At 44.1% G+C, this 239,045-nt stretch overlaps 6 protein-coding genes, 1 long non-coding RNA gene and 1 pseudogene across 14 annotated transcripts; 4 read left to right on the forward strand and 4 right to left on the reverse strand.

The window, feature by feature from the left end:
- Window positions 1-1,393: 1,393 nt before the first annotated feature.
- On the reverse strand, window positions 1,394-12,007 carry LOC132536788 (uncharacterized). 3 transcript variants are annotated; one of them, XR_009548321.1, is made up of 4 exons: window positions 11,889-12,007; window positions 11,520-11,590; window positions 2,423-2,533; window positions 1,394-1,942 (listed from the first exon to the last, which is right to left on the reverse strand). It is a non-coding gene; the product is annotated as an uncharacterized LOC132536788 (long non-coding RNA). The 3 variants fall into 3 exon arrangements; XR_009548319.1 differs by lacking the exons at window positions 11,520-11,590; window positions 11,889-12,007 and adding an exon at window positions 8,148-8,668; XR_009548320.1 differs by lacking the exons at window positions 11,520-11,590; window positions 11,889-12,007 and adding an exon at window positions 5,251-5,385.
- Window positions 12,008-12,127: 120 nt separating this feature from the next.
- PDCD5 (programmed cell death 5) lies at window positions 12,128-19,688 on the forward strand. Its single transcript, XM_060185663.1, has 6 exons — window positions 12,128-12,304; window positions 14,030-14,067; window positions 16,458-16,519; window positions 17,753-17,844; window positions 18,776-18,847; window positions 19,496-19,688. The coding sequence occupies exons 1-6, from the start codon at window positions 12,239-12,241 to the stop codon at window positions 19,541-19,543; spliced, it is 378 nt and encodes a 125-aa protein (XP_060041646.1). The 5' UTR covers window positions 12,128-12,238; the 3' UTR covers window positions 19,544-19,688.
- Window positions 19,689-23,512: 3,824 nt separating this feature from the next.
- On the reverse strand, window positions 23,513-88,307 carry ANKRD27 (ankyrin repeat domain 27). 4 transcript variants are annotated; one of them, XM_060185665.1, is made up of 30 exons: window positions 88,199-88,299; window positions 86,998-87,091; window positions 78,748-78,879; window positions 74,338-74,448; window positions 70,837-70,993; window positions 69,185-69,339; window positions 67,099-67,158; window positions 66,957-67,010; window positions 66,793-66,858; window positions 66,624-66,700; window positions 63,726-63,847; window positions 61,882-61,960; window positions 61,245-61,377; window positions 60,070-60,162; window positions 57,431-57,558; window positions 55,735-55,817; window positions 53,281-53,396; window positions 52,214-52,306; window positions 49,910-50,101; window positions 45,167-45,223; window positions 44,947-45,066; window positions 42,222-42,266; window positions 38,216-38,332; window positions 36,497-36,694; window positions 34,037-34,156; window positions 33,358-33,519; window positions 31,502-31,649; window positions 27,670-27,748; window positions 27,410-27,479; window positions 23,513-24,830 (listed from the first exon to the last, which is right to left on the reverse strand). In XM_060185665.1, exons 2-30 carry the CDS (start codon window positions 87,061-87,063, stop codon window positions 24,726-24,728), a joined length of 3,138 nt encoding a protein of 1,045 aa, XP_060041648.1. In that variant the 5' UTR covers window positions 87,064-87,091; window positions 88,199-88,299; the 3' UTR covers window positions 23,513-24,725. The 4 variants fall into 4 exon arrangements, with proteins under 4 accessions (XP_060041648.1, XP_060041647.1, XP_007539524.1 ...); XM_060185664.1 differs by having other exon boundaries at window positions 23,513-24,834; XM_007539462.3 differs by lacking the exon at window positions 86,998-87,091 and having other exon boundaries at window positions 23,513-24,834; window positions 88,199-88,307.
- Window positions 88,308-88,567: 260 nt separating this feature from the next.
- On the forward strand, window positions 88,568-97,523 carry RGS9BP (regulator of G protein signaling 9 binding protein). The gene is made up of 2 exons (XM_007539463.3): window positions 88,568-90,374; window positions 97,308-97,523. Exon 1 carries the CDS (start codon window positions 89,403-89,405, stop codon window positions 90,114-90,116), a length of 714 nt encoding a protein of 237 aa, XP_007539525.1. The 5' UTR covers window positions 88,568-89,402; the 3' UTR covers window positions 90,117-90,374; window positions 97,308-97,523.
- An 8,190-nt stretch (window positions 97,524-105,713) lies between these two features.
- On the forward strand, window positions 105,714-114,930 carry NUDT19 (nudix hydrolase 19). Of its 2 annotated transcripts, none has more exons than XM_060185669.1 (3): window positions 105,714-106,932; window positions 111,641-111,782; window positions 113,735-114,930. In XM_060185669.1, the coding sequence occupies exons 1-3, from the start codon at window positions 106,249-106,251 to the stop codon at window positions 113,938-113,940; spliced, it is 1,032 nt and encodes a 343-aa protein (XP_060041652.1). In that variant the 5' UTR covers window positions 105,714-106,248; the 3' UTR covers window positions 113,941-114,930. The 2 variants fall into 2 exon arrangements, with proteins under 2 accessions (XP_060041652.1, XP_060041651.1); XM_060185668.1 differs by having other exon boundaries at window positions 105,721-106,932; window positions 111,575-111,782.
- Window positions 114,931-115,503: 573 nt separating this feature from the next.
- TDRD12 (tudor domain containing 12) lies at window positions 115,504-196,939 on the forward strand. Of its 2 annotated transcripts, XM_007539503.2 has the most exons (33): window positions 115,506-115,721; window positions 124,826-124,984; window positions 127,321-127,457; window positions 128,211-128,330; window positions 131,836-131,891; window positions 133,353-133,438; window positions 139,495-139,684; window positions 140,441-140,533; window positions 143,593-143,690; window positions 144,135-144,211; window positions 151,325-151,405; window positions 153,366-153,426; window positions 154,053-154,160; window positions 156,469-156,654; window positions 161,996-162,152; window positions 163,034-163,161; window positions 167,224-167,415; window positions 167,645-167,773; window positions 169,340-169,457; window positions 171,182-171,321; window positions 171,420-171,640; window positions 174,603-174,702; window positions 176,970-177,157; window positions 179,294-179,504; window positions 181,939-182,031; window positions 185,800-185,972; window positions 190,248-190,357; window positions 191,278-191,397; window positions 193,387-193,447; window positions 193,532-193,645; window positions 193,735-193,888; window positions 193,971-194,037; window positions 194,751-196,939. In XM_007539503.2, exons 1-33 carry the CDS (start codon window positions 115,698-115,700, stop codon window positions 194,840-194,842), a joined length of 4,044 nt encoding a protein of 1,347 aa, XP_007539565.2. In that variant the 5' UTR covers window positions 115,506-115,697; the 3' UTR covers window positions 194,843-196,939. The 2 variants fall into 2 exon arrangements, with proteins under 2 accessions (XP_060041653.1, XP_007539565.2); XM_060185670.1 differs by lacking the exons at window positions 169,340-169,457; window positions 171,420-171,640; window positions 174,603-174,702; ... (9 more) ...; window positions 193,971-194,037; window positions 194,751-196,939 and having other exon boundaries at window positions 115,504-115,721; window positions 171,182-171,246.
- Window positions 151,828-151,944, reverse strand: LOC132537381 (small nucleolar RNA SNORA44; annotated as a pseudogene).
- Window positions 196,940-199,341: 2,402 nt separating the features above from the next.
- Window positions 199,342-229,919, reverse strand: SLC7A9 (solute carrier family 7 member 9). Its single transcript, XM_060185675.1, has 14 exons — window positions 229,598-229,919; window positions 228,102-228,186; window positions 226,854-226,966; window positions 221,268-221,415; window positions 219,520-219,762; window positions 217,738-217,863; window positions 216,537-216,636; window positions 214,567-214,611; window positions 213,459-213,582; window positions 210,670-210,773; window positions 206,265-206,361; window positions 205,255-205,404; window positions 202,700-202,874; window positions 199,342-199,537 (listed from the first exon to the last, which is right to left on the reverse strand). The coding sequence occupies exons 3-14, from the start codon at window positions 226,938-226,940 to the stop codon at window positions 199,473-199,475; spliced, it is 1,464 nt and encodes a 487-aa protein (XP_060041658.1). The 5' UTR covers window positions 226,941-226,966; window positions 228,102-228,186; window positions 229,598-229,919; the 3' UTR covers window positions 199,342-199,472.
- Window positions 229,920-239,045: the final 9,126 nt, after the last annotated feature.

The raw sequence follows: 239,045 nt of genomic DNA on the forward strand, positions 1-239,045 counted from the left end.
ATTTATTTACTTATTTTCCTTTTTGTTGCCCTTGTTTTTTTTTTGTTGTTGTTGTAGCTATTGTTGTTGTTATTGATGTCGCCATTGTTGGATAGGACAGAGAGAAATGGAGAGAGGAGGGGAAGACAGAGAAGGGGAGAGAAAAACAGACACCTGCTGACCTGCTTCACCGCCTGTGAAGCCACTTCCCTGCAGGAGTCCAACAACAAGGACAAAGCCTCCAGGAGCAGTGGATTCATAGTGCAGACACCAAGCCCCAGCAATAACCCTGGAGGAAAAAAAAAAAAAAGGGAAATCTTTTTGCATAACCATTTTGCTGTCTCCCCAGCCTGTTATCATCTTTTTTATAAATTTGTTAAAATAGAGAGAAATTGAGAGTGGAGGGGAAGAGATAGATAGAGAGAGAGAGAGAGAGAGCGCTATGTTACTATTTCACATGTGAAACTCACCCCCGTCACAGAAGGAGGCTGGGGTCTTGAACCTGAGGTCAACTCACTATGTTCTGTGTGGTTGTTTTCTTTTTTTTTTTTTTTCATCTTTATTTATTTATTGGATAGAAACAGCCAGAAATTGAGAGGGAAGGTGGTGATAGAGAGGGAGAAAGACAGAGAGACATCTGCGGCACTGCTTCACCACTCACAGAGCTTTCTCCCTGCAGGTGGGGACCAGGGGTTCAAACCCAGGTCCTTGTACCTTGTAACATGTGCACTCATCCAGGTGCACTGCTACCTGGCCCCTGTTTTGTTTTGTTTTTAGCAAGTTAAATTTTCCTCCAGCCAATTGCATGTCATAATAGTAGCTCAATGAGAGACTGACTTCTATGACATTACTGATCAACTACAGGTATCATGGTATCAGATATACACCGCTATCAAACAACTTATTACTGTAAAACCTTTAAATGTGTGAGATACCAATGTACAATTCAACATGTGGCATAAACAGGTCTGAAGCCCAAACTCACAGTGGCTTTCTCTGAGTGACTTCAGGCATCTTCTGGTGCCATCAGAATGCATGAATTTAGGGGCCAGGTGGTGGCGCGCCTGGTTGAGCGCATGTATTACAATGCACAAGGACCCAGGTTTGAGCCCCCAGCCCCCACCTGCAGGGGGAAAGCTTTACGAGTGGTGAAGCAGGGCTGCAGGTGTCTCTCTATTTCTCTCCCTCTCTATCACCTCCCTCCCTCTTGATTTCTGGCTGTCTCTATCCAATAAATAAATAAAATAATAATAATAATAATAATAATAATAATGCATGAATTTAAAGTGCCAGGGATGCACAATGGAGATTGAAGCTTTATCTTTTTTTAATTTTTAAAAAAATATTTATTTATTTATTTCCCCTTTTGTTGCCCTTGTTGTTTAACATTGTGGTTATTATTGTTGTTTGTTATTGATGTTGGATAGGACAGAGAGAAATGGAGAGAGGAGAAGAAGACAGAGAAGGGGAGAGAAAGACAGACACCTGCAGACCTGCTTCACCACTTGTGAAGCGACTCCCCTGTAGGTGGGGAGCCAGGGGCTCGAACTGGGATCCTTAGCTGGTCCTTGCGCTTTGCACCATGTGCGCTTAACCTGCTGCACAACTGCCCGACTCCCTGAAGCTTTATCTTTAAGGACATACTGTGTGGCAGATACACACATACACACAAAAAAAAAAAAGAAAGAAAGAAAGAAAGGAAGGAAGGAAGGAAGGAAGGAAGGAAGGAAGGAAGGAAGGAAGGAGGAAAGAAGGAGACAAGGAAGAAAATAATAGTGTTTTCTGCTTTGTATTATGAGAAACTCACTTCTTTTCGATAGAGTGTGGGCTCCCTCTGCTGCTGGCAGGAGACACCAGGATTCCAGGCACTCAGGGCATCTTGAGGACTTAAGCAGAGCAGGTGCTTGCCCTGGCAGAAGGATGAGGCTGAGTGTTGTAGAGAAACCTGGCTCTGCTAATGCCGCTGCAAGGAACAAAAAGTAAAAGTACTAAGAACACACAAAGGAAATATAAGTGGTGCCGAAGCGGGTCAGAGAAGTGATGCTGAGAGGCAGCCCACACAGAGCAGCTCTTTTTCTTCTCTCTCCTTCTTCCCCACAGTCACTGCCAGAAGCTTCTCTGGCTGGGCTTCAGACTCCTGCCAAAAGGTTTGTTGTTGCCTCTGTTGCCACCAAGGTTATTTCTGGAGCTTTATGCGGGCACTACAAGTCTAGCACTCCAGCTGGTCAATCCCAGTGCTCTGGTCTTTATCTCTCTCTCTCTCTCTCTCTCTCTCTCCTCTCTCATTAAAATAAGTAAAAATTTACAACAACAATGAAGAAAAAGGGCGACAAAAAAGAGAAAAATAAATAAATATTAAAAAATAATAATAAGTAAAAATCACTTTTAAAAAAAGGAATGGAGGAGGTTCAGGGATGGAAGATGGGGGGGGGGGGTCACATACCTTGATCTTTACAACTGCAAACACAGTCAGAATGGGCTGGAAGACAGCTCACATGGTAGGGCTTGCCGTGCACAGGGTCCAGGTCTGAGCGTCCACACCACAGAGGAAGCACTGTGGCAGAGAGTGGAAGAGAGAAACATGTTTTTTTTTAAAAGTAAAAAGGGGGGAGTCGGCCTGTAGCACAGCAGGTTAAGCACACATGGCGTGAAGCAGGACCGGCATAAGGATCCCGGTTCAAACCCCTGACTCCCCCACCTGCAGGGGTGTCACTTCATAAGCGGTGAAGCAGGTCTGCAGGTGTCTATTTTTCTCTCTCCCTCTCTGTCTTCCCCTCCTCTCTCGGTTTCTCTCTGTCCTATCCAACAACAATGACATCAATAACAACAACTATAATAATTAAAAGTGCAACAAAAGGGAAAACAATAGCCTCCAGGAACAGTGGATTCTTGGTGCAGGCACCAAATCTCAGCAATAACCCTGGAGGCAAAAGAAAAAAGCAAAAAGGGTCTAGGTGAGTCCAAAATGGGCCAGGCAATAAGGAAAGAAAAACAGGCTGACCACATCCAGAAGAGAAACAATTACAGAAGCCAGAATTCCTACCTTCTGCAGCCCCAAAAAATCTGGATCCATACTCCCAGGAGTATGATAGGAGGAAGAAGGAAAGAGGGCTCTGAACTCCAGCTCCACCAGCACCAGAAAATGAGACGGACATATGGAGACAGTAATGTTGTCATGAGTGGCTTGGAGAGGAAGACACGATTGGATGATGAAGAAGAAGGGGGCAATTATGTATAAATGTAGACAGATAGCTGTAGAATGATGGTTGCCCCATGTCTACAACCTTAGGGGAACTGTGGTGGCTTGCAGTGGGGAGACTGAAGATTCAGAACGCTGGTGGTAGAAATGGAGTGGACTAACACCCCTGTTGACATGTAATTTTGTAAATCAATATTAAATCACTAATAAAACTTTCAAAAGAAGAAGGGGAAAAAAAAAGAGCCAGGAAGGTAGGATGCATGCTTCACATGAGTGAGGTCCCAGTACTACATTAAAAAAAATGAGACTGGGGCAGGGGTAGATAGCATAATGGTTACGCAAATAGACTCTCATGCCTGAGGCTCCAAAGTCCCAGGTTCAATCCCCTGTACCACCATAAACCAGAGCTGAGCAGTGCTCTGGTAAAAAAAAAAAAAAAAAAAGACTGGTTAAAGTCACAATTTACATTATTGATTACAGAGTATTTTCTTTTTGTAGGACTCAATGTCAAAATATTTGGAGATAAGTTGGCTATATATTTTGGATCTTTTCTTTTCACTGAAAGCCACATAATTCACTTTCTGTTTTTTTATGTTTTATTTTGTGTGTGTGTGTGTGTGTGTGCCTTTTTCCTTTACAAGTGGTGACGTAGAGCTGCAGGGGTCTCTCTCTCTATTCCCCCCACCCCTCTCAATTTCTCTGTCTCTATCCAATAATAAATAATTAAGATAAAAAGAAACTCTTTTAAAAATGCTTTTGTGTGCTTATTAAATAGTTGATTAAAAAAATGACACTGGCAAGATAGCCTAGCTGGCAGAGCATCTGCTTTGCATATTGGGGCTCCTGGTTTGATCCCCAAAGTCACATGTTCTGAAGTGGTGCTGTGGTGTCTTTATCTCTCATAAAGATCTTTCTTTGGTTCATACTCCCAGAGGGATAAAGAACATGGAAATTTCCTATGGAGAATAGAGGATATGAAACTCTGGTGGTGGGAACTGTATGGAATTATACCCTTCTTATCCTACAATCTTATCAGTCATTATTAAATCACTAATAAAAATTTTAAAACAAACAAAAACTAAAACTCTTGGGAAGGCAAATAGATCACTGGGATAATAGTTCATATTTACTTGGCCATGTGTTCAAATCTGGTCCCCAACATGTAGGAAGAAGTTTTGGTGCTATGGCGTCTTTCCCTCTCTTTCTCTGTTTCTGTCTGAAAAAGCCAGCCTGAAACAGTGGAGCCTGAGAATGACCAAAACAAAAACAAAACAAACAAAAAAAAAACACAAACAAACAAAAAACAACTTTAAACTTTATACTCATTCCACAAGTCTCTAGTCCATCCTCAGCCTCTGGAAATCTCCCTTCTACTTTCTGTCTATAAGATAAAACTGGACCGCTCTCGTATATTGGTTACCATGACAAATTATGCAGTTTGGGTGACTCAAGCAACAGAAATTAATTTTCTCACAGTCCTTACAAGTCCAAGACTAAAGTGTTGGCAGGTTTGCTTTCTCCTGAGATCTTGTCCTTGCCATGTAAATGCAGTCTTCCCACTAATTCTGACACAGTTTTTCTCTGTGTGCATACATGCCTGCGTCTCTTATAAGAACACTTGTCACAACCAGGACCTCCGCTCCTAAGATGCCATTTAAACTTAATTATCTCTTTTGAAAGATTCCTAAGTTCGATCATATTAAAGAGATGATGTGGATTTGGGGGACACACACAAAATTTATCCCATAACATCGAAGTACCTCAGTAAGTGGAATTATACAGTACTTGTCTTTTGAGAACTGGCTTGTAGCACTTAGCAGAATGTTCTCAAAGTTCACCCATGCAGTACCATGCATCAACATCCACTTCCATTTCAAGTACAAATAGATTCTGTTATATGTATATACCACGTTTTACTTATTCATTCATTAAGCAATGGACACTTCAACTGCTTCCATCTATTGGCTATTGGATGTGAGGGCGATCTGGCTGCGACATCTGTCACCCCATTGATTGCCAGGGATGATTCGGCTGATCTGGCTGGCTAGGCTGATAACCCCTTCCTCCCTCACCGCTCCATGTGCGTCCCTCCTGAAGCTGCACTCTCAGTCGAACAGGTCGGACTTCCCCGAATAGAGACGGACTGGTGGAGGGTACAGGAGTAGCTGCGCTCCCCTGCTGGGACTTCCAAACAATCTCTCAAGGTCCATCTGTTGGCTATTGTGACTAAAGCTGCTATGAACATAGATCTGAAAATATCTCGTCCACATCCTGCTTTCAGTTCTCTTTGGGTATGTGCCAAGAAATGAACTATTAGATCAAATGGTACTTCTAGGCTTAAATGTTTTTTTCCGGGGAGTCTGGCAGTAGCGCAGCGGGTTAAGTGCATGTGGTGCAAAAGCACAAGGACCAGCGTAAGGTTCCAGCCCCGACTCCCCAACTGTAGGGGGGTCGCTTCACAGGCGGTGAAGCAGGTCTGCAGGTTTCTATCTTTCTCTTCCCCTCTCTACATTTCTCTCTGTCCTATCCAAGAACGCCAACATCAATAACAACAATAATAACTACAACAATAAAACAACAAGGGCAACAAAAGGGAATAAACAAATGTAATATTTTTAAATAAATAAATAAATATTTTTAAAAAATAGTCCTGGAGACTATTAAAATAAAAATTTTTTTCCCAGAACTCCCATACTGTTGTCCATAGCAGCAGAACCATTTAAGATTCCCAATATGTTTTGAATCCTCCACACCCTTGTCAATATTCTTTTTTTTTTTTTTTCAATAGGACCCATCCTAATGACTATGAGTTAATGGGAGTTGGGCAGTAGCGCAGCGGGTTAAGCGCACATGGTGCAAAGCGCAAGGACCGGCATAAGGATGCAGGTTTGAGCTCCCCACCAGCAGGGGAGTCACTCCACAAGCGGTGAAGCAGGTCTGCAGGTGTCTATCTTTCTCTCCCCCTCTCTGTCTTCCCCTCCTCTCTCCATTTCTCTCTGTCCTATCTAACAACGACGACAACAATAATAACTACAACAATAAAACAAGGGCAACAAAAGGAAATAAAATTTTTTTTTAAATGGGGGGGAAGGATACAACAAAGAAAACCTTAGACTATTCCAAACACAAGTCACTGAGCTAGAGTGAAATAGGAAAACCAGGGAATGAAAGGGGGAAGCATTGGAGGCGGGGGGGTTCCACTCCTGAATTCCTATAGGCTAAGAGGGGAAAACCTCCCCCCGCCCCCCCAACCTCATTTATGGCCGACTTCCATGTCCACACTCCCGTCCACATTCTAGCTCCTCTTTGACTGTTCTCGCCTGTGCCCTAGTTTAAAGTTCCCGCTGCTTTTGCGTCTGTCCAATCCACTTGTACTATGAGTACTGAATGGCCGCACCCCACCCCCCAAAGCCAATAAATAGCCTGAGCTGCCCAACGGATTCCTTCAAACTCTGATACAAACTGGCCAGGCGTAAGAAAGTGAATAGTGGAGCAGCCGAGGAGATGATTCTGAGATAATATACAGAATTTGGATGAATGAGGTCCCAGATTCAATCCCTGACACCACATATGTCAGAGCAATGCTCTGGACCTCTTGTTCTTTAAGAAAAAAAAAGAAAGAAAAGAAAAAAGATTTATTTTCTTTTATAGAATAGAGAGAAATTGTGAGGGAGGAAGGAGGATAGAGAGGAAGAGACACAGAGAGATACCTGCAACATTGCTTCACCACTTGTGATGCTTTCCCCCAACAACAACGACAGCAATAACAACACTAACAAGGAAGATAAACAACAAGGGCAACAACAGGGAAACACAGCCTCCAGGAGCAGTAGATTCGTAGTGTAGTAACTGAGCCCCAGCAATAACCCTGGAGGCAAAAAAAAAAAAAAACAAATGTAAGAAATAAGTCTGCAGAAACAGAAGAAACATAGGATCTTGGTGCCTACACTACGAATCCACTGCTCCTGGGGGCTATTTTTTACCTTTTGTTGCCCTTGTTGTTATTGTTGTTATTGCTGTTATTGCTGTTGTTGCTGTTGGACAGAGAGAAATTGAGAGAGGACGTGGTCCGGGAGGTGGCACAGGGGATAAATTACTGGGCTCTCGAGCATGAGGTCCTGAGTTCAATCCCCAGCAGCACATGTACCAGAGTGCTGTCTGGTTCTTTCTCTCTCCTCCTGTCTTCCTCATAAATAAATAAAATATTAAAAAATAAATAAATATCATTTAAAAAAGAAATCGAGAGAGATGGGGAAGACAAGAGAGAGGAAGAGAAAGACACTTGCAGACCTGCTTCACCTCTTTTTTTTTTTTTGCCTTCAGGGTTATGAATCCACTGCTCCTAGAGACCATTTTTTCCCCTTTTGTTGCCCTTGTTTTTTCATCATTCTTGTGGTTATTATTATTGTTTTTGTTGCTGTTGCTGTCTTTGGATAGGACAGAATGAAATGGAGAGAGGAGGGGAAGACAGAGGGGGGAGAGAAACACAGACACCTGCAGACCTGCTTCATCGCCTGGGAAGCGACTCCCCTGCACGTGGGGAGCCAGGAGCTCGAACTGGGATCCTTACGCTGGTTCTTCACGCCACGTGCGCTTAACCCTTTGCGCTACTGCCCGACTCCCCCTGCTTCACCTCTTATGAAGCGACCCCCTTGCAGGAGGGGAGCCGAGGGCTCAAACCCGGATCCTTAGGCAGGTCAGTGTGCTTTGCGCCATTTTGCACCATGTGCGCTTAACCCGCTGTACTACCGGGAGGAAAAAAAAAAGCCACAAAAAGGAAAAATATGAGGATAACATAAGAGAGGAACAACATCAAGACATATATGTCCTCATCACAGAGATTCTAGCAAAAGGGCTATCAGAGCCATTATATAAAGAAATGACAGCCAAGGGACCAGGCAATGGCACACTTGATTGAGTGCACACCTTACCATGTGCAAGAACCCAGGGTTGAGTTCCTACTCCTCACCTGCATAGGAGAGGCTTCATAAGCGGTGAAGTAGATCTTCAGGTGTCTGTCCATCTGTCTCTCTCCTCTGCCCTCTCAGTTTCTCTCTGTCCTATGAAATGAAACATAAAGTAGAAAAAAAATGTAAAAAAAGGCTGCTGGGAACAGTGGATTTGTAGTGCCAGCATTGAACCCCATCAATAACCCATGTGGCAGTACAAAAAAAAAAATCTGAAAAAAAAATCACTTCCAAAATAAGGAAGGAGTCAGGCGGTAGCACAGTGGGTTAAACGCACGTGGCACAAAGCGCAAGGACCAGCATAAGGATCCCAGTTTGAGCCCCCAGCTCCCCACCTGCAGGGGCGTCGAAGGTGAAGCAGGTCTGCAGGTGTCTCTCTTTCTCTCCCCCTCTCTGCTTCCCCTCCTCTCTCCATTTCTCTCTGTCCTATCCAACAACAACAACATCAATAAGAACAACAATAATAACTACAACAACAACAACAACAACAACAACAACAAACCAAAGGAAGGAAGGAAACAGATATCCAAATGCAGGGAACTCCGAACTCCAAACAAGACAGACCCAGACTGACGCACGCCAAGACACATCATAATGAAAATGGGGCAAATTAAAAATAGAGAATCTAATAAGGATGGCAGAGGACCTAGTGGGGGTTGTATTGTTATATGGGAAACCGGGAAATGTTCTGCATGTACAAACTATTGTATTTACTGTCAAATGTAAAACATTAACTCCCCAATAAAGAAATTTTTAAAAATAGGGAATCTTACTCCTATAAGACCCCAGGAATATTTCTCAGCAGGTAACTTAAAAGTAAAAGTGGAATTATGTGATATACTTTTTTTTCTTTTTTTTCTTTTTCTTTTTTTTTTTTTTTTTTGTGTGTGATATATTTAAAGTGCTAGAAGGAAAGGCCTCCAACCAACTCCAATCCAGCTAACCTATCATTCAGAATTGAAGGAGCAATAAAGATTTCACAAGCTACAGTTACAGGAATTCATCTCCACTAAACTGGCCCTTTCAGAAGTACTAAAGGGAATTCTATAGAGTGAAAAGAAACCACACTTTGAAGCAGCAAGATACCAAAAACATAAAATGTGTTTGTGAATAAAAATGGAGATGATTAGAATGATCTCAAGATTACCTTGTTTTCGGTTGAAGATAGGCTACAAAGAACTCTCTACCTCATAGTAACCTCAAAACAAAAATACTTAGAAGAAACAAATAAGAAGAGGAAAACAGAACCCAAACATTACATAAAAGGTAACTATGAAAGTGTAAGAGAATAAGAAGACAAAAAGTGGTCTAGGAGGTGGCGCAGTGGCTAAAGCACTAGACTCTCAAGCATGAGGTCCTGAGTTCAATCCCTGGTGCACATGTACCAGAGTGATGTCTGGTTCTTTCTCTCTCTCTTCTATCTTTCTCATTAATAAAATAAATAAGATATTTTTTTAAAAAAAGACAAAAACAATGATAAACTGCAAAAAACAAAGAGCAAAGGGAAAATGAATATAACAAAAATTTCCCTAAATGTCAAGGGACTGTGGTCACCAATCAAAAGGCAGAGGGACAGAAAAAGTTTTTAAAAATCCATTGGGGAGCCTGGGTAGTGGTGCATCTGGTTGAGCATGCAGATTACCAAACACAAGGATCCAGGTTGGAGTCCCCGTACCCCACCTGCAGGGGAGAAGCTGCATGAGCAGTGAAGTAGGTCTGCAGGTGTCTATCTTTCTTTCTCCCTCTCTATCCCACCCCTCCCCTCTCAATTTCTCTCTGTTCTATCTAATAAAAATAGAAAGAAAGGAGAGAAAATAAAAACAAACATATGGCTGTCAGGAGCAGTGGATTCATAGCACCGGCACCCAGCCCCAATAATAACCCCGGTGACAAATAAAAAAATTAATGAATTAAATTGGATCTAGGGTCCAAGAGATAGTTCATCAGATACAGTGCCTACATCACCATGTTAGTGACACAATTTCAAGCCCTGGCAACCACAAAGGAGGTATTACAGCACAGAGGAAGCTTCAGTCTTGTGGTATCTCCCCTACCCACTCCCATCTCTTCTATTAGCAGGCAAAAGTGGCCTTGGAGTGTTGAAATTTCACATGCCTTCAATTGTCTGTTGTCGTCAGAAAGCTAATTTATGTAAAGGCTATTATAAGGTAATTAAGGTATCAATCCATCAAGAAGACATACCACTCGTTAATGGATACATACAGCAGATGAAAGAGCATCAAAATACGTGAAGTCACTACTAACTGATACTGAGAGACACTGAGATTTCAACAGCCCGTATACATCAATGGACATAGTAACCAGACAGAAAATCAACACAGAAACAACAGCCTTAGTTCCTGAAGTCTTAGGATCTTGAAAACCAATGTTAAACCAACTATGAAAATATTATTGGGGCGGGGGAAGGTTGTGCATGTTCCCTATCTGGTGATTTCTTTCTCTGGCTCTAAAACAGAAATTTGTTTGTTATATTTTGTCAGGGAATGGAAGACAGTGTGTGCCTTACCATGGGTAAGTTCCCAGAATCAAGTTTCAGGGACCACACAGACACATCACAGGGAGCTCCATGAATGGTAGAGTTGTCCTGTGCTGTCTCTCCTTCTCTGAAATAAAAAAAAAAAAGTCAGCCTGGAAGTAGTGGAATGCAAATGCATGGGAGTCCAGGGCAGATAAACCAAACAAACAGCACATGGGTGGCCAGGCATAGGGCATGGCTTGCCTGCTTCTGCTCCCAGGTTTCAAGCCAGGTACTTCATATGCGAGAGTAGTGTCCAGGTCTGTCTGTCTGTCTGTTTGTCTCTCTTTCTCAAAATTAAACAAATTTTTTTAGTGGGGGAGATGAGGAAGAGCCTTGGAGAGAACTCACCGAGTAGAGTGCCACTTTATCATGTAGAAGTACCCAGTTAGCACTCCTGGCCAACACATGGGAGCACATTGCAAAAAGGGAATCTTCGTGAGGGGTAGAGTGGTGCTGTCGTATCTCCTCTCTCTGTATTTCTCATCTTCTGTTTGGAGGTGGGGGTAGAGTTGGTGGAATGGCAAAAGAAAAAAAAAAAGTGGAGGTTGAGGTGGGATATGATTCAGCTGATAAGAATGCTTCCCATTCATACAGGAGTACCTGGGCTCCAGCTCCCAGTCACCACATATGAACATCATGCAAATGGGATGATTCACTGAGCAGCAGAGCGGGTTTATGAGGGAAAGAGAGAAGGAGGAGACAAGAGATAGCGCGGTGTGTGTGTGTGTGTGTGTGTGTGTGTGTAAGAGAGAGAGAGAGACAGAGGAGAGACAGACAGACAGAGACAAAGTAGTGCTGGCATATGCAGAACCAAGGAGCAAATCCAGGACCTCACCGCAGGCAGTCCTGTGCTCAATCTCGGCTTCTCAGTGACCAGGGGATCCCAAGTATCCTTTTCCTTTTTCCCTGTTAAGAAACCCGTTTTTTTAAAATATTTATTTTATTTATTTATTCCCTTTTGTTGCCCTTGTTGTCTTATTGTTGTAGTTATTATTGTTGTTGTCGTCGTTGTTGGATAGGACAGAGAGAAATGGAGAGAGGAGGGGAAGACAGAGAGGGGGAGAGAAAGACACCTGCAGACCTGCTTCACCGCCTGTGAAGCGTACTCCCCTGCAGGTGGGAAGCCGGGGTTCGAACCGGGATCCTTATGCCGGTCCTTGTGCTTTGCGCCACCGGCGCTTAACCTGCTGCGCTACAGCCCGACTCCCCAAGAAGCCCGTTTTGTAGTGAACAAATCTGTATCTGGGAGCAACTTTACGAGTTCTGCAACCACTGGCAACAATCCCTATCACATTCCCATCACCAGGCTCCCCCCAGCGCTTGGGCGCTCAACCTCAGAGAACAGCCCCGCCCCTCGCCCAATCACAGTCTCGGACTTCTCTCAGCGTCCTGGCTACCGCGAGCAGCGTCGCTCGGGGCTGGATTGGCGATGCCTGGGCGCTGCGGGCGCCTGCGCAGTCGGGAGGGTCGCGCTCACGGCGAGGGGACACCGGAGACCTCTGGAGCGCGTCGGAGCGGGGGCTGGGCACCCGCTGGGCTGCGCACGGCGGCGCCATGGCGGAGGAGGAGCTGGAGGCGCTGAGGAAGCAGAGGATGGCCGAGCTGCAGGCCAAGCACGGGGTGAGCGCGCTGGCCGGGCGCGGCCCTCGCCGAACATGGAGGGCGCGGGCGGCGGCGGAGGCCGGGCTGGCCCGGCGGGACCCAGCAACCGCGGCGCCCGAGTGGCCGCTCCTGCCGGCGGCCGCGCCCCCAGCTCAGCGGCGGGCGGCCCTGGGGCGGCTCCGGAGGCCGCCCACCCGCCTGGGCCCCGCCTGGGCCGCGCTGGCTGCAAGCGGGGAGCTCAGCCCCGGGGCTCCGCCTGGGGGACCCGGCCGGTGACTCCCGAGTCGGCCGGTGCCGGGTGGGCGGCGAGGAGTGGTCGCTGCACCTGTCCGCGCAGGGCGGGGAGCTGCGTGTCGTAGTGCCGGGCGGGGGTCCCCGTCCTGCAAGCACTTGCTCCGGAAGTCATGCCGACCCGGGGCTAAGTGATTTCAGGCTGCAGGAGCTGCCCCCTCCTCCCTTCTCCACGGTGGTCTGCGATCGGTGTTTAGGGGCTGGGGAGACAGCTCATGGTTCTGCAAAAGACTTGCTGTGTGAGGATCCCAGCCCCAAGGTTCAATCCCCAGCACCGTCATAAGGCAGAGCTGAGCGAGTGCACTGGTGGTCTCTCTCGGTAAAACAAAATCAATAATAATAATGACCATTCTGGGGGGGGGGGCAGGCGGTAGCGCAGCGGGTTAAGCGCACGTGGCGCAAAGCGCAAGGACAGGCTTAAGGATCCCGGTTCGAGCCCCTGGCTCCCCACCTGCAGGGGAGTCGCTTCACAGGTGGTGAAGCAGGTCTGCAGGTGTCTGTCTTTACTCCTCTCTGTCTTCCCCTCGTCTCTACATTTCTCTCTGTCCTGTCCAACAACAACCACATCGACAATAACTGTAATAATAACTACAACAATAAAACAACAAGGGCCACAAAAGGGAATAAATGTTAAAAAAAAAATTTAAAGAGGAATCCGGCGGTAGCGCAGCTAGTTAAGTGCGCGAAGCACAAGGACTGGCGTAATGATCCCGGTTCGAGCTCCTGGCTCCCCACCTGCAGGGGAGTCGCTTCACAGGCGGTGAAGCAGGTCTGCAGGTGTCTGTCTACCTTTCTCTCCCCCTCTGTCTTCCCCTCCTCTCTCCATTTCTCTTTGTCCTATCCAACAACTAACGACATCGATAATAACTACAATAATAAAACAACAAGGGCAACAAAAGGAAATAAATATTTAAAAATTTAAAAAAGGGAGTCCGGTGGTAGTGCAGCAGGTTAAGTGCCCGCAGCGCAAGGACCGGCATAAGGATTCTGGTTCAAGCCCCCGGCTCCCTACCTGCAGGGTTGTCGCTTCACAAGCGGTGAGATAGGTCTGCAAGTGTCTTTCTCTCCCCCCCTTCCTTTCCACTATTAATTTCTCTCTGTCCTGTCCAGCAACAACAGTAAAAATAATGATGACAAGAGTAACAAAAAAAGGGGGGATGGCCTCCAGGAGCAGTAGATTCCTAGTGCACTGACCCCCAGCGATAACCTTGGATGTAAAATTTTTAAAAAGTAAAAAATAAATAAATAAACCATTCTGTTAGATCATAGCTTGAGGAAACGACCAAAATAGGTTATACAGTAAGTGGAAAGTGACCCAGCAACTTAGTTGAGCCTCTCTACCACTGCAGGAGCCTACTAGGTATCTGAAACGCAGTTCATGTTTTGTTTTCCCAAAATGAGTTCACTGAAAATTGTTAAACAAAAAAAAATTTTTTTTCTTCTTTCTTTCAGGAACCCGGAGATGCAGCACAACAGGAAGCAAAGCACAGGTATGGGTTGGAGCTCTCAAGTTTTTGAAGGGTGATTTTACCAAATTGTTCTTTCAAAGTTAGATGATTTAATATGTGGCCGTTTTCATATTTTTTTTTGTATGTATTTAACCGATTTTCCATGAATCACTAGAATGTCTTTGTTACTCAGTTATTAAACATGTGAAGCCACACAATACTGTAGTTACTGGTTGAGTGTTTCTCTGCCGTTAAACTGATTACCTTAAGATGAGCATAATAGGATGCTTTTCAAGGGTGTTTTGAGGATGACATGGTACATTGCTTCCAAGTCTAGTTAAGTGCTCAGTAAATAGCAAATGTTAGGTGACTCTTGATCCCACTTTTACCCCAGCACATGCCTGAACACTTCACACATAGTAGACTTGCTTAAGAAAATTGGACGACCCCCATTGTGTTACCTTTTTTCCTAATCAAGAGAAAACTTACCACCTTACCAATTCGGGTGTACGATTCAGTCATGTTAACTGTGTTCTCAGTGTGCAGCAGATTCCTAGAACTTTTATGTACCTTGAAGCCATCTCTATTGAACCACTCCTCATCTTCATCCCCACCGCCGTCATATTACTGTTGATATGTAACAGCATTCATTCAGGAGATAGCTTTCTGAACACCTGCTTCTGAGCCAGGTATTATGCCACATCTATCAACTAGGTAAAGCAGAAAAAAGTTCTCACCCTTATTTAAGTTTTCCTTTGTGGGAGTATTTAAAAAATTTCAGTGACTCTCCCAGTGTACATATTTTCATATTTTAACCTGTCTGCAGTTGGGCTGTATATCTCATATTTGAACACTCTTGTCCTGAATTCTTCCAGAATGGATTTACCTTTGCATTTGCCATCACTTGAGTATATTTGCCTGTGACCTCTTAAAATTGTTTGCTAGAGGGTAGAGGGTAGATAGCATAATGGTTATTACCATAAGCCAGAGCTGAACAGTGCTCTGGTTATTAAAAAAAAAAAAAAAAAATTGTTGAGTTCTGCCTTCCTTTTACGTGGGTCATGTGAATCCAGACAGCAAAACTTGGAGATTAAAACTTAACGTTTGAGTTTTGAGGAACTTTTATCTTGCTCCATCAAGGGCTAAGGCTGATGTGCATGTGCTGCTTCCTTTTGCTGTCGCTCTGTGGTAGCTGTATTTTTGTTTACCTTAGACTGTGAGTGTTGCTTCTTGGTGCCACCATGGTGCATCTTATACTCGATGACATCTTCAATTCAGTGAAATAACAGTGGCCGCAGTTCATCAGAAGGTTAAAGTACTGAGGAATGATAAGGAAACTATAGAAGTAGACTTCAGATCACATCCTGTATGCACCAGGACTCTTTAGAAGGTGTGAGCTCCGGAGTCGGGGTAGCGCAGCAGGTTAAGTGCATGAGGTGCGAAGCGCAGGGACCGGCTCTAGGACCCCGGTTCGAGCCCCTGGCTCCCCCACCTGCAGGGGAGTCACTTCACAAGCAATGAAGCAGATCTGCAGGTGTTTGTCTTTCTCTTCCCCTCTCTGTCTTCCCCGCCTCTCTCCATTTCTCTCTATCCTATCCAACAACAACCACATCATTAACAACAGTAATAACTACAACACGATAAAAAAGGGGGGGCGAGCTCAGCCAGCCCCAATTCTTACTCTGATTCTAGGCAATAATTACTTGCTTCTCTGTGTTGTGTATGAAGTTCCTTGAATGATTTCATATGAAAAAGTTTGAGACCATTGTCCTGTGAAGATGTATTAGTACCTCCCTAGACAGGTAGATCTCCCTGCAGAGATAACTGCAGAATTACAATTTATCTTCCCCGTCCCATATGAAAAATAAAATGAAGAGCCTTGAAATAATGGGGCCTGGCTTTAGCTTAGCAGTGGTTACCTGCGTCCGTAAGCATCCACCCTTGTTCTCAGCTTCTTTATCCTTCAAAGGATACATGACAACACACAGTTTTAGTATCAAATACCATGTTTGATAGTTTTTAAGGTTGTCTTTTAACTACTTATTTTTTTATTATTTATGAAAAGAGAAATTGAGAGCAGAGAGAGAGGGAGAAACCTGCAGCATTGCTCACCTGGTATGTCAGCTGGTGTGGCCAGCCCCAGTACTTAAAAGTGGTGGCTGAAACGCCTACCTCTAGTTGTGAAAATAGTGTGACTTTTTAGCCTCGTGGGTTTATACCTAGCAATCATAAAATACAGCTAGATTTTGAGGGCAAGAATGTACTTTTCTACTTTACTGTTTACTTGTTGCTACCCACAAGCTACCTAGCATTGAGCATCCGTATCTGTAATAGGCTTCCATTGAGAGAAGTGTGTTGAGATACATTTGTGTATGATCAGTAGGTATGTTGACAGCTTAATTCTAATTTTCCTTGGCCTGTTTTTATTGTAGGGAAGCAGAAATGAGAAACAGTATCTTAGCCCAAGTACTGGATCAGTCAGCCCGGGCCCGGTGTAAGCATCTTCAGTTTCCTTTTAATTATCATAAAGTAGGCTTGAATGGGGGTAGGTGGAGGCACACCTGGTTAAGCACACACATTGCCATGTGCAAAGACCGAGGTTGGAGCCCCCGATCCCCACCTACGGGAGACGCTTCTCCAGTGGTGAAGCAAGTACTACAGGTGTCTTTCTGTCTCTCTCCCTATCTCCACGATCCCTCTCAATTTCTCTGTCCTATCAAAAAATCAAGAACAAAAAGAAACAGTGGTCACCAAAAATGGTGGGTTTGTTGTGAGGGTACCAAGCCCCATCAATAACCGTGGTGGCAGTTAAAAAGAAAAAGAAAGGGAGTCGGGCGGGTACAAACCACAAGGACCGGCAAAAAGATCCCGGTTCGAGCCCCCCGGGTCCTCACCTGCAGGGGAGTCGCTTCACAAGTATTGAAGCAGGTCTTTAGGTGTCTTTGTCTTCCCCTTCTCTCTCCATTTCTCTCTGTCCTATCCAACAACATCAAAACAACAACAATAATAACTACAACAATATAACAACAAGGGCAACAAAAGGGAATAAAATATTTTTAAGAAGTCTAATAATAAAATATTAAAAAGGCCTGATGTAGTGGAATAAAGCTATCTGCATTTAAAACTTGCTTTTTCTAAATATTACTTGAAATACAAATTATTTGTGAACAGTTGATATTTATAAACCTAAAAAAAATGGTCTAAAACCATATTGAAAGTGCCAACTTCACCAAGATGATGTCCAAGTAAGTGCATATTAGTATGACTTGTAGGAAGCAACTTTTCTACCAAGTCACACATTAGGGGGAAAAAAGTTTTAGAGCCAGTTGAACTGAGCTAGTTAGTATCTTCTGTCTTATAAAGTCCAGTTTTGAAGAGACAACAGTCGTAAATGGGTCACAGTTATGTATGAATAGTAGTAAGTTGATTGCCAGAGGGAGTGTTTTTTTTCTCTCTTTTTTTTTTTTTTAGCATGAGGCTTAGAATCTATTTAATCTTGGCTCAACCACCAAATCTGAGTGGCCTGAAACCAACATGGCTAAATTGCAAGTTTTCTCATTTTTTTTAAGAGGACTAATAATGATACCATCAGCCATACCTACCTTGCTATTCTTTATACATTAAAAAAAAGTCCATGAAGTGCTTTGGATATGTTGGTGCATAGTTTCAAGGTTTAATATGTGTGTGTTTAGTTTTGATGAGTTTTGTATATATTTTCTCTTTTTAGTAAGTAACTTAGCACTTGTAAAGCCTGAGAAAACTAAGGCAGTAGAGAATTACCTTATACAGATGGCAAGATACGGACAACTAAGTGGGAAGGTAAGTTTGCACTGTCCTGTGGCAATTTTACCTGTTGTTCTTTTGTCCAAAAAACATCTTCAGAAGGTTCATTTCATTATCTTTTGGTTACAGAATTTTTGTTGACTAGTTCTGTAAAGCAGTTTTCCTTGAACAGAGAGAAACAGTTGTATTTTTAGCTACTCCACAAATCCTAAAAATAAATAAATAACTTAATTATTTTCCTAAACCATCTGTCTTTCTTTGATATTTCAGTGCAACTGTGTCTGTGATCCAGTGTTTCTTAGGGTCAGATAACTTAAATTTTTTTCTATATTGGCAACAGGTTTTTTTTTTTTTAATACCAATTAAAATACTATCTGTGAAGGAAGAAGTCAAATTTTGTTTTACAAATGAGGAGTAGTAGATGAAGTCCTCTGGTCACTACTGTATGTTGTTATAATGCCATAATGGACATAACCTGGCAAGCCTGCCCTTCCTTCAACATCCAGGGACCCAGGGGAGCACCACCTGCACTGGGATGCCATCTGCTGCCATCACAGCCTGCAGGAACCTGTCCTGCCTTGAACCCCTTTTACAAAAGAACTTTTGTGTGGAAGAGAGGACTTGTATCACTTTTGAGTGACTTGCCACCTGTATTTAAGCTTTACATGAGCAGAGGGGTGTAACTATCCTTGGCACTTAGGAGGAGGATAGCTGGTTGTCTCTACTAGTGAGATAAAGGTGTTCATCCTGCAAGCTGACTGATGGATACTTCCCTTCCAGAGGACTAGCAGGAGACATTTTATTTCTAACTTAAGACTTGTACCTATAATGAGTTGTTTCAACATCCTGTCCCACCTCTTTCCCCATCTTGATCTCTAGCCCACATCTAAAAAAAAAAAGATTGTCTGCTGAGCTAAATTATTTCTTTAAAAAAAAAAAAAAAACTTTTTCTTTCTGGTTATCCTAGGTATCAGAACAAGGTTTAATAGAAATCCTTGAAAAAGTAAGCCAACAAACAGAAAAGAAAACAACAGTTAAAGTAAGTTTTCCCAAATGTACACAGAAAAGGAAAAAAGTGTTTTAAATAATGTGTTAAGTATATAGTTACAGTTTGAAAAAATGTTTCGGCCTATAGACATTTTCATTTTGTAATGCGGATGTTTAGAAAGAGAGCCTGCATATGGTGAGAGATGAAAATTTTAAGGCTCTTCTGTCATCGTTCCTCCTACGCTTAGATTTACAACATTAGGTTGGAGGGCTGGGGCAGTGACACACCAGGTTAAGTGCACATAGTACGAAGTGCAGGGACCCAGGGACGGGTGCAAGGATCTGGGTTCAAACCCCCAGCTCCCCACCTGTGGGGGCGGGGGGGGGGGGTCGCTTCACAAGCAGTGGAGCAGGTCTGTGCGTGTCTTTCTCCTTACCCCCTCTTAGTCCCCCATTTTCCCCCTCCTCTCTCAATTTCTCTGTCTAAAACAAACAAACAAAAAATGGCCTCCAGGAGCAGTGGAATCGTAGTACAGGCACTGAACCCAGCAATAACCCTGGAGTCTAAATAAATAAACATTAGGTTATTTTAAAGACAGACAAATGTCTTGGTAAAGTAGGTAGAAATTTTTCTTCCAGAAAAATCTAAGTTATGCTTTACTAAACATGTTATGACACTCATTTAATTTTTCCCCCCTAGTTCAACAGAAGAAAAGTAATGGACTCTGATGATGACGACGATTATTGAATTTAAAATATTTAGAGACTGGAACTTAACGGAACAGTTTAGAACAGACTCATATTTGGCAGATGTTACGAACCAGCTGAATGTTTACTTTTGTTTATTGTCTATATGCCTATAAAAAATAAAGTTGTTATGCAAAGTAAAACAATTTGGGCAAAGTTATTTTAGTACTATAGCTGAATGAACAGTAGGGTCTACATTTTTAATTCTCTCCCTTTCCTACCATATTTTTTTTAAAAAAAAAGATTTATATTTTTACTTATGATCAAGCAGGAAGGTAGAGAACACCAGATCATCATTTTGATACATCCAGTATCTGAGGCTGAGCTCTGAACTTCATTCTAGTAAGTTTAGAAATTGTGCCACCTCCTGGGTTGCTACCAAGTTTTTAAACTTATTTCTCAGTATATGATAAAAACACGTGTAGGGGGAGTCGGGCTGTAGCGCAGCGGGTTAAGCGCAGGTGGCGCAAAGCACAAGGACCGGCATAAGGATCCCGGTTTGAACCCCGGCTCCCCACCTGCAGGGGAATCGCTTCACAGGCAGTGAAGTAGGTCTGCAGGTGTCTTATCTTTCCTCCTCTCTGTCTTCCCCTCCTCTCTCCATTTCTTTCTGTCCTATCCAACAACGACAACAACAATAATAACTACTACAACAATAAAACAACAAGGGCAACAAAAGGGAATAAATAAAATATTTTTAAAAAGTGTAGGAAATCGAAAAGAATATATTCTTTATAATCATGATGCTAGTACCAGGAAAATGGCTTTAGCAGAAATAGAAATCGCTCACAATATTATTACCAGGCACCATTATTATTACCATTATTATTACCAGGCTCAAGTTCCTGCTCACCAGCCATGGGGAACGCTTCATAAGCACTGAAGCAGACCTGCAGGTGTCTTCCTTCCTATCTCTCTCCCTTCTCAATTTCTCTGTTCTATCAAATAAAATAGAAAAAAAATAATAAAAGTGGCACTGGGAGTGGTGGATTCATAATGCCTGCACCAAGGCGCACCAAGCCCTAGCGATAACCTTAGTGGGGAAGGAAAAAATAGCTAGTAGACGATAGGAATTAAATCCCAGGGTAGATAAGCTAAATCTACTTTAATACTTAATATCGTGTATTTCTACAACATAAGTTCTGCAAACCTCTAAGCTATTTTTCTTCCTACAGATCTCAGCTCTGACTTATGCTGGTGCCAGGGACTGGAATTAGGAGCTCAAGCCTCAGGAATGAAAATCTTTGCGAATTGACACTATGCTAGCTCCTTGGCCATAGACAGTATTTGAATTTAGTGTGATTCCAAGCTTTGATTTTATTTGTAATGTTTTTTTCAAAGGCATGGAGACTAAATTACATATCAAATACTACTTCTACCCAAACTAACTTTTATAAGAAGAATGATAACTGGAAGTCAGGCAGTAGCGCAGTGGGTTAAGTGCATAAGGATCCCGGCTTGAGCCCCCAGCTCCCCACCTGCAGGGGGGTCACTTCCCAGGCAGTGAAGCAGGTCTGCAGGTTGTCTACCTTTCTCTCCTGTCTCCATTTCTCTGTCTTCCCCTCCTCTCTCCATTTCTCTCTGTCCTATCTAACAACGACAAGAACAGCAAAAGGGAAAATAAATATAAAAAAATACATTAAAAAATAAAAAATTACTGTTAATCATTAAAATCCAGCTGAGATGGTTCCAGTTAAGTGTCTGGTAGAAATGTTCTGGAATTCATGATAAAGTTACAGCTAATTTAAGGCAAGTATCTCAGTAATGTGCTTTTAGCTCCTATTAGTAGTTTGAAAAATTTGCTCATAAATTGAAATCATACACTCAAATTCCAACTGAGGTGTTTGATGTCTAATTCTTTAGAAGGCCTGTGAGGTCCTGCCCTGGAGAAAGTTCATTAACATTTAAGGAGATGAGAACTGCTAAAATAGCTCATCTGGGAGGACCCTCCAGCTTTGCCACACATGGCAACCCAGGTGGAATTTTTGCTTTAGTTACCATCTAAATAAACCTCAGCAAGTTTTGTAACATGCTTTTTCTAGCGCTGTAGATGCCAATCTAATGGCAACTACTGAGGTAGATATATTTTATAAAGTTGCTGGCCCCCAAAGACACTTGGGAATGGACCTTCTGTATACAAGTATAGAACAAAGAGGCGGGGTTCACTTTGTCCTGGGTGTTGGGCGTGCTAAATTTTAAGCTTTCTCAATTGACTGCAGTACTGTGGATTCAAAATAGAGTTACACAAAATAGAAATTTGGGGATTAATAATTTCTCAGTTTCTATGTTTTATATGGAAAAGCAACGGAAGGAAAACAGTTTTTGTTGTTTTAAATACAGTAATCACTTTAGGTGGCACTTTTTTTTTTTTTTAAGCATTTATTCCTGAGAAAGAAAGGAGGAGAGAGAAAGAACCAGATATCACTCTGGTACATATGCTGCCAGGGACTGAACTAAGGACCCCATGCTTGAGAACCCAATGCTTTATCCACTGTGCCACCTCCCGGACCACTAGGTGGCACATTCTTACTAAGAATGATTCAAGAAGAAACCCTTCTCCCACTGTATTGGTATCTCTAAATGAAAGGCACAAGAGTCTGGAAATTACCAATTCAAGGCCTGATTGGCATTACCCAACAGGCCTTATGTCAGCTCAAATATCTCAAACCAGTTAGCCCCCCTATTTCTCTGACCCTATCTCTTCATTTGAGAATTCTGTCAGCCAGGACAACTTTAAAAGGGTATACTTGAAAGCTTTCAAAAGTCTTTTGTCATCTTAAAAGTAGGTGATGTCACGCAAAGCACAAGGACCGGCAGAAGGATCCCAGTTCGAGCCCCCGGCAGGTCTGCAGGTATCTATCTTCTCTCCTCATCTCTGTCTTCCCTTCCTCTCTCCATTTCCCTCTGTCCTATCCAGCAATGACATCAATAACAACAACAATAAAACAACAAGGGCAACAAAAGGGAAAAAATATTAAAAAAAAAAAAAAAGGTGATGTCAATTATATGTGTTTATGTGTTAGATATGGCTGTGCTGATAAACTATTTATAGAGACTGCTGTGTGTATGTGTGTGGTCTTTCATAGCTCTGGGCCAACTCTGTCAAATAGAAAGAGGGAGGGGCCCGATGGTGGCGCACCTGGTGAAGCACACACATTACCATGCGAAGAGACCCAGGTTCAAGCCCTCAGTCTCCACCTGCAGGGGGGAAGCTTCAAAAATGGTGAAGCAGTGCTGCAGGCGTCTATTTCTCTTTGTCTCCCTTTTCCCTTTCAATCTGTCTCTATCCAACAAAAATAGTATTTAAAAAATGAAGAAAGGGGTAGACACTACAGCACTAAAGCTTCCACCACCACCCCACCACCCCCGCCATATGTGCCCTCCTAGCTAAGTTATCTTGCTGGCCCTATAGGCTATTTTCTTTTTCCTTTCTTTAAGATTGAGAGAGATGGGATAACCAGAGCATCACTCTAAAACACGTGATGCTGGGGATCAAACTGGGGACCTCATGTTCCCATGTCCAACCCGCCAGCCACTAAGCCACTTTGAGGCCACATGGTTATTTTCTTATTTAGGATGGTATAAGACCGTAGTAACTTCAATCAGTGGAGTTCTTTTGTTTAAAAGTGAAGAGTAATAAGAAAACAAATGATAATTAAATTCACAAAGCAGCAGTGCTTATCCTTCCTGTTACGGCTAGGAAGTTGTAGTATATTTATTCATGCTTTGATTATATAATATAGCATTGTTGAGGCCTCTGGCACTGTGCTTACTGGATTGTCTGCCATAGTCAGGTCAATGAACAGAGATCTCTGACCGGTGCAGTTTGCACTCCCACCTCTATAACTTGAAACATAAAATGTAAAGAAAGATCTTTTTTCACCCATGAAGCATGTTTATGGCAGAGATGCTGAGAAATACATTGATCTCCATAGCAAAAATTGAACTAAAAAAGCATACCATGACACACTCAAGAATCATAAAGTTTACTGTTTCTTTCCCATCATTTGGCACATATCCAAGGCACATTAGAAAATTAGAAATCATAAATTACTTTGTAGAAAAATAATCAGCCCCTCCCTTCTATACATACACAAGTATTTCCAAGAACATGCGCAAAACCATTTCCCCCATTACAAAGTTATTGGAAAATGTACTCAGGACAAAACCATGTTTGCAGCTCTAGACCAATTAATAACATAAAAAAATAACTGTAATCTGTAGAAATTTATAAAAAGGAATAAATGGTCATACATTCTAACTCAAAAGTTAACTGTGACCTGGTTTGTGCTGTAAGTTTTGGAGTCAAGAGACGAAGAAAAGACATGCCAAATCAACTCTAGTTTAGTGACCAGCCATCAGTGGCGACAGTGAAGCTTCCTAAACAAAATGGGGTGTGTCAGAGACACTGCTGTGGGTACACGTGTGCGGTGACATAACTACTTTGTTCGAGGAAAAATCACCTCAACTTGTCCTACATACGTGGTGTAGAGCAGACCTAGTATGTCCTCCAAAATGAAAACGGCATTTTAGGCTGCTTTGGGTCCAAGTGTTGCTTTACAAAGGAACATTTTCCAGGCCCTATTTTCTTCATTCCAATGTGGCACTTCTGCCTGGCATCAACGGTGCCATGACATCTAAATCACTTCTCTTCAGCTTCTACCAGGTGGGAGAATTCCTTCATTTTGCTCATTTATGCCCATCACAGAGGTTTAGCACCATTCAGTAAGAGGTGAGAATCTGGTGATGAAACCTCACTATATAACCAACAAAACCCAATACTTAAAAAAAGGAATGTACGACCTGGCCTTAGGATCTGGACCACTGGAATTCTGGTCCATTCCTTTTCAAGCTTGTGTATTCACTTTATAGAGGAAAGAGAGGGTGATATTTTTGTTGCTGCCTCCTTCCCCTTGGCCACAGAAAAATTTCAGGAACTTTCTGCTGTTCTCAGTTGTTTGAAAATAATATTTAGTTCTAAGCTGTGTTCATGCTTGGTTTCTTGTTGCTGAAGGTTCACTTCTTGACAGCATGTGTCACAATTCCTTATTACTGTTAAGATTGGGCAGTACTAGCCTCTTGGGGGATGGTTAGGTTACCCGTAGTCTCTGGGCTCTTGGGAACGATTGCATCATTGATGGTGTTCCTGCGGACCACTCGTCTGTTTTGGGGAACAGTTTGTTTCAGCTCAGGCCTCTTGGGTGGATCACCATCGCCTTGGTCAGCAGTCTGAGGTCTGTTCTGGTCTGGCAGGTGCTCCTGTTCTCCTCGGGCACCTCTCTGTACTTCTGACTAAAGAAAAAGTACAACTCAGAGTTCACGTTTGCACTGTACTTTAAGCAACCACCATCCCGACAACTCTCTACGCTTCCGTACTGTGTCATGCTCTCCAGACGTGTCATGACAGGTGTGAGGCCCAAGGTAAATGTATCCTGTGCTTTCACACTTACTCTTTATAGTTCTGGAAGCCCAGGGGATAGGTCAGTACAGCATATGACTTGCTGTGCGTGAGGCCCTGCGTCCAAGCACCTTGGACAGCACCTAAGGGAACTCCATGAACAGTGGAGCAGTGCTGTGGTATCTCCCTCAAAGAAAAAAGAATGGGAGCTGGCGGGCGAGGCCACCTGGGAGGGCACTTGCTTTGCCATGCACACAGCCTAGGCTTGAGCCTCCAGTATACCACACCAGAGAACTATGAGTAATAGGAGAAGCTCTGGTACTGCGATCCTCTCACCCACCCCTCCAACTCCTGCCTCTCGATTTTAAAAACTTGCCTTGGAGACATCCATCTCCAGCAGCAACTAAAAGAATGACAATAAGTGCACTGCGGAGATGGACCAGCAAGAAGGCCAAGCAGTTGCACACCTAGTTGAGTGCACACATTACAGTGCATAAGGACCCAGGTTCAAGCCCCTGGTCCCCACCTGTAGGGAGGAAGCTTCATGAGTGGTGATGCAGGGCTGCGGGTGTTTCTCTATCTTCCTATCCCCTCTCAATTTCTCTCCATCTCTAACCAATAATAAATAAAAGATTAAAAAAAAAAAAAAAGAAAGATGGATCAGCAATGGTGTCACGTGTCAGGCCCTGAGATTGTTCTCAGTGTAGCTTTTTATTTATTTGTTACAATTCTAAAAATGTTTATGTTGGACAGAGACTGAGAAATTGAGAGGAGGGGGGAGAGACTGATACCTGCATCACTGCTTCAACTCCTATGAAGCTTCCCCTTAGAGATGGGGGCGGGGATAAACCCCAGGTCCTAGTGCACTTGTATCATGCCTTTCTTTTATTTATTTAGGTTTTTATTTATTTATTCCCTTCTGTTGCCCTTGTTTTGTTGTTGTAGTTATTGTGGTTGTTATTGTTGTCGTTGTTGAATAGGACAGAGAGAAATGGAAAGAGGAGGGGAAGACAGAGGGGGAGAGAAAGACACCTGTGGACCTGCTTTACCACCTGTGAAGCGACTCCCCTGCAGGTGGGGAGTCAGGGGCTGGAACGGAGATCCTTATGCTGGTCCTTGCCTTTTTATTGGGTGTGCCACGACCCAGCCCCTAATTCTTTTTTTTTTTAATTTATTTATTAATGAGAAAGATAGGAGAGAGAGAAAGAACCAGACATCACTCTAGTATATGTGCTGCCGGGGAGCAAACTTGGGACCTCATGCTTGAGAGTCTACTACTTAATCTACTGTGCCACCTCCTGGACCACCCAAACCCTAATTCTTACAACTGTGTACTCTTAATAGTTCCTATTTTACAACTTCAGGAAGCAGGTTCAGCAACGTTTAAGCAATCTGCTTAAGGTCCCAGAGCTAGCATTTAACTGAACCTAGGCAGAAACCAGTTTGTAAGTTTCCCACCCAACAGTTAACAAAGCCCTGAAAGATTTAAGTTTAAAGTCAAAATTAGCTGGGAACTAGGAGATGGCTCACCCAGTAAAGTACATACTGGGTTCAAGCCCTCAAGCATCATGTGGGAGCACCATGCAAAGGGGAAGCTTCATAAGCTGTGCAGTAGTGCTGTGCTGTCTTTCTAGCTCTGCTTTTGTCCCTCTATGGGGGGGCGGATACCACTAGGAGTGGTGAGATTTTTGCAGGCTTGAACAAGCCCCAGTGAAGCCTTGACAGCAAAAGGGGGAAAAGATCAGTATTACGAATGTTAATAAAAGCAGTTTTGGAGCAGAGGAGATAGCATGATGGTTATGCAAAGAGATTCTCATGCCTGAGGCTCCAAAGTTCCAGGTTCAATACCCCGCACCACTATAAGCCAGAGCTGAGCAGTGCTCTCGTTTAAAAAAATACACACATACACACACACACACACACACACACACACACACACACACACACACAACTACAGTCTTGACTGTGCCACTGAAACTCATTCTGTTAAGTACTACAGTGAAGGAATACTGAGATGAGAAATGCATTTACCATGGATTTATTCTGAAATAGATTTCTAAAAAATATGACTAGGTGGCAGTGGCGCAGTGGGTTAAAAGCACATGTGGCGCAAAGCACAGGGACCGGCGTAAAGATCCCGCCCGGTTTGAGCCCCCGGCTGCCCACCTGCAGGGGAGTCGCTTCATAGGCGGTGAAGCAGTTCTGCAGGTGTCTGTCTTTCTCTCCCCCTCTTTGTCTTCCCCTCCTCTCTCCATTTCTCTCTGTCCTATCTAACAATGAACAACATCAACAATGGCAATAATAATAATAACCACAATGAGGCTACAACAACAAGGGCAACAAAAGGGGGGAAAATGGCATCCAGGAGCGGTGGATTCATGGTGCAAGGCACCAAGCCCAGCAATAACCCTGGAGGCAAAAAAAAAAAAAAAAAAAAAAGACTAGGTAAGGAAATGTTTAATAACTCACCTGCAAAGAATCTTCAGTTAAATTGGGAACACTTCTTTCTCTTGCCATAACCTCCCTTGAAGTCCTTCCCCTGAAACCCAAGGTGTAAATTTAAGATGCTTATTTTGATTAACCATGAAGTAGCAGTATCTGATGAGTATGGGTCTGTCTACACCATTCAAGGCTCACAGGTCCAGTTTTAATTGCCAGTATATATATATAGTCATAACTGTGCATGCACACCAAAAAAAAAAAAAAAACCAATGGAATTTTATACTTACTTAAATGGATTGACTGGGCGGACAAAGTAAAACTGTCTTGTAAAAGGTTCATCTGGTAGATCATACATTTTTGAGTTCCCTGTAGGTAAAGGGATAAACATCTGAAAACTTCCAAAATTATTTAAGAAGTGTTTTTAAAAATCATAGTACAGATGCAGTCCATCATTTTTCTTAGCTGTAATAAAACTCAGAAAATTAAGTATTGTGGCCCAGGAGGTGGAGCAGTGGATAAAGCACTGGACTCTCAAGCAGAGGTCCTGAGTTCAATCCCCGGCAGCACACGTACCAGAGTGATGACTGGTTCTTTTCCTCTCTCCTTTCTCATTAATAAAATATTTTTTTTTAAAAATTAAGTATTGGATTTTCTTTTTTTTTAAAGATTTTTTAAAATTTATTTGTTCCTATTTGTTGCCCTTGTTGTTTTATTGTTGTAGTTATTATTGTTGTTATTGTTGGATAGGACAGAGAGAAATGGAGAGACGAGGGGAAGACAGAGAAGGGGAGAGAAAGATAGACACCTGAAGACCTGCTTTACCACTTGTGAAGTGACCCCCTGCAGGTAGGGAGCCGGGGGCTCGAACCAGGGTTCCTTACGCTGGTCCTTGTGCTTTGCGCCATGTGTGCTTAACCCGCTGCACCACCGCTGACTCCCTTAAGTATTTGATTTTCTTAACAATACAGTAGTAGGTATCTACTACTATATGAACCCGTGAGACAGACAAATCCTTAATCCACTGGTACCCCACACAGCCAGTGATGGTGCATCAGGTCGAAGACTATGAAGTGGTTTTGTCTGGTCGAAGACTATAAAGTGTTTTACCAGAGCACTGCTCAGCTCTGACTTATGATGGTGCTGGGGACTGAACCTGGGAATTCAGAGCCTCGGGCATGAAAAAGTCTTTTGCAGAACCATTATGCTATCTCCTGAGCCCTGATTACAGAGATTTATGACTCTTTTTTTTTTTTTCTTTCACTGCTTTGCAAAGAGGTAATTTTCAAAAGTAGAATAAAAAAGGGCCCAGCTGCTATTGTAATTACTATCAATCTTAATACATACATATATATATATGTACACACACACACACACACACATATCTATGTATACACACACACACACACACATATATGTATATATATACATTATATATAACCAGGAGATAGTTCACCTGGCAGAGCACATTCCTTCCCCTGCTTAAGGCCCTGGAGTCAAGGGTGAGCACTACAGAGGAGCACCAGAGCAGCTCCATGGATGTGAATGGTGCTGTGCTACTTTTCTTCTCTCTGCCTCTCCCTCTCCTTCTCTAGATAAATACTTTTTTTTTTCCTTCTGGTTTTATCATTGAGGCCCCATACCTTATATGATTCTACTACTGGCCCACCTTCCTTCTTTTTCTTTTTAAAATTTTTTTTATTATATTTATTTATTCTCCCTTTTGCTGCCCTTGTTGTTTTACTGTTGTTGTAGTTAGTGTTGTTATTGATGTCATTGTTGTTGGATAGGACAGAGAGAAATGGAGAGAGGAGGGGAAGACAGAGAGGGGCAGAGAAAGATAGACACCTGCAGACTTGCTTCACCGCCTATGAAACAACTGCCCTGCAGGTGGGGAGCCGGGGCTCGAACCGGGATACTTATGCCGGTCCTTGTGCTTTACACCACCTGTGCTTAACCCGCTGCACTACTGCCCAACTCCTTTCTTTCTTTCTTTCTTTTTTTTTCCACAAGAGCACTGCTCAGCTCTGGCTTAAGGTGGTGCAAGGGGATTGAACCTGGGACTTTGGAACCTCAGCCATGAGAGTCTGCTTGTATGACTATTATATCATCTACCCCTGCCCCCCCCCCTTTGTTAAGATAGAGAATGAAAGACAGAGGGAGAGATGCCATGGCATCATTCTACTGCGCTAGCGGCTTCCTCTACACATGTGCTCCCATGTAGTGGCTGGGGACTCAAACCTCAGTCCTTATGCATGGATAGCAAGCTGTGTGCCCTACCAAGTGAACCATCTCTCCATCAAAAACAAGCGTTTACCCGGCTCCCCACCTGCAGGGGGAGTCACTTCACAAGTGGTGAAGCAGGTCTGCAGGTGTCTATCTTTCTCTCCCCCTCTCTGTCTTCCCCTGCTGTCTCCATTTCTCTCTGTCCTATCCAACAACGATGACAATAACAACAACAATAATAATTACAACAATAAGGGCAGCAAAAGGAAATGAATAAATAAATAAATAAATTTTTTTTTTAAAAAAAAACAAGCATTTAAAAAATTAAAAATTGGGAGTCGGACACATCGGGGTAAGCACAAGTTGAGCAAATCACAAGGGTTGACTTAAGGATCCCAGTTCGAGCCCCCGGCTCCCCACCTGCAGGAGAATCGTTTCACAGGCGGTGAAGCAGGTCTGCAGGTGTCTATCTTTCTCTCCCCCTCTGTCCTCCCCTCCTCTCTTCATTTCTCTCTGTCCTATCCAACAAAGATGACATCAATAACAACAACTATTAAAAAAAAAGAGCAACAACAGAGAAATAAATATTTTAAAAAAATAAAAATCATCTTTAAAAAACATTAATAACTATCTTTAAAGGTAGCATTTATCCCAGATGTCGAGGAAATAACTTGTAAGAATCCTGGCAGGAGTCAGGCAGTAGTGCAGCGGGTTAAGCATAGGTGGCGCAATGTACAAGCACCAGCATAAGGATCCCAGTTCAAGCCCCCGGCTCTCCACCTGCAGTGGGATCGCTTCACAAGTGGTGAAGCAGGTCTGCAAGAGTCTATCTTTCTCTGCCCCTCTGTCTTCCCCTCCTCTCTCCATTTCTCTCTGTCCTAGCCAACAACAATGACAGCAACAACAACTACAACAATAAAACAACAAGGGCAACAAAAGGGAATAAATATTTAAAAAAAAAAAAAAAAAAAGTCCTAGCTTTGGAAACTGAGATCTGAAGGAACTACCAGAGGCAGTTCCTCCTCCTTCTGTTGCTGTCTGCAGGCCTGACCCTGAGGTAATACAGAGCATCTTCATCTACTTCCTTAGGAAGCAGCCTCATATTCCTAGTAACTAGTATCAGGAAAAACTGCTAGGGGCTATATACACCTATTGTAAGTGTGAAACCTCACCCCTGAAATCTGAATGGTACTGTAAACTCACATTAAATAAATTAAAAAAGTAAAACCATCTTTGGAAACTAACAACAACAACAAAAAAGCTGGTAGGGATCAAGAAATAACTCAGAAATCCGGTGTATACATTACCTACCATGTGTGAAACTCTAGACTCAATCCCTGGCACCACAAGGAAACAGCATGGCCAGTGTCAAGAGAACTCTATGATGGTAGAGTGGTACTGTGGTAGTCTCAATCCATCCATACATCTCTCTGCCTCCCCAAACCTGGTACATTAGGATGTAACACACATTTCCTTGGTTCCCATATCACAACCGTCAGTCATGATTACCATTATATCTTCACATTAAAATTTTTGTGTTTTTAATGCTTCAATTTTTTTATTTTTATTTTTTTAATGTTTATTTATTTTAAATATTTATTCCCTTTTGTTGCCCTTGTTTTATTGTTGTAGTTATTATTGTTGTTATTGATGTCATCATTGTTAGATAAGACAGAGAGAAATGGAGAGAGGAGGGGAAGACAGAGAGGGGGGATCTGCTTCACCGGGGGCTCGAACTGGGATCCTTAGGCCGGTCTTTGCGCCATGCGCCACCTGTGCTTAACCCACTACGCTACCGCCCAACTCCCCACATTGAAAATTTAATGAACAACAGCAAATATCTGAACTTCCAAGTAAAGCCAAGTAGACCACTAGAGAAACAAGAGAAGTTCTTACATTTTTTCCTGATCTTAACAGTAACATACTCCCTGTGGTCTGCTTCGTCGGCATCAGCATTAGCATCAGCATCAGCATCAGCATCAGCATCATCTAACGTAGCCACACAGCTTGGTACCACCTGAAGTAATTCCATTATTTTTGAGTTCTATAATTTGAAAAGAAAGAAACAGATATATACACAACAGTTGCTATTTTTGGTATTCATTCTTAGCAGCTTGCCTCCTGTTTTATGTACATGGGTATGCACTGTTGTTTTTTTTTTAATTCCCTTTTGTTGTTCTTGTCGTTTTATTGTTGTAGTTATTATTGATGTTGTTGCCATTGGATAGGACAGAGAGAAATGGAGAGAGGAGGAGAAGACAGAGGGGGGAGAGAAAGATAGACCTGCAGACCTGCTTCACCGCCTGTGAAGTGACTCCCCTGCAGGTGAGGACCCAGGGGCTCGAACCAGGATCCTTACACCAGTCCTTGCACTTTGCGCCACCTGCGTTTAACCCGCTGCACTACTGCCCGACTCCCATTGTTTGTTTTTAACCTACATGCCAATATTGTTATGGCTGGGCAGAAGCAGATAGACAAACCTTTTTTGAGTAGTTACAGGCTTATTACTGTAACAGAAAATTAGATTGGGATGGGGGGGAGAAAACTAGATTAAAGGCTGGAGGAATAGCATAATGTTTCTGCAAAAGACTTTCATGCCTGAGGTTCCAAGGTTCCAGGTTCAAACCCCTGCACCATGATCAGCCAGAGTTGAGCAGTGCTCTGGCCTCTCTGTATCATTTCTGTTGTGTCATTAAAATAGTTTTCTTTAAGATAGATTAAGTTTTCAGCATAAAAAGAAATGAACTACCTTCCCCCTAGGGGAAAAGGACTTCTTCTATGTCAAGTATCCTCAGGCTGGTAATTTACTTATTATTTTTTTAAATTTTTATCAAGCAGTGCTCAACTTTGACTTATGGTGGTACTAGAGACTGAACCTGTGACCCTACAGTACCTCTGGCATCAAAGTCTTTTGCAGAACCATTATGCTATTTCCCTGAGACTAGTAAAATGATCATCACAGTTCTTATACAACTTAAGGTTTTGTTTTTTTTTAATTCCCTTCTGTTGCCCCTGGTGTTTTTTTAATTGTTGTAGTTATTGATGATGTTGTTTTTGGATAGGAAGGAGAAATGGAGAGAGGAGGGGAAGACAGAGAGGGGGAGAGAAAGATAGACACTTGCAGACCTGCTTCACTGCTTGTGAAGCAACTTCCCTGCAGGTGGGGAGCCGGTGGCTCGAACCCAGATCCTTATGCTTTGCGCCATGTGCGCTACTGCCCGACCCCCTCGAGGAAATTTTTATTTTTTTATTTTTATTTTTATTTTTTTTGAAAAAAATTTTTTTTTTCGTTTTTTCTTTTTTTTTTTAATTTATTATTTTTTTTATTTAAGAAAGGATTAATTAACAAAACCATAGGGTAGGAGGGGTACAACTCCACACAATTCCCACCGCCCAATTCGAGGAAGTTTTTAAACCACTAATGGAACAAACCTTTCCTACTGGGCTAAGACATGAGCAACATGCCTGGTGGAGGGAGGTAGCCCCAGCACATTGTCTCAACTGACGACTTTCCTGTGAGTTCCTGGCTGCTCGGCAGGGTGTCAGAGCAGGATGTGTGCAGTGACTTGGGGTACACCTCAGCTCAGACTGATTGCCGATCCCCGAGCAGGTGACCAAGAACCAGTACTTAACCACGTTGGGAAGCTTCCGAATAAGACAAAGATCTGGTTATAGTGCTATTACTGATCTGGGTTAAACGCAAGCCATCTTAGGGAGCTGGTCCACTTCAGGAAGGTCCCTTGCCTGCTCACCTGGTCAGCACAGTCTATAGCTGTGCGCTGCCTCTTGTTCAGGACCTGAACTGACGCTCCATGAAGCAGAAGCAGCTCCACCACAAAGACGTGCTTTGCTATCACAGCTTCATGCAGGGCCGTGTTGCCCTTGTTGTTAAAAGCATTAATGGAGGCCCCATGCTAGAAAGAGAAATGGTACAGTCAACAGGAGAGTAGGGGGCCAGTCGATTGCATGTTACAATGCACAAGGACCTGGATTCAAGCCCAATGGGGGTTTGGGGAGCAGGAAGCTTCACGAGTGATGAAACAGGGCTACAGGTGTCTATTCCCTTACCCTCTCAATTTCTCTCTATCCAATAAATAGTTAACAATTGTTTTTTTTTAAAGGAAAGTGGGGGGTGCAGGTGGTGGCGCACCTGGTTGAGTGCACATGTTACGGTGCGCAAGGACCCACTTTTGAGTTCCCAGTCCCCACCTGCAGGGGGAAAGCTTCACGAGTGGTAAAGCAGGGCTGCAGGTGTCTCTCTGTCTCTCTTCCTCTCTATCCCTTCCCCCTTCCCTCTTGATTTCTGGCTGTCTCTATCAAATAAATAAAAATAATTAAAAAAAATTTTTTTTAAAAAAAGGAAAACTAAAAGTGGCTAACGCGAACTCTAGATGACAAGCATCACCAGCACCTGCTCGCTGCGGTCCTCACCTGTAGCAACAGCGCAGCGACCTCATGGTGGCCGTGAGAACAGGCGTAAATGAGGGGTGTGTTTCCACTCAGGTCCTTCTTACTGGGTTTTGCATGAGAATCTAAAAGATGCTTCACCACCTAGCCCAGGACAGAGAAAAACTTTCAACTTTGCATAGAGAAATCCTCTTAATCTACTCGTGCAGAGCTGACACCATTAGTCATGTTTACAGATGAGAAAAACAACGCTTGAAACATTATGCTTGGGGGAGCGGGTGGCAGGTGGTGGCGTACCTGGCTGAACACACACATTACAGTGCATAAGGACCCAGGTTCCCACCTGCAGGGGATAAGCTCCAAAAGTGGTAAAGCAGGGAGTCAGGCAGTAGTGCAGCGGGTTAACTGCACATGGCGCAAAGCACAAGGACTGGTTAGGATCCCGGTTCAAGCCCCTGGCTACCCACCTGCAGGGGAGTCAATTCACAGGTGGTGAGGCAGGTCTGCAGGTATCTCTCTGTCTCTCTTCCTCTCTATCTCTGCCTTCTCTCTCAATTTCTCTCTGTCTCTATCCAATAACAAATAAATAAACATTTTTTTAAAAAAGTGGTGAAGCAGAGCTGCAGGTGTCTGTCTCTTTGCCTCGCTTTCTCGCCCATCACCTCTCAATCTCTGTCTCTACCCAATAATTAATTAATTAATTAAAAAGAAAGAAAGAGGGGCCAGGCAGTGGTTCACCTGGTGAAACACACACACACTACAGTGTGCAAGGACCCAGATTCAAGCCCCTGGTCCCCACCTGCAGGAGGAAAGCTTCACAAGTGGTGAAGTAGACCTGCAGGTATCCCTCTGTCTCTCTCCCTGTCTTTTTCCCCCATCCCCTTACAATTTCTCTCTGTCTTTATCCAATAATAAATAAATAATTTTTTTTTTAAAAAAAGGAAAGACTATGCTGGGTGTCACAAAGAGCAAGGGAATATCTGGTTCCTGTCTTTAGAAAAACTTACAGTAGAAGTAATAATGGGGCCAGGTGGTGGCACACCCAGTTAAATTCATATATTACTATGTGTAAAGAGCCAGGCTGAAGACCCTGCTCCCCACCTGCAAAGGAAGCTTCATGAGTAGTGAAGCAGATCTGCAGGTGACTCACCTTCCCTCTATATTTCTATCTGCCCTCCCTCGCTAAATTTCTACTTTTCCTACCCCCCAAAAAAGGAAAAAAATGGCCACTAGGAGCAGTGGATTCATCATGCAGGCAGCAAGCCCCTGGTGGTGGTAATAGTAATAATAGTAATAATAGGAAGAAGAAGAAAGAAGAAGAAGAAGAGAGAAGAAGGAGGAGGAGGAAGGAGAATTAGTAACAGATAATAAGAGTTAGGTGGATGATATTTAAAAAAGAGAGAATTTCCAAAATGCCAATCATTTCACAATTACTTCTTTAACCTCTTCTTTTGTATGTTTATTTATTTATTTTCCCTTTTGTTGCCCTTGTTGTAGTTGTTGTTGTTGCTATTGATGTCACTGTTGTTAGGACAGAGAGAAATGGAGAGAGGAGGGGAAGACAGAGAGGGGGAGAGAAAGATAAGACGCCTGCAGACCTGCTTCACCACCTGTGAAGCAACTCCCCTGCAGGTGGGGAGCTGGGGGCTTGAACTGGGATCCTTACGCCGGTCCTTATGCTTTGCGCCATGTGCACTTAACCCACTGCGCTATCACTTGACTCCCTTAAATCTCTCCTATACAGCCCTAACTCTATAAAGTACTCAATTTTTAGCCACAAGCCAAGGGTTGCAGAGGTATTAAGGTGGGTTGGAGCTGAGGAGACAACATAATGGTTATGCAAAAACTCTCATGCCTGAGACTCTGAGGACCCAGGTTCAATTCCAGCACCATCATAAGCCAAAGCTGAGCAGTGTTCTGGTCTCTATCTATCTTTTTCTCTGTACCCCTCTCTCATTTAAAAAAAAAAAAAAAAAAAGTGGTCAGATGTGGTGGTCTCAATGACATGCGCCCAAATTCCAGTGACAGTTTCTGCTAGGGTCAGAATAACAATAATCAGCTCTGTGTCCCCAAATAAAGGACATACTGGGAGTAGGGGCTGGTCCCACCCTCAGAAGCATGAAAGTACTATTCCCTTTTGCTGCGTGGTCTTTCCATGAGCACCGCAGACTCTTAGAACTGAGGGGAAGGAAATGAAGCCAATCTCTGAGGCAGCCAAGTAAAGCACTTACGCCAAGTGAGGGTCTCTCTTTTTAAAAAAAAATTTTTTTTTTCTTTCTTTAAATTTATTAATGAGAAAGGAGGAGACAGAGAAAGAACCAGACATCACTCTGGTACATGTGCTGCCGGGGAATGAACTCAGGAACTCATGCTTGAGAGTCCAGTGATTTATCCACAGTGCCACCTCCCGGATAACCCAAGTGAGGTTCTAACTGAAAGAACCCTGTACCCTCACTCTACCCAAGAGGCACACACAGCCCATACCTGAAAATGGCCTTTCTGGCAAGCCAGGTGGAGTGGGACAGCTCGGTTTGTGTTTCTGGCACCAGGGTTGGCACCATGCTGCAGGAGGAGGGGGATGAGGTCTGTCCGTCCATGCAGGGCAGCAACATGCAGTGGTGTGGAGCCATCCTGGTTGGTCACGTTCACACCAAGCCCACTGGTGGGAATCTTTGACAGTTTCTGGTAAGTGCAAAGATGGAAAGAGAAATGCCGTTAATACCTGAGAAGTTACCCCACCCCAGGGCACCTGTGCAAAATCTGGGCTCATAGCGGGATCTAGAACCAGGATGCCCACAGGTAAATCCCAACTACATGACAAAGGTGTGATGGGGGGGGCAAGTAGTGGCACACCTGGTTAAGTGCATATGTTACAGTGTGCAAGGAAACGGGTTCAAGCTCCTGGTCCCTGGCTACAGGGGGAAAGCTTCAAAAGTGGTGAAACAGGGCTGCAGGTATCTCAGTCTCTCTCCCTTCTCTATCACACCCTTTCCTCTTGATTTCTAGTTGTCTCTATCCAATAAATAAATAAAGATTTTTAAAAAAAGAAAAAATAGTTCTCACAGAGTCCTTCAAGCAGAGATGTAAAGAAAACACAGGATTAGGGAGTCTGGAGGTAGCGCTGCGGGTTAAGAAAACACAAGATTAACAGTTTTTTAAAAAGGGGGAAGGGGAGTAGCACACTGGGTTAAGCACAGATGGGGCAAAGCACAAGGACCATCACAAAGATCCTGGTTTGAGCCCCTAGCTCCCCACCTACAGGGGAGTCACTTCACAAGCTGTGAAGCAGGTCTACAGGTGTCTGTCTTTCTCTCCCCCTGTCTTCCCCTCCTCTCTCAATTTCTCTCTGTTCTAGCCAACAACAGCTATAACAACAACAAGGGCAACAAATGGATTCATAGCGCAGGCACTGAGCCCCAGAGATAACCCTGGAAGCAAAAAAAAAAAAATTATATTTACTTATTTATTCCCTTTTGTTGCCCTTGTTTTATTGTTGTAGTTATTGTTGTTGTTGCTATTGATGTTGTTGTTGGACAGGACAGAGAGAAATGGAGAGAGGAGAGGAGGGGAAAACAGAAGGGGGGGAGAAAGACACCTGCAGACCTTACCTTCACCGCTTGTGAAGCGATTCCCCTACAGGTGGGCAGCCAGGGGCTCGAACCGGGATCCTTTTGCCGGTCCTTGCGCTTTGCGCCATGTGCGCTTAACCCTCTGCGCTACCGCCTGACTCCCAAAAAAAATTTTTTTTAAAGACTAAGAAGAGAAAATCTTGGGAAGGGATAGATAGCATAATGGTTATACAAACAAACAAACATATGGACAGAAGAAATAAGAACAATCAGTAATTAAAAGGCACCAAATAGTGGCCTGGGAAGAGTCACAGTGGAGAAAGTGTTAGACTCTAAGCATGAAGCCTAGAGTTCAATTCCCAGCATCGCCCGTGCCAGAGTAATACTCCACTCTTCTCTTGCTTCTTTTTTCCCTTTCACTAATCAATAAGTGGATATGTCTTTCACAAAAGAAAAGGAGGGGGCATGATTGCAGCAGCTAGGACCTCGGGATTGTGAGCCACCTCCATCATGCTTCAGGGACCACGTATCACAAGACGCTCAGGATTTAACAGGCTGATAAACAAACAACTCTCCAAGAGGGTAAAGAAGGATTTGCTCCCCCCGCCTCCCCAACAGATGCAGAGAGCCAAACCTTTTGAGCAGGAGCACATTTGGGGCACTGGCACAAGGGGTGACAAAACTCCACTGTGCTGACAGCATCCTCCGATTCATCCAGGTCCTCCTCTGTCCACTCCAGCAGGTAGCGCACCTGGAGGTAGGCAGTCGGGAGGGAAAGGAACCTGAGACTCAACTGTATCCTCTCTGTAAGTTACATTTACTTATTTATTTGCACACCAGGGCTTTGTGCTTGCACAATTCCGCCATTCCCAGTGACTTTAAAAAAAAGAGAGAGAGAGAGAAGAGGGGAGGAAGAAGAGGAGGAGGAGGAGAAGGAGAGCATCTTTTGACATGATGCTCCCATGTACTGCTGGGGCCTTAACCCCGGTCCCCAGGCATGGCAAAGTGTGCACTCTGTCGGGAAATTGTAAGGATGTGTTTGAGCTTGGTAGGGCTTGACCTGAGGAGCGCTTAAATTGTTTAAACAGCCTTATATCATACTAAAAAGGCCTTCCAGAACTATAAAGATATTTAAACCAATTCTAATCATCCAGTTATCAATTATAGTAAACTTCTAACTTGGTACAAGATTTTTCTTCACAAGTAAATGATTACAGCTATGTCAAGCCTTCACATAAAGAACCAACTGATCATACGGAATCCCTGAAACCATCTGGACCCCTGCCCTCTGACATCTCCCACAAGATGGCATGACTACAATGCCCCCTGAAACCCATGATGTACTGGAGAGGGGCTATGGTGTCTATTCTCTAAATGGAAAAAAAAAAAAAAAAGCTAGCTAATGCCCTCAAGGAGTAACTGAGGGTTCCAGGGTTCCCTTTGTGCCTCACACTTCTCCCATCAGGGCCCATCCACAGCAGACCCCTCCTCTTGTGAGAATACCAAAGGCCTGGAGCCAGATACTCAGGGGCTCACCTAATAGGACAGCTGGTCAGCTGGAAGGCAGCTCTTCTTGATGAGTAGAGACCGGCAAGTGGGGTGGGAGGCCCCAGGCAGGGCGTCAAACACATCTGTTGACTGTGTACGTAAGTTTGGGTGGTGGCCCGGGGCACCAGGAATTTTGTCTCTACTCATCTCCTTCCAAGAGGCCTGCGCCCACTCACTCACCCACAAGAGAAGGAAGGGCAGCTGAGAGACTCCCAGAAGGTGGATAAAGCACTGGCCTCAGGCATGAGGTCCTGAGGTTGATCCCCAGTGTTGCATGTGTTAGACTGATACTCTGGTTCGTGTTCTCTCTCCCTCTCCCCCCACCTTCCATAAATAAATCTCCTGAAAATAAAAATGGGGGAGCAGCTGTGTGGTGTCACAGGGATTGTCAGTCTCTCGACAGAGACTCTGTCCTGGCTCACACCACAGCTCTGAGGCCAAAGAAGCCTACTGAAAGGACACTGGATTCTCCGGGGGCTGGTCTGTGAGAAGAGCCACACAACCCTGGCCGACTCTGGCCAGACTGCCCACAGAGTAAGTAGCCTGCACTAGATGAATGGACAGCGAGTAGCCCCCTTGGGCAAAGGTAAATCCACTGATAACTACCTTCCATCCTTATTCTTCCAGAGGCTGCTGTAATTCTTCCAGAGCCTGGTTGTTTCTGTCTACCACCGCCAGCTCAGTCACTGGCAAAAAGCATTTTTGATATACACAGTTCTCAGGGTAGGCAGTGGTGCACCTGGGTGAGTGCATAGTACCATGCGCTAAGTACCCAGGTTCAAGCTCCCAGTCCCCACCTGCAGGGAGGAAAGCTTCATGAGAGGTGAAGCAGTGCTGCAGGTCCCTCCCTCTGCCACCCCCCTCTCCCCTTTTCCCTCACTCCCTTTTTTCTTGATTTCTCTCTATCCAATAAATAGTAGATAAAATACACAGTACTTTGAAGTTCTCTTGTAATACAGTTTGCTGTGAGTTCCTAAGCTAATAAGGATCTGATTGATGCCTTTAAAAAAAATTTTTTTTAAATATTTATTTTATTTATTTATTCCCTTTTGTTGCCCTTGTTGTTTTATTGTTGTAGTTATTATTGTTGTTGTCGTTGTTGGATAGGACAGAGAGAAATGGAGAGAGGAGGGGAAGACAGAGAGGAGGAGAGAAAGATAGACACCTGCAGACCTGCTTCACCACCTGTGAAGTGACTCCCCTGCAGGTGGGGAGCCAGGGTTTGAACCGGGATCCTTATGCCGGTCCTTGTGCTTTGCGCCACCTGCGCTTAACCCACTGCGCTACAGCCCGACTCCCAAAAAAATTTTTTTTTAATATTTATTTATTTTCCCTTTTGTTGCCCCCCTTTTTTTATTGTTGTAGTTACTATTGTTGTCGTCGTTGTTGGATAGGACAAAGAGAAATGGAGGAGGGGGAAGACAGGGGGAGAAAGAGAGACACCTGCAGACCTGCTTCACTGCTTGTGAAATGACGCCCCTGCAGGTGGGGAGCAGGGGGCTCCAACTGGGATCCTTACATTGGTCCTTGTGCTTCACGCCATGTGTGCTTAACCCGCTATGCTACTGCCCGACTCCCGACGCCTCCTTTCACCCAAAAAAACTAGCATATTCCTTTCAGGAAGTCAAAGCCAGGCCACGCTAACAGCCTGTGGACTGCTGATGAAGGCCATCTCCACTCTCCAGTTCTCTCACTGTAGATGTCCCCCGTCACCCAGAAGTGAGGGTCAGGACAGATGTCAGCCAACTAGACACATATCTTCTCCAGGTGCCACCTGAGAGCAGCTAGCTCTCCCCCCTCTGAGTACCTTGTCCTCCCCTGCTTATCCCAACACTTCCTTGGTCTCCGAGCAGCAGATCTCAGTCACCTGGCCCAAGATCTTCTGCCAGGCCACATTATCTCTGGTCCCTATCTCACTTCCACAGCCTCCTCCAGGTCCCTCAGCCCTGTCCTTTCACCTCAGTCTCAGCGAATCTACATTGTGTGCCTCATGACATGAGTTGGTCTTTGTCTGGATGCTGGGGCTTTGCTGCTGTGTCATTTCACAGCATCTGTCAGATTCTCCTCCTGCCCTCAATTTTAATCTTAGAGACAGAGTGAGATATATATATATAATTTCACAGCACCTGTCAGATTCTCCTCCTGCCCTCAATTTTAATCTTAGAGACAGAGTGATATATATATATATATATATATATATATATATATATATATATATATATGGAGAGAGAGATATTACAGCACCAGTTCCACTGTCTGTGAAGCAGCCATATAGGGTGCTTCCATGTAGTGTCTGGAAGCTCAGACCTGGTTCCTCTCACATGCTAAAATGTGTGCTTACCTGGTGAACTATGTCCCAGCCCCTGGGCTGACCTTCCTGCCCAACCTCATACCCTCCTGGAAGGTGAATGATGAGTGGCCAGGCCCACTCTTGAGTAGGGGTGTCCACATGCCTCATGACTTATCACAGACATGTAACATCACTAGTCGGGTTATTAATTGCACCCCTTCTGCAGGAAAGGGAACAGAAAATCCCTGCAGCTCCTGACTGAAGTGGAGACAAGAAGCACAGGTACAGGCTGGTGGCTGGTGGCTGACCCAGGAGAGCACACTTTACCATGTTTGAGGTAACCTGGGTTCAAGCCCTGAGCTACCACATAGGAGGACCCACAGGTCTATCTTCACAAAAGATAGAGGAGTGCTGTTGTATCTCTTTGCCTCTGTCTCTCTCTCCCTCTCCTTCTCTAGCCTGCTGTCTCTCAAGCTCTGTCTAGAGGGAAAGAAAAAAAAAAAGACTGCTAAGAACGGTAGAGTTGTCCAGACACAGTCCTAACGATAACCCTAGTGATAAAAACGGAAAAGAGGGTAGAGGGTAGATAGCATAATGGTTATGCAAACAGACTCTCATGCCTGAGGCTTTGAAGTCCCAGGTTCAATCCCCCGCACCACCATAAACCAGAGCTGAACAGTGCTCTGGTAAAGTTAATTAATTAATTAAAAATAATAATAATAAAAAACAGAAAAGAAACACCGGCAGAGTTGTTTTCACCTCAGAACCAATGTCCTTGACAAATGCACTTCTAGAAACTCACCATTTCTAGATCTCCATCGGCAACAGCTCTTAAAAGCTTTTCTACCTTAATACAGGGAAAGAGAATGTCAGAACATGATCTCAACAACAGAGATAATTTTTAAACAGTATTCCTTATGCATGTACAAACTATTGTATTCACTGTCAACTGTAGAACATTAATGCCCCAATAAAGAAATCTTAAAAAAGTATTCTGAAAACTTGGCAGTTTTCATTTGTCTCTTGATTTGTGGAGGGTTGGTTTATTTGTCTGCTTTTAAATCACTCAGTACATTTCACACGTATTCCCTAAAACTAGTCTGCTAGCACTTCTGAGGAGAGTGGTAGGGTACGCTGAGCTCATTACCACTTGTGTATAAGATGATATTGTCATTTATGTGGCAAGGTGAGGCAATGGACACCGTGAAGCACAAGTACTTGCAAGAGCCAGTCACCCTTTAGAATTAGATCAGATAGGGAGTCGGGGTAGTGCAGCGGGTTAAGCACATGTGGCACAAAGCACAAGGACCGGCATAAGGATCCCGGTTCGAGCCCCCGGCTCCCCACCTGCAGGGGAGTCGCTTCACAGGCGGTGAAGCAGGTCTGCAGGTGTCTGTCTTTCTCTCCCCCCTCTCCATTTCTCTCTATCCTATCCAATAACAACAACAACAATAATAACTACAACAACAATAAAAAGACATCAAGGACAACAAAAGGGGAAAGTTAAAAAAATAAAAAAAGAATTAGATCAGATTAGATTCATCGTCCAATAGCTGCTCCCAAGAATGTTGCCAGGTCTGGGCAGATTTTGCTGTGGGTCTCCTCAATTTCTAAGCTCACTGGGCCTGCCAAATGCAGGTCACAGCCCGGAGTGACAGGTAGGAGGGTGGGGGTCTGGGTACAGTCACTGAGCATCCCTTATCCACAGGGTCCCAGCAAAGGGACTGTGTACATTCATGCAATGGTCTGCTCTTCAGACAGAATGGACAGATATTAGGAACCCTCCATGATAAGCCAAACTGGGGGTGGGGGTGGGTGGGGTGGTGGCAGTGTAGCACGTGTTGAGGCCAGATTCTAAGTCAGAATTTACAAAATACTTGGCCGACAAAATAGCTCACTTGGATAGTGCGCTGCTTTGCCGTGTATGTGTGACCCAGACCATGATCCAGTGGTGCTTCTCACTCACTCTCTGACTTTTTGTATCTGTCTCTACTATCTGAAAAAGTCTTCCAAGAGCAGTGAAGTCTCGTTATCATGGAGTGATAATGAAAACAAACAACAAAAATACAATGTGTGAGTACACAGTGTCTATACAAATTTTGCAAGTTGTCAGGAAAAACACTCTTAATGTTATCAGGACGTGCTGATGGAGTAGGCAGGCAGAGAAGCTCATTGAAAAGTCATGACGTACTTTTCTAGTTTTGCCTCCAGGGTTATTGCCGGGGCTTGATGCTACACTTCAAATCCACTGTTCCTGCGGCCATTTTATCAATTTTTATTGGACAGGACAAAGAGAAATTGAGAGAGGAGGGGGAAAATAGATGGGGGGGAGAAAGATAAGAGACTTGCAGACCTGCTTCACTGCTTGTAAAGCAACTTCTCTGCAGGTGGGGAGCTGGGGGGCTAGACCCGGGATCATTGGGCAGGTCCTTGCGCTTCATACTTATGTGTACTTAATCCAGTGCACCACCACGCAGCCCACCTAGTTTTGTTTGTTTGTTTGTTTGTTTGTTTCCATGCAAAAATGCTCTACAGGGCGTCAGGTGGTGGTGCATCTGGTTAAGTGCATATGTTACCATGTGTAAGGACACAGGTTCAAGCCCTTGCTCCCCACCTGCAAGGGGAAAGCTTCATGAGTGGTGAAGCAAGTCTGCAGATACCTATCACCCTCTCTGTCTCCTCCTCCCCTCTCAGTTTCTCTGTCCTATCAACTAAAAGAAAAGAAAGGGGGGAAAAAAAGGCAACTAGGAGCAGTAGATTTATAGTGAAGTGATCCCAGCAATAATAAATCTTGGTGGCAATAAAAGATAAACAATTTAATTTTTAAAATACATTATGACTTTTCCAATAACCTAATACTTTGCAAAAATGGCCTTATGCCAGACTTCATTCTGTTTTGCTTAGCCTCTCTCTCTCCCTGTCCCTCCCTTCCCCTCATAAAGCAGAATGGAGAGCAAATGACAAAGGCAAGAAGGGTTAGAACCACTTGGGTCTCTCCAGGGCATGGCCACAGCCACAACAGACCATGACCCTCTAACTAGCCACCAGAAATTGGGGACACCCAGTCCTCATCTCCTCATCTCTGTCCTCCCATCTGGGGGACAGGGTCTCACCTCTCTCTCTCTCTCTCTTTTTTTATTTTTTTTAATTTTTAATTTTTTTATATTTATTTATTTTCCCTTTTGTTGCCCTTGTTTTTTATTGTTGTTGTAGTTATTGATGTTGTTGCTGTTAGATAGGACAGAGAGAAATGAAGAGAGGAGGGGAAAACAGAAGGGGAGAGAAAGATAGACACCTGAAGACCTGCTTCACTGCCTATGAAGCGACTACCCTGCAGGCTAGGAGCCTGGGGCTCGAACCAGGGTCCTTACACCCACGCGCTACCGCTTGACTCCCTACCACTCTTTATCAGAGCAATGCTCAGCTCTCGCTTATGGTGGGAGGGAGGTTGAACCTAAGACTTTGGAACCTTAGGCATAAGTTTCATTGCCTAATAATTAGGTTATCTACCCCCACCTGGGTCTCACCTCTCTGTAGTCCTTCTTGGGCTCCTCTTGTCTGGAGCTGGCCGACATGGAGGAGAAGCTGGAATTGGAGGAAGCCTGACTGATGGAATCTGCTGAGCACTGAGGGGGCTGCAGAGAGACCTGCAGCAAGGCATCCGCCCCAAGAAGAGAAAGGTGAGGACCAGAAAGAAGCCCAGGGCCCTTCAGAGAGTCAACAATGGGTGCAGCACTGCTCACTCACCTCGGAAGACTTCTTCCTCTTTTCTGACAGGTGGCAGGCTTCCATTACAGACAGAATCTGGGACAAAGGGGATGTAAAAAAGTACTGAGCAAGGTGCCTGGCAAAGCATCCTCACCCATCTTCCCCTGCTCCCTGCAAATCTCCTCAGCAGCTCACACAGCACAGCCAAACCGCTGGGGAAGCAAAGACCAGGAGGGAACTCAGAGCAGGAGGAAACCTTCCTCAGACCACACGGGTTAGGTGCAGCCTTCCTTCCCCAATCCACTTCTGGTGTCTGAGAGGGGAGTTAAGCTGGTGTTACCCAGGAACAGGCACAGAGAACAGGAGAAGCCCAGGCACAGAAGAGCCTCAAAGGCTACTTCGAGCATCTCTAGACTGTTTATTTTTATTTTATTTTATTTTATTTTATTTTATTTTGTCTCCGGGGTTATTGCTGGGGCTCAGTGCCTGCACTATAAATCCATGGCTCCTAGAGGCTTTTGTTGCCCCTGTTGTTTATTATTATTGTTGTTACTGTTGCTGTTGTTGGATAGGACAGAGAGAAATGGAGAGAGGAGGGGAAGACAGAGGGGGAGAGAAAGATAGACATCCGCAGACCTGCTTCACCACTTGTGAATCGAGCCCCCTGCAGGTAGGGAGCTGGGGATTCAAACCAGGATCCTTGTGTCAGTCCTTGCGCTTCGCGCCATGTGCTCTTACCCCGCTGTGCTACCACTCGGCCCCCTGGACTTTTTTTCTATAGTCATCAAGTGTGGTCTCTCCACTGACACCCACAGGCCTCTGAGCAGAAGATGCTCAGAGCTGACCCCAGAAGGCCATCAGTTCTGTTCCTTCAGGGAATCTCCCTCTAGAGATCTGGTAGAACTGACAACAGCCAAGGAGCCCTCAACTCCCCCATGGGCATCTTGGATCAAGGACAGCATTGCCTAGTTCCAGAAGTCTGGTTGCTTCCAAATGCTGAGACCGCAGCCCCACCAAGAAAAACTGAGTCAGAAACACCAGAAGCCAGAGCTGAGCAGTGTTCTGGTCAAAACGAAAATAAATAAATAAATTAATTAATTAATTAACTACTACTGTTGCAAAGTGGTTCTTATCACACAAACAAAACACAAAGAGGGCAGGAGGAAACTTTTGGAAGTGATGAGTATGTTTATGACAGACTGTGACAGTCTCAGGGGTGTGTACTCATCTCCACACTCATCGAATTGCACAAGATGAACGTGCAGTCTAAGAGGGCCAGCGAGACAGATCACCTAGGAGGGTGTCTGTTTTGCCAGACACATGAGCCAGCTAAGAGCCCCGCCCCCACTGGACTGGGGGGAAGCTTTGGTATTATGATGTTTTTCTCTTTGTCTCTCTTTGTCCCTATCTGAACAAAGTCAGCACACAACACAACGATTGCCACCTCAACATGCTTCACTTCAGACTGTGTCCAGAGACTTCACGTGTGGAATGACAACCCTTCAGCTTCATTACTCGGGTGAGACCTTTCCTTTCATAGTATACTCTAATTCCATCTCAGGTGGTTCACTTTCTAACAAAGTCCCAAAACCTAGATATACACCAGTTTCTGTGAGAGAGAGCATATGTTCACACGTATCCATAAACTAGTGCAAAATATATACCTGAAAGCAGAAGTACACTAGAGTTTGCAGTGAGTACCTCCCTAACACTTCCTCTCCACTATTCCAAGCTTTGGGTCCATGATTGCTCAACAATTTGTTTGACTTCGCATGTTAACTCTCTTTTCAGTCACCAGGTTCCAGATGTCATCAGGATGCCGGCCAGGCTTCCCTAGACTGAAGACCCCACCAATGTGTCCTGGAGCTCCGCTTCCCCAGAGACCCACCATACTAGGGAAAGAGAGAGGCAGACTGGGAGTATGGACCGACCAGTCAACGCCCATGTTCAGCGGGGAAGCAATTACAGAAGCCAGACCTTCCACCTTCTACAACCCACAATGACCCTGGGTCCATACTCCCAGAGGGATAGAGAATGGGAAAGCTATCAGGGGAGGGGGTGGGATATGGAGATTGGGTGGTGGGAATTGTGTGGAATTGTACCCCTACTACCCTATGGTTTTGTTAATTAATCCTTTCTTAAATAAAAAAAAATTTTTTAAAAATTTTTTTAAAAAGAGTAAACAAACATCTTTCTCAAAAAAAAAAAAAAAAGCACAGAGTGGTGAAGCCGCAGCAACAACTACAAACCATGTGCAGCCTTTTGTACAGCAATTTTGCTGAAATAAAGTGGTTTATGAATATCAACAGAGGATGGGGAGTTAGCATAATGGTTATACAAACAGACTCTCAAAAAAAAAAAAAAAAAAAAACAGACTCTCATGCCTGAGGCCCCAAAGTCCCAGGTTCAATCCCAGCACCACCATAAGCCAAGCCAGACACTCATTCTCTTTCTCTTTTTTTTTTTTTTTTTTGCCTCCAGAATTATCGCCAGGGGCTTAGTGACTGCACTGCGAATCTACTGCTCCTGGAGGCCATTTATTCCCATTTTGTTGCCCTTGTTGTTGTCATTATTGCCACTGATGTTGTTGCTGGATAGGACAAAGAGAAATCAAGAGAGGAGGGGAGACAGAGGGGGAGAAAAAGAGAGATACCTGCAAACCTGCTTCACCGTTTGCGAAGCGACCACCCTACAGGTGGGGAGCCAGGGGCTCAAACTGGGATCCTTACGCTGGTCCTTGCATTTCATGTCATGTGCACTTAACCTGTTGTGCTATCACCCGGACCCCTCTTTCTGTCTCTTTCCATCTGTCTCTATCTGAAATTTTTTAAAAAATCAAAAGACTAGAAGCAGTGGACTCAAGTGTACATGAGGTACACACACACCCCTCCTTTTTTTTTAATCATTATTTTATTTCTTCATCTTAGATAGAAACAGAGAAGACAGAGTAGAGAGAATGAAAGAGACCACAGCACTAAATCTTCCTTCAGTGCATACGGGCTGGGCTTAATTTTTTTTTAAATAAAAGTTTTTTTTTTCTTTTTTTAAATTTTTATTTATAAAATGGAAATATTGGCAAGACTATAGGATAAGAGGGGTACTACAATTCCACACAATTCCCACCACCAGAACTCCGTATCCCATCCCCTCCCCGATAACTTTCCTATTCTTTAACCCTCTGGGAGTATGGACCCAGGGTCATTATGAGGTCCAGAAGGTGGAAGGTCTGGCTTCTATAATTGCTTCCCTGCTGAACATAGGCATTGGCAAGTCGATCCATACTCCCAGCCTGTCTCTCTGTTTCCCTAGAGGGGCAGTTAGTGTGAGAGAGCGAGATTGAGGAATTGGAAAGAACCAGAGTATCACTGTGGTATATGAGTAGCCAAGGACTGAACTCAGGATCTCATGCTTGAGAGTCCAACACTTTATCCACTGCACCACCTGGGGGCAGGGGGTGTCCTACCTTGAACCTGGGTCTTGCACATGGCAAAGCAGCACACTATCCAAGTGACAAATAACATTATAAACATTAACAAATAATAAAATAAGCATAAGAAGGTAGGGGAGGGGAGGAGTAGAAGGGAGGGGAAGAGAGGCAAGAGGAGGAATGGAACCCATGACATTCATAACTGTCCACATCAGAATACAGTTTTTAGGGGCTGAGGATGAAGTGACAGGAAGACAGAACCTCAGGCCATACTGTGTCCATGGTCTGTTCCCTGTCCTGTCTGACTCTGTTCCATTTGCTCATAAGCAAGTAGCACTCAAAGGGCTTGGGTGAACTCTGCCAGGAGTACCTCTTGGCACAACAGTGTGTGAAATTGCTAGTAAATCTGAAAATCGCATCAGTAAAGTAAAGCTCATTAATTGTCGGGCATTAAGCCAGCTCCCCCTGTTCCATCCTGCATTGCTGATACTATGGCCTATTTACATAATCATTGTTTTGCCTGAAAGATCCCCACCCATCCCATTGATGTATCTTCTTTCTACCTCGAGACCCACCCTGCCTGCAAGGTAATATTAATCCCACTGGTTAAAACCCTCGCAACAGTTGCTAAGGTTGCGTCTACCTTCCCAGAGTGCTTTGCCTTTCTTTACCCACTTTCCTAGCCATTTCCGTTTCTAACTTGCCACTTGCGGTTTTATCCTATAAAAGCATCGGTTCCCTGATCAATAGATCCTTCTGCATTACCACGCTGCCACGAGATCCTGAGTCCAGAGAGCACGTGCCTGAGGAAGAGGCAGCCCCAAACTAGCCCGGCAATTAATAGCCTGGTCTCAAATGTAGCAGAGAGGCTGCAGGCAAGTTCCATCCTCAGGCATTAATGCAGACTGTCCAGAACACCCAAAGGCGAATGAATGGACATTGCTTGTTTTGTTTTTTCTTTCTCAGATTTTTTTTTTTTCCTCCAGGGTTATTGCTGGGGCTCCGTGCCTGCACTACAAATCTACTGCTCCTGGATACCATTTATTCCCAATTTGTTGACCTTGTTTTTGTCATTATTGGTATTGTTGCCATTGGTGTTGTTGTTGGACAGGACAGAGAGAAATGGAGAGGAGAAAAGACAGAGAGGGAGAGATAAAGACACCTGCAGACCTGCTTCACTGCTTGTGAACTGGACCCCCCGCCCCCACAGGTGGGGAGCCGGGGGCTTGAACCTGAATCCTTACACCAGTCCTTACACTTCCTGCCATGAGCACTTAACCCTCTGTGCTACTGCCCGACCCACCACTGATTATTTTAAACGCTACAGGGTTCCTCCAAAATGAAAAACCGGCTACCTTTGAGTTCAACGCACAGTTGAGTGGTGTTTCTTTCAGTCGGTTCTGGACTTCTGTGGATGCTCCGTTTTGTAGCAAGGTCTCTATGATACCTTGGTAGCCCCATCGTGCAGCTATGTGCAAGGGGGTGTCTCCTTTCTCATTGCCAATATCTAGTCTGCAGGCATCGTAGTAGACCAAAGCCTTCACACACTGCAAAGACATTGGACAAATCCCACTATGAGTTTCCATACCAAACCTGGGGCGTGCTCTTACACTCCACAGCCTCAGCACACATCTACAATCAATCATGGCTCCATTCCGAGCAAATGTGCAGTAACTGAGTCAGAAATTCCAGGGCTGCAGGTTACCTAGCCAGGACATAGCATTCTTTTCGACAGAACCCAAGTGTCAACCAATAAGAGAAGGCTGAAGAAAATGCTGCTGGGAGGGGGTCAGGCGGGAGCACAGTGGGTTAAGCACACATAGCACCAAGCGCCAGGACCGGCATTAAAGATCCCGGTTCGAGCCCCCAGCTCCCCACCTGCAGGGAAGTCACATCACAGGTGGTGAAGCAGGTCTGTGGGTGTCTATCTTTCTCTCCCCCTCTCTCTCCAGTTCTCTCTGTCCTCTCCAACAACAATGATAGAACTAACAACAGTAATAATAACAACAATAAACAAGTGCAACAAAAAGGAAAAAATGGCCTCAGGAGCAGTGGATTCATACTGCAGGCACCAAGTGCCAGCTACAACCCTGGAGGCAAAAAAAAAAAAAAAAAAAAACGTAGGCTTGGGGCCAGCTGGTGGCATACCTGATTGAGTACACATATTACAAGGACCTGGGCTCGAGCCCCCAGTCCCCACCTGCAGGGGGAAAGCTTTGCGAGCAGTGAAGCAGTGTTGCAAGTATTTCTCTGCCTCTCCCTCTCTTATTTCCTCTACCCCTCTCAATTTCTATCTGTCTCTACTCAATAAATGAAGATTATACATATGTATATATAGGCCATGGGAGCCGGATGGCAGCACACCTGATTGAGCACACAGGTTACAATATGCAAGGACCCAGGTTCGAGCCCCCAGTCCCCGCCTAAAAGGGGAAAGCTTTGCAAGTGGTAAAGCAGGGCTGCAGGTGCCTTTCCATCTATCTCCCTCTCTAGCAGCCCCCTCTTTGTCGATTTCTCGCTTTCTCTATCCAATAAATAAGTAAAGATCATAAAAAATTTATATAAATATATATGGGCGTGATACTGTTTTGTGTAACATCTCAACTCGACTTCTGGATAAATCCACCTACTTATATACAAATCTCCTATTACTGTGGAGAGAACTGGGAGAAAGAGTGGTAGGAAAAAGGGAACACACAGTCAACATTATATGAAAATAGCAAGGATGCCTGTTATTACTGAAGAAATGTAAAATATAAAAACTTTTAATCAGGGGCTGGGTGGTGGCATACACATTACCATGGGCAAGGACCCAGGTTCGAGCCTCTACTCCCTGCAGGTATCTAGCGTTTTCTTTCCCTTCCTATCTCCCCCTTGCCTCTCAATTTCTCTCTGTCCTATCAAATAAAACATAAAGAAACCAAGTTGGGGGGGAGTTGGCTGTTAGGAGTGGCCATTAAAAAAAAAAAAAAACCTGTACATCCAGTAAGCAAATGGTAGTGACCTGAAAATGAATTAATTTCAGGATAAGACAATGAACAACTGAGTTTTAGACTTTTGTTGTTTCGATGGAGCTCTGTGGTAAAGTTTAAAAAATTTTTTTTTAATATTTGAGTGGTCTGGGAGGTGACATAGTGGATAAAGCACTGGACTCTCAAGCATGAGGTCTTGAGTTCGATCCCTGGCAGCACATGTACCAGAGTGATATCTGGTTCTTTCTCTCTCTTCCTATCTTTCTCATGAATGAATAAATAAATTTAAAAAAAAAATGAGTGTGTACACACCTGCAAGTCAACATCTAAAAAAAAAAAAACAACAAAAAATATTTATTTGACAGAGATAAATAAACTGAGAGGGGAGACGGAGACAGAGAGACACCTGCAGCCCTGCTTCACCACTTGTGAAGCTGCCCCCCTTGCAGGTGAGGGGACCAGGGGCTTGAACCCAGGTCCTCTGCGCTGTAATGTGAGTGCATAATTTAACCAGGTGGGCCACCGCCTGTCCAGTTTTTTAAATCTAAAACACCACACACCAAGTATAAGTATTTCAGTAATTGTCAACATCAGTGCCACAGTACACTAGCTGGAAATTTCATATCTCTCCACGCGTGCGTGAGAAAAGATGCAAGAGTGGCTCCCAGGACAGAAAGCCGCACTTACGTCTTCGTGTCCATAGGTGCAGGCCAGGTGCAAGGGGGTGTTGCCATTGTTGTCGGGGACCTCGGGGTCTGCTTTGTAGTGCAGTAGCAGCAGCTTGCAAAGAGAGGAGAGAGCGGATGAATACCCAGACCACCACAAGAATGGGCACAGGCTTCCACTGGAAATAGGGCCTGGAATCTCACATGGGGAAGTTACCGGCTGAATCCATTTTCAGTCTTATTTACGGTTATGATAAGTAAAATAATATCACCTCATCTACACTGACAAAAAGTTCAAAGGGGGCTGGGTGGTGACACCCAGTTAAGCACACGTTTGAGGACCTGAGTTCAAACTCCCGTTCCCCCATCTGCAGGGTGGAAGTTTCACAAGCCGTGAAGCAGGTCTGCAGATGTCTATCTCTCCCCCTCTCTCTTCCCTCTCAATTTCTCTCTGTCCTGTCCAATAAAAAGAGAGAGGGCGAAAAAATGGCTGGCAGGAGGAGTGGATTTGTAGTGCCAGCACCTGTGATAATCCTCGTGGCAAAAAAAAAAAAAAAGAGTTCCAGGGAGTCAGGCGGTAGCACAGCGGGTTAAGCGCACATGGCGCAAAGCGCAAGGACCGGCATAAGGATCCCGGTTCAAGCCCCCGGCTCCCCACCTGCAGGGGAGTCGCTTCACAGGCGGTGAAGCAGGTCTGCAGGTGTCTCTCTTTCTCTCCCCCTCTGTCTTCCCCTCCTCTTTCCATTTCTCTCAGTCCTATCCATCAACGACAACATCAACAACAATAACTACAACAACAATAAAAAAAAAACAAGGGCAACAAAAAGAAAATAAATAAATAAAAAGAGTTCCAAGGTTAAAAAACCTACACATCCCTTGCCCCTCACCCAAATGATGGCGATATTTCAAACAGAGACCGGACATTCCATCCAGGGGACAGGGCACCCACAGAGAGGGTACTCCAGACTCCCATCCCTCCTGTGCCATAGCGGGGACAGCGTGGAACACAGTGTATTAACCCCACACAACTGTGTGGTCTAAGCATGGAGCTCAGCCAAATGCCCCCACGGGGGTGGTCCTGCTTCTCACCGTCACATTCTGAAAGCCTTTCTGACATGCCAGGTGAAGTGGAGTTGACCCATGATAGTCCATAGCGTTCACCACAGCGCCTTTGGAGACCAGGAGGTCAATGAGGGAGGCCTGCCCTACAGAACAGAAGGACTTTACAATGGAGAAGGAGCGAGGAGGTGCCTCCCAAACCTATTCTAGCCTCCTGTTCTCTGGTATGACACTGGGACTGGTGGTGGTGGGGTTTCTGTCTGTCACAGAAGTCCCTGAGCTAGTATCAAGTCTAACTCTGCAGACTGAGAACACTATGGGGTGGCCATTATATGCCCAGTCTAGTTCATGTCTCAGCAAGCAAAGGGAGTGGGTGAGAGTCTGAGCGGGCTCCTCCCCGACCACAGATGAGTCCACAGTCACCCATTTATAAGGTGGACTATTGCACAACTAGTAACAAAAAAAATACAAGGATAAAAGTATTCATAGGGAGGGACCAGTAGTGGCTCACCTAGTAGAGTTTACATGCTACTATGCACAAGGATCCAGGTTCAAGCCCCAGCCCACCACATGGGAAAAGTGCATGGTGTAGTGGTGATGAAGCGTTTCCCGTTCTTTCTCTGTTTCTACCTCTCTATCTCTGTCTTTCATCCTTTATTGAAAAAGGAAAAGGAAAAAAGGGAGGGGGTCAGATAGCGCACCCAGTTAAGTGCGCAAGAACCTGGGTTCAAGCTCCCACTTCCCTTGTGCTTTGTGCCATGTGCGCTTAACCCGCTGCACTACTGCCCGGCCCCTAAGCTCCCACTTCCCATGTGTAGGAGGGAAAGCTTCATGTGTGTTGAAGTGGGGCTACAGGTGTCTCTCTGTGTCTTTCTCTATCTCCCCCTCCCTTCTCAATTTCTCTGTCTCTATCCAGTAGTAAATAAAATTAAAAAGAAAACAGTATGATTTCACACTATCAGGCATGGCAGACTCATGGATACAGAAGTGTGATCTCACGTTGGTGGGATAGCGGTGAGCATAGCTGCCTTCCAGAAGTATGATCTCTGGGAGGGCCAGTGAGATAGCTCACCTGGATAGTGTGTCTGCTTTGCTATGCCTGTAAAAAAGGATCAAGCATGAAGCCACTACACTAAGAGAAGTTTCAGTGCAGTGCTGTCCTTCTCTCTCTACTCATGTCTCTCTCCCTACCTAAACAAACAAAAAAAAAAAGTTAGCTCAGAGCGGTAAAGCCCAGTGAGATGATGAAAAAAGAAAATGATTTCTGGGAGACAGAAAGATGGCAAGTGTTACTAGGGAAGTTCTTGTTTTCTAGTTTGAATGTGTACTTTAAAAGACAGTAAGGCTTTGGGGCCCAGGCGGCTAGCCCACACATTATCATGCACAAGGACCTGGGTTCAAGCCCCCAGTCCCCACTTGTGGGGGGGGGGGAAGCTTTGCAAGTGGGCTGCAGATGTCTCATTCTCTCTCCCTCTCAGTATGCCCTCTCCCTCTTGATTTTTCTTTGTCTCTACCCAATAAATGAATTGACAGTAGGACTATTTTTTAAAAGTAGGACTATCAGAACTCAGTTCTGCACAAGAAGCCAGAGCTAAACAATGTTCTGGTAAAGGGAAGGGGGGTGGGAAGAAGAGAAAAGAAAAGAAAAGAAAAGAAAAGAAAAGAAAAGGAAAGGAAAGGAAAGGAAAGGAAAGGAAAGGAAAGGAAAGGAAAGGAAAGGAAAGGAAAGGAAAGGAAAGGAAAGAAAAGCAGTGCACTATCCAATTGAGCAATGTTTGGTGTCTTACACCAAAGCGAAGGACACGAGAGGAGAGAAAGGGATAGGATAGAGGGGGCTCTGGGCTCCTGGTATATAGTCTCAGTGGAGAAGGACCCACGTTGGGGGAGATGTCTTACAACCATCTGTCATGGGGAGATAAGAGGCTGGAACTATGCATCAACAACTATTTTGTGGGGGGGAATTTAAAAAATATATTTATTTATTTATTCCCTTTGGTTGCCCTTGTGCTATTGTTGTAGCTATTATTGTTGTTGTTACTGATGTCGTCATAGTCGTTGTTGAATAGGACAGGGAGAAATGGAGAGAGGAGGGGAAGACAGAGAAGGGAAGAGAAAGATAGACACCTGCAGACCTGCTTCACTGCTTGTGAAGCAACCCCCCTGCAGGTGGGGAGCCGGGGGCTGGAATCAAGATCCTTATGCTGGTCCTTGTGCTTTGCGCCACCTGTGCTTAGCCCACGGCGCTACCGCCCATCTCCTGTGGGAGGAAGTTTTTTTTCCAAAGGACCCAATTCTAAGACCATTCTCGCAGCTTAGATTCATGCTTTTCCTTGCTGGACCACCAGCCCCTGACAATGTGAGGGGTTTGCATGTTGAGGGCTCTTCTCCGGCAAAGCCCTTTCCACCACCCCACTCAGCTAGGTAACTGCCTGTGTGCAGTCTCTTTGCCTTGACAACCCACGAAGCCAGCCTGAGTTGACATACCACAGAGGGCAGCCACATGGAGCGGTGTATGACCCCTGTCATCTCTGGAGAATGGAGTGACAACTGAGGGGTCATTTAGTCTCCTGGAAAGAGAGAAAAAAGAGAGATAAGGATATTCCCCCAGGAAAGGCATGGTCACACCTCTCCCGAACCAGGCTGGCCATATGGGGTCCTGAGACTAGAAGACAGATCTCAGGGGTGACCCGAGCTGTGTCTCATCCTCTGTGTGTGGAGAAGATCCCATCCCTTCTCTGTTGCCCACTGGGTAACTAGATGTAGTACCCTGTCCTGCTGTACTTCCTATTCCTCTAGGCCTTGATGCCCAGCAAAACAGCCTGACAAAGATAAAGAGAGTCCCAATAAGGTTACTAGGCAAAGGTGAAATTTCCTCTTTCTGAGACTGGGGCTGCCAGCCTCCTGGGTTGGAGCCCAGAATATTCAAAACATCTTTTTTTAAATTGCCACCAGGGGCTCGGTGCCTATATGGCAAATCTACTACTCCTGGCAGCCATTCTACCCCACCTCCTTTTTTTTTTTATAATTTGTTAAGAAAGATAAAATTTGAGAGAGAAAAGGTGAGAAGAGAGGAAGAGAGAAAGAGAGACACCTGGGGGGGCAGGCAGTGGTGCACTCAGTTAAGAGCATATAGTATTAAGGGGGGGGGGGCAGGCGGTAGCGCAGTGGGTTAAGTGCACATCATGTAAAGTGCAAGTACCAGCATAAGGATCCTGGTTCGAGCCCCTGGATCCCCACCTGCAGGGGTGTCGCTTCACAAGCGGTGAAGCAGGTCTGCAGGTATCTTTCTCTTCCCTTCTCTGTCTTCCCCTCCTCTCTCCATTTGTCTCTGTCCTATCCAACAATAATGACAGCAATAACAATACTATTAACAACAACAATAAACAACAAGGGCAACAAAAGGGGAAAAAAATGGCCTCCAAGAGCAGTGAATTCATAGTGCAGACACCGAGCCCCAGCAAAAAAAAAAAAAAAAAGAAAAGAGACAGCATATAGTATTAAGCACAAGGACCCGCACAGGATCTGGTTTCAAGCCCCCGGCTCCCCACCTGCAAGGGGGGGGGGGCCGCTTCACAAGTGGTGAAGCAGGTCTGCAGGTGTCTTTCTCTCCCCTTCTCTGTCTTCCCCTCCCCTCTCAACTTCTCTCTGTCCTATCCAATAAAATGGAAAAAATGGCTGCCAGGAGCAGTGGATTCAGTGTCGGCACTGAGCCCAAGTGATAACTCTGGAGGAAGGAAGGATAGGAAGGAAGGATAGGAAGGAAGAATAGGAAGGAAGGAAGGAAGGAAGGAAGGAAGGAAGGAAGGAAGGAAGGAAGGAAGGAAGGGAGAGAGGGAGGGAGAGAGGGAGGGAGGGAGAAACAGAGAAAGAGAAAGAAAAAAGAAAGAGAGACACCTGCAGACCTGCTTCACTGTTTGTGAAACACCCCGCATGCAGGTAGGAAGCTGGTCCTCACACATGGTAATGTCAGGGCTTAACCAGGTGCATCCCTGCCTAGCCCTTGCTCTGACCATCTTTATTCCATCAGGTTCTCTGTAAAGGTGAAGGTTACTGTCTCTACTGGACAGCAGAGGAAGGAAAGTGTGTCGAAGATTAAGTTCCTTATTCAAAATTGCATGAGCGACAGGGGAAAAGTCCCACTCAGACCAGTAGTGGTAAGCCTCCGTGAGACCCTGCCTACCCGGAGACGAGCTTCTCACAGTCATCACAGAAGCACAGGGGGTGACACATCTTCTGGACAGTGTCTTTATCCTGGTCTTCTTGACTCAGAAGTCTCTCCACTTCCTTCTGGTTACCTGCTGCGATGTGCTGAGGGTCATCAAAGATCACATCAGTGTTAAGAAAGCATGTGCTCTTTAAGGCGTGACTTTTTGTTAGCATCTCTACAGAAATGCATATCTGTGTGTGTGGATGAAACACTCCGGGAACCGTTTCCAAACAATCCAGGAATACAAGCAGGGGAGAGAGCATAATGATTACGAAAACAGACTTTCATGTCTGTGGCACCAAAGGTCCCAGGTTCGATTCCCAGCACCACTATAAAGCCAGAGCAGAATAGTGCTCTGATAAGACAAACAAGTCAATCCAGGAGGATGTGGAAAGTGAGTGCTGAGGGGATGGAGCAAGGCCTGAAGAAGGCCACGTGGAACTCTGTCCACAGTACTCCTCTTTTATTGTTGCAGACATTAGAAAGTTCCCATTAGGGAGTCGAGAGGTAGCACAGCAGGTTAAGCGCAGGTGGCGCAGAGCACAAGGACCGGCATAAGGATCCCAGTTTGAGCCCCCGGCTCCCCACCTGCAGGGGAGTCGCTTCACAGGCGGTGAAACAAGTGTGCAGGTGTCTTTCTCTCCCCCTCCTCTTTCCATTTCTCTCTGTCCTATCCAACAACAACGACATCAATAATAACTACAATGATGAACAACAAGGGCACCAAAAGGGAAAATAAACAATAAAGAAAAAAAATAGCATCATAGAGAGAGCACTCTTTAAAAAAAAAAAAAGAAAAAGAAAAAGAAAGTTCCCATTAAGAGAAAAACAACATGACAAAATTCCCAGAGCAGCAGAAGCAGGGGGCAATACAACCTGAACCCAGTATAGAGTTTGATACCTCCCTCGAGAAAGCCTAGGTCCTCTCCTCTTGTACCATAGGAGTGTCGCAGTTTGGGAGGTGGGGGTGGGGGTGGTGAGTTACAATTAGCAGGAAACCAGTCAGCAAACTATCCAGCAGGGCCCAGCTCTGAGATTCCTGGATGCATTCCCCTGAGGGAGTGAGATATTCTAGGGAGCACTCACCCCAGGAGGCTCTCGGCTCCCTTCAGCCGAGAAGTACCAGCCAGCTCCTCAGGAGACCCATCCTTACTGATTGCCTCCCAAGGCACCAAGCTAGCCTCCTAGTGGTGTTTCAGCCCTGAGCAGGAGAAGCTGTCTGCATGTGCTCTGTGATCAACCATCAGTGATCCAGGAGAGGCGTCGGCTCCAACGGGGCTACCAGGGAGGAATCTCTTGGGGATCAGGAGGTAGTGCACCCGGCTGGGGCACACGTTACCATGCACAAGGACCTCGGTTTGAGCCCCTGCTCCCTACCTGCAGGGGGAACCCTTCATAAGCACGAAAGCAGGTCTGTAGTTGTCTCTCTTTCTCCCTATCTCCCCTTCACCTCTCAATTTCTCTGTCCCATCAAATAAAATAGAAAAACAAAAAACAAAAAAATGGCCGTGGGGAGTGGTGACTTCATAGTGCACCGAACCCTAGAGTTAACTAACATTGGTCACAATGAAAAATAAATAAACTTATTATAAATAATTATTAATTATTATAAATAAATTATTGAAGAATAAGTTGTACATATTTCTCCAAAGCAGTTACAGACAGCAGCTCAGGCAGAGAATTCTGTGCTTGGAAACCCAGTGCCCTTAATGTGCCATCCAGAGTGACTACAACATATTATGTAAGGGGAAGATGAGCAGACCTGTGGATTCCCTGTAGCACGGGGTCAGAGGAGATAGTGCAGTGGTAACACATCAGACTTTCAGGCCTGAGAGTCAGAAGTTCCAGGTTCAAAACCTGGCACCACCATATGCTGGAGGCTAAGCAGTACTCTGGCCTCTCAGTCTCAACTCTCACTTATGCAAAAAAGCATATCTTATTTAAAAAAAAAAAACAGCATTGGATAGGAAAGATAGGTCACCTGGGAAGGCAACTATGCTCACCACTATACCACCAACACGGATAGACCACCTGGGAAAGGGCCTGTTTTGGTATGTGTATAACTCAGGTTCAAGCCCGGCCCCCACCACACTATGGTTCAGCACTGTGGTTTCCATCTTTCCCTCTGTCTCTCTACCTGATTTAAAAAAAAAAAAGTCAAGAGTCAGGCGGTAGCGCAGTGGGTTAAGTGCATGTGGCACAAAGCGCAAGGACCGGCATGAGGATCCAGTTCGAGCCCCAATTTGAGCCCCCAGCTCCCCACCTACAATGGAGTCGCTTCACAGGTGGTGAAGCAGGTCTGCAGGTGTCTTTCTTTCTCTCCCCTTCCTCTCTCCATTTCTCTCTGTCCTACCCAACAACAATGACATCAGTAACAATAACTACACCAATAAAAGAACAAGGGCAACAAAAGGGAATAATTTTTTTTAAAAAGTCAACTGGAGTGCTGAAGCCCTGGTGATGACAAAAACAGACAAATGGCATTCCTCTGGCTGAGCACAAACTCCAGCATAGCCCCGAATCCAGCCTCCTGGATTCTTCTGAGATGCTGGAGGTTCTGAAAGATGGCTGCCCCTCACACACCCATGCCCACGCACTTCTTGATGTCGTACCTTAAACAGGCAGTCAATGGGGGTCGAAGTCATCTGAGAGAGCAAACTCATTCTCTGCTTAAGGAACAGTCTGTCGCCAAATCCCTCAGACTCCTGCAGGAAAAACCCAACAGTCTGCTTAATCACAAAAGATCCATCAGAACACAGGCCCCAAGAAGAGTTGTCTTGTTTCCCCAGAGCAGAGTCTGAGCCTCTCTCTCCCCTCTCACTAAGCAGTTCCTTTCCCCTGCTTGGCCAAGAGGAGGGCTTCCTCTTATCTTCCCAGGAAGTGGCAGTTCTGAGGACAGTCTCTCTGCAGGGTGTGTGGAATGTGTCCTCTCCACATGTGGAATGTAGCAGGCACATGCCATCACCCCCTAGATGGAAGCCTGGGCTGTACTTCCTAGTCACCTGACTGGGGCACAAGAACCTCAGTTTGAGGCCCCACTCCCCATCGACAGGGGGAATCCTTCATAAGCACAAAAGCAGGTCTGCAGTTGTCTCTCTTTCTCCCTATTTCCCCTTCACCTCTCAAATTTGTCTCTGTCCCATCAAATAAAATAGAAAAAGATGGCTGAGGGTGGTGGTGATTTCATAGTGCACCAGAGCCCTAGAGATAACTAACATGGGTCGCAATGAAAAATAAATAAGTAAAATGGTCACCACTTCCTCTCTCAAACTTCTGCCTTGAGACAGCTTGCCCATACCCCCTGCCCCTGCACTTGCACCCTATTTTCTAGGGAAGATTCACAAACAGTGAAGCATCGCTGCAGGTGGCTCTCTTTCTCCCTCTTTATCTCCCCCATCCCTCTCAATTTCTCTATTTCTTTTTTTTCTTTTTTCTTTTATTTATTTATTCCCTTTTGTTGCCCTTATTGTTGTAGTTATTATTGTTGTTATTGTTGGATAGGACAGAGAGAAATGGAGAGAGGAGGGGAAGACAGAGAAGGGAAGAGAAAGACAGACACCTGCAAACCTGCTTCACCACTTGTGAAGCAACTCCCCTGCAGGTGGGGAGCCAGGGGCTCGAACCAGGGTCCTTATGCCGGTCCTTGCACTTTGTGCCACCTGCGCTTAACCCACTGCGCTACTGGCTGACTCCCCAATTTCTCTATTTCTATCCTAAATAAATAAAATAAAATAAAATTTTAAAAAATAGTTTTGAGAGAAAATCCTGGGCAGAAGGGACATCTTACCAGTGGCTTCACAGAGAGGCTTCCTTGTCGGATATATTCAATTGCAGCCTCAACAGAAGTCAGGCAGTATCCTAATTCATCCTTCGCCGAACTGCTAAATCTGAAGTGTTTGATATAACTCAAATTTGCCATCCTAAAAAGACAAAGATACTATTATTTGATTGCTGCAGATACCATTAAAATATTTCTGCAGCGTTCATGTTACTACTGACTAGGGTGACTGGGGGCTGGGAAGTTGACAGCGGACCTCCCTTCGTCTCCATTTAGAATGGATGCGATGAGGGAAATAAATAAAAGTGCTGGCTACTTTCCTGAGGTCGGTTAAGTTTTTAGAAAGCTGTTTACTGAAAGTGAGCTGTGAGAAGGGCATGAGCTTTGGAGTCAGTCAGTTCCCCACTGGAGTCAGTTTCCCACTTTGCCTGACTGGCTGTGTGCTCTAGAGTAAGAATGATAAGCTCTCTAGGCCTCAGCTTCCTCAGCTGTAATGGGGGAAGAGTCACCTGCCCCCATTGCAGAATGAAAGGAGGACAGGCAGTGCCCCTGGCTCAGAAAAGACACTCCATTTCCTAGAGTTACACTCAAGTCACAACAGAATAGCGCTGCCATTCTGAAGAAGTATTTTAGCAAAAATTGTTACCAATTAGGGATCTCTGTCTTCACAAGCAAATATAGCAGGACTGACAGCAGATCATCAGCACACACGGTCTCCAAGTTAACTGCAAGGGGGAGACACGTTCAAAGCCATCATGAGACTCAAGTGGGCCAAGGAGCACATCAGCTCCCCACCCCCACTCAGCCCAGTAAGATTACACAGCAGGGAGAAATTCCACTGCACAATCTCCTTTGCCGTGTCTTGAATAGGTGTCAGATTCAAAGGGAAAATGAATACCAGACATTCTCCGGACACCTGCACAAGAAGGAAACCCCAAGAAGACCACCTCTCACCACCTTCCTGGATGGATAAAGGGCCCAGGGAAGTTGGTGACAGTAGACACAAAGTGCACCTTCCTTTGCCTCTACTCTCCCGAGATCATTTTCATGGAACACATTGCAGAGCCTGATGCTGTTGTCATTTTGAGACTTTGTTTTATTGATCCATTCACACATTTTAAAAAATGCAAACAGCACCCACACTGTTAACCGTGACAGCCCCTCCCAGCCCCACTACCCTGTCTTCTTCCGGATTCTCCGGCAGTTTCTTCCTGCACACTTTGCAGAGAGGTCGGCAGTAAAGCCACCAGTGCATGTTTGGCTACAGGGCCAACGCCCTCTTCTGAAAAGAACTACAGTTGGCTGTGTTCCAGCTACACTCCTGTCTATTCCACTCACTAAGCTTGAAAGCTCATCCCCCATCTAACAGACACAGGTGTGCCCCCTCTCTTCCATTTTACTAATTTTGCTTAACCTCTTACAATAGGTTTTTTTTTTTTTTTGGGGGGGGTTGTTTGTTTGTTTTTTAATCAGGGCACTGGTCAGTTCTGGTTTATGGTGGTGCAGGGGATTGAACCTGGGACTCTGGAGCCTCAGGCACTTTTTTTTTTTTTAACTCTATGCAATACTAGGGAGAACAGAGCCAACCTGGCTCTAGTTATGAAGGTTTTTTTGTATTTATTTATTTACTTATTTAAGAGAGAGATGCAGATAGAGAGAGACACAGAGAAAAAACACCAGAGCACTGCTCAGCTCTGGCTTATGGTAGTGCAGGGGGACTGAACCTGGGACTTTGAAGTCTCAGGCGTGAGAGTCTGTTTGCGTAACCATTATGCTATCTCCCTCACCCTTTTGTTTGCATGTGTGTTCATTTAGATAGAAACAGAGAATGAAAGAGACCACAACACCAAAGCATCCTTCAGTGCAGTGGGGGCCAGGCTCGAACCTGGGTCTAGCACATGACACAGCAGAGCCCAGTCCAGATGAGCTATCTCACTAGTCCCTGGTTCTAGTTTTGTTTTGTTTTTTAATATTTATTTATTTATTTATTCCCTTTTGTTGCCCTTGTTGTTTTATTGTTGTAGTTATTACTGATGTTGTCGTTGTTAGATAGGAACAGAGAAATGGAGAGAAGAGAGGAAGACAGAGAGGGGGAGAGAAAGATAGACACCTGCAGACCTGCTTCACCACCTGTGAAGCGACTCCCCTACAGGTGGGGAGCCAAGGGCTCGAATCGGGATCCTTATGCCAGTCCTTGCACTTTGCGCCAAGTGCACTTAACCCACTGCACTACCACCCGACTCCCCCATGGTTCTAGTTTTAAGAGCGTTGTTCTCCATAATCCTTTTCTTACCCTAGTGGTGCCTAACCTGCCCCTCTCATTCCCCTCACTGGGTACCCACTCATCAGAACTATGCTCACACTGGAATGCCCCTCTGCTCCATCAGCCCATCTAAAGACCTTCCTTACAAGATGACACTGCTCTGTAATAGACATTTACATCTGCAATTAAGCATCTACCCACCACCAGGCCTTTCCCCCAGCACACACCTCTCTGGCTGGGAGACTGTGTAATCAGCTGCACCACTTTTCGCAGACAAACCAGCTTCTGTTGTGGGGATGTGCACTTGTTCAACTGAGCCAGTTCCCTCTTGGCACGTGGTATATTGAAGCTGCAATATACAATTTGCAAAGTGACAACGCCACAGCATGAATGCCCTTCTTCCTTGCTCTAGCAACGAAGTTCAGGTGTGCATGTCTTTTTTTTTTTTTTTGACAATTGTGGCTCTTTTTGTTTTTTTACTTTTTTTCAATATTTATTTATTTCCTTTTGTTGCCCTTGTAATATTGTTGTAGTTATTGTTGTTGTTGTTGGATAGGACAGAGAGAAATGGAGAGAGGAGGGGAAGACAGAGAGGGGGAGAGAAAGATAAACACCTGCAGACCTGCTTCACCGCTTGTGAAGCGACTCCCCTGCAGGTGAGGAGCTGGGGGCTTGAACAGGGATCCTTATGCCGGTCCTTGCGTTTTACATCACCTGTGCTACCACCCGACTCCAGGTGTGCATGTCTTACAACAAACTGCAGGTAATGAAAAATAAAAAAAGAAACTCCAGGAGGCAGGAGGGCTGAGTGGTGGCACACCTTGTTGAGTGCACATGTTACAGTGCACAAGGAGGTGGGTTCGAGCCCCTCATCCCAACCTGAAGGAGAAAAGTTTTGTGAGTGGTGAAGCAGGGCTGCAGGTGTCTCTCTTATCTTCCCTTTCCCTTCCGATTTCTGAGTGTCTCTATCTAATAAATAAATAGATAATAATAATAAAAAGAACTCAGAGGGAGTCAGGCGGTAGCGCAGCAGGTTAAGCGCAGGTGGTGCAAAGTGCAAGGACCGGCAAAAGAACCCCGGTTTGATCCCCTGGCTCTCCACCTGCAGGGGAGTCACTTCACAAGTGGTGAAGCAGGTCTGCAGGTGTCTATCTTTCTCTACTCCTCTCTGTCTTCCCCTCCTCTCTCAGTTTCTCTCTGTCCTATCCAACCACGATGACATCAATAATAACCACAACAATAAAGCAACAAGGGCAACAAAAGGGAATAAATAAATATAAAAAAAAAATCTTAAAAAAGAAACAGAAGTGTTTTTATTCAAGTCAGTGGCTAAGCATGACAACTTAAAAGTCCCCTTTATCCTGTAACCTTATAAACAACTATTTCTTTCCTTCCTTCCTTCTTTCCTCCCTCCCTCCCTTCCTTCCCTCCTTCCTTCCTTTTATATGATAGAGACAGAAAAAAAGAAGGAGGGGAATAGAGTCAGGCATTGGCGCACCTGGCTAAGCACTCACATTACAGTGTGCAAGGATGCAGGTTCAAGCCCTTGCTCCCCACCTGCAGAGGGAAAACTCCACAAATGGTGAAACAGAGCTGCAGATGTCTCTCTTCCTCTCTACCTCCCCTCCCCTTCTCAACTTCCTCAATCCAAAAATAAATAAAAATGTCTTTTTAAAGAGAGGGAGTGAAAGAGAGACTGCTGCATCACTGTTTCACCACTTAAAAAGCTTCTCCCCTGCAGGTGAGAACGAAAGGCTTGAACCCAGGTCCTTGAGCATCTTAATGTGCGCACTTTGCCCTTTTAGCTAGGTCACCTGCTGGCTCCTCATAAATCACTATTAAATCTAATAAAACACAAAGACAAGTCCCATTCAGGCTGCCAGGTGACAGAGTTGCATCAGAAAATCAGAAACAGGGGGTCGGGCGGTAGCACAGTGGGTTAAGCGCACATGGTGCAAAGCGCAAGAACCGGCATAAGTATCCCGGTTCGAGCCCCCAGCTCCCCACCTGCAGGGGAGTCGCTTTACAGGCAATGAAGCAGGTCTGTAGGTGTCTGTCTTTCTCTCCCCCCTCTGTCTTCTCCTCCTCTCTCCATTTCTCTCTGTCCTATCCAACAATGAATGACATCAACAACAACAATAATAACCACAACAAGGCTACAACAAGGGCAACAAAAGGGGGGAAAATGGTCTCCAGGAGCAGTGGATTCATAGTGCAGGCACTGAGCCCCAGCAATAACCCTGGAGGCAAAAAAAAAAAAAATCAGAAACAAAAAAACTGTTGTTGTTAATCCTTATCCCAGAGTGAAGTAACTCAAAGTGAAAAACAAGTTTAAACATAAACAATTTAGATATTTTCATATCCTAATGAAATTGAAATTGCTTACAAGTGATACTAAAATCCATTCAAAAGGAGGTGATCAGATGGCAGGCTCCTTCAGATGGACAGGTGAGGAGAAGGCATCTGCATGGGTCTCCCACCTGGGGGCGCTGTGTGTCCACCTAGGGACCAGCTGTGTAGAACCCCCACCCCTGTTAACTTCTACCCAGCTGACACACTGTCACACAAGTGCAGTTGACAGCACCAAGCCCACCTGCCCAGTATCTCTGATCTGAAGCAACTGTATGCTGGGCTGGGGAAGATAGCATAATGATTATTCAAAAAAGAATCTGATTGGGAGTCAGGCGGTAGCACAGCGGGTTAAGCGCAGATGGGGCAAAGCACAAGGACCAGCATAAGGATCCCGGTTCGAGCCTCCTGCTCCCCACCTGCAGGGGAGTCACTTCACAGGCCGTGAAGCAGGTCTGCAGGTCTCTATTTTTCTCTCCCCCTCTCTGTCTTGCCCTCCTCTCTCCATTTCTCTCTGTCCTATCCAACAACGACATCAACAACAGTAATAACTACAACAATAAAACAACGAGGGCAACAAAAGGGAATAAATAAATAAATATTTTTTAAAAATCTGATGCCTGAAGTACCAAAGGTCCCAGGTTCAAGCCCCAGTGCTCTCATTGCTACTTAGTGTGAGCTAAGTCACATCAATGGGCCACTGCCAAGGGCCCTGATTCCAGGAGACAATGGCACCTAGTCTGTGGGGACATTACCTGCTATAGCGCCACCCTTACCTGAATTCAGGCTTCACACCAATATCTTTCTGCTGAATATCTTGAAGGCTTCTTGTGATTTTGTTAAAGGCCGCATCCTAACAACAGATTTTTAAGGAAGCATCAGGGGTCTAGAAGAAAAGCACAAAGCAAGGCTTCCATCCTGAATGGTGACAATTTTAGAACCTACCTCACTGGCTTCCATGGTCCCCACGTATCTGAAGATCAGATCATAGATGTCGTGATGGACATACATCTGTGAAGCCAATGGAGTCCAGTTGAGGTGTGTCAGGGGAGGAGGTGGGCAACAAGGGCAGCTACCCCCCTCCCCTGGGACGACTCCTCCACCTTTACCTCCACTGCCTGTTTCATCAGGTTCATCTGGGCCTCCTGCTTAGCCAGCATTTTCTAGAAGACCAGGAAAGGAGGTTTAGAGAGCGGGGTCTACATGAGGGCAAAAGATAGGTCCCTCTGCTTTGTTGTCACAGCCACTCACCAAGTGAGAGTCCCTCAGGAGCTGCTGGAGGCATTTGGTGTAGAGAGAGTTCACAGAGTCCTGTAGATACAGAGCAGACACAGGTCACTTGGAGGCCAGGACCCAAAAACCAGGGCAAGTAACGTAGCCCGGGACAAGAAGTGTTACAGGAGGGATTTCTTGGCTGACAAGCTTTCAGTGCTAATGCAACTTGATCAAGTACAAGATCTTTGATTTTCAGATTTCTTTCATTTTTTTTTTATTGCCACCAGGGTTTTCGATGGGGCTCAGTGCCAATACTACTGTTCCCAAAGGCCAGTTTTTCCTTTTTTTTTTTTTTTCTCTTTCTGTCTAATATTTATTAAATAGGACAAAGAAATTGAGAGGGGGAGATAAAGAGAGGGAAAGAGATAATTGCACACTTGCTTCACCATTTGTGAAGTGTGTCCCCCTGTGGGTGGGAAGTGGAGGCTCAAACCTGTGTATGGGCATTTAACCAAGTATGCCACCACCCGGCCCCCAAATATCTTTATTTTTCATAAGACAGAGAGAAATTGAGAGATGAGGGGGAGATACAGAGAGAGACTTGCAGCACTGCTTCACCACTCATGAAGCTTCCGCCCTACAGAGGCTTGAGCCTGGTAAACTCAACTGGGTGTACCACTGCCTGGTTCCCCATCCCTCCCTACCCTTTTTTTTTTTAAAGATTTTATTTTTTATTTTATTTTATTTATTCCCTTTTGTTGCCCTTGTTTTATTGTTGTTGTTATTGATGTCATAGTTGGATAGGACAGAGAGAAATGGAGAGAGGAAGGAAAGACAGAGAGAGGGAGAGAAAGATAAGACACCTGCAGACCTGCTTTACCGCCCATGAAGCGACTCCCCTGCTGGTGGGGAGCCAGGGGTCTCGAACCGGGATCCTTACGCTGGTCTTTACGCTTTGCGCCACCTGCACTTAACCCGCTGCACTACAGCCTGACTCCCCCCACCTTTATTTTTTATGACATCATTTTTTTTTCTTTACTGAAGAAATTAAAAGTTGACAGTTAATACTTTAATCTGTACATGTGCAACATTTCTCAGTTTTCCACATAACAGTCTAACCGCCCCCCTACACACACACATACCTCCGTCCTGTTCTGCCATCATGTTCCAGGACCTGAACACTCCCTTCCACCCATCTTTTTACTTTGGTGCAATACACCAGCCCATCCCCCTTGGCTTCACGGGCGCTGACAGACGACCCGGGACTCATGGTTGAGCTGTAGGCAGTATCTCTTTATTCATGCAGGACGCAGCAAATCTAAGCCGAGCTAGACTAAACTAAAACTAACTTACTTGCCAAGTAGGATGTAAACAGGATGTGATGTAGAGAGGGTAGAGAGAAAAGTGACTGGTGAAAATCAGGGTGTGACAAGGAGAGGGGGCGGAGCAAAAACACATCATGAACCAGTGGGATTAAAACAATGCCCTGCAGGGGTTATCTAAATAGAATACAGTGGTTATGTAAATAGAATACAGTGTTAAGCAGGGGGGATTAAAGCAAATGAAACAGAAGGGGTTTTCAGAAGCAGAATTAGAAGCATACCAACACCCCCCACACACACACACACACACACACACACACATACACTTTTCCCCCCTTTTTGTTGCCCTTGTTGTTGTTTATTGTTGTCTTTGTTGGATAGGACAGGGAGAAATAGAGAGGGGAGGGGAAGACAGAGAAGGGGAGAGAAAGATAGACACTTGCAGACCTGCTTCACTGCCTGTGAAGTGACTCCCTTGCAGGTGAAGAGCCGGGGGCTCGAACCGGGATCTTCACGCCAGTCCTTGCGCTTTGCGCCACGTGCGCTTAACCTGCCTGCGCTACCACCCAACTCCCCACACTTTCTTTTTTAAGTGTAATGGGAATAGGAAAGAATTCCCCATGGGGTTAACATAATAATAGCATTCATTTCCCACACTTCTCCACAGCTATCAAGCCTTCCACAGTGGCTGAAGCTGCATTTATAATGACAAACATTAAGGCAGATTCCCACTGGTGGGGGAAGCGAAATATCCACGTGAGCCCAGAGGATGAACTTCAGAATAAAATGTAGCTACTGACTATGTGGTGACGGAGGCTCTTCCTTTCACATTCCCTGAAAGTGCGTTGGAAAGAGGCGATACTTCTGTCAAATCTCTCGGAGTGTCTTCCCAAAAACTCTCTCACATCGTCGATAGTTTTCAGGGAAAAGGGATCTGAGGGTGCTGAAGGCTCTTCTGAAAGAGAGACAGAATCTGCACTGGGGAGGTGGCTCAGTGGGTAGGGTAGAGAAAAAGAGACAGAGGGTCAGGCTGGCTGAAGCCTTTGCTATTTTTGCTTCATAGGCACGGTTAACCACATCCCTTGTCCTGTTCCCATGGGTCTGGGGTCCCATCTTCTTTTTTTTTTTTTTTTTTAGTTTTTATTTATAAGAAGGAAGCACTGACAAAAACCATAGGACAATTCCACACAATTCCCACCACCAGAACTCCATATCCCATTCCCTTCCCTGATAGCTTTCCTATGCTTTATCCCTCTGGGAGTATGGACCCAGGGTCATTATGGGGTGCAGAAGGTGGGAGGTCTGGCTTCTGTAATTGCTTCCCTGCTGAACATGGGGGGGGGGGGGTTCCCATCTTCTACTTATTTCAAGCTACAAGGAAGCCCAGAGTTTAAAGGGTCTGTTCCCCTCACAACTCTTTCTGAGGACAAACCCTGAGTTATTGGGGACTGTGGACATGAAACCTCTGAGACTCTGGTTCCTGACAATAACGCCCTCAGAGCACATTTGGTATCTTAAATGTTATCTCTAGTTTTTGTAGCAAATGAGGAATCATTATTACACAAAAGCAAGACCTCAGAAGCCACACAGTAGTGGAGCACAGTGGGTAATGATGTGGCAAGAGCTAACCCTACCTAGAGCTGAAGCCCAGAGGCACAGCCAAGGCTTCCACAACACTCACACTGAGGTGTGTGTGAATGTGATGGTGCCTCCCAAAACTAATACCCAACCTGGGTAACCTTGCGCAGCTCAATCCACTTTTTTTGAATTTTTTTTCCTTTTTTAAAAATATTTATTTATTCCCTTTTGTTGCCTTTGTTGTTGTTATTGATGTTGTCATTGTTGGATAGGACAGAGAGAAATGGAGAGAGATGGGGAAGACAGAGAAGAGGAGAGAAAGACAGACACCTGCAGACCTGCTTCACCGGCTGTGAAGCAACTTCCCTGCAGGTGGGGAGCCAGGACTCAAACTGGGATCCTTACACCGGTCCTTGGGCTTTGTCACTTTTTTTTTTAACTTTTTTTTATTTGATTCCCTCCCCCCCTTTGTTGCCCTTGTTTTATTGCTGTTGTTATTGATGTTGTCATTGTTGGATAGGACAGAAAGAAATGCAGAGAGGAGGAGAAGACAGAGGGGGAGAGAAAGATAGACAGACACCTGCAGACCTGCTTCACAGCTTGTGAAGCGAATCCACTACAGGTTGGGAGCTGGGGGCTCAAACCGGGATCCCTGTCTGTGCGTTTCGTGCCGTGTGCACTTAACCCGCTGCATTACCACCCCACCCCCACACCGAATCCACTTCTGAGCTCAGGGCAGCCTCTTGGTCAAGTTCACTGTGCAGGTTTCCAGAGGGCTCTTGAGAGTTTTACGGAGTTATTTCTAACAGAAATGCCAGGAGGAAAGGCAACAAACACGATTTTCCAAACCCAGGGAGAGCCTCGCAGAGGATACCTGAACTCTCTCTCTTTTCCAAAGGGTGGGCTATGCACAAGATGCTGAAACTCTCTTCTTTCTCATTGTAGAAAGTTTCTTCGAAGAGGATGGGCACTGAGAGAAGACAGGCAAAACCAGCTCCTAATTTTATCTTGTTTCCTTGTATAAAGACATCCTGGAATAAAAGGAGTCATCACTGTACCAGCAGCTGGTGATAACCATCAACCCCTTTTGGTCTGGCCCCCAGTACAGCACTTCTAAAGGGGCACTTTACCCAATCTGTCTGTGTGGCCAATGTGAGTTTGTGGGGGGAAAAAAAACAACTTCTATCTGATGTTTTATCACTATCATGCTTTCTCCCCCACTCCCCCACCCCCAGAGCTGTGGCTCTACAATACCCTGATCCTTTTTTGACATTACCATTGAAAAACCATCAGACCGTTCCGTGTGTAGAAGAAAACGTATACGCTCCAGAAAAAGAAACATAAAAAGGTTTCACTAAGTCATTAACTCAGAGGTCTAAGTGATCTGGTGCTGCAGTGCAGATGGGGCTTCAGTTTTCTGAGCCAATGTGTCCAGGATAGGCTGGAGCCTCTGAGATCTTTATTAGTTGAGGACACATAAACCAACAAGTCACAGGCAACAGTGGTAGACACCCCCATGGCAGGACGAGAGCAGCATGGTTCATGAGTTACAGGGGTGCTGACTGGCCCACCTGATACGCTGGTGACCCTGTAGCCCACCCCTCTCCCCCGAACCCCCCCTCTCTCTTTCTTGCCCATGAGTCTCAGCTTCCAACTCCAAGGGATCAAGTCACAGCACCAGCACCCTGGGATCTAGAACCAGTCCTACCATGGAAAGGAACCTCCTCTCACAGACTCTATCTTCTGCCATTAGAAGAAAAAAAAAAAAAAAAAAGTAATGGGGGTCAGCATGGTGGCACACCAGGTTAAGTGCACATTTTACCATGTGAAAGGACCTGGGTTTTAGCCCCCGCTCCCCACCTGCAGGGGGTAAGCTTCATGAACAGTGAAGCAGATCTGCAGGTGTCTCTCTGCCTCTCTCCCTCTCTGTAACCCCTCCCCACTTAATTTCTCTTTGTCCTGTCAAATAAAAAATAGAAAGAGAGAAAGAAAGAATGAGAGAAAGACAGAAAGGGGAGTCGAGCAGTTGTGCAGCAGGTAAAGCGAACATGGCACAAAGCGCAAGGACCAGCATAAGAATCCTGGTTCGAGTCCCCGGCTCCCCACCTGCAGGGAAGTCGCTTCACAAGGGGTAAAGCAGGTCTGCAAGTGTCTGTCTTTCTCTCCCCCTCTCTGTCTTCCCCTCCTCTCTCCATTTCTCTCTGTCCTATCCAACAATAAGGACACCAATAGCCACAACATGTTAAACAACAAGGGCAACAAAAGGGGAAAATAAATAAATACATAAATAAATGAAAGGAGTAAGTACACACCTCAAAATTAACATCAAAATGAGACAGACACAACATCCTGTGCTCCTGACGAGACACAAAGAAAAAGACAAACAACCCTTCGGAGGCACTGCTTCCCAGACAATATCATCACTCCCATCTAATCATGGGGGAAACATCAAGAAAACCAACACTGAGGGGTGTGTCTCTGAAGCAGAATGAAAATGTGAAAGTTGGGGGGCCTGGTGGTGGTGCAACTGGTTAAGTGCACACACTCCAGTGCACAAGGACCAAGGTTCAAGCCCTGGTCCCCACTTACAGGGGGAAAGCTTCACGAGTGGTGAAGCAGGGCTGCAGGTGTCTGTCTCTCTCCCTCACTATCTCCCCCTCCTCTCTCAATTTCTCTCTGTCTCTATCCAATAAAAAAAATTAAAAAAAAAAAAAGAAAGAAAATGTGAACGTTGATAAGGACACAGAGAGGCTGGGGAGTTGCCCCAAATTAAAAGAAACTAGAAAGACAAGCAGCCATGTATGTACACTGTGTGATCCTGTATCAAAGAATGAAAAGATCTTTTGCCGTAAAAGGATATTACTAATATTCCTACTATAATCAGAGCACTCTATAGAAGAGCAAAATGCTAGAGCACAGTCATCTACCGGTGCTTAAATATCTTAAGTGTGATTACTGTGCCATAGTTCTGTAAGAAATATACCTTTGGGGGAGCTGGGCGGTAGCACAGCGGGTTAAGCGCAGGTGGCGCAAAGCACAAGGACCTGTGCAGGTATCCCGGTTCAAGCCCCCGGCTCCACACCTGCAGGGGAGTCGCTTCTCAAGCGGTGAAGCCGGTCTGCAGGTGTCTATCCTTCTCACCTCCTCTCTGTCTTCCCTTCGTCTCTCCATTTCTCTCTGTCCTATCCAACAACAATGACATCAATAACTACAACAATAAAACAACAAGGGCAACAAAAGAGAATAAAAAAATATTAAAAAAAAAAAAAAAAAAGAAATATACCTTTGGAAGCCAAGTGGTAGCTCAGTGGGCTAAGCGCACATGTCGCAAAGAACAAGGACTAGTATAAGCATCCCGGTTCGAGCCCCCCGGCTCCCCACCTGCAGGGAGGTCGCTTCACAAGCCAGTGTCTATCTTTCTCTCCCCCCTCTGTCTTCCCCTCCTCTCTCAATTTCTCTCTGTCCTATTCAAGAACAAGGACAGCAACAACAATAATAATAACAACAATGATAAACAACAAGGGCAACAAAAGGGAAAAAATCCACTCTAGCAGCAGTGGATTCGTAGTGCAGGCACCAAGCCCCAGCAATAACCCTGGAGGCAAAATAAATAAATAAATAAATAAATAAATAAATAAATAAATAGAAATGTACCTTCAACTTTTTTTTTTTTTTAAGAGTCGGGGATATGGTCTTTGCAATGTGTTCTTACTCTTTCTGAAAAAAGTTCAGAAAAAGTAATAGTGCCAAAAAAAAAAAAAAGTAATACTGCCATGTGTGCTTAACCTGCTGCACTACCGTCTGACTCCCTCTATTTACTATTTCATGAGAGTGATCTAGAACATCACTCTGGTACATTCCATACCAAGAGACTGAACTTTGGATTTCATGCTGAAGAGTTCAATCCTATATCCACTGCACCACCTTCCAAGCCATGGGTGTGAGATTATTTCCAAACAAACAAAAAAATTTAAGAAGTTAAGATTTTATCCAGAAGTCCAGTTTGTAACCAAGACACAAGTCCTCAAGGACAACTGGGATAAAGCAGCTTATCTGACGGGACCTCATTAAGGAACTGTCCCAGCAGTCCCCACCTGACCAGAGAAGCCTCAGAGGCTGAGGAAGAGATGCCAAGTCTCCTTACTCACCCAGGTACAGATGGGACTCTACTCACTAAATCACAGCCTCTTGATTCAAGGTCAAGTGCCCTCCCACGCTACCTCAAAAGGCTGGTGCGCTCATGCGTACATGTGCGTGCGTGCATGTGCGTTATATATAAAGGCTGACTGGGAAGCAGGATCCTCATTCCTCATCCCTCCCACACTGCCACTTACCAAAATGAATGACCCAACCTGACCCACAAAGAAATGGGTACCTTTCCATTTAAGGTCTGAAAATGTTCTTCCACTGGTATCAAAATGTAGGACTCAAACTGACAAGTAGACTGAACACTGCTTGAGAGACTTCCTTTGCAGGGAACTAAGACCTAAAGGGGGAGAAAAAAAAAAAAAAAAAAAGGATTGATTCATTTCCAACTTTAGCAAAACAGGATGTATCCAAGGATGCACTGTCTGGAATTCTGGAAACCTGGCAAAAAAGAACATCTGAGTGGTCACTAGCCAGAGTTAATGGAATTGGTTGTGATGGACAGACAGGAGACTGTATGGTGCAAGTAAGCCCTCTTTCAGCCCAGTCCTGCACACTGGTGGGTTTCTCTCCATACCTACTGGGTGCTCCCCACAGCTAGCCGCAGGTACCCCTGCCTATCCCTCATCAGGCTCAGGAAGGATTCCAGAGGAAGAGAAGACAGTTTGGGAAGAATAGGAGCCAGTCAGTGGTGTACACAGTAAAGCGCACACATTACCATGCTCAAGCACCTGGGTTCAAGTCCCTGGTCCCTACCTACAGAGAGGAAGCTTAACAAGAGGTGGAGCAGTGCTGTAGGTGTCTCTCCTCTGTTTTTCTGTTCCTCTTTTACTCCCTCTTATCTCTCTGCTTTTTACCCTCAATCAAAAGAGAGAAAGAAAGAAAAAAAACATGGCAGCCAAAATACAGAAGTGGAGTTGTGCAGGCACCTAACCTCATCGATAATACTGGTGGAAAACAAAAATGGAGAAGGAAAGGGAAAGGCAAAGGGAAAGGGAAGGAAGGGGATAGTGAGAACAAAAAGGGAGGGAAAGCTGGGCCCAAAAGCCAATCACTAAAAAGATTTGCTGTTCACCTTGCAGAGGCCTCTATCCAATAAATAAAGATAATAAAAAAATTAAAGAGGGGGCCGGGTGGTAGTGCAGCACATTAAATGCACATAATGTACAAGGACATTAAGGATCCCGGTTCGAGCCCCCGGCTCCCCACCTGCAGGGGAGCTGCATCACAAGTGGTGAAGCAGGTCTGTAGATGTCTTTCTTTCTCCCTCCGTCTTTTCCTCCTCTCTTGATTTCTTTCTGTCCTATCCAACAACAATGGCAGCAATAACAACAACAACAATGGCAACAAAAGGGGGAAAATAGCCTCCAGGAGCTGTGGATTCATAATGCAGGCACCAAGCCCCAGTGATAACCCTGGAGGCAAGAAAGAAATTAAAGAAGCCAGGCAGTGGTGCACCTGGTTGAGCACACATGTTACAGTGCACAAGGACCCAGATTCAAGCCCCCAATCCCTACCTGCAGGGGGAAAAACTTGACTAGCAGAGCTGCAGGTGTTTCTCTGTCTCTCTCCTTCTCTATCTCCCCCCTTTCCTCTTGATTTCTGGCTGTCTCTATTCAATAAAGATAATTTAAAAAAAATGTTTTTTTACTTAAAGAAAAAAAAAACTGAGATATGTCACACAAGTGCCAACAACTATATCTACTATAAACTATTAATCCTGCCAGTAAAAAAATAAATACATCTTTAAAAAAAAAAAAAAAGACTTATCAAAACTCTCCATAATGGCACCTAGTTAGTGATGAGAATCGATTTGCTTGGTGCTAGCTAGCAAAACAGGGTGAACAAGACAGTTCCCACAGAGCTTATCAAGAGATAACAACATCCCACAGCATAGATTTTTTTTTTTAAGCAAGAGACAGTTACATAATATCTTATCTCATATTTTAAAAATATCATAGAACAAAGACGGGAACTATTCCCTAAATTAGATCAGCCCTACCATTTAACATAGTTGCTTTACCTTTTCTTTCTTCCTTCCTTCTTCCCTTCCCTCCTTCCTTCCTTTCTCTTTCTTTCTCACTTTCTCGCTTTCTTTCTTTCTCTGTGACACCACAACTGTAATTTATATATTCAATGTTTGCCCAGAGTGTGACCCACTAGGATTCTCACTCAGCGGGATAAGCGGGATAAGCTCAGGTGGCGCAAAGCTCAAGGACCAGCATACGGACCCCGGCTCCCCACCTGCAGGGACCCCGGCTCCCCACCTGCAGGGAAGTCGCTTCACAAGCAGTGAAGCAGGTCTGCAGGTCTCTATCTTTCTCTCCCCCTCTCTGTCTTCCCCTCCTCTCTCCATTTCTCTCTGTCCTATCCAGCAACAACAATAATAATAACCACAACAATGATAAAAACAAGGGCAACAAAAAAGGAAAAGAAATAAAAATTTAAATATTTAAGGGAAAAAAAGAAACAAAAGGGTGAATATGGGATGATCTCACTCATAGGCAAAGCTGAAAAACAAGATCAGAAAGGAAAACACCAAGCAGTACTTGCATTGGAGTCGGTGTGTTGCACCAAAGTAAAAGACTCTGGGGTGTGTATGTGTGGAGGGGGGGAGGGTTGAAGTCCCGAGGGGAGGACCTAGTGGGGGTTGAACTGTTATGTGGAAATGTTACGCATGTACAAACTATTGTACTTTACTGTTGGCTGTAAACCATTAATCCCCCAATAAAGAATTTTTTTTTAAAGTGTGTATTCTACCAGGTGACCTATTTCCCAGACCCCTATTTTTTTTAAATAACAAACTTTATAAATTCTAATATCCAAAACAGAAAAACTCAAGGGAGTTCTGGAAAGAACTAACCCACTAAAACACACATCCTACCATGGGCAAGGCCCTGAGTTCAAGTCCCAGAATCACCCATCGAGCACTACAGGCAGCATGAGCCTTTCCTCCCTTTGCTTCTCTCGAAATAACGTGAGAAATATCAGTCTAAAGAGGTCACTTAGTAGTGGTGACACGCATGTGTAAGACCTTGGGTTCATTCCCTGGCACTGTGAAAGAGAGAGAGAGAAAGAAATATACACACAGAGAGAGAAAGACAGATCTCAGAAGACGTCTGAATCGCAAAACCAACCATAAACACTGAAAGGACTTCAAGAAATCAGGATTCTGCTGGCAGACGGAAGGACTGTATAAGAAAGAAAACAGGGAGTCGGGCGGTGGCGCAGCGGGTTAAGCGCATGTGGCGCAAAGCGCAGGGACCGGCGTAAGGATCCCGGTTCGAGCCCCCGGCTCCCCACCTGCAGGGGAGTTGCTTCACAGGCAGTGAAGCAGGTCTGCAGGTGTCTGTCTTTCTCTCCCCCTGTCTGTCTTCCCCTCCTCTCTCCATTTCTCTCTGTCCTATCCAACAACAACAACATCAATAACTACAACAATAAAACAACAAGAGCAACAAAAGGGAATAAATAAATAAATAAATAAATAAATAGAAACTCTGAAAGCTAACAAAGGTATATCCTTAGAAAAGAAAGAAAGAAAGAAAGACACTGTTTTCAGCCGATCTTGGATGGACCTTGAAAAAATCATGTTGAGTGAAATAAGTCAGAAACTGAAGGATGAATATGGGATGATCTCACTCTCAGGCCGAAGTTGAAAAACAAGATTAGAAAAGAAAACACAAGTTAAACCTGAAATGGAATTGGAGTATTGCACCAAAGTAAAAGACTCTGGGGTGGGTGGGTGGGGAGAATACAGGTCCATGAAAAATGATGAATGAAATAGTGGGGGTTGTATTGTTAAATGGGAATCTGGGGAATGTTATGCATGTACAAACTATTGTATTTACTGTTGAATGTAAAACATTCATTCCCCAATAAAGAAATAAATTATTTAAAAAAAAAGAAACAAAGAAAGAAAGAAACAAAGAAAGAAACAAAGAAAGAAACAAAGAAAGAAAGAGAAAGAAAGAGAGAAAGAAAGAAAACAGTTGGGAGTCAGGGGTAGCGCAGTGGGTTAAGCGCACATGGCGCAAAGCACAAGGACCGGCATAAGGTTCCTGGTTCGAGCCAACAGTTCCCCACCTGCAGGGGAGTCACTTCACAGGTGGTGAAGCAGGTCTGCAGGTGTCTGTCTTTCTCTCCCCCTCTCTGTCTTCCCCTCCTCTCTCCATTTCTCTCTGTTCTATCCAACCATGATGACTTCAATAACAACAATAATAACTACAACGACAATAAACAACAGGGTCAACAAAAGGGAAATAAGTAAATATTAATTTTTTTTTTAAAAGGAAGAAAACACTTGGTTCTTGTTTTCCGGAGGCTACTAAGAACTTCAAGACAATTTGAACTAAATTAACTCTTCCTATATGACTTTCCTTTTCCTTATATTTAATAAGAGAGAAAAAAAATTAAGAAGAGCAGGGGAAATAGAGAAGGAGACAGAGAGACCCCTGCAGACCTGCTTCACTGTTCATGAACTTTCCCCATGCAGGTGACGACTGGGAGCTTTGATATATGTCTTGTGCATAGTAACTGCACGGCTCCCCTAGTATTATATTTTTGGCCTTGTCAGCAGTCCTTGACCTATACACTTATACACCTCATGGAGAAGATCAACCTTCGAGATCGATGTACTTACAATGCCATGGGTCTGAGCAACCTTGTCACACAAGTCTGGGCGCCACTTTTGAAGAGCCAGGTAAAACGGGTTTTTCAGGAGATCTTCATCATACAGAGCCATATGGACTTCAGATGGGGCCAAGTCGATCTCCTGGAGTGAGAGAGAAAAGCAGTAAATGACCACTTTCAGGTCTACGTAACACAGAAGTTCTGATCTGGCAAGGATCCCTAACATGCAGTATAGATTAACACTCCATGGAGACACATCAAAGATGAAGAAAAGGGAAAATGGAATTACTCTCTAACTATATCCCACAGTGACAACAGTGATTTGAGAGCATCCCTGGTACAAACACTGTGATAATCTCTTTGCATCCTTCTCCCATTCATTCCAATGCCCACAATAACTACAGGTGACTAATGCTGATTACTGCTCAGAAAAGCTATAGGTATCACTAGCCCCATGTCACAGATAAAAAAATTTAAAAAAAAAAAAGACAAAGTTTAGTTAATTGCACATGACAGAGTAGTAGGACTTAAAAAAAAATTGGGGGACCAGGTGGTAGTGCAGCAGATTAAGCACACATGGCACTAAGCACAAGAACTAGCATAAGGATCCCAGTTCGAGCCCCCAGCTCCCCACATGCAGGGAGGTCACTTCACAAGAGGTGAAGCAGGTCTGCAAGTGTCTATCTTTCTATCCACCTTTCCGTCTTCCCTTCCTCTCTCCATTTCTCTCTGTCCTATCCAACAACAACAGCTATATAAAACAACAATCACAATCACAACAAGGGCAACAACAAGAGCAACAAAATGGAAAAAACAGCCTCCAGGAGTAATGGATTTGTAGTACTGGCACCGAGCCCCAGTGATAACCCTGGAGGCAATAAAAAAAAAAAAAAGCTAATTTGCTAGGACAAAGCGAAATTGGTAGAGATAAAGAGACACTTACATTCATGTTTCACCACTTGTAAAACTTCCCCATGCAAGTGGGAACTGTGGATTTAAACAAAGGTCTGTGCATGTAGTAATGTGCACATTGTGCACATTCAACTAGGTACACCGCCACGCAGCTCCCATGGAATTTATCCTAACACCCATCCTTTTAACCACTACACCCATCACGTAATCTAAGTGTACCTGACTTCTGAGTTATTTCAGGAGCCACAAGTGGGCAGAAAACATATTTCATTTTCCCCAAAGAAAATGTCCCTGTGACAGAGTCCCACAGAATCCACATCAAATTCCCTTAGCCTGTACTGACTACAGCTGTTTGGACTACTGGCCCTTCTGGGGGCCACCTGAAAGAGGCCTCTGAACTTCTGGCAACCCTTTTATGGAGAGGAATCTAGCATAAAAATGGCTGGCAAAAGAATACTGGTTTGAGCCCCCCAGCTCCCCACCTGCGGGGAGGGGGGTCACTTCACAAGCAGTGAAGCAGGTCTACAGGTTTCTATCTTTCATTCTCTCCCCCTTTCTGTCTTTCCCCTCCTCTCTATTTCTCTCCATCCTATCCAACAACAACATTAACAAGGGCAACAAAATGGAAAAAGTGGCCTCCAGGAGCAGTGGATTTGTAGTGCAAGCACCTAACCCCAGTAAAAAAAAAAAAAAAAAAAAGAGGCAAAAAAAAAAATGCTATGCACAGTCCCTTCCTCAGTCCCAGGGACAGCTCTGCCACAATTCAGGTATTTGATGTGATGAATTCAATTATAACCAAAATGCAGCAAATCCCTGCATTACGTTCCTACCAGAATAACTGACCACTGTGGTTCTGCTAGGACAGAAGTCACAGAGAAACAAAATTCTTCTTCCTTTGTGACACAGTTGGTTCAACATGGCATAACGCCAAAGTAAAGAGGCTTTGGATAAAAACCATGCAAGAAACAGGATGTGATATGATCAGATTAATACTGGGGGTAAGCTTTCTGCTCTTCCGTCAAGATGCTGGCAGAGCACCAACACCTCCATCCCCAGATGGAGGTGACAGGCAAGCTTCCATGGAAGAACTAACAGCCTGGCTGTGAGACAAGGAATGCGCACCGGAAGTAAAGAATGTACCAGAACAGTGCTGGGTGAGGTAAGGACCAGACAGAGAAGGCAGAACAAGGGAGGGCAGAGAGAATAGAAAGTAGGGAAGCATTTCTAGCAGAGACCAGAGAAATGGCAGGAGGCAGGAACAGATTCCTGTGGGCAGAGAAAACCCAGGAGTAAATGTTTGGGGGGAGAGGGGGACTAGATGAGAAGATGAATCCAGGGAAATGACAAATATCCAGACAGAGTAGGTCAGAGCACAGCAGCAAGGGAAAAGAAGGGAAGGCCCCCTGAAGGCTACATCAAAACATCAGAGTCAAATGCATAAACTGGAGTCACACAAGATTCGGCAAGTACCGCCAGTGAACGGAACAGAGCTTCCTGTTATTAAGTTCCAAGCCATCTGCTTTCCCTTGGACAGCAGTCCTCCTGGTTGCCAATGACTGAACTCTCTGTCCAGGAATAGGGATTCAAAGTGTTCTGTCCAGCACTATTCCCAATCTTCCTCTTCTAATATAATAACAGCACACAATCTGGTGCTCAAAGCCAAGTCGAACTTGTATACAAGGGAAAATGCTTACAAATAATCTAGCATGGGAGTCAGGCAGTAGCACAGCAGATTAAGCGCACGTTGCAAAGCGCAAGGACCAGCGTAAGGATACCAGTTCGAGCCCCCGGCTCCCCACCTGCAGGGGAGTTGCTTCATAAGCGGTGAAGCAGGTCTGCAGGTGTCTTTCTCTCCCCCCTTTGTCTTCTCCTTCTCTCTCTATTTCTCTCTGTCCTATCTAACAATGATGACATCAATAACAACAATAATAACTACAACAACAATGAAAAACAAGAGCAACAAAAGGGTAAATAAATAAAATAATAATCTGGCATGCTGACAAGTATAATAGCAACAATCAGTTGTTTTTTTATTATTATTAAAGTAATGTGCAAAAAAAAACTGACTGGAAAGATAAAAAAATCCTATTATAAACTACTTTGAAACAAATTCATTCTCTGGGGTCAGATAATGGTACACATGGTTGAGCACACGTTACAATGCACAAGGACCCAAGTTCAAACTCCCAGCCTTCACCTGTAGATAGGGAAGCTTCAAGAGCATTGAAGCAGTGCTTCAGGTGTTTCTTTTTTATCTGCTTCACCACTTGTGAAGCAACCCCCCTGCAGATGGGGAGCCAGCCGGGGGCCTGAACTCAAATCCTTGAGCTTAGTACTGTGCTTAACTGGGTGCACCACTGCCCAGTCCCAGTGTTTCTCTTTCTCTATTTCCCTAGTCTCTCTCAACTCCTGTCTCTATCACAACAATTTTTTAAATATTTATTTCCTTTTGTTGCCCTTGTTTTTTATTGTTGTTGGAATTATTATTGTTATTGAAGTTGTTGTTGCTGGATAGGACAGAGAGAAATGGAGAGAGGAGGGGAAGACAGAGAGGGGGAGAGAAAGACACCTGCAGACCTGCTTCACCACCTGTGAAGCGACTCCCCTGCAGGTGGGGAGCCGAGAGCTCGAACCGGGATCCTTATGCTGGTCCTTGAGCTTTGTGCCACCAGCACTTAACCTTCTGTGCTACAGCCTGACTCCCCACTATAAATAATTTTAAAAATTTCATTTGGGACCAGGGAAATAGCTCTCTTGAATAGTGCACTGCCTTGCCATGTGTGTGGCCCAGATGCAAGCCTGCTCCTCACCACCTTGCAAGAAGCTTCCTTGCTGTGGTGTCTCTCTATCTTTGCTTTTACGTCTTTCTATTATAAATATAATAAAGTTAATAATAACAATAGTAATAATAATAATAAACCACCCTCTAGCCAGGGAGGGGGCACAGTAAATGAGGCCCTGGAGGTTCCAAGTTTGAAGCCCCAAGCACTGGATGTGCCAGAGTTTTACTTTGGTTTCCTCTCTCTCAATAAATAAATGGTGGTCTGGGAAGTGGCAAAGTGGATAAAGCATTGGACTCTCAAGCATGAGGTTCGGATTTCAATCCCCGGCAGCACATGTACCAGAGTAATGTCTGGTTCTTTCTTCTTCTATCTTCATGAATAAATAAATACGTTTAAAATAAATAAATAAACAAATAAATGATGGGGCTGGACAGTACTGTACAAGTTACAATGCACAAGGACCCAGGTTCAAGCTCCTGACTCCCACTTGCAGGGAGAAAGCTTCAGGAGTGAAGGTGTTTCTGCAGGTGTTTCTCTGTTTCTCTCTCCCTAGTTATCTTTCTTCTCTCTCAATTTCTCTCTATCCTATCAAATAAATGAATGAATAAGAATTTTAAAAATATAAATTATACCCATTGACATGTAATTTTGTAAAGCAATATTCAATCACTAATAAAAAAAAATACATAAAAGGGTGGTCCGGGAGGTGGCGCAGTGGATAAAGCATCAGACTCTCAAGCATGAGGTCCTGAGTTCAATCCCCGGCAGCACATGTGCCAGAGTGATGTCTGGTTCTTTCTCTCTCTCTCCTCCTTTCTTTCTCATGAATAAATAAAATCTTAAAAAAAAAAAAAAACTTAAAAAATACATAAAAGGGCAGAGGGTAGATAGCATAATGGTTATGCAAACAGACTCTCACGTCTGAGACTCCAAAGTCCCAGGTTCAATCCCCCGTATTACCTTAACAATCCCCAGCAGCACATGTACCAGAGTGATGTCAGGTTCTTTCTCTCTCCCCATCTTTCTCATGAGTAAATAAATAAATTATGTAAAAAAAAAATACATAAATGAGATCGTTATTCAAAAAATTCACCACCATCACCCCCAATCTGGACCACAAGGCAAAAATTAACAGAAAATCCTGAACTGGTCAGAGAAAGCAAACATTCCTGAACATGAGTTATCTGAGGTTACTCTGTGCCCAGGAGAGCCAGGCGAGGCCTCAAACCAGTTACTGGACATTTCATGAAGTGGTGGTTTTGTGGTCTCCAACTGTCTTCCCGCCACAGATGAGTCTGGGTGGCCAGGGGCCATCTGGTGAAAGCGTGCAGCCTGGTTCAGCAGAATCTAGCAAAAGGAAAGCCTGCCCCACCCAGAATGGACTCTCTGCCCAACTCTGACTGCTGGGCCTGTTCAGCCCCTGACCGAACCCCCTCACCAGGACTACGTTCCAATGTATGAGTAATATTCTCCAGCTAGTTTAATTCATGATCCAGAAGGAAAAGTCAAGCAATGTTCTATTCGTCTAGTTTTAATATCAAATGGAAGCAATTTGCTGATGTAATGTATGGGATTAAAGTTGTTGGTGTCTTTCTGGGCTGTGTCGACTGTGGAGATCTGTCCTGTTTTCCTCAAAGCGTCCAGCCTGAGCCTGCATGCTGTGCTGTGCTGTGCAATACATAGATGGCAGGCAGCAAGCTGTCTATCCACTTGAACAGAATGACAGGAAGGTGTCGGGGCTTTCTGGCGCTCCCAAAGAGGGGGTCATTTATCACAGGAACTGGAATTCCACTGCATGTAGACAAGGCAGGCTGAAGAACTGGTTCTAAGTAATAGTCCTGCAGCCTGGTGCTGGCAAAATGCCCAAAGCTATGGGTGTGCTCAGAGCTGGCCAAACACAGTGACAGCTGTAATGTGTACAGTCAAGAGATAGAAAGGTATGGAAGGGGTGGGGGTAGACTGCATAATGGTTATGCAAAGAGACTCTCTTTGCACCACCAAAATGCCAGAGCTGATCAGTGCTCTGGTAAAAAAAAAAAAAAAAAAAAAAAGAAAGAAAAGAGAGGGATGGAAGGAGACAAGACTTTGGAAGAAGAAAAGTAATTGTGAAGGCGCACAACTGCCTCTCAGAAAACTACTCTAGGACTGGAGAGAGAGAGTTCATGCAGTCTGAGAAGTGGTGCACTGGATAAAGCACTGGATTCTCAAGCATGAGACTTTGATCCCTGGCATCGCATGTTGCCAGAGTAATGTTCCCTCCCTCCTTCCTACCCTCTTTCTCTCTCTACCTAACAAATCTTTAAAAAGAGAGTTGAGGGAGTCGGGCGGTAGCAAGGATTACGTGCACGTGGTGCAAAGTGCAAGGACTGGTGGAAGGATCCTGGTTCTAGCCCCCGGCTCCCCATCTGCAGGGTAGACACTTTACAGACAGTGAAGCAAGTCTGCAGGTGTCTTTCTTTTTCTCCCCCTCTCAGTCTTCCCCTCCTCTCTCCATTTCTCTCTGTCCTATCCAATAACAACAACATCCATCAATAACAGCAATAATTACAACAATGAAAAACAAGGGCAACAAAAGGGGAAATAAATAAATATAAAAAAAATAAAAGAGAGAGAGAGTTGAGCGGCCTTCTTAGTGCAGTAAGCAGCACATCAGCCTCATAAAAAAGAGAGTTGACAGGAGCAGGGCGGTGGTGCAGCCAGTTAAGAGCACATGGCAGAAAGCACACTGACTGGTTGGGCATCATGATCCTGGTTCAAGCTCCAGGCTCCCCACCTGCAGGAGGTTCACTTCACAGGCAGTGAAGCAGGTCTGTAGGTGTGTCTTTCCCTCCCCCTCTGTCTTCCCCTCCTCTCTCGATTTCTCTCTGTCCTATCCAACAACAACGATAAACAAGGGTAACAAAAGGGGAAAAAATTTTAAAAAAGAGAGAGTTGACCACATAGGGTGGCATGCTTTGCCATCTGTGTGGCCCAGGTTTGAACCCAGGCACTACATCATGGTACCAGGTGAAATTCTCCCTCTCTGTTGTGTGTGTGTCTGTGGCTCAGAATGAAAAAGAACAGAGCAAGACTGGAGTCTTTAAATCTGAATATTTTCTAGGTCTAGGATCTGTCATTACAGAGTTACAATTCTCTGGTGCTATAGAATGAACTTACTGGACACCAATGTAAGGTCAGCATTTCACAAAGGAGAAGGGAGGATGAGGAGAGAAGGAGGAGGACTCCTCTAACCCTAGACCTAGTGCAGACATTATTGCTCACTCTCTGAGCAATGCTGCCAGGCAGGATAATTTCTGAAGACAAGTCAAGATGCAAGGAGTTTACCCACAGCGTCAACTGTGAACGTAAGTCTACCCAACTTCAGAGCACTACTGACTATTCCACCAGGAGCACCACATATACCACAGCGATGCTCAGGTTCTCGCTCGTTAAAGAAATACATAAGTGACTCAGGAAATACCCCAACTAAATGGTACAGCTTTGATCTTTCCTGCCTGAGGCTCTCAGTTTGATCCCTGGCACTGCGTGTACTGCAGTGGTACTCAGGTTTCGCTCTCTTTTTCTCTCTGATGTGAAGCCCTCTCTGATGTGTAATATTTGAATAAGTAAATAAAAAAATTTTAAATAAAAATAGTTATCCTACTTCCATCGTAAATTCACCATGACCACCATCTATAGACAGCTGGATCTCACTCAAACCTGCTTATACAAATGACAACAAAGATCAAGAGTGAGGTCTGTGCCGCATTCTTCAGTGACTTCCCCTTCACACTATTACATGTATTAAATAAGTATCTATGAACTCTCAACTTCTCAGCTTGTGGCTCCCACTCCCCCACAGGACCCACTTCTGCAGCATCATTTCCTCTGCTCCCCAAAGAGATGGGTTCTCCCTCCTTCTATCCATTTTGTCCTGAAAACAACTAGCCTCCCATCAAGATTACATGAACTGACACACAAGACTCTGGACAAGCAAAGCTGAATAAACTAGACAGGGGTTGCTGTTATTTAGTTCCAAGTCCTCTGCCTTTCATTTCATTCAGTCTGTAGGTGGGTAAGACCCTCCACTACAGAGAAAGGCTAAGGTCTGAGCCCTAGCCACAAACACAGAGCATCAACTGATTAAAGGGTAGATCAGAGGGGAGTCCGGTGGTAGCGCAGTGGGTTAAGCGCAGGTGGCGCAAAGCGCAAGAACCGGCAGAAGGATTCCGGTTTGAGCCCCCAGCTCCCCACCTGCAGGAGGTTTGCTTCATGGGCGGTGAAGCAGGTCTGCAGGTGTCTATCTTTCTCTTCTCTCTGTCTTCCCCTCCTCTCTCCATTTCTCCTCTCTGTCCTATCCAACAACGACATCAATAACTACAATAAAAAAAACAAGGGCAACAAAAAAAGGGAATACTTTAAAAGTTTATTAAAAAAAAAAAAAGGGTAGACCAGAGCCCAGAAATCAGCATAATGGTTATACTAAAAGACTTTCACGACTGAGGCTCCAAAGTCCCAGGTTCAGTCCCTGGCACCAGAGCTGAGCAGTGCTCTGGTTAAAAAAGTAATAAGGAGTATGGACCGACCTGCCAATGCCCATGTTCAACGGGGAAGCAATTACAGAAGCCGGACCTTCCACGTTCTGTCTCCATATTCCCAGAAGGATAAAGAATAGGAAATCTATTGTGGCGGGGGGGAGCGGGATATGGAGTTCTGGTGGTGGGAATTGTGTGGAACTGTACCCCTCTTATCCTATGGTCTTGTCAATATCTCCATTTTATAAATTAAAAAATTAAAAAGTAGTAAGAATAAAACAACAAATAAATAAAGGGCCGACCACTGAGTGAGAATAAATCTTGGGGCTCAGTACTCTGTGCCCTAAAGGCTGCCTCAACACCAGACCGTGAGCTGAAGCTCTACCCACTAGTATCTCTAGCTCTGCTGCGCTCTGGGGCTGGTAGAAAAGCGCATCGCTCAATCAAAACACCAGCCTCTCTCCATCAAACTATAAACCTGGAAAATCCTAACTCCAGTGCCAACTATTAGTCCTTCCAGTCTAACTGGCCTCGCATTCCCTAAATGTCCTAAATACTCAATGAAGATTTTCCACCACCGCCCACCGGGCTTGCCAAGTCCCCAGCACCCCGCTGGGGGTGTGTGTGTCTGGCTCACGCACCCCAGGGTGGTCCATTCACAATGAAAAGAATTGAGATGAGCGGACCCTGAGTGCGGCTCCTCTCTAGGTGCGGGAGAGTTTTCCTGGACTTATCTTCACCCCGGCAGGAGGAGAAGTTTCGCCCACGAGGTTCTCCCTCTCCCTCCCCCGCGCCTTCACCTCCTCCGGTGACCACAACAGCCCGGGGACTAAGCTCGAGGCAGCTCCCCGTCTGCCGCCCCAGCAGCACCCGCCCCACCGACAGCCATGCCCGCTGCACCCAGGCCCGAGCTCCGGGTACCCAGGACTTGCAGAGCTCCCCCTACCCACCCGCAGGTGCCTCCGGGGTCAAAGGGCACATTCTTCACCCTCCTCCCCCCCACCCAACCCGGACACAGGAGTGGAGTCAGCAGGACGAGTCCGGCAGTGCACGGGACCCGGAGGGCGCCCAACCCGGCCGTGCACCCCAGCGAGGAGCCAGGGCTGCGGGGGCTCCGCGGGGCGCCGTGTCCCCGAGAGGAAAGAGCCCCTCCCCCTGCCCGCTCCGGGACCCCGCCCGGTCTCCGGGCTCCGAGTCACTGCTGTCCCGAAAGAAGGAAGACGCAAGACAAGGCAGGAGAGAGAACACCTACTTCAAAGACTACATAGTTCCACTCCTCGCTGATCCCCCGAGCGGCGGCGACACCTCCCAGTCCCTCCGCCCGGACCACAGCGCCCACAGCCCCTACGCTACCGCTCTGCGGCAACACCCACCCCTTACTCCGCTGCTGGGCGGAGCCGACTTGGACCGTCCAGTGGGAAGCCGCCCTCCTCTAGAATGACGTGTGTGCAAACCAATCACTGGGTCCGCCTAGCCTGGGGTAGGCGAGGGCAGGGAGGCTCAAGCGGCGCCAGCGTTTCCTCCTCCCCCTGATCAGCCCATGGACGTCGACTGCGCGTGCCCGGAAAGGGAGGGGGCGGGGCCCGGAGCAGATCTGTCACCAGGGGTGGGGTCCAGGCTTCTCAGCAGGAACAGAGAGCCGGAGCTGCATTGGGGGACCGCGGAGCCGTCGGGCCCCCTGCTGAACTAACTCCCTTTACAGCTTGCCTTGCAAGACCGACGTGCCCAGTCCTGTAAGGCACAGCACTCATCGTCGGCAAAGCCTGGGAGTGAGGGTCCCTGAGTACTAGTACCCTCACTTTCGTGGACGCCTAGTGACCTAGGCAGCCGCCTACCCCTCCCCCCGCCACAAGCACACACATACCTTTTTTTTTTTTTTAAAGCCCGGGCTTCAGTTTCTCCATCTGGAAAGAGTGGAGAGTTGGATGTTTCGAGTTCAAGAACGCCAGAACTGTCATGGGTTATATGCAGAAGGGGGAGATGGGGACCTACACGTGACCTCCCTGTCCGCCCCCCCCCCCCCCCGGGTCCGGGAGATGGAAGCACCCGGAGAGATCGGGCGGGGGTGGGCGGATCCTAAGAGCCCTACACCGCCGCCCTCCGCTGCCTCTAAGGCGGAGCGCGCGGCTGGGCGTCCCGCCAGCCCTGGCGACGGCACCGGAGGAGGGTGGGGGCCGCGACCCGGTCTTCGCAGGGTACCACCGTGGAAGCGAGGGGGTTGCAGAGACTCGGCGTGTGATTCGGAGCTCGCCTGCGGAGAATGGACGAGGGGACGGAGGACAGCTAACGGGCCCCCTCTGTCTTGGCACCGGCTCTGGGGAGGCGCACGTCGCAGGTCCCGAGCGGTGTCGACCTAACATCGGGCCATGAGGAGCGCACGGGACGCCCGGCCGCCTTCTGCTCCGGTGAGGGCGCGCGTGTGAGAGGGGGCACCGGCGGCCGCGGCGCGCACCGCCATGGCTAGCGAGGAGTGCAAGGCGATGCTGGACGCGCTCAACAAGGTGACCGCGTGCTACCACCACCTGGTGCTGACCGTCGGCGGCTCGGCGGACTCGCAGAACCTGCGCGAGGAGCTGCAGAAGACGCGCCAGAAGGCGCAGGAGCTAGCGGTGGCCACCTGCGCCCGACTGACGGCCGCCCTGCGCGACCGGAACCTGCAAGGCGAGGAGCGCCGGGAGTTCGAGCGCCTCTGGGTGACCTTCTCTGGCTGCCTGGACCTGCTGGAAGCCGACATGCGGCGCGCACTGGCGCTGGGCTCCGCCTTCCCGCTGCACCGGCCGCGGCGGCCCCTGGTGCGCACCGGCGTGGCGGGCGATGCCTCCCGGGTGGCCGCGCGCGCCCTGAGCGCCCGGAGCCTGCGGCACGAGGCGGAGAGCGACTTCGACGCGCTCGACCTGGGGCAGCTGGAGCGAGAGATCCTGCAAGTCAGCGAGATGATCCACAATATGGAGATGAAGGTCAACGTGCCCCGCTGGACGGTGCAGGCCCGGCAGGGTCCGGGTGCCGAGCTCCAGTCCGTGGGCGCCGCCGCCATCTCCTCGGTGGGCTGCGGGTCGGTGCAAGAGCGCACTGGGCCCTGCGACCTGAGCAAGGCCAAGGCCGCCGCGGTCTTCGGCGCCGTGCTGCTGTCCGCTGTGGCCCTGGCCGTGTGCGTGGCCAAGCTGAGCTGAATCGCCCCTTTGACTGGCCGCCCCGAGACACCCCTCCGGGAAGGAGTCCAGCTCCTGCCAGGACGGGGCGCCACGACCGGATGGGAGTGGGATCTGGCACGTTTAAAGGGGGGATGGTTCTAAAACTCCACCACCATCATGTGTGCATGTGTGTACAATCGCTTTTCAAGCACACATCTGCATGAGCGGAACAAGGTTTCCTCCGGCTGACCCCAGAGGAGTTAATTTTTCGCGGGCCGCCAAGGCATTACCTCTAATGTATGCAGGAGCTTTAGCCCCTATTAATAGAAAACGGTCGACAGTAACCCCTAGTTTCCTCCGAGTTAATGGGTTACCGCGTGTGCTGCTGGGATGTGTTTACACGGAGTCCGGAGCTTGGTGCCCACCCCCCTCAGGCCCCTGCTAGGGGCATTTTGAAAAGGGTTGAGGGGGTGGGTGATGATATGATGTGCGATGAGGGGGCTCAACTGTGCGGGCGGGGTGGGTAGGTGATGGTTTTGTTTTCTGAACAAGAAAACATCGACATAAGATGTAAGCGGCTGTGTTATTACCCTAATCCTTGGGGGGCTGGATTTAGGAAAATGTGCAAATGGAAGTTTGTGCTAAACGCTCTCTCCGGGGGCGCACGATCGCTCTTCAGAATAGCAGCGTATCTCCTAGTCATAAAATGCAACTAAAAGAGGCCTGGAGTCGTGGCCTCCCTGCAGTGGGCCTGACTCTATTTAGCGAACTAGACGAGGGTTGTTGGACCTGCCCTCTGGAGTTTGGATCCACTACAATCTATTGAAAAGGGTTCTCTCCTGCCTGGGGGAATCTATTGAAAAGGGTTCTCTCCTGCCTGGGGGAATCTATTGAAAAGGGTTCTCTCCTGCCTGGGGGAATCTATTGAAAAGGGTTCTCTCCTGCCTGGGGGAATCTATTGAAAAGGGTTCTCTCCTGCCTGGGGGAAGCGGGGGCCACAAACTTCGGGAAGGGTTATGCAGGCTGTGTAAACAGACACTTTCTTTTCGCTAGGGGCTTATTTTTGTTCTAAAACTAGACCAGAGTTTTTTGAGCCTCCTCTGGGGGAGGGCTGTGGAATCCTCTTTGGCGCCCTTAATCCTATCTGTCTCTTGGAATTTGCTCGTTGGCCAGTATGAAAGCTGGCTTCGGAGGGAGCTGCAGAGCTCTCTGACCCCGACACCGCCCTCTGAGAGGGTAATGTGGTATCAGTGGTGCGCAGAGGTTTTGAGCCAATTAGCCTGAGATTGAGTCAGAAAGTAACAGCTTTACTTTGGAATTTAAGAAGCTTTCTAAAAATAAAAATCACTGGAAAGAAAAATCGCATAGCTGCACTGTGTGCTATCAAAAGTGTTGTTATTTTTTTTCTATAAAGGGCATTTGGTAACGAAAGCAATGAGTCAAACCAAGTGGTCTTTACTAAGTACTTAGATTACTAAATACGCATATGTATCTATTTTTAAAATAGATTATCCTGCAGGTATCAAGTCATAGCATAAACGAATTTGACCCACAGTTACAGATGACAAGTTGAGTGGCGTCTGCTACCTTTGGTCAATAAATAAGGAAATGTGGAAAACACACTGGGTCCCAGGCTGAAATCTGAGCAGACCCACCACTTCCCTCCCACTTTTGGTCCAGAAGGATTATTTAGGGAAGAGTAAAAAAAAAAAAAATCATTTAATTATCTAAAGATGCTTTGGAATGAAGCCTAGAGACTGATTTGGCTAAAATCTGGTGAGGATTCTTTTTTTTTTTCTTCTCATATTTACCTTAGCTGTGAGAAAGGAGACCCAGAGAAGGAAATTTGTAGGGTGTTTTTTTTTTTCCTTGGGGGAGGGGTTGTTTGTTTTTTTCACAAAGGCACTGTGAATGACCAAAGGACAGTAGCAAATAGTAGAAGTGTTCTCTGAGTATCCAAGGCATCTTTAGAGACAACAGAATTGTCGTAACTCCCTTCTTCCTTCTCCCTGCACAACATGAAATGAATCTTGGTCACCATTCCAAAGTTGCATCTCTCTCAAGGAAGAGGAAACCTCATCGTTTCGTGATGCAATGTTGGAAGATATACCTAAAAACAACTCCTTAAATATATGCTTCAGTTTTCAACACTGTGATTCTGTTCTAATCAATTTATTTTGGTTCATGGAAAAAAATATTCAGCAGGATCTATTAAACAAACAACCCATCATACATTGTGTAATCCCTTGAAAGTAATTTACCAAGTTATCTTCCCCTCTACCTCCCAAGCTCTCTGGTCTCATGCTTGCAGTTTCACTGCTCAGAACCCACTTTTTCAGAGACTGACAGCGAGAGAGGAAGATACACCACAGCACTCAAGCTTCCCCTGGTGCCTTGTTGTACACTAGGAGTTCAAGTACAGGTTGCCTACATAGCAAAGGCAACCCTAGCAAGTGAGCTATCTCACTGACCCCAGACCAAATTCTTTTGTGGCAATTGGCAGATCTGTGGGGACTGATGCAGTCAGGTGTATACCAGATTTTTTTTTTTCCCTCCTCCAGGGTTATTGCTGGGCTCGGTGCCTGCACCATCAATCCACCGCTCCTGGAGGCCATTTTTCCCCCTTTTGTTGCCCTTGTTGTAGCTTCGTTGTGGCTATTATTATTGCCCTTGTTGACGCAATTCGTTGTTGGATAGGACAGAGAGAAATGGAGAGAGGAGGGGAAGACAGAGAAGGGGAGAGAAAGATAGACACCTGCAGACCTGCTTCACCGCCTGTGAAGCGACTCCCCTGCAGGTGGGGAGCCGGGGGCTCGAACCGGCATCCTTACGCCGGTCCCTGCGCTTTGCGCCACATGCGCTTAACCCATTGCGCCACCGCCCGACCCCCTGTATACCAGATTTTAATGGTCCTCTACTCAATGAATTACAGTGATAAAATGACTGGGGGGGGGGGCGCCTACTTATAATGCATGTCTGTTCCGTAACTTGTTCACCTGTTTCGGTTAACAACTCTTTGAGTTTGAAAATTTTAAGAATTAAGAATAGCTGGAATTATTTGGGATTATAGTTTTGTCAAATAGAACTTTTACTGTATGACATAAGCAAAATAGCTAAGGTAACTTTCAACTTGAGCAATAGGCTGTTATCTGTATCTCTGTTCTCGTTGCATTATATCAATATAAACTGAGAGCTTGCTTCTTCATAGAAGCATGATTCAACTTAGATGCTTAATAAGAAAGACATTTATTTAAGTAAAAGTACTATATTTTAAAAGGTTAATATATTTTTGTGAGAAGGAGAGAGAGATATGAGAGAGGGAGAAGGAGAAAGAGAGAGAGAGACACCAGGGCACTTCTCAGCTCTGGCATATGGTGGTGTGGGATTGAATCTGGGGCCTCAAGAAGAAAAGTCCAGTGTACTACCTCTACTTAACTCCCTGGCTCCAAAGTAATTTAATCTATTTAAAAAGATGTTTAGGTAGTCCAGGAGGTGGCACAGTGGATAAAGCATTGGGCTCTCAAGCATCTTAAGGTCCCCGAGTTCAGTCCCCAGCAGCACATGTACCAGAGCGGTATCTGGTTCTTTCGCTCTCTCCTCCTATCTTTCTCCTTAATAAATAAATGAAATCTTTTTTTAAAAAAGATGTTTGGAATAACAACAACAACAAAGGCAACAAAATGGGAAAAATGACCTCCAAGAGCAGTGGATTTGTAGTGAGCCCCAGAGATAACCCTGGATGCAAAAAAATAAAATAAATAATAAGATGTTTGGTGTGATGTTAAAGAGTAATTTAAGTGGTAGATAAAAATGCAAAATGGGGAGTTGGGCAGTAGCGCAGTGGGTTAAGCGCAGGTGGCACGAAGTGCAAGGACCAGCTCAAGCGTCCAGGCTCCCCACCTGCAGGGGGTCGCTTCACAGGCGGTGAAGCAGGTCAGCAGGTGTCTGTCTGTCTCTCCTCCTCTCTCTCTTCCCCTCCTCTCTCCATTTCTCTCTGTCCTATCTATGACACAAATAATAACAACAACAATAATAATAACTACCACAACAATAAAAAACGGGCAACAAAAGGGAAAATAAGTAAACAAATATTTAAAAATGCAAAATGCTTGATATCAGGTACATATAATGAGATCAGTGCATTGAAGTCTATGGCAGAGAACATCTACTTTTCCAAATGAAAGGTACAAGTTGAAGAGCAGGTCTTTACTTCCAAGACTAGATGCTCTTATAAATCTACTGTGACGTTAAATACTGTTTACCTATAAAGAGAAAATAGTCCCAGCTTCTCTTTTGGAAAACAGCACTGCTTTCCCAGGCACTAAGAAGTCAAGAACTGGAAATTTTAAATCACTTTACACTTTGTATTTTTGATGATTGAGATTTTTTTTTGGGGGGCAGGGACAGGACAAAGAGAAATTGAAAGAGGAGGAGATAAAGAGGAGAGAAAGATAGACACCTGCAGATCTGTTTCACTGCTTGTGAAGCAATCCCTGCCCCCCTGCAGGTGGGGACACGAACCAGGATCCTTAAGCGGGTCCTTGGGCTTCATACTATGTATGCTTAACCCAGTGCGCTACAGCCTGGCCCCCAAGAACTTTGTTTTTTAGCTGAGTAAGCGCTAAACTAGTGCTGTTAGTCAAAACAGCAAAAGCCATAATGTTTGTAGGAAAAGAAGAAAAACAGACAGAAAGAAAGAAGGGAAGGACGGAAGAATGGCAAATTCTTTTTGATATGTTCTAGGAACTTAAGCTCTTATAGTGCTATCAGAGAAAATATTTTCCTGCATATAAGATTAGGACATTAACTTCATGATCCTCCTACAGTTTACAGTAAGCTACATGAGAGGCATGTGATGTCTAATGATTAAAAAGTAATTTGGGTTGCAGCAAGTTCTAGATTACATGAGGCCCCTCATCATGCTGCATTTTCCTTTTCAATGTACATGTTGATCTATTTTTAGCTACTGGATTGCTTTTCAGTAATAGCTCCCTGTTCTGTAATGAATGATTCCTGTTTAAGTGTGTGAGCCTGTGTGGCAGCCCAAGAAAGTGCTATAGGACTTTCCACTCCATTCCTTAGGAAGGGGTGCCTCCTTCCACAAAGCCTGGGCAGCTGTTATGGGCAGGGCTCTGCCTCACTCTCCAAGTACCTCAGAAAAGTCTTTGACCTCCCTGTGCCTCACTTCCCTCTTCTGTGAAATGGGGGAGTTCTTAACTGACTCCCTCAAAGGTCTCTTCCAAAGCTTAAAACATTTTAACAAAATGCAGTTATCAAAGGAAGGATTATTTTGTTTGTTTCTGTTGGGGAGGGGTTGTTATTTTTGGTTTGGGTGCATATTGCAATGGAATCTTGCAGTTTCCGTAGTTATCTTCTTTCTTCTTGTTTATTCATGTGTTTGTTTGCTTACTTGTTTATTTATTACTGGGTCTTCTCCCAGTCTTTGAGACTGGAAAATTCCACCATTCCCTGCAGATTTTTTTTCCTTTCAATTTCAGAGTGGGAAAGAGAGACACATACAAAAGAGAAGGGAAACACCACTGCCCTCCTTCTTATGAAGCATCCTCTTGTGCATGATACTCCCATGTAGTGGTGGGGACTCAAACCCATGTCCTTAAGCATGGCAAAGTGTGTACTCTATCAGATGAGCTACCCCCAGCTCTGGTAGCCATTTCCTAAAATCTATCTGTTGGTCTGAATAGATAGATAATGGTTAAATCAAAGACACTCATGCCTGGGGCTCTATAGTCCCAGGTTCAATCCCAGCACCAGCATAAGCAAGAGCTGAGTAGTTCTGTGGTTTAAAAAGTAAAAAATAATAATAATAATAATAATTTTTGTTGGGAAAATTCCATACTGGTTTTTAAAGTCAGAATTAACTAAGCTTACTGAGATTTTACTCAGTAATAAAAGTAGTGAATGAAGAAGAAAAAAAAGGCAAATATAGGTAAATACTACTTTTTTTTTTTAACTAGTATTTCAATTAGATTAGAAGTCTAATTTACAAAGATTGAGTTCAAGAAAATCTAGTATTTATTATCTAATTTATATTACTGGGCAATCAGGCCACCTAAAGGGATTCTGGGAAACAACAGATCTGAAGTCCTGGCATTTGTCATAGAAGCTGGAAGAACCCTGTTTCATTAGTAATAAACTTTAATTTCCTTCCCTATGCTAGCATGGAGTGTTTTGTATGTGACATCACCAAAGAAGAACTAAAGGCATTGTGTTTACCCTTTGAATGATTATGCAACATTAATAACTTAGTAAGAAAAGATACCTTCAAACGATTCAGATATCAGTAGTTGCGAGTTTTCCAGAATAATCAAAATTTTCTATACATTTGAAATGAAGTGATTGTCCTGATCAACACATTTACCACGACAGATTCCATTACATAAACAGATGTTTAAAAATACTACAGGATTAGGGTTCCAGGTGGTAGCACATTTGGTTAAGTGCACATATTACAGTGTGCAAGGACCTGGATCCCCAGCTGCAGGGGGAAATCTTCGCAAGTGGTGAAGCAGGGCTGCAGATGTCTCTCTGTCTCTTCCCTCTCTACCTCCTCCTCCCCTCTCAATTTCTGTCTCTATCCAATAATAAATAAATAAATGAAAGATTCAAAAGAGAAAAAAAATCTTAAAAAGTAAAAAGAGGGAGCCGGGTGGTAGCGCAGTGGATTAAGCGCACGTGGCGCAAAGCACAAGGACCTGCATAAGGATCCCGGTTTGAGCCCCCAGCTCCCCACCTGCAGGGGAGTCGCTTCACAAGCCGTGAAGCAGGTCTGCAGGTGTCTATCTCTCCCCCTCCTCTCACCATTTCTCTCTGTCCTATCCAACAACAACAACAATAACTACAACAATAAAATAAATAAATAAATAAAATAATAATAATAAAAAGAAATTTCCAAGCGCTCCGCTATAATACAGTTATAATACAGAATGGAATCTGGGAAGAATGTCAGATCTCTGTATGAAAATTCTGATGGTAGTCTACACAAATCAAATCTATATCAAATACTGTTTATTTGGCTCTTAGGAACTGATCAAAGATTCAGAAATTGATCCCATGTGACCACCTTGTGTCTATGAAGACAAGATGGATTTTTGGAAAAACTATTCCTCTCTCATTGACTTGTTTTCATCTCATTGCAGATGATTTCTGGATATTTTTATTGCAGTGCTATGAGATCTTAAACATCCTTGTTCTTTTCTATTTTATGTTTAGAGTTCCTGTGGGGAAACTGATTTTGAAGAGTCCTTTTAAGAAGCTTTTGCCAGAATGCGAGATTGAATGTTGCCTGCTTATATGTATGTGTCAGGCATACAGAGAATGAACTATACAGAAATGAAAATATTTGTTAATGAGATGGGATTTTGAATGTTATTTTTTCAATGCCCTAATCTAATGTTATATTTTTCAATAAAATTTTGAATGCTCTTATCTTCTGGAAAATGCTGTTCATTAAAAAATTTAGCCCTAGGATGGAGGGTAGATACCACAATGGTTATGCAAACAGACTCTCATGCCTGAGGCTCTAGAGTCCCAGGTTCAAGCCCCTGAATCATCATTAGCCAGGGCTGAGCAGTGCTCTGGTAAAAAATAAAATTAACACTCCCAGAGGGATAAAGAAGAGGAAGGTTATCAGGGGAGAGGGATGGGATTCAGAATTCTGGTGGCGGGAATTGTATGGAGTTGTAGCCCTCTTATCCTATGGTCTTGTCAGTGTTTCCTTTTTATAAACAAAAATTATATAGAAAGAAAATTTAACGGGAGTAGGGAGGTAGCACAGTGGGTTACACACAGGGTGCAAAGCTCAAGGATCCGCATAAGGATCCCGGTTTGCAAACCGGGATCCTTATGTGGATCCTTCAGCTTTGCGTCTATATAATTTATTTTAACCAGTGCACTGCTCAGCTCTGGCTTATGGTTATGCTGGAGTTTGAACCTAGATACTCAGAGCATAAGGTATGAAAGTAATTTGCATAATCGTTAGGCTGTCACTCCAGCTCAAATAAATACTATTTTAAAGATTCTGTTTTAATATATATTTTTATTTTATTATTATTATTATTTTTTTTTACCAGAACACAGATCAGCTCTGGTTTATGGTGCTGCAGTGGACTGAACGTGGGGCTTAGAGACATGAGGGTCGCTGCATAACTATTATGCTATCTACCCTGCCCGATAAATACATTTTAAAGAAAACAACAAAAAAAGTATCATAAGCACTGAACTAAGCAATAGTAACTAAGGCTGAGGAAATAGACTAAAGGTAAAAAGTAATAATAAAAATACACCTGAGTTCAGATAAGATCTCACTGAAGGGGAGTCGGGCTATAGCGCAGCAGCTTAAGCGCACTTGGTGCCAAGTGCAAGGACCAGCAAACGAATACACCTGGATTCCCCACCTACAGGAGAGTCGCTTCACAGGCGGTGAAGCAGGTTTGCAGGTGTCTAGTTTTTCTCTCCCCCTCTCTGTCTTCCCCTCCTCTCTCCATTTCTCTCTGTCCTATCTAACAACAACGGCATCAATAACAATAAAACAAGAGCAGGGGTCGAGCGGTAGCGCAGTGGGTTAAGCGCACGCTGCGCAAAGTGCAAAACCAGAGTAAGAATCCAGGTTCAAGCCCCCGGCTCCCCACCTGCAGAGGAGTCCCTTCACAGGCGGTGAAGCAGGTCTGCAGGTGTCTATCTTTCTCTCCTCTTCCCTCCTCTCTCCATTTCTCTCTGTCCTAGCCAACAATGAATGACATCAATAATAACCACAACAAGGCTACAACAAAAAGGACAGCAAAAGGGGGGAAAATGACCTCCAGGAGTAGTGGATTCATAGTGCAGGAACTGAGCCCCAGCAATAACCCTGGAGAAAAATAAAATAAAATAAAACAAGAGCAACAAAAGTGAATAAGTAAATATTAAAAAGTAAAAAAAAAAAAAAAAGATCTCACTCAAGAAGTTTCTTGGTCTCTCTGACCTCAATTTCACTGTATTTACAATAGTACAGGGTACTGAACTGCCAGTTGCGTGAATCAGACTTTAACTCTGAATAATTATAAAAACAATCGAGACAGGGTGGTGTGGTGGTGCACCTGGTTGAGCACACACATTACCATGCACAAGGAACTAGGTTCGAGCCTCTGCTCCCCACCTGCAAGGGGGATGCATCAAGAGCAATGAACAGGGAGTCAGGTGGTAGCACAGCAGGTTAAGGCAGGTGGCGCAAAGCTCAAGGACTGGCATAAGGATCCTAGTTCGAGCCCCATCTCCCCACCTGCAGGGGAGTCGCTCTACAAACGGTGAAGCAGGTCTGCAGGTGTCTGTCTTTCTCTCCCCTTCTCTGTATTCCCTCCTCTCTCCATTTCTCTCTGTCCTTTCCAACAAAGACTACAACAATAAAACAAGGGCAACAAAAGGGAATAAATAAATAAATATTTTTAAAAAATCAATGAAGAAGTGCTGCAGGTCTCTTTCTCTCTTTTTAAAAAATGTTATTTGGGAGTCTGGCGATAGCACAATGATTAAGCGCACATGGCTCAAAGTGCAAGGACCGGCAGAAGGATCCTGGTTTGAGTTCCCGGCTCCCCACCTGCAGTGGAGTTACCTCACCAGCTCCTCCTCCTTTCTCCATTTCTCTCTGTTCTATCCAACAATGAAGACATCAATAACAACAACAATAATAAGTACAACAATGAAAACAACAAGGGCAACAAAAATGGAAAATGAATAAATTATATATATATACACACACACACACACACACACACACACACACACACACACATATATATATATATATATATATATATATATATATATATGAGTTGGGCAGTAGCACAGTGGGTTAAGCGCAGGTGGTGCAAGGCACAAGGACCGGCATAAGGATCCTGGTTCAAGCCCCGCTCCCCATCTGCAGGGGAGTCCCTTCACAAGTGGTGAAGCAGGTCTGCAGGTGTCTCTCTTTTCTCTCCCCTCTCTGTTTTCCCCTCCTCTCTCCATTTCTCTCTGTCCTATCTAACAACAACATCAATAACAACAACAACAAATATTATTTACTTATTTTACTTGGTAGGGGAGAAAGATATTGAAAGGGGGAAGAGAGATAGGGGGAGAAAAAGAGAACACTGCTTCACTGCTTGTGAAGTTTCCTTCCTGTAAGAGGGGACGGGGCTTGAACCCATGTCCTCCTCAATGTTAACATGTGTGCTCAATCAAGTGCATCACGCCTTCCCATCTCTCTCATTCTTTTCTCTCTGTCCTGCCAGGATAGCCTGAGGGTGCTTCTTCCCGAGCTAGTGCTCTCTGGGTTGGAGAGAACTCAACTGGAGCCGATCTAGGCTGCTGCGTGGGAGAGGGATCAGGAACTCGTGCCGCACTAACTTCACAGGAGATACACTCTGGAACTGTCGGAGCCGGAAAGCAATTTCCAAGTGTCTTTAATCAGAAGAGCAGCTGTTTTTATACTCTCCAAGTAGTGTGGAAACAGGATGTGACATAGAGAGGATGGAGCGAAAAGTGACTGGTGGAAGATCAGGGTGTGACAAGGAGAGGATCAGGGTGTGACAAGGAGAGGGGGTGGAGCAGGTGAGAATTCTACCACTAAACCACCAATGCCCTGGAGGGAGTGTGGTGCTTTATGTAAATGTAAAAGTGATTTATGTAAATAGACCAAAGCTTTGAATGGGATCAGATCAATCCCTATATAGGCATATGGTTAAGCAGAAGCCAGGGGGAGCTGGCATACTACCCAACATGTCCTATCAAATAAAATCTAATAAAGAAAAAAATCCATGCCGGGAGCCATGGATTTATAATGCTGGCATAGAGCCTAAGCAATAATAATAATAATAGGCCAGGCAGTGACACAACTGATTAAGTGCACATATTATATGCTAAAGTGGTAACTGTTCCAAGGGATAATAAAGCACTTTATAAACTGAGTGCTTTACTTCACTATTTGCTTAATAGATTGCTTGCATACCAACACTGCCCAGAGGGCCTCATTCAATTCTTTGACATCTTACCTGCAGCTGGACCTCCAGTGGAAACCAAGAACACTTCCCCAATAATAGTAGTAATGTGACATAGCTTCAATTTCACATAAGCAGTGAGATAATAAATGTCTGTAGTCTTAAAACAAGAATTTGTTATATGTTGAGTAGAGACTTTTTCCAGGCACAGGGTCCAGTAAATGTGGCTACCAGTGCTGTTATTTTTAAACATCTTTATTTACTGCCTATTGTTGCCCTTGTTTTATTATTATTATTATTGTAGTTATTGTTGTTGTTGGATAGGACAGAGAGAAACGGGGAAAGGAGGGGAAGACAGAGAGGGGGAGAAAGACACCTGCAGACCTGCTTCACCGCTTGTGAAGCGACCCCCCTGTGGGTGCGGAGTTGGGGGCTTGAACCAACATTTATTTTCATTGATCTTTTGTATGGTTTTCTTATATTCAATGTTATTGATTTCTGCCCTAACTTTAGTGATTTCTGTCCTTCTGTTTGCTTTAGGGTTCTTTTGTTCTTCTTCTAGGTGTTTAAGATGTGGAATCAGGCTGTTTATTTGTGTTTTTTCTTGTTTCCTATTGTGTGCTTGTATGGCTATGAATATCCCTCACAGTACTGCCTTAGCTGTGTCCCAAATATTTTGTGTCTTCATTTTCATTGAACTCTTGAAACATTTTGATTTCTTCCTTTATTTCCTCTTTGACCCAGTAGTTGTTAAGGAGTGCACTGTTGAGATTCCACATTTTGGGGCTATTACTAACCTTTTGTTGATTGTTAAGCATTAGTTTAATTCCACTGTGGTCTGAGAAGATGCTTGGGATGATTTCAATGCTCTTGAATTGGCTGATGCTGTCTTTGTGGCCTAACATATCCTTGAGAATGACCCATGTGGACTTGAGTAGAATATGTATCCCAGTTTCTTGGGATGAATGACTCTGAAAATGTCCAATAGTTGTAGTTTGTCTATCTCTTCATTTAGCTCCCTTATGTCTTTATTGATTTTCTGCCTGAATGATTTGTCGAGTTGAGAGAGTGGAGTGTTGAAGTTCCCTACTATGACTGTGTTGCTGTTAATATGTTGCTGTAGCTCTTTCAGTAGATGTTTGATGTATTTAGATGGCTTCTCATTGGGTGCATAGATGTTAATAATTTTTAAGTCCTCTTGATTGACTGATGCTCTGAACATTAAGTAGTGTCCATCCCTCTCTTTTTTTAATCTTTTTTTTTTTAATATTTTATTTTATTTATTTATTCCCTTTTGTTGCCCTTGTTGTTTTATTGTGTAGTTATTATTGTTGTTGTCGTCGTTGTTGGATAGGACAGAGAAAAATGGAGAGAGGAAGGGAAGACAGAGAGGGGGAGAGAAAGATAGACACCTGCAGACCTGCTTCACCGCCTGAGAAGCGACTCCCCTGCAGGTGGGGAGCCGGGGTTCGAACCGGGATCCTTATGCCGGTCCTTGTGCTTTGCGCCACCTGCGCTTAACCCGCTGCGCTACAGCCCGACTCCCATCTTTTTTTAATCTTATCTATTTTAAAGTCTATCGTGTTAGATATGAGAATAGCTGTTCCTGCCCTTTTTTGTGGGCCATTGGCCTGTATAATAGTTTTCCACAGGTGGGGAGCTGAGGGCTAGAACCAGGACCCTTATGCTGGTCCTTGCACTTCTCGCCATGTGCACTTAACCCTCTGTGCTACCGCCCCATCCTGTCTGGAGAGTTCTTTTTATTTTTTTTTCTCCAGGGTTATTATTGGGGCTCAGTGCCTGCACTAGGACTACACTGCTCCTGGAGATTATTTTTTCCCCTTTTGTTGCCCTTGTTGCTTATCGTCGTTATTATTATTGTTGTTATTGCTGTTGGATAGGGCAGAGAGAAATCGAGAGCAGAGGGGAAGAGAAAGACACCTGCAGACCTGCCTTGCCACTCGTGAAATGACTCCCATGCAGGTAGGGAGCCGGGGGCTTGAACCAGGATCCCTACACCGGCCCTTGCCCTTTGTGCCATCTGCACTTAACCCGCTGCGCTACCACCTGGCTCCTGGAGAGTTTTTCTTATCCACGTCTTTATTTTTATTTTATGTGAGAAAGTGGGTTAAGTTTTTCTACCATTTACAGAGGAGACACACTGTCTTTGTGCCTTTTGTCTTATGTGGTGCTGGGGACCAAACCCAGGGCCCCACATGTGTTGAGGCAGGCATGCCAATACTGAACTATGTCCCCAATCCGTATATTTTGGCTACCAGAAGTATTGCTAGGCTTTGTGCCTGCACCACGATTGTACTGTCTTCTGTTCCTACAAGCCATTAAAAAAAAAAAAAAAAAAAAAAAAGGAACAGAGAAATAGAAAGGCAGAATGGGGGTGGGAGACTGGAACTTGTAACCCTTCTATCCTTCTTCACTGCTAGGGAAACTTCATTACAATTTGTAGGTTGGGGTTGGGGGCTTGAACCTGGTTAATCATGCATGATAATATGTGCTCCTGACTGGGTCTACTACCACCTGACTCTTTTAGACTTTTCATGGTGTTTTCACGCATTTTTCTTTTTCTTTTTTACCTCCAGGGTTATTGCTGGAGGTCATTTTTCCTCTCTCCTTTTTTTTTTTTTTCTTTTTATTTGATAGGACAGAGAAATTAAGAGAGGAGAGGGAGATAAAGAGGGAGAAAGATAAGAGAACTGCAGACCTGCTTTACTGCTTGTAAAGCATTCCCCCTGTAGGTGAGGAGTGCAGGTTCAAACCTGGGTCCTTGTACACAGTACTATGTATGCTTAACCAGGTGCACCATCTCTGGGGCCCCTATTTTTCTGGTTTTGTTGTTGCTGTTGTTTTAGTGCCACCAGGTTATCACTGGGACTTGGTACCCTCAGGAAGAATTCACTGCTTCTAGTAGACATTCTCCCAGCCCACCACCTCCCACATATGCCTTTCCTTCCTTTCCTCTTTTGCTTTCTTTTTTATTTGATAAGACAGAGAGAAATTGGGAGGGGAAGGGAAGACAGAGATGTAGGACTGCTTCACAACTCATGACACTCCCCATCCTTGTAAATTTCTTTCTTTTTAATATTTTTTTATTTATTCATGAGAAAGATAAGAGAGGAAGAATCAGACATCACTCTTGTACATGTGCTGCCGGGGACTCCATGCTTGAGAGTCCAATGCTTTATCCACTACGCCATCTCCCAGACCACTGTGCATTTCTCTCTCCCTATCTCCCCCCTTCCTCTCAATTTCTTTTTGTCCTATCAAAAAAATATAATTTTTAAAAAACAAAAGATTGTCATACTGGGTGGTGGAACAGTGGATAAAGTCTTGGACTTGCAAACATGAGGTCCTGAGTTCAATCTCCAGCATTGCATGAGCCAGAGTGATTCTCCGGTCCTCTTTCTCTCTCTCTTTTTAAATAATTTTTTACCCTTTGTTGCCCTTGTTTTATTGTTATAATTATGATTGTTGTTATTGATGTCATTGTTGGTTAAGCACACACATTACAGTGTGAAAGGACCCAGGTTCAAGCCCCTTGGTCCCAACCCTGCAGGGGGGAAAGTTTCAGGAGTGGTGAAACAGAGCTACAGGTATCTCTTTTTCTATCTTCCCCTCCCTTCTCAATTTTTTTTTTTTTCCCCTCCAGGGTTATTGCTAGACTCATTGCCTGCACCATGAATCCACCACTCCTGGAGGCCATTTTTCCCCCTTTTTGTTGCCCTTGTTGTTGTAGCCTCGTTGTGGTTATTATTATTGTCATTGTTGATGTTATTCGTTGTTGGATAGGACAGAGAGAAATGGAGAGAGGAGGGGAAGACAGAGAGGGGGAGAGAGACACCTGCAGACCTACTTCACCGCCTGTGAAGCGACTCCCCTGCAGGTGGGAAGCCAGGGGCTCCAACCGGGATCCTTATGCTGGTCCCTGTGCTTTGCGCCACATGCGCTTAACCCACTGCGCCACCACCCGACCCCTCCCCCCCCCGTCTCAATTTCTATCTCTCCAATAATAAATGAATAATAATAAAAAAGAACATCTATAATTTGGCACTTTGATTCACCCATTAGTTTCTTGCTAGTGGTGTTCATGTGAGCCTGCAAAGTCCAGACAGCAGTCACTTGGCTCTTCTCTTCACCTATTGGAAACACACTCTGGTGTTAGGCCCTTGTTTAAGAAGGAAAGTCTGTGGCCGGGTCGTGGCGCACCTGATGAGCACACGTTACACTGTGCAAGGCCTTGGGTTCGAGACTTCAGTCCCCACCTTCAAGGGGAAAGCTTTGCGAGCGGTGAAGCAGTGTTGCAGGTGTTTTTCTGTTTCTTTCTCTGTCACTCCCTTCCCTCTGGATTTCTGCCTGTCTCTATCCAATAAAAGTCTGGGACCAGGAAGTGGTCCAGCTGGCTAACAGCACGTTACCATGCTCCAGGACCCTGGTTCCTAAGTAATGAAGCAGAGCTGTAGTTGTTTGTTTTTGTTTTTTGCTCTATGCATCTCTCATCAATTTCTGTCCTATCACATTACATAATGATAAAAAAATGAAAAATAATAATGAGAGGAAAGTCCCAGTTCTCGGGTTTGGGTGGGGTAGGTGTCACCATGAAACACTGCTGAGCATTTTTTTATTGTTGTAATTATGGTTTTTATTGATGTCGTCGTTGTTGGATAGGACAGAGAGAAACGGAGAGAGGAGGGGAAGACAAAGAGGGGGAGAGAAAGATAGCCACCTGCAGACCTGCTTCGCCTCCTGTGAAGCGACTCCCCTGCAGGTGGGGAGCCGGGGGCTCGAACCGGGATTCTTAGGCCGGTCCTTGCGCTTTGCGCCACGTGCGCTTAACCCGCTGTGCTACCGCCCGAGTCCCCCTGCTGTGCATTTTTACGGCGAGAGGTGGCAGCGCTTCTTCGCGTTCCTGCTCCTTGGCAAAGCGTCTTGCTTGGGGGTTCCGCCTCCTTCCAGCGTCCGTGAATGAGGCTCCAGGCAGGCGACGGCGCGAGACTTTGGTCCCGCGAGAGCCGCCGTCCGGGAGGGAGGACTCGCAGGCACCGCCCACTGGCAGCCGCAGGCGCTGGTTAAACCCGCAGGCGGGGTGCACCTAATGTCTCGGGCGCCCTACCTCTAGGGCGGGTGCCCGGGAGCTCCAGTCGCGCCAGCACTTGCACCCCGGAAGCCGCGCGCCACAGCCGATCATGAGCGGCCCTCTGCGGCCCGCGCCCAGCAACTGGCGGCGGGCGGCCTCGCTGGTGATGGCGGCCGGCTGGCCGCCCCCACCGCCGCCTCCCGCCGACGGCTTCCGGCTGCTGCTCATACAGCGCGCCTCGAACCAAGGTTTCATGCCTGGGGCGCACGTCTTCCCGGGCGGCGTGCTGGACGCGGCAGATAGCTCGACCGACTGGCTGCAGCTCTTCTCGCCGCACCACCGGCCGCCGCGCTTCGGCCTGGGCCCGGCGCCGGCGCCGCCGCCGCGCGCCGCCTTCCCGATGCTGGGCGTCGCGAGGAACGACGCGGCGGCGCTGCCTGATGACGTGGCCTTCCGCATTTGCGCCATCCGCGAGGCTTTCGAGGAGGCCGGCGTCCTGCTGCTGCGGCCCCGGGGATCCCCACCCGCCGCGCGCGAGCTGGGCCGCGCCCTGGAGCCGCCCCCGGGATTGGCCGCCTGGCGCGCGCGTGTCCGCAGGGACCCGCGCTACTTCCTGCGCTTGTGCGCGGAGCTCGACTGCACGCCAGACATCTGGGCGCTGCACGACTGGAGCAACTGGCTCACGCCTTTCTTACGTCGCCCTGGCCGCCGCTTTGACACCTCCTTCTACCTGTGCTGCCTGCGGGAGCCGCCGCAGAGCTTCCCAGACTTGGCGGAGGTGGTGGGCTGCCAGGTAAGGCATCCACCCCCTGCACCAGGTGGGCGTCTGAGCACCGGGAGAATGAGGATCAAGGTCCAGTCCCCCTGGGAACTTCCGACAGGTGGAGCTCAACTGAGGCTGGTTAGCTCTTCCGAGCCTGCACAACCAATAAACCCTGGGGGTCTTGCCCAGCTCTCAGCCCTGCAGGCCTGCACGTTGCTAAAGTGCTTTTCCTGGTTTCCATGCTCTCAAAGCCTGGAATCTGTTTCTGCACGCGGGACCACTGCCGACATGCCAGGGGCTGCGTGCAGCACGCCGCTCAGGCGCCAGCCCCTTGTCCCAAGCACATCGCATACATTGCTTCATTTCACCCTGAACAGCAGTTTGTTTCTTCAGAGCCCCTGCTCTACATGATTTCATTCTTTGCAAATGTGTTGAGACTTCTTGGATGGCCACAAAATGGTCTAGTTTGGTCAGCGTCCCTTTCTGTACCTGCAAGGAATACTACTCTGTTGTGTTTGATGGAGTGTGTCTTTTATATCTAATTGCTTTGTCGCACTGAGTACTGAAGTAGGAATACTGGAATCTTCGATGCGTCCTGAGATTAAAATTTTTTTTTTAATTTTTATTTATTGGCTAGAAATCGAGAGGCTAGGGGAGATAGAGAGGGAGAGAGAAAGAGAGACAACTGCAGCCCTGCTTCACCACTTGCAAAGCTTTCCTTCTGCAGGTGGGGACCCGGGGCTCAAACCTGCAACCTTGTGCACTGTAACATGTGCACTCAACCAAGAGCGCCACCACCTGATCTAGATTTTTTTTTTTCTCTTTCTCTAGTTCTCTCAGCTTTTATTTCATGTATTTTGGATCTCCTTTGTCAGCTGATATGTCTAGAGCTGTTACCAATTGATGGATTGGGGCCGGGTGGTGGCGCACCTGGTTGAGCGCATGTATTACAATGCGCAAGGATGTGGTCCGGGAGGTGGAGCAGTGGATAAGGATGTGGTCCGGGAGGTGGAGCAGTGGATAAAACGTTGGTCTCAAGCATGAGGTCCTGAGTTCAATCCCCGGCAGCACATGTACCAGAGCGATGTCTGGTTCTTTCTCTCTCTCTTATCTCTCTCGTTAATAAATAAATAAAATATTTAAAAAAAAATGCGCAAGGACGCGGGTTTGAGCCCCCGGCCCCCACCTGCAGGGGGAAAGCTCTGTGAGTGGTGAAGCAGTGCTGCAGGTTTCTCTCTGTCTCCTCTATCACCCTCTTCCCTCTTGATTTCTGGCTGCTTCTATCCAATAAGTAAAGATTAAAAAAAAAAAACTTTACAAACAGACAAACAAACAACAACAAAACAATTAATGGATTAGCTTTTAGATTATTGGGGAATAGTCCTTGTTCTGAAATCTGAAGTTGACTATGGTTCCAGTATGGCCAGTTAGCCACTCTACCTTTGTTTTGATTAGCAGCAGTTTATTTTTACACTCTTCAAGATCTGTGTCTTTATATTTAACTTTTTAAATATTTATTTATTCCCTTTTGTTGCCCTTGTTTTATTGTTATTATTGATGTCATCGTTGTTGGATAAGACAGAGAGAAATGGAGAGAGAATGGGAAGACAGAGGGGGAGAGAAAGATAGACACCTGCAGACCTTCTTCACTGCTTGTGAAGCGACTCCCCTACAGGTGGGGGAGCTGGGGCCTCGAACCGGGATCCTTCCGCTGGTCCTTGCAGTTTGCGCCACGTGCGCTTAACCAGCTGCACTACCGCCGGACTCCCCCATTTTCTCTTAATCACTGATGTTTGACAATTTGATTATGATATATAATAAATGTATATATAAATAGGGGTTTTCTCTCTTTTTTTTAGATTTTTAAATTTATTTATGAGAAAGATAGGGAGAGAAAAAAAAACTGCCTGACCCCCATATTATTATTTATTTTGAATAGAGACAGAAATTGAGAGGGGCGGGGGGAGATAGAAAATGAGAGTGACAGCTGCAACACTGTTTCACTGCTCATGATGTTTCCTCCCTGCAGGTGGGGACTGGGGACTTAAACCTGGGTCCTTGTGAGTTGTGATATGTGCACTCTACTGGGTGCACTCCCAGCCAGCAGGGGCCTTTCTTTTTTTTTTTTTCCCTTCCCTTTTTCTTTTTCTTTTTTTCTTTTTCTTTTCTTTACCAGAGCACTGCTCTGCTCTGGCTTATAGTGGTGTGGGGGATTGAACCTGGGACTTTGGAGCCTCAGACAAGATAGTCTCTCTGCATAACCATTATGCTATTTATCCTCCACCCTAATACTTACTTTATCATATATCAGAAACAGTTTCATAATATATACAGAGAGAGAGAGAGAGAGAGAGAGAGAGGGAGGAGGTGGGGGCTGGGGGCTTGATCAGTATCCTTGCTCTTGGTAATATGTACACTCTTCTTTCCTTTCCTTTCCTTTTCTTTCCTTTCTTCTCTTTTCTCACGATGTTTTCCCTTACATCTGTCTATCTATTTTTGGATATTTATTGATTTATTTTATCAGAGCACTGCTCAGCCCTTTTTTATGGTAGTGTGGGGGTGATGGGAGTTTGGGGGAATTGAACCTGGGACTTCAGAGCCTTAGGCTTGAGAGTCTCTTTGCATAACCATTATGCAGTCTACCCCCACCCTCCTTTACATCTTTGTACTAGTGGAAATAACATAAGAGTAGTTTAAATGCCTTTTCAACTAATTCCATAATTTCTTTTTTTTTTTTTAATTTATTTATTTTCCTTTTTGACTCCCCCTCAAACACACACTTTTTTTTTTTTTTTCCTCCTCCAGGGTTATTGCTGGGCTCGGTGCCTGCACCATCAATCCACCGCTCCTGGAGGCCATTTTTTTTCCCCCTTTTGTTGCCCTTGTTGTAGCTTCCTTGTGGTTATTATTATTGCCCTTGTTGACGCAATTCGTTGTTGGATAGGAGAGAGAGAAATGGAGAGAGGAGGGGAAGACAGAGAAGGGGAGAGAAAGATAGACACCTGCAGACCTGCTTCACCGCCTGTGAAGCGACTCCCCTGCAGGTGGGGAGCCGGGGGCTCGAACCGGGATCCTTACTCCGGTCCCTGCGCTTTGCGCCACATGTGCTTAACTCACTGCGCCACCGCCCGACCCCCACACTTTTTACTCCTTAATAAATATTTTAGGGCATGGGTAGATAGCATAATGGTTATGTCAAGAGACTCTCATTGCTGAAGCTCCAATATCCCAAGTTCAATCTCTTGAACCACCATAAGCCAGAGCTGAGCAGTGCTCTGGTAAAAAAAAAAAAAAAAATTATGTTGAGTACTGGGTTTTGTCATATTTTCAAGAGGGTAAAACTTTCTGGTGGAAAGTTGAATTCTTATAAATTAACTTGATCTTTTTGAGGTTTAAGTGTTTTGTTGTGGTATATATATTTTTATTTTTGAATATATTTTATTTATTTATTTTAAATAAAGTCTTTTATTTATTTTCCCTTTTGTTGCCCTTGTTTTTTTTTTTTGTTGTAATTATTATTGTTGTTGTTACTGATGTCATCATTGTTGGATAGGACAGAGAGAAATGGAGAGAGGAGGGGAAGACAGAGAGGGGGAGAGACAGAGACACCTGCAGATCTGCTTCATCACTTGTGAAGCTTTTCCCCTGTAGGTGGGGATTAGAGGCTTGAACCTGCATCCTTGTGCACTGTAATGTGAACACTTAACCAAACCAGGTGCGCTACCACCTGGCCACACCATCTTGCTATTTTATCATCTCTACCTTTATTGCTGACCAACTTGCCCTGGTCAACCCATGGCGGTCTCTCCTGGCATACATACTGGTTCATAAGGGGATCAACTGGAGTTTTCCTTGCCACATTTTTTAAAAAGTCCCCCCCCTTTTATTGCCCTTATTGATTTATTGTTGTGGTTATTATTGTAGTTGTTATTAATGTCGCTGTTGGTTAGGACAGAGAGAAATGGAGAGAGGAGGGGAAGACAGAGAGGGGGAGAGAAAGACAGACACCTGCAGACCTGCTTCACCGCCTGTGAAGCGACGCCACTGCAGGTGGGGGGCCAGGGGCTCGAACCTGGATCCTTACCCAATCCTTGCACTTTGCGCCACCTGCGCTTAACCTGCTGCACTACCGCCTGACTTCCTTTTTTTTTTTTTTTTTTTTTAAGTTTTACAATTTATTAATTTGATAGGAGAGAAAGAAATTAAGAGGGGAAGAGGTGATGGGGGTGAGAGACCTGCAGCACTGTTTCACCACTTGTGAAGCTTCCCCCTCCAGGTGAGGACTGGGGGGTTTGAACCTAGGTCCTAGTGCTTGGTAAGGTGTGTGCTTAACCAGGTGCACCACCACCTAGCCCCATCACAACTTGTTATGTTGTCTCAGAGGTATGAACTATTTTCTTTTTTTTTTTAAAAAGATTTTATTTATTTGTTAATGAGGAAGATAAGAGGAGAGAGAAAGAACCAGGAAACACTGGCACATGTGCTGCCGGGGATCGAACTTGGGACCTCATGCTTGAGAGGCCAAAGCTTTACCACTGCGCCACCTCCCAGACCACTGCATGAACTATTTTCCTTTTTCATCTACATATTAGGTACTGACCTAACAATCTCAAATCTTGTATCGTCAATGGAATAAACTTTAGTAAATCCTGCTTTTTATCCCCCCCCACAGTGGTTATCTCCATCAGATGCAATTAACCGTTTCACATCAAAAGAAATCTGGTTGCCCCCCCCACAGTTCTATGAATTAAGAAGACTTGACGGTTTTTCCTCACTCTCTGGCTTGCACAACTTTTGTTTGGATCGGGCATTAGAGGGACTGGAAAGATGGCTGCCAATCACTTTATTAACTGCTGACGGGATGCTCCAGCTTTTTCCAGGTGAGCCAATGAGGCGTTGATACTTTTATTTTTATTATTCTTTTAAAAATATTTATTCCCTTTTGTTGCCCTGGTTGTTTTATTGTTGTAATTATTGTTGTTATTGATGTTGTTGTTGTAGGATAGAACAGCAAGAAATGGAGAGAGGAGGGGAAGACAGAGAGGAGGAGAGAAAGATAGACACCTGCAGACCTCTTTCACCGCCTGTGAAGTGACTCCCCTGTAGGTGGGGAGCTGGGGCCTCAAACCTGGAGTCTTACACCAGTCCTTGCACCACGTGCGCTTAATCTTCTGTGCTACCAATACTTTTATTATAAAGTGTTCAAAGCTATCAAGGGAGGGGTTGGGAAATGGAGATTGGGTGGTGGGAATTGTGTGGAATTGTACCCCTCCTATCCTATGGTTTTGTTAATTAATCCTTTCTTAAATATTATAAGTGTTCACACTAATGCAATGGGTGGTGTGGAAGTCTTGTCAAGCCCAGACAGAAGTCGCAGCCTGTGTTTTACACATTAAGGCAGCATTCACTAAATAAGGTTAAAGTCTATAAAATATCTGTAGCATTATAACCAGAAATTCTGGGGGCCAGTGGTGGTGCACCTGGTTAAGCACAGATATTAAAGCGCACAAGGACCCAGGTTCAAGCCCCTGGTCCCCACCTGCAGAGGGGGAAGCTTCACGAGTGATAAAGCAATGCTGTAGGTGTCTCTCTCTCTCTATCTTCCTCACCTCTTGTAATTTCTCTCTGTCTCTATCCATTAAAAAGTAATAATAATAAGTAGGGCAGTCAGTTGGTAGAACAGTGGGTTAAGCGCACATGGCGGCACAAAGTGCAAGGACTGGCATAAGGATCTGAGTTCAAGCCCTGGCTCCCCACCTGCAGGGGAGTCGCTTCACAGGCAGTGAAGCAGGTCTGCAGGTGTCTATCTTTCTCTTCCCCTCTGTCTTCCCCTCCTCTCCCCATTTCTCCCTGTTCTATCTAACAACATCAATAACAAGAACAATAATAACTACAACAATAAAAAACAAGGGCAAAAAGGGAATAAATAAAGAATAAATAAATAATTGTAACGTGTGCTCAACCAGGTCCACCATCTGCTGGCCCCACCAGTTATAAATGTTTATGAGCCCAAAGAATGTTCTTCACTGGAGTAAGCTAGGGTGATATAAAAATGGGGGTGGGGGACAGCAGTGACACATGGAAAAGTGTACGTGATACCACCCACAAGGACCCAGGTTTAAGCCTCTGGTCTCCAACTGCAGAGGGAAGCTTCACAAATGGTAAATCAGTGTTGTCAATGCCCATCTCTCTCTTTATACCCCCATTCCTTCTCATTTTCTCTATTTCTCTATCAAATAAATAAACATTCAAAAAAAAATGAGAGAGCAGGAGAGACGGTTTCACAACAGAACTTCATGTCTGAGGCTCAGATGTTCCAAGTTCACTCTCTAGCACCACCACAAACTAGAATTGAGCAGTGCTCTTGTACAAAGAAACAACAACAACACACAAAAGAAATTGAGGTAAATTCATAAAGTTAGGATAATTTAAAAACTCAGATTTGTGAAATAGTTAGAAAAAAAATACTAATGTAGGGAGTCAGGCGGTAGCACAGCAGGTTAAGTGCACGTGGCGCAAAATGCAAGGACCAGTGTAAGGAGCCTGGTTCGAGCCTCGTTCGAGCCCCTGGTTCCCCACCTGCAAGGGAGTCGCTTCACAAGTGGTGAAGCAGGTCTGCAGGTGTCTATCTTTCTCTCCCCCTCTCTGTCTTCCCCTCCTCTCTCCATTTCTCTCTATCCTATCCAACATTAATAACAATAACAATAATAATACTGACAACAACAATAAAAAAAACACAAGGGCAACAAAAGGGATAATAAATTAATTAAAAAAATAAAAAATACTAATGTTGGAATATTTTCTAACACTATGGAATTAAAATATATTTCAGGAGATGAGCTGTACTTAGAAGACGCAAAGTTTTTAGAACATTCTATGTCCACTGAAAAAAAGATTGAAGAACTCATGAAAGAAGGAAAGAAGTTTCACCGACTAGTGATTCACGATCAGCATCTCTATAGTATATATGTGACTGTTGAGGCCAAGTATAAACATGTCTACCCTAAAAGCTATGTAGTAGGTAAGAGCCATCTGTAGAATAGCACTTTCCCAAATGGCCTACTTAGCATGGCCCTCGGGAGAAAAATTACCTTAGGACTTAAGGTAATCTTTCTCTGTAAAAGTTGAGACGAAAGTCAAGTGTTCCATGGAGTTCTCTTGCTTTTTTTCATTTTAAACTACAGAGTATTCCATAAGTATAAAGTCTGTATGATCTTGTTGCCAGAATGAGAGAACAAATTCACAAGGGTTCCCACAGCTGTACTGTTTATTTATTTTTTACCTCACTAGTTTAAGCCAGATAATTCTGTTGTCGTTTTCTTTTAACTATAGGGGGAGCTAGCATTTTCCTGAAATGTGCTTAGGAATTTCTTGGACTTTCTGCAGAAGTTCATTTTGATTAGATGGAGTACAGTAGACTGGACAACATTCAAGTGGCAACACCCTTTTCTTGCTTTATCTTTAGCTTGACTAAGATAAATTCTGTTTAAAGTCAAATTGTTGGCAGGGGTAGATAGCATAATGGTTTTGCAAAGAGATCCTCATGCCTGAAGCTCCAAAGTTTCATGTTCAATATCCTGTACTATAAGCCAGAGCTGATCAATGCTCTGGTAAAAAAAAAAAAAAAAAAAGAAGCCAAAATGTTGTTTGTCTTACCAAACTGGAAATGTGTTTGTTAATACTTAAAGTAAATGTGGAGCTGTAACAGAAGCCAGAATTATCTCTACAGCGTGAAATACTAGTTAGTAAGTATTGAGAGGTTGCAGGGCTATGTTTACCATTTAATGGTACTTAATTAGAGATGCTTATTTCCTGTATTTTAAATATGGGCAACTTTTTACTACTTAAAGAGAGGTAATGTTTATTGATAAAACATAGGAAATGGTTAAGATACTTAAAACCTATTTACTGTGTTTGATTACATTTTGCACTTTGTGTATTACGTATTTCACGTTTCATGAAATGTCTCAGCTTTCTTACCTACAAACTAGAGGTATTGCCAAATAAAGCTTATGTGTTATTATTTAATCCGGATGAGAAGAATGTGTCTAGATTTACAACTTTGGGACACTTTTGTCCTCCAGGGGACACTTGAGCAGTGTCATACATTTTTGGTTGCCTGCAAAGTGTCAGTTGCTACCGCCACCTAGTGGGGAGACAACAGGGATGCAGTTAAATATCCTACAACGCACAGGACTTAACACCACCACAGAATAACCCTCCAAGGGTGAGATATTCTGGTCTAAAGTCTATTTCCTTCAGTAAATGATTCCAGTATGTACATTTTGATAATCAGTTAATTTCAGCATTCCACGTGGCTTCTGAACCTACAAAAGCTGTCCTATACTGCCTTTTGGTCATGGTCATAGTCGTCTTTCTTACAGAAAATAGAATGTGACAGCTGAAAGTGACTATAGGTGAACACTGATCTTGCCAGTCCCCACTGCACTTAGGCCCTTGGAGACCCGGGCCAGCAGAGGTGGTGCTGGGAGGGGGACGGGCAGGGAGGGGGGCGTGTCGTCGTAGCCCCGCCCCTCGCACAGGCCCCGCCCCTCCGTAGCGCGACGCTGTGCGTGGTGCCGTTGACACGGCAGTTAGCGCGCCGGCCGCGTGGTGTCTGGGCTCCTCGAGGTTGCGGCTGCCGCTGCGACGACCGAGACTCAGAAGTCGGAGCGCGGCACCTGCGGGGGCCGCGGACGTCGAGTGGCGAGGCGGCGGGCAGCCCCACGGAAGCCGGCGCTGGCAGCGACTCCGTTTTGGCTTCCCCACCTAGTGCATCGGCCCGGGGCGGGAAGATGCTGGAGGTGCAGGTGCTGAAGGTGAGCGCTGTGCTTCCCCGAACTTCGCCCTCAAGTGGTTGTGAGTGTGTGGCGGGGGTGGGGGGTCCTTCCTGCCTGGGGTTTCTTTCACCGACCGGAAACGGAGGGGGGGTGCGAGCTGCCACCCGCTCCCCCCTCAGGGTCCTCCGGGGTCGCTCCCCACACAAGCCATCCTGGCGGCCTCTGCTCCGTGCCGCACTTCCGGACCCCGCTCCCTCGCGGACCCTCGTGACCCCCCACCCCCACCCGTCGGCAGTCGGGGCGCCCCTCCCCCACTCGGGCACGGCCCCCGGGGAGGCGGGAGGCGGGAGGCGGGGCTCCCCGAACCCGAGGCCATGGTCCCGGATGTTGCCTGGAGGAAGCGATTTACTGATGGGATCGGGATGGGCACCTACATCTGCGGAAAAACACTTGGGGAAAACCAAATAAAGATGACACTTCATCTCATTTCTTCTATTATTATTATTATTTTAGTTATCTTTATTGGCCAGAAGTAGACAAGGGGGCGCGGGATAGAGACAGACACCGGCAGCCCTGCTTCACAATTTCGCGGAGCTTTTCCTCCTGCAGGTGGGGGGCCCCGGAGGCTCGAACCCGGGTCCTTGCATAGGGTGACATGTGCGCTCAACCAGGTGCGCCACCACCCGGCCCGTTTCATTATTTTATTTGTTATTACCTTTGTTTATTGGATAGAGACAGCCAGAAAGGGTAGATAGGGAGGCAGAGAGACAGACACCTGCAGCCCTGCTTCACCACGCGCGAAGCTTTTGCTGCTGCAGGTCTCCAACCCAGGTCCTTGCACACTGTCAGCCTGTGCGCTCAGCCAGGTGCACCACCACCCGCCCCCCCCCACCCCCGTAATCTTTTGAAATACTTTTATTTTACTGCTGGGCAGAGACAGGAATTGAGAAGGGAGGGGGCGGATAGGGAGGGTGAGAGACCGCTGCAGCCCTGCTTCACCACTCGTGAAAACTGCCCCCCTGCAGGTGGAGACCAGGGACTCGAACCTAGGCCCTTCAGCACTGTGATCTGTGTGCTTAACTGTGTGCGCCACCACCTGGCCCCCAGGAAAATCACACTTTAAACTTGCAGAATTTTAAACGTATATGTAATATAAATATTTAAATATATATACTTAATGATAGGGAGAGGCACCAGAAAGCTGCTCTATTCTGACTCATGGTGGTGCAGGGGAGTGAACCTGAAACTTCAGAGCCTCAGGCATAGCCCCTTGCTCAGCTCTGGCTGATGGAGTTGCTGGGAATTAAGCCTGGGACCTCACAGCCTCACTCTTAAATGTCTGCTTCATTACCACCTAAATGCAATTTCTCAACTCAGTGTGATTTTATTTCATTTTTTTTTATTGCCACAAGGGCTATCACTGGGCTACAGTGCCTGTACTATGAATCCACTAGTCCCAGTGGCTATTTTTTCCCCCCTTTTTCTCTTTATACTTTATTGGATGGAACAGAGAAATTGAGAGAGGAGGGGGAGAGAGAAAGACACCTGCAGACTTGCCTCACAGCTCATGAAGCTTTATTCCTGAAGTGGGGTGGAGGAGCAGGGACTCGGATCCTGTACCTGGTCATGTCTGCGCCCACCCACCCCCAGCCCTATTAATTTTGTCTTTTGTAGTCGTAAAAATGGAATTGTGTATATGGAACCACACTATAGTCTGACTTCTTTGATTTAATAAAATGTGTTTGAGACTTATCTCTGTTCTGTGTAGTTTCTTTTTAGCCGTCAGTTTCCCACTATACAGAGAAATGACAATTTGGTTATAGAATTACCAGTTGAAGGCCATTTTAGTTCCTAGGCTTTGGAGATTTAATTTATAAATTAAACTGCTACAAATTTTGTGTATGACTTTGTGTGAACACAAATTCTTATGTAACAGACGTAGATTATAACCGTTTTCCAAAATAACTGCAGTTCCCTTTCCTCTGAGCATGTATTAGTAATTATTATTTTTTTGATTTAATAACGATTGACAAGTCCGTAGGGTAAGAGGGATACAACTTCACACAATTCCCACCACCAGAACTCCATATCCCCTCCCCTCCCCTGATAGCTTTCCTATTCTTTATCCCTCTGGGAGCATGGACCCAGGGTCATTGTGGGATGCAGAAGGTGGAAGGTCTGGCTTCTGTAACTGCTTCCCCGATGAACATTGGCGTTGACAGGTCGATCCATACTCCCAGCCTGCCTCTCTCTCCCTGGTGAGACAGGGCTCTGGGGAAGCGGGGCTCCAGGACATATTCAGTTGCAGATGCTACCATGAGGTCAACCTGACATCCCTGGGGTCCCCAGGGAAGTCAGGTTGACCTCATGGTAGCATCTGCAACTTGGTAGCTGAAAAGCATTAGGATATAAAGCAGAACAAATGGTTTAATAATCAGGAACCTAAAGCTAAGAATATAGCAGATGAGATTTGAGGTCTCCATTTTTGGAAAAAGCTCGGAGGCCCATTTTAGGCATATTCCAAGGGTCCCATGACTTTACCAATTCTTGCAGGAGCCCGACAGCGAACATATTAATTCTAATTGTTACATCTGCACCAGCACTTGATGTTGTCAGTTTAATGAATTTAGTCATTCTGGTAGGTATTTATGGTATTTACTGACATCTCGTCTGGTTTGAATTTGCATATCCCTGATGATAAATGGTGTGATCTTTTAATCAGCTTATTTGTTCTTCTGTCCTTTGTGGTCTAGTGTTTGTTGTCATTCAACCTGTTTTTCTAGTGGGATTAGGAAGACGTTTTCTTTTTTTTTCTTCATTTTTATCTAACACCATTTAAAAAAATATTTATTTATTCCCTTTGTTGCCCTTGTTGTTTTATTGTTGTAGTTATTATTGTTGTTGTTGGATAGGACAGAGAGAAATGGAGAGAGGAGGGGAAGACTGAGAGGAGGAAGGAGAGAAAGATAGACACCTGCAGACCTGCTTCACCGCCTGTGAAGCAACTCCCCTGCAGGTGGGGAGCCGGGGCTCAAACCGGGATCCTTATGCCGGTCCTTGTGCTTTGCGCCACCTGCGCTTAACCCTCTGCTCTACAGCCCGACTCCCCTAACACCATTTTTTAAAAAATATATTATTTATTAGAAAGATAGGAGGAGAGGAAGACCCAGACATCAGTCTAGTACATGTGCTGCTGGGGATTGAACTCAGGACCTCATGCTTGAGAGTCCAATGCCTCATCCACTGTGTCACCTCCTGCACCACTTTTTTTCTTCTCATTTTTAAAAAAACTTTGTGATTAATAGTGCATCACAAGATTGTGAGATTACAGGGTCTAGTTCCACATCACACCTCATCCAAAGCTCTATACCCCTACCCTTCCACCTCCCAAAAATAACAGAGTTTTTACAATGTCTAAAAAAGTTTGCTGCTTCTCTGATCTATACTTATTTCACTAAGCATAATCACCTCCAGTTCCATCTGTTTTGTCCCAAAGGACACAATATAGTTTTGTTTTGATGGCAGACTAGTATTCCATGGAGTATATATATTCTGTAACTTTTTTTTCCCCCTCGCTCCCAGGGTTATTACTGGGGCTAGGTGCCTACACTATGGATCCACCACTCCTGGTGGTCATTTTCACTCTCTCTCTCTTCTTATCTGACAGGACAGAGAGAAATTAAGAGGGATGAGGAGATAGATAAGTAGGGGCAGAGAAAGATAGACTGCAGACCTGCCAGCACCACTCATGAAGCATACCCCTTACAGGTTGGGAGCTGGGGCTTGAACCTGGGTACTTGCTCATGGTAATATGTGTGCTTAATCGGGTTCTTCATCACCCCCCCACACTTTCTTATCCAGTCTGTTGATGGGCATTTAGTTTGCTTCTGCTCTGACTGTTGTGAATAGTGCAGCTATAAACAGGGGCCAAATATATCTCTTCAAATTAGTGTTTGCATGTTCTTTGGATAAATACCTATGAGTGATATTGCTGGATCATAAGATAACTTCATTTTTATTTAAGAACTCTGCATTTAGTCTTCCAAAGGGACCGCACTAGTTTGTATTCCCAGGGAGTGGTTTTCTTTCCCCCCATTTTCTTCCTCCAGTGTGATGTAGGTCAGATTTGAACTTGGGTCATGTGCATGGTAAAGTAGGTGTGCTGGCCAGGTGAGATAGCCCTTTCTTTCTTTGTTTCTCTCTCTCTCTTTTCCTTTCTTTTTCTTCTTCTTTAAATGTCACTGATGTCTTTTTTATTTTACTTAACTAGAGCACTGATCAGCTCTGGTTTATGGTGGTGTGGGGGACTTGAACCTGGAACCTTGGAGCTTCAGGCATTAGAGTCGCTTTGCTTAACCATTATGCTGTCTACCCCTGCCAACCTCCTTCCATTTCTTATGTGAGATTTTTTTTTTAATAACACAAGTGGTCAGGTGGTACACCTGGTAGAGTGTACTTGTTACCACGTGTAAGAACCCAGATTCAAGCCCCTGGTCCCCACCTAAGAGGGAGAGCTTCGTGAGGGTGAAATAACACTGAAGATACCTCTCTCTCCCTTTCTTTTTCTTTTTTTTTTTTTATATTTATTTTATTTATTTATTCCCTTTTGTTGCCCTTGTTGTTTTATTGTTGTAGTTATTATTATTATTGTTGTTGTTGGATAGGACAGAGAGAAATGGAGAGAGGGAGGGGAAGACAGAGAGGAGGAGAGAAAGATAGACACCTGCAGACCTGCTTCACCGCCTGTGAAGTGACTCCCCTGCAGGTGGGGAGCCGGGGTTTGAACTGGGATCCTTATGCCGGTCCTTGTGCTTTGCGCCACCTGCGCTTAGCCCGCTGCACTACAGCCCAACTCCCTCTCTCTCCCTTTCTATATTCCCCTTCCCTCTCAACTGTCTCTATTAAAAAAAAAAAAAAAAACAACAACTCCTCATCCTTAAGTTCTTGAACATAATTCTGACTGCTGCTTCTAAGTCCTTACTTGCTCATCCTAATATCTAGGGGCAATCTTTGGTTCACTTTTTTTTTTTATTATCTTTATTTATTGGATAGAGACTCAGAAATTGAGAGGGTAGGAAGAGATAGTGAGAGAGATGAGAGACACCCGCAGCCTTGCTTCACCACTCACAAAGCTTTAACCCTGCAAGTGGCTTGAACCTGGGTCCTTGTGCACTGTAATATGTGCTATCCAGGTGTCCCCACCTGGCCCCTGGTTCACTTTATTTCTTATTTATTTTTTTTTGCCTCCAGGGTTATCGCTGGGGCTTGGTGCCTGCATTACGAATCCACTGCTACTGGAGGCTATTTTTCTTACCCATTTTATTGCCCTTTTTGTGTTTTTTATTGTTATTGTTGTTATAGCTGTTGTTGGATAGGACAGAGAGAAATGGAGAGGAGGGGAAGACATCGAAGATGAGAGAAAGACACCTGCAGACCTGCTTACCGCGTGCGAAGGGACCTCCCCTGTAGGTGGGGAGCCGGGGGCTTAAACAGGGATCCTTATGCCGGTCCTTGAGCTTTGCGCCATGTACACTTAACCTGCTGCACTACCACCCAGCCCCCCCATTCACTTTTTTTAAAAAAATATATTTATTTTCCCTTTTGTTGCCATTGTCTTTTTAAAATTTTTTTTTTTTGTTTCTGTAGTTGTTATTGATGTCGTTGTTGTTGGATAGGAAAGAGAGAAATGGAGAGAGGAAGGGAGTACAGGAGAGAAAGATAGACACCTGCAGATCTGTGAAGTGACTTCCCTGCAGGTGGGGAGCCGGGGGGCTCTAACCGGCATCCTTATGCCAGTCCTTGTGCTTTGCGCCACGTGCGCTTAACCCACTGTGCTACTGTCCGATTCCCTGGTTCACTTTCTATTGACTTTTTTCTCTTGGTTATGTGTCACATTTTCTTTTTTTTTCTTTTTTAAATTAATTTATTGTTGAGAAGATAGGAGGAAAGAGAGAGAACCAGACATCACTCTGGTACATGTGCTGCCTGGGACTGAACTCAGGACCTCATGCTTGAGAGTCCAAAGCTTTATCACTGCGCCACCTCCTGGACCACTGTGTCACATTTTCACTTCGTCTTTTTTTTTTCTTTTCTTTTCTTTCTTTTTCTTTCCTCCTTCCTTCCTTCCATTCTTCTTTCTTTCTTTCTTCCTGTCTTTCTTCCTTTTTTTTTTTAAATAGTTTATTTCAGTAGAGACGGAGAAATTTGAGACGGGAGTAGGGAGAGAGACACCTGCAGCACTGCTTCACCACTTTTATAACACTTCCTCCCTGCATGTGGGAGCCGGGGGTGGGTTGGGGTGGGGGGGCTTGAACCTGGGTCCTTGTGCATTATAGCATGTGCACTCAACCAATCAGCTGCACCACCACCTGCCCCCTCCCGCACCCAGTCATATTTCTAGTGCTTGTTTGTGTTGTGCTGGATGGCGAGGCTATGGTGAATGTGTTGTCTTGCAGCGTGGCCACAGTCGCAGGCTGCCCTGTGTGTTCTTGGAGAGGTACGGTTCACACTTTGTTTGGTTTTGTGCTTGTTGGAAGAACATTTTTTTGTCCTGCAACATGGTCTGTCAGACACTACACTTCAAGGGTTTCTATGGAGGTCCTGAGGTACTTATTAAGCTTCCTGTGGCAGATGTCAAAGTTGAGTAAAACTATATAATAAAGTGGGGAGAGCAGATTTTATTCATTAACTGCTGGCTGTGGAGGAGGGAGCTGAGCTTCATTGCAGTTTGTGCAGAGGTGACTGGGCATTTTCTCCTCTTTCTGTGACCGGTGCACTGCCCACTTTTGACTTGTGGTACCAAGAATTGGATCTGGGGCCTTTGAACCTGAGGCATAAAAATAAAAGTCTGGGGAGTCGGGCGGTAGTGCAGCGGGTTAAGTGCAGGTGATGCAAAGTGCAAGGACCAGTTTAAGGATTCTGGTTCGAGCCCCCGGCTCTCCACCTGTAGGGGGGTTGCTTTACAGGCAGTGAAGCAGGTCTGCAGGTGTCTGTCTTTCTCTCCCCCTCTCTGTCTTCCCCTCCTCTCTCCATCCTATCCAATAATGATGACGTCAGTAACAACAATAATAACTACAACAATAAAACAACAAGGGCAACAAAAGGGAATAAATAAATATTTAAAAAGTCTGTTGCATAATTTATGTACTTATTATCTTCCCAGTTGATGACTGTTTTTTGTTTTAGACTTATTTATTTACTAATAAGAAAGAGGAAACCAAAGCATAACTCTGGCCCATGTGTTGCTGGGCATGGAATTTGGGACCTCATTTCTTGGGGCCCAGGACTGGGCATTGTAAGGGAAACTGAAGGAAGAAAAAAGAGGGGAGGCTTTAGTGAGAAATTTCAAAGGATTTCATGGTATAAATGTGACTAGGACAGCTATGCCTGCTAGCTTGTTGTATGCTTTACATTGGGTAGTGCACATATTACAGTGCACAAGGACCCAGGTTTAAGCCCCTGGTCCCCACCTGCAGGGGAAAAGCTTCATGAGTGGTGAAGCAGAGTGGCAGGTGACTGTCTGTTTCTTTCCCTCTCTCCCTCCTCTCAGTTTCTCTGTGTCTATCCAATAATAGATAAATAAAAGTAAAAAATTAAAAAGATTTATTCCCGAGTATTTATAGCAGTAGAAACAGATACGTTTCAAAGGGGCTTGAAGAGTTTATAGCTGTCTTTTTTTTTTTTTAAAGATTTTATTTATGAGAAAGATAGGAGGAGAGAGAAAGAACCAGACATCACTCTGACACATGTGCTGCCGGGGATCGAACTCAGGACCTCATGCTTGAGAGTCCACAGCTTTATCATTGTGCCACTTCCTGGACCACTATAGCTTCTTTTTTTAGTACATGTTCTGAGAGAGATCAAGAGCCTGTGTTAGGCATTGGCTGAAACAAACCATACATTCTTTTTTTAATATTTATTTTCCCTTTTGTTGCCCTTGTTTGTTGTAGTTGTTGTTGTTTTTGATGTCATTGTTGTTGGATAGGACAGAGAGAAATGGAGAGAGGAGGGGAAGACAGAGGAGGAGAGAAAGATAGACACCTGCAGACCTGCTTCACCGCCTGTGAAGCAACTCCCCTGCAGGTGGGGAGCTGGGGGCTCAAACCGGGATCCTTATGCTGGTCTTTGTGCTTCGCACCACATGTGCTTAACCCGCTGCGCTACTGCCCAGCTCTCCAAACCATACGTTCTGGTTCGCAGACCTAGGCTTCTTCAAATTGATCCAGACCCCCAGCCTAGTTCCAAGAAGCATTGGTAAAGTCATTGATTGGCCCAAGGAAGTCTTCTCTTTTCTTTTCCTTCCCTCCTTCCTCCCCCCCCCCCCATTAATTATTGCTGTGGCTCAGTGCCTTTATGTTGAACCCATCATTCCTGGTGGCCTTTTTTTCGTTTTTATTTTGTTCGATAGAATAGAGGTAAATTGAGAGGGGAAAAGTGGAGATAGATATAGATATCTGCTTCGCTGCTCATGAAGATTCCCTCCACCCCTGCAGGTGGGGAGCAAGGGCTTGAACCAGAGTCCTTGTGCATATAATGTGTATGCTTACCTGGATGCATCACTGCCCTGCCCCAAAGGGTGTTTTTTTTCCCCAGAGCAGCCATTCAAACCAACCCAGTCTGGCTTTTGGTGGAACTGGGCTTTGAAGCTGCAACCTTAGAGGCCTCAGACAGGAGGGTCTTTCTGCATCGCCACTGTACTATGTAACCAGTCTTACTTTAGTTATTTTTTTAATTTTACTTTTTTTCTATTTTTTAAAAATTTTATTTTACTTATTGGATAGAGAGAGAAATTGAGAGGGAAGGGGGAGTTAGGGAGACACCTGCAGCCCTGCTTCACCACTTGTAAAGCTTTCCCCCTGAAGGTGGGGAACTAGGGGCCTTGAACCCACATCCTTTCTAGGGGCCTTGAACCCACATCCTTTCGCGGTGTGTGTGTGTGTGTGTGTGTGTGTGTGTGTGTGTGTGTGTGTGTGTAACCAGGTGCACCACCACCTGGCCCCCTAATCTTTAGTCTTATTGTTTAAGATAGAAGTGTTGTCAGTTTGTTAAATCACTTAATCTTGAAATGTTACTGTTATGCTGAGTCATTATTTTGTGGTCTGTTCTTTAAAAATGTATTGTCTTGTCTCTTTACACTTTCACAGGTTGAAGATCCAGGTTGCTTCTGGGTTATTATAAAAGGATCTAATTCCTTCTTAGATCATGAAATTGACTATCGAAAACTCAATAGTGCCATGAATGACTTCTATAATAGTATGTGTCAAGATATAGAGATAAAACCATTAATGTTGGAAGAAGGCCAGGTATGTATTTGAGTGAGTGTGCTTTAAGCATTCTATCTTGAAATAATACTAAAAAGGTAGATAATTTTTAGTAACTGACATGATCAAAATGAGTAAGTTTTGTTTTTACGAGGGTTAGAGACATAATGGTAGAGAGGGACTGAAGAGACAGGGAGAGACACCACAGCCCTATTGTACTGCTTGTACAGTTTTCCCTGCAGTTGCTTCCATGCGGCAGGGGCACTCCAGTCTTTGTCTTTGCACATGCTAAAGTGCTCACTCCAGTGGATGAAATATCTTCCAGCCCTTTGGAGGGTTTTTTTTCTACTTTATTGAGATAATGACAAAATAGTGTGTAAGTTTAGGCATTGATTAATACACACTCATTGCACAGTCACTCCATCACGTGGTTGCCTAACATTACCTCACATAATCACTACTTTTTGTATGGAGAATATATAAGATCTACTCTTATTTATAGCAACATTAGTATACAACTACTTTTTTTTAAAGTTTTTATATTTATTCCCTTTGGTTGCCTTTGTTGTTTTATTGTTGTCGTTGTTGGATAGGACAGAGAGAAATGGAGAGAGAAAGGGAAGACGGGGAGAGAAAGACAGACACCTGCAGACCTGATTCACTGCCAGTGAAGTGACTCCACTGCAGTTGGGGAGCCTCCCCTGCAGGTGGGGAGCCATGGGCTCCTACCAGTATCCTTATGCTGGTCCTTGCACTTTGTACCACCTGCGCTTAACCCGCTGTGCTACCACCCAATTCCCACAATAATGTATTATATGTATTTCTTGCCACTAGGGATAACCCTGGGGCTCATGATGAGTCTGGCAGCTAGCTATGCTTTTCTTCCTTTCCCTCCCCCCTTCCTTCCTCTTTCCCTTCCTTCTGACAAACAGAAATAGAAAGGGAAGTTGGTTATAAAGAGGGAAAGGGAAAGAAAAACATCAGTGGTCTCAGGCGGAAGTTGAAAAACAAGATCAGGAAAGAAAACACAAGTAGAACCTGAACTGGCGTATTGCACCAAAGTAAAAGACTCTGGGCTGGGGGGGTGGGGAGAATACAGATCCAAGAAGGATGACAGAGGACCTAGTGGGGGTTGTATTGTTATATGGAAAGCTGGGAAATGTTATGCATGTACAAACTGTTGTATGTACTGTTGAATGTAAAACATTAATTCCCCAATAAAGAAATAAATCAAAAAAAAAAAAAAAGAAAGACATCGGCAGTACAGTTTTATTGCTCTTGAAGCTTCCTTCCTACAATAGGGGACTGGTGACTTGAACCTTGGACTTTGTTCATGGTAACATGTATGCTTTACTGGGTGTACTACTTCCTGGCCTTGACAGTACATAACTTTAGTGTCTGTGATACATTTGATCCTTGGAACTGTTTCATCATCTTTTTAAAATACTTTATGGGAGCTGGGTGGTAGCTCAGTGGGTTAAGTGTACATGTTGTGAAGCATAAGGATCCTGGTTTGAGCCCATGGCCCCCCACCTGCATGGGGGTCGTTTTCACAAGTGGTGAAGCAGGTCTGCAGGTGTCTATCTTTCTCTCCCCCTCTCTGTCTTCTCCTCCTCTCTCCATTTCTCTCTGTCCTATCCAATAAAAACATCAAAAACAACAATAACAATAACAACAACAAAATGGAGAAAATGGCCTCCAGGAGCAGTGGATTTGTAGTGTGGGCAGTGAACTCCAGCAAATACCCTGGAGGCAATAAAAAGAAAAGAAAAAAGACTGACCTGGGGATTTTTGTGGTTACTTCCTGACACTCCTTTTTTGTGTTACTGCCCATCAGGGTTTCCCCCTCTCTCCACCTCCACCCCCCCACCAGAGCACTGCTCAGTTCTGGCTTATGGTGGAGCAGAGCCATGAAGTGTGGATCTTGGAGGTTCAGGCATGAGAATCATTTTGCATAACCACTCACCAACTTTTCAGGTGCTATTTCACCATCCATTGATCACCACTGCCCACGTTAACTCTTTTCATTTAAACTTATAAAGTGGTATTTTTGTTTGTTTGTTTACCTTGCACATATCATCCATGGAGTTTTCTTTGATGTTTTAAGATGGTGCTGAGGATTAAACCCAAGGCATGATACATTGCGTAGCCACCTCCCCGGCTCCTCTGATCTACTTGGTGCCTCCATTGTCCCATGTTTGCTACTAAAAGTCCTAGTATTCCACAATTTTAAAGTTGATTGTATGAATTAGCTATATGAATTAACTGGGAAGTAGAATGTACGTTAGGATTCTTTCTAGAATACCTTTTAGTTCTCTGTATAATCAGAGGTTTTTAACACTGGAGTTTTCTTTCTTTTTTTCTTTTTTACTTTCTAGGTTTGTGTGGTTTATTGTCAGGAACTGAAGTGTTGGTGCAGGGCTGTTATTAAGTCACTCGTATCTTCAGCAGACCATTACCTGGCAGAATGTTTTCTTGTGGATTTTGCCAAGTACATTCCAGTAAAATCTAAAAAGTATGTATATATTTTGCCTTATGCTCTTTAAAGGGAGAATCATTAGACATTTTCACCACCACCATCCTCCCCACAGACACATGTGTGCACCCTATCTTTTCCTGCGTGTGTGTGTGTGTGTGTGTGTGTGTGTGTGTGTGTGTGTGTCTCCATAGCTTAGCTCTGGTTTATGGCAGAACCAGGAGTTGAATCTAGACCTTTGTGCCTCGGGCATGAAAGATTATTTTGAATGATTATTATACTATCTCCCTGACCCTACAAACACTAGTTTTAATTGCCACCAGGGTTATGATTATTGCTGAGGCTCAGTGCTGGCACTACAGATCCAGTGCTCCCAGTGGCCATCCCCCACCTCCCCTTCTTCCTATTTTTATTTTTGATAGCGTAGGGGATATAGACAGATAAAAAAGAAGAGGCACCTGTAGCTTTGCTTGACCTCTCATGAAACATCCCTGCTGCAGACTAGGTCCTTGTGGACAGAGAGAAATCAAGAGAGGAAGGGAAGACGGGGGGGGGGGGGGGGGGGGAGAGAAAGATAGATACCTCCTGCAGAGCTGCTTCACCACCTGTGAAGCGACCCTTCTGCAGGTAGGAAGTTGGGGGCTCAAACCCAGATCCTTATGCTAGTCCTTGTGCTTCATGCCATGTGTGCTTACCCCACTGCACTACCGCACAGCCCCCACTATTATATTGTAATGAAATGTTACATGTGATTTTTCTTTATATTGAAACTATTTCTATTTCATTGTTAAGCATTCGAGTTGCAGTCGAGAATTTTATGCAGCTTCCCTACAGAGCGAAAAAATTCAGACTGTACTGCACAAAACCTTTGACATTACACATTGACTTCTGTGAAGACAGTGCTGAAATTGTGTAAGTGCAGCTTATAATGTATGTTGAATCATTAGTATAAGTCTTAAGTAGAGTATATGCTCCTTGTTAAATCAGGTCTTCTCCAAAGTGTTTAGCAGTTTCAAAGTTCTCTATACTTAGAAGATTCCTCCTTCTTCTCCCCCCCACACCTTCTAGCAGAACAAGTAGAAATAGGAAGGAACTGAGGAGAGAGTGAGAGTGATAGCAAGTGATAGTTGCACCCCCAGTGGGCTGGGGGTGGGCAGACAGAAGAGACAGACTCTACCAGGAGGTGTCTTCGAGTATATGTAAAACCTGAGCACAGAGCTGAATTTCTTCCATAGTAACATCTCCAAAGACTGAGGGAGGTTAGAATAATACTTTTTTTGTGCCCACTCCTCCCTTTTTCTGCTGCAGGATGACATTTCCAGGTAAAAAGAGACAGAGATGGATAGATACAGCACCAGAGCGTTCCCTAGTTCAGTGGGGGCCGAAGCCCAGGTCACATGCATGGCAAAGCAGGTACTCTCCTAAGTGAGATATCTTGATGGCCCCTTTCTCCTTATCAAAATTAATGACTGGGGTCTTGAGTGCTTTTAAAAAAATATCCAGGTGTTCAACAGATTCAGAATCCACACAGTGAAATTTCCCAGGCACAGCGATTCTGATATCTGGGGGATGGGTGGGTTAGGTCCCACGTGGGTGTACCATATGCCGGTCCCTGTTCAGGTGCCAGATGCCTGGCTAGCTTCACAAACGGGAGACAGACGACCAGGGACTCATGGCTGAGCTGGAACGCAGTTCAATCTTCATTGATGAGCGAGAATGCAGTGCAATCTCTCTAATCTCCATTCATTAGAAAATCCTGTCCTTTATATCTCCTGAGGCAGAAGTGTCAGGAAGAGAAAGTACATAGGATGGGGGTGGGGAGAAGGAGAAAAATGCGCAAACCAGTGGGGATTAAACAGTGGAAAACAGGCTGTGACTAGGGGAGGGGGTGGAGTGGAAAAAGAGCCAGTGGGGATCAAACCAGTGCGGGTCTCAAACAACAATGATTATGTAAACAGACCACAGCGTCAAGCAGTGCAGGGGAACTTAACATGATGATCAAAACAGAAGGGGTTTTAAAAGCAGAATTAGACGCATACCAACATTTCCCCCTTTCTTTTTAACTAACTATGACAGATCATTTTTAAGCAAAAGATATTGATGGAGTGGGGACCAGAAGTCACAAGGAAGGAAAAATGGAAGTTTGAGTAGTTTTCTTTCCTCCCTCTCCTCCCTTATCGGGGCATTTTATTATTACCTGATCAATGACAGATCCTTCTGTGGTCTACTTGGAAACTTGTGTAGGGCGAGTTATGCAGACAGGCTCCCATGCCTAAGGCTTAGAAGTTGCAGGCTCAGTCCCCAAGTACCACCATGAGCCAGTGCTGAGCAGTGCTCTGGTTAAAAAAGAAAACAAAGCCTGTACATAGGTAGCATTTCAAGGAAGGGAGAACACCTCATGTGGTGCAGGGTATGAACCTGGTACCTTCAATATGCAAGTCCAGTGCCCTGCCTGCTGAGTCCCTGCTCCACCACAAAATAGTTAAAAAAAAAAAAAACAACTCAAAAAGCAGGGGGTCACAGAGATAGCTCAGCACATTAGAATACAGGACTTGGTCACAGAAAACCGTGTAACTAAAGCACAGAAGTAAATAGTGACCTCCTAGAGGGCCAACTGAAAAACAGGAAAAGGTGTCCTGAGAGGTCAGCAGATGTTTTCAAATATTTGATTCATTATAAATGCTATTAAGAGAATAATAAAATAAATTACAAAGTATTATACTTCCAGTGTGGGTGGTGGCCAGAAGCGAGTTGTATCATTTCCCTCCAGACAGGGGTCTCTTATGGGGTTCTCCTTTCAGTCCCCTATCTCATTCCCCCAAAGTCTGATTGGATGGTATAGTCGTATAGAATTGGTTAGTTGGTAAATAAAAATACAAAAAAAAAAAAAGAATACAGGACTTGGAGATTCTATCCCTGCATCACCACATGCCCGAGCTGAGCAGTGCTCTGAGCACATAAAAAGTAATAAATCAGGCCATGAAGATAGCTCGCCTGTACAGGGTGTCATGTGAGTGACTCAGGTTTGAATCCAGCTCCCACTACACTGGGGGAAGCATCCGCGCTGTGGTGTTTTTCTGTCTCTGTGTATATGTCTCTCCTTATCTCTGCCTGAAAATTTTGGCCTGGATCAGTGAAACTTTGGTGATGACAAAAGTAAAGTCAGTGATGATAGTAAAGTCAGTGAATTTTTTTTCTGCCACCAAGGCTTTGCTACAATGTTGTGTTTTTGTTTCTACTGCTTTCAATGAATTTTTTTTTTTTAAGATAAGAGGGAGAGAGAGAAGGCAAGGTGTGAAGAAAGGGTGAAGAACTCCCATAACCTTTTGTACAGTGCTTCAATCCCTAGATCTCCATATATTGACTTAACCCATATCTCTCTTAACCCCTTTCTTTTTGAGGCTTTCATGGAATCTTCACTACCGTTTACAAATGATATTGTTAACTATTGGTGATATGATAATGTTAACTGTGGTGTCAAGCTCCAGTCTTTCTCCTCACCCTGTAGGTCAAGGGGTAGTATTCCAAACCTTTAATCACATGGTTGACTCCTTCAGGAGCCAAACTATCAATTGGTACTTCCCAGGCACCACGTCATTAGCAAAAGACATCCTTATCCTTTTCTCCGTATAGGGAGTTCTATTGGTTTTGAGAGTTTTGTGCCAAAATAGGGTTGAAGACTACATACTTAGGTGGAGTCAGGGCCTCAGACATGCACAATTTCATCTCCCGGTGCTGTTCTTTCATTCAGAGGGAGAGGGACAGACACCGCAGTAATGGAGCTTCCTCTGATGCCGTAGTGCTTCTCATGTTCGAGTCTGAGACTTGAACCTTGGGTGTGCACTTGGCAAGGCAGGTGCCCTACCAAATAGTTACCTCTGCAGCTCTGTTATTTCTCATTGCAAATCTGTATCACACATTGGAATGGCAAGATGACAGAGAAAAGTGGGAGGTGATGATCAAAGAGGGTCAGTAGAGTGAGGAATACTGTGAAATAATTGTGACTGGCTTTCCAAGATTACTCTTAAGAACGTTGGTTCAAGCCACAAGTTTGTGGCAGCCGGTGCTGAACATACCACTCTCAGGATCCCTGCTCCTTGTGTTCTGGGGAGACAGATATGTTCCACTTGTCTGGGGATGGTGCTGTTGGGACAGGCAGTGCTGTAGTGGTAGGCATGGGTCACTTAGGAACGTCCAGATGGGACACCAGGTACAGCACGTCTCATTGGTGCAGGAGCAGTGGTGAGAGGGTACCACAAGGCATTGCACTCCAGAACGTGGGCAGGCAGACTCCTCATTGTGTGCATTGTGTATTCAGTGTATAATGGCAAGGACACTCAGTGTATGGTTTAAAATGATCCTAGTATACTAGCCTCGGAATGTCTCTTAGTGAAGTTATGTCTGTTCACTATTCCAGACCTGCCAAGAAGTGGGACAGTGCAGCTGTTCAGTATTTTCAGAACATCCTCAAAGGTAAGACAAGAGGATGACTGTTGTGGCTTGCTTTGGGCTGATGCCTAAGGTGCCTTGACCTTCTAATAGTGAAGCACACTGAGAAGTGCCTGCCTAGTCGTTTGGCCCGCTTCCTGTGGATTTGTAAGTTACTGGGAACTTCTTTTGCCCTAGGTTTCAATGTCATTCAATACCCCCTGAAATTTTAGGGATGGCTGTGAGTACCAGTAATTGACAGTTGAAATTAGAAATGGTTTGGGTGGAGAATTCCCTATACGGTAATCTGTGACACTGCAAAATTAGTTTTCATGCCTTACATAGAGCCAACAGTTGATTAAATTCATAACTTTCTGGTGAACAAGAAATAGCACATCGGTATTTATTGTGTCCAGATCATTATTGCTAATAAAAAGATGTATGCAGCATATACATCTATAGTATAATGTAAGATGTATCAGGGCACCTACTTAGTGAGCTCTACTATGTTGTTGGCAGAGTCCCATATATGGCATCATTTCTGACCTTGGCATCCAGGAGCCAAATAGTTGTGTCTGTCTCTAAGGACTGTTTGAATAGTGGGTATGATGTGCCTGAGGTGTCCCCTTGCTCCAATTGGGGAATCTGGCCTCCGTTTCTCTCCTACTCCATTGTCTGTGTTTAAGTAAAGTCTGGTTAGGGTTAAGGTAAATAAATCACAACAAAAATGAGAAAGAAAAGAAAAAGCTGGATGTTCCACGCTGGTGGAAATGGAAGTTCCAGGGCTGGGGAGATAGCATAATGGTTCTGCAAAAGACTTTCATGCCTGCAGCTCCAAAGTCCCAGGTTCAGTCCGCAGCACCACCATAAGCCAGAGGTGAGCAGTGCTCTGGTGTGTATCTTTCTGTACCTCTCTGCCATTAAAAATAAATGAATAAAAGAAAGAAAGGGAGGAAGAAAGAAATGCAAGTATTGACCCTTGTGGGTCTTTTGGGATGCTGGGAAATGAACAGATTCAGAAGAGGTTTGATTGTATACTGTGTTGTTACTCTTGTGTAGCCTTCTGTGAGGCTAGTTTCCTCGCCTGTAACATGAAAAACATTTATTCATAAAGGACTTACCATGGTATACTAGGAATTCTGCAGAGCTTCAGTTGGGTTATTCAGTGTTTGATGGAATAGCTAAGACCTCTAGTACAAGGAGCATTTAGATTCATATGAGAGACCGGAACTGAAAATGAGGCTTGGGAGTCACTGAAGGAGACGAAAGGGCCAAGGTGTTCCTAAGGAAGAGGATGCTGTGGATAGGAGCCAGACGTGTAGCTGGCCCTGTGATGGGAGAGCCTTTTACACACCAAGCCTGCCATTCCTTTGCTGTAAAGTCCACCCTGCAGGAGGAAGGTCTTGGACATAATAGAAGTGGCTAATCAAAAGTGGTCAGCAGAGATGATTAGGAAAGTCCTAATTGTTAAATCAGCTCATTTCTGTTTTCATTTATGCTATTTAGCAACTTCTCAGGTGGAAGCCAAATTATGTGCTGTGGAGGAAGATACTTTTGAGGTTTACCTTTACGTAACGATCAAAAACGAAAAAGTAAGTGAAATAATTATATTACGACAGTGTTTGGGGGAAGGGGCCAGCTTATGGTGCACCTAATTGAGCACACGCGTTAGTCATCATGCACAAGGGCCCAGGTTCAAGCCCTCAGTCTCCATCTGCAGGGGGAAGCTTCACTATTGGTGAAATGATGTTGTAAGTGTCTCTATCTCTGTCTCCCTTTCTTCTCCCAGTTTCTCTTTGTCATATCAAATAAATAATAGAAGTAATCCAGAATTGTGTATTCTTTTGGTTACTTTTAAGTATTGTGCATGTGTGCATGTGTGTGGTATGTTTTTACCAGGGTACTGCTCAGCTCTGGCTTGTGGTGCTGGGGACAGAGCCTGGGACCTCAGAGTGTCAGACATGAAAGTCATTTGCTTAACTGTTAATGCCAACTCCCTGGCCCATTTTTGCAATCAGGGTTGTCCCTGGGGCTCAGTACATGCATTATGACTCCACTGTTCCCAATGGCCATTTTTTTCCTTCTTTTATTTGATAGGACGGAGGGAAATGGGGGAGGTGAAGGAGGGGAGAGATAGCTATAGCCTACTTCACTGCTTCCCCCCTGCAGGTGGGCACAGTGGCTTGAATGTTGGTCTTCACTCACAGTAATACATAAATTTTACCCAGTGTGCTAATGCCTAGCCTGTACTTTGGTGTTTTTATTTAGGATTTTATTTAGTAATTGACAAGATGTCATTTATATAGTGATACGTATGAATCCTCTTGTCAGATCATGTATAAGTACATGTTTTTGGTATGGTTTTTATTTTATTTTTTTAATTTATTTTTATTTTTCGTGGTCTGTGATGTAGCACAATGGATAAAGCAACTCTCAAGCATGGACTCTCAAGCATGAGGTCCTGAGTTCAATCCCCAGCAGCACGTGTACCAGAGTGATGTCTGGTTCTCTCTCCCTCCTATCTTTCTCATGAATGAATAAATAAAAACCTTTTAAAATTTATTTTTTTTATTATCTTTATTGGATAGAGACAGCCAGAAATTGTGAGGGAAGGGGTGACAGGAGAGAGACAGAGAGACACCTGCAGCACTTGTGAAGTTTTTTCCCCTGCAGGTGGGGACTAGGAGCTCAAACCTGGGTCCTTTCACACTGTAACATGTGCGCTCAACGAGGTGTGCCACCACCTGGCCCCTTTGATATGATTTTTAGCATTGCTTTTTTTCTTTTATAATTTTCTTAGTACTTTACATATGCTTATTATAGAGAATTTGAATAATATATTTGGAAGATTTATCACACATGAGTCTCACCTGTTAACAATTACCTGGCCACTCTGTATGGTGACACAGGGGCATAGTTCTGCACTTTGTGTAGGTCAAGGTACAGATTGGAACCCTTATCAGGCATCTGTAATGTGATGCCAGAGAATGAGCCCAGTGCCTCTGTATGCATGCTGCTTCCACTGAATCACTTCCCTGGCCCATTTTTCGTTCTTTAACTTAGAGGGAGGAGAGGGAAATAGACAACACAGCAACTTTCCACCATTCATGGACCTCTTCTGATACCTTGCATGATGCTCCCATAGGCTATGAATCAAGAACAGTAAATAATAGTTTGTGCATGTGTAACATTTTTCTCAGTTCCCCACTTAACAATTCAAGCCCCACTAGGTCCTCTGTCTTCTAGGACCTGAACCCTCCCTCCCACCCCAGATTCTTTTTTTTTTTCAATTTTTAATTTTTGAAAAATTTTTTAAAAAATATTTATTTTATGTATTTATTCCCTTTTGTTGCCCTTGTTTTATTGTTGTAGTCGTTGTTGAATAGGACAGAGAGAAATGGAGAGGGGGGAGAGAAAGGCACACACCTGCAGACCTGCTTCACCGCCTATGGGAAGCCAGGGGCTTGAACCTGCAGGTGGGGACCCGGGGGCTCGAACCGGGGTCCCTAGGCTGGTCCTTGCGCTTTGTGCCACCTGTGCCTAACCTGCTGCGCTACAGCCCGGCTCCCTCAATTTTTTAATATTTATTTTCCCTTTTGTCACTCTTGCTTTTCATTGTTGTTGTAGTTATTACTGTTGTCATCGTTGTTGGATAGGGCAGAGAGAAATGGAGAGAGGAGGGGAAGACGGGGAGAGAAAGATAGACACCTGCAGACCTCCTTCACCACCTGTGAAGCGACTCACCTGCAGGTGGGGAGCTGGGGGATCAAACCGGGCGGGATCCTTATGCAGGTCCTTGTGCTTTGCTCCATCTGCCCTTAACCCGCTGCGCTACCGCCCGACTCCCCACCGCAGATTTCTTTTACTTTGGTGCAATACACCAAATTCCAGTCCAAGTTCTGTTGAGTGTTTTTCCATCTCTTAGCACTGAAGAGTGAAGTGAGCAGTTATTTTGTGGAATAACTCTTGTGTTGCCCCACTTGAGTTTGAAACACCCTTGGAATGATTAGATAGAGGTTGTCTGTTTCTGGTGGGAATGCTGCAGAAGTGAGGCCATGTCCTTCTCAAATGAATCATGCTAGGAGGATCTAGATGCTATGTCCCCTATTACTAGGCAGGTTAACTTTGATCACTTAAGGTGGCATCTGCCAGGTTTTCCCTCTTCAGAATTAATACATTGATGGTATTAAGTACTTTGTGACTATGCGGCTATCCATCAATGATTCTTGACTGCAAAGCTTATTACTATGGCATTTGCTTATTTCCATCGTTGTGTGTGTGTGTATAATTTTTTTTCCCTCCAGGGTTATCACTGGAACTTCATACTGGCACTATGAATTCATTTTTTTTCCCATTTTATTGGCTAGGACAGAGAGAAATTGAGAAAGGAGGGGGAACACAGGGTGAGAGAAAGACACCTGCAGACCTGCTTCACTGCCTGTGAATTGACCCCCCCCCCACAGGTGGGGAGTCGGGGGGGGGTTCAAACTGGGATCTTTGCATGGGTCCTTGTGCTTTATATTTTGTGCACTTAACCTGGTGTGCTACCATCCAGCTCTCCTGTTCAATATTTTTTAATTGAAATTTTATAAATAACAAATGTCTTTTCTCCCTACTTTCTAATTCATTCTATTATCTTAGTATGTATTTGTGGATATTTATTTCACTCTAGGGGGCTATGATTCACTCCTGTTATTTTCTTACATTAGGAGCTTCTTCAAAGTGCCTTGTGAGTCCTTTCAAAGTTGTGTTGAAAGTCCTGGCTCTCTGTTCTGACAGGTGCTCCCTACTGCTAATGTTTTCATTTTTCATCTCCAACCATAGAATTAACCATTTTTTAAAAATAGAAGTCTTAGTTCTTTTTGATGAAAAACAGGATTGAAACCCGAAAATCAAGGGTATTGAGTTGTGCTTGTTGTGACTGGGGATTCTGCACTGTAGTAACTCTTAGCAGTCTGCGTTTACACTAACCCATGCTCACACATCTATATTGATTCCTATTTCTCTCCATAGTACTGAGAATTTTGATACCTCCTGTCACAACTTTGTACCACAACATATTCTTCCCTCTCATCCCATGTTTCTGACAGTGAGAATCTTGGTTCATGCTTGATGCATTTATTTGATGTATTAGCCTGAGTATTCACCTAATGTAATTTCAGAAAAGAAACTGTATCTTTAACAATAGCCCAAACACTTCCCCAAAAGTTAAATTCTTTTCTTTCCTACACTCTTCATTATGATTATCTCATTTCCTTGAAACAAGGTTCATTTTTTTACTGATTATATTGCATTTCCCCCATATCCTTCTTGACTTTTACCTGTAACTTTTCAGTTTTAGTACTTTGTAAAATCACCAAAAATGTCTATTGTCCCAGTCTTGTAAAACATCTCTTCTTACATGTTCTCTGTTGATGTGTCCCTTTGTTTTCAGGAGGACTTTTCTTTCTTTTTTTTTGTGCCTTCAGGGTTGTTGATGGGGCTTGGTGCCTGCACTCGAATCCACTGCTCCTGGAGGCCACCTTTCCCTTTTTTGTTACCCTTGTTGTTTATCGTTGTTGTTGTTACTGTTGTTATTGCTATCGTTGTTGGATAGGACAGAGAGAAATTGCTTAATAAATTGCTTAACCCGCTGCGCTACTGCCCAACTTCCACATACGATTTTTCTTTCTCTGTATTAAAGCTACATATGGATGATATCTTGCCCTGCAGGATGACAAAGTGCAGACAGCATTCTTAGTCAAGACAAAAGAGTGGCCAAGTGTGTTCATATTGCTTCCCTACAAACAAACAAAAAACCAGGGCTAACAGTTCTTTTCCAGCCTCCAAATGAAGTATAAGAATGCGTTTGCGGGAGTCGGGCGGTAGTGCAGCAGGTTAAGTGCATGTGGCACAAACGCAAGGACTGGTGTAAGAATCTTGGTTCGAGCCCCCAGCTCCCCACCTGCAGAGGAGTCACTTCACAAGTGGTGAAGCAGTTCTGCAGGTGTCTATCTTTTTCCATTGTCCTCTTTCCATTGTTCTCTTCCTATCCAACAATGACAACAATAATTACAACAATAAAATAACAAGGGTAACAAAAGGGAATAAAAAAAAATGAATGTGTTCCCAAGTTTTCTCTTTTTGCCTGGCTTCTTTCACTCACAATTTTTTTTAAAGAAACTTTATTTATATGTTTATTTTCCCTTTTGTTGCCCTTGTTTTTCATTGTTGCAGTTAATGTTGTTATTATTGATGTTGTCGTTGTTAGATAGGACAGAGAGAAATGGAGAGAAAAGGGGAAGACTGAGGGGGAGAGAAAGATAGACACCTGCAGTCCTGCTTCACTGCCTGTGAAGTGATTCCTCTGCAGGTGGGGAGCCGAGGATCGAACCGGGATCCTTATGCCGGTTCTTGGGCTTTGCACCACCTGTGCTTAACCTGACTCCCTCACTCAAAATTATTTTAAGGTAATTCCACATCATTCCCTTTACTGTAAAGTAGTCTTCTTTTTTCTGGATATCCTAAATGTGTTAATCTACACACTTAACGATGGGCATTTGAGTTGTGGCCGGTTTGGAGATACTACAAATCAAGTTACTGGGCCAGGCAGTGGAGTACCTGGTTGAACACACATGTTAAAATGCACAAGCCCCCAGTGCTCACCTACAGGGAGAAAACTTTTAGATCTCTGCAGTAGTGCTACAAGTGTCTCTTTATCTCCCCCTTCCCTCTTGATTTCTTTCTGGCTCTGTCCAGTAAAAATTTCTGTGACTATTGAGTATACCTTTTTGTGTTGCTATGCTTTCACTTTGCTTAAACACATAGGAGTCAAACTTCTGCTCTGCATGGTATTGTAGATATTAAGAAACTGACAAGTTTTCCAGTGTATTCTAGTTGACTGTTCTATAACTCCATTGGCGACGTATGAGAATTCCAGCCCTTCCGCATCTTCTTCAATGCATATTCAGTCATCCTGATAGTATAATGGCATTCCATTAGAGTTTAGATTTGCTTTTTCCTAGTGACTAAAGACATTGAATGTTTTCCACATATTATTTAAATGCATATGACATGTAATGGAGTATTTATTTACATTTTAGACTTAATAGATAATTTTCTTTTTATTAAACTATGATAGCTTTTTGTATATATTTTGGATAACGTGTTCATATAGATAATTTTAAACTATTTTTCTTCCCACTAGTATGTTGCATTTCATCTTACATAACAGTATTTCTTTAAGAGCAGAATTAGAAATTTGGTAGAAATCTACCAAAAAAGGGGAAGACTGAGGGGGAGAGAAAGATAGATACCTGCAGTCTTGCTTCACTGCCTGTGAAGTGACTCCTCTGCAGGTGGGGAGCCGAGGGCTTAAACTGAGATCCTTATACCGTTGCTTGCATTTTGTGCTATATATATATATTTTAAGGCTATATTTAATTTATTAGTAATAGGGTTGATCAGAAATACTTAGTGTTACCAGAACAGAACTAAAGGTTTCCAAGACTTTGGGGGCCAGGCGGTGGCGCACCTGGTTAAGCGCACACATTAGAACTCAAGGTTTCCATCAAATTAGTCTGATAGTCGGGTTAAGTTTGTATTATTATCTGCATAGTTGCATCACTATATTTGTCTTACTATTCATGAAATGTTTTAAATTGTGCAGGTTTGTGTTAATGATGATCTTGTTGCAAAGAACTTTGCTTGTTATGTGTCACCTATGGAGAGTAAAAATCTGGATTCTTTAGAGAAACCAAAATTGAATATAAAGTCAACATCCTTTTCCAATAAACTCAATCCAGCACTTACTCTTTGGCCAATGTTTTCGCAAGGAAAAGACTCTCAAGGAATGGAAAGTAAGTGAATTCTGTGGTCTGGAGAGTGGTTCAGTGGATAAAGCATTGGCCTGTAAAGCATGAAGTCCTGAGTTCAATCCCCAGCATCACATGTACTAGAGTGATGTTTGGTTCTTTCTCTCTCACCTCCTGTCTTTCTCATTAGTAAATAAAATCTTGAAAAAAAGGGGGGGAGGTAAGTGAATCTTCAGCAGTATGCCAGTTTTAAACTTATATTTATAACAGTCTTTGTGCATAGATATAGGTTGTACAGGCTTTTCCCCAAATGGACCTAGAATTTGAGCTTAATACTGTGATTTTATTTTTTTTAAAAAATATATATTTCTTCCCTTTTGGTGCCCTTGTTGCTTTATAGTTGTAGTTATTATTGTTACTGATGTCGTCGTTGTTGGATAGGACAGAGAAATAGAAGAGGGGAAGACAGGAGGGAGAGAGAAAGATAGACACCTGCAGACCTGCTCCATCACTTGTGAGTTGACCCCCCTGCAGGTGGGGAGCCGGGGGCTTGAACCAGGATCATTACACCAGATCCTTGTGCTTTGTGCCACGTGTGCTTAACTTGCTGCAATAACCACTTGACCCCCACATTTGTTTTCTGTAGTCCCATTATATTGCTCTCCTGAGTTAGTAGTGTCTTCTATAAATTAACAACAGAAGCAAAAGTAGAGGAAGTTTGCCAGTGAACTCACATATGCATTTTTATTTCATGCTTTAATCCTGAGATGTGTGTGTGTGTATTTTTTTTTTTTTTGTCAGTGTCACATGGTCTAACTCTCCTGGCACAATCTCTCCAATATCCATGGTCCAAGAATGTTGTTGCTGACCTACAGCCAGCTACTACAGTCCTGAGTAAGTTCTCATTTCTTTCATAGAATGAAGTGTCAATCCTACCTACAGTGGAACCAATTTGTGATGTATATGCTGAAATAATTTATCTTATAGTTCATACTAAGAGGATACTAATGGGGCCATGTGGTGGTGTACCTGGTTAAGTGCACACACTATACTACAAGAATCCATTCACTACCTGCAGCAGGGAAGCATTAGGAACAGTGAAACAGTTTTGCATGTGCCTGCCTCCTTCTCCCACTCTCTCCCCTTGCACCTCCTTCCCTCTCAATTTCTCTCTTCCAAAGTAAAAAAAAAAAATTAAAAATGTATTAAAAACTACTAAAAGGAGTCTTAAAAATGGATTCTATTGGTTTAATTTTTTTAAAGATATTTATGGGAGGAGAGAGAGAAAAGACTATCATTCTAATAAATGGCAATATTGGGAATTGAACTGTGAACCTCACACTTGAGATTCCAGTACTGTAGCCATTCCAGCACTTCTCAGGCTGCTAGAGAATTTTACTATAAGGCAAAGACCATACCAGACAATTTTCACACCTAGGCTAACCATTGTCCAGGCCTTGTCTTCGGAGCATGCATATGAGTATCTCACATATCAATAAAAGTAAGACAAGGCATTTATAAGGGTAAAAAATGCCTAGTCTGTAATTTCTTGTCTTTACCATATGTACTGAATTAGAATTGTTGAGCAAGGATGTAATCAGATGACCTCTATGACACTTGGTTTGTCCTTGGTGATTCTACTTGACACTTACATGGACTTTTGGGTATAATATTGTCTGTCTGTCTGTGTGTGTGGTGTATCCTCAACTGAACTAAAACAATAACCAACTAAAATGCTCTCTACATTTAAAATTCTTTTTAATAACTTAGCAATGTTGTCTATCACAGAAAAATATAGATAACTAAAATAGTTAAATTCAGCTGAGGATAATGCAGTTCCAGACCCCAAGATTACACGTCCTGCAGGCTTTAACTGTATTTTATAGGAAGTTCAGACAATTTTCTAGTATCATATTTCCTTTTTATTGTTTTATTTATTTACTTTTTATTTTACATATATGTATTTTGCCTGAAGGGTTATCAGTGGGGCTCAGTGCCTGCACTACCAATTTGCTCCTGGCAGCCACCTTTTTTCCATTGTTGTTGTAGCTGCTGCTATTGTTGGATACGACAGAGAGAAATGGAGAGAGGAGGGGAAGACAGAGGGGGAGAGAAAGACAGATACCTGCAGACCTGCTTCACTATTTGTGAAGCTAGCCTTCTGCAGGTGAGGTTCCGGGGGGCTCAAACTGGGATCCTTGCGCTGGTCCTTGCACTTTGCGCCATGTGTATTTAACCCGTTGCTCTACCGCCCAGCCCACTCTTTCAAATATTTTTATCCTATATCCAGGAGGATTTGTTAGCTTCTCTTCAAGTCTAAGTAGTAGATTTATTTGACAACTTACTCAGATCTCTGGTAGTTAGTGCTAGTTCAAGGTTTCACCTTAAATACTGATAATGATCTTTCCATGTGGTTGGTCCTTTGGGCTTTCTCACAACTGGGTTGCAAAAGAGAGAAAGTTGTAAGTACATACAACTCTTTTTTCAAGTTTATTAAACTTAAAATATATTTTTTATTAATTTATTTATTGGATAGAGACAGCCAGAAATTGAGAAGGAAGAGGGGGCGATAGAGAGGAAGAGAGAGAGAGAGAGAGAGAGAGAGAGAGAAACACCTGCCCCTCTGCTGCACCACTTGTGAGGCATCCCCCTTGCAGGTATGGACTGGGGGCTTGAACCCAGCTCCTTGCACACTGTAGCGTGTGCACTTAACCAGGTGTGTTACCACCCGGCCCCTATAGAATTCTTTGGATCTCGCTTTAGTAGTCAAAGAGCTAACTCCTGTTTATAAGCCCACGTAGGCTTCTTGGAACAGAACAGAGAGAGTCATTCTCTCAGTGGGGACAAATACCAGTCATGTTATAAGATGGGAGACATGTTGTAGCCCTCTTTGGAAAATAGTATTAAAGTTGGGAAAGTAAATTATTTTCAGTTTTTAGTAATCTAGTGAAGGATTTTTTTTTTTTTTTTTTGCCTCTATGGTTATTGCTGGAACTCATGCCTACGCTATGAATCCACTTCTCCTGGAGGCCATTTTTTCCATTCTGTTGCCCTTGTTGTTTTTGGTGAAGGAGTTTTTGAACTTATTTATTGGATAGAGACAGAAGAGAAATTGAGAGGAAGTGGGGAGAGAGGAGGAATAAGAGAGAGACACACACACTTGCAGACTTGGTTCACCACTTATGAAGCCTTCTCCCTGTAGGTTGGGGCTGAGTACTTGAACCTGGGTCCTTGTGCATTGAAGCATGTGCATTCAACCAGGTGCACCACCTGGCCCCTTGAAGAACTTTTTTTTTTTTTTTTTTACAGCAGCAGTTGAAACAATATTACAAAAAAAAAAAAAAAAAACAACTGAGTAGGGGTAGATTGCATAATGGTTATACAAAGAGACTCTCACACCTGAGGTCCAGTCCCCCTCACCACCTTAAGCCAGAGCTAAGTAGTGTTTGTTCTGTTAAAATAAGTAAATAAAAATTAAATTAAATATAAAATTAATCCCATCAAGTCAGGTTTAAGAAACTTGTTCTGGTGGTCCAGGTGGTGGCACAATGTATAAAGCATTGGATTCTCAAGCATGAGGTCCTGAGTTCAATCCTTGGCAGCACATATACCAGAGTGATGTCTGGTTCTCTCTCTCTCCCTATCTTTCTCATGAATAAGTAAATAAAATCTTTTTTTTTTTAAAGAAACTTGTGGTCTGGGAGGTGGCGCAGTGGCTAAGGACCTAGACTTTCAAGCATGAGGTCCTGAGTTCAATCTCCGGCAGCACCTGTACCAGCGTGATACGTCTGGCTCTCTCCTATCTTTCTCATTAATGAAATAAATAAAATCTTTAAAAAAAAACAAACTTGTTCTGTAATTGGTAAGATTTTATGACAGTGTTGTTTATATTTTTGTTCTGTTTTCTGTTTATAGCACTAAAATAGACTTCTATCACTACTTTTATTTCACAGATAAGACTACAAAATGTAATAAGGATTCATTGAGAGGTTCACCTAAAAAGAAATTCGTAAAGAAACAACAGCGCATCTCCTTAAAAGATGTAAATAAGGTATTTTTTTTTCCTCCAGGGTTATTGCTGGGCTCAGTGCCTGCACCATGAATCAACCGCTCCTGGAGGCCATTTTTCCCCCTTTTGTTGCCCTTGGTGTTGTAGCCTTGTTGTGGTTATTATTATTGCCATTGTTGATGTTATTGGCATCATCACCCTGTTTCCCATTTCTTTTGTCTCTGTATTTATGTTGCTTGGATATTGTCTGGGATGACTGTAAGAATAGTTCCCATGGAATTATGGTTCCATAATATATATCTCCCATCTGGGGAGGTGGTTCATTGGGTAGAGCTAGCAGGACTTCTATCTGTGAGATTCTGGGAATCCCTCGTACTACATATGCCAGGGCAGTGTCTCTGGTATCTCTTCTCTTAAATCATTTTTAAAAGATTCCATATCTTGCTAGCATATATATTCTGTCTGAAAAAAAATTTTTTTTTATAGTCTGTCGAATCTTCAGTGTACTGGCCAACAAAAAGAGGCATAACCATCTATGCTGAGCCAGATGTACCAGCGACAAGGTATGATTTGAAGATTCAGTGTAATTGGCTCTTGACTTCTGTGTAATGTTATTTTCTTTTGCTTCCAGGGTTATTGCTGGGGCTCAGTGCCTGCACCATGAATCCACCACTCTTGGAGGCCGTTTTTGCCCCCTTTTGTTGCCCTTGTTGTTGTAGCCTTGTTGTGGTTATTACTGTTATTGTTGATGTCATTCGTTGTTGGATAGGACAGAGAGAAATGGAGAGAGGAGGGGAAGAAAGAGGGGGAGAGAAAGACAGACACCTGCAGACCTGCTTCACTGCCTGTGAAGCTACTCCCCTGCAGGTGGGGAGCCGGGGGCTCAAACCAGGATCGTTATGTTGGTCCTTGTGCTTTGCGCCACTGCCCGACCCCATGTAATGTTATCTTTAAGATAACATTTAAATACAGAATTAATACTTAAAAACATTTTAAATAACAATAACTAAAAAGATGCTTTAGCATCTTTTTAAATTGATGATAGGAAGGTATTCAGTGTCTACCAAAAAGGGGAAATCCCAGAAATTTTTATTCAGTGTGTATTTACTTTAAAGAAAAATGTCACACCTAGTTAGCATAGTCAATCAAAACTTTCTGATAGCTTTTGGAATAATCTTATTGCTGGCTATAAGATAAAGGTGTTACAGTAAGGTGGGTAGAGAGTTTTCCTGAACCAGAGGACAGGAGTTGTGGAACATGGCTATGCAGGTTGGTGGGAAGCAGGGAACGCTTTATCTTCTTAAAGAGCATTAATATTAAAACCTTTGCCTGTCACTCTGTCATCTCTGTCATCACCAAAATATACATTAGAAATACTAATGAGGGAGTCAGGCGGTAGCGCAGTGGGTTAAGCGCACGTGGCGCAAAGCTCAAAGACTGGCATGAGGATCCCGGTTCGAGCCCCCAGCTCCTCACCTGCAGGGGAGTCGCTTCACAGGTGGTGAAGCAGGTCTGCAGGTGTCTATCTTTCTCTCCCCTCTCTGTCTTCCCCTCCTCTCTCCATTTCTCTCTGTTCTGTCCAACAACGACATCAATAATAACAACAATAATAACTACAACAATAATAAAAACAAGGGCAACAAAAAGGAAATAAATAAATATATATAAAAAAGAAATACTAATGAAACCACAGAAGGATATAGTGTTACACTACTTAATGTATAGTGTAAGATCTTGAAATAAATAGTACACTTCTATTTCTCCCTTCCTGGACTAGAGGCAATTGCTGTTATTTACAGCAATTGTTATTTACTTATAAATGCTGTAATCTACTACATTTTGTACTTGAACACTCATAGATAGATTTAAATAAATGAGAGAAACTTCTTAATGTCTTAAGTAGTTATGATATGTTCTTCACAGTTTGTAGTTCCAGATTTACTCCTGCTGTTGTTTGCCTCATACATGAAGATGTCCTTTAATAGATGTATGAATTATTTATATTGTGTGTCTGTTGGTGGTAAACTCTTTCAGTTTTTTATGTATGTATAAAAAATTCAGTTTCATTTTGAAAAAATAATTTTTTCCTAGGCACAGAATTTTAGGTTGACAGTCCTTTTCTCTCTTTCTCTGGTTTATGGTGGTGTGAGGAATTGAACCTGGGACTTCAGAGCCTCAGGCATGAGTCATTTTGCATAACAGTTATGCTATCTACCCTATCCCTGACAGTCCTTTTCTCTTAGACTTTAAACATTTTATTTCACCACTTGCTTGCAACATTTTAAAAATCTGTGATACTACCAGATGGTTTCATGCATTTGTAAAATATAGGGAATTGAAACACATGAACTTGGAAAAAAAGACCAAACTGTCTCTTAGACTTTGTGAGAAGTATAGTGGTTATCATTTATCATTTAAGGGAGGGGCAGGGGATTGTCACAGAACTTTGGTGTTGTGTGTATCTATATCCGTGGAATTATATCCGTGTAGTCTTATAATAAGACTCTCAAGTCACTAATAAAAAATTTAAAATTACTGTATTGGTTGGCTAGGCGATAGCTTACCTGGTAGGGTGCTTGCCTTGCTACGCATAAGCCCTAGGTTCCAGTTTTGGCAACACATGGGAACACCACAGCACCAGGGAGAGCTCTGCAAATGGTGAAATGGTATTTGGTGTATTTCTGCACCTTCTCCCACCTTCTCCCACCCACCCCCCCTTCTGAAATTTTTGAAAAGATGGCCAGGAGCAGTGGAATTATACATATGTAAGTCCTTGACTACAAAACACACACACACACACACACACACACACACACACACACACACACACACACACACACACACACCCTACACTCGCCTTTTCCTTTGTTCCTCTGCTGCTATGTAATTTTTCTCTAATAGTTCATTATATGCACCTTGGTCTTCTTTCTTTTTCCTCTTTGTCATCATTTTTTTCCCCACCAGGATTGTCACTAGGGCTTAGTGCCTGTCACTGTTTCCTGGCAGCATTTTCTTTTTTTCCCCTTTTGCGCCATTATGTTTTTGTTTCATTTTTTTTTTCTAGACCAGAACACTGCTCAGTTCAGGCATATGGTGGTGCTGGGAATTGAACCTGGGACCTTAGAGCCTCAGGCTTGAAAGGCTTTTGCATAACCATTATTCTGTGTCTCCAGCCCATTCTCTGCCCTTTTAAAAAAGGTTAAGAGATAGTGGGAGAAAAAGAAGAGAGACACCTGTAACACTGATCCACTGCTCTTGAAGATTTCATCTTGAACGTGGGGATTGGGGCTTGAACCCAGGTCCTTACACATGTGTACTCTACTAGCTGAGTTACTACCCAACCCCTTCTTTGATTTCCTTCCTTCCTTCCTTCCTTCCTTCCTTCCTTCCTTCCTTCCTTCCTTCCTTCCTTGCCTCCTTGGTTATTGCTGGGGCTCAGTGCCTCCGCTATACATCAACTGCTCCTGCAGGCTTTTTTCCGTTGTTGTTGTTAATTGTTGTTATTGCTGGATTGGACAGAGAGAAATTGAGAGAAGAGGGGAAAATAGAGATGGGGAAAGACAGCTATAGACCTGCTTCATCTCCTGTGAAGCAGCCCCCTGCAGGTGGGGAGCCAGGGGCTGGAACCGGGATACTTATGCAGGTCCTTGCGTTTTGTGCTATGTGCACTTAACCTGGTAAACTACCAGGCTCCCCCATCTCTTGATTTCTTATGCTTGGTGATTATTATTTCGCAAACAATTTCCATTTCTTTTTTCTTGAGAACCCTTTTAAGACTCTTGATGTGACTAATTTTAGACCTTGTGATACTTTGTAGAAGGTCCCTGAGGTTCTGTGTCTTAAACTTTTTTGTCTTGCTATTATTCACATTAGTTATTCTACTCTCTGACTTTAGGTCAGTAGACTTTTCTGTCATCTCCATTCTGCTAGTGAGCCTACCCAATGAATTTTAAATTAGATGTATTTTTCAACTTTAAAATTTACATTTGATCCTTGTTACAGTTTTTATTTCTTTGAAGAGTGGTTATTCATGTTAGGGTGGTTACCTTTCATTTTCTTAATGGAGGTTGTTGACTATAATAATTGCTTTAAAGTATTTGATCAGCTTCACTTCTGAACCTGGGGTGGCATCTCTTGATTATTTTTTCTCTTGACAGTCTGATTTTTCTGTTTTTTTTTTTTTTTTGTATGTCAAGTGATTTTTGGATTTATTTCAGATATTTTAAATGCTATGATGCAAGATTTTGAGTTTTGTTTAAATTATCTGAAGAATACTGATGTTATTGTTTTAATAGACGGTCAACAACTCTATTAGCTTTGGGCCTCATATCCTGTCTAGCTTTCTGTGGCTAAAGATTCCAATGTTAGAATAGTTCCCCAGTCTTTGGTAGGGTATTCTGGCTGTGTTCTAAATGTGGTTAATTTGGGAGTGTGCCTGTAGCTTGTATTGGGTCATAAAAAGAAATGGAGGATTCCTTATCCTTATCCTCTGTTTCTTTATAATACTCATCATCATCTTATTCCTCTGGCCAGATAAATTATTTCTCTTGGAGAAGCTGCCACATAATTCTTATTCATTGTGAAGCACAATAGCTATAGGAATGCAGGGGGGAAAGAATGAAGGTTTTCCTCACATACTGTTTATATCACAGGGGCCCTATTTCCCAGTTCCTGTAGAGGGAAGGAGAGGTTTTGAGGTGACCACACTATTGTTTGCCATTACACCCTGCATACGAAGGGTTGGAACTGATCTTGGGGGGGAGAGTTAGTAGGGAAAAAGAGGAAACAAAAAGAAAAATCTGTTGAGATCTTTGACATCCTATTGTTTATGGTGCCTCTCTCTAGTTCTCTGCCTTGAAATTGGGAACATCTCAGTTTTTGATGTTTGCATCTGCTTCACAGTTCTGTGTTTAGGTCAATCTTAGGTCAGTACCTAGAGATAGAAAAAAGCAAAAGTTCAGGGAATGCTTCATAATTCTGGTTGTTTTTCACATTTTAACTATTGCCTCTTTTTTTAAAAATTCTTTATTGAGGAATTAATGTTTTACATTCAACAGTAAATATAATAGTTTGTACATGCATAACATTCCCCAGTTTCCCATTTAACAATACAACTCCCACTATGTCATTTATCATCCTTCATGGATCTGTATTCTCCCCACCCACCCACCCCAGAGTCTTTTACTTTGGTGCAATACGCCAATTCCATTTCAGGTTCTACTTGTGTTTTCTTTTCTGATCTTGTTTTTCAACTTCTGCCTGAGAGTGAGATGATTCCATAGTCATCCTTCTGTTTCTGACTTATTTCACTCAACATGATTTTTTCAAGGTCCATCCAAGATCGGCTGAAAATGGTGAAGTCACCATTTTTTACAGCTGAGTAGTATTCTATTGTGTATATATACCACAACTTGCTTAGCCACTCATCTGTTGTTGGACACCTGGGTTGCTTCCAGGTTTTGGCTATTACAAATTGTGCTGCCAAGAACATACGTGTACACAGATCTTTTTGGATGGATGTGTTGGGTTCCTTAAGATATATCCCCAGGAGAGGAATTGCAGGGTCATAGGGTAGGTCCATGTCTAGCCTTCTGAGAGTTCTCCAGACTGTTCTCCACAGAGGTTGGACCAATTGACATTCCCACCAGCAGTGTAGGGTTCCTTTGACCCCACACCCTCTCCAGCATTTGCTGCTGTTACCTTTTCTAAAGTATGACATTCTCACAGGAGTGAAGTGATATCTCATTGTTGTCTTGATTTGCATTTCTCTGACAATCAGAGACTTGGAGCATTTTTTCATGTGTTTCTCGGCCTTTTGGATCTCTTCTGTGGTGAATATTCTGTCCAAGTCCTCCCCCCATTTTTGGATGGGGTTATTTGTTGTCTTGTTGTTGAGTCTGGCAAGCTCTTTATATATGTTGGTTATTAAACTCTTGTCTGATGTGTGGCATGTAAAGATCTTCTCCCATTCTGTGAGGGGTCTCTTGGTTTGGGTAGTGGTTTCTTTTGATGTGAAGAAGCTTTTTAATTTGATGTAGTCCCATAGGTTTATACTTGCTTTAGTCTTCTTTGTAATTGGATTCGTTTCATTGAAAATGTCTTTAAAATTTATGTGGAAAAGAGTTCTGCCAATATTTTCCTCTAAGTATTTTATAGTTTGTGGTCTAACATCCAAGTCCTTGATCCACTTGGAATTTACTTTTGTATTTGGTGAAATACAGTGGTTCAGTTTCATTCTTCTGCATGTTTCAACCCATTGTTTCCAACACCATTTGTTGAAGATACTCTGCTTTCCCCATGTAATAGTCTGGGCCCCTTTGTCAAAGATTAGATGTCTATAGGTGTGGGGGCTCATTTCTGGACTCTGAATTCTATTCCACTGGTCAGTGTGTCTATTCATGTTCCAGTACCAAGCAGTTTTGATGACAATGGCCCTATAATACAGTTTGAGATCTGGGAGTGTGATGCCTCCGGTTCTGTTCTTTTTTCTCAAGATTGTTTTGGCAATTCTAGGTCTTTTCTGGTTCCAGATAAACATTTGTAGCATTTTTTCTATTCTCCTAAAAAATGTGGTTGGGATCTTGATGGGGATAGCATTAAATTTGTAGATGGCTCTGGATAATATATTCATTTTGATGATGTTAATTCTTTCAACCCATGAACATGGAATATCTTTCCACTTCTTTGTGTCTTTTTCAATTTCTTTGAGTAGTGACTCATAATTTTCAGTATACAAGTCTTTCACTTCCTTGGTTAGATTTACTCCTAGATTTTAATTGTTTTTGTTGCTATAGTAAAAGGAATTGATTTCTGGATTTCAATTTCTTCTAACTTAGTGTTTGCATAGAGGAATGCCACTGACTTTTGAATGTTAATTTTGTAGCCTGACACATTACTGTATTGCCTGATGATTTCCAAAAGCTTCTTGCTGGATTCCTTAGGTTTTTCCATGTATACTATCATGTCATCTGCAAATAAGGAGAGTTTGACTTCTTCTCTTCCAATCTGTATCCCTTGAATTCCTTGCTCCTGCCTGATTGCTATGGCAAGAACTTCCAACACTATGTTGAATAGTAATGGTGATAGTGGGCGGCCCTGTCTAGTACCTGATCTGAGGGGAAATGCTTCCAGTTTTTCACCATTGAGTATGATGTTGGCTGTAGGTTTGCTATATATAGACTCCACTATCTTGAGGAATTTTCCATCTATTCCCATTTTTTGTAGTGCTTTGATCATAAAGGGATGTTGTATTTTGTCAAAGGCTTTCTCTGCATCTATTGATATGACCATGTGGTTTTTGGTCTTGCTTTTGTTGATGTGGTGGATCACATTGATTGATTTACATATATTAAACCAACCTTGCATGCCTGGGATAAACCCCACTTGGTCATGATCTATTGCCTCTTTTTTTATACTTTCTTTGAGTTTCTTTTTGTAATTAGTAGGAGGAGGAGGAGGCAGTACTGGGCTTGCTTTCTTCTTATTGGACATCAGAACTTTCAAAATCATTTACATACTTAAAAGTGGTAAGTTTCAGTGCTCAGAAAATGCACTTCTGTAGATCAGTTTTTTTACTGAATGGAACTTACTAAATTTTCTCCCAGAATGTAAAGATATTTATTAGATCTGGATAAATGAACTAAGAAGTTTTATTTTTATTATTATTATATTTATAGTGCTTTATGTCAGAAACCAAATGAGAAATCGCTGAGATTGGTTGAGAAGAAAGAATACAATGAGAAGAATGGCTGTGTGAAGTAAGAATTTGTTTGCAAGCCTAAATTTTTTATTGAAAAATCATAATGCAATTATGAGTAAGGAGAATTTTTTTCAAACTTTAAAAAATGTCTTATTTTTATCAACACCAGGGAAAGATGGGATGCATAGGATCAATCTTTAAACCTCAAGACTATGGCATTGTAGCCCCTGCTACACTTTTCCTTGTCTCAGCTTGGTTCCTCTTGATTCTCCTCTTTATTGCTGATTATATCCTAGGAATTGATGAGGACAACTTTACCCGTAACAGATCTTACTAAAAAGCAAAACCCGGTCAACTGGTCTGGCACAATCTTCAGTATCTGACACTGCCAGGAAACCTGCTGAATAAGTTAAAATTTCGTATACTCATTCTAACAAACTGATGAAAATTCAAGAGAAAGGCATCAAAGCCCATGGTCTGAAATAAAGGAGAGTTGAGTGGCAGCTACAGGTATTCTGCTGGCCTGTGCTGTCAAGAGTCTGTCCAGGTTATTCTTGCATGCTGTTGGAGATGAATAAGGAGAATTTTCATATGGTTTTATTAGTAATCTCAGATCTGTATTCTGTGAAATAGAAATTATTATTTTCTCTTCCCCAGAGCGCTTCCCCACTAGAGAAAGAGAGAGACAGCCCATGTTCAGCGGGGAAGCAATTACAGAAGCCAGACCTTGAACCTTCTGCATCCCACAATGATCTTGGGTCCATGCTCCCAGAGGATTAAAGAGTAGGAAAGCTATCGGGAGGGGTTGGTATACGGAGGTCTGGTGGTGGGAATTGTTCGAAGCTGTACCCCTCTTATCCTACAGTTTTGTCAATGTTTCCTTTTTATAAATAAAAAAAAATAAAAGAAAAAAAAAAGAAATTATTATTTTCTGTAGACTTTGAAGTTAGTTTCTAGTTAACATTTTCTTTTCTTCTCTCTCTCTTTTTTTTTGTCACCAGGGTTAATACTGGGACTTGGTTCCTGTGTTATGGATCCACTTCCCCTGGTGGCCATTTTTACCATATATATTTATATTTCAATTTGACAGGACAGAGAAATTGAGAGGGGTGGGAAGATAGAGAGTGAGAAAGATAGATACCTGCAGACCTGCTTCACTGCTCATGGTGGGTGGGGAACAGGGACTTGAACCTGGTCCTTGTACATGGTGATATGTGCTCTTAACTGGGTGTACCACCGCTCTGCCCCCTCTCATTAACATTTTCTAGAGCTTGTTTTTCTGGGTAAATCTTTGTTGCAGTGTAAATTGTTATCTTCTAGTTTCCTCTTCTGATTTTCTTGCTGGGGTGAGCAATTTTTAAAATAATATAAATGGTAATTCATCTTGTGATGGGTTTTATTTATTATTTTTATTTATTTAACCAGAGTACTGCTCAGCTCTGGCTTATGGTAGTGCTGGGGCCTGAATCTGGGACTAAAAGTCATGCCACAGGCTTGAAAGTCTTTTTGCATAACAATTATACTGTCTTGCTAGCCCATGACTGTTGATTTTGTATTAATTAGTATTTATTTCATTTGGAGAAGCTAGTTAATTTTTTTGTCTTGCCCAATTTACAGAGTATTCATGTGTAAGATATTAAAAATAAAATAATTCATCCTTCTCCTTCTGACTTGTTTTGCTTAACTTGATCCTCCTATACATTTGTATCAGAAGATTTTAGCTGTAAGTTTTAGAAACATGAGATGGCCTGGTGATCATGTGTTCTAGAGCAAGTGGTTTAGGGCTTGTGAACACTATGCACACTGCTTTGACCCTTTGGTGCTGGGGTGGGAAGAAGCACTGGAGGGGCATGGTAACATGGCCCTGGTATTATAATAAACAACACATAGCAAAATAGGCATTAATTTTTACACATATACCTTCTTTTTACTTCTGTCATGAAAATTAAAATAATGCTCAATTAAAGCAATATAAACAACCCTTTATTCTTCAAGTAACCCTTTTAACTGTTCTTCAGATTATTGCAGTTTTTAAATCCTGATCCTTTGAGAGCTGATGGAGTCTCTGATTTGCAGCAGGTATTTATGACCCCCCACCTGAAAAAAATGCCTAGTACTAATTATTTCATTCATTTATTATATATATATATAATGATGAGTATGTGTGTGTGTGTATTTATGGAGAGAGAGTAGAGTGTGTGTATGTGTGTGTGTGTGTGTATTGAGAGAGAGTAGTATGTGTGTGTGTGTGTGTGTGTGTGTGTGTATTTATGGAGAGAGAGTAGAGTGAGTGCTGAAAGATTTCACAGCAATGAAGCTCCTTTCAATGTGGTGGGCCCCAGTCTCAAGCCTGGGTTATGCACACGACAAAGCAGCACACTGCCCAAGTGAGCTATTTCACTAGGCCACTGCTTATTTTAATGATCTTACTCTTTCTTTTCTGTAGACTTGGGATTAGAAGGGAATTCCTTTATATAGGAAACTATACCTGAAGAATTTCAGTTCAACATAAAGCTTTAGAGCAGTTTTCATTTTTTAATTTGGGTAGTAGATGATCTGTCTTTTATCTTGGTATTTTAAGTGTTTCTTGATAAGCATATATATTGACATCTTTACACTGAACTCAAGTTCTTATATTTTCTTCATTTCCATAAGCTTTTCCATTGTGCTCAGGGAAGAGGCATCTAGCATACTTATTCTTTTAGTTGCAGAAGTTGAAGTCAGGCACACAGCAGCCCTTAGTTGTGCTCCGAAACAAGATTGAGCCTTGCTTATCCCTTGACAAGTCGCCAATTTCTGCAGAGCTGAAAAAGGTAAAAATGCTGCTAAAAGAAAGGAAAATTGACTTCTTTTAGCAAATGATTTCTAGTAAGTTTATTGTATTAATTTCTTGGCTTTTGAAATTGTCTTTCAAGCTCTTAATTTCTCATGAATTTTTTAAGTCCAGGTTACTGTCATATGATTCATTTGTCATGATTATTCATTTGTGGGAAAAACATTGTATAACTCAAGTGGTTTTCTTAAATAATTTTTTAGATGTGCTTCTAGAAAGGAGCTTGTCAGGACAGTTGTTAACATAACTTGTTAGCAATTTAACCAAAATTGCTTTTTGAACCAGTGGTTTCATTTAGTAAATTGATCATACATGTTTGTTTACTTTCTGCTAGAAGAAAGATTTAAATACTTACGAAAAATAAAACCACAAGGATGAATAGAAAGGCAAGAATTAAAAAAAAAATATTATTTATTTTCCCTTTTGTTGCCCTTGTTATTTTATTGTTGTTGATGATGTCATTGTTGTTGGATAGGACAGAGAGAAATGGAGAGAGGAGGGGAAAACGGGGAGAGAAAGACACCCGCAGACCTGCTTCACCGCCTGTGAAGCGACTCCCCTGCAGGTGGGGAGCCAGGGCTCAAACCGGGATCCTTATGCTGGTCCTTGCGCTTCATGCCACGTGTGTTTAACCCACTGTGCTACCACCCAATTCCCAGGCAAGAGTTTTCTGTAGGCTTTTATAAGATGAAAAGCACTAGCAGAGTGTGGCTCATGTAATAGTGAAAGGGAATGGAGGGCTCGGGGTAGATAGCATAATGGTTATGCAAAAAGTCTCTCATGCCTCAGGCTTTAAAGTCCCAGGTTCAGTTCCCCACACCCCCATAAACCAGAGCAGAGCTGAACAGTACACAGTAAAAAAGAAAAAAAATGGAATGGATAAAGTGGGTGGAGTTGTGAACTTTGTCTTCTCTGCTTCTTAGAATGAGACAGATACCTGAAATACTGCTTTACCACTCGAAAAGCTTTCCCCCTGCAGGTGAGGGCTTGGAGGCTAGAACCTGGGTCCTTGTGCATTGTAATGTGCACTTAACCAGGTGCACCACCACCAGGTCCCAAGATGGAAGGGGGTGATAGAGAGGCAAGGCTTTGCCCCCGTGCAGGTGGAGGCTGGGGCCTCGAACTCAGGTCCTTGCACATTGTAACATGTGCACTCAACCAGGTGCACCACCACCACGGCCCCCATGGAAGTTTTAGGAATGTACTTACCACAGGTCCAGCACAACCAGGAAACTTGAGAGCAAACACAGTGAAGGCTCTAGTTGGAGGGATTCCGAGATCACAATAGATTCCTGAGAAAAGAAATTGATTTCACATGTAGGACCAAGAGTCAGAATGGCTTCAGAATCCGATTGAAAACTTATCCTTGTCTGAAGGTCCATACTACCACTGAAGTTTGAAGACAGAATGAAAACATTTTCAGACAGCAAAATCTCAAAAACAGCTCTCCTCCCTCTGTAACCTCTTTCAGGAAGTTACTGAATTCTCTGCTAGAACAAAAAAGTAAATCAAGAGGCAAGGCGACCTGAGTCACGAGCTGAAAGATTCAGTGAGCCTGCTGCATGGCAGGTGCAGATTAATTAGTGCTGGTCTCCGCAACTGCTCAGGAGGTGGGATGAGGACTTGAGGGAGATAGCGCTGCTAATGAGCTTAGCCAGCGACAGTCTGACTGGAGGACTGTACTCTGTTGGAATGTTGTGGCAGTTACAGTGACAGTTACATTAAAAAAAATACATGCTTTCAAAAGGTTACTAGTGAAGCTGATGTGCTGGCAGAGTATTAAGTAGAAAAGGAGAATTGACCATATTTTTGCTCCAGTGACTTTAAGTACCTGGGTTAATAATTTCTTAGATCTTTTTAATTTGAAGCCTAGAACAACCTGTCAGGAGTGGTACTGAAAAAAGATTTAGGGAATTTTCCTTTCTTTTTTTTTATTATCTATATTTTACATTTAATATTTTATAGAGACAGAAATTGAGAGAGGGTAGGGAGATACAGAGAGGGAAAGAGATAGATACTTGTAGCCCTGCTTCACCACTCTTGAAGCTTTTCCTCAGCAGGTAGGGACCAGAGGCTTGAACCTGGGACTTTCACACTATAAAGTGTACGCTTAATCAGGTGTGCCACTGCCTGACCCCTCAGGGAATTTTTTTTTCAACTTAAATATTGGGGATATCTGTGTGTAGTGATTGTTGGGATAAAGTGAATAAAGAGTTGGAGTTTTTGTTCATTTTCTTTACTTTATATATTATCATTTTGTTTTATTTATTTATTTTCGTGTTTTGTAGGCTCTTCAGAGAAATAAGTTCCCAGGACCTAGCCACACTGAATCTTACTCTTGGCCTCCAATAGCACGTGGTTGTGATGTGGTCATCATTGCTCATTGTGGAAATGACCCTTTGTTGTACCTTCCACCAGTGCTTACAGTTTTGCAAACGGGGGGCAGCTACAAGTCATTACCAAGTAGAAATGGAGTAAGTTGAAGACAATTTTTGTTTTACAACAAAATGGTGGGTTTAAATATATATCTATTTAAAATTTTGCACCTCATCTTTGGCAAAGGTAAGGTTACATTACTCATTTCATTTCTAAACTGGCAGGACAGAAACTCTCCTCCTACTTTAGTCACAGATTCTCACCTTGAACTCCCATTGAGAACCACTGGTGGAGTCAAGAGAGTTGGTGCTCAAAGATATATGTTAAGTAACTACTTCACTGATTCAATTCAGCCAATTATCATTGCACCTCTATGAAGTGGCTAGACTGCGTATTGTTCTTACTCTCTATAGGTGAGAAAATTAAAGTCATGTAAAGTTGTTTGTTGGGGGCCAGCCTCGGCAGGTAATTAGGGTATTTCCTGAAGGAAAAAGGGCGTCGGCAGTAATGAAGTGAGAGATGTCAGCTGCTTCATTTGCAGGAGAGAGGCACCTCTGGCATCCCTCTGCAGATTTTGAAACACTTTTCACCTAGATACAGTTGACATTATGCAAGATTATTTTTATTAACATCAAGGATACAGTTGACATCATGCATGATTATTTTCATTAGTCATCAAAAAAACCTTAAACATTATTATTACTCTTATTCTAGGTTTACTTTCCTTAGAAAGTTTCCTTGGTCTGGGACAGCCTAATCTTCCATTGAAAGTTCCCTTGAATTGACTATCTGTGTTTTGACCATCTCCCTGTTTTGAAAATCTGTATGAATGAGCATTCCTCCCTGGAATTCAATCTAATAGCTTTTCTTCTTAACCCATTCTTGCATGGGTCTAACTAGATCATTTAGACCATGCCTTCTATAATATCTAGTAAACTGTCTACCTAGAGAAATCTTCTGCTGTAAAGTAAGCACACACATGGAGGCCCTTGTGTTGTGGGAGGAACCCATGGTTCTTGTTTTTGCTCTGAGTCCAGTTAATTGAACTGCATTGGTGACAAATAGTTCGTCTTTTGCAAGCCTTTTAATGAGTACAGCAGCTTCTGCTCCTAGGCCAATTTTAGTCTTGTTATACCCACTGCCATAATTGTTACTATGTACTTCCCCTGGGGATCTCTTTTTTTTTTTTAATTTCTTTATTGGAGAATTAATGTTTTACATTCAACAGTAAATACAGTAGTTTGTACATGCATAACATTCAACCCTGGGGATCTCTTTTTATTTCCCCAGGTAATATTTGTGTATTTTCCAATGTAGCCAATAGGTCCTCAAATTACCAATGTAATTGAAAACAAAAGGATGAATAGCTTCAGTTTGGTCTAGGACTTCCTGCTTTGCAGGCAGTCCCAGCCTTCCCGGACTCTGTCAGACAGCACACTTGACTTCACCTCCACCAGTTGTTAGTATAATTCTTTTTCACATGTACTAGGGGAATGAACCAAGAGCCTCATGCATGTGTGATACTTGTTTTATTTTCTTACTTCTTGCAACCAGGTTTATTGCTAGGGCTTTATTGCTACATGAATGTTTCACTGCTCCCAGTATTCCCCCCCTTTTTTTTTTTTTTGCTTTTGCTAGAAGACAGATTTAGAGAGGGAGAGAGTAAGTGGCAGAGAGGAGAGTCTCCTGCTGTACTGCTCCACACCGACTGTGAACGGTCCCCCTACAGGTGGGGCCTGGAGCTTGTGCCCGGGTTCTCATGCGTGGTGATGATCATGTATGTGCTTTACTGGGTACACTACCACCTGGTTCTATGTGATAGGCCTTACACCTCTTCCCTAGCCCAGCTTTTGTACTGTATTTTCAGGAACGGGAGAAAAGAAAGAGGGGGAAGGACTCCAAATCACTGTTCCATCATCTGTGGAGTTCCCCTGCTGTTGTGCTTGCTACCATCATGTGGTACCAGGTTTCCATTCCGAGCTGTAACTTAACCCTTCCTACTAAGCACTCCCAGGTCCATGGTATAACACGGTAACAGGTGGTAAAAATAGGGTTAAACTACAAGTTTTCTGTCATCTGGTGCCATATTTAAGTCTTCTCCTAACACTGCACACTGTCTTAGCATTCTGTTTAATTTTTTCCTTGTGGAAATATTGGAGAAAACTGATGGAAAGGTGAGAAACAGGGAATGAAAATCAAATGATGGTGGGGTTCTGACTTGCCTTGCTGGTTTTGGGTTGTTAAGTGAAGTGGCATTTATTACATCTCTGAACCTCTTTTACAAAGACTATACCATATTATAAGAGAAAAGATACCAGTAAGAAATGAAAAAAAAAAAAAAAAATCTTAGACTTGCCTTTTAAGGAAGATACTTCTTTCTTTTTTAAAAAAATTTTATTTATGTATTTTTTTTTGCCTCCAGGGTTATCACTGGGGCTCAGTACCTGTACTACGAACCCTCTGCTATTTTTTCCCTTTTGTTGCCCTTATTGTTTATTATTGTTGTAGTTGTTATTGCTGTCATTTCGTTGTTGGCTAGAACAGAGAGAAAACAAGAGAGGACGGGAAGACGGGGAGGGGAAGACGGGGAGAGAAAGACCTGGACCTGCAGACCTCCTTCACCGCTTGTGAGGTGACCCCCCCCCCCCGCAGGTGGGGAGCCAGAGGCTCGAACCAGGATCCTTAGACCAGTCCTTGTGCTTATGCTTTGCACCATGTGCGCTTATCCCACTGTACTACTGACCAGACCTCACTCACTTATTTCTAATTATGCTATATAGTTTAATGTTTTCTCTTTGAAAAATCTGCATTAGTCATTGTTATGTGTTGATGTATAAATTTAATAGTTACATTCACATCAGTTAGCAGCTCACTCCTGCCAGTGAAATACAACTGTGTTAGGGTGGAGGGAGATAGCATGATAGTTGTGCAGAGACTCTCATCCCCGAGGTTCCAAAGTTCCAGGTTCAGTCCCCTGCACCACCATAAGCCAGAGCTGAGCAGTGCTCTGGTTAAATAGGTAAATACATGTGCACGCATGCACATCTGTCACCCCATTGATTGCCAGGGTTGATTCATCTGATCTGACTCGCTAGGTGGGTGTCTCCTTCCTCCCTCACCTTCTGAAACTTTGCCATCGGTTGAAGAGGAAGTCGAGGACGACCTTCCCTGAATAGGGATCTACTGATCAAGTGTATACAAGCAGCTGCACTCCATTGCTGGAACCTCCAAACAAGCTCTAAAGAAGGCCCACATCTTGCTTCTCTTAATGTAGCACTGTCCTTTTATTTATTTATTTATTTGTTTATTTATTTTGGGGGATTAATTTTTTTTTTTTTTTTAACCAGAGCACTCACTGGTCAGCTCTGGTTTATGATGGTGCAGGAGATTGAACCTGGGACTTTGGAGCTTCAAGCATGAGAGTCTCTTTGCATAACCATTATACTATCTACCCTCCGCCCGGGGATTAACGTTTTACATTTGACAATAAATGCAATAGTTTGTACATGCATAACATTTCTCAGTTTTCTGCATAACAATACAACCCCCACCAGGTCTTCTGTCATCCTTTTTGGACCTGTACCCTTCCCCCCCACCCCAGAGTCTTTTACTTTGGTGCAGTACACCAACTCCAGTTCAGGTTCTACTTGTGTTTTCTCTTCTGATCTTGTTTTCAACTTCTGCCTGAGAGTGAGATCAACAACAGATGGAGTGGTTGAGCAAGTTGTGGTCTGTATACACAATGGAATACTACTCATGTATTAAAAACTGGTGATTTCACCATTTTCAGCCCATCTTGGATAGATCTTGAAGAAATCATGTTAAGTGAAATAAGTCAGAAACAGAAGGATGAATATAGGATGATCTCACTCTCAAGCACTGTCCTTTCTTCATGTCTCCACCACCAGCCCAATTAGCCCTTGAGACTGGTGCTCCTCTTGAATCTATATAAAGGAAAGAGGAGATATTCTTGCCTTCAGGTAGATTTGTGTCTCAGAATGTCAGATCTCAGGAAATATCTGGGGTAGTGGAGAGCAGACCAGATGGCCCTGAAATAGTCTCCTAAGGAAGAGATGTTATTTTCTTTTTCTTTTTAAATTTTTTTATTGGTGGGACTAATGGTATTTCAGTGAACAGTAAATACAGTTGTTGCTACATGTATTAAATTTCTTAGTTTTCTGTAAGACATTTTAATCCCCCACCTAGGTTCTCCTCTATAGACATCATGCACCAGGACCTGAAAGCCCTTCCTCTCCACCCCAGATTCCTTTACTTTGGTGTAACACACCAAACCCAGTCCAAGTTCTGCTTTGTGTTTTCCTTTCTGTTCTTATTTCTCAACTTCTGTCCATGAGTAAGATCAAGAGATGTTCCGTTTTCTCCTTTACTTCTAGAGCTACTACTGGCAATCTGCACCTGCATAGTTCTACTTCTTACAGTGGATTCTTCTTTTTTAAAAAAAATATTTATTTATTCCCTTTTGTTGCTCTTGTTTTATTGTTGTAGTTATTGTTGTTGTTATTGATGTCATCATTGGATAGGACAGAGAGAAATGGGAAGGAGGGAAAGACGGGGAGAGAAAGACACCTGCAGACGTGTGTCACTGCCTGTGAAGTGACTCCCCTGCAGGTGGGGAGCCAGGGCCTTGAACTGGAATCCTTAACACTTTGCCATGTGTGCTTAACCCACTGTGCTACCACCTGATCCCCCCCCCTTTTTTTAAGAAGGTGAATGATAGATGGGAGATAACACAGGTGAGCTTAGTAGCCTGAGTTTTTAAAATTTTTTATTATATTTATTTTCCCTTTTGTTGCCCTTGTTTTTTTTTTATTGTTATAGTTATTGTTATTGTTATTGATGTCGTCATTGTTGGATAGGATAGAGAGAAATGGGAGAGAGGAGGGGAAGACAGAGAGAGAGAGAGAAAGATACCTGCAGACCTGCTTCACCACCTGTAAAGCGACTCCCCTGCAGGTGGGAAGCCGGGGGCTTGAACCGGGATGTCTACGCTGGTCCTTGAGCTTTGCGCCACCTGTGCTTAACCTGCTGCACTACTGCCCGACTCCCAGTACTTTGAGTTCTAGAGCCAGACTTCCTAGGTTCAAATCCTTTTGCTACCACGTGCTAGCTGTGCAGTTTTGGCCATTCATTTCACCAGACTCTTTATCTGTGAACTGAAACAGTAATGGTTTCAGCCATGTAAGAGTGTGTTAAGAACCAAATGAATTAGTACTTGTAAAAGACTTAGTGTAAGCCCTAAGAAAACATGAATTGTTGTGTCTAAATCCCTATTAATGAGATTTCACTTTTAACTTTGACATGACAGCAAAAAATTCCTTGGTGTTTACACTGTGTAGGATGTTCTATGTGCTTCACATGTGCTATGTATTCAGTCTAACTTTTGTCCAGAATTAAGTGAAATTACATTTGTCTCTGCAGCCTCTGGCAGTCATCGTGTGCCCCGGATGGAAGAAGGCCCAGTTTATTTTTGAATTATTAGGAGACTATAATTTGTCCTCCAGGCCTCTTCACCCGGTGTTATTAACAATTGGACTACACAAAGACGAAGCCAAGAATATAAAACTTCCAAGGGGATGTAAGCACCTGTTTTTCAAGCTCTTTTTGGCCCTTAGAAAGCATCGAGAAAGCTGCACAGGCAGAACTGGGAGAACTGAGACTTGTGTGGTATTGTAGCCAATAGTCACTTGTCCAGACCTCACCTTTCAATTATTTCTGGGGGTATAGGAAGGTTAGATGTAGGTTTACTGCTTTTTACTGAGAATGCCATGTAGTGCCATCTACTTACAAATTATTCATTGAGTACCCTGTTTGTTATATGCTGACCTGCTATGCCACTCAGAAACACAGAGCCTTGTTAGGAGCCCAGACCTGAATCAGATAATGACAGAATTAGTCTGGGAAGGTGAGAGACTAGCCTCACATGAATTGTTTGTTTGTTCGAATAGGAGACATTCCTAGCTGTAGGGTGTCTGCCTTGCCATATCTGTAACCTGGATTTGAGTCCTGACAGCACAAGTGAGGCTCTGTGGTAACAAGAAGCTTCACTGCTAGTCTGTCTCTTCCCCCTCTAACTGAATTTAAAAAAAAAACTCCCTATCTATAGGAGGGACGCTTCACTGTCAGTGAAGCAGGTCTGTAAATGTCTCATCTTTTCCCTTATCTTCCCCCTCCTTTCTCAATTTCTCTCTGTCCTGTCCAATAAAATGGAAAAAAAAAAAAAAAAAGACTGCCAGGAGTGGTGGATTGATAGTGTTGGCACTGAGCCCCAGTGATAACCTTGGAGGCAAAAAACAAACAAACAAATAAATAAAAGACTCGGAGCAGCGAAATTACACATCTGCTCCCCCAGTAGGTAAATAAATGACATTTGTAGGAATTATGTAGAATTTTAGCAAGGGAGATAGGAAAAAAAAAACCTGGGAAATCTAAAATATCAATTTTTTTTTTTAAATGTAGGTGATGTGATTGTTACAACACCACATAGCCTCCTGAGACTTCTCCAGTATCAAAGCTTGTTATTTCTTAGACTCTGTCACCTCATTCTGGATGAGGTAGAAGTATTATTCTTTGAAGCTAATGAACAAGTAAGTAAGGCATCCATTTAGAAGCCATTGCTTCTCAGAAACGTTTGCATACAAACAAATATATTTAAACCTGTAACTGCTTTTAAGATTTAGGAAAGGTAGGGTGAGGGTAGATAGCATAATGGTTATGCAAAGAGATGCTCATGCCTGAGGCTCCAAAGTCCCGGGTTCAATCTCCCGCACCACCATAAGCCATTGCTGAGCAGTGCTCTGGTGTTTCTCTCTTGTGTCTTTCTCTTCATCTCACTCAAAAATAAAAAATAAATAAAAAAGATTGAGGAAAGGTGTCTAGTGAAGAAGCTGGTTACTCTGAAAGCAATTTTCCTTTTAAAAAGAGAGAACATCTATCCACAGTTCCTTCCCATTGTTTTCTTTCTTTCTTTCTTTCTTTTTTCCTCCAGGGTTATTGCTGGGCTCAGTGCCTGCACCATGAATCCACTGCTCCTGGAGGCCATTTTTTCCCCCTTTTTGTTGCCCTTGTTGTTGTAGCCTCGTTGTGTTGCCATTGTTGATGCCATTGTTGATGTTGTTCGTTGTTGGATAGGACAGAGAAATGGAGAGAGGAGGGGAAGACAGAGAGGGAGAGAGAAAGACAGACACCTGCAGACCTGCTTCACCGCCTGTGAAGCGACTCCCCTGCAGGTGGGGAGCCGGGGGCTCGAACCGGGATCCTTAAGGTGGTCCCAGTCACTTTCAAAGCCAGCAACAAGCAGCTCCTGACAGCTTTCAACCTGACGCTGTTGACTGGCTATGGAAGAAGGGCAAGGGCTAGAAGAAGAAGGTGGTCCCTGCGCTTTGCGCCACATGCGCTTAACCCACTGCGCCACCGCCCAACCCCCCCCCCCCATTATTTTCTTTGAAGAGCAAAACTTCTTTCCCAGGGAGATTTTTCTAAAATATTTAATATTTCCAGATTATGGGAGCAATGCTTCTTACTTTAGAAAATTTCAGAAATAGTGGTCCAGGTGGTGGTGCAGTGAATAAAGCACTGGACTCTCAAGCTTGAGGTCCTAAATTCAATCCCTGGCAGCACATGTGCCAGAGAGGTGTCTGGTTCTTTCCCTCCTCCTATCTCTCTCATTAATAAATAAATGAAATATTAAAAAAATGGAAGGAAAGAAAGAAAAAAATACTTGAAAAGCTTCAGTATCAGTTTGTCTTCTGTGAAACTGTTGTTATTATTTTGAGTACTTCCTTTTTTGTAGTTCTTGCTGTTAAATAATCTAAATAGCAATACCAGAATATTATCTTCTGTATTTGTAGTTTACAGTTTTCAGTAGACAGCATTATACTTTGACTAACTGTTCTATAGTGATAATTCTGATGGCAATAGGTATTACACCTAAGGATATAACATAATTTATGTTAAAGCTGCTGTATTTTTTAACATTATTATTTGTGTAATAATAATAATGAGCATTTGTCTTTTCTGCGTGATTTCCTTTGGGTAAATCCCTAGGAACAGGGTTGGTGTATCAAAGACTGACTTTTTAAAATATTTATTCCTTTTTGTTGTCCTTGTTGTTTTATTGTTGTAGTTATTATTGTTATTGATGTTGTCATTGTTGGATAGGACAGAGAGAAATGGAGAGAGATGGGGAAGACTGGGGGAGAGAAAGATAGACACTTGCAGACCTGCTTCACTGCTTGTGAAGTGACTCCCTTGCAGGGGGAAGCCGGGGGCTCAAACCGGGATCCTTAGGCCAGTCCTTGCGCTTTGTGCCACCTGCACTTAACTTGCTGCGCTACTGCCAGACTCCCAAAGACTGACTTCTTATTACACGAATAAGGGCTGGGTGGTGGCATACCTGGTTGAACATATGTTATAATTTGCAAGGAATCAGGTTCTAGGCCCCGGACCCTATCTCTAGGGCAGAAACTTTGCAAGTGGTGAAGCAAGACTGCAGGTATCTCTCTGTGTCTCTTTCTCTCTATCTCCCCCTTCTCTCAATTTCTGGCTGTCTCTATCTAATAAAGATAAGAAAATCTTTAAAAAGTGAAAAAAAATTCTTATTATATGATGATAAAGAGCATTCATGTGGAGTAATGATGACCCCAGGTTCAAATCCAAGCTGTCTTACTGTGTGGGCAAGGCTTTCAAATTCCCCCGAAGGCTCTGATCTTAAACGTATGTCCACTGTACTGCATTTTGTCTTACAAAATGTTCACCAGTTTGTATTCATTTAGGAAGGTGCCACCACAGCACATTCTCTGTATCTTTGTCAGTAGGAGAACCTTGATTCTCCAGTCTGATTGTTAAATCCATGTGTTGTTGAGGTGGTCTGGTGTCGGGCTGCACCGCGGAGAAGAGAGCAGACGTCCAGAGCAAAGGGGTACACAGATCTTTATTATAGGATGGGGGGGAGATTTGGTTCAGACCACGTGGAGCCAGCCAGCAATGGCCGACCACGGGGGGGGGGGGGGGGGGGGAGGGGGGGGGAGCAGGGAGCGAGACCTCAGAGAGGGAGAGCCGAGAGCCCAGAGAGAGAGAAGGGAGGGGTGAGGGGGCTTTTTATTGGGCGACAACCAGGGGTGACGTGTAGGGCCAGGATTGGTTGAAAGGGGGCACTCTAGGATTTAGCGGGGCATAGAAAAACCTGGGGGCGCAGCCAGGATTGGTTGAAAGGGGGCACTCTAGGATTTAGCGGAGCATAGAAAAACCTGCGGGCGGAGACTGCATCAGAATAAGTCCTCAGCAACATCCATGGCATCTCATAAACTCAAGCTGTATTTCCTTGACTACTTGTTAGTTTAAATATGAATTCATACTGGTCATTTGTATCCATTCTTCTGAGCTGTTGTTGGTTTCCTTTACTGATTTTCTGTTGTTGAGTTAATCTTTTTTATTTTTTGGATTTTTAAAAAATATTTATTCCTTTTGTTGTCCTTGTTGTTTTATTGTTGCAGTTATTGTTGATGATGTCATTTTTGGCTAGGACAGAGAGAAATGGAGAGAGGAGGGGAAGACAAAAGATTGGGAGAGAAAGATAGACACTTGCAGACCTGCTTCACTATTTGTGAAGTGACTCCCCTGCAGGTGGGGAGCCAGGGCTCGAACTGGGATCCTTTTGCCGGTCCTTGCGCTTTGCGCCACTTGCACTTAACCCACTGCACTACCACCCGATTCTCTGAGGTCATCTTTTTCTAACCAGTTTGTAAAACCTGTTTACACCGAAGGGGTAGATAGCATCATGGTTATGCAAAGAGACTGTCACACCTGAGGTTCCGAAGTCCCAGGTTCAATTCCCCGCACCACCATAAGCCAGAGCTGAGCAGTGCTCTGGTGTTTCTCTGTGTCCTTCCATCTCTCTCAACAATAAAATAAAACACTTTTAAAAAGTTTTAAAAAACTGTTTACAAACTGAAGTTAATCCTTTGTTACATTTGTTACACCTATTTCCCCCATGTTCTTTGTACTTAAAAATTTCCCCTTTTGAACTTTTCTCTGTATCTCTGTCTGCCCCTCTCCCCCCACCTTTATTTTAACCAGAGCACTGATCAGCTCTGGCTTATGGCAGTGTGGTGGATTAAACCTGGAACTTTGGAGCTTCAGGCATGAGATTTTCTTTGCTATATCCCTACCCTGAGCTTTTCTCTTTACATGCATATTTGGAAAGTCCTTCTCCACACTTGGTTGCGTGGAGTTTGGGGTTGGAGTTTGGGGTTTGACCACAGGCACTGCATATACTAAGTGATGCTTGGGTTCTCTCTCTATTTTTAAAAAATTTTTATTGATTTAATTAATGATCAACAAGTCCATTGCATAAGAGGGGCACAATTCCTCATAGTTCCCACCACCTAAGTTCTACATCCCATTCCCTCCATTGGAAGCTTTCCTATTCTTTATCCCTCTTTTTCTCTTTTCATTAATGAGTCAGTTAAAAAGTGGCTGTGTGGTGACACACCTGCTGGAGCCCACACATTGTACTTTACAAGGACCTGGGTTTGAGCTTAAATAAGTATTTTTTTAATTTTAAAAATAACATATATAATAATTAACCTTTTATATTCTGTGCAAATGAAATAATTGTACTCATGAGATTATTTTACTTACCTTTTTAGATGTTTGCTATATTAGATAACTTTAAAAAAAACATTGATATTGACGAGAGGGAGTCTGCACCACATCAGATTGTTGCAGTTGGCGTTCATTGGAACAGACATATAGAACATTTGATCAAAGAGTTCATGAATGACCCCTACATTGTAATCACAGCTTTGGAAGAGGCTGCTCTCTATGGCAGTGTCCAGCAGGTATGCTTTCGTGGGTGTGTGGTGGGGGACTGATGAACTCTGGAATGCTTATCTTTATTTTTTAAAAATGAAATGTTAAAATACGTTAACTTTATATACTTGTCTATTATTGTGCATTTAAATTTTATACTTCCTGTGCATTCTTAAAATGTAGCTTCCCTATGAAAAGTGAACATTGAAGTGCCTTGAACATTTTAAAATAATCACAGTTTTTGTACTTCATTATTAGGTAGTGCATCTTTGCCTGGAGACGGAAAAAACCTCTACTTTGTTACAAACCCTTGACTTCATCCCAACTCAAGCACAAAAGACCTTGATTTTCACTTGTTCTGTAGCTGAAACAGAAGTAGTGTGCAAGGTAAGTTTCTAAACATAGAAACATTCTCACTGTTCATTTAAACTCTGGTTGAAACTCAGGTCATCAAAATTTTGAGGGCAGTTAAATATTTGACAAGGGAATAACATTTTACAAGCTTAACAGCAGTCAGAAGAGAAGGTGGGCTCTGCAGCAAAGTCCTGACAACATTGACAAAGGATAACCGGAGACCTGACATTGAGGAGAGAAGTCATTTTGGTGAGACAGCCCTTTCCATTAAAGTAAATGTTCCTCACAGGAAACATGTTTTGTATTTTGTTCTTGTAAAGCATTAAAAAGATCCTGTTTATCCAGAAATCCAGGTGTCAGAGATAGCTCACTTAGTAGAGTGAGCATTGTACCATCCATGAAACTCGAGTTGAGCCCTGGCACCACATGGGAGTAGTATAGATATAACCAGAGGAGTTACATAGGTGATAAGAGTATTACTGAGGGGTGGAGGGTAGATAGCACAATGGTTATGCAAACAGAGACTCATGACTGAGGCGCCAAAGTCCCAGGTTCAATCCCCCACACCACCATAAGCCAGAGCTGAACAGTGCTTTGTTTTTTGGTTAAAATAATAATAATAATAATAATAATTTTTAAAAAAGAGTATTACTGAGGTCTTTCTCTCTCGTTTCCCCACTTTCTAGAAGACAAAGAAAGGGAAAAATTGGCCTACAGGTGGCTGGGTGGTGGCACACGTTACCATGTGCAGGAACCCTAGTTCAAGCTCCCCCTCTCCACCTGCAGGAAGGAAGCTTCATGAGTGATGAAGCAGTGTTCCAGGTGTCTATGTCTTTTTTTTTTTTCCCTTCCATCTCAGTTTCTTTGTCTCCATCCTAACGCTTCAATAAAAATATATAAAAACATCTCCCCTGGATCCTCTAAGAAAATATAAAGCACTGAAAGATATCTAGTACCTGGAAAAGTTAAATAAGCTGACATAGTTTAACTTAATCCAAGTCTATGAATGAGTGCTAAACTGTAGGAGTGGGCCCAGTCACAAAATAAAATAAGAGAATTAGTTCATCTGCTTTTCAGCACTATTGAACTAGAAGTTATGATAAAAAAGCCCCTGTTGATGATAGTGTCATAAATATGGTATGTATGTATTTGTATTGCTTTGAAAGAAAATAGTTTTAGTGAGATTTTTTTTTCTCATCTTATTGGATAGGACAGAAAGAAATGGAGAGGGAAAGATAGACACCTGTAGACCTGCTTTGCCACTTGTGAAGCTTCCTCACTGTGAGTGGGGAGCGGAAGCTCGAACCAGGTTCCTTGCGCAAAGCATATGTGTGCTTTAGCCAGCTGCACCACTGCATGGTCTCATTTTAGTGAGACTTAGCAGATTTTTAGATGTACACTAGAATTTTAGAAGTTTAAGTTTTGCAGTCACCTCATTCTTCAAAATTAGTGAATTTGAAGATAATTCCTTCAAAGATAATTTAAAATGGTTAAATGTAAGTGTGTTGGTGTAACAGTAATTACGGGTTTAAAAAAAAAAAACTGACTTTAATCTTATATTCCTGAGTATCAACTGCCCTTTTTGGTTTCATTTTTTAGGTAGTAGAAAGTAGCTCTATATTTTGTTTGAAAATACATAAAGAAATTATTTTTAACCTAAAAAGCATTTTAGAACAGTGGAAGAAGAAATTAAGTTCTGGCTCTCACATTGTATTAGGTAAGTGTTTTAATTTCTTTTTTTTTTTTAAACTTTTTTAATATTTATTTTCCCTTTTGTTGCCCTTGTTGTTTTATTGTTGTTGTTGTTATTGATGTTATTGTTGTTAGATAGGACAGAGAGAAATGGAGAGAGGAAGGGAAGACGGGGAGAGAAAAACACCTGCAGACCTGTTTCACCACTTGTGAAGCAACTCCCCTGCAGGTGAGGAGCCGGGGGCTTGAACCAGGATCTTTCCACCAGTCCTTGTGCTTTGCGCCATGTGCACTTAACCCACTGTGCTACCACCCAACTCCCATAAGTATTTTAGTTTCTACTTATACTTAAAGAAGGCTGAGCTGAGGAATTAAGTTGGCAATTCGTTTATATATATTTCCTCTTGATTCCTTTTTTTTTTTTCCTTCTTAATAGGGCAGAGAGAAATTCAGAGGAGAGGGTAGATAGTAGAAAGAAAGGTAAATAAATACCTAACGGATCCGCTTCACCACTTGTGAAGATACCCCTCTGCAGGTGAGGAGCTGAGGGCTCGAACCAGAATCCTTGTGAAGGTTCTTGCACTTTGTACTATGTATTTGTAACCTGGTACACTACCACCCAGCCCTCTTTTTTTCTTTCTTTGTTTTTTTAATTTTTTAAGTTATCATTATTTATTTATTGGATAGAGACAGCCAGAAGTTAGAGGAGGGGCAGGGGGACACAGAGAGACACCTGCAGCACTCTTTCACCACTCGTGAAGCTTTCCATCTGCAGGTGGGGACCGGGGGCTTGAACCCAGGTCCTTGCATGTTGTAACATGCCACCACCTGCCCCCCCGCACAGCCCTCTTTAGCTCTTGATTTCTCATCACTTCCCAGATTACTGAGAATTTGTTAGTAATATCCATTTCAAAATGAAAATAAGCATCACTAAGATGTTATTGAGGTAAAGCTTGTTACCCCCAAGATTCTCAGGTCAGTAGACAGCAATCCTTAGTTTAGATATTTTTCCCAGAGTTTCAACATCAGGATGGTGTGTGTGTGTGTGTGTGTGTGTGATATGTCAATAGGTGATTCTTACATTTGATAGTAGAAATACAAAATTTCAGAATGTATAAAATAAGTATAGAATGGATATTTATAGCTTTGAGTTTTGTAGTGGTCATTTTTCAAGCTAAGCGGGTACACCATTTTCTGGAATTTAATCACTGGACTTGACACTTTTGGCAAAAAATAGGGAGATTTTTTTTTTTTTTAGCATATAAAAAGTAAAGTCCCCACAGCAAGGACAACAAAAGGGAAAATAAATAAATATTTTAAAAAAACCAAGTAAAATGTGTGTGCGTGTGTACGTTTATGGTTAGGGTGTGTATGGAGCCTTGGACTCGAGGAACTGAAGTTCCTGGCATTACATACGCCAGAGTGAAATGCTCTGATTATTTTTCTCCTCTTCCTCTCATAAACAAGTTTTGTGTTTTTTTAAGATTTTATTTATATATTAATGAGAAAGCTAGGAAGAAAAAGAATCAGACATCACTCTGGTACATGTACTGCCAGGGATTGAACTCAGGACCTCATGCTTGAGAGTCCAATGCTTTATCCACTGTGCTACCTCCCAAACCACCATAAACTAAGTTTTTTAAAAGTAAAATGCAATTTAAAAAAAAATCAAAAACATAGTGACTGGAACTGCATAAATACAGTAAGATTTCAACCACCTTTGAAACTGTCAACAATTCTCTCCTTCAGCCTTAACTGATGATTGCATACCACTACTGGCCATCACTGATGCCACTTGTGTGATTCACTTCAGCTTTCCTTCCTCGCCAAAAATTTTTGGTGGACGCCTTCATTGCATGTCAGATCATTTTCAGTGTTTAAATGAACAGGTGCGGTTGATTTTTATTACCTTTGAATCCTCCACTGGTGTATTCTGTGTAACAACAATTTTAGACTCCACTTATGATTTATTAACTCCTTATTTTAGGGTTCTCCTGCAGAACAGGGGGGTATAAAAACAAAATCTATCTTGCTGCTGACGGAGAGAAATGCATGCCATGCAGTTGGTGTCCTACGCTACTTGGAGCGAGCAGATGCGAAGATTCCAGCAGAACTGTATGAGTTTACTGCAGGGGTTCTAGAAGCCAAAGAAGACAAGAAAGCTAAGAGGCCTCTTTGTCCATATCTTAAGGCTTTTGGTTTTTGCAAGTAAGTCTGTTTTTACAAATTGAGATACAATATAAAGTGGCTTGATGAATCATTATAACAGTTCATGCCTATGCAAACCATGCTCTGCCTCATAGCTCCTTCTATGAATATGTCATGGCCTATGGGCTGTTTCAACTTTTTTACTTTTATGGTGAAGCTGCTATAAGCCTTTTTTTGTAGTATCTGGGTGAAACCTAGTGCTTCACACGTGTAAGGCATATTCCTTAACACTAGGATATATCCCTAGCCCTGTGAAAGAGACTGTGTGTGTGTAATGTAGGCATTTTTCTTGGTTACATACTTTGGATTGAAATTGTTGGGTTATGGGGGTAACTTGTTAAACTTTTCCAAAGTGACCATTTTATGAACCTGTCAGTAGTATATGACAGGTTCATAAAATATATTCTAGTGGTTCATAAAATATATTCTAGTGGTTTCATTCATGTTTCCCTGGTAATTAATGATACTGAATACCTTTATATGTAGTTGTGGTACATATGACCATTATTTTTTTGTGGCATGCCTTTTTATTTATGTCATTTGTCTTTTCCCCAATCAGGGTTATCACTGGGACTTAGCAAATACATGACTCCAACACTGAATTTTTTTTTTCTTGTTACAAGGTGAGAGAGAGATAATCAGAGCGTGGCCAGGTGGTGGCACATCTGGTTGAGCCCACATGTTACAGTGCTCAAGGACTTGAGTTCCAGCCCCTGGTCCCCACCTGCAGAGAGAGTGCTTTGTGGGTGGTGAAGCAGTGCTGCAAGTTCCTGTCTCTCTATCATCCCCTTCCTTCTTGATTTCTGGCTGTCTCTATCCAATAAATAAGTAAAGCTAATGAGAGAGAGAGAGAGAGAGAGAGAGAGAGAGAAGGATAGATAGATACTGTAACATTATAGCACTTCTCTTCAAATGCCTCCTCTGCAAGTGTTCCCACATGGTTGGGGCTCAAACCCAGGGGTCCTCATCAGTGATAACTTGTACACATCTCTCAGCCCTCTTGTCTTTTTTGTTTTTAATACAGAACGAGGAGGGAACCAAGGGCCTTATGCATGCATAATGCTTTTTTTTTTTTTTTTAACCAGAACACTGCTCAGCTCTGGCTTATGGTGGTATGGGGGATTGAACCTGGGACTTTGAAGCCTGAGGCATGAGAGTTTCTTTGCATAACCACTGTGGTGTCTACCCGACCTGTATAATGCTTTTGAGTATCATCCTCTACTCAGGTTTTCATTTCTTTTTGTAAGGACAGAGGGGAGAAGAGAGAGACTCAGAACCCTCCACCATCTGTGGGCCTTCTCCCTCTCTCTCCTTGGTGCTGCCCATGGTACTCTCATGTGGTGGCGAGGCTCAGACCCAGGACCTCATTCATGGTAAGGCATGAAATTTGCTAGGTGAGCCATTTCCTGACAAAAGTTTTGCTGGAACCAGAGCATATCTAGCATCACCAAAGCAACCTCGAGAAAAACAGGACTTGGGGCATCACATTATGACCTCAAATTTTACTACAAGGATACTGTAATTAAAACAACCTGGTCCTAGAACTAACATAGACACTGAGACCAGTGGAGTTGAAAGCCCAGAAATAGGTACCCACACCTGTGGAATTGATTTTCTCACAAGAGAACTCAGAATATAAAATGAATAGAGGTGAATCTCTTCAGCAAATGGTGTTGGGGAAATTGTGTTTGAAATGTGCAGGTGAATGAAGCTGAATACAGCACCATGCACAAACGTAAACTCCAGATGGCATCAAAGACATGTTATACCAGGAGTTAGCAAATACACAGAAGAAAACATTGGTAGAACACTCCATAATCTATCCTTCAGAAATGTATTTTATTTATTATTTTTAATAATGATTTTAATAATGATTAACAAGACTGTAAGGTAACAGGGGTACAGTTCCATACAGTTGAACAGATTTACATAAGCAAAAAAGACTGAATGCTCGCTCTCCTATAGAATAAAGAAACAAAGCTAGGGAATAAGCAAAGTCAAATGAAGACAAACCTTTGAGACTGTAGTACTGAGATTATCAAGAGTTGCATAGGAAGGGCACTGCAGAGGAGGGTGGCAGTCCAGTCAATTTTGATGGAGAGATACTGGTGCCCTGTTTGAGATCAAGGCATAGTAACACATCTTGAGGAGGGAAGGAATTGCACTTTGAAAACTGTAAACCAAGGTTACCTCAAAAGTAAATAAAATTAAGAGAGCACTTCCACTTTAATTTTATCATGTATTACTTTTAAAGCCCCTTTTACTTACATTTCCTTCATGACAACTTAATTATTTAATATGATTACTGCTTTTAAAGTATTTGGAGGAGTTGGGCGGTAGCGCAGCGGGTTAAAGGCAGGTGGTGCAAAGGACAAGGACCGGAGTAAGGATTCCAGTTCGAGCCTCCGGCTCCCCACCTGCAGGGGAGTCGCTTCACAAGACTGCAGGTGTCTGTCTTTCTCTCCTGCTCTTGGTCTTCCCCTCCTCTCTCCATTTCTCTCTGTCCTATCCAACAACATTGACATCAATAATAACTACAACAATAAAACAACAAGGGCAACAACAACAAAAAAATGAATATAGTATAAAGTATTTGGAATATAACATCTCCAGTTTCATTTATAGATTAATTTTCTTGAAAATATGTTAAACTGTTTCAAATGTTAATTTTTTTAAAGTTGTTTTTTACATTAATTTATTTTCCCTTTTGTTGCCCTTTTTTATTGTTGTAGTTGTTATTGATGTCGTTGTTGTTAGATAGGACAGAGGAATGGAGAGAAGAGGGGGAGAGAAAGATACCTGCAGACCTGCTTCACCGCTTATGAAGCGACTCCCCTGCAGGTGGGGATCCTTGGGCCAGTCCTTGTGCTTTGCACCACGTGCGCTAAACCCGCTATTAACCGCCTGACTCCCTAAATGTTAATTTTAATCTGCTTTTAAAATCCAGTTACCTTTTTTGCAGAGATAAAAGAATCTGTCCTGATCGGCACCATATTAATCCAGACATAGACGTGCCAAAGAAATTTTCAAACCAGGCTCTACCAAAGTTTGGATACATTAAAGTAAGTTCTACTAAGATCCTGCTATTGAATGGTCCATGGCTATTTTCATGAACATATTTAAATTATTAAGTAGCAAATCCTAATGGTTAGTATTTATATACCATCACTAATTTAATGGTAGGCATATTTATAAGTAAGGTACTTTGGTTTTGGGGCCCAGCTTATTTGGAAAACCAAATTCAAATAAAATGCATGAAGTGCTTCAATTTGAAGTTTTTCTCTCTCTCTCTCTCTCTCTGTCTCTCTGTCTCTCTCTCTCTTTTTTCCAGTTATACATTTTAGAACTATTTATTTATTTTACCAGAGCATCAGCTCTGGCTTATGGTGATGCAGGGGATTGAACCTGTGACTCCAGAGCCTCAGGCAAGACAGTCTGTTTGCATAACCATTATAGTATCTACCCCCACCCTTTAGAACTTTTTTTCATTTGGGATTATATTAAAAATAATAGTTTCTTTTTAAAAAATTTCTTTATTGGGGGATTAATGTTTTACATTTGACAGTATATACAATACTTTGTACATGCATAACATTTCTCAGTTTTCCACATAACAATAGTACAATTTCTATTTCAAAACTATTAGAGGAAAATTACAAGATACAAAAAGAATTGCTCAGAATTTGTCACTTTCTTTTGTAGTTTTTATTTTTTCCTTACTTTTGGAGTTTGATTGCTCTCTCTTTCACCTTCACTTGTGTCTTGTGTTCATTCCTGGCAGTTCTGTCTTCCTTGTGCAGCTGTGTTGTACTTAATTCCTGAGGCTAAGCAAATACCACTGACTAAATCATTTAAAACAATACAACTTTATTATCTTACAATTCTAGAAGGAGAAACCCAGAATCATCCTGTCAGCAGCATGCAGTCCCATTTGAAGACTAGAGAACTGTCCTTTCCTTGCTTCTAAAAGCTTTTATTTAATGCTAGGCATATCTGGGTGACCTTTTGTTTTGAATATTCACAAGCTCAGCCTCCAACTCCATGTTGATTTCTTTTTTACATTTTATTGGACAGAGACAAAATTGAGATGGGAGGGGGGATAGAAGAGAGAGAGGAGAGGCACCTGCAGCACTACTTCACCACTCATGAACCTTCCTCCCTGCAGGTGGGGACCAGGGACTTGCACCTTGTGCATGGTAACATGTGTTTTACTAGAGCCACCACTGCCTAACCTTACCTTCGTGTTGCTTTCTATTTCTTGTGTTTCTTACAAAAGACATTTGTTGCTGGATGTGTGACTCACCCAGATGCTCTAGATCTCTGATATTCAGAGATTACTACATCTTAAAAGACCCCCCCCCCCCCATGAGGTTCTTTAAAGATAGCATACGGACATGTTTCAGAGGCACCACCAAAAACCTCTTAATGGTTTTTCTGTACTGAGGGAAAAGAGAGATTGAAAGACAGTGACTGGTAAGAGCATCATGGCAGCAATTACATGGTATCAGAGATCATGGACGGCAGAGTGGTACTATGGTATCTTTGTTCATCTCTCACTTGCCCTCTTTCCTGTCTTTCTCCTTTTGCCTTTTTCTTTTTTACCAGAGCACTGCTTAGCTCTGGCTTATGGTGGTGCAGGGAATTGAACCTGGGACTTGGGAGCCTCAGGCATGAGAGTCTTTTTGTGTAACCATTATGCTATCTCCCCCTGCCCCTCCTTTTTTCTTTCTCTCCAAATCCTCCCTCCTTTCTGCCTCTGTCTGAAACTTAAAAAGACTAAGTAGTAGAGCTATTTAGGCACAGAGCCCTGGCAGCAAGAATAAAACATTTACTACTCTAAATCCCTTAGGTTTAAATGAAGTTAAAAATAGTTGTAACTATGTTGTTTTTTATTTTGTGTTTATTTTTTGTCTCGTTTCCTAGTATTACATTTATTTTTATTATCACCAGGGTTATTGCTGGGGTTTGGTGCTGACACTACAGATCAACTGTTGCTGGCAGCCATTTTTTCCTTTTTAAAAAAAACTTCTGTTTTTATTAGATAGGACAGAGAGAAGAGAGGGAAGAGGGAGGCAGAGAGAAAGATGAGGTACGTGTAGGCCTGCTTGGCTGCTTGTGAAGCATCCCCCTTGCAGGTGTGGAGCCAGGGTTCAAATTTGGGTCTTTAGGCATGGTAACATGTGCGCTCAGCCAGGTGTGTGGCCACCTGGTTCCCCCAGCTTATTTTTAAATCCCTATTTCTATGGCTTGGGCTCTTAGGACAGAGCTGATTTGTGAGGATACACTTTGGTCAAGGTTATTTTCTCACTGTCTACTATATATATTCCAGATAATACCCTTTTATATTTCAAGCGCAACAAAGTATTTTGGTCGTATAATTGATAAACATGTGGATCTTTATACAACTCTTACTGCTGAGATGAATGAATATTTTGAAGATTCCAATAATAAAACATCTGTTGAAAAAGTGGAGAGATTTGGATTGTATGGATTAGCAGAGAAAACACTTTTTCATAGGTAAAACATCCTGTTTACTTCATCTTGGGGAGCACACGGTAAATTTAAGTAGTTCTAAACTTTTTATATTTTTATGGGGTGCTAGAGAATGAACTTTGTGTCTTGTGTTTTCACTATTTCATCAGTTGCTCATCCTCTGCTGATCCCCCTCACCCCACAACCAGGATACAATTTTATTACACCTGGCCATTTCTCCGTTCAAATAAAGGGAGGCAAAGAATGGGAGAGATACCACAGCACTGGAGCTTTCCCCAATGCCATGACACTTCCGGTGTGCTGCTAGGGCTCGAACCTGGGCTACACATGTGGAAAGGTGTTGTTTTCGACGGGTTATGTTGTTTTCGCCGGGCTGGCTTCACAGGCGGGTAACAGACGACCAGGGACTCATGGTTGAGCTGTAGGCAGTATCTCTTTATTCATGCAGGACGCAGCACAATCTAAGACGAGCTAAGTTAAACTCAAAGTACAGTACTCTAAAACTCACAATGCTGTCTTTATATATACTTGCCAAGTAGGGTGGAAACAGGATGTGACATAGAGAGGGTGGAGAGAAAAGTGACTGGTGAAAATCAGAGTGTGACAAAGAAGGGGCAGAGCAGGCGAGAATCCTATCACTGAACCACAATGCCCTGGAGGGAGGGTGGAACTTGTTAACAGTGGTTATGTAAATAGAATAGTGTTAAGCAGGGGGGATTTAAACCAAATGAAACAGAAGGGGTCTCATGCATACCAACAGAAAGGTGCACACCATACCTGGTGAGCTATCTCTTGGCCCCCTACTGAATTTTTTGAGAGAGAGTAAGGAAGGAGAGACGTTATAGCACTTTTCCATTGATGGAGTTCCCCCAGTGCTATCCATAGTGCTCCTATGTGTTTCTGGGGTTTGACTCCAGGGCCTCTTGCATGGGAAGGCTCATGCTTTATCTACCAGGCGAGCTATCTCCTAGCTCTAAGCCTATTTTTAACTCTGTCCATTTGCCTCAGGAGATAAGTACTCAATCTGTATGCCTCCAGAGGGTGTTGTCAGCATCATGTCCAGCCAGCTTACTCTCCCAGTTCTATATATGAGGCTCGTCTGGTCTCTTGGGCCCCTGAGCAAGCAAGCATGGAGAATAGTGTAACATTTACTCGTGGACAATTACTGAACTGCATTGTGTGCTATATTATACACATATATCTGTAACATAGTTCATGCCTATAAAGGCCCCTTGAGATGGGCGTTATTCCCTTCCACTGATAGGCAAACTAAGCCTTGGTGAGCTTACATAACTATCTAGTGCCAACCCAATAAACAGTACAGTCAGTGTCCCAAGCCAGGTACTCCCTTACTTACTTATTTTAACTTATTTGACAAGACAGAAATTGAGAGGGGCAGGGGAAATAGAGGTGGAGAAAGAAAGATACCTGTAGTCCCGCTTCACTGCTTGTGAGTGTAAATCCTGCAGGCGGGGAGTGGGAGCTCGAGCCCAGCTCCTTGTGCATGGTGATGTGTGTGCTTAACCGAGCATGCTCCTGCCTGGCCCCGCCAGGTGCTCTACCTCAGATACTGCGTCAGGCTCCACATGGTAATAGCTAGACTGAGAAACTCTGCAAACTTAGTTTCCCCTGTTAATTTTGATTGTATTTCCAGGCTAAGTGATTTTCTCTATTTAAAGATGGCTACACACTTAAAAATACACAAGCTTTAATTAAATTTATCACTGCAAAATAAAATAAGCCATGACTTTTCCAACAACCCAATATTTTTAGTATGGAATAGAACCATATAGTTTATGAGTATTTGCTTAGAACATTTTTATGCACCTCTGGAGAGTGAACTGAGGGCCTTGCGCATGCTATAATACCACCAAGTGTTCTCCCTAGTCCAGCTGCCCCCTTCTACATAGAGGAAGAGGAGAGGAAAGAGGGAAAGACACCAAAGCACTGCTCCACCATCCATGGAGTTTCCTTTGGTACTGTCCTTGGTACTTCCATGTGGTGTCAGGGATCAAACCCAGGACCTCACACATGGCATAGAATGACATGGGCTCTACCCGGGGGGTTATCTCTTGTCCCTATATTTTGCAGATGAGTCAGATTAGGCAAAGATTATTTCCATTTTGGAATCTCTATTAAATTGATGTCACTGTTCTTAAGGGTTCAGGTGTTAGAGATGAGTCAAAAAGAAGACACATGGGCTCTGGATAACATCCTTGTCAAGTTTATAGATGAAGGCAGAACTGCACTTGTCACAAGAGAACAATTGATGTATCTCCCAGAACATTTTCACACTCTACCTCCCCAAGCAGTGGAATTTATTGTGTGTAGAGTGAAACCCACTGATAATGAGATTGAATGGAATCCTAAGGTGAGTTACTTGGTTTCTGCCCCTTGTTAATTTTTAGAACACATGTTGGCTAAAACATGCATCTTTGAAGTTTAGTTTAATTTAGAGGATTGAAAATGGGTGAAATTCTTCATGTTCCAGATTAGTTTAACACACAATCTGTTTGGATCATTATTCATGCAGGATTGTCCTTCCAGTGTATAGATCTAGCTTTGAACCTCAGAAAGGCACTGCCCTCCATGCCCACCCAGGTACAACTAGTTATCATAGCTTTAGAATGGGATGTAATGGAGAGATGTATCATGGGATGTGTAAAGTATTGCCCATGTTTTCAGCTTAGTGAGGAAAAAAACAAAACAGCATGAAAGACCCTACAAAAGTGAATGTTTTGTCAAAGGGGGTATGTAAGTGATACAAACTCTCTGGACAGGCCAAAAAATCCTATTGGGGTTGGGAAAATGGACAAAGAGAGCTCAGAAGAGTTTACATTTATATTTCCTCTGGACTCTCTGTGGAGCTAGGATGTCAACAAGTAGGGAGAATCAGGTATTGAGGTGAATAAAACTACTTTTGCCAAAACATGGAGCATAGGAAAAGTTTCCCAGGTAGATACCTATGGTGTCCCCAAGTTTGGAGGTCAAGGAGGAATAGGCAGGTAGACATTCCTGCTCATCACTAGAAAAGTGAATCTTGGGAGTCAGGCTGTAGTGCAGCAGGCTAAGCGCAGGTGGCGCAAAGCACAAGGACCGGCATAAGGATCCCGGTTCGAACCCCGGCTCCCCACCTGCCAGGGGAGTCACTTCACAGGCGGTGAAGCAGGTCTGCAGGTGTCTATCTTTCTCTCCTCCTCTCTGTCTTCCCCTCCCTCTCTCCATTTCTCTCTGTCCTATCCAACAACAACAACAACAATAATAATAATTACAACAATAAAACAAGGGCAACAAAAGTGAATAAATAAAAATAAAATAAATATAAAAAAAGATTTAAAAAAAAAGGAAAAGAAAAGTGAATCTTTTCCATAGTGATGCTTTGGCTTCTTTAAAGAAAGGTTGTGATTAGGATACGAAGTAAGCCTTTGCAACTGATAAAGAACTTAGAGGTATCTATTCAAAGAGAGCAAAAACACTTACCCAAAGATATTCGTGTACTCCTGTGTTTATAGCAGCACAGTTTGTAATAGCCCAAAGATAGAAGCAGCCCAGATGCCCAGTGACAGATGACTGCTTAAGAAAGTTGTGGTACAAATAGAATACTCCTCAGCTATTAAAAATGATGAAATCATTTCCTTTCCTCTTCTTGAATGAAACTTAAAGGAATCATATTGTGAGACCAGCCAGAAGTGGAAAGATGAATACCAGTTGACCTCACTTATAGGTAGAAGGGAGAGGGTTGAGTCAGCACAAGGTATCAATACACAGTGACACACAAGAACCCAAGTTGGTAGTGAGATCTGTGTGCAGAACCTGTTATGAAAAGATGTGAGATTTCACCCATGTAACAACTATCCTGTCAATCATTATTTCCCTAATAAAACTTTAGTATTCATCCAAGGTATTTATTTATTTTGTATGTGTGTAAAATTTCTCAGTTTTCCACATAACAATTCAACCCCTTCTTATTCAACCCCCTCTGCCATCATATTCCAGGACCTGAACCCTGCTCTCCACCCTAGTCTTTTATTTTAGTGCAAATACACCAACTCCAATCCAAGTTCTGCCTTGAATTTTCTTATTTTCCAGCTTCTTATTATTAGTGGTTTAATAATGATTGGCAAGATTGTGGGATAAGAGGGGTACAATTTCATACAATTCCCACCACCAGAGTGCCATATCCCGTCTCCATTGAAAGTTTCACTATATATATATATATATATATATATATATATATATATATATATATATATATATAATTTTTTTTTTTTTTTTTTTTTGCTTCCAAGGTTATCGCAGGGGCTCAGCTCAGTGCCTGCACTATGAATCCACTGCTCCTGGAGATGGTTTTTCCACTTTGTTGCCATTGTTGCCACTGATGCTATTGGATAGGACAGAGAAATGGAGAGAGATGATGATGATAGAGGGAGAGAAAGATGAGACACCTGAAAACCTGTCTTATTTCCTAAAATATTTGTTTATTTACTGGATAGAGACAGAGAAATGGAAAATGGAGAGGGGAGGTAAAACGACACCTGCAGCACTGCTTTACCACTCACGAAACTATCGCTCGCTGCAGGTGGGGACTGGGAAGGTTTATGGTTTACAGTAAAGTACAATTTCTCGTCTCACCAAGATAGGTGTCTGCAAAACACCCTCAACCAGAATATTGCTCGGGTCTGGCTATTAGTGGTGCTGGAGATTGAACCTAGGACCTTGGTCGTTGGAGTCTTTTGCATAACCAATACAGTATATCCCCAACTTAAAGCTGTTGTCTTAAGCTTCAGATCATTTTTTCCCCTCAGGTTACTCGGTTTATTCATCAGAAAATTACTGGGAAACTGCATGATGCAAAAGTGGTACTGACTTTGGGAAATACAGTTTGGATTGATCCAATGGTAAGTAATACTGTTTTCCTAAAAATAGATTGTTGTGGGGCCAGGTGGTGGTGCACCTGGTTAAGTGCACACACTGTAGTGCACAAGGACCCGGATTCAAGCCCCTGGTCCCCACCTGCAGGGGGGAAGCTTCATGAGCGGTGAGGCAGGGCTGCAGGTGTCTGTCTCTCTGCCTGTCATCCTCTTCCCCCTTGATTTCTGGTTGTTTCTATCCAGTAAGTTAAAAAAAAAAAGATAACTTTAAAAAAGTTTAAAAAATAGATTGTTCGAATTACTTGAAATTACTTAAATTATTCCAGCCTGTTGCTTGAATAAATAAATACTGACCTTACATAGGTGAATGCATATTTGGGGTTTTCTGTTAGGAAGAGATCTTTGTTTATTTTTCCTTTTTTTGCTACCGGGTCTTCACACCTGTGTAAGTCTACTGCTCCCAATAAACTTGTACCCTCTTTATTGTCTTTTTTTTTATACCCTCTTGCAATCACAGATAGAAACAGAGAAAAAGGGGGGTCGGGTGGTGGCGCAGTGGGTTAAGCGCATGTGGCGCAAAGCGCAAGGACCGGTGTAAGGATCCCGGTTCGAGCCCCCGGCTCCCCACCTGCAGGGGAGTCACTTCACAGGCGGTGAAGCAGGTCTGCAGGTGTCTGTCTTTCTCTCCCCCCCTCTGTCTTCCCCTCCTCTCACCATTTCTCTCTGTCCTGTCTAATAATGAATAGCGTCAACAATGGCAATAATAATAACCACAGCGAGGCTACAACAACAAGGGCAACAAAAGAGGGAAAAAGTGGCCTCCAGGAGTGCTGGATTCATGGTGCAGGCACCGAGCCCAGCAATAACCCTGGAGGAAAAAAAAAAAAAAGAAACAGAGAAAAAGGAAAAGACAAAGAGATAGAAAGAAAGCTACCACAGTACTGCTCCACCTCTTGTGAAGCTTCCCTTTTTCTCTCATGTGCCAGAGACACTAACCCACATCCTCAATTTACCTGGTAAAGGGACACTCTACCAGGTGAGCTGTTTCTAAGCCCTAGGAAGAGTGTTTCTTTCTCCTCCCACCCTACATTATTTAGGTCATACATTTGTGGGGTTTTTTTTCCCCTTCTTCTGCTTGAGGAAATGCTTTATGTTGTAATTCAGTGCTTACAGGCCTTTGTGTACATATAATCAAACACTCATATATGCATATATGTATCCTCAGTGGTTTCATAAGAGCTTACTGAAACTATCCTAACTACATGTGGCAGTCTCCAACACTTAAATTTCCACTCTGTTCCATACTTTAAAATATTGGTTGAGGGAGTTGGGCGGTAGCGCAGCGGGTTAAGCGCAGGTGGCACAAAGTGCAAGAACCAGCCTAAGGATCCCGGTTCGAGCCCCCGGTTCCTCCCCTGTAGGGGAGTCACTTCACAAGCAGTGAAGCAGGTCTGCAGGTGTCATCTTTCTTTGCCCCTCTGTTTCCCCTCCTCTCTCCATTTCTCTCTGCCCTACCCAACAATGACAACAACAACAATAATAACTACAACAGCAATAAAAACAACATGGGCAACAAAAAGGAAATTAATAAATTATTTTTTAAAAAATAAAATAAAATATTGGTTGAGTAGGGAAGTCATTTAGTGGAATAGCACAGGACTCAAATGCATATGTTTCCTGAGTTCAATTCCCAGCACTATGTCAGAGCAGTGCTTTCTCTTTCATAAATAAATTAAGTTTAATTAATGGTTGCATACAAACAATGGGCTCTCACAGTGGGTCTGTAGCTGCCTGCAGCACTCCAGAGTCCATGTGTCTGGTTGTAAATGATCTCGAAGCCCTGGCACATGATTGGTGATGCCAAGGATCCCAGTCCTTGAAGACATTTTTCTGTTCACAGATTCCTGTCTTGTTCATTCACCTAGTATTAACTGAGCAGCTACAGTATATGAGGACCCATACAAGGTCCTTGGGTTCCCTGTGGAACTGCCATGGAGTGATCTGAGGGCTGAGTCAAGGACATAGTTCAGAGGCTCAGTGTATCCCCTCTGATGCTGGCACCATTTTCTCTCTGCACACCAAGAATTCGTATTTTTCAGTTCAAAATTTTTGCTATGTTAGGCTTACATCTTAATTATGGTTATTTATAGTATGTGAGAGAGTTCAGTTGATGAAAAGTCTTCTGTTTAAAGTTATTTTTATAAAATGTGGAAAGGCTTAAACTTTAAAAGATGAGTTGTTAAAAGAAACTTTTAAGAGGAAAAAAAGTAAGAGTAAGAGGAAAAAAAGATGACATTTGGAAGAGAAGGTAAAAGGTACTGATCAGTAGCTGAAGAGAGTGTAGATCTTAGTTGATCTTAGCTGAAGAGAGTGTAGATCTTAGTTGACTAAGTCGTCGGGCTGGCTTCACGGGCGGGTAACAGACGACCAGGGACTCATGGTTGAGCTGTATGCATTAGCATTATCTCTTTATTCATGCAGGATGCAACGCAATCTAAGCCGAGCTAAGCTAAACTAAAAACTACAAACAGTCTTGTCCTTATAAATATACTAGCCCAGTAGGGTGGGAACAGGATGCGACACAGAGAGGGTGGAGAGAAAAGTGACTGGTGAAAATCAGAGTGTGACAAGGAGAGGGGGCAGAGCAAAAACATATCATGAACCAGTGGGGATTGAACCAATGCTCTGCAGTGGTTATGTAAATAGAATACAGTAGTTATGTAAATAGAATAGTGTTAAGCATACCAACAGTTGATGATGTAATAACTTTGTGGAAAATAGAAACTTACGGGGGCCGGCCAGTGGCATACTCGGCCAAGCACACGTATCACCATACTCAAGGATCTAGGTGCAAGTCCCTGATCCCCACCTGCAGGGGGGATGCTTCACTTACTTAGGTCTTCACCTACTTAGGTCTGCCCTTTCAGGGAAAAAAATAATTTTGAAAAAAAGGAAAGAATCAGGAACTGTGGATTCATGATGCTAACACCAAAGCCCCAGCCATAACCCTGGTGGCAATAAAAAAGAAAACAAGAACTTAATTTAAGCAAGGATTGTTTTTAAAGGATAGCTAAAGAGTTGAGCAGTAAATGAGCTTCTGTAGCTCAGAGTGCAGTAGTGAACTTTGGGCACTGTAAGGTGGGGAAACAGTCCCCTAAATCTGCTCTTTTCTCCCCCAGACCAGCTTGGTCCTTAGTATGGCTAGAAAAAGGCTCCAACATCCACTGCAGCTAGAAACATATTCCAAGGGTTCTCTTAGGAAGGGGCTCCAGCCTTTGCCATCCTGGTCTCCTATCCTGTCCCAGTCCTTCAAGGAAGGGATGGTCACTTCCTGTAAATTTTCATGTTTTACTTAATCTTAGATAAATAGGAATGGATGAGAAATTTTTGGTTGCAGAGAAAAGAGGAGACTGTCCAGAGCTCAGGATCCTAAGGCCTTTCTGGGCACATAAAGACTCAGTTTACAACCCCTCCTGTTAAGAGAGGTAAAATACTTGAGATTTTTGGTGTGGTTGGAGAAATGTAGATTGATTTTAGGGTTTGTCTCAGCATTTGGCTTTGGCTTCACCCCAAACCTGACTGTTTTTGCAGCATGGAACTGGGCTTTGGAGAACTGAGATGTAACCTTGACTATGCAGTGACTTGATGCTGCAGAGGGAAGTCCCTTTTACAGTGTTGATGTATCCAGGTGCATTAAACATTCCATAACTGCATGGAGTGTCCTGGTTTGAGTGTTATTTATTTAAAGTTCAAAATGTGGTTTCTACAAATGTTTTTTTTTTTCTTTGATTCAAGGTGCATATTACAAAACTTCCAAATTTGAAAACGTCTATCATTGATTATAACGTTCGAGCTGAAATTTTGTCAATGGGAATGGGGATTGATAATTCAGAACACATAGAACAACTTAAAAAATTATACAAAGCAGCCAAAATGCCAGCTTTTGAAGAAAACCTAAACCAAACCATGTAAGTGTATTTTTGTCTCCCTTTTGGTAGGGCTGTTTTATGGAAATGAAACTCACAAGTGATAGAGACCTGTTCGCTTTTCTCGGTTTTAATAATTACCAAGATTTGGGAAATCTTGTTTTATTCATGTTGTAACCCACATTTTTGTTTCTTGATCAAGTAGGATAGGACAAACCCCAAGAATGCTATTTCCACATATACTTCTCATTGAAGGCATTTTAATTTTTATCTGTTGGTAGTACGTATAGTGTACAATGAGTGTAATTCAATGGCGTGGTGAATGCAGAAAGAGCCCCAGATAAGAGCATCCTCAGAGCCATCCCTTGCCCTCCCTAAGAGCAGCACCTCTCCTGAAATGGGGAGACATGGGTGATTCTTGCTTGACTGGTTTTTCCCTTTGTTTGAATGAAATTATGCAAACAATAGTTTGAAAAATCTTTTTAAATACAAGTTTTATTTATTTGCTTATTTTAGAGAGAGAATTTGAGAGGGAGGAGACAGAGAGGAGAGAGACACCTGTAGCACTGCTTCACAGCTCATGAAGCTTCCCTCCTGTAGGTGGGAACCAGGGGCTTGAACCTGGCCTCTTAGGTGCTGTGGTGTGTGTACTCAAACAAGTACACATCTTCCTGACTCCCCCAAACATGATCTTTGTATCTATCTTGTTTAGCTAAAAGTATTAATTAAGCTTTAGCTGTAGGTCATAACTTCTCACTGCTGCATAATGTCTCCTATGCATATACCATAATTTACCCAGTTTCACTGTTGATAGGAAGTCTCCACTCCTAGTGTAGTAAGTTTCTCCTACGTGTGATTTGCTGCATTTATGACGATATTTATGATGGAGTGGACTTGCTTAGAGTTGCTGCCCAGCAGTTTGCCAAGTTGGTTTACTCTGGTTTCCACCTTTATGAGCAGTATATGAGAGGTTATGAAAGTTTCTCTGAGGAAGCATGCTAGCAGCCACCAGTGGAGAATATGGACATGGTGTCTGTGTGACCCACAAAAGACCTGTCTCAGTAGCACTTAGAGTCAGGAAGAAGATTCACAGACACTTGTTAGACAACTGAATAAAAGATACTTCATAATGAAGTTGTCAGGAAAAAATTACATTAAAACTGCAATGTAAGAATGTGCTATATGCTTTCCAGATGTGAGAGGTGAGCCTGTTAGCTCAACCTGTTAGAGCACCAGCTTGTCACAAGCCACAAGTTCAATCTTCTGTGCCATCATATACTAGAACTGAGCAATGTTCTGATATCTTTCTCCCCCTCCTCCCCATAACTAATTTCAAAAATAGTATTAAAAAGGATATTCTAGGCTGGTAAAATGGTTCTCTTGGTTAATGTGATGCTTTGCCATGTGCATGACTCAGTTGCAAGTCTGGTCTCCACAGCATTCAAGTCAGTACTGTAGTTATTTTGCTTTGTTTTCCTTCCATCCCTCCTTGCCTCCTTCTATCCCTCTCTGCCTCCAGCCCAGAGTGGTGAAGCCCCTCTGATGACCCCCCTTTATGCACACACACACGAACACACACACACACACCCCAGAGTGGTGAAGCCCCACTGATGACCCCACTTCACACCCACCCACCACCAGAAAATGCATCTAGCAGTTCAGAAGGAAGCCTGGGAGAGGGAGTGGCCCCAGGACAGCCGTGAGGGCAGATTGAAAAGAGGACTGAGTACTGCACAGTGGGGTTAATGATGTGGTCATTAGTTAACTTTTGGGAGATCCCAACTTTGCAGGTGAAAAGTGGAGGAGCTTAAAGGAATAAAGCTGTGATTTAAATCTTAGAAAGCTGAGTGGTGGCTCACCCACTCTGGTACTCTCATCAGAGCACACTTGTTATTGTAGACAAGGACCTGGGTTCACCTGCAGGGAGTAATCTGCACAGGGGGTGAAGCAGTGCTGCAGATATCTTCCCTTTCATCTTCTACTAAAACAAGAAAAAAACATTAGGAACAGTGGAGTCATATAGGCACCAAGCTTTAGCAGTAACCCTGGTGACAAAAAATATTGTGTATGCTTAGTTCTTTGTCTTAATAAAATTGGGTATCTGTGAGATTAAGATTTATGATGGTTTTTATACAATTTATTTTGCCTCCAAGATTATCGCTGGCGCTTGGTGCCTGCACTACAAATCCACTGCTCCTGGAGGCTGTTTTTTCTCTTTTGTTGTCCTTGTTGTTTATTTATTTTCTACCAGAGCACCTTTTAGCTCTGGATTATGGGTGTGCTAGGGATTAGACCTGGGACCTTTGGTGTTTCAGGCATGAAAATTTTCTTTTGCAATACCCTTATGCTATCTCCTCAGCCCCAGTTTTTATAGACTTTTAACAAGGAGAATTCCTCTGCCCTTATAATCTTCTTTAAAATGAAGGTATCATTCCCAGTTTAGTAGATTTAATCAAAGTCACAACTGGTCACTTAATGGAAATACAATAACAACTATTAAGCCCAGGCCTGGGTTAAGCACTCTGCTTGGTCCTGTTGCACTTGGCTTTGTGGTTGTGTCGGGAGTACTGACATGTTGTCATAAGCATAAGAGAAAGAGAGCGGGGTCAGGCAGTAATGCAATGGGTTAAGCTCACGTGGCACTAAGCGGAAGGACCAGGCTAAGGATCCCGGTTCGAGCCCCCGGCTCCCCACCTGTAGGGAAGTCACTTCACAGGTAGTGAAGCAGGTCTGCAGATGTCTGTCTTTCTCTCCCCTTCCTCTCTCTATTTCTCTGTCCTATCCAACAACGACATCATCATCAACAACAAAAATAAATACAACAAGGGCAACAAAAGGGAATAAATAAATATTTTTCAAAAATTAAAAAGAAAAATGAAAAGAGATAGAGCTTAGAGTGAGCACAAATAATGGAGTCAGGTGGCATTTGAGCAGAGTCAAAACTTGGTAAGTGGGGCAAGAAGGAAGAAGCATGGTAGTTTTTGTAGTAGACTCTTAGACTTGAGGCTTGGTGGTTCCAGATTCAGTTCTTTATTTAGCATCATCAGCTAGATGAGCTGAGGAAAATAAATAAGTAAAAGCTAGAGCTGAGTAATAATGCTCTGGTTATTTGTTTGCTTATTCCTTGCATTTAACTTGATAAGTGTAAGGAGGAAGAACTCCTTGGGTGGGGGGTGGGGCTAGTGAAGGGTCAGAGCCCTGGTAGTGGAGTACGGTAGGCCGCATAGAGGTGAGGAAGGGCCAAGGAGAAGTCCTTGAGTAGGTGGCACAGTAGACACTGCCCTCTGCCATTTGGGGGTGCCACCCTCCAGGTTTCATGCTGGTGAATTGGGAGTTCTTTAGGAAAGCACACATGCACATTCCCAAGGGTAGGCAGGTCTGCATGCATGTGTGCACATGCATTTGCAAGGTCATACAAACGGCTTTTCATTCCTGAGACTCTGAAGTTACAGGCATCACCACAAGCCAGAGCTGAGCAGTGTTCTGGTTAAAAAAAAAAAAAAAAAAGGTAATCATAACACATGAGGAAGAAAATTGAGTGGCTAGGAGGCAGAAGGTGATTTTTTTTTTTTTAACTGTGTAGCTCTTCTTATTTTCAAATATTGAGTCACATGAGTATGCTGACTCTTAACATTTAAAAGTAAAACATTACAAGACCAAAGTGAACTTCTCCGCACTGCTAGTAGAGTGATCTACAGTTACTAAGTATAGTAGGACTTAGTAATAAAAGACAAATACATTTATATTATATTATATTATATTATATTATATTATATTATATTATATTATATTATATTATATTATATTATATTATATTGTTTCCCATATTTAAATGTCTCCTTTTCCTTTTGGTGAGTACAGATGACGGTTTGTTTTTGTTTGTTTGTTTTGATAAAAACTTTTCTAGAAATAGATACACACTGAGGATCGGTAAGAGGATCGGTCTTTGGGAAGATGAACTTGGGGGGGAGAGGATGAAAGAACACATCTTTTGTTTCTTGCCTTTTTTATCATGTTTGAAGTGGATAGAGGTATGTGTTGTTCTCAAAGTTTATGACTTAGAAGGAAAATTACGAGTGAGATAACAGTGGTAGGTAGGTGGTGTCACACATCTGTCTAGTCTGTGGTTGGTGATGGAGCCCAGTGAGCAGGCCGCCCAGCCGTCCTCCACGGGCAGCCGGGCACTGACTCCTGGTAGCAAGCTCTTCACTCTCCACTATTGCTTGCTTCTACTCCTCACTGGGAGTCCCTGTAGAGAGCCATTTTGCCAGTTTCTTCAAGTCTCAAAGTCGACCGACCACCTCTTCTTCTGTCTAGGATGCCTGCTTCAGCAGAAGATGCCACTGGTCTGCAGGGCACAGGGCAAGAGGACAAGGACTCAGAAAAGGCTGCTGACTCCAAGATGAACTCAGAGAGCCAAATGCATGGTTGGTTACTTACAGTTAACTCTGAATCACTACCACTTGGCAATTTTCTTAATCTTTAGACTTTTCAGCTATTAGATAAGCTACAGAGAAGATGAATTATGGGAGGAAGGTGGCTAGTACTACTTAATTTCCTGTTTTTGACAATTCAGCTTCCAGTACTTGGCTGACATTTTTTTCCCATTTACTATCTTAGGTATAATATAATTTGTGATCACCAGAATTTTTTCCATATTTGTATATCCATAACCACAGTTGAAGCTGTCAACATGTCTAAGAACCCCAGCGGTCTCCCTGCATGCACGTCCTTTCTGGTTATTCTGACTTGTCATCATTTGTTCTGTACAATTAAGAGCATGTAGTATATACTCTCATTAACAGTACATCTTTGAAATTCATTAATATCATTACAAGTCTATATATACAAGTTTATTCATTTATACTATTACAAGTGGGAGTAGAGAGTCAGGCGGTAGTGCAGCGGGTTAAGCGCAGGTGGCGCAAAGCACAAGGACCGGCCTAAGGATCCTGGTTTGAGGCCCCAGCTCCCTACCTGTAGGGGAGTCGCTTCACAGGCGGTGAAGCAGTTCTGCAGGTGTCTATCTTTTTCTCCCCCTTTCTGTCTTCCCCTCCTCTCTCCATTTCACTCTGTCCTATCCAACAACAATGACTACAACAATGAAAAACAACAGGGGCAACAAAAGGGAAAATAAATAATATAAAAAAAATTTTAAAAACCCAAATAAGTGGGAGTAGTCTTTTTATCATAAACATACCACAGTTTATTTATATGCTTACTGGTAGACCTTGAAGTCATTTTGAGTTTCTTTTGTTTTATTTTGTTTTTTGACTTAGGGCCTCATGCCTGCACAGTGTCACTAATCAAGACTTCTTCTTTTTTTTTTTTTTTTGTTTCCTTTCAGAGCTAGAGAGAGGAGGGGAGATACCACAGCACCAGAACTTCCTTCAATGCCCTGATAGTTCTGTGCAGTTCCAGGATTTGAACCTGGGCCAGGCAGGTGGCAAGGCATGCACTCCAGCAGGTAAGATATTTCTCGAGCCTTGTTTCTAGTTTTTGACTATTAATAAAGTCACTTGTGAAAAATTGTTGTTCAAGCCTTTGGATGGAGACTTTCTTTAAATGTCTTAGTTTGAAAGTTTAAATTGATTTAGAAATGTTATGTTGAAGAACCAGGAAATAGCTTACCTGATAAGAACATATACTTTTTGGGGGTTGGGCGGTGGCATAATGGGTTAAGCTCATGTGGCACAAAGTGCAGGGACCGGTGTAAGGATCCTGGTTCGAGCACCTGGCTCCCCACCTGCAGGGGAGTCACTTCACAGGTGGTGAAGCATGTCTGCAGGTGTCTATCTTTCTCTCCCCCTCTCTGTCTTCCCCTCCTCTCTCCATTTCTCTCTGTCCTACCCAACAACAAACAACATCAACAATGGCAATAATAATAACCACAGCGAGGCTACAACAACAAGGGCAACAAAAAGGGGAAAAAATGGCCTCCAGGAGCAGTGGATTCATGGTGCAGGCACTGAACCCAGAAATAACCGTGGAAGGGAAAAAAAAAAGATCATACACTTTTTATGCATGAGCCTCTGGATTTAAGTTCTGACACTACATAGAACACCATGGATGACACCAAGAGGGAGTCTCAGTGAGTGAAGGAATGTGAATGATAGAGTAATACTGCCATGCATTTCCTCTTGTCTGTTCCTCTCTAATTTCCTCCTTTAAAAAGTTGTGAGGGAGTCGGGCGGTAGCACAGCGGGTTAAGTGCAGGTGGCACAAAGTGCAAGAACCGGCCTAAGGATCCCGGTTCGAGTCCCTGGCTCCCCACCTGCAGGGGGGTTGCTTCACAAGCGATGAAGCAGGTCTGCAGGTGTCTATCTTTCTCTCTCCCTCTCCTCTCTCAATTTCTGTCCTATCCAAAAAGAAAAAAAATTACATGTAGCATTGGCTCCGTAGTATATTGACTGCTGGCCATTGGCCTAGTTTTCCCTAGTGATGGATGCTAGCAGTAAATGACAGCAAAGAAGCCTAGACGTTTGTATCCTGTGGTCATTGATTTTAATACTGAATCTTCTCAAAGAGTAGCTTAAGGGTGCCGGATGGTGGTGCACCTTGGTTAAATGCACATAGTACTAAGCACAAGGACCAACTCCCCACCTGCAAGAGGGACTCTTTACAAGTGGTGAAGCAAGTCTGCAGGTGTCTCTCCCCCTCCTCCCTCAGTTTCTCTCTGTCCTGTCCAATGAAATGAGGGAAAATGGCCACCAGAATCCATGAATTCATAGTGCTGGCACTGAGCCCCAGCGATAACCTAGAGGCAAAAAAAAGGTAGTTTAACTCCTACTTGTTCATATATACTTTATTTTTTTTAATTTGCTTCTCCCCCTTTTGTTGCCCTTGTTGTTTATATTGTTGTAGTTTTTATTATTGTTGTTGTTGCATAAGACAGAAACCAAGAGAGGGAGACAGAGGGAGAGAAAGATAGACACCTGCAGACCTGCTTTACTGCTTGTGAAGCGACCCCCCTGCAGGTGGGGAACCGGGGACTTGAACTGGGAGCCTTACAGCTGGTCCTTGTGCTTCATGCTACATGCGCTTAACCTGTTGCGCTACCACCTAACTCCCTATTTATTTTAATAAATAGAGATATAGAAAGGCCAAAGGACTGCTTAGCTCTGGTTTATGCTGGTGCTGAGGGTTGAACCTGGGACTCTGGAGCCTTAGGCATGAAAGCCTTTTTGTATCACCACTCTGTTGTCTTCCCTAGCTCTTCCTGCTTGTTCAGTATTATTACTTGTAAAGTCTGTCCTTAGTTAGCTTTACTAAGTGTTGTGCATTTAATTGTTAAGTTGATCTTCACAACTACATACTTGGGTTACTATGAAATTTACAGTTTTTGAACTGTCTCAGCTAAAACTTGCATAAAGCACAGAAACATTTAATATAGACATGGAATTCTATATAAATAACTTGTTAACTTATAGAAAAATTTGATTTTTTTTTTGTACAGAAACTTTATCTGAAAATATTGGAGGTGTTTCTGTTAGCAAAAACATCGAGCCTGTGAAAAGGTATATCCATCCATTGGTTGGTAATCTACTTTGTTTCTTTCACAATCAAATAAATAGTGATGTGTGTATACCTTTTCCTTCCAGCTTACACCCACAAATAAAATGGTTCCAGAAAGAGGATGTGGTCATATTAAAAATAAGAATAAGAAATGTAAAAGATTACAAGTGTAAATATTCCAGAGATAGGGTTGTTTTCAGGTAGGTTAATTACATGTCTGTGTATCTTAATAAAGTAGAGTAGTATTTCCCAATTTTGAAAAGCTGACTTTTTGTTTTTATAAACGTAGTGCCTGGGTGGAAGACAAATTTTATTTGGCAGATATGGAGCTCCAGGCCAACATAATAAAAGATGATTGCAAATGCACAGTCATAAATGAGGAGCCTATCATCACTCTTGTAAAAGAGAGAAGGGAATCTTGGTGTAGCCTACTCAAGAAGAAGGTGAGTTGAAATCAATGATGGCTGGCCTTTACACCATAAGTATGTTCTAGCCTCTCTTACTCTGAATTGTTATATTGAACAGAATCCTAATGTGGCCTTTGATTTTGATCACTGGGAAGACTGTGAAGAGGAGAGCCACTTCTCCAAGGGTGAGAGTTGTAGGTTCTGAGTGTTGTGGGGGTGCATACAATCTTATAGCTTACTTCAGACGTGCAGCCTTTGCACTAACATTTTAATAATAATAATAGGAAGCCATTTGGAGTTAAGTTTCCTTTTGCTGTTAATCTCGGTACTAATTGTTCTGGCCTGAATATGTTTCAAGTCTTGGTTATAAACACACATTCTTAGAAAAGTTGAGCAGACTTTTTTTCCCTAGAAAAAGTATTTATTTATTTATTTTTAAATATTTATTTATTCCCTTTTGTTGCCCTTGTTGTTTTATTGTTGTAGTTATTACTGTTGTTATTGATGTCGTTGTTGGATAGGACAGAGAGAAATGGAGAGAGGAGGGGAAGACGGGGGGGGGGAGAGAAAGAAAGATACACACCTGCAGATATGCTTCAATGCCTGTGAAGCGACTCCCCTGCAAGTGGGGAGCTGGAGGCTTGAACCGGATCCTTATGCGGTCCTTGCGCCTCGTGCCATGTGCACTTAACCTGCTGCGCTATACTGCCCAACTCACAGAAAAATAATTTATAAGCAGGCATGTTCTAGCTGCTCATTTCTTGCCCAAGATAATGAACTTATAAAATAAGTTATAAAAATAACTTATAAAACAAGAGATATTGACCCAAAGTATTGTGGGGAGGTTCTGCTAATTATTTTACAGCTAACTTATTTTTATAATATCGAACTCTTTTAGTTATAAATTCGAAGAAGCTGCCTTGCAAAGTGGCAGAGGTGTTTGAGAGCAGTGACAGTTCTTCAAAAGAAGATGAAAGTGAGAGTGAATGAGAATGTGAAGTAAATATTGCAGAATGGCCGGAAACCTTTGGAACCAAATGCATGTGGCTAAGTTACTGGAAGTTAAGGAAAGAAGCAGTCATATCCAAACCTTTTCTGGTGCAAAGATAAATAACTACTAAGCCATTTGTAGCTCTGGGGTTGGTAATGATGAAAATCTCCTAATTCACTTTTAAAAAATGGGCTTATTAAGAACATCCAAGGAGTATGGAAGCAGTGTCCAGAAGCAGAGAGACAAAGTGTTGGTTCCGTTGAACGGTGGGATCTGCTCGTTGCCTCTCAACCCCATAACATTGGGGTCATTATGTGAATCATTTGGAGTTAGATTTGTTTGTTTGTTTTGTTTTTGTTCTTAATTTAGATGCACTCCTAAAAAACTTGTCATATACACATAGACTGAGATTTCTGTTGTAAAAAACCCTGAACACTGCTTAGTAGGTAACTCTTTATATACATCTTAATCATCTAGTATTCTTAAGATATTTAAAGCTACTAAGAGTAGTTTAGGATTACTTCTTATGAAGACTTAGTCCAAGAGGAGAAATGGGGTCACTTCAGCTTTGCCATTCAGACCAGAACTTTCTAGAGGGAAAGGCTACAACTTCTAAAGAATCCTCTGATTTTACAGTGACCTGTACAGGTGGGACAGAGATGTCTTTTTTTGATCAAAAGTGCCTGGAGGTAACACTCAACACTTGAATGTGATGGGTCCTATAAAAGTTCACACCTCTCATCACCCTGGCCTGAAACTGACATGGCGTTTCAAGCAGTTTTTTTGAAAGAATGTGTATGTCATTACTGCGTAAACTCAGGGATGCTTAGAACCTGACTTGTCCTGTCAGAGAAGTTAGAAAGGTGAGCTGCTGAGAAATCCAAAACCAGTAGGGCTTCAGTATGAGTCTGGTGGCTCTACTTAGAAGTGGTTCGTATGGTTCTCATGGTTCGTAACTGTGTGGCTGCCTCCAAGTTCTTGCTGGGGCTCTGTACCTGCATATTCCTTTTCTCCCGGCACCCTTTTTTTTACCCCCTTTATTATATGGAGAGGGGGAGAAAGAGAGTGAGAGGGGGGGAGAGAGAGAGAGAGAAAGAGAGCTACCACAACACTACTCCACTGCTTGTGAAACTTAACCCATGTGGTGGCCCAGGGCTTGAACTCAGGGCCTCATGTGAGTAACACGTGTACTTTATTGAGTGAGCTGTCTCCTGGCCCCATGCCAAGATCTTTCTTAATTTTCACACCAGAAAACACAGATGCCCGCATTTATATATAAATAACCACCACCTGCGGGAGGGGCCATCTTCAACAACCCGTTAGCAGACTCTGCTCACAGTCTTGACTCTCAGTTTCCTCATCTGTAAAAAAAAAAATCCCCCTCATGGCACACCTAACTTCGGCTCAGGGTGCCCCCAGCATGCTGCTGGATTGGAGGCTTTGTCCTGCACACTGGAGGTGGGGGGGGGGGTGTCAGACCTGCCCTTCAGTGGGAGGGCGTCTAGTCCAGGCACCAGCTTTTCCTTGTTGAGAATCGGGCAGGTTTTCCAGGAAGTGGAAAGCTCTGATGTCTCTGCTGGCAAAGGTTTTCACTGCAGAGGGCTTGCTTCTAGTACCTTCACCAGGGGCCAGTTTCTGTAGATTCAGCTTTTGCTCTTGCTGAGGAAAGCCTTTTGTGTTGTATTGACTTTCCCTGTGGCCGCCAGCCACCTGCTGTTTATGCTTAGCTTTGGTTAGTCTCTCTCAGGAGGTAAAAGATAAATAATAACAGCAAGTGATAGAGCTACACAAGTAGGTGTTTCCTGCATCCACATAGTCAGGGTTCCTGCTTCCAAATAAGGGGTAGTGCCAGTTAAAATACTGGAGTGGAGGGCGATATATTCTAAGTCTTGATGTACTTCTTGACTACAGATGTCTACATTTATTAATAGTTGGAAGTTTTTTTTTAATTCATTTTTTGTTCTGTTATGTACTGATTCCATGTTTGGAACAATGCAAGAATGTTTTTGTTTCTGTGCTTCTGAAATTGTTCACATACTTGGTCAGCTGGTGGAACATCATTTGCAGTACAGCATCAATAAAATTTCAGTGTTTTCACAGAACTGTTACTTTTCATATTTTTTAAAGTATTTCCAGTGCATATTAACGTTGTACCACACTTGATGGTTCTGACCAAAGTGCCAGCAGTGTGCCAAAACATTCATACTCTAATATTTAAACTTGTATCTCCAGCAAAGTAAATATCTTCCCAATTTAATACATAAATTTGTATATCTTACTGGTTACTGGATTTAGACACTACCCTGGCAGGAGGTGTAATATGGCTCCTTATTACCTCCCCCACACTGGTGTAGTTCTTAACTCAGCCTTCCCTAACCATTAGTCATGTCAGCTTAGCAAACACCCTGTCACTTTTGTCTAGAACTCCCATTAAGAGAATTAAGGGGGGAATCGGGCGGCAGCACAGAGGGTCAGGTGCAGGTGGCGCAAAGCGCAAGAACTGACCAGCATAAGGATTCCGGTTCGAGCCCCCAGATCCCCTCCTGCAGGGGAGTCACTTCATAGGCGGTGAAGCAGGTCTGCGGGTGTCTATCTTTGTCTTCCCCTCCTCTCTCCATTTCTGTCTGTCCTATCCAACAACGATGACATCAATAACAACAAAGACAACAAAGGCAACAAGAGGGAAAATAAATAAATAAATAAAAAGAATTAAGGGAGCCCATGTTCAGCAGGGAAGCAATTACAGAAGCCAACCCTTCCACCTTCTGCATCCCAAAATGACCTTGGGTCCATACTCTCAGAGGGTTAAAGAATAGGAAAGCTATCAGGGGAGGGGATGGAATACGGAGTTCTGGGGGTGGGAATTGTGTGGAGTTGTACCCCTCTTCTCCTATGGTTTTTGTTAGTGTTTCCTTTTTTTTTTATTATTTTTTAATAGTTATTTATTTTCCCTTTTGTTGCCCTTGTTGTTTTTTTATTGTTGCTGTAGTTTTTATTGCTGTTGTTATTGATGTTGTCATTGTTAGATAGGACAGAGAGAAATGGAGAGAGAGAGGGGGAGAGAAAGACAGACACCTGCAGACCTGCTTCACTGCCTGTGAAGCGACTCCCTTGCAAGTGGGGAGCCGGGGCTGAAACCGGAATCCTTACTCCGGTCCTTGTGCTTTGCGCCACCTGCGCTTAACCCACTGTGCTACCGCCCGACTCCCCAGTGTTTTCTTTTTATAAATAATTTTTTTTCTTTAAAATTTTTTTTTTATTATTTATTTCCCCTTTTTTTGCCCTTGTTGTTGTAGTTATAACTGTTGTTGTTGATGTCGTTGTTGTTGGATAGGACAGAGAGAAATAGAGGAGAGAAAGACAGAGAGGGGGAGAGAAAGATGAGACACCTGCAGACCTGCCTCACCACCTGCAGGTGGGGAGCTGGGGTCCTGAACCGGAATCCTTACACCGGTCCTTGGGCTTTGCGCCACTTGTGCTTAACCTGCTGCGCTACCGCCCGACCCCCAAATAAAATTTTTTTTTAAAGTAGAAAGGTATTAGGGGGCTGGGTGGTAGTACACCTGGTTGAGCACATATGTTACTGTGCGCAAGGACCCAGGTTTGAACCCCCAGTACCCATCTATAGGGAGAATGATTCACAAGCAGTGAAGCAGTGTTGCAGGAGTCTCTCTCTTGTCTCTCTCCCTATCTCCCACTTCCCTCTCAATTTCTGGCTGTCTCTTATCTGATAAAGATAATTTAAAAATTTTTTAAAAAGAGAATTTGGAGTCAGGTGGTAGCACAGCAGGTTAAGCGTGCGTGTGGTGCAAAGCACAAGGACCGGCATGAGGATCCCAGTTTGAGCCCAGGTCTCCATATGCAAGGGAGTTGCTTCACAGGTAGTGAAGCAGGTCTGCAGGTGTCTATCTTTCTCTTCCTCCCTCTCTGTCTTCCCCGCCTCTCTCCATTTCTCTCTGTCCTATCCAACAATGACGACATTAGTAACAACAACAATAATAACTACAACAATAAAAAACAAGGGCAACAAAAATAAAATAAATATTTTAAAAAGAGAAGGGTATATATGAGCAGGAAAGAGATAATAATCATTACGCAAAAGGATTCTCATGCCTGAGGCACAAGAGGTCCCAAGTTCAACCTCCAGCAGTGCTTTGGTGAAAAAAAAAAAATCTGGGGCCAGGTGGTGGTGCACTTGGTTGAGCGCACATATAATGTGCAAAGACCCGGGTTTGAGCCCCAGTCCCTAACTGCAGGGGGAAAGCTTCACAAGTGGTGAAGCAGTGTTGCAGTTGTACTCTGTCTCCCTCTCTCATCACCTTTGTTCTTATTTCTGGTTGTCTCTGTCCCAACAAATAAAGATAATAAGGAAAAAAAATTAAGCCTTAATGTTCATTAGAAGTGTAACAACCTCAGCACTGCAAAGGAGAATAAAACAGTGGTGCTGCCATGCGTGGTTGGGGGCCCAGACTCAGGAAAAAAATGAAAAACAACAGGATTACAAAGATTTGAATAGGTTTTTAAAAGAAAGAAAAAACCAAAGAAGAACATCAAGAATAACCACACAGATAACACTTACAAAAATAAATTCATCACAGCTTAGCCATGGCCACAGGGAGACTAAGCTTCTTACTTAGGATCATCTTCTGGTGGGACAACTTCCATCAGCATCTGAAGGTACATAGTAACAGGATCTGGAGTAAAAATCAGAAAGTGCAGTTAGAAGAATTAACTTCATCTTCCTGATCCGTGAGCAGCAATAACTGTTCCTTGGCAGGTCTATTAGATGCCCATGGCTAGAGGCAGTCAGCCATTCTCTGAGTCACAGTGGTTCCTTAGAGAAAAGTTAACTTCCCATTAACACATTAGGAACCTGCTAAATATTTTGTTGCCACCATATTTATAAAAAAGGAAAAATATGAAGCATCACTTATATATGCATTTGAACAAGAGTTAGTTTTCAGAGGCATAGGAAAAACTTTTTCTTAGTAGTGAGTTGTTTTTTTCCCTTTTTTATTTATAAAATGGAAGTAATGACAAGACCATAGGATAAGAGGGGTACAATTGCATATAATTCCCACCACCAGAACTCTGTATCCAGTCTTCTCCCTTGAAAGGTTTCCTATTTTTGCCTCCAGGGTTATTGCTGGGGCTCAGTGCCTGCACTATGAATCCACTGCTCCTGGAGGTCATTATTTCCCTTTTGTTGCCCGTGTTAATTGTCACTATTATTGTTGTTGCTGCTGTTGGATAGGACAGAGAAATTGAGAGGAGAGGGGAAGACTGGGAAAGAAAGACACCTGCAGACCTGCTTCACCGCCTGTGAAGCGACTCCTCTGCAGGTGGGGAGTCAGAGGCTTGAACTGGGATCCTTAAACCAGTCCTTGTGCTTTGTACCACGTGGCCCCCCATTCTCTTTTTTAATTTTTTTAAATTTATTCCTTTTTTGTTGCCTTGTTCTTTTATTGTTGTAGTTATTATTGTTGTTCTTATTGATGTCATTGTTATTGGATAGGACAGAGAGAAATGGAGAGAGGAGGGGAAGACAGAGATGAGGAGAGAAAAACACCTGCAGATCTGCTTCACCACCTGTGAAGAACCAGGATCCTTATGTTGGTCCTTGCACTTCGCACCATGTTCGCTTAACCTGCTGCGCTACCACCCAACTCCCTTTTTAAAAAAAATTTTTTAATATCTATTCCCTTTTGTTGCCCTTGTTTTATAATTGTAGTTATTGTTGTTATTGATGTTGTTGGATAGGACAGAGAAAAATGGAGAGGGGAAGGGAAGACGGGGAGAGAAAGAAAGACACCTGCAGACCTGCTTCACCGGCTGTAAAGCGACTCTCCTACAGGTGGGGAGCCGGGGACTCGAACCAGGATCCTTAGGCCAATCCTTGGACTTTTCTGCCACCTGTGCTTAGCTTGCTGCACTACTGCCTGCTCCCAAAGCTTTCCTATTCTTTATCCCTCTGGGAGTATGGACCCAGGGTCATTATAGGGTGCAGAAGGTGGAAAGTCTGGCTTCTGTAATTTCTTCCCCACTGAACATGGGCATTGACAGGTCGATCCATACTCCCAGCCTGTCTCAGTTACAAGTTTTCGTTACTGTCTGTCACAGTGCCTGCAACCCTGAGAGATGAGCTTAATGAGTTTAGGTCGGGATTAGAGGTGGCAGTGGTAGAAAGGAAGAACATCCCTGGTGGAAATTAAATAAAGCTGTATTTTAGTTGGCTATTCAGCAGGCAATAATCCGATTCTCTAGCTTAGGGCAGGTTTCATAGAAGAGCACATGGCGGCTGAGAGGAGAGAATCTGGAATATTCCCAAACTTGGCAAAGACATTCTCAGTCCATGCTGACTGATTATCTAAAGTCTCAGCTTGGATTTCGCTATTTTGTACCTTGTTTATTCTCCCTATGTTGTGTGTATAAAGACCACATAGGAGCGCCTCAAAAGTTGGCTGTTGGGAGTTGGGTGGTAGCGCAGTGGACTAAGCAGGTGGTGCAAAGTGCAAGGACCGGCATAAGGTTCCTGGTTCAAGCCCCTGTCTCCCCACCTGCAGGGCAGTCGCTTCACAGGTGGTGAAGCAGGTCTGCAGGTATCTTATCTTTCTTTCCCCCTCCCTACCCGCCCCTCCTCTCTCCATTTCTCTGTCCTAACAATGATACCATCAGCAATAACAATAACTACAACAACAATAAAAAATAACAAGGTCAACAAAAGGGAAAATAAATTAAAAAGTTGGCTGTCATTCCTGTTCAGACACGGCTGAAGGAGGAAGCAGCAAACTGACAGTCAAGCAAACTGACAGTCAAGTCCAGTTACTCAATAACTGCAATGGCTGCTGTAGTATGGATCCAAGTTTAAATCGTCCCCAACCCAATTCCTGCCTTGTAGGAAATGTAGCTAAGCTTTCAGACAACAGTTGTCCTAAAATAGATCAGAAACTAAATTGCTAAGTGAAAAGCAAATGTTGCTTTGACATTGAAAACCTACAACCATTGTCCCAAATCTGTTGTTGTTTTGGGTCTCTGTGATACTGCAAGCCCTTAGACCTAACATCTGCTTACTGGACAAAAGAAAATGGTGCTCTGCAGATTGGATCCATGGTGATGTGAGGGGATACTGAACTAGACCTTAAAACAGTCAAGGTGATAATCTTCTTTTGATAGGACAAATTGAGATGGGAAGACGTGTAGAGAAAGACACCTGCAGACCTGCTTCACCACTCGTGAGGCAAACCCCCTGCAAGTGGGGAGTCAGGGGCTCCAACTGGGAACCTTGTGCGCAAGTCCTTATATTTGTACTATGTGCACTTAACCCACTGTGCCACTGCCGGGCCCCCAGTGATAATTTTTATGTATGTTGTAACTTAAGAGTGTTTCTGGGAGTCAGGCAGTAGCGCAGCGGGTTAAGTGCACGTGGCGCAAAGCACAAGGACCAGCGTAAGGATCCTGGTTCGAGCCCCTGCTCCCCACCTGAAGGGGAGTCGTTTCACAAGCAGTGAAGCAGATCCGCAGGTGTCTGTCTTTCTCTCCCCATCTCTGTCTTCCCTTCCTCTCTCCATTTCTGTCCTATCCAACAATGATGACATCAATAACTACAACAATAAAACAAGGGCAACAAAAGGGAATAAGTATTTTTTTAAAAAGTATTTTTCTACATGTTTTAGTTTGCCGGAATGAAGAAGACCACAGGTGTATCCTTAGAAGGACCGTGAGCCCTAAAGGGAGGGGAAGTTTGCTAGTTGTGTGAGATCTTATGAAAGATGGAGTTAGGACAAGAGGGGTTGCAGGATGCTGTGCTTGTCTGTGCTTCACTAATAGTACAATAATATTTTAAACTGGGTACTTACTTGAGATTTTCTGAGCCCATCCAGACTTATAGTGGACAAAAGGAAAGTAAAATAGAAGGCCACTCAATATAAATATCACACAGTAGAGATATTCCATAGCAGGTTCACTGATGATTGGGGCCAAGACCAGAAATATAGACACAAGAGTCACCAAGATGGGGATCACAATGGGCACCTGTAGGCAAGACAACATGGCATTATAGCTTGGTCACACACGTTATCTTAGTTTTTTGTTTGTTTGTTTTGTTTTTGCCTCTAGGGCTATCACTGGGGCTTGGTGCCGGCTCTACAAATCCACTGCTCCTGTAGGCTGTTTTTTCCATTTTATTCAACAGGACAGAGAAACTGAGGGGGAGACGGAGAGGAAAAGACCTACTTCACCGCTTGTGAAGTGACCACCCGTACCCCCCAACCCCCCGCCGGTTGGGAGCCGGGAACTTGAACCGACATCTTTGCACTTTTACTACATGAGCTTAACCTGGTGTGCTACTGCCCAGCCCCTATGTTTTTGAAATTTGTCATTCAGATCACTGACTTGGCACCTCATGCTTAAAAATCCAACACTTGAGGGGCCAGGAAGTGGCACACCTGGTTGAGCACACACACATGACAGTGCTCAAGGACCCAGGTTCAAGCCCCCAGGCCCCACCTGCAGGGGAAAAGCTTCACCAGTGATGAAGCAGGTCTGCAGGTTTCTCTCTCTCTCTCTCTCTCCCCCTTTCTAAAGACTTAAAAAATTTTTTAAATTTATTTTTGTTGCCCTTGTTTTTTATTGTTTTTTATTGTTGTTGTAGCTATTGTTGTTATTGATGTTGTCGTTGTTAGATAGGACAGAGAGAAATGGAGAGAGAGGGGAAGACAGTGGGGGGAGAGAAAGACACTTGCAGATCTGCTTCACCACCTGTGAAGTGACTCCCCTGCAGGTGGGGAGCCGGGGGCTCGAACCGGGATCCTTATGCCAGTCCTTGTGCTTTGTACCACATGCGCTTAACCCGCTGCGCTATCACCCGACTCCATCTCTCTCCCTATCTATTCCCCCTCCCCTCTCAATTTCTCTCTGTCACTATCCAGTAAATAAATAAAAGAAAAAAAAATCCAACATTTGATCCACAGTGCCGCCTCTCAGGCTATGATACAGAGTTTTCTTTATTTTTTAATTTTGGGTTGAGACAGGAATTGAGGACACCGAAGGAGAGAAAGAGAAAGATTCCTGCAACACTGCTTCACTGTTCATGAAGCTCCCCTGCTGCCACTGAGGACTTGTAGCCCAGGCCCTTGTACATGGCAGTGTGTGCGTACACTCTACTTGGTGTGCCACTGCCCAATCCCCCAAATTTGAGTGAAAGTGATCTCCACCCGAGAATACTTTACTCTGCTAAGGTTATCAGTTGGATTTGACGGAGGGCCAGTGAGCTTTTCCAGACAAGCGGTAACTAAAGGAATTCATCAGCGCTAAACCAGATGTACACAAATATTAAAAGTAGTTATACAAAATGAAAATAGAATGACGTCAGCCATAGGGGATTAGCAAACAAAACAAGGAATACAAAGCTCAGTGACTGCATTCAAACTACAGGCATGCTAATGTATATTGACACAAAGTGAGAAATTAAACCTCCAAAACATTTACAGGCTTGTAAACTAAGGTTACCTGAAAAAGCTGCTTCTTTTTTAAAAAAGAATTTGTTTATGTATTCATGAGAAAGATAGGCAGAGAGAAAAAAAGAACCAGACACCACTCTGGCACATGTGCTGCCGGGGATTGAAGTCAGGACCTCATGGTTGAGAATCCAATGCTTTATCCACTGCGCCACCTCCCGGACCACCTGAAAAAGCTTCTTAAAAAAGGGGGGGGGCAAGCAGTGATATCCAGTAGAGTGCACACATTACCACATAAGGGCCTCATTCCAAGCCTCCTAGTTCCCCTGCAGGTGGGGGAAGCTTCACAATTGGTGGAGCAGTGCTGCAGGTGAAGTAAAGTCATCTGTCAAGTAAAGGCAAGGAAAGGGGGGGTTGCTGGGAGCAGTGAAGAGAGAAGGAAAAAAATATGGCTGCCAGGAGCAGTTGAGCTGTACAGGTGCTGAGCCCCAGTGATTACTATGGTGGCTAATAATAATAGAAAAGGAATTTAATGGGGTCGGGCAGTGATGCACATGGTTGAATGTACACATTACCATGCACCAGGACCTAGGCTTAAGCCCCTGCTCCCCACTTGTGGGGGCCATACTTCACTAGCTGTGAAGCAGCTTAGCAATGAAGCAGTCTCTTCCTCTCTCCATCTCATCTCTCAACTTCTGCCTGTCTTATTAAATAAAATAGTAAAAAATAATAATAATAAATGGCTGCCAGAGATGGTGGACTCGTTGCTGGCATTGGACCCTCAGCGATAACCCTGCTGGCAATTTAAAAAAAAAGAAATGAACAAATTCCACTCAATAGAGTCACAGTCACGTTAGAAATGAGCGGCATACTCTTAGTATTTAAAGGAGTTACCTCCATGTAGTACATTTCAAGGGGTCGAAACCACTTGTGACATTCAGGAGACTAAGACCTACCTTGATAGGCCTTTCCAGGTCTTTCCTTGTAAATCTCATCACAATCAGCCCCAAGACTGTCAAGCCATAAAAGAACCATGCAGTAAAACTGAAGTAATTGACTAGTGAGTTTATGTTGCCAGGAATGATATAGATAATCGCTATAATACCCTGGTAGGAAAAAAAAAAAAAAGGTAAATCCTTGGGTTATTAGTATGTAGAAACATTATTCTTGTTTCTTCGCAGAAAACTGCAGAGGTGCCTGTGGATAGATACGTTAGCCTGAAAGAAACACCCCTGTCAGTGCCATTGTAGTTGGTGTTAAGTCAGATTTTGACTCTAGAAGATGTTCTTTATTTTGCCTCCAGGGTTATCGCTAGGGCATTGTGACTGCACTATGAATCCACTGCTCCTGGAGGCCACCCCTCCCCCCTTTTTGCCCTTGTTCATCGTTGTTGTTGCTATTATTGTTGTTATTGCTGTTGTCGTTGATGGACAAGACAGAGAAATGAAGAGAGGAGGGGAAGACAGAAGGGGAGAGAAAGATAGACACCTACAGACCTGCTTCATTGCCCGTGAGGCAAATCACTGCAGGTGGGGATCTGGGGGCTTGAACCGGGATAGCCCTGGGTTACTTTAAACATTTGATCCTTGCATCATCTGGGGGGGGGGTGGTGGTGTGGGAGCTGGGGTTTTGTACCTGCACAAGTCCAATGCTGTCAGTGAACTTTTTTATATATATAATTTTTTTATTTTTTTAAATTTATTATTGTTGAAGCCCAAACTCAGGTCCACACATAGGATAACTTGTGCTCTGCTAAGTGAGCTATCTCCTAACACTAGGTTTCCGTGTGTGTGTGTGTGTGTGTGTGTGTGTGTGTGTGTGTGTGTGTTTGTGTTTGTGTGTCTGTCTGTCTGTCTGTCTGTCTAGGACTAAGGGAACCTGGGTCATTTGAAAACCTTAAAATACACATTTGCTTCACTACCCAGACTTGAGTGGAAGGTGTTTTCATGGTGGAATTCGTACTTACATAGAAGATGATTGCGGGGGCTGGAGTCAGGCGTTTGACACTGATATAGGAGAGCAGTTTAAGCATGTGGCCTTCCCGGCCTGCTACATAAACAAGTCTGGAAGAGAGGTGGAGGTGACTGTTGATCAGGCTGTTGTGACATCATGTGTCCTGAACTTCACTACTACAATCACACAGAAAGCCGTTAGCCTGATGTCTCCTGGTAAAGGTCCGAGAGGTGTTAACAACCATCCTGGTGTGGCGGAGTCCCTCTCAGCAGGGGGAGGGTGGAGATGGTTTGAGGAAACGCTTTGAAGAAGGACACAGCTGATCTGTGTCCTAAAAGCACCGCCCGAGGGATCAGGAGAGAGGAGCTCGCCTGGCAGAGCACACACTTTGTCACGTGTGAGGACTGGGGCTTGAGCTTTTGGTACCAAATGGGGTCGCCATACATCGAAAGTGCTCTCGTGGGAGTCAGGTGGGAGCACAGTGGGTTAAGCAGGTGGCGTCAAGCGGCTTAAGGATCCCAGTTTGAGCCCCCAATTCCCCACCTGCAGGGTAGTCGCTTCACAGGCGGTGAAGCAGGTCTGCAGGTGTCTTGTCTTTCTCTCCCCCTCTCTGTCTTCCCCTCCTCTCTCCATTTCTCTCTGTCCTGTCCAACAACGACAACATCAGTAACAACAATAATTAACTACAACAATAAAACAAGGGCAACAAAAGGGAATAAATATACAAAAAAAAAATTAAAGAAAGTGCTCTCTGCCACTATCTCTTGTTTCTTACATAAAACAAAAAGGGGAGGAGTTGGGTGGTAGCGCAACGGGTTAAACGCACATGGCGCAAAGTGCAAGGACTGGTGTAAGGATCCTGGTTCGAGCCCCCGGCTCCCCACCTGCAGGAGAGTCGCTTCACAGGTGGTGAAGCAGGTCTGCAGGTGCCTATCTTTCTCTCCCCCTCTCTGTCTTCCCCTCCTCTCCATTTCTCTCTATCCTATCTAACAATGACAACATCAATAACAACAACAGTAATAACTAAAACAACAAGGGCAACCAAAGGGAAAATAAATTTAAAAAAATTAAAAAATTATATATATATATATATATATATATATATAAAAGTTCACTGACAGCATTGAACTTGTGCAGGTACAAAACCCCAGCTCCCACACCACTGCCCCCCCCCCCCCCCCGATGATGCAAGGATCAAATGTAGAAAGTAACCCAGGGCCATAATGGCCCTCACACTTGAGGCATCTGACAGACACAGACACTGGGGTGCTTTGTACTTCCTGAATTCAAACTGAAGAGAATTTCCGTATTTAAGAAAATATCAGTGAAGGGACCGAGTGGTGACGCACCTGGTTCAGCGCACATGTTACAGTGCACAAGGACCCGGGTTTGAGCCCCCGGTCCCCACCTGCAGAAGGAAAGCTTTGCAAGTGGTGAAGCAGGACTGCAGGTGTCTCTCTCTCTCTCCCTCTCTATTTCCCCTACCCTCTCGATTTCTGTCTCTATCCAATAAATAAAGATAATTAAAAAAAAGAAAATATCAGTGAGTAGACAGATAGTTGTAGAAATAATAGTGAACCCGGGAGTCAGGCAGTAGTGCAGCGGGTTAAGTGCAGGTGGCGCAAAGCACAAGGACCGGCATAAGGATCCCGGTTCAAACCCCGGCTCCCCACCTGCAGGGGAGTTGCTTCACAGGCGGTGAAGCAGGTCTGCAGGTGTCTATCTTTCTCTCCTCCTCTCTGTCTTCCCCTCCTCTCTGCATTTCTCTCTGTCCTATACAACTACGACAATAACAATAATAACTACAACAATAAAACAACAAGGGCAACAAAAGGGAATAAATAAATAAAATAAATATTAAAAAAAAAAAGAAATAATAGTGAACCCAAAGCTGCAACATTGGAAGAACTGGTGCTGTAGATTCTAATGGCGGGAAGGGGGACACAGAACTCTGGTGTGGAATTAGACCCCTGTTATCTTGTAATTTTGTACATCAATATTAAATCACTAATAAAATTATATATCAGTCATATATAAACAACATCTTTGTCTCCAACTTCAGTAGCTTGTGATAATTCTGTAATCTGCAAGATTTATAGAATGCTGTGAGTCGGACGGTGGCGCAGCGGGTTAAACGCAGGTGGCGCAAAGCACAAGGACCGGCGTAAGGATACTGGTTCGAGCCTCTGGCTCCCCACCTTCAGGGGAGTCGCTTCACAGGCGGTGAAGCAGGTCTGCAGGTGTCTGTCTTTCTCTCCCCATCTCTGTCTTCCCCGCCTCTCTCCTATCCAACAACAACGACATCAATAACCACAACAATGTTAAACAACAAGGGCAACAAAGGGGAAAATAAATAAGGTTTATAGAATGCTAAAGAGAAGACAGGGCTAAATAGAAGTTCTAAAAAAAAAATTCTCCACAGATAAATAATTTTTCATCCCCCACCCCAGAGTATTTTACTTTGGTGCAGTACACCAAACCTAGGTGAGAGGTGTGGCTTTTCTATAATTGCTTCTCTGCTAAACATGGGCACTGATCCATACCCGTATCCTCTCTCTATCTTTCCCTGGTGGGGTAGGGCTCTGGGGAGGTGAGGTTCTAGGACACATTGGTGAGGTCGTCTGCCTAGGAAGTCAGGTTGGTGTCATGGTCCACAGATATGATAAATACAAGTGAAAATTAGATGTTAGGTTTAAATATGAAGCATAGAGAAATGAAAAGTGTAGAAAAAATTAAACAGGGAGAAGCTTGGGTATTTAGAATGAAGTAAGAAAAATTCAAAGAAGAGCAGAGAATATTGAGCTTTCAAACTTGAACCGAGTTCCACATAAAAACATCTTGCTCTAGAGATTATTGTACAAGTTAAAAAACATTTTTGAATTTAAGTTTAGCTACACAATTAGGACAATCAGAACAATAGTAGGCATTGTGAGAAATAGTTCCAAACTGAAGAGAGAAATTAATTCTGTCTTCAATGGAAACCACTGAAGAAAAATGCTCAGAACACTTGTTACCATGGATTCATGGACTCAGATTCAAGCCTCTGGTCCCCACCTGTATACAGGGGGGAGATTCAAAGAGGTGGAGCCTTGTTTTAGGTTGTTCTCTCTCTTTCAATAAAGCTTGCACATAACCCAGGTTCAAGCTTGGTGCCCACCTCATTGAAAGAAGCTTCAGTGCTGTGCTCTTTCCCCTTCTCTCATTTTTTTTTTTTTTCTCCAGGGTTATCTCTCTGGGGCTCAGTGCCTGGCGGCCATTGTTTCCTTTTTATCCCCCTCCATTTTATTAGCTAGGACAGAGAGAAACTGAGAGAAGAGGGGGAGGGAGAGAAAGACACCTGCAGTCCTGCTTTGCCACTTGTGAAGTGTCCCTGCTGCAGGTGGGGAGCAGGGGGCTCCAACCCAGTTCCTTGCCCAGGTTCTTGTGCTTAGTACTAAGTGCACTTAACTGGGTGTACCACCGCCTGGCTCTGCTTTCTCCTCTCTCTCTCACTCACTATCACTTCCATAGCAGTGAAACTCCAGCAATGATAAAAAAAAAAAAATCCTCGGGGGACTGGGTGGTAGCATAGCGGGTCAAGTACACATGCCACAAAGTGCAAGGACCAGCTTAAGGATCCGTTCCAGCTCCCCACCTGCAGGGAGTTTGCTTCACAAGCAGGTCTGCAGGTGTCTTTGCCCTCTGTCTTCCCCCTCTCGATTTCTCTATCCTATCCAACAACAACAACAAGGGCAACAAAATGGAGAAAATGCCTTCCAGGAGCAGTGGATTTGTAGTGCAGGCACCAAGCCCCAGCGATAACCCTGTGGAGACAGAAAAAGGAAAAAAAAAATTCTCCAAGGGGAAAAGTACAGGTAACCAATGTCTTTCTGCCTCTGTGGCACCAAACTGCTTCATGCTTTGTTTGGCAGCTCTGTCCTGCTGATAAGGAACCTAGGGCCTGGCTTCCAGGAGGCAGCTCCACGCAGGCAGGTCCATACACTGCATTCTGTGCCCTGGACCTCTTGCTTGAGCAGTGAGGACTGCAGCTTGTGAGTGGAGGTTATGTTAACTTACTCTGGCAGGGGGCTGCTAGCTCACCCAGGAGAGTGCACACTATCCTGTGTAAGGACCTGGGTTCACTCCAGCACCTGCACAGGGGAAGCTTCCAGAGTGGTGGGACAGTGTTCTCTCCCTGACTCTCTATCTTTAAAAAAGGAAGAAGGAAAAAAAATATCTTCTGGGAGCGGAGGAATCCTGTAGGCACTGAATCCCAGCGATAACTCTGATGGCAAAAAGCAAAACAAACTACAACAAGCAATAACAAAAAACTGCACAGTGGAGTCCTGAGGATTTTAGCCCAGAGACTTGTCTCCCTCAAGTGTGGAGTGATCTCGACAGCCCGCCACCCCCACTGGGGGTAAGGGGCAGGCCCTTACCTGCCCGCTGTGAAGCACGTGCCGTTCGCAGCCCCGATGGTGGAGAAGGCCACAAAGAGGGGAACAACCCACGAGGCTGGGTACAGAACTCGGTCACCAAACGTCTGGGGAGAAACAAAAGATGAAGACTTATGGTCTTTCTTAAGACAGTGGCTAAGCCCAGCCCAGGGCTCGTCTGCTCCCCACCCTGTCTCACCCCTGCTTGGGCTCTGGGAGCTTCTGATTTTTCCTCTTCTGGGTCACCCAGAGAGAAAATAACTTGGTCTTTTCTCAGGTATGACGGTATCTTTTGTTCTCTGGTGCATCTCTGTCTCTCATAACTTTTTTTTTTTAAATAATAATGTTCGACAAGTCCATTGGATAAGAGGGGTACAGTTCCACACAATTCCCACCACCAGAGTTCCGCATCCCATCCCCTCTACTGGAAGCTTTCCTGTTCTTTATCCCTCTGGGAGCATTGACCCTGAATCATTATGGGTTGCAGAAGGTGGAAAGTGTGGCTTCTGTAATTGCTTCTCTGCTGGACCTGGGTGTTGGCAGGTTGATACATACTCCTAGCCTGTTTCTATTTTTCCCTAGTGGGGCAGGGCTCTGGGCCTCTCCTAATTCTCTCTCTTTTTTTTTTTTTTTTTTTGCCTCCAGGGTTCTTGCTAGGCCTCAGTGCCTAGCAAGAATCCACTGCTCCTGGAGGCCATTTTCCCCCCTTTTGTTGCCTTTGTTGTTGTTCTCCTAATTCTTCGCCTCTTCCATAACCTCCTGAGGCCCTGCCTCTCACTTGCTTGACCCCCCCCACCCACCTCTACCAGCCCCCATACCCAGCTCTCCATGCCCAGCAGTACGTCTCCCTATGTACCTTCACCTCCTTGCCTGGTTCCAGCTCTTTTCCTGTCCAGCGTCAAGACCCAAATGGGACACCTTTCCCATTGTGTCCACCTTTCCCCCTGCTGCTCACCCCTCAGTCCCCTCACTCCAGCTTCAGTTCCATGGCCTGTTGCTCTAATATCCTCCTTCAGTGCCTGCCTTTCACTCATCTACCAAGGTCAAGCTCTGACTGAATGCAGACCAGCCCTAGCCATACTCTGCCAGCCCAGGCTGCTGTGTGCGGGCAGAGGGGGACTGCTGGCTGGCTGGCTGGCTGGCTGGCTGGCGGCCTTCGACCTCAGTGCCACCTTAACCTGTTCATTCTCCCTGGCTGCTAGGTCAGGGGTGGGGGAACATTTGGCCTTAGCCCACAGAATCATTTGGTCCAGTGCTGCCAAAACAACCCCAGGTGGGACTCAAAATTCAATAAATCTAGGAGTTTTTCCCATAGCGACATTCAGTGCAGATTTTGTTTATTTAAAGAAAAAAAATTTTTATCACCACCAGGGTTGTCACTGGGGCTCAGTGCTAGCGCTATGAATTCACTGCTCTTGATAGCCATTTTTTTCTTTTCTTTTTTAAAAATATTCTTTTTCAAAATATTTATTCATTTTTGGATAGAGACAGAAATTGAGAGGGAGATAGTGAAGGAGAGGGACAGAGAGACACCTGCAGTCCTGCTTTATCACTCGTGAAGCTCTCCCCTGCAGGTGGGGACAAGGGCCTTGAACCCCGGGTCCTTGTGCCCTGTAATCTGTGCGCTTAACCAGGTGTGCCACTGCCTGGCTCCTTATTTTTTTCTTTTCTATTTTATTGGATAAGACAGAGAGAAATTGAGAGCAGAGAAAGAGATAGGGAGAGAAGAGAGACACCTGCAGACTGGTTTCACTTCTCATGAAGCTTCCTCCCTGTAGGTAGGGAGCGGGGGCTCAAACCTGGGTTCTTGCAATTGGTAATGTGTGCTCAACCGGGTGGTCCACTGCCTCATGTTGACTTTCTTTCTTTCTTTCTTTCTTTCTTTCTTTCTTTCTTTCTTTCCTCTTTCTTTTTTTTAGTGCTGATTTTCAAGTTGATATATATATATATTTTTCTTTTTTTTGCCTCCAGGGTTATTGTTGGGGCACAGGTGCCTTCATTATGAACCCACCACTCACTTCTGGAGGGTATTTTTTGCCTTTTGTTGCCCTTGTTTACTGTTGTTGTTTTCATTATTGTTGAAATTGCTGCTGTTGTTGTTGGATAGGACAGAGAGAAATGGAGAGAGGAGGGGAAAACAGAGAAGGGGAGAGAAAAGACACCTGTAGACCTGCTTCACCGCTTGCGAAGCAAACCCCCTGCAGGTGGGAAGCCAGGGGCTCGAACTGGCATCCTTACTGCCAGTCCGTGAGCTTTGCACCATGTGCGCTTAACCCACTGTGTTACTGCCCGGCCCCCTAATAATTTTTTTTTGCTTGGGCTCAGTGCCTGCACTACAAATACATTGCTCCTGGAGGCTATTTTATCCTTTTTATTTTTTAAAATTATTGGATAGAGAAATTGAGAGAGGAGGGGAAGACAGAGGGGGAGAGAAAGACAGACACCTGCAGACCTGCTTCACGGCTTGTTAAGCAATCCCCCTGCAGGTGAGGAGCTGGGGGTTCGAACCGGGATCCTTGCTCAGGTCCTTGCGCTTCTCACTATGTGCACTTAATCTGGTGTGTTACCGCCTGGCCCCTCAAGTCGATAATTTCGTGTGGTCTGAGAGTGATGTTCTGAATATTCCTAATGGTCCTTGGCTTAATATAGATTCCCCACCCTTATCCTTTATCGTTGTCTCCCCACCCTCTTCCCCCCACCAAAAAATGATACTGTAAAGGCACTTCCCACCTTTGTATGTCCCCTGCCCAGAGCCCTCCCAGCCACCACCACACACCCCTCCCTCCACGCACCACAGCGACAGCCTGTGACTGCAGAAGCTCGGTGGTGGTCATCACAGTGAAGTAGGAGACGTTCATGAGGATGTAGCACCCAGTCACCAGGGGGATCCCGATGACAATGGCCAGGGGCAGGTTTCTGGAAGGGGCAGGAATATACATCAGGCTGAAAAGTCCTTGGCAGACTCGTGGGATTTTTTAAAAATTTATTATCTTTATTTTTTTATGACTTATTTATTGGCTAGAGACAGCCAGAAATTGAGAAGGAAGGGGCAGATCGAGAGGGAGAGAGAGAGAGAGACACCTGCAGTTCTGCTTCACCACTTGTGAAGCTGAAGCCTTTCCCCTGCAGGTGGAGACCGGGGTCTTTGCATGTGGTAACATGCACTCAGCCAGGTGCACAGCCACCCTGCCCCGCCCCTCATGGGATTGCTTCCCCCTTCCCTTGCCACCCACCAGCCCTGGGAGTCCTTCCCTTGGGCTCCTGTGCTAAGCTAGGGCCACAGGGTTCTTCGTGAGGCCTGCCCGGACCAACCAGAGTCCTATGGAACAGCTGAGCCTGGTGTGGGCTTGAGGTCATTTTAAAAAGGGAGCACTGGGGAGTCGGGTGGTAGCACAGCAGGTTAAGCGCAGGTGATGCAAAGCGCAAGGACTGGCGTAAGAATCCAGGTTCGAGCCCCTGGCTCCCCTGGCGAAGCAGGTCTGCAGGTGTCTTTCTCTCCCCCTCTGTCTTCCCCTCCTCGCTCCATTTCTCTCTGTCCTATCCAACAATAGCATCAATAACAACAACGATAATAACTACAACAATAAAATAACAAGGGCAATAGAAGTGAATAAATCTTAAAAAAAAAAAAAAAAAAGAGCACTGGCCTGATCTGACCCCAGGGAAGTAAAACCAAACTGTTTACAAAGCAAAAATAAGCCAGAGAACAAGTCTGAGTTCTGCCTTCCTCTCATTCCATTCCCCCAACCCGAAGCAAATGCTCTAAGAGCATAGATGAGGCTCTAACAAGCTGCTCAGTCTGGAGGGCGGAATAATAACAAGAAACAGTTCCATCCTTGGCAGGGAGCAGAGATGCTGTTTTGCCTGTCCGCTGACTCCTGCTCTGGCCCATCTCCTTACCTGAAAGGGTTTTTAAGTTCTTCTGTGATATAATTGAGTTGGTTCCTAGAGAAAAATAAAACGTCAAATGTACCTTTGCCTTTTTTTTTTTTTTTTTTTGCTAAGACTCAAACACCAAATCACTGTGGGCCTCATTTAACATTCCCCCTGGGAGTTGGGCGGTAGCGCAGTGGGTTAAGCGGAGGTGGCGCAAACCACAGGAGCGGTATAAGGATCCCGGTTCGAGCCTCCAGCTCCCCACGTGCAGGGGAGTCTCTTCACAAGTGGTGAAACACATCTGCAGGTGTCTATCTTTCTCTCCCCCTCTCTGTCTCTCCTCCTCTCTCCATTTCTCTGTCCTATCCAGTGATGGCATCAATAACAACAGTAAAACAACAAGGACAACAAAAGGAAATAAATAAATATTTTTTTAAAAAGTTCCCCCCAGAGAGAAAAATTCCCTACAGGAAATCCAGGGTGATTTCTTTCAGAGGAAGCCCTAATGATGGGTGCCCATGAGATCAACACATCTTTCAGCTGCTAAATCTTTTCTTTTTTAAAAAAACTGTTTTAAAAAAATTTTTAAATATTTGTTTATTCCCTTTTGTTGCCCTTGTTGTTGTAGTTATTGTTGTTGTTGATATCATTGTTGTTGGATAAGACAGAGAAATGGAGAGAGGAGGGGAAGACGGGGAGAGAAAGACACCTGCAGACCTGCTTCACCGCCTGTGAAGTGACTCCCCTGCAGGTGGGGAGCCGGGGGCTTGAACTGGGATCCTTGCACCAGTCCTTAAGCTTTGTGCCACCTGTGCTTAACTCACTGCGCTACCACCCAACTCCCAAGTCTTTGCTTTTCATGGGGTACATGTGAATCGTCATCTGCTACTAGGAGAAGTCAACTCCCAGGATGCTGTGATAATATGATAAAATTCCATATATATATATATATATATATATATATATATATATATATTGCTGGGGCTTGGTGCCTGCACAATGAATCCACTGCTCCCAATAACCATTCTTTGTTTCCTTTCTTTTTTTCTTGTTTGTAGAGACAAAGAGAAATTGACAAGAAAAGAGGGGTAGATAGAGAGGAAGAGAGAAAGAGAGATACCTGCAGGGGGCCGGGCAGTAGCGCACCAGGTTGAGTGCACATTGTATGAGGCACAAGGACCACAAAGATCCTAGTTTGAGCCCCCTGCGTGTGGGGACACTTCACAAGCCCTGAAGCAGATCTACAAGTGTTTGTCTTTCTCTCCCCCTCTCTATTTCTCCCTACCCTCTATGTCCTATCCAATAAAATGGAAAAAATGGCCACCAGGCACAGTGGACTCATAGTGCCAGGCACCCAGCCTCAGTGATAACCCTGGAGGCAGAAAGAGGGAGAGGGAGAGGGAGAGGGAGAGGTACGTCACTGCTCATGATACTTCCCCTCAGCAGATGGTGGGGGACCTGGGGTCCTTGCACATGGTAACATGTGTGTTCTACTGGGTGTGCCACCTCCCAGCATCAGAATGATTCTTTGAAATGAGAGTGAGACCTGTAGTTCCCTTGAATGGGGGCCGGGGAACCAGCCTGATAGATAGTCACACTTCTTCCTCAGAGGACATGAACAGAATCTCATCAACTGACCCCCATATCTTTAAAGGTGAAATAGAAATTCTCCCCCATGTCATGCACCTGAGGCCCCTGACTGCCTCCTTCCTGGCTCAGCCTGTACGTGTGGGGAAGTTTCTGCCACAGGCCCCTTCGCCTGCTCACAAGCCTTTCTCAGCTGGGTGTCCCACAGGGAGGTAGGAAAGGGGCCTGTGTCTCTGGGGTCTGCAGAGTGCAGGAGAGAGGAATAGGGTGCTTCACAAAGAGGAGGTGGAAGGTGAGTTTTAGAGCCCCACTAACCCCCAGGAAGGAGAAATCACTGCTTTCCACATGGTGTTAGGCAGCAGAAAGAAACCCACAAAGAGATGTGTGACATCCTGGGTGGGCCTTACCATCCGTCGTATGCCCAGAGACCATTGTAAAACGCTAGGCTGATGGCTCCCACTGTCAGTTTTGATCCCTCAAAAGAATTCTCAAAGTTCTTAGTGTTTCCTGTAAGTAAACCAGCCAGTGATTAGTGGGTGTCAGTTGATCAGAATTGGGGCCCTGCATCATCTATTAGGGATAGAAGGGGTTGACTTAGGTCCTTGAGATATCAAACAAGGTATGAAGAGTTGAAAAATCAGAGCAGGGGAAGGAGATGAACCTATGTGAGCACAAAACTTGTAAGCTTAAGACCCCAGAGGCCATGGGTTCAATAATCCTCAGCACCACTATAAAACACAACTGAGCAGTGCTCTGGTCTGTCCCTCATAACAAATGAATATCTTTTTAAAAAGTTGAGAAAGGGGAGTCCGGTGGTAGCACAGCCGGTTAATTGCACGTGGTGCAAAGCTCAAGGACCGTCGTAAGGATCCCGGTTCAAGCCCCTGGCTTCCCACCTGCAGGGGAGTCGCTTCACAAGTGGTGAAGCAGGTCTGCAGGTGTCTATCTTTCTCTCCCCATCTTCCCTCCTCTCTCCATTTCTGTCTGTCCTATCCAACAACAACAACATCAATAACTACAACAACAATGAAAAACAGTAAGGGCAACAAAAGATAAATATAAAAAAATATTTTTAAAAAAAGTTGGGAAAAGGGGCCCAGGAGGTGGCACCCTGGTTAAGTGCACACATCCAAGCTCCTGGTCCCCACCTGCATGGGGAAAGCTTCATGAATGGTGAAGCAGAGCTGCAGATGTCTCTGTCTCTCTCCCTCTTTATCTCCCCTTCTCTCAATTTCTCTCTGTCTCTATCCAATAATGAATAAACAAAGATTTAAAAAAGAGCTAAGGAAAAAGTTATAGGTTTAAAAAATAAGTAAGTAAATAAAAATAAAAAGTTGGGAACTTGAAGCTTGAGAAATGGCGCAGTGAATAAAGTGGTGGACTCTCAAGTATGAGGGTCTGAGTTTAGTCCCTGGCATTGCATGTGCCAGAGCAATGCTCTCTCTCTCTCTCTCACAAATAAATAAATAAATAAATAAATCTTAATTTAAAATAAAAATTTGGGAAACTTTAGCTTCTCTGTGGATGAAATCTCTACTTAGGAGCAAGGCCTTCAGAGGAAAAGCTGGTCTGCAGCCCCACCGCCTCTCCCCTCCTGCCCGGAGTCACCTTGAGCCAAGAGGACCAGCCCGCTGATGATGATGATGGCCACAATCACCAGTTTTGCCGCTGTGAACAGGTTCTGGACGTAGCTACCCAGCCGCACACTCAGTGCGTTCACCGTGGTGATGAGCACTGCAAAGGCAGAGGGGAGAGGGCACACTGGCTGACTGGGTTTGTCATCCACCTCCCTCCCTTTTTGTAAAAAAATTATGATTTTGAGCCCCCGGCTCTCCACTTGCAGGGGAGTCGCTTCACATGCGGTGAAGCAGGTCTGCAGGTGTCTATCTTTCTCTCCCCCCTCTGTCTTCCCCTCCTCTCTCCATTTCTCTCTGTCCTATCCAACAAAGACATCAACAACAACAATAATAACTACAACAATAAAACAACAAGGGCGGGAGTCGGGCGGTGGCGCAGCGGGTTAAGCGCAGGTGGCACAAAGCACAAGGACCGGCATAAGGAACCCGGTTTGAACCCCGGCTCCCCACCTGCAGGGGAGTCGCTTCACAGGCGGTGAAGCAGGTCTGCAGGTGTCTGTCTTTCTCTCCCCCTCTCTGTCTTCCCCTCCTCTCTCCATTTCTCTCTGTCCTATCCAACAACGACAACAACAATAATAACTACAACAATAAAAAAAAAAAAAAAAGGGCAACAAAAAGGAAAATAAATCCTTTAAAAATTTTATGATTTTTTTTATTGCCACTAGAGTTATTGCTGGAACCTGGTGGCAGCACTAGGCTCCATCCATCACTTTCTAAAATAAATAAAATAAAAGGATTTTTTTTTTTTGATAGGACAGAAAGAAGTTGAGAGGGGAAGTGGAGAGAATAAGAGGAGACACCATGGCCAGGTGGTGGCGCACTTGGTTAAGTGTGCGGATTACTATACGCAAGGACCCAGGTGCAGCCTCCAGTCCTCACCAGCAGGGGGAAAGCTTTACAAGTGGTGAAGCAGTGCTGCAGATCTCTCTCTCTCTGTATTTTTTTTTTTTTTTTTGCCTCCAGGGTTATTGCTAGCGCTGCGAATCCACTGCTCCTGGAGGCTATTGCATATGCCCCCCCCCATTTTTGTTGCCCTTGTTATTGTTGTTGTTGTTATTAATGCCGTTGTTGGATAGGACAGAGAGAAATGGAGAGAGGAAGGGAAGACAGAGGGGGAGACAAAGACAGACACCTGCAGACCTGCTTCACCACCTGTGAAGCGACTCCCCTGCAGGTGGGGAGCCAGGGCCTTGAACCAAGATCCTTAAGCCAGTGCTTGCGCTTTGCACCACGTGTGCTTATCCCGCTGCGCTACCGCCCAACTCCCTCTCTCTCTGTATTTATCTCCCCCTCCCTCTCAATTTTTCTCTGTTCTATCAAGTAAAATGAAAGTAGAGAGAGGGAGAGAGAAAAGAAGGAAAAAAGGAAGGAAGGAAAGAAAAAAGAGAAACTATTTTCTTGTGAAGCTTCCCTCCTGCAGGTGGGAAGCAGGGTCTTGAACCCAGGTCCTTGCACACAGTATCATGTGCACCTTACTAGATGTGCCATCTCCAGACCTCCCATCTCCTCTTTAAGGATCTGGCACCCCCTCACCCCCCACAAACCATTCACCAGAAAATTCTTCAAATGCATCTTGGCAATTTTGTCAGGGGACTCAACGCCATGGAGAAGCATCCCTGGATCCCAACCTGAGACTTCTCTTCTCACAGCAAAGCAGGGGAGGGGGGAGGGGGGGTAGCCAGACTGAGAGCAGACCCCAGCCAGTTTGGCATCCATGGCCTCAGGCCCACTGGCTTCAGGCTCGGGTACTCACAGATGGCGGCGGCAGCCAGGCATTTGACCACCAGCTCCGGAGGCTTGCAGCCTGAGTAGAAGGGCGCAGAGACGTACTCAGAAAAGCTGAGGCAGATGATAGCAAAGGAGGTGGGCTTGATGACGAACAGGCTGGTCCAGGAAAAGAGGTAGGCAGGGATGGGGCCAAAAGCCTCCATCAGATAAGGGTACTCGCCCCCTGACTTGGTGATCATCGTCCCAAGCTCCGCAAAGCACAGGGCACCTGTGACACAGAAGGAGGGATCCCCACGCCACCCCGAAGACTCTGTGAAACTTTGTCCTGGTGGAGGGACCCCCTCCGCTTCTCCTCGGGCCCAGCTCTCTTGGGTGCTGTCATCAGAGCCCTTTTGACTGAGATTAGGCCCTGAGCCACTTGGGGGCAACCCAGTTTATTTATTTATTTATTTTCTTTTTTCTAATATATTTTTTTGCCTCCAGGATTACTGCTGAGGCTCAGTGCCTGCACCATGAATCCACTGCTCCTGGAGACCATTTTCCCCCCTTCTGTTGCCCTTATTGTTGTAGCCTTGTTGTGGTTATTATTGTTGTTGTTGATGTTGTTCGTTGTTGGATAGGACAGAGAGAAATGGAGAGAGGAGGGGAAGATGGGGAGAGAAAGATAGACACCTGCAGACCTGCTTCACTGCTTGTGAAGCGACTCCCCTGCAGGTGGGGAGCCGGGGGCTCCAGCCAGGATCCTTACGCTGGTCCTTGCACTTTGCGCCATGTGCAATTAGCCCGCTGCGCTACCTCCTGACCCCCTTTTAAAATAATTTTTTAAATTATCTTTATTTGTTTATTGGCTAGAAACAGCCAGAAATTGAGAGGTAAGGAGGAGATAGAGACAGAGAGACACCTACAGCCCTGTTTCACTACTTGCAAAGTCTTAGCCCTGCAGGTGGAGACCAAGTTCTCGAACCTGGGTCCTTGCACATTATAATATGTGTGCTCAACCAGGTGCACCACCACCTGGCCTCTACCTACCTTCCTTCCTTCCTTCCTTCCTTCCTTCCTTCCTTCCTTCCTTTCTCTCCAGGGTTATCACCGGGGCTCAGTGCCTTCACTACAGAGCCACTCCTCCTGATGGCCATTTTTTTTTCTATTTTATTGGATAGGACAGAAATTGAGAGAAGAGGGGGAGATAGAGAGGAGAGAGAAAGACAGACACCTGCAGACCTGCTTCACCGGTTGTGAAGCATCCCTCCTGCAGGTGGGGAGCCAGGGTCTTGAACCTAGATCTTTGCATGGGTCCTTGTGCTTCATACTGTTGTGCTTAACTGGGTGCACTGCCATCGCCCAGCCTCCAGAGCAAGCCAGTTCACACTTGCACACAGGGACAAAAAGGGTCCCCAGCAAGACTTGGGAGCAGATAGTTTCTTGGGCAACCTGTCTCCACACTCAGCAGGGAGTGTTTCCAGAGAGCAGTGTTTCTTTTATATATATTTAAAATATTTATTCCCTTTTGTTGCCCTAGTTTTATTGTAGTTATTATTGTTGTTGTCGTCATTGTTGGATAGGACAGAGAGAAACGGAGGAAGGAGGGGAAGACAGAGAGGCGGAGAGAAAGATAGACACCTGCAAACCTGCTTCACCGCCTCTGAAGCAACTCCTCTGCAGGTGAGGTGCCAGGGGCTCAAACCAGGATCCTTCCTCCGGTGCTTGCGCTTTGCGCCACCTGTGCTTAACCCGCTGTGCTACCGCCCAACTCCTGAGAGCAGTGTTCCTTACCCAGTGTTGCAAGAACCCCACAAGTAGCCCATATGATGAGACAAGGCCCCACGGCTTCTGTGTTGCTGAGCACGGATTTCGGGGAAATGAAGATCCCGGAGCCAATGATGGTGCCCACGATGATGCAGATGCCGCTGACCAGGCCCACCTTGGATGCGGAGGAAGGAGGAGGAGAGTCATGCTGCCCCGAGTCCAGTACAGGTGGCAGCTGCAGCCCTCTGCTCACCCCCCTCCTCCCTGCCAGGCAGCATCTGCTACAGGGCTCTGTTCCTGGGGCTTCACAACAGCCTCCTGTGTGGGGTCTACCACAGCCATACTCACTTTACAGAGGGAAAGTGGAGGCACAGAAAAGTTTACAGGGGCTAGTAGTGGCGCACCTGATTGAGTGTACACATGACAGTGCCCAATGGCTTGGGTTCAAGTCCCTGGTCCCCACCTGCAAGGGGAAAGCTTTGCGAGTGGTGAAGCAGTGTTGCAGATGAATCTCTCCTCACTCTCAATTTCTGGATGTCTCTATCCAATAAATAAATAAGAGAAAGGGTGGAGGGTAAATAGCATAATGATTGTGCAAAGAGACTCTCATGCCTGAGGCTCCAAAGTTCAAGGTTCAATCCCCTGCACCACTATAAGCCAAAGCTGAATACGGCTCTGGCAAAAATAAATAAATAAATAAACAAATAAAGGAAATAACATTTTTTATATTTATTTTCCCTGTTGTAACCCTTGTTTTTTAATTTTTTTATTATTGTTGTTGTTATGGATGTTGTCATTGTTGGATAGGACAGAGAGAAATGGAGAGAGGAGGGGAAGACGGGAGAGAAAGACAGACACCTGCAGACCTGCCTCACTGCCTGTGAAGTGACTCCCCTACAAGTGGGGAGCTGGGGGCTTGAACTGGGATCCTTATGCCGGTCCTTGTGCTTTGCGCAACCTGCGCTTAACCCCCTGCACTACCGCCCGACTCCCCAAAACATCTTTTTTTAATGAAGAGTTTACAACAATGCAGCAGAGGATTAGGGAGACAGCATCATGGTTCTGCAAAAGACTTTCATGCCTGAGGCTCTGAGGTCCCAGGTTCAACCCCCAGCACAATCAGAAGCCAGAGCTGTTAATTGTTAATTAAAAAAAAAAAATCACTTAAGGTGGTCCAGGAGGTGGCACAGTGATAGGGCTTTGGACTCTCCAGCATGAGGTTCTGAGTTCGGTCCCTGGCAGCGCATGTGCCAGAGTGATGTCTGGTTCTTTCTCTCTCCTCCTTTCACATTAATAAATAATAAAATCTTTAAAATAAATAAAATCACTCAAGAACAGTGCAGTAGAGAGACTAGGCAGTGATGCACCCAGTTAAGCGCAAGGACCCATGCAAGGATCCAGGTTTGAGCCCCCAGCTCCCCGCCTACAGGAGGATGCTTCACGAGTAATGAAGCAGGTCTGCAGGTGTCTTTCTCCTCTCCCTTCTCCCTCTCTATCTCCCTCTCCCCTTTCGATTTCTCTCTGTCCTATCCAATAAAATGGAAAAATTGGCTGCCAGGAGCAGTGGATTCGTAGTGCGAGCACTGATCCCCAGCGATAACCTAGATGTTTAAAAAAAAAAAAAAAAAACGGTGCAGCAGACTTGGCTCAGGGTCCCTGCTGCACCCCCTGTCCTCACCACCCTGGAAAGGGGATGGGGCCGATGGTAAAGGTGGTTTAGTAGTCACCAACAAGAAGGGCCCTCGGGGTCGGGCAGTAGTGCAGCGGCTTAAGTGCAGGGACCTGCAGAAGGATCCCACTTGGAGCCCCCGGCTCCCCACCTGTAAGGGGGTCACTTCACAGGTGGTAAAGCAGGTCTGCAGGTATCTATCTTTCTCTCCCCCTCTCTATCTACCCCTCTTCTCTCCATTTCTCTCTGCCCTACCCAACAATGACGACATCAACAACAACAATTAAAAAAAGGGGGGGCCCTCAGGCACAGCTCTCTGCTAGGTAGAGTAGAATGAAGTTTCTCCCTCAAAGTTGAGTGCAGTCAGGGTTTGGGGTCTCAGCCAAGGTGTCACATGGGATGTGTGAACCACAGAGGAACCCATGGCATGCTGGGTTGAGTGCACACATTACCATACACAAATATCCAGGTTCAATTCCCCGCTTCCCACCTGCAAGGAGGAAACTTCATGAGCAGTGAAGTAGGATTGTAGCTGTCTCTTTCTCTCTATCTCCCCTCCCTCTCTAGGTCTCTCTGTTCTATCTAATAACAAAACAAAACAAAAAAAGAAAAAAAAGGGGGGGCTAGGTGGTAGCACAGCGGGTTAAGCACACATGGTGTGAAGTGCAAGGACCTGTGTAAGGATCCCTGTTTGAGCTCCCTGTCTCCCCACCTGCAGGGGAATCGCTTTACTGCCTGTGAAGCAGGTCTGCAGGTGTCTGTCTTTCTCTCCCCCTTTCTGTCTTCCCCTCCTCTCTCCATTTCTCTCTGTCCTATCTAACAATGATAACATCAATAACAATAACTACAACAACAATAAAAAAACAAGGGCAACAAAAGGGAAAATAAATATAAAACCATTTAAAGAAAAAAAGGAAGGAAGGAAGGAAGGAATGAAAGAAAGACAGATGGGGGAGATAGCATAAGGGCTGTGTATGCCAAGAGATGGTCATGCCTGAGGCTTCAAAGTCCCAGGTTCAATCCCTGTGTCCCCACCATAAACAAGAGCTGAGCAGTGCTCTGGTAAAAAGAGAGAGAGAGAGACAGAGACAGAGGGAGAGGGAGAAGGAGAGAGAGAGGGAGAGAAGAAGAGGAGAGAAAGAGAGGGAGAAAAACAGAAAGTTGGGCTGGGAGGACATCGTAATGATTATGCAAAAAGACTTTCATGTCCCAGTTCAACTCCAAGCACCACTATAAACCAGAGCTGAGTAGTGCTCTGGGCTTTCCCTGTATCTTTGTTTCATTAAAAAAAAAAAAAATTAAAAAGTAAAGGAAAAGAAAAAAAAAAACTGTGTGTGTGTGTGTGTGTGTGTGTTGGCTGTGAATTTTCTCGGATGTTGGTTTGTAGGGTGTGTGCTGCTGACCAGACTCAGCTTGTGCACCCCTGTATGTCTTATTCCTATTAAGTGTAAGATCAGGCCAGACTACAGGAAGCAGGGGAGGAGGGGAGCAGCTTTGAAAGGCACAAGAGAGAACATCCTGGGGTGATCTGTTCAGAGCCCATCAAACTGGATAGTAAAGATCTACACATTTTGTGACCTTGAAGGTGGCTCAGTGGATATAAAGCGCTGGGCTCAAAAGCATAATACCCCTAGTTTGATCCCTGGCATTGTAGCATCAAAGTGCTGCTTTGGTTCTCTTGCTCTCATTAATAAATATAACTAATTCTTTTTTTTTTAAATTTATTTATGTTTTCCCATTTTTGTTGTCCTTGTTCTTATTATTGTTATCATTGCTATTGTTGTTGGATAGGACAGAGAGAAATCGAGAGGAAGACGGAGAGCAGGAGAGAAAGACACCTGCAAACCTGCTTCAAGAGACCTCCCTCCAGCGGCTCGAACCCGGATCCTTGTGTGGTCCTTGCACTTTATGTCACATGCGCTTAGCCCGCTGCGCTACCGCCCGGCCCCCAATATAACTAATTCTTATATATATGTATATATCTGGGGCCAGGCAGTGGTGCATCTGCTCAGGTACACACACTACAGTGCACAAAGACCCAGGTTCAAGTCCCTGGTCCCCAACTGCAGGGGGAAGGCTTCACAAGAGGTGAAGTAGACCTGCAGATATCTCTCTGTCTCTCTTCCTCTCTATATCCCACTTCCTTCTCAATTTCTCTGTCTCTACCCAATAATAAATAAATAAACAAGGGAGTTGGGCGGTAGTGTAGCCGGTAAAGCTCAGGTGGCTCAAAGCGCAAGGACCGGCGCAAGGATCCCGGTTCAAACACCTGGCTCCCCACCTGCAGGGGGCTAGCTTCACAGGTAGTGAAGCAGGTCTGCAGGTGTCTATCTTTCTCTCCCCCTCTCTGTCTTCCCCTCCTCTCTCCATTTCTCTCTGTCCTATCCAACAATGATGACATCAATAACAACAACAATAACTACAACAATAAAAAAAACAAGGGTAACAAAAAAGGGAATAAATAAATAGACATTAAAAAGAGCTATGTGCTTTGTGTACAGAGTGATAGATACTACATTAATCAAGAAAAACAAAACCTATTTTGTTTGTTTTTGGAGAATCCAGGGCTTTGCACGCGTACAATTTCATTGCTCCAGGATTAGGCTTCTTTCTTTCTTTTATAAATTTTATTTTTTCAGATTTTATTTATTGATTAATGAGAAAAATAGGAGAGAGAAAGAACCAGACATCTCTCCGGTACATATGCTGCTGGAGATTGAACTCAAGACCTCATGCTTGAGACATGTCCAATGCTCCATCACTGCACCACTTCCCGGACCATGGGTTAGATTTCGTTTTTCTATTTCTTTTTATTTTATTTTATTTATTTATTTTTCCTTTTTTTACCCTTGTTGTTTTATTGTTGTAGTTATTATTGTTGTTGTTGTTAATGTCATCGTTGTTGGATAGGACAGAGAGAAATGGAGAGAGAGGGGAAGACAGAGAGGGGGAGAGAAAGATAGACACCTGCAGACCTGCTTCACCGCCTGTGAAGTGACTCCCCTGTAGGTGGGGAGCCGGGGGCTTGAACAGGGATCCTTAGGCCACGTGCGTTTAACCTGCTGTGCTACCGCCCGACTCCTGGGTTAGATTTCTTTATTCAGATAGACAGACCACAGCACCAGAGTTTCTTTTAGTGCCATGGTACTCCCATGTGCTACTGGGACTTGAACCTGAGCTGCATAGTGGCAAAGCAGGTAGCTCACCTGGTCTCAGCAGAATATTTATTTAAAAGAGAAAATGTGTTTCGCATGAGACAGAAAAAAAGAGAGACGAGCCAGAGCACCACTCTGGTATATGCAGGATCGGGAATCAAGCCGGGCACTCAGGCATGCAAGTCCAGTACTCTTACCAGTCTGGCTATCTCAGCAGTTGCTCAAAAAAAAAAATTGGGGGGAGGGGGTTCAGGCAGTAGTGCAGTGGGTTAAGCACACATGGTGCAAAGCTCAAGGACCAGAGTAAGGATCCCGGTTCGAGCCCCTGGCTCCCCACCTGCAGGGTAGTCGCTTCACAGGAGGTGAGGCAGGTCTGCAGGTGTCTCTCTTTCTCTTCCTTTCTGTCTTCCCCTCCACTCTCCATTTCTCTCTGTCCTATCCAACAACAATGACAGGAGTAATAATAACAACAACAGCAAGGGCAACAAAATGGAAAAAATGGCCTCCAGGAGTAGTACATTTGTTGTGCAGGCACTGAGCCTCAGTGATAAACTCTGGATACAAAAAAAAAAAAAAAAGAAGAACCCCCCTACACATACTCACACACGTACACACACACAGGAGCAGATTGAACCCCCCTACACACACACACAGAGGACCAAATTGAACCCCCCTACACACACAGGACCAGATTGAACCGTCCTACACACACACACACACACACACACACACACACACACACACACACACGACCAGATTGAGCCGGGTCTGCCCAGAGAGCTGCCTCACCTCCTTTTGGAGATTGGTGCTCTTAGGTTCATTACTCTGGATCGACTTCTCATCTTCTCTCCTTTTCCTCAGGCTTGTCTCTTCCATTTTCCCTTCCTGCCAACCGTTGAAAGCTGCAAGGGGAGGTGGGAGGTGACTCCAAAAGCAAAGAGTTCCTGACTGTCTCATCAGAGCAGAGCCGCTGACCCCCTTGAGGATGACGTATTTAGCCGCAGGAAGGACATCTTGTCAGGACTGCTCTTCAGGCCACACAAGAGTTGCTTCTCTGCTCTCCCCCTCACACCTCCCCTGCCACACCCTGTTCCCTCAGGCATGAGAACCTAGGCTATCAGGTCCTAACCCTGGGGCAATGAAACCCTGAAAAGTCATCCCTCCTCAGCTGGATCTTTATTATTATTATTATTAAGTTTTGAATTGCCACCAGGGTTATAGCTGAGGTTCAGTGAAGACTCCACTGTTCCCAGTGGCCTTTTTTTTTTTCTTTTATTTTTGCTTCCAGGGTTATCGCTGGGGCTTGGTGCCTGCACTATGAATCCACTGCTCCTGGAAGCCATTTTTTCCCCATTTTTTCTTGTTGTTGGACAGGACAGAGAGAAATTGAGAGAGGAAGAGGAAAGAAAGATACCTACAAATCTGTTTCATCACTTGTGAAGCGACACCCCTGCAGGTGGGGAGCTGGAGACTTGAACCAGGATCCTCATGCCAGCCCTTGTGCTCCGTGCCATGTGTGTTTAACCTAGTGTGCCACCGTCTGTCCCCCTTTCTTTTTCCTTTCTCATATTTTCTTTTTATTTGATAGGACAAGAGAAATGGAGAAGAGAGAGGGGAGGGAGACAGAGAGACACCTGCAGCACTGCTTCACGGCTTATGAAGTTTTCTCCCACAGATGGGGACCAGGGCCTGAACCCCGATCCTTGTGCACTACAGGGTCACTCTACTGGGCCAGTTTCATTTTACTTGAAAAGTATAAAGAAATCATTTTAAGCATTCTTGGAATAGACTTCCTGCAATCAAGCATGAAGGGAGGTTTTCATGCAGAAGAAGTGATTTCTCAAGATGTAGGCCTCTCGGGAGGAAACCACCGAGCCACAGCACAGCCGATGTAGGTATTCTGGCCTGTGCGTGCGTCATAAGAGTGTACTGCTAGACTGAAAATGACTTGGTGGTAGTTGATTATTGCTATTTCTCTCTACAGATCCCTCTGCAGCCCCAGCCTGGAGAGCGGCAGGCCTTGCCCCTGGGCCTTACCTGCTTCCTTGACCTTGCAGGGCTGGGACTCGGCTGCACGGTGCTCTCCTGTGTCTGCACGGTCGCACCCCAGGAATGGCCATGTCTTGTGCCCAGGAGGAAACAGAAGGTACAGAGGTCAATGGAGGTAATAATTAAACATCTTTTCTTCTTTTGAGCGGTGGAGCTGGGATATGTTGCTTAGAACAGGGGAGGGGCTGGCTAGCCAACTCCTCTCCAAGATTGTTTTTGTTTTGCTTATTCTATGTATAATTTCAGCTTTTTTTTTCCCCTTCAAGCAGATTCCTACACACACACCCCCAAATCAACAGCAACCTCTAAAATGAAAAAAGCTTTCTTAATATTGGATGCAGAAAGTAAATAAGTAAATGAGTGGTCTGGGAGGTGGTGCAGTGTTAAAGCTTTGGACTCTCAAGCAGGAGGTCCTGAGTTCAATCCCCAGCAGCACATGTGCCAGAGTGATGTCTGCTTCTTTCTCTCTCTCCTCCTATCTTTCTCATTAATAAATAAATAAAATCTTTAAAAAATAAGTAAATGAATAAACATTTTAGAGTAAGATAAATATGGAGAGGAAGAAAGAAATGAAGGAAGGAAGGAAGAAAAAAGAAAGAAGAGACTGGATGCGGGGGGGGCGCTGGGTGATGGAGCATTTGCTACAATGGGGAAGTAACCGGGTTCAAGCCCCTGGTCCTCACCTACAGGGGGGAAACCTTTACAAGCAGTGGAAGCGATGCTACAGGTGTCTCTCTCTCTCTGCCTCTTCATCTCCCCCTTCCCTCTCAATTTCTCTCCATCTGTCTATATCCAATAAATAAACAAATAAATAAGATGTCTTTAAAAAAAAAAGATGCAGAGGCGATAAGTATGAATTCAAACTTAATGGTTTGAGGAGTTGGGCTGTGGCACACCGGGTTAAGCACACACATAGTACCCAGCACGAGGACCCTGGTTCGAGCCCCCAGCTCCCCGGTTCCCCCGGCTCCCTGGGTGGGAGGGGTCGCTTCACAAGCAGTGAAGCAGGTCTGCAGGTGTCTTTCTCTCTTCCTCTCTATCTTCCCCTTCCCTCTCAATTTCTCTCTGTCCTATCCAATAAGATGGGGGAAAATTGGCCTCCAGGAGCAGTGGATTTGTAGTATAGGCACTGAGCCCCAGCAATAACCCTGGAGGAGGGAGTCGGGCGGTAGCACAGCTGGTTAAGTGCACGTGATGCAAAGCGCAAGGACCAGCATAAGGATCCTGGCTCAAGCCCCTGGCTCCCCACCTACAGGGGATTCGCTTCACAGGCAGTGAAGCAGGTCTGTAGGTGTCTTTCTCTCCCCTCTCTGTCTTCCCCTCCTCTCTCCATTTCTCTCTGTCCTATCCAACAATGACATCAATAACAACAATAATAACTACAACAATAAAACAGCAAGGGCAACAAAAGGGAATAAATAAATATAAAAAAATAAATAACCCTGGAGGAAACAAATAAAACAAACAAAAAACCCGCAACAAACCAAACTTAATGGTCTGTTCCTATATCTTCTTCAGGTGCAGCCCTTGAACCCTTGACCTGCTTCTTCTGTCCCACCAGGAGAGGGGCTGGGTCTTCTCTCTCCCCTTTTCCAGGGACTGGTTTCAGTGCCACCTCAGACCACAGGGTCTTGCAGGGAATTCATCTAAAGTCAAGCAAAGCCAGGAAACCTCTGCAGGTACCTGCTCCATGCCCCCAGGCAGCTGGTCCCTCTCCATGAGTGGTGCTGCTGCCCAGGTTGCCCTGCCCTGTGCTCAACACTGCCCACTCACCCTCTTTCTTGTTGGGGAAAATGAAACCCATGAGTTCTGGCCCTTCCTCCTAGAAGCCTGGTTCTCTCTGGAAGCCGAGGGAGCTGAGGAGGTATGTCAGCCGCTTCAGGAAAGCAGTCTCCACCTCTCCAGCCCAGCCCTGACTCCCATCTGAGATAAGGCCTTTTTTTCTGGGAAGGAAAAACCAGAGGTGAACATTGTTGTTGTTATCACAGCTGTTCCCCAACACAGTTTTGCTGTGGCAGGAATTTAACAGCATCCCAGATACCTAGATGAGACCAAAGGTCACAGCCGGGCAAGTCACCAGGGGGTTACTTTGGGGGCACACTGATCCAAGGGAGGAGCAAAGTTCCCAGAGTCACCTCAGAAAATCATGGCTTGCGACCTATCCTTTTTGTGGGGCTGTGGCCAGTCATTAGGGTGCCGTCTGTCCTGCCTAGCAAGCTCCAGGGCCCCAAGCGGTGTTCATCTGTAGACTCATCCTACCCAAGCTGACGGAGCTAAATCACCACCAAAGAATTTGCTAACATTGCAGCACTTGGACAGTAGCTTCTGGCCCAGCTCCACTGACAGCACCACCTCCCTGCGTCAAGGTTGCCCACAGGGGCTAACATTCAGATGGTAACCAAATGGACAGGGTGTGTCTGCAGGGGAAGGAGCCTCTACCTTTCTCTCAAGGTTGTTTGGTGTCTCTCCTGACCTCTGTTTCACAGCTATAAGAAAAGGGCACCACAGCAGGCCTGCTCCACTAGCCCTTTGGAGAGGAGCAAACACATGATGAGTGCAAGGACCCAGCTTCAAGCTTGGGGTCCCTACCTACAGGGAGAGTCGTGAAGCAGTGCTGTGGATGTCTCTCTCTCTCTCCCTAGTAAACAAACAAACAAATAGGGGCTAGTGGGTGGGGGAGATAACATATATGCAAAAGCTTCTTTTATACTTGAGGCTCTGAGATGGCAGGTTCAGTCCCTGGCACCACCATAAACCAAAACTGAGCAGTGCTCTGGGAAAAAAAAGAAGAAGAAGAAGAAGAAGAAGAAGAAGAAAGAGGTTAGTGTAATCACATCACATCACATCACATCACATCACATCACATCACATCACATCACATCACATCACACACATCACATGGGACTATGAGGATTGTGGGTCTTGGGTTCCATGTGCACAATGGGGCCCTGGCCTTCTTGGACCTCTGCCCAGTGCTGAGCTCAGAATGTTTGGACCTGAGGAGGAGAACCATAAAGTTAGACATAGAAACAGAAAGTTACATTTTGGTCCACCGTGCGCATGTAACTCCAGAAAGCTGCGATTTCTTGAGTTTTGGGCAGCGTTGTGAATGTTAACACCCATTAGCCCCAGGGGCCCCACCACCACCACGATGATCTGAGTTTGTTTTTAAAATGTCATTTTTTTTTTTTTTTTTTTTTTTTACCTTTTGAGTCTTTAAGACTTTTGGCTCATCATGTGTTTGCTCCTCTCCAATGGGATGGGGGCTTTTTCCTTACTGAAGTTAGTTTGCTTTTGAAGCAAATGTCCTAGACTTATCATGTTATTGCCCCTCCCCATACTCTTGCTTTCTTGACATCTCTTTCCCTTCCTTTTCCCTCCTTTCCTCCCTCCCTCCCTCCCTTCCTTTTTCTTCCCTCTCTCCCTTCCTCCCTCCCTCCCTTCCTTCCTTCCTCCCTTTCTTCTTCCCTCCCTCCCTTCCTTTCTTTTTCTTCCCTCTCTCTTCCTTCTTCCCTTTCTTCCTCCCTCTCTCCCTCCCTTCCTTCCTCCCACCCTCTCTTCCTCCCTCCCTCCCTTCCTCCCTTCCTTCCTGCTAGTGAAGCACTGAGATTGAACTAGGACCTTGTACAGCACACTTCTTAGCAGCCCTCTTAGCTCCTCCATTTTTTTTTTCTGCCAGGATTTTTGTTGGGGATTTGTGCCTGGGTGATTAATTAATTAACCGATAGAGAGGAAAATAAAGAAAAGACCACAGAACTGAAGTTGTGGGGGCTGGGGTCAAACCTGGCTCTGACACATGGCAAAGCAGCATATTACCTGAGGGAGATATTTTGCCAGCCTTGTCGTAACTTACTCTCCCAAAACCTGCTTTGGATATAAGGCCTAGGCCTTATAAGTTCTTAGGTTCCTTCCCACTGCCGCTCAGAGTTTCCCAGAACTTTGGGGAGTGGCGGGTGGGTCCAGAGGCCACATCACAGTCGGGCTCCCTGAATTCCACTGAGAAATCATAACGAGCCAGTGGAACTGTGCACATTCAACATCTAGAACTTATAGTCTCACCATAAAACAATTAGCAAGGAAAGGAGCATTTAAAAGTTCTTATCTGAGAAACAATCTATCTGTATGTCCAAGAATTATTGGAATCGTTCCTTGAACTTTGTCCACTCTTGGTGTGTTCCAAGTAACACAGCTTTTTATGGTTTGTCTTAAGAAATCAGTGCTCGGGAGTCGGGCAGTAGCGCAGCAGGTTTAAGCGCAGATGACGCGAAGCGCAAGGACCGGCGTAAGGATCCCGGTTGGAGCCCTGACTCCCCTTCCACCTGCAGGGGAGTCACTTCACAGGCGGTGAAGCAGGTCTGCAGGTGTCTGTCTTTCTATCCCTCTCTCTGTCTTCCCCTTCTTTCTCCATTTCTCTCTGTCCTATCCAACAATGATGACAGCAACAATAATAACTACAACAATAAAACAACAAGGGCAAAAAAAGGGAATAAATATAAAAAAATTAAAAAAAAAGAAATCAGTGCTCTAGTTCAGAGTTTCATTTATTTATTTTTTTGGTAAATATATTATTTATTTATTCCCTTTTGTTGCCCTTGTTGTTTTATTGTTGTAGTTATTATTGTTGTCGTTGTTGGATAGGACAGAGAGAAATGGAGAGAGGAGGGGAAGACAGAGAGGGGGAGAGAAAGATAGACACCTGCAGACCTGCTTCACCTCCTGTGAAGCGACTCCCCTGCAGGTGGGGAGCCGGGGTTGGAACCGGGATCCTTATGCCGATCCTTGTGCTTTGCGCCACCTGCACTTAACCCGCTGCGCTACAGCCCGACTCCCGGTAAATATTTTTAAAGATGTATTTATCAGGGCTGGATGGTGGCACAGCTGGTTGAGTGCCCATGTTACAGTGCACAAGGACCTGGGTTTGAGCCCCCAGTCCCCTCCTGCAGGCAAAAAGCTTTTCGAGTGGTTAAGCAGTGCTACAGGTGTCTATCTGTCTCTCTCCTTCTCTATGTCCCCATTCCCTCTCCATTTTTGGCTATCTCTCTCCAGTAAGATTAAAAAAAAAATCTTAAGGTGCAAAATGCTCAGACCAGCATTAAGAATTCCTGTCTGAGCCCCCGGCTCCCCACCTGCAGGAGAGTCGCTGCACAGGCGGTGAAGCAGGTCTGCATATGTCTGTCTTTCTTTCCCCCTCTCTTCTTGCCAAAATGTCTGCTTGCCAAATCTCTCGATTTATCTCTGTCCTGTCCAGCAACAACAACAGCAGTGACAACAATAACAACAACAAGGGCAGTAAAAAAGATGACCAGGAGCAGTGGATTCCTAGTGCAGGCACAGAGCCCCCCCCCCCCAGTGATAACCCTGGAGGCAAAAAAAAAACAAAAACTTAAAACAAAAGTTCATGAGAGTCAGGCGGTAGCCCATGGGTTAAGCCCAGGTGGCGCAAAGTGCAAGGACAGGCATAAGGATCCTTGTTCGAGCCCCTGGCTCCCCACCTGCAGGGGAGTCGCTTCACAGGCAGTGAAGCAGGCCTGCAGGTGTCTGTCTTTCTCCCTCCCTCTCTGTCTTCCCCTCCTCTCTCCATTTCTCTCTGTCCTATCCAACAACGATGACAACAATAATAACTACAACAATGGGATGCATTGGATCAACCTTCTCGTGGTGCATCCTGTGAGTACCCATTTATTGGGGAAACTGACGATCCTTCCTAGCCGACTGAATCCACATGGATCCCAGTCACTTTCAAAGCCAGAAACAAGCAGACATCAGGCTCAACCTGATGCTGTTGACTGGCTACGGAAGAAGGGCAAACGCTAGAAGAAGAAGAACTACAACAATAAAACAACAAGGGCAACAAAGAGAATAAATAAATATATTTTTTAAAAAAGTTAATTTACTTGTTTATTTATGAAGAATATAGGAGGAGAGAAAGAACCAGGTATCACTCTGATATATGTGCTGCCAGGGACTGAACTCAGAATCTCACGCTTCAGAGTCCAATGCTTTATCCATTGTGCTACTTCCGGGTCCACAGCAAACGCCTTCCCTCCCTCCTGCAGACAGGCCTCCACACACAGGCGGTGAAGCAGGTCTGCAGGTCTGCAGGTGTCAGTCTCTCTCTCCTCCTCTCTGTGCTGGGCAGTGGCACTGCTGTGGTCCAGCGATTGAGAGAAGGTTGAGGTGACTTTTTGTTTGAAAGGGCAGGTAACTTCAGAAGAATCAGTTAAGGGCAAGAGGAGAGATGGTAGGATCAGGGGCATTCCTGGCAAGGGGTTGTGTGAGCCTGTCCCTGACAGCCTGTCTGTACTTTTTTTTTTTTTATCTGTGGCCTTTGTTACAGTCACACCCTTGTGGGTCCACCCTCCCATCCCATGCCTGTCAGTGGAATCCCCTCCCTAGCGGTCATTGACCTTCTGGGCACATGTGTGGGCAAGCAGGGTGGGCAGTTCTGTGTGCCCTGAATGGCCCTTTTCTTTCATTTATGTATTTTTATTTTATTGCCTCTGTGCCAGCACCACAAATTCAGTGCTCCTGGTAGCCATTTAAAAAAAATATTTACTTATTTATTCCCTTTTGTCGCCCTTGTTGTTTTATTGTTGTGGTTATTATTGTTTTTGTCATCATTGTTGTTGGAAAGGACAGAGAGAAATGAAGAGAGGAGGGGAAGACGGGGAAAGACAGACACCTGCAGATCTGCTTCACTGCTTGTGAAGCGACTCCCCTGCAGGTGGGGAGCCGGGGGCTCAAACTCGGGTACTTATGCCGGTCCTTGAGTTTTACACCGCCTGCGCTTAACCCACTGCCCTTCCGCCCAACTACCTCCTGGTAGCCATTTTTCCTTTTTTTTTTCTTCTATTTTATTTGATTGGACAGAGAAGTGTGTGTGTGTGTGTTTGTGTGTGTGTAGAGAGAGAGAGAAAGGGAGAGAGAGAGAGAAAGGGAGAGAGAGAGAGGGAGGGAGAGAGAGAGATACAGACCTGCTTCACTGCATATGTAGCTTTCCCCTGCAGGTGGGAAGTGGGGTCTAGAACCTGAACCCTCACACATGGTAATGTGTGCACTCAGTAAGGCGCATCCCCTCTTTTCTTTTTCCCCTTTCTTTTATTTGATAGGAGAGAAACTGAGAGGGGAGGGTGAGTTAAAGAGAGAGACAGAGGGAGTCAGGCGGTAGCTCAGAGGGTTAAGCACACGTGGTGCAAAGTGCAAGGACCGGAGTGAGGAAATTGGTTCAAGCCCCTGGTTCCCCACCTTCAGGAGAGTCACTTCACAAACTGTGAAGCAGGTCTGCAGGTGTTTCTCTTTCTCTCCACCCTCTGCCTTCCCCTCCTCTCTCCATTTCTCTCTGTCCTATCCAACAATGATGACATCAATAACAACAACAATAATAACTACAACAATCAAAAACAAGGGCAACAAAAAAGAGAATAAATTACAAAAAAATAAGTGGAGTCGCTACTGACTCATTGGCTATTTGTATTTACAAACCTATCAGAAAATACAGATTGTTTCCACAATTTATTAGGTTGTCAGAATTTATTATTATTATTTTGCAACCAGGATTTTTTTTCTTTTAAAAAAATTTTTTTAAAGAAACTTTTTTATTTTTTCCCCTTTTGTTCCCTTGTTTATTGTTGTTATTATTGTTGTTGTTATTGCTGTTATTGTTATTGGATAGGACAGAGAGAAATGGAGAGAGGAGGGGAAGACAGAGGGGGAGAGAAAGAGAGACACCTGCAGATCTGCTTCACCGCCTGTAAAGTGACTCCCCTGCAGGTGGGGAGCTGGGGACTTGAACTGGGATCCTTATGCCGGTCCTTGTGCTTTGTGCCTTGTGCACTTAACCCGCTGCGCCACCACCTGGCTCCCAGGTGTTTTTTTTTCTTTTTCTAATAATAGAGAAGTTGAGGGGGTGGGTGGGAGGCCAGGTGGTGGCACACCTGATTGAATTGGCACACTTTAAAATCCTCAAGGACCTGGGTTCAAATCCCTGGTCCCCACCTGCAGGGGGAAAGCTTTGTGAGTGGTGAAACAGTGCTGCAGATGTCTCTCTGTCTATTCCCTTTCTCTCTCAATTTCTGGCTGTCTCTAGCCAAAAAATAAAAATAATACCAAAAAAATTTAAAAAGAGGTTGAAACAGAGAGAGAAGGATAGACATACCTGTAGCATTGCTTTATCACTTGTGAAGTTCACCCCCCCCAAGGTGGGGGCCAGGGGCTTGAACCTGGGTCTTCGTGCATAGAGTAATGTATGCTTTACTGGGTTAGTCACTACCCAGTCCCCCATGAATCATTTTTTACAAGTTTAGTTTTGCTTCTCACATTTAGATCTATACACCACTGTCCAATAGGAATATGAAAGTCACATACAAAAGTAAAATTTTCTTGTAGTGTATTTGCACCAAACTAAAAGACTCTGGGGTGGGGGGGTAGGGTTCAAGCCCTAGAACATGACGGCAGAGAACCACTTAGAGGAGTTGAATTTTTATGGGGAAAATTGGGAAATGTTATGTATATACAAACTATTGTACTTTATTGTCGACTGTAAATCATTAACCCCCCAATAAATTAAAAAGATTTTTTTTCCCTTGTAGCCACATTAAAAAAAAAATAGGGGTGGAGGGTAGATAGCATAATGATTATGCAAAAAAGACTGTCATCCCTGAGGCTCTAAAGGCCCGGGTTCAATCCCCTGCACCATCATAAGCCAGAGCTGAGCAGTGCTCTGGTAAAATAAATAAATAAGAAACAGGTGAAATCTTGTTTTATTTGACTGATTGCATATAAATGTTATCACAAATATATAAACCACATACAGTTAATGGGATAGTTAACATTTTTTTCATACTAAAGCTCAAAAATCTGGTGTATACTTTACACTTATGTTTCTCATTTTGGGTGCTAGATTTTTTAAAAATATTTATTTATTCCCTTTAGTTGCCCTTGTTGTTATATTGTTGTAGTTACTATTGCTGTTGTTGGATAGGACAGAGAGAAATGAAGAGAGGAGGGGAAGACAGAGAGCGAGAGAGAAAGATAGACACCTGCAGACCTGCTTCACTACCTGTGAAGCGACCCCCCTGCAGGTGGGGAGCCGGGGGCTCGAACCAGGATCCTTACGCCAGTCCTTGTGCTTTGTGCCACGTGCGTTTAACCCACCGGGCTACACCCGACTCCCTGGGTGCTAGATTTTTATCAGAAACATCTTCTCTTTTTCAAGTGTTGCTGTTCTTTCTTTCTTTGTTTCTTTCTTTTTTTAGACAGAAACAGAGGAAATACGAGGAAAGTGGGAAATCAGAGAGGGAGAAACATCTGTAGCACTGCTTCACCACTGTAGGTGAAAACTGTTGCTGTCCACAGAACATCTCTACCATTCTTTCAGAGTCTGAGGGTGAAGGTTGCGTCTGAACTCGCCACCCCTGTTAAGAACAGCCTTTCACCCAGACTCACAACTATACTCATTCCTGACTGTTCCCTGGGTTGCTTTATTTTGCCTTCAGGGTTATCATTGGGGCTTGCTGGCACTATCTTTTTTTCCATTGCTGTTGTTGCTGCTGCTGTTGTTGGATAGGACAGAGAGAAATTGAGAGAGCAGACAGAGAGGGGAAGAGAAAGACAGACACCTGCAGACCTGCTTCACTGCCTGTGAAGCAAACGCCCCTGCAGCTGGGGAGCCAGGGGCTCAAACCAATATCCTAGTGCCGGTCCTTGCGCTTCATGCCACGTGCACTTAACCTGCTGTGCTACTGCCTGCCCGTTCTGGGTTGCTTTTAAGTGATGCCAAAGATTATACGGGGCTGTCTTGGGGTTCAGGGAGTGAGTGGGGGATGTATGAATGTTTTACAACTGCTGACCTTGGTTTGCTTGTAGGATGGTCAGGTTTTTTTTCTTTCTTTCTAGTATCAGGATCAAGAAACTCTGCAACACGTTCCTTCCTGCCTTGGAAATCTGCAGGGTGATAGAGGATGGGCCTGTCTGGCTTGTCAATCCTGCTCCCTACCTCCCGGCTTTTGCCTCCTCTCACACTATCTCTGGAAACCCTATCTGTTCTGAAGACTCAGGGCATCTCAGTTCTTCTGCAAAGTACCCCCAGCCCAGTCTGGTCTCTGTGCTTCCCAGCTGCCTCGCTCTCATTCATGCCCTGCATTCTAAGCTCATCTGCCCATTTCTCACAATACCTTGAGAGGCTGACAGCGTCCTGCATGACCCTGCCCCATCACAGCCAGAACTCATCCCCAGAGGTCACTGATAGTGTATGGTCATAGTGTGTAATGAGCTTCAAACAAGAGATATAAAAATTGTCACTTAAAAAAATTTATTTATTTATTTTCCCTTTTGTTGCCCTTTTTTTTTTTATTGTTGTTGTAGTGATTGTTGTTGTTGATGTCGTTGTCAGATAGGACAGAGAGAAATGGAGAGAGGATGGGAAGACATAGGGGGGAGAGAAAGACACCTGCAGACCTGCTTCACCGCCTGTGAACCGACTCCCCGGCAGGTGGGGAGCCAGGGGCTCAAACTGGGATCCTTACGCAGGTCCTTGCGTTTCATGCGCTTAACCCACTGTGCTACTGCCTGACTCCCTAAAAATGCTCACTTCTCAAGGAATGCAGTGTTCTTAGAGAAGGTGATGGTGAGGAAGGTGGTTCTCTAGGTGATGTGACATAGTGGAGTCCCCACAGACAAGCCTCCCTCTCAGGCAAGGGGCTGGACACTTTGGGGGCTTTCAGTCTGTCTATGGATAACTGGATAGTCGGCACTAATTCCCTGGAAACAACATCAAAGCCATTCCTTGTGTCATCTGCCTAGGATTTTAAAGCCTGGTGAATTTTTCTACCGCTGATAAGAGAAGAAAAATAAATTAGAAATGTTTTAACTGTTGAAAAAAGTTTAATAAAATGTCAAAGAAGGGGTCCAGGCGGTAGCACAGCGGGTTAAGCA

The sequence above is a fragment of the Erinaceus europaeus genome, chromosome 2 (genome assembly GCF_950295315.1).
Source record: "Erinaceus europaeus chromosome 2, mEriEur2.1, whole genome shotgun sequence".
NCBI classification, from domain to species: Eukaryota; Metazoa; Chordata; class Mammalia; order Eulipotyphla; family Erinaceidae; genus Erinaceus; species Erinaceus europaeus.

Bases quoted from the DNA above. Each gene is read 5' to 3' on its own strand.
- PDCD5 (XM_060185663.1), top strand. From the start codon at position 12,239: ATGGCGGAGGAGGAGCTGGAGGCGCTGAGGAAGCAGAGGATGGCCGAG. The intron at 16,520-17,752 runs GTAAGCATCTTC...TTCTCTTTTTAG, and splicing joins TCAGTCAGCCCGGGCCCGGT to TAAGTAACTTAGCACTTGTA. The intron at 18,848-19,495 runs GTAAGTTTTCCC...TTTCCCCCCTAG, and splicing joins AAAAGAAAACAACAGTTAAA to TTCAACAGAAGAAAAGTAAT.
- ANKRD27 (XM_060185664.1), bottom strand. From the start codon at position 87,063: ATGGAGACAGAACGTGGAAGGTCCGGCTTCTGTAATTGCTTCCCCGTT. The intron at 66,701-66,792 runs GTAGGTTCTAAA...ATCTGTTGTTAG, and splicing joins GGACCATGGAAGCCAGTGAG to GATGCGGCCTTTAACAAAAT. The intron at 61,961-63,725 runs GTGTGTGCTGGG...TCCCCCTTGCAG, and splicing joins ACAGTCTCCCAGCCAGAGAG to TTAACTTGGAGACCGTGTGT.
- RGS9BP (XM_007539463.3), top strand. From the start codon at position 89,403: ATGGCTAGCGAGGAGTGCAAGGCGATGCTGGACGCGCTCAACAAGGTG.
- NUDT19 (XM_060185668.1), top strand. From the start codon at position 106,249: ATGAGCGGCCCTCTGCGGCCCGCGCCCAGCAACTGGCGGCGGGCGGCC. The intron at 106,933-111,574 runs GTAAGGCATCCA...CCCCCCCCACAG, and splicing joins CGGAGGTGGTGGGCTGCCAG to TGGTTATCTCCATCAGATGC. The intron at 111,783-113,734 runs GTGAGCCAATGA...AATATATTTCAG, and splicing joins GATGCTCCAGCTTTTTCCAG to GAGATGAGCTGTACTTAGAA.
- TDRD12 (XM_007539503.2), top strand. From the start codon at position 115,698: ATGCTGGAGGTGCAGGTGCTGAAG. The intron at 124,985-127,320 runs GTATGTATTTGA...TTTACTTTCTAG, and splicing joins TAATGTTGGAAGAAGGCCAG to GTTTGTGTGGTTTATTGTCA. The intron at 139,685-140,440 runs GTAAGTGAATTC...TTTTTTTGTCAG, and splicing joins AGACTCTCAAGGAATGGAAA to TGTCACATGGTCTAACTCTC.
- SLC7A9 (XM_060185675.1), bottom strand. From the start codon at position 226,940: ATGGAAGAGACAAGCCTGAGGAAAAGGAGAGAAGATGAGAAGTCGATC. The intron at 206,362-210,669 runs GTAAGGGCCTGC...CCTCTCTTCCAG, and splicing joins ACGTGCTTCACAGCGGGCAG to ACTTGTTTATGTAGCAGGCC. The intron at 202,875-205,254 runs GTAGGTCTTAGT...TCTTGCCTACAG, and splicing joins ACCTGGAAAGGCCTATCAAG to GTGCCCATTGTGATCCCCAT.